General features: G+C 39.5%; 1 protein-coding gene, 2 long non-coding RNA genes, 2 other non-coding genes and 1 pseudogene across 5 annotated transcripts; 2 read left to right on the plus strand and 4 right to left on the minus strand.

Moving 5' to 3' along the window:
* Positions 1–13,982: 13,982 nt before the first annotated feature.
* LOC133259044 (small ribosomal subunit protein eS6-like) lies at positions 13,983–14,798 on the minus strand. Its single transcript, XM_061435984.1, has one exon. It carries the CDS (start codon positions 14,776–14,778, stop codon positions 14,029–14,031), a length of 750 nt encoding a protein of 249 aa, XP_061291968.1. The 5' UTR covers positions 14,779–14,798; the 3' UTR covers positions 13,983–14,028.
* A 12,724-nt stretch (positions 14,799–27,522) lies between these two features.
* LOC133259038 (uncharacterized) lies at positions 27,523–185,314 on the minus strand. The gene is made up of 3 exons (XR_009740242.1): positions 184,661–185,314; positions 131,719–131,816; positions 27,523–27,753 (listed from the first exon to the last, which is right to left on the minus strand). It is a non-coding gene; the product is annotated as an uncharacterized LOC133259038 (long non-coding RNA).
* Positions 129,640–130,183, minus strand: LOC133258834 (large ribosomal subunit protein eL31-like; annotated as a pseudogene).
* On the plus strand, positions 165,046–165,118 carry TRNAS-GGA (transfer RNA serine (anticodon GGA)). Its single transcript has one exon. It is a non-coding gene; the product is annotated as a tRNA-Ser (tRNA).
* On the plus strand, positions 183,036–185,735 carry LOC133259037 (uncharacterized). Its single transcript, XR_009740241.1, has 2 exons — positions 183,036–184,595; positions 185,310–185,735. It is a non-coding gene; the product is annotated as an uncharacterized LOC133259037 (long non-coding RNA).
* Positions 185,736–199,268: 13,533 nt separating this feature from the next.
* TRNAN-GUU (transfer RNA asparagine (anticodon GUU)) lies at positions 199,269–199,342 on the minus strand. The gene has a single exon. It is a non-coding gene; the product is annotated as a tRNA-Asn (tRNA).
* Positions 199,343–269,915: the final 70,573 nt, after the last annotated feature.

Consider the following 269,915-nt stretch of genomic DNA (forward strand, 5'->3'; position numbering starts at 1 on the left):
AATAATATTTACAGGCATAATACTACAAAATAGACAACCAGGTAGAAAGTAATAAGCATAACAGACATTCAAAATCTTAGGGGTAAGTGAAGCTTATCGACCTTAGCCCATTTACAATTGGTGCTCCTTTCCAATTGATGTCTATTTTCAAAGACATTTAAGCTAAAAACCTTCTCTCTTTCCCACCAGTGTCTCACTTCCTATTCTTTTTATCCCCTCACCACTCTTGCTTTCTTTTGTGTGAAGCTTATTTTCTTCTTAGCTTTCTCACATTTCTCCTCCCTGACTCCCTACTCTTGCTGAGGAAGTAGAAGGAAACAAATAAATTTCTTGTATAACTCAGGATGCTTCAGCAGTTTTGAAAGTTTGATCTCCTTTTTCTCCTTTTGGATCCCACCAGTTGAATTAAGCTCAATAGGATAATAATAAAACTTTCATAGTAAAAAGGGTTGTGTTTGACAGAGGTTAGAAGAACAGTATCCAGGAGGTAAATCTTACTTAAATCCTTTTATTACTGTAGAGTTTAAAAAATATTTTTAAATAGTTATGAATACTTAAAAATAATACAATATAATGCTTGAATTAATCCTATTTTAAATTCATTGTGAGGCTTAACTTTCAAAGATACAAGAACAGGGGTATCTTAATCTTCAAGGGCTGCTGTAACAATATACCACAAACTGGGTGTCAGCATGGTCAAGTTCTGGTAAGAATCCTCTTCCAGGTTTCAGAGGACTTCTTTCTCATACCTTCACATGGTGGCAGTGTGGGGGAGGGGGACAGAGATCTAGTGTTTCCTCTTACGCAGAAAGTGAAGAACTAAAGAGCCTCTTGATGAAAGTGAAAAAAGAAAGTGAAAAAGTTGGCTTAAACCTCGACATTCAAAAAATGAAGATCATGGCATGCAGTCCCATCACTTCATGGCAAATAGATGGGGAAACAATGGAAACAGTGAGAGATTTATTTTCTTGGGCTCCAAAATCACTGCAGATGGTGACTGCAGCCATGAAATTAAAAGTCGCTTGCTCCTTGAAAGAAAAGCTATGAACAACCTAGACAGCCTATTAAAAAGCAGAAACATTACTTTGCCAACAAAGGTCTGTCTAGTCAAAGCTATGGTTTTTCCAGTAGTCACGTGTGAGAGTTGGACTATAAAGAAATCTGAGTGCTGAAGAATTGATGCTTTTGAACTGTGGTGCTGGAGAAGACTCTTGAGAGTCCCTTGGACTACAAGGAGATCCAACCAGTCCATCCTAAAGGAAATCAGTCCTGAATATTCATTGGAAGAACTGATGCTGAAGCTGAAACTCCAATACTTTGGCCACCTGATGCAAAGAACCGACTCAACGGAAAGACCCTGATTCTGGGAAAGACTGAAGGCAGGAGGAGAAGGGGATGACAGAGGATGAAATGGTTGGATGGCATCACTGACTCGATGGAAATGAGTTTGAGCAAGCTTCGGGAATTGGTGATGGTCAGGGAGGCCTGGCGTGCTGCAGTTCACGGGGTCACAAAGAGTTGGACACGACTGAGCGACTGAACTGAACCCCACAACTTGGGCTCCACCATCATGACCTCAGCTAAACCTAATTACCCCCAAAAAATTGCACCCCAAATACCATCACATAGGGAATTAGGACATCAACACAGGAATTGGGGTAGGACACAAACATTCAGTCCATAGCAAGGGACATCACCTTTTCTGTTTCTCCCCAGTACTGAGCACAATACATAACACATGCTAGCATTCAATTCAGAGAAGGCGATGGCACCCCACTCCAGTACTCTTGCCTGGGAAATCCCATGGACAGAGGAGCCTGATAGGCAGCAGTCCATGGGGTCGCTATGAGTCGGACACGACTAAGCGACTTCACTTTCACTTTTCACTTTCATGCATTGGAGAAGGAAATGGCAACCCACTCCAGTGTTCTTGCCTGGAGAATCCCAGGGATGGGAGCCTGGTGGTCTGCCGTCTATGGGGTCGCACAGAGTCGGACATGACTGAAGTGACTTAGCCGCAGCAGCAGCATTCAATTAGTTGAATTGAATCCTGTGAATGCTTCCCCACCTTCATTTCTCCCCCTACGGTTTTTTAGTTTGATTTTTGATAGATCAGTTTTCTTAACATGAAAGGCAACTTTACTAAGTCTCTAAGTTATCTTACTGTTTATTCAATGACTAAAGCAAAAAAATAAAATGAGAGCAATAATCTTAACACTGCTGCTGCTGCGGCTAAGTCGCTTCAGTCGTGTCCGACTCTGTGCGACCCCATAGACGGCAGCCCACCAGGCTCCCCGTCCCTGGGAGTCTCCAGGCAGGAACACTGGAGTGGGTTGCCATTTCCTTCTCCAATGCATGAAAGTGAAAAGTGAAAGTGAAGTCGCTCAGTCGTGTCCGACTCTTAGCGAAGCCATGGATTGCAGCCTTCCAGGCTCCCCGTCCATGGGATTTTCAAGGCAAGAGTACTGGAGTGGGGTGCCATTGCCTTCTCCGATCTTAGCACTACTTTTACACAATATCCCAACATTCATCTTTTCTCCTAATTTGACCATTAAATTAAGTGCAATATAACATTTGAAACTTGTGCCATATTGCCATTGATATTTTAGCAATCTGATATTTCCCTCCTGAGCTCTATTCTTACGTTGTCGAAGAACCCCAAGGACTTCCTCCATCTAAAGGGAATGGTTCTCTTTCCAAGGCCAAACTGAAGTAGAACTGGAGTCTGTTCAGTACAACACTGTTACTGTTTCTCACTGCCATGATGTTTTGCTCTGGAAGCTTCTTCCTACTCAGTTCCAGTAACACTGGTCCACTCTGAAACGATGCCCTTACTTGTTCTGGTCTAGGTCTCTGCAAAGACCACAGTGATATTTACATTTAGACTTCTAGTTTGGCATATTCACATGTTCTGTCTTGTCCTCTAGAGCAGCAATTCCCAAACTTTTTGGCACCAGGGACCAGTTTTGTGGAAGACAATTTTTCCACTGACAGGGGCTGGGAGCAGGGGTGGGGGTGGGGGTGGGGGCGGTGGCAGTGGTTTCAGTTTCAGCCACCTACCTCCTGTTGTGTGGCCTTGTTCCTGCGGCTTGGGAACCCCTGCCCTAAAAGACAATGCAACTGAATGAATCATTTGCTGATGCCAGAACTAAGCGAGGGCCCAGTGGACAGCTGCTTTCTTATCTGGTGACATTTAATGATCCTGGGCATTGACTGATGAAGCTTAGTCTGGGTGGAGGCAGTGTACACAGGAAGAGAGAAGCCAGTGAAATGTTTAACAGTCATGTGAGTTGTGTAATGGATTGGAGATGTAGAGAGGAGCCTCAAACTTCCAGCCAGCTTTCCCACAGAACATTTGCTGAGTCCTGGGGTAGTGCAGAAGCCCAAAGGACTGAAGGGTAGGAGGCGTGAAATTTCCCCACATTCTACCAGTGCAAGCAAAATGAACTCTGCCTAAAAAGGGGAGCCTGCTTCATACATACAAGTAGTCTTCCCCCTCAAGACATCTGCAATATTTCTGAAGCTGTATGAGTAGGAGGATAAAGATCTAAGTTTAAAACCTCTGAAAAGCAGAACTAAAACTGCTGGGTTGAGGAGATAGAAACCTTGCAGTCTCTCTTATCAAAATCCCAGAGGAATCACACCTAAGAAACAGAGAAACCAGAAGTTGGGTGAATCTTACCAAAACTCTAACCCAATCCCAACCCAGTTCAATCCCTGATCCTCACCCCATTTGTCTATTTTCATCTGTAGGGGAAAATATCATCATCTTTATTGCCTATTTTTTAATATACAAGTCTGGTATATGACCAAAAAATTATGAGATGTGAGACAAATAGGGAAATTTGACCAATATGAAGAGAAAAAAGTAGATAATAGAAGACCTACAGTAAGCCAGCTACTGGAGTCCAGATAAGGACTTTAAAATTTCTGTTATAAAATAGATAGGTTGAAGAAGGAATTCATAGGGCCCGGACTCCATCTTAGGCCTGTTCATGCTGATCATGCTCGGCCACCTTTCCAATGGACTCTGAACTCTGTGTTTAGTGCCTATGAAAACAACAGGAGGATAAGACCCCCTCCAGACAGGGGAACCTTGAAGATCGTATCTAGGTTACTCATCGCCTAAGAGAAAACATACACTAATCACCCCTTCCTCCAGACAGGCCATAAATTTTTCTGTGTCTATCGGAGTGTAACCTCGGGTTTATTGATTATTGGCTAATTGTTTGACTGTTTGAGCACATGAGCACATAGCACGTGAATGATGGGGTTATTAGGATTGTATTTTCCTTGGTTTATGTAAGTCTCAAGGATTTGGAGTGGTGGGTTCAGACATGTACACATGGGGTATAAAAGATTTTCACAGATGCTGGTCGGGGTCCTTGGCTAAGAGGAGACTCTGCCTTGGGCCCGCCGGTGTAATAAACTGCACTCCACTATCTGCATTGTCCTTCTGAGTGAGTTTGTTTCCTGGAATGCGTAGCTACAACAAGGTTATAAAATAAAAGAAAAAGTGTACAGAATGGATTAGAAGATGCAGAATTTTAACAGATAAACTGAATTCATAAAAAGGAATCCATGGAAAATCTCAAAGTATAATATCTGAAATAAAAAAAACTTGGTGGGTTTAACAGCAGACTGGACACAGCAGAACAGAGGATTAATGACTTTGAGGACAGGTCAAGAGAAAAATATCCAAACTGAAGCACAGAGAGAAAAAAGGACAGAAAGAGAACAGAACTTAAAAGGCATGTGGGAATAAATCAAAACACATATAACTAGGCCCTAGAAAAAAAGGAGAGAGAGAATGAAACAGAAGAAATAATTATAGAAACAATGGACAAGAATTTTGCAAAACCAATGAAAGACATGAAACCAACATGAAAAAAATTAACTTAAAATAGATCATAGACCCAAAGATAAAAGCTAAAATTATAAAACTCTTTTTTTGAAAAATAAGGGTAAATCTTAATGACTTTGGGTTAGCCAGTGGTCCCTTAGATATGACAGCAAAAGCACGTGATGGAGGAAAACATAATTTGAACTACATAGAAATTTAAAACTTTTGTGTCACAAACAATACCATCAAGAAAATGAAAAGATATCCAAGATAATGGTAGAAATATTTGCAAATCATATACCTGATAAGGGACTTATATCTAGAAAATGCAAAGAATTCATTCTACTCAATATTTTTTAAAATGGGCAATGGATTTCTCCAAAGAAGATATAAAAAAAGCGAGCAAGTACACAAAAGATGCACAACATCATTAGCCATCAGAAAAATGTAAATCAAAACTACGAAGAAATACAACTTTATAGCCATGATGATGGCAATAATTAAAAAGAGAGACAAAAAAGAAGTTAATGAAGACATACACATTGGAACCCTCATATATTGCTGGTGGAAATGCAAAATGATGCAGCCCCTTAGGAAAACAGTTTGGCAGTTTCTGAAAAACTAAATATACAGTTATTATATGACCCAGCAATTCCACTCCTAGGTATATACACAAAAAGATAAAAGCATAAAACTTGTATACAAATGATCATAGCAGCATTATTCATAACAAAAAGTTGCAAACAAACTTAATGTCCATTCAACTGATGAATGAATAAACAAATGTAGTACATCCATACAATGGAATATTATTTGGCAACTAAACAAAGAAAATACTGATACATGCTGTAACATGGACAAGCCTTGAAAATATTATGCCAAGTGAAAGACACCAAACATAGAAGACCATGTAAGATTCCATTTATATGAAATATTCAGAATAGGCAAACGTTCAAGCTTCCCTTCTAGCTCAGTCGGTAAAGAATCTGCCTGCAATACAGGAGACCTGGCTTCGATTCCTGGGTCAGGGAAGATGTCCTGGAGAAGGAGATGGCAACCCACTCCAATATTCTTGCCTGGGAAATCCCATGGACAGAGGAGCCTGGTGGGTTACACTCCATGGATTGGCAAAGAGTCAGACATGACTTAGCGACTAAACCACCACCACGAAGGCAGAATGTAGGTTATTGGTTACTGAGGACTAGAAGTGGAGAAGCTTGGGGATTGTCTACTAATGAATATGTAATTTTTTAGGGGGTATGTAAATATCCTAAAATTAGATTGTGGTGGTGGTTGCATATCCTTGAGAATATACTAAAAAACTTTGACTTGTACACTTTAAATGGATGAATTGTGTGGTTTGTCAATTATATCTCAATAAGGCTGTTTAAAAAAGAAAAAGAAAGATACAATAAACTTAGCAAACCCCAACTAGGATAAATGCAAAGCAAATAAACAAACAAAAAAAATCATGCCTAAGTATATCATAGTGAAACTATAGAAAAGTTTGTGGGATGTACTGAAGGCAATAACTTCAAAGACCATTTTTAGCCTTAAATGTCTTAAAGAAGGAAGGCAGAAAATTAGTGAGCCAAATGTTCAACATAAGTGAAGTGAAAGTGAAAGTCGCTCAGTCGTGTCCGACTCTTTGCGACCCCATAAACTATACAATCCATGGAATTCTCCAGGCCAGAATACTGGAGTGGGGAGCCGTTTCCTTCTCCAGTTCAACATAAGGGGTTACATAAATAACCACAGAGTAAACAAAGAATTAAAGTTTGAATAAGGACACCTAATCATTTTCAACATGACACTTTTGCAAGTCAGCTGGACTTATATCAACCCTTATATGAAGAATTCTTAAAAATTTTTATCAGTTTGTAGGTTCTGGTATTTTCAAGGTTCACGGTGTGACCATGATAGTGTGTGGCCAAGAAGCTTTGGAAGAATATATTGAATACCACTGGTAATGAATGGCAACCCACTCCAGTATTCTTGCCTGCAGAATCCCATGGACAGAGGAGCCTGGCAGGCATAGTCCATGGGATGGCAGAGTCAGACATGACTGAGTGACTAACACACACGTGGGAATGGGGAAGCAGGGAGCACCTAGAGTGTTGGATGGTTATCCACACAGAGGGTGATAGAAGAAGTTTTGATCTTATTATACATGAACCTGAACATCAAAATGACCACGCCTTACCAGGTGGCAACAGGAAACATCATTGGTAATTTCATAGACCAGTGGGGCTCAAAGAGGTGGTCTATCCCTCACTTTTGGGTAAGATCCAATCTAACTACATCAAACAAACTTGAATATAATACTTATAACAGCAAAAATCTAAATCTCACTTAAAATCACCATTTCTAAATCCTGTGATTTTGAAATGCCTGGCTCTCACTAAATCTTGAAATTTTCTCTTTTGCCCACCTATTGGCTATTTCTCAAATACATGGACTTAAATTTTTAAGATATCATTGTTCTCTAATGGAACATTATCTTCACTCAGTAATTTAGTTACACAAACAGCATTCACAGTCTTACACTGAGTTGACAAACGTTAGAAAAATAGTATTTTGGGGGAAAACCTCCTTGAAAATAATCCCTTTTTATTGCAGTACTGAATTCTAATCTTTTGAAGGTCCTTATAAATAAATACAGATGTTTCTTCATGTTATAAATAATCAATGTATTTCTATTATATTGACACTATGGATTTTACTTTTCTGGATAATGTACTGTTTACTCAAATAATCTCATTGTGCAAATGAATACAGATTTCAGAGCCAAAATTGATTCAATTTGGATTCTGACTCTACTACAAACCGGGGGACCCCTGTGTTTCAGTTTCCTCCTCTGAAAAATTAGGATAATAGTACTACCAAAACCAGGGTTCCATGGTGGCTCAGTGACACAAGTTCAATCCTTGATCCAGGAAGATCCCACATGCCTTGGAGCACCTAAGCCTGTGTATCACAACCACTGAATCTGCACTTTAGAGCCTGGGAGCCGCAACTGCTGAGCCCCTAGGGCCCATGTTCTGCAACAAAAGAAGTCACTGCGATGAGAAGCCAGTGCACTGCAGCTAGAGAAAAGCCCCCACAGCAATGAAGACCCAGCATAGTCAAAAATAAATAAATCAACTAAAAAAGAAATAATACTACCAAAACCATAAAATACTACCAAAATTGTTGTAAGAGTTAGGGGAGATAATTAGAGCCTGGTATATAGTAATTGCTGGGTTTCCCTGGTGACTCAGTGGTAAAGAATCCGCCTGGAACGTGGGAGCTGCAGGAGATGTGGGTTCGATCCCTGGATCGGGAGCATCCCTTGGAGAAGGGCATGGCAACACATTCTGGTATCCTTGCCTGGAGAATCCCATGGACAGAGAAGCCTGGTGGGCTATAGTCCATAGCGTCCCAAAGAACTGGACACAACCAAACATGTATGCATATAGAAATTGCTATTAAAAAATTACCATTGTGATTATGAAAAGTTTCTGGGCTTCCCTTGTGGCCCAGCTGGTAAAGAATCTGCCTGCAATGTGGGAGACCTGGGTTTGATCCCTGGGTTGGGAAGATTCCCTGGAGAAGGGAAAGGCTACCCACTCAGTATTCTGGCCTGGAGAATTCCATGGACTGTATAGTCCATGGGGTCACAAAGAGTGGGACATGACTGAATGATTTTCACTTTCACTTCCACCTACCTTGTATTAAGGGCTCCATAAATAAAGCTTATCTATTCTTAAATGTTTAAATTTTGTCTTTGCTGCTGCTGCTAAGTCACTTCAGTCGTGTCCGACTCTGTGCAGCCCCATAGACGGCAGTCCACCAGGCTTCCCCGTCCCTGGGATTCTCCAGGCAAGAACACTGGAGTGGGTTGCCATTTCCTTCTCCAATGAAAGTGAAAAGTGAAAGTGAAGTCGCTCAGTTGTGTCCGATACCCTTAGTGACACCATGGACTGCAGCCCACCAGGCTCCTCGGTCCATGGGATTTTCCAGGCAAGAGTACTGGAGTGGGGTGCCATTGCCTTCTCCAAAATTTTGTCTTTAGTCATTTGTTATTAAACTTAGGCTGCGAAGGCCCACTTCACCGGAAGTGTATGCAATCACTTATCTGCCCCAGATGGTGAGAAACAAGACCACCTTTACAAAACAATGACTAGTCCTCAAAGCCAGTTTCCTTTTCTGTTTCAACTCCATATAACATATTATTTGTGATTTTCCTGCTAAATTCAGCTTAAGGACATACAATAGATACCTAATTAGAAGCATGTTACCCAAATGCACAAAAGGAAGAGAAAACATTCACATTCACTGATGAAGTCATTAAAGACTCACTGGTGATTGTCTTTCCCTGAAACGGCTCTGTCTTTTCAGATAATGATGTTTTCTCCTTTACATAGACTTGAACGTGCCTCAGTAGACTCTTATGTAAAAATTTCTTTCTTCTAACATCTGACACAATTCCAAGATTATCGTTCATTTTTCAAAGGTGTCCATCAACTCACATGAATCACTTTTTAAATTTGAAAATGAGTTTCTCTCCTTTTTCCTCTAACCAACCAAGGAGGATATTCTCTCTTACTGACACCTCAATTCAGCCCCAGCACAGCAATTGTTGTATTTTCCTCATATACAAAAGCACCAATTAGTCTGCAAAAGAAAATTTTAACAGGCCTCTTCATCATCTATTCTTCTAGGCTGAACAGCCTGGCTTTGGCATTCTGCCGCTGAGCACTAATATTGTTTGTGATGCCAAACTGAAACACAAGGGAGACAGTACAAAGTTGCTGATCACCTCGGCCAACATGCCACACAGTGAAGGCATTAGAGTATACTTAGAAATGCCAAGTCTTAGAAATGCTTACTATTAAATTTATTAAAAGGAGGTGGTGTTTTAAAAAAATACTGAATTAGCAATCAACAAGCAAGCAAGAAGAGACAGATTAAAGGAAGCTTAGTTCCAAATGGTACTGCTGCTATTGCTAAGTCATTTCAGTCATGTCCCACTCTGTGCGACCCCAGAAAGGAGCAATTAAAAAACACTTTTTTTAACTATACCTTTGGCCTAGCTTCATCTTTCTCCACTTCAATATATAATCTTCTCTTATTTTTTGTAAACCACAGAAGGATTTTTAGTGCCAAGGCTCCATAGTGAGTCTTTTAACTAAAAAAATAAAATTAAATTAAATTAAATACTAAGAATTTCACCACCAGGGGGCAAAGAACATGCTTACAGGCAAAGATTATTTTTGACATTTGAAAGGAGTTACCTTGCATGAACACAGTTTTTGTTGTTAAAATTTCAACAACTGCAAATTTAGAGATATACATACTAACCTAAACATTCAAGGTTAAGGAAGAATTATGTTTATGAAAGAAAAAATTATACATTACCATTAACCAAGTGCCCTTTCATTTACTATCATTTTTAGACACTTAAAAAATTTTCCACCTCCCTTTTCTTTCATGTGTTTGCATAAGTGTTCATGCTAAGCTGCTTCAGTCATGTCTGTCTCTTTGCAGCGCCATAGACTAGCACCACCTGGGAAACCCTTGCACAAGAGGAAGAAAAGAATAATGTGAACTTTTGAAATACTAATTTAGCCTTTGTCTGTGTTCCCCTGATGACTTAGCACACACACACATTTCCCTGGTGGCTCAGAAGTAAAGAATCCGCATGCAATACAGGAGCTGCAGGAGACAAGTGTTCAATCCCTGGGTAGGGAAGATCCCCTGAAGGAGGGCATGGCAACCCATTCCAGCGTTCTTGCCTGGAGAATCCCCTGGAGGAAGGAGCCTGATGGGCTACACTCCATGGGATCACAAAGAGTTGGACACAACTGAAGTGACTTAGCAGCAGCAGCAGCATGCTGGCCTTTCAATGGCTTTGGCTTACAATATTTTTTGACAAATGGTTTCCTAAGCATGTATTTTGGCTCTACTTTTTTGTTAACTCAATGTGACTAACTGATAAACTCAGGTCTTAACCTTCTTCTAAAATCAGGTTCATTGACTTGATTAATACTTTGCCATTTATTAATTTTATAATGTTAAAATTATATAAATAACTGATAAGCACATCAATTCATCAATTATCTCATTTGAGACCTTGATATCCCTGAATTTGCTGGGAGAGTACCAGACTCACAAATAACCTATAGACAATAACCAGAAATATTGGTATAGTAAACTATTCAGTCAGTCAGTCAGTTCAGTTGCTCAAAAATTTTGGTCTAACACATGCAAGTCCTATATTCTGAAATTTCAGCGTATTTGATTATTTCTCACTTGTACGTTGATAAAAGTCCCGGTAACAGAAGCGAAACTGAGAGTTTTTAAACCGAGGTATCTGTGGTGTAGGCAAACCACCACATTTTATTCCAGTTGGCTTATTTTCTATCTCCTCTTCCTGCTTCTAAGTACCTGCTGAGACCACATTTCCCTGAATCGATTGGTGATAACAATGCCACTGTTTCAAATCAGGCCTGAGGTAGAAGGGACCCCACAGTGATCTGGTAAGATCTGCTACTGTTCTTTCCTTCCACTGCTCCCCGGAGCCTGGTCACCATCTCCACTGCCAGCCTCCAGGCACCAGGGCTATCTCCAGGGGATGCAGAATTAGACCAGATACCACCATATGTTCACCTACAGAATATTTTTGTCCAGATAAAATAAAATATAGAAATAAATACTGACCACAAACTTAAGGAGAAAAAGAAATTGCAAAAGGTCAGCACTCAGGGTTTATTTAGAGGCACACACTAAAGGAACATCCTATGACCACCCTTTTCATATTAGTGATAAAGGGAAATATAGAGATAAAGCAATATATTTTCTGTTGTCAATTTGCTTTTATTTGTTTTAATGTAAATTGACGGACTCCTTCTTTCTCGTGTGTCTTCAAGCTGTGGCCCAGCCACTGACCGCTCTTGAAGGCTCGACTTTTCACTCTGATATGCGACAGCCTGTGTTAGGAAACTTGGTGCATCTTGTCAAGTCCTTGGGTGTAAACTAACCTGCAGCTTCAACCAGCCTCCCACAGGTGCGCCCTGAAGGCACCTTGACTTGGGCCAAATTTTCTCATCTCCTTTTGTAATAGCAAACTATTTTCAGTAGCACGCTGCCTGCAATTTTCTAAAAACCGTTCAACCACACAGAATCTTTATGTAAGGTAAAGACAATATTTGAACAGTGAGAAAGAAGCTCATACTACAGATAAAGTAGGGAAATGGGCGTTTGGAAATATTCCCATCATTATACGAATATGATATTTTTTCTTCTGCCCAAAATGCTACGTGTCACTAATAAAAGTACTCCTATCTAGACACTTGAGAACTGGTTTTAAATCTTCCAAATGTAGATTTTCACTGGATTTAAAAATCCACTTGTTAAAAATATAAAAACCCTTTCATTTTCAGTTCACTTCCAAGAACAATTATTTGACATCAGAGAGGATTGAGAATTACTAAGCTAAATTTTTAGCAAAAACCTCTGCACAACTGCTTAATGGAAATGCAAAAAGAGCCTATGACTTATAGCAGACCCAACCATACACAAGAATTCTTGCATCTGGATCTATCTCTCTTGGCTCAGTTGGTAAATGAATCTACCTGTAATGCAGGAGACTGGGTTAGATCCCTGGGTCAGGAAGATACCCTAAAGAAGGGAATGGCAGCCCACTCCAGTATTCTTGCCTGGAGAATAGAGGAGTGGGCAGAGGAGCCTAGTGGGCTACAGTCCATGGGGTCACAAAGAGTCAGACATGACTGAGCGACTAACACTTTACATTTTACTTACACTTTGTGAAGAATCTTTCTCACTTATGACATCCTTCAGACTAAGCATTCATACAAATTGAAATTAAAATCTACCCTTTAATTTATCACATAATGTTCAGCCACATTTCTAAACTTACACATAATTTTTAACAGTATCTCTCTCAATAAAGATAGACAGTGATAATATTCTTCATTTTTTTGGAGAAAATCTTGATTTAATCAGTGCTTTGGTTTTAAGGCTAATTTTTAAAAGTATTTTATCCATTGCTTAATTTTATTTCAAAGTATTTAACTTTTCCTCATTGTTAAAACACTTCCTTTATTTGAATGATGATATTGTATGTTTATTTATTTTTTGATTGGAAAATCCCATGACTTCCCATCACACTAAGAATAAATTCCAACTGCAGCCTCACCTTATACCATCCTCTCTCTCATCACACTGATCTTCCTTCAGAGCATACCAGGCTCATCCTGTTTTAGGACCTTCACCCTCCCTTTGCTCCAGAACTCTTCTAGATCTTTGTATGGCTGCTACTGCCTCAGGTAGGCTTATCTTGATCCTAACCTAAAAGGGCGCCCTGCTGCTCTCTTTTACATCACCCTCCCCCCCCCCCATTCAACCCTCTGCCTAGCGTTTACCAATCTCAGTTATCTTCGTTTATTTTTTTAAAGATCTTTTTTTTGTGGACCATTTTTTAAAGTCTTTATTGAATTTATTACAGTATTGCTTACGTTTGATGTTTTGGCTTTTTGGCCCCAGGGCATGTGAGATCTTACTTCCCCAATCAGGGATCAAACCTGCACCCCATGCATTGGAAGGTGAAGTCTTAACCACTGGACCTCCAGGGAAGTCCCTTAGTTATTTATCTTCCTTGTTCATTCATTATTTGTTTCTTTTGTGTGACTTCAGTCACTAGAATGCAAGCTTTATGAGAGCCTGATTTTGTCTGTCTAGCTCATTTCTCCAAATAGTGCCTAGCCCATATTAAGTTTTCAATAAATATGGTTGAATTGAAAAAGAAAACTCCTTTCCTTCTTCAAGGGTAATAACCTACTGTATTATGGATCAGATTCCTAAAACAAAACAATCAATTAAACTGGAGAAATGCCTAAGTTCAAACCATAGGAGAATAGCCAGCTCTTGAGGCAAGCTACGACATGCATCACAAGCTTTATGTTTCACCTTGTAGAACCTAGCAGTTCATGCGGGAGGATGGGATGAACTGACCTACACTGGTTGCAACTATTTGGTTGGGTCATAAGTCTAAAGCAAGACTGACTCACCAGGGACACTGTAGGCATGCTTAGTCATTTTGATCAGTATATAATAAACGAGTAATGACTTTTATTTATTTATTTGATGTTTGATCTTATTTATTTGTTACTCTTAGAACAATCTCATTTTTGACTGGACTCAGACTTAGAAGTAGAAGCTCTCAGAGAGGACAGCCTCCGTCTCTTGGCAATTTGTTCCTGCCGTTTTTCTTTGGCCTCCTTCATTCTCTTGGCCAAAAGTTTAGCATATTCTGCAGCCTCGTCTTTATTTTTCTTAGTACGCTGTTTCTTCAGAGCAATACGCCGGCGTTCGTGCTGCAGAACTCGTGGAGTCACAAGACGCTGAATCTTGGGTGCTTTAGTCCTAGGTTTCTTACCATCTTTGTTTAGGGGCTTCCGCACAACATATTGGCGGACATCATCTTCTTTAGAGAGATTGAAAAGTTTGCGGATTCTGCTAGCTCTTTGGGGACCCAGGTGACGAGGCACTGTAGTATCAGTGAGTCCAGGAATATCCTTCTCCCCTTTTTTCACGATGACCAAATTGAGAACACTCAGATTGGCATCTACAATGCAACCCCGTACAGATTTGCGCTTTCTCTCTCCAGTCCTCCTTGATCTGTAACAGAAATGCCCCTTACTCAGTAGCAGGCGAACTCGGCCATGGGTCAAGACACCCTGCTTCATGGGGAAACCCTGCTTATGGTTCCCGCCACTGATTCGGACCACATAACCCTTCCATTCTTCACCCAGAGCGTCAGCAGCAACTTCTGTGGCCATACGCTTCTCATAGAAGGTACGAAGTTTTCGTTCATAGTCCACTTCAATGAGCTTCCGGCAGCCAGTGGCCGGGAAAGAGATGTTCAGCTTCATTCTGAAGCAGCCGATAGCCTCCGAGGCGCCACGAAAAAGAGGAGTAATGACTTTTAAAAACAAATTAGACTCTAACGTGGCACCAAAATGAAGACTAGGTCCAAAAGTTCTTCAGTGTTACAAAAATTCTCACTGACATCTTGAATAAATACAGCTGACAGGTACAATTTATATTTATGTTCACCTAAGTAGTGATACGGAGAAGGCAATGGCACCCCACTCCAGTACTCTTGCCTGGAAAATCCCATGGACGGGGAGCCTGGTGGGCTGCCGTCTATGGGGTCGCACAGAGTCGGACACGACTGAGCGCCTTCACTTTCACTTTTCACTTTCATGCATTGGAGAAGGAAATGGCAATCCACTCCAGTGTTCTTGCCTAGAGAATCCCAGGGACAGGGGAGCCTGGTGGGCTGCCATCTATGGGGTCGCACAGAGTCAGACACGACTGAGGCGACTTAGCAGCAGCAGCAAGTAGTGACAGGACAGTTCAGTTCAGTCACTCAGTCATGTCTGACTCTTTGCAACTCCATGGACTGCAGCACTCCAGGCTTCCCTGTCCACTACCAACTCCTGGAGCTTGCTCAAACTCATGTCCATCGAGTCAGTGATGCCATTCAACCATCTCATCCTCTGTTGTCCCCTTCTCCTCTTGCCTCAGTTTTTCCCAGCATCATGTTCTTTTCCAATGAGTCGGCTCTTCACATCAGGTGGACAAAGTATTGGAGCTTCAGCTTCAGCATCAGTCCTTTTGATGCATATTCAGAACTGATTTCCTTTAGGATGGACTGGTTGGATCTCTTTGCAGTCCAAGGGACTCTCAAGAGTCTTCTCCAACACCACAGTTCAAAAGCATCAGTTCTTCGGTGCTCAGCTTTCTTTATGGTCAAACTCTCGTATCCATACATGACTACTGGAAAAACTATAGCTTTGAATAGACAGACCTTTGTTGGCAAAACAATGTCTCTGCTTTTTAATATGCTGTCTAGGTTGGTCATAGCTTTTCTTCCAAGGAGCAAGTGTCTTTTAATTTCATGGTTGCAGTCACCATCTGCAGTGATTTTGGAGCCCAAGAAAACAGTCTGTTACTGTTTCCATTGTTTCCGCATCTATTTCCCATGAAGTGATGGGACTGGATGCCATGGTCTTCGTTTTTTGAATGTTGAGTTTTAAGCCAACTTTTTCTCTCTTCTCTTTCACTTTCATCAAGAGGCTCTTTAGTTCCTCTTCACTTTCTGCCATAAGGGTGGTGTCATCTGCATATCTGACATTATTGATGTTTCTCCAGGCAATCTTGATTCTAGCTTGTGCTTCTTCCAGCCCAGGATTTCACATTGATGTACTCTGCATATAAGTTAAATAAGCAGATGAAAATATACAACCTTGATGCACTCCTTTCCCAATTTGGAACCAGTCCATTGTTCATGCCACTGATAATTCTAATTTTCCTCCAGATTTGTCCTGTAAGTTCTAAGTCTTACATGCAGAGCAATAGTATTTCCAAGAAGGCTTAGATATGCAAATATGATCATTTTATACACTCACTATAAAAGATTTTGAAGCCCAACCTATTCTTTATTTAGTATAGAGTTGCATTTTATGGAAACATCACTGTTTTCATTTATATTCAAAAGCAATGGGTGTTGATATTTCAGTTAACGTTACTGTTTATTAGGTTTTTCATCACGTATCTTGTCCACATAATATCACAGCTGTGGTTAAAGTTTGTTTTATAATGATGTCTCAAGCTGTATTTTTTTAACATAAAACACTTTTTTTTAAACAAAACATTTTCTTTTAAGCACATGGGAATATTCTCATTTAACATAGAATAATGCTTATTCACAATTTTTTAAAAAAAAATTAAAGCCTTCATGGTAGGGTCATCATATTTAGTAAACAAAAATGTAAGACACCTAATTAAATTTTAATGTCAGATAAACAACTAATATTACATGGGACATACTTATACTAACAAAAATTATTTCTTTTTTATCTCACACTCAAATTTAACTGGGTATGTTATCTGGTAACCCTAGTCTACCTTTGTTTTTCCCACTTTTGATAGAGATATTGGTTGATATATACGTAGTCTTCCAGGATATAGTGATGTCTTCATTACTTTTTTGTTTGCTATTTTTAAAAGTTGTCAGCTTTTTTAAAATCAAAGTGTGGAGGGGAGAACTCCATGAAATAAAATGGAAACCAAGCAATAAAGGATTTCATTATGTCAAATAATTAAAAGGCAAATATTGACTAAGCATTTACCATGTATAAGGCATTGTATTACAACATGACGCAAGCACAAGAAAAGGGAAAAAGAGAAAAGACAAATTCTCAGCCTCTAGAGAATTTATAAATTTTGTGGGGAAGATAACACAGATACACATAAAAAGATAATAAACAGTACAAGGTAATAGATGGTAAGAGCCAAAGGAGTAATAAAGACCAAGAGGATTCAGGAGATTGATCCTATTTGTGGCTTTAGAGAAAGAGAGAAGGCAAAAGGGGAGTGTTTTACTAAGTTCTTTATGTTCATCATCCTTTTTAAGCCTCCTGCTATGGTCTGAATGTCTGTGTGGCTCTCCACAAATTCACATGCTGGAATAATAATGCTCAATGTGATAGTGTAGGGGTCCCCAACCCCTGGGCCACAGACTGGTACCTAGGTCCATAGCCTGTTAGGAACTGAGCCACACAGCAGAAGGTGAGTGGTAGGCAAGCAAGCAAAGCTTCATCTGTGTTTACAGCCACTCCCCACCATTCACATTACAGCCTGAGCTCAGACTCCCGTCACATTCTGCATTATGGTAATATAATTATTTCATTATACATGACAATGTTGTAACAATAAAGTGCACAATAAATATAATTTGCTTGCATTATCCTGAAACCATTCCTCCCACCCTGGTCCATGGAAAAACGGTCTTTGACAAACCAGTCCCTAGTGCCAAAAAGGTTGGGGACCAATGATACAGTGTTAGAAGGGGGGACCTTTGGGAGGGTGGAGTTCTTATGAATGGGTTAGTGCTCTTATAAAAGAGGTCTTTAGTCCCTTCTACCACGTGAAGACAGAGAAAGACACAGCTATGAACCAGAAGGAGTGTTCTCACCAAAATGTGACCATGCTGGCACCTTAATCTTGGACTTCCCAGCCTCCAGAACTATGAGCAATACATTCTTGTTGTTTATAAGCTGCTCAGTCTGCAATATTTAGTTACACCAGCCCAAATGGGTTAAGATACCTCCAAAACAACCCTCTGAGATTATTACTATTCTCAACATCAGTTTCCAAGGAGGGTCTACATTACATGCCTATGGTCACACAGTTAGTGAGCAGCATATCTGCTTCCACCTTAAGTTTTCCTGAACCCAAAGCTTCACTGCTGCCTCTGAGATGATAGGAGAGAAGGCTAGAGCCTCTACTGCTATATGGAGCTCCTAGAGGTTTGAGTGGGAAAGAGAGATGAGAGGATTATTTTAGAAAATAATTTCTTCACACATTGCCCTAGACATTGTGGATACAAATACTCATTCAATCACACTGGATTTTAATGATACTAAAGAAAGTGTCACATATTAGAAACATTGTGAAATCAAAACAAACTGAAATGAATTGGTGACTGTTTGCATGTAGAGGATTTAAGAGAGCAAGAGAGAAGAGGAAGACTCAAAAATAAGTGAAAACCTGAGAATCCACAAAAAACAAAACAATGAAAATCTGTTAGAACAAATAGACGAAGTCAGGAGAGTCATGGGATTTTAAATCATCACACAAAATCAGTTGTGTTTCTATACACTGAACAATCTGAAAGGGAAATTTAAAACACAATTGCACTTTTAATAGCATCAAAAAGGATAAAATATTTACTATTAAACTTAACCACGCAGGTGAAAGAAAGACTTGTACACTGAAAACAACAAAACATTGCTGAAAGAAATTAAAGAATACACTAATAAATGAAAAGACATCCTGTCTTCATGAATTGAAAGGCAATATTGTTAAGATATCAATACTACCTAAACTATAGGATTGATCAGCAGATTCAGTGCAATCCCTATCAAAATCCCAATAACTTCCCTGATAGCTCAGTTGGTAAAGAATCCACCTGCAATGCAAGAGACCCCAGTTTGATTCCTGGGTCAAGAAGATCCACTGGGGAAGGGATAGGCTACCCACTCCAGTACTCTTGGGCTTCCCTGGTGGCTCAGCACTGGGACGACCCAGAGGGATGGTGTGGGGAGGGAGGAGGGAGGAGGGTTCAGGATGGGGAACACATGTATGCCTGTGGCGGATTCACTTTGATATTTGGCAAAACTAATACAATTATGTAAAGTTTAAAAATAAAATAAAATTTAAAAAAAAAAAAAAAAAGAATTCGTCTGGAATGTGGGAGACATGGGTTTGATCCCTGGGTTAGGAAGATCCTCTGAAGAAGGGAACAGCTACCCACTCCAGTATACATTAGAACCTTGCTGTTTATAGACAGAAAAAAATCTGTTCTAAAATTTATATGGAATTTCAAGGGACTCTGAGTAGCCAAAACAATCTTGAAAAAGAACAAAGCTGGAGGTGTCGTATTTCCTGATTTCAAACTTACTACAAAGTTACAGTAATTTCAACAGTGTGGTACTGGCATAAAGACAGACATACAGGTTAACAGAATAGAAGAGACCACAAATGATCCTTTACATATATGGTCAAATGATTTTTGACAGGAATGTCAATAGAAAACGACAGTCTTTTCAACAAACAGGACTACAAAAATTGGATATCCAGGTGCAAAAGAAAGAAGTTGGAAAATTCAGGAGACAAGATGGCAGGGTAGAAGAACCCTAAGCTCACTTCCTCTCATGACTACAGCCAAATCACAACAGTTGAACAACCACCAATTTAAAAAAAGGAAGTTGGACCCTTATCTTACAACACATAAAATATTATTCAAAATGGATTAAAGACCTAAAAGTATTACCTGAAACCATAAAACTTCTAGAAGAAAACTTGGGGGAAAATCTTCATGATATTGGATTTGACAGTGATTTTTTAGCTATGACACCAAAAATACAGCCAAAAAAGGGAAAATAGTTAAATTAGACTTCATCAAATTTTTAAACCTTTTGTGTATCAGAGATGCTATTAACAGGATGAAAAGACAATCCACATTTTGGGAGAAAATATTTGCAAATCATACATCTGATAAAGGATTAATAACCTGAATATATAAAGAACTCATACAGCTTAACAACAACTAAAAAAAACCCAAATGACCTTCAAAAATGAGCAAAAGATTTGAATAGACATTTCTCCAAAAAGATACAAAAATGGCCAATGAGTATATGAAAAGATGCTCAATATTGCTAGTAATTAGGGAAATGCAAATGAAAAGCTCAGTGAGATACCCCTTCACACCAATTACAATGGCTATTACCAAAAACACAAACCAAAGTAACTGTGAGAATGTGAAGACGTTGGAATCCTTGTGCACTGCTGATAGGACAGTGAAATGGTGCAGCTGCTGTGGAAAACAGTATGGTGCATTTTCAAAAAATTCAAGATAGAAAAACCACATGATCCAGAATTTCCACGTCTGGGTACATACCCAAAAGAACTGCAACTGGGGATCCAACAGGTATGTGTGCAGCATGTTCACTGCAGGACTATTCACAGTAGCCAAAAGCCAGAACAAAGCAAATATTCATTGATAGATGAAGGGATAACCAAAATGTACTATATACATATAATTAAATGGAATATCATTCAGCCTGAAAAGGGACAGAAATTCTGATAAATACTACAATATGGGTAAATCTTATTCATTATGCTTATCCACTGGATTATATGGACTACAGTGAACCATTATGAGGTGAAGTGAAGTCAGTCACAAAAGTACATATAATGTATGATTCTGCTTATGAGGTATCTAGAGTAGTCAAATAAAGAGAGAGAGAGACATTAGAATGATGGTTTCCAGGGGCTAAGGGGAAAGAAGGACAAGTTCAATTACTGGGTATAGTTGAGGAAGATTAAAAAGGTCTGAAGATAGATGGTGGTGATAATAGTGCAACAATATGAATGCACTTAATGCCACTACATGGGGCATTTTAAGAGCAATGTATACACCACTATGTGTAAAATAGAGAACTAATGCGAACCTACTGTATCAGGAGCTCAGTCAAGTTTCCTGTGCTACGTACTCAAGCACTCAGTGCTCTGTGGTGACCCCAAAGAGAAAGAAATCCAAAAAAGAGGGTATATGTATATGTATAGCTGATTCACTTTCCTGTACAGCAGAAAGTAACAGACCATTGTAAAGCAACTATACACCAATAAAAATTTAAACAAATAAATGAAATGGTTGAAATGGTCAATTTCATGTTGTGTCTATTTTACCACAATAAAGAAAGAAAGAAAGTGAAGTCACTCAGTCATGTCTGACTGTTTGCGACCCCACGGACAGTAGCCTGCACCAGGCTCCTCTGTCCATGGGATTTTCTAGGCAAGAGTACTGTACCACAATAAAACACTTTTTAAAAGAAGATAATGATATTTGGCAAAACTAATACAATTATGTAAAGTTTAAAAATAAAATTAGGAAAAAAAATAAAAGAAGATAATGTAATCTGTAAACCCATCAACTGTGCACAAATATATGAGAGCCTACAGAAACCTCTCTGATTATGGAGCATCCCCTAGCATTCCCTGTGCAGCATATGTGTATGTCTGGTATAGCATACACGTATAGCACTTAATTGTCTGATATAGCAACCAAGTGGGGGCACCTATATAAAAATAGGTATTACTTAATAGTAAAGCTTAATTTCTTCCTTACTTTGTTTGGAGAAAAGAAAATGATGAAAGTAGAAGCTCTGACATTATCTTTTCAGACTTCCGAGGGGCAGAGGGAAGCTGCAGTGGTTCGCTGGATCCAGTGCTGGGTAAGTAAGATGAAGACATAGACATGATGGTGGAGTTGGCAATGGTGGAGGCCATGCGGGGTCATGGTGGGGTCTTGGTGGGATGCTGTGGACGGGAACTGCATGGAGTGTGTTGAGGAGAGGTTGTGGAAATGCTGTGATTATAACCACTACCTTCAAAGTATTTTGCTTTGAAGGGGAGCAGAGAAACAGGAGGGGAATTGAAAAGTATTCTGGGGTCATTTGAGGTGTTTTGATTTTATTTTTCATAGGACAGATTACAGCATGTTTGGATGCTGGCAGGAAAAGTCTAGAAGAGTTGGGGGAATGGTGAGAGCCTGGCCCTTAAGAACAAGAAAGAGGGTGGCATCTGGGGCCCAAGAGGATGAGTTAGCAGGGAGCTTGGTGGGGTGAGGTGTGTGCAGAGAAGACAGTCGCTTTGGTGAAGGAAGGCTTAGAGAATGCTTGTGTGAGGAAGTGAGGTGGGGGAGGGGCATACACAGGGAATTTGACGGGAAAGAGGGTAGAAAACAGCCATTTTGGAGCTGGGAAAGCAGATACACCAGGGATGTAAAATAAGATCCTGGTTAGTGAAGGGTATCCTTTTGTGATTTGTGATTTATGATTTGCAGTGAGACTCTTCATTTAGCAGGGATGTATGTTTTTCTCCAGCACTCCTCCGCTGCTCAGGGATGGGCACAGATCAGGCTGAGGGTTGGTTTTAATTAGGCTGGGGCTTTGCTAGAGAACAGAGGGAGGGAGAGACCAGGAAGTTCATGCGGATTTCAAGGTGTGCGTGGTGATGGCTAGGAAGAGAATATTAGGGTGCGGATCAGGTTTGGTCTTGGCTGATGATGAGGCTGTCATCATGATAGTGGGCATCTGAAGTAGGCTGAGGAAGTGATCATTGGCGGTGAGAGGTCAAGGAACTAAGGCCATGACACAAACATGTGGCAGTGGGGTGTGTCAGGGCTGTGCAGGGCTTGTGTATGTGCGTGCTAAGTTACTTCAGTCGTGTCCAACTCTGTGTGACCCTATGGACTGTAGCCCTCCAGGCTCCTCTGCCCAATGGGATTCTCCAGGCAAGAATACTGGAGTAGGCTGCCATGCCCTGCTCCAGGGGATCTTCCTGACTTAGGGATCGAACCCACATCTCTTATGTCTCCTGTATTGGCAGACAGGTTCTTTACCACTAGTGCCACCTGGCAAACCTGCACAGGGCTTAGGAAAGTCTAATCTGATCCTCTTTGGTTCCATCTTGGTCAGTAGGTATGCGTTTTCCCTCTGTGGCTCTGTCCCCATACAAGATGAACAAGTTCCCCACCTTCTGCTCCAGGATACAATATAAGCCTGGGAACAGCAGGATGCCCCGGTGGGTGGGAGCTTCCTTCCCATGTAAGGATGGCTCAGTACCAAGTCCTGTCCACTTCACTTCCTTTTTCTTTCAACTAAGGGTCTTTCTTTCCCCATTTCAAGAACTCTGCTCCTCCTAGACTTTCCTCTTCCTTGTGAACCATCCGCATACCTTCTCTTTCCTTTTCCTGGAGCCCCAGCATACTCAACAACATGTCTGGATCTTTCTGTCTCACATGTGCAGTAGATGCTCCTTGGAGTCTGCTTCTTCTTCTCTGTGTGCTGTGAGAAAGAAAAACAGCCTTCAAGTTTCTAGAGAGGGCAAGAGAGGGGAGAAATTTATGGAAAGCACACAGGAAATAAGAGGTTCACCCTGTCTCGGATGCATTATCCATGAACCTACAGAATAAGTTGTCAAAAAGTAAAAACAGGAGTAGAGATGAAAGAACAGAGAATGAGGCAGGTATTAAAGTCATCAGTGACTAAGGCGCAATGATCTGGACAGCAAGATGTTTGATGATATGACTATTGGAGGAAGGTGGGAGAGATAAAGCCTGCAGATGGCATCTGAGGGGCAAGGAGGACTCTCCCATCCTTCTGGTCTCAGGAACATGAGGTTTGAGAGCGACAACCAGCTCCACTCTAGAAGTGAAGTAGTGACCCCAGGGGCAGAGAACTTTCCATTCCAGAGGAAAGGTCTATAAGGGCCAGGATCCCCCATCCATCATGTTCCTCTTCATATCTCCATCACCTTGTACAAAGCAATGTGTATGCGGAGTGTGTACAACAAAGGCATATTGAATAAATGGGTGGGCAGTTAATGGCACCCCACTGCAGTATTCTTGCCTGGAAAATCTCATGGACAGAGGAGCCTGGAAGGCTGCAGTCCATGGGGTCGCTGAGGGTCAGACACGACTGAGCGACTTCACTTTCACTTTTCACTTTCATGCATTGGAGAAGGAAATGGCAACCCACTCCAGTGTTCTTGCCTGGAGAATCCCAGGGACAGGAGAGCCTGGTGGGCTGCCATCTGTGGGGTTGCACAGAGTCGGACACGACTGAAGTGACTTAGCAGCAGTTAATTGAACCCAATGTTTATACTGAAATCATGTGCCACAACCCAAGCACTCTTCTAGAATCTGTGGCAGCCTCAGCTTCTTGCGTCAGGATATGTGGCTGCCATGGGGAGCACAGAATGCTCAAGGGGATCAGTTGCCTGCCCACCGAACGAGAACAGGATGCTGGAATCAGACTGAAATAAAAACGACCTGAGTTGTGGCCATTATCAGGATGTCTAATAGATCTGTTTCTCCATCAGATTATGCTGGGGGTAGAATTTAGGGAAAGACGAGCAGGGAGTAAGTCTCTTAATATCAGCTGCATCAAAAAAAAAGAAGGCTTGTGAGTGGGAATTTCCAGGGAACTGCCCGACAGGTCACATAATGACAGCTGTTTGGCAATGGAGCATTGGGGAAGCTCCAACATTTTATCCCTTTCAGTGGCTGCTATTGCTTTTCACCATGATTGCAGGTTTGTTCAAGGCTACCCTGGAGCTGGGGAGAGGAGGATGAGAAGAGAGTAGGTTAAAGTGCCACAAAACTCAAAGTCTTTTACCACGATTGAGTGTTTTTCTTGAATAAGCACTCCTCAAATTGTTACAAGCATTTGGTTAATTCCTAGAGTTCTGAAAAAGTTGATTTTGACCAATTTTGCTAGTGATCTTTTTCCTTTTATAGAGGAATGAATTTTCAGAGGTCCTTACTCTGCATTCTTGGAAGGCATATTTCTATTTTTATTATTTTTCCATTTTTATCTTGAGATCATTGTGAAGTCACATGCAGTCATAGAGAATAATGCAATGATCCTGTATACTTTTCATCCAGTTTCTCCCCAAGATAACATCTTGCATAACTAGCATACAGTATCCGATGGAGGAAAATGATACTGCTATAATTCAGTGATCTTATTCAGATTTTACTATTTCTATGTACTCGTGTGTGTATTTAATTCTATAACATTTTATCAGTAGATCTGTGTAACTACCACTACAGTCAAGATAACTACCAGTTCTACCACAAGGACCCCTCATGCTATCCTCTTATAGCCAGTCATAGCATCCCCTGCCCCTACAATCACCACTCCTAACACCTGGTAACCACTGATCTATTCTTCAGGTCTATCGTTTTTGTCATTTAAAAAGTATCACAGGCTATATCATACAGTGAAATATTATTCAGCAATAAAAAGAAGTAAGAGTATTGACATCACAACGTGGATGTATCTTGAAAACATGCCAACCACAAAGGATCACATTCTGGATGATTCCATTTAGGAAATGTTCAGAATGGACATATCTATGGAGACAGAGAGTAGATTAAGTGATTGTCTAGGGCTGGGTGGGATGGGAGGGAAAGGATGGTGATGGCTGAAAGGTGCAGTGCTTTTTGGGGGGAATTAATGAAAATGTTCTAAGTGTCAATATGGCAGTGGCTGTGCATCTCTGTATCTACTAGAAACCAGTGAATTGTATGCTTTACATGAGTGAATTGTATGGCATGTGAATTATATATCAATAAAAGCTGTCAAGAAAGAGAATGCTATATAAATGGAGCTTCCTTGTTGGCTCAGTGGTAAAGAATCTGCCTGCCAGTGTAGGAGATGTGGGTTTTGATCCCTGGGTCGGGAAGATTCCCCTGGAGAAGGAAATGGCAACCCATTCCAGTACTCTTGCCTGGGAAATCCCATGGACAGAGGAGCCTGGCGGGCTACAGTTCATGCGGTTGCAAAAGAGCTGGACATGCCTTAGCAACTAAACAGCTATAAATGGAATCATACCGTATGCAACCCCCTCCCTCCCCCCACACCAAGACTGGTCCAATTATTTTTAAACAAAAGTTTTGGTCCAAAAGAAAACGTTATGAAAAAGTAGTAGATACACATAATGTCTACATTATGGTTTATATGTAAGATATAGTTGAGCGTGACAAGAGGCAATGGGGCATGACCACAGAGGTCGTGTTTTTGCTCTCTGAGGAGTCTGTAACATTACCATTCACATTCGAATGCAATTCAGGTAAGTCTCTTTTCAAGTCTAGTCTAAGGATGGGATTTATCACCTCTTTCTGAGTCAAAAATGGCATGGATGAAAAGCTGTTTCAGCTCAATTCAGATAAAATAGATTTTTATTGAAAGAGAAAGCAAGAAAAATCATAGCAATACACAAACACACTGGGCTTCACAACATCAGCTGCTTCTAGATTCACAGATAAAAACTGTGACTAAGAGAGCCTTTCTGTTCTTGGCACAGATTGAACACTCTCCTTCCGTATGTAGCTCTTATCTTGTTTTCTGTATGATTTCCCTGTACACTAGATCATTACAAAGCTTTTTGCTGGGAGAACCATATTTGTAGACCTCACATAATTCGTTTCTGGTGGAAATAAAGTAACTGTTCATCTATAGACTACTGTCCCTTGATCGATGTTATCAGGATTATTCACTCTTGGCATTCAGTAGAAGGAAACTTGACTGGGTCCATATCTCAGTGTGTGATATAGTTCCAAAGCTAGAAATTTGGGAACTTAAAATTTTCGAAAAGAGACCCTAAATTCTTTAATAATTTCAAAATAGCAGGCTTTATCAATGTCCTGAAATGTATAAGTTGTGCTGTGCTGTGCTAAACCACTTCAGTTGTGTCCGACTCTTTGTGACCCTTTGGACTGTAGCCTGCCAGGCTTCTCAGTCCACAGGGATTCTTCAGGCAAGAATACCAGAGAGGGTTGCCAAGCCCTCCTCCAGAGGATCATCCTGACCCAGGGATCGAACTTTTCTCTCTTACATCTCCTGCACTGGCAGGTGGGTTCTTTACCACTAGTGCCATCTGGGAAGCCCAAAGTGTACAGGTTATTTGAGTGGTATTTAGCCCGTATTTGAGGAAGAGAGGAGAGAAAGAGACAGCAAGAGAAAGAGAGAGAGAGACAGCAAGGAGAGAGCGAACCATCAAGGCTATTACCATTATTTTGACTCTGGGTTCACTTCCACCGTGTATTGCATTTTCAATTTAAAACGACATGAGTAATTAATCTTTTACTGAACAAACTTCCACAGAGGGGTACCTTCCTGACACTAGAGAAATTAACTCAATAGAAATGTTTCACAAGAAAGGCGTTTCATAAAAGTTAGGACAGAAATCAGTCTCTAAACCAGAGGTTGGCAAACGTCTTCTGTATGTGGCCAGACTGTAAATATTTTAGGCTTTGTGGGTCAAATGGTCTCTACTGCAACTATTCAGCTCTGTCACTGGAGCCTGAAAATAGCCATAGGTATTAGGTAAACAAGTGGACATGACTCTGTTCCAATAAAACTTTATCTATCGATAATGAAATTCGAATTTCATATAATTTTCAACAGTCATGAAATATTTTTCTTTTGATTAAAAAAAAAGTCTTAGCTTATGAGCTATAAAAAAACAGGCAGAAGGCCAGATTTGGCCTGTGGAGATTAATGTGTTAGCCCTACTCTAAAAGGATGAAAGAGTAGAAACACTGAAGTCTGTGTAACAGAGTGGTTTGGAACCCACGTTTGGAGTCAGGGTTTAAATAGGGACTGTGCCACTCACTAGTTGTGTGACCTTGGACAAGTTATGCAGTCCACTTACAACCATGTCCTCGTCTGTGAAACGGAGATGGTAATAGACATTCCACAGGATATCTGTGAAAATAAGATGAAGGAATACATGTAAGTGTAGCACGTGCAAGGTCATCGTGAATTTAGTTACCACTAGAATGAACGTCTTGAAAAGTGCCTTCCCTTTTTCCCATAAAGCCTTCCCTTTCCCCCAGTCTCTGCCTCCACACTGGAATTTGTGAGCAGGATTTTTATCAAGACAGCACCTATCAGGCTAAATCTTAGAGTCAGTCCTCAGTCCTTATTCTCTCACCCCACACATTCAGTTCAGCAGGAAATCATGCCCTCTCTACCCTCAAAATATATCCAGAATCTGACCACTTCTCCCTGATCTATGCCACCATCAACTTTCACCTGGTCTTTCTGCTCCCACCTGACCTGTCTGTTTTCCACAGGGATGCTTTGAAAATACAACTCAGATCACTTCATTTCTCCTGCTCGTATATTTGGCTGTGTCAGGTCTTAGCTGTGGCATGCAGGATCTTTCACTGCAAGATACTCGGGCTTAGTTGCCCCATGGCATGTAGGATCTTGGTTTCCCAAACAGGGATCAAAGCTATGTCCCCTGCATTCAAAGACTGGATTCTCAACCGCTGGACTACCAGAGAAGTCCCTCAAAAATTTCTAATCACTCCACTCAAGAGAAAACCCTAAGCTCTTACCACAGAAACCCTTGGATCTCTTATATTCTTCTCCTCGCTTCCTCAGCTTCAACCACAAAGCCTCACTATTCTTCAAACATGTCAACCTTGCTCCCACTTAATATTTATTGGTATTTCTTTCTGGAATGTTCTTTTCCCAGATAACCAAGTGTTTTTGATTTTACTACTTCTTTCGGGTCTGTGCTCAAATATAATCTTGCTAGGAAAGCATTTCTTGCCACTCCTTAACTCTCTTATCCTACTTGGGGGTCACACTACCACCTTCTGCCATGTTTCATGTTTATTTGTTGACTGAATGCCTCTCGCCACTACAATGTAAGGTCACAAAAGCAGACTTTGTGTGTCCTGTTCACAGTGGTATCAGCAATGTTTAGAACAGCATTTGGCACAGGGTAGTTTCAAATTTGTTCAACAAATTATTTTATTATCTATGAATCTTTGAGTTTAAATAAATAAAAGTGTATTTACTAAACTTTTGCTGCTCTAAAAGTTTCTGAAAATGAGAACTTTTTTGAGTATTTTTCTTTTTAAAAAGCTGGAATCAAGATTGGTGGGAGAAATATCAATAACCTCAGATATGCAGACAACACCACCCTTAGGACAGAAAATGAAGAAGAACTAAAGGGCCTCTTGATGAAAATGAAAGAGGAGAGTGAGAAAGTTGGCTTAAAGCTCAACATTCAGAAAACGAAGATCATGGCATCTGGTCCCATCACTTCATGGCAAATAGATGGGGAAACAGTGGAAACAGTGGCTGACTTTATTTTTCTGGGCTCCAAAATCACTGTGGATGGTGACTGCAGCCATGAAATTAAAAGACGCTTACTCCTTGGAAGAAAAGTTATGACCAACCTAGACAGCATATTAAAAAGCAGAGACATTACTTTGCCAACAAAGGTCCGTCTAGTCAAGGCTGTGGTTTTTCCAGTAGTCATGTATGGATGTGAGAGCTGGACTATAAAGAAAGCTGAGTGCCGAAGAATTGATGCTTTTGAACTGTGGTGTTGGAGAAGACTCTTGAGAGTCCCTTGGACTGCGAGGAGATCCAACCAGTCCATCCTAAGGGAGATCAGTCCTGGGTGTTCTTTGGAAGGACTGAGGTTGAAGCTGAAACTCCAATATTTTGGCCACCTGATGCGGAGAGCTGACTCATTTGAAAAGACCCTGATGCTGGGAAAGATTGAGGGCAGGAGGAGAAGGGGATGGTGGAGGATGAGATGGTTGGATGGCATCACTGACACAATGGACATGGGTTTGGGTGGACTCTGGGAGTTGGTGATGGACAGGGAGGCCTGGAGTACTGAAGTTCATGGGGTTACAGAGTCGGACATGACTGAGCAACTGAACTGAACTGAACTGAACTTTTTAAAAAGAACTTATTTATTTGGTTGTGATGGGTCTTAGTTGTGGCATGCAGGATCTTTAGTTTCGGCATGTGAACTCTCAGCTGCAGCATGCGGGGATCTAGTCCTCTGCTGCTGCTGCTGCTGCTAAGTCGCTTCAGTCATGTCCGACTCTGTGCAACCCCACAGACGGCAGCCCACCAGGCTCCCCCATCCCTGGGATTCTCCAGGCAAGAACACTGGAGTGGGTTGTCATTTCCTTCTCCATTGCATGAAAGTGAAAAGTGAAAGTGAAGTCACTCAGTCGTGCCCGACTCTTAGCGACCCCATGGACTGCAGCCTACCAGGTTCCTCCGTCCCTGGGATTTTCCAGGCAAGAGTACTGGAGTGGGGTGCCATCGAGTTCTCTGACCAGGGATCAAATCTGGGCCCCCTGCACTGGGAATGTGGAGTCTTACTCACTGGACCACCAGGGAAGTCCCTTGAGTACTTTTCTTGTATTAATTTAGAATAAATGTTTGTGTGTATTAGTTGTGCTCAGTCATGTCCAGCTCTTTGTGACCTCATGGACTGTAGCCCTCCAGGCTCCTATGTGCCTGCAAGTTTCCAGGCAAGAATACTGGAGTAGGTTACCATGCCCTTCCCCAGGGGATCTTCCCCACCCAGGGTTAGAACCTGCATCTCCTGTGTCTCCTGCATCGAGGGCAGATTCTTTACCACTGAGCCACTGGGGAAACCCATATTTAAGGACACTTTCTATAAATTGTAAGGGCTTCCCATCAGGGAAGAAGCTCAGTTGGTAAAGAATCCGCCTGCAATGCAGGAGACCCCGGTTTGATTCCTGGGTCTGGAAGATCCCCTGAAGAAGGGATAGGCTACCCACTCCAGTATTCTTGGCCTTCCCTTGTGGCTCAGCTGGTAAAGAATCTGCCTGCAATGTGGGAGACCTGGACAATGTTTGATCCCTACTCTATAAATTGTACAAAATATTTTCACTCACTTCTCATTAAAAACTAATCCCATTACTGCAAAACCAATGGCAAGAAGGGGTGAAGTATCACATCTTTCTTCTGGGTGGTCATTTGCTGACTTGAAATTCAGCAGTTCTACTTCTGTAGGGGGAAAGGGGGCAAATAAATATTGGAGGAGGGGATTAGTCTTTGTCACAGTTTTCTGTACTTTTTCGTTGTAAAGAGCTCTCCCTCTCTTCTTCCCCAATTGTCTCCTACCCTCATCTATTGCTTTTCTTTCTCAGTGTGGATTCAAGAAAGTGATCAATTCCTGCACTAGAGTTTAGCCCAAGGTCATCTCTCATGGACTCTGAAATACCCCACCTGTCACTGAAAGTCTCATGCCTTCTTACTGTCAGAGATTCTGCATGAATCGCCCCAGGACTTGTAGTCACATACATCGAATCTATGCTTCTCTTCGGGGCATTACGAGGTGGGGAGTAACGTAATCCTAGTACTGAATACTCAGGAGATACAGTAAGAGAAACAGGCCACTAAGAGGATCCTGTATATTCAGAAACAGTCTTCTGGGTTGTGGTTGTTGTTTTTAAAAATATTTGGTATGTTAAACAATTATGTTGGGACTTCCCTGGTGGTCCAGTGATTAAGACTTCGCCTTCCAGTACATGGAGTGTGGGTTCGGTCCCTGGTCAGGGAGCTAAGATCCCATGTGCCTTGTGGTCAGAAAACCAAAACATTAAACAGAAGCAATATTGTAACCAACTCAATAAAGACTTTAAGAATGGTCCACATTAAAAAAAAAAAAAAAACAAACTTAAAAACCAATGATGTTGTTCACAAAAGGCTGTTTCCAAACAAATGAGGATTTTATTCTAGTATTTTCCTTTTTTTTCCCCCTTCTAGATTATTTTGAAAGGTACCCTGCCCTGAACTTGGTTGTTGCTGTGACTCAGGAGACAGTAATTTGCAGTACACATCTAAAATATGATTTGAAGAAAGTCTGAATATATTTTGACTTAAGCATGCAGTGAATGAATGCTGCAGAGAGTGACTCAGGAACCCCTCACACCACCTCCCACTCCCCAGCTCTCAGCTAAATCCTCCCTGGGAACTGCCCTCAGCCAAAAAGAACCACCCGACCTTCCTGACGGCTCACAGCTGAGGACTGGACAACATGGAGCCACGCTGACCCACTTCACTGCCTCACGAAGGGCCTTCCCAGCGCCAGAGCTGTCTGTGAGACCCCACCACCTGTCAGCTTCTCCCTCAGTCAATCTTGTTTCCTCCCCATTCCCCACAGGTAAGATTCACTTCAGCCCCGTAAGATTCACTAACAATTACTACACACAAGTCTTCATCTCAGAGTCTGTTTCCCAGGGAAACTGACCTCAGTCAGCTTCTAAAGACCCTGATTTGAAGAATAGTCCTATTAATATTCTAGTCTGTTTTTGTATGTCAGTCAGAGCACCATTCTATTTACCTGATTACAGGAAGAGATAATTCTGGGTGGATTTTTTTGTTTGTTTCACGTCACAATAGAAAAAGTATTTTTGGAAAATGTGAAAATAAATAAAACTCAGAACTCTTTATTTTTAAAATTTGTGGCCAAGGTAATCTTATGTTAGAAAATAAAAATAAATGTTCTTTATATTCTCTCTCTATTATTAGTTTTTAAAAATAAAGCAATAAACATTAAAAAATGATTTGTGAAAAAAAGAGAATTAATAATAAAGTAGAAGAACTGGTAGCAGTTATCTAAACTTTACCACTATTCAGGTTCAAGAATGGAAAATATTTTCAATTTATATATATATATATATATATAAAAATTGAAAGTATTTTCTATATATATATATTTCCATATTATATATATACATATATACACACACACACACATACAACTAGAGATATAATTTATATGATATATATAAATTCTAAGATTATACTGTGCTCTACAAATTAACTACAAGTTGAGAAAGTAACTAATGAAATATTGAGTACTTAAGGGCCTACCAGTTTACACAGATATAATTAATTTTACAACCATATCATGAGGTAAGCATTATTGTCCCAATTTTATAAAGAAGAACTTTATAAAGTTTCAGAAAAATTAAGTCATTCTTACAGATTACCCAAACAGTATGTGGTAAGGTCAGAGTTCAGCTCAGATCTGCCTGCTTTCAGGATTGAAGTCATGATGTAAATTCATACTGTGTGTAGTTTCTGATTTCTAAATGGACGAATGGGTTTGATCAGGGACTTCCCTGGTGGTCCAGTGCATAAGACTCTGTGCTCCCAATGCAGGGGGCCCTTGTTCGGCCCCTGGTCAGGGAACTAGACCCCACATGCCTCAACTAAAATTCCCTTATGCCTTAACTAAGACCTGATGAACTGGGCTGGACCAGACCACAGAGTTTGGTTCTAGAATGACAATAGATAACAATAGTTCACAGAAGCTTTTATTAAGTTTTACCCCCAATAACAAATAAGAAATAGAAGATATTCTTTTACATGTATATATAATTTTGCTTATTTTTTGGCTGTGCAGGGTCTTCCTTGCTGCATAGGCTTCTCTTACTGTGGAGCCCAGGCTCTAGGGCACTCGGGCTTATGTAGTTGTGGCATGTCAGTCAGTTAGTTCAATTGCTCAGTCATGTCAGACTCTTTGCAACCCCATGGACTGCAGCACGCCAGGCTTCCCTGTCCATCACCAACTCCTGGAGCTTACTCAAACTCATGTCCATTGAGTCCATGATGCCATCCAACTATCTCATCCTCCGTCATCCCCTTCTCCTCCCACCTTCAATCTTTCCCAGCACCAGGGTCTTTTCCAGTGAGTCAGCTCTTCATGTCAGGTGGCCAAGGTATTGGAGTTCAGGTTCAGCATCAGTCCTTCCAATGAATATTCAGGACTGATTTCCATTAGGATGGACTGGTTGGATCTCCTTGCAGTCCAAGAAACTCTCAAGAGTCTTCTCCAACACCACAGTTCAAAAACATCAATTCTTTGGTGCTCAGCTTGCTTTATGGTCCAATTCTCACATCCATACATGCATGACTACTGGTAAAACCATAGCCTTGACTAGACAGACCTTTGTTGGCAAAGTAATGTCTCTGCTTTTTAATATGCTGTCTAGGTTGGTCATAGTTTTTCTTCCAAGGAACAAGAGTCTTTTAATTTCATGGCTGCAGTCACCATTTGCAGTGATTTTAGAGCCCCAAAAGTAAAGTCTCTTGCTGCTTCCATTGTTTCCCCATCTACTTGCATAAAGTGATAGGACTGGATGCCATGATCTTAGTTTTCTGAATGTTGAGTTTTAAGCCAACTTTTTCAGTCTCCTCTTTCACTTTCATCAAGAGGCTCTTTAGGAGAGAAAAAGATGGCAGAGAAGTAGGTGGACATGTAGTACATCTCTCTCCACGGATACATCAGGAATATACCTTCAGACAAAGAAGTGCATGCAGACTACCAGCTGAGAGTGGACAGGAGTATCTGACCAGTGGAAAAGAATATATAGAACCACACAAAACTCAGTAGGATGAAGGAACTAGGGGGGAAATCAGGAGTGTTAGTAGGACGGGACCTGCCCTCCACGGGTGGGGGAACTGAAGCAGGGGTCCGATCCCCACAGCAGGGCAATTGTCTGAGTCAGAGGAGAAACATTTAAGGCTGAGAGTGAAACAGCTGATCTGTGGCAGCCTAAATGGAATGAGAATCAGACAGTCCTTGCCGCAGTCATACAAACACCAGGCAGGAACACAAGTCTCCTGGAAGGGGCAATGGCTGGGAGCTGGAGTTTAGGGATTGTGGAGCAATCCCAGGGCAAGGGCTGCTGTTAACTGCGAATAGACAGATCAAGGGGATGTGAGGGAGGAGACTGTGGTGGGAAATGCCTGTGGAGGAAAGCCAGGCAGCCATGGAAGCAAGGCGATACTGCTGAGTTACGCGTAAGGGGTGAAGCCATCACCATAGCCTCTGTCTCTCCACACACCAGCATCGGCAGCTGAACAACAGAGAGGCTGGCCCACCAAACACCTGACGCATTGAACTACAGAGTAGAACCCCACACAGGGTGCTCCTTTCAGTGACTGATGAGTGGAACTACAGAGTAGGACCCCCCTCCCTGTACCCAGATTGCCCCTTTAAGTGACTGACCTGGCGAACAACAGAGAAGGACCCCAGGCAAGGGATCCCTCTAAGTGCTTGAATGGGCAGAGCTACAGAGAAAGACTCGCCAAAGAGCCTTCCAATCACCAGCTACAAGAGGCTCGAAAAAAGACTGATGGGGCCGTAACTCCTGCTGCGGAGGCAGTCTGTGTCCTTGCACACTTGGCGCTGCCAGGGTCCCTGCAAGCCAAGTAGCTACACCACCTTCATGCTCAACTCTCACTGGGGCAGAGCTGCTACAGGCAAAAAAAAAAAAAAAAATCTTGCATCTGTGCGTGCAGGGTCCTTTCGGACCTGTCCAACTCTTCATGACCCTGTAGACTGTGGCCTGCCAGGCTTCCCTGTCAGAGAGGGGATTCTCCAGGCAAGAATACTGGAGCATATTGGCCCATACTGGTTGCCATACCCTTCTAGAGCACTATATTTCCTGCTGCCCTAGACACCAACCCCCCTGAACCCCTGTGACCCAAGCAGTTGCACCACTTCCACACCTGGCTCTCATAGGGGCAAACCCAAGCCCTCTAGGGCAGCCTCAGGAGCTAAACCCCAGTGGACGACCCACATGTAGAGGTGGAAATAAAACCACAATTGAAACCCAGGGGCAGTGTGGCTAAGGAAGACAATGCAAAACCTTCCCACCAGCTGTACAAGTCATACGATTAAATCCAGAAGATTTAAATCCACAAGATCAACTAAGCAGACTCTGTGTCTATGGAATATATAAAAGGCCACTGAGAGCTCGCACAAAAGAAAACGCACTATCTCTGATAGCTGTGGACATTGGAGGCAAGAACACACAGGAGTAGGACCAGATTAGAATGTGAGCAGGCTCCAGAGTAGGTCCAGAGACCAGCAGTGTTGGAGGGCATCCTAGGGAGGGAAGGTGGACTGTGATTCCCAGCGAGGGAAAGGACTCTGACAGCAGTGACTCAAGAAAAACATTTATTATTCTATATTTTTGACTTGTTCTATAGATTCTTTTGGATTTTTTCCCCCTTTCTTGCCCCCTCTGTTGTAGTTGTCAATTTTATTGGCACTAAGAAATCCAATTAAGCTTTTGAGCTTTTTTTTTTTCTTTTTCCTCAGACACATTTTTTTTGTTGTTATCATAAACCTCTGCCTCTACATTGGGCTTTTGCAGTTCTGTGAAGTTTTCCTCTTTTTTTTTCTTTTCTCATTTTTTAATTTTAATTTTTTAAACATATTATTATTTTTTCTACATTTATTCCTTCATTTGCATTTCCTACTGTTCTTTTCCCCTTGCAGTTACTCTTTAATGTATATAAATCTTCATCTACCTCTATTTAACTTTGTATATCTATTCTTTCTTTCCTTTCTTCTCAACATATTTGTTAGTTTTGTTTTCATCGGCACCGTGCTTTAGTATTGTTTTCCAGTTTGTGCTTAAGTGAGTTTTTGTTCTTAACTGGTAAATATAATTTTTTATTTCCTTTGTTCACCAGATCAATCTACAGTACTTTGTTGGACTGTGTTCACTTTGCTCATGGGTATATATGTATATGTGTATAGTCCATTATTTTAATTATCATTTGCCTGATTTTGTAACTGCCATTTGTCTGGGGTTCATCTTTGGTTTCTTATTATTGGGTATTTATTTTACTCTCCCTTCCCTGGTGGCTCAGAGGTTAAAGCATCTGCCTGCAATGCGGGAGACCTGGGTTCGATCCCTGGGTTGGGAAGATACCCTGGAGAAGGAAATGGCAACCCACTCCAGTATTCTTGCATGGAAAATCCCATGGACAGAGGAGCCTGGTGGGCTATACTCCATGGGGTAGCAAAGAGTTGGACACGACTGAGTGACTTCATAATGCCATAGCAAACCACTTGTGTAATCTTCATTCCTGACCAGAGATCAAACCCTGAGCCTTTGGAGTGGGAGCATTGACTCCAAGACCCTACACTACCAGAGAACTAACCCTACGGAGTATCAGATAGTGAGAATCACACAAAGGAAACCACTTGAATACAAGACCGGCATCACCCAATCACCAGTAGCACCCTGTACAGGATGCCTCATCTAAACAACAAACAAAATAAAAATACAAATACAATCATTAGCAGACAGGGGTACCACCTCACTCAGCCTTGCCCATCAGAGGAAAAACAAACAAACCAAAACTCAGCACAAATCTCTCCCTATACAAAGTTTACACAAACCACTGGACCAACCTTAGGAGGGCAGAAACCAAAAGGAAGAAAGAATTCAACCTTCTTCAAGAAACTAATTCAACTTTCCTTGAAGCCTGGGAAAAGGAGACCTCAAACACAATAACTTAAAAAAAAAGAAAAGAAAAGGCAGAGAAATACTGCACAAATGAAAGAACAAACTAGAAATAGAAGTCCAAATAAATGAAGAGGAAATAGGCAAATTACCTGAAAAAGAATTCAGAATAATGATAATAAAGATGATCAAAAACCTTGAAAACAAAATGGAGAAAATGCAAGAACCAATTAACAAAGACCTTGAAGAATTAAAGAATAAGCATATAGAGACAAATAACACAATTACTGAAAGTAAAAATACTCTAGAAGGAATCAACAGCAGAATATCTGAAGCAGAAGAATGAATCAGTGAGCTGGAAGATAAAATGGGGGAAATAACTTCTAAAGAGCAAAATAAAGTAAACAAAATGAAAAGACCTGAGGACAGTCTCAGAGTCCTCTGGGACCATATCAAATGCACCAACATGCAAATTATATGGGTCCCAGAAGAAGAAGAGAAAAAGAAAGGGTATGAGAAAATTTTGAAGAGATTATAGTTGAAAATTTCCCCAACATGGAAAAGAAATAGCCAATCAAGTCCAAGAGGCACAAAGAGTCCCATATAGGATAAACCCAAACAAAAACAGGCCAAGACACACACTAATCAAACTAACAAAGACAAAACACAAAGAAAGAATATTAAAAGCAGCAAGGGAGAAGCAACAAGTAACATACAAGGGAAACCCCATATGCTTAACAGCTGATCTTTCAGCAGAAACTCTCCAGGCCAGAAGGGAATGGCAGGATATATTTAAAGTACTGAAAGGGAAAAATATGCAACCAAGATTACTGTACCCAGCAAGGATCTCATTCAGAATTGATGGAGAAACATAAAGCTTTTCAGACAAGCAAAAGTTAAGAGAATTCAGTACGACCAAACCAGCTTTACAACAAATGTTCAGTTCAGTTCCGTTGCTCAGTCATGTCTGACTCTTTGCGACCCCATGAACCACAGCACGCCAGGCCTCCCTGTCCATCACCAACTCCCGGAGTTCACTCAGACTCACGTCCATCAAGTCGGTGATGCCATCCAGCCGTCTCATCCTCTGTCGTCCCCTTCTCCTCCTGCCCCCAATCCCTCCCAGCATCAGGGTCTTTTCCAATGAGTCAACTCTTCGCATGAGGTAGCCAAAGTATTGGAGTTTCAGCTTTGGCATCAGTCCTTCCAATGAACACCCAGGACTGATCTCCTTTAGGATGGACTGGTTGGACCTCCTTGCAGTCCAAGGGACTCTCAAGAGTCTTCTCCAACACCACAGTTCAAAAGCATCAATTCTTCGGCACTCAGCTTTCTTCACAGTCCAAATCTCACATCCATACATGACTACTGGAAAAACCATAGCCTTGACTAGATGGACCTTTGTTGGCAAAGTAATATCTCTGCTTTTTAATATGCTGTCTAGGTTGGTCATAACTTTCCTTCCAAAGAGTAGGCATCTTTTAATTTCATGGCTGCAGTCACCATCTGCAGTGCTTTGGGAGCCCCAAAAATAAAGTCTGACACTGTTTCCACTGTTTCCCCATCTATTTGCAATGAAGTGATGGGACCAGATGCCATGATCTTCGTTTTCTGAATGTTGAGGTTTAAGCCAACTTTTTCACTCTCCTCTTTCACTTTCATCAAGAGACTTTTTACTTCCTCTTCACTTTCTGCCATAAGGGTGGTGTCATCTGCATATCTGAGGTTATTGATATTTCTCCCAGCAATCTTGATTCCAGCTTGTGCTTCTTCCAGCCCAGCGTTTCTCCTGATGTATCTGCATAAAAGTTAAATAAGCTGGGTGACAATATACAGCCTTGACGTACTCCTTTTCCTATTTGGAACCAGTCCATTGTTCCATGTCCAGTTCTAACTGTTGTTTCCTGACCTGCATATAGGTTTCTCAAGAGGCAGGTCAGGTAGTCTGGTATTCCCATCTCTTTCAAAACTTTTCACAGATTATTGTGATCCACACAGTCAAAGGCTTTGGCATAGTCAATAAAGCAGAAGTAGATGTTTTTATGGAACTCTCTTGCTTTTTTAATGATCTAGCAGATGTTGGCAATTTGATCTCTGGTTCCTCTGCCTTTTCTAAAACCAGCTTGAACATCTGGAAGTTCATGGTTCACGTATTGCTGAAGCCTGGCTTGGAGAATTTTGAACATTACTAGCATGTGAAATGAGTGCAATTGTGCAGTAGTTTAAGTATTCTTTGGCATTGCCTTTCTTTGGGATTGGAATGAAAACTGACCTTTTCCAGACCTGTGTCCATGGCTCAGTTTTCCAAATTTGCTGGCATATTGAGTGCAGCACTTTCACAGCATCATCTCTCAGGATTTGAAATAGCTCTACTGGAATTCCATCACCTCCACTAGCTTTGTTCATAGTGATGCTTTCTAAGGCCCACTTGACTTCACATTCCAGGATGTCTGGCTCTAGGTCAGTGATCACACCATCATGATTATCTGGGTCATGAAGATCTTTTTTGTATAGTTCTCCTGTGTATTCTTGCCACCTCTTCTTAATATCTTCTGCTTCTGTTAGGTCCACACCATTTCTGTCCTTTATTGAGCCCATCTTTGCATGAAATGTTCCCTTGTTATCTCTAATTTTCTTGAAGAGATCTCTAGTCTTTCCCATTCTATTGTTTTCCTCTATTTCTTTGCATTGATCACTGAGGAAGGCTTTCTTATCTCTCCTTGCTATTCTTTGGAACTCTGCATTCAGATGCTTATATCTTTCCTTTTCTCCTTTGCTTTTCGCTTCTTTTCTTTTCACAGCTATTTGTAAGGCCTCCTCAGACAGCCATTTTGCTTTTTTGCATTTCTTTTCCATGGGGACGGTTTTGATCCTTGTCTCGTGTACAATGTCACAAACCTCCGTCCATAGTTCATCAGGCATTCTGTCTATCAGATCTAGTCCCTTAAATCTATTTCTCACTTCCACTATATAATCATAGGGGATTTGATTTAGGTCACACCTGAATGGTCCAATGGTTTTCCCTACTTCAATTTAAGTCTGAATTTGGCAATAAGGAGTTCATGATCTGAGCCACGGTCAGCTGCCGGTCTTGTTTTTGCTGACTGTATAGAGCTTCTCCATCTTTGGCTGCAAAGAAAATAATCAATCTGATTTCGGTGTTGACCACCTGGTGATGTCCATGTGTAGAGTCTTCTCTTGTGTTGTTGGAAGAGTGTTTGCTATGACCAGTGCGTTCTCTTGGCAAAACTCTATTAGCCTTTGCCCTGCTTCATTCCATATTCCAAGGCCAAATTTGCCTGTTACTCCAGGTGTTTCTTGATGTCCTACTTTTGCATTCCAGTCCCCTATAATGAAAAGGACATCTTTTTGGGGGGTGTTACTTCTAAAAGGTCTTGTAGGTCTTCATAGAACCATTCAACTTCAGCTTCTTCAGTTTTACTGGTTGGGGCATAGGCTTGGATTACCATGATATTGAACGGTTTGCCTTGGAAACAAACAGAGATCATTCTGTCATTTTTGAGATTGCATCTAAGTACTGCATTTCAGACTCTTTTGTTGACCATGATGGCTACTCCATTTCTTCTAAGGGATTCCTGACCACAGTAGTAGATGTAATGGTCATCTGAGTTAAATTCACCCATTCCAGTCCATTTTAGTCTGCTGATTCCTAGAATGTCAACATTCACTCTTGCCATCTCCTGTTTGACCACTTCCAATTTGCCTTGATTCAAGGACCTAACATTCCAGGTTCCTATGCAATATTGCTCTTTACAGCATCGGACCTTGCTTCTATCACCAGTCACATCCACAACTGGGTATTGTTTTTGCTTTGGCTTCATCCCTTCATTCTTTCTGGAGTTATTTCTCCACTTATCTCCAGTAGCATATTGGGCACCTACAATGGACTTATATAGTAAAAAAATACAAGAGAAGAAAAAAGATCTACAAAATGAACCCCAAAAAATTAGAAAATGGCAATAGGAATATAGATATCAATAGTTACTTTAAATGTAAATGGATTAAATGCTCCAACCAAAAGACACAGACTGGCTGAATGGATACAAAACAAGACCCATATATATGCTATCTACAAGAAGCCCACTTCAGACCTCAAGACACATATAGACTGAAAGTGAGAAGATGGAAAAATATATTCCATGCAAATGGGAAGAAAAAGAAAGCTGGAGTAGCAATCCTCATATCAGACAAAATAGACCTTAAATTAAAGAATATTACAAGAGATAAGGAAGGACACTACATAATGATCAAGGGATCAATCCAAGAGGAAGACATAACAATTGTAAATATCTATGCACCCAACATAGGAGCACCTCAATGCATAAGACAAACACTAACAGACATAAAAGGAGAAATTGAAAGTAACACAATAATAGTAGGAGACTTAAACACCCTACTCACACCAATGGACACATCATCAAAACAGAAAATGAATAAGGAAACACAAGTCTTATATGATACATTAGATGAAAGGTATCTCATTGATATCTTCAGGACATTCCATCCAAAAGGAGAAGAATACACCTTCTCAAGTGCACATGGAACATTCTTCAGCATAGACCACATCTTGGGGTCACAAGTCAAGCCTCAGTAAATTTAAGAAAATTGAAACCGTATTAACCATCTTCTCCGACCACAGCGCAACGAGACTAGATATCAATTACAAGAAAAAAACTGTAAGAAAGACAAACACATGGAGATTAAACACCATGTTTCTAAATAACCAACAGGTTACTGGAGAAACCAAACTCAAGAAAGCAAAAAATTTCTAGAAACAAATGACAATGAAAACACGACAACTCACAACCTATGAAATACAGCAAAAACTGTTCTAAGAGGGAAGTTTATAGCAATACAATCCTACCTCAAGAAACAAGTAAAACATCAAGTAGACAACCTAACTTTACACCTAAAGCAACTGGAAAAAGAAGAAGAAGAACAACAACAAAACCCCCAAATTAGTAGAAGGCAAGAAATCATAAAAATCCAAGCTTTCTGCAAAAAAGAAAAAAAGCTTTCTGAAAAAGAAAATAAAGAAACAGTAGTAATAATTAATAAAAACCAAAAGCTGGTTCTTTGAGAAGATAAAATTGACAAACCCTTAGCCAGACTCATCAAGAAAAAAAGAGAGAAGAATCAAATCAACAAAATTAGAAATGAAAAGGAGAGGTTACAAAAGACAATGCAGAAATACAAAGGATTATGAAAGACTATTATGAACAACTATATGGCAATAAAATAGATAACCTGGAAAAAATGGACAGATTCTTAGAAAAGTTCAATCTTCCAAGACTGAACCAGGAAGAAATAGAAATTACAAGCACTGAAATTGAAGCTGTGATCAAAAATCTCCCAAAAGACAAAAGATGGCTTCACAGGAGAATTCTATCAAACATTTAGAGAAGAGCTAATGCCTATCCTTCTAAAATTCTTTCAAAAAATTGTAGAGGAAGGAACACTTCCAAATTTATTCTACGAGGCCACCATCACCCTGATACCAAAACCAGACAAAGAAAACACACACAAGCCACTGATGAACATAGATGCAATGATCCTCAACAAAATTTTAGCAAACAGAATTCAGCAACAAATCAAAAAGCTCATACACCATGATTAAACTGGATTTATTCCAGGGATGCAAGGATTCTTCAATATACACATATCATCAATGTGATACACCATATTAACAAATTGAAAGATAAAAACCATATGATAATCTCAATAGATGCAGAAAAGGCCTTTGACAAAATTCAGCACCTATTTAACATTAAAACTCTTCCAAAAATGGGCATAGAAGGAACATACCTCAACATAGTAAAGCCCATATATGATAAGCCTACAGCAAACATTATTCTCAATGGTGAAAAACTGAACGCATTCCCCTTAAAATCAGGAACAAGAAAGGGTGTGCACTTTTGCCACTGTTATTCAACATAGTTCGGGAAGTCCTAGCTACAGAAATATGAGAAGAAAAATAAATAAAAGGAATCCAGATTGGAAAAGAAGTAAAACTCTCACTGTTTGCAGATGACATGATACTGTACATAAAACCCCCTAAAGATAGTATCAGAAAATTACTAGAGCTAATCAGTGAAATTTGCAAAGTTGCAGGATACTTAATCAATACACAGAAATCACTTGCATTTCTATATACTAACAGTTGAAAATCTGAAAGAAAATTAAGGAATCAGTCCCATTCACCACTGCAACAAAAAGAATAAAATATCTAGGAATAAACTTACCAAAGGAGATGAAAGAACTGTACACAGAAAATTATGACACTAATGAAAGAAATCAAAGATGACATAAACAGATGGAGAGATATTCCATGTTACTGGGTAGGAAGAATCAATATTGTGAAAATGACTATACTACCAAATGCAATCTACAGATTCAATGTGATCCCTATCAAATTACCAATGGCATTTTTCACAGAACTAGCACAAGAAATTTCATAATTCATGTGGAAACATAAAAGACCCCGAATAGTCAAAGCAGTCTTGAGAAAGAAGAATGGAGCTGGATGAATCAAGCTTCCTGACTTCAGATTATACCACAAAGCTACAGTCATCAAGACAGTATGGTACTGGCACAAAAGCAGAAATATAGACCAATGGAACAAGATAGAAAGAAATAAACCCATGCACCTATGGGTACCTTATTTTTGACAAAGAAGGCAAGAATATACAATGGGGCAAGGCAGCCTGTTCAATAAGTGGTGCTGGGAAAACTGGACAGCTACATGCAAAAGAATGAAATTAGAACACTTCCTAACACCATACACAAAGATAAACTCAAAATGGATTAAAGACCTAAAAGTAAGACCAGAAACTATAAAACTCTTAGAGGAAAACATAGGGAGAACACTCGATGCCATAAATCAAAGCAAGATCCTCTATGACCCACCTCCTAGAGTAATGGGAAAAAAAAGCAAAAGTAAACAAGTGGGACCTGATTAAACTTAAAAGCTTTTGCACAGCAAAGGAAACTATAAGCAAGGTGAAAAGACCATCCTCAGAATGGGAGAAAATAACAAATGAAACAACTGAGAAAGGATTAATTTTCAAAATGTACAAGCGGTCATACAACTCAATACCAGAAAAACAAACAACCCAAAGAAAAAGTGGAAAAAAAGACCTAAATAGACATTTCTCCAAAGAAGACATACAGATGGCTAACAAACACATGAAAAGATGCTCAACATCGCTCATTATTAGAGAAATGCAAATCAAAACTACAATGAGATATCACCTCACACTGGTCAGAATGGCCCTCACCAAAAAGTCTACAAACAATAAATGCTGGAGAGGGTGTGGAGAAAAGGGAATGCTCTTGCACTGTTGGTAAATGATGTAAATTGATACAGCCACTATGGAAGACAGTATGGAGATTCCTTAAAAAACTAGGAATAAAACCACCATATGACCTGGCAATCACACTCCTAGGCATATACCCAAAACTGAAACAGACACATGTATCCCATTGTTTATTGCAGCACTATTTACAATAGCTAGAACATGGAAGCAACCTCGATGTCCATCAAGAGGTGAATGGATAAAGAAGTTGTGGTATATATACACAATGGAATGTTACTCAGTCATAAAAAGGAATGCATTTGAGTCAATTCTAATGAGGTGGATGAACCTAGAACCTATTACAGAGTGAAGTGAGTCAGAAAGAGGAAGATAAATACCATACTCTAACACATATATACAGAATCTAGAAAAATGGTACTGAAGAATTTATTTACAGGGCAGCAATGGAGAAACAGACATAGAGAATAGACTTATGGACATGGGGAGAGGGGAGGAGAGGGTGAGATGCATGGAAAGAGTAACATGGAAACTTACATTACCATATGAAAAATAGATAGCCAACAGGAATTTGCTGTATGGTTCAGGAAACTCAAACAGAGGCTCAGTATCAACTTAGAGGGGTGGGATGCGGAGGGAGAGGGGAGGTAGTTTCAAAAGGGAGGGGATATATGTATACCTATGGGTGATTCATGTTGAGGTTTGACAGAAAACAGCAAAATTCTATAAAGCAATTATCCTTCAATAAAAAATAAATACTTTTTTTTAAAAAGGCTCTTTAGTTCTTCTTTGCTTTCTGCCATAAGGGTGGTATCATCTGCATATCTGAGGTTATTGATATTTCTCTTTGCAATCTTGACTCCAGCTTGTGCTTCATCCAGCTCAGCATTTCTCATGATGTACTGTGTATAAATTAAATAAGCAAGGTGACTATACAGCCTTGACGTATTCTTTTCTGATTTGGATCCAATCTGTTGTAGAGTTGGCAATTTCAGCTCCATGATCTCGAACACAGGCTCAGAAGCTGTTGTGGCTCACGGCTTAGTTGTTCCATGGCATGTGGGATCTTCCCAACTCAGGGACTGAACATGTATCTCCTGCACTGGCAGGTGGATTCTTTACCACTGAGCCATCAAGGAAGCCCCATAATTGTCTTTAATATATACATAATTCTACCTCCTACCTTTAGAAATAGTAACGTAAAATGTTAGAAAATTTTGGATTACTTATCTGGAAGAAAAGATCATATAGATAATATTCTAGTTTTTTTTTTTTTTTTTAAAACAGTTTTATTGAGGTATAATTTATATATCAAAAAACTGCACATACTTAATGTGTACAATTTGAAGAGTCTGGACGTGTGCAAACTCATGTGATACCAGCACCACAATCAAGGTAATAAACGTCCCAATTCCCTTGTGCTCTTTTGTTTTTGTTTTGTTTGGGAGTGATGGCTTCTCCTGTTATAGAGCATAGGCTCTAGGGTGCTTAAGCTTCAGTAGCTGTGGCTCTTGGGCTCTAGAGGACAGGCTGAATAGTTGAGGCACAAAGGCTTAGTTGAATCGTGGCATGTGGGATCTTTCAGCCCCAGGGATTGAACCTGTGTCTCCTGAATTGGCAGCTAGATTCTTTACTACTGAGCCCCCAGGGAAGCCCTTCATGCATACTTATATTTTTAAAAATCTTTTGCAGTTAGAAACAATACTGCAGCAAAGTACCCTACTTCTATGCTATTGTAAACCTGTGCAAGTATAACTTTTGAATAAATTCCTATTGTAAAATTATTCAGTCAAAAACTTTTGGTAAATAGTTGGCAAACTGCCATCTGGGAAAAGTTCTGAACTCTTTTTTTGGACTGTATTTTTTTTCTAGAATTTGTGATAGTAAATGTTATGTGTCAGTTTGACTGGATTGGGGGATATCAGGTGAGGGGACTTCACAGCCTCTATAACTGTGTAAGCCAATTTCTCATAATAAATTTCCTTTTATATCCAATTGGTCTGTTTCTTTGGAAAACTCTGACTTATACAGAGTTTATTAAAATCAAATTACACACATATATATTCTAGTATTCGTTTCCAGTGAAAAAATGGCAGGACTACAGAATCTCTCTCTCCCTCACGTTAAAATCTTAACAAATGATAAGACAGAGTAATGCCATACATACACACAGTTATAAAACTAGAGGGAGGCAAAAATTTCCTCCATGTTATTTGAAAGCATTATTCTGAGACAGAAGTTGTAGGAATCCTTAGGCAGATTTTGCAGATGCAAGAGTGAGAAAGAAAAACTAAACAGCAAGAAGAAGGTAATAACCTGTAATGAAAAAGAATCTGAAAAAGAATATATATATATACAAGAATAAATATATGTATAACTGAATCACTTTGATGTACACCTCAATCAACAGTAAATCAACTATACTTCCATAAACATTTTTTGATTGAAAAAATTAAAAACTAGTGGAAATACAGATGGTAGGTGGAAAGTCCCATATGAAATCATCCTCTTCTGATGTATACACAAATAGTGTCTTAGCTTGAACTGGAAGAAACCCTGCATTGCTCATTCCTTTTGGTCAGAAGAAAGCTTGGGATGTGGCTGGTGGATAAAGAGAGGACAACAGTATGCTCCATCAGAGCTAACAGTTTCTGACAGTCTAAAGACTTGGTACAAATTAGAGGCATGATTAGGATGTAGGCTTCCTCCCTCCTTCAATGCCCCTTCCCCCATGAGAGTAGATAGAAATACACCTGATTAGGTGAAATAATGGAGAAGGAAATGGCAACCCACTCCAGTGTTCTTGCCTGGAGAATCCCATGGACGGAGAAGCCTGGTAGGCTGCAGTCCATGGAGTCGCACAGAGTCAGACACGACTGAAGCGACTTAGCAGCAGCAGCAGGTGAAATAAAATCTGGTTCAGTTCTTAAAACACAACCATAGATGCGAATACAAAGACAAAAGTCTAGCAAACCCACCAACTGATACCGTGCTCAGCTCTGGGAACTTCTAATCCAGGCAAGAAAAAGGCATTACACAGAATACAAAAACACTGAAGCCCAGCTATTAGGCTGGTTAATGTAAATGAGCAAGACGATCGATCTCTTTGTTAAATAGGAATCTAATGGAGTTATGGGCATTTACTCTTTTTATCATATAGATGAGGGAAGGAAAAAAATGCTAGTAACCTTCTACTGGTTTGACAGGACAATCTTACAAGTATTCATACTGTATAGAAATATGGAAATGTCCAACATGACATCTAGAGAGCATCAGATTATTAAGTAAGACAATTTATCAGAATTATAGAGCACTTTGGAGATTGAGAACACAGCAATGATTTCCAGAGTCTTTGTTTGTATTATCCTTCCAAGGATAAATGTATAATATTAATAATAAAGAAGAGAACAAGTTAATATATTTATAAATATTCATGCAAGTCCCAATACCACATCAGATCAGATTCTCTGAATATGTTTTATGACACAAGGATGGTCACTTTTTTGTAGCTGCAAGGGAGAAAGCACCTCTCCTAAATGTTTCCTGGGCTCATTTTGGTAATTATGAAGACTTGCATTTTTAAGAGCCAACTCTGAAATTTTATTCATTACTTAGAGCAACAACTAGGCCTGTGGGATTCAATTTTACTTGAAGAGAAGGAGAAAGAGATGAACATTTTTTTTACTAAAAAACAGTGAAATAAGCTAAAGTTAAAGCTTACTATAGAAAGAAGACATAAGGAAAGAAGAGAATCCACCACACTATAAATGGAAAACTAGAAGGCCCAGATTAAAAGCCAAATTGCTTTTAAACTAAATAGCCTTTAAGACAAAGTGCATTATTAAGGATAAACAGAGGTAACTTATAATTATGAAAGGTTCATTTCAACTGGTAGATTCATCAGCATTAAGTTTCTGTGTAGCTAACCATTTAGCCTTAAAAACTGATAGGATTATTAAGAGAAGTAGACAAATCCACATTCATAATATGGTATTTTAATATAATCACTCAGTAATTGATAGAGAAATAGAAAAACAATTCTTTAAAATATATAGGATTTAAACATTATAATTACTAAAGTTTGACCTAATAAGCGTATATTGAATACTGCATATAATGAGCACATTGAAAATATTTATAAAAAATTGACCATATACTCAATATTAAAGCAACCTGAGTCAGTTCAGTTCAGTCACTCAGTCATGTCTGACTCTTTGTGACCCTATGGACTGAAGCACACCAGGCTTCCCTGTCTATCACCAACTCCTGAAGTTTACTCAAACTCGTGTCCATCAAGTCAGTGATGCCATCCAACCATCTCATCCTCTGTAGTCCCCTTCTCCCCCTGCCTTCAATCTTTCCCAGAATCTGGGTCTTTTCCAATGAGTCAGTTCTTTGCATCAGGAGGCCAAAGAATTGGAGTTTCAGCTTCAGCATCAGTCCTTCCAATGAATATTCAGGACTGATTTCCTTTAGGATGGACTGGTTGAATCTCCCTGCAGTCCAAGGGACTCTCAAGAGTCTTCTTTAACACCACAGTTCAAAGCATCAATTCTTCTGCACTCAGCTTTCTTTACAGTCCAACTCACATCCCTACAAGACTACTGGAAAAACCATAGCTTTGAGCAGATGGACCTTTGTTGGCAAAGCAATGTCTCTGCTTTTTAATATGCTGTTTAGGTTGGTCACAGCTTTTGTTCCAAGGAGCAAGCATCTTTTAATTTCATGGCTGCAGTCACCATCTGCAGTGATTTTGGAGCCCCCCAAAAGGAAGTCTCTGACTGTTTCCATTGTTTCCCCATCTATTTGCCATGAAATGATGGGACCATATGCCATGATCTTAGTTTTCTGAATCTGAGTTTTAAGCCAAGTTTTTCACTCTCCTCTTTCGCTTTTATCAAGAGGCTCTTTAGTTCTTCTTTGCTTTCTGCCATAAGGGTGATGTCATCTGTGTATTTGGGGTTATTGATATTTCTCCTGGCAATCTTGATCCCAGCTTGTGCTTCATCCAGCCTGGCATTTTGCATGATGCACTCTGCATATAAATTAAATAAACAGGGTGAAAATATAGAACCTTGACATACTCCTTTCACTTTTTGGAACCAATCTGTTGTTCCATGTCCAGTTCTAACTGTTGCTTCTTGAACTGCATACAGATTTCTCAGGAGGCAGGTCAGGTGGTCTGGTATTCCCATCTCCTTAAGAATTTTCTACAGTTTGTTGCAATCCACACTGTCAAAGGCTTTGGTGTAGTCAATAGAGCAGAAGTAGATGTTTTTCCGGAACTCTCTTGCTTTTTTGATGATCCAGCAGATGTTGGCAATTTGATCTCTGGTTCCTCTGCCTTTTCTAGCTCCAGCTTGAACATCTGGAAGTTCACAGTTCATGTACTATTGAATCCTGGCTTGGAGAATTTTGAGCATTACTTTACTAGCATGTGAGATGAGTGCAATTGTGCGGTAGTTTGAACACTCTTTGGCATTGTCTTTCTTTGGGATTGGAATGAAAACTGACCTTTTCCAGTCCTGTGGCCACTGCTGAGTTTTCCAAATTTGCTGGCATATTGAGTGCAGCACTTTAACAGCATCAGCTTTTAGGACTTGAAATAGCTCAACTGAAATTCCACCACCTCCACTAGCTTTGTTTGTAGTGATGCTTTCTAAGGCCCACTTGACTTTGCATCCAGGATGTCTGGCTCTAGGTGAGTGATCATATCATCACAGTTATCTGGGTCATGAAGATCTTTTTTGTATAGTTCTTCTGTGTATTTTTGCCACCTCTTCTTAATATCTTCTGCTTCTGTTAGGTCCATACCATTTCTGTCCTTTATTGTGCCCATCTTTGCAGAAAATGTTTCCTTGCTATCTCTAATTTTCTTGAAGAGATCTCTAGTCTTTCCTATTCTATTGTTGTCCTCTATTTCTTTGCATTGATCACTGAGGAAGGCTTTCTTATCTCTCCTTGCTATTAATTGGAACTCTGCATTCAAATGGGTATATCTTTCCATTTCTCCTTTTCCTTTCACTTCTTTTCTTTTCTCAGCTACTTGTAAGCCCTTCTCAGATAACCATTTTGCCTTTTTGCATTTCTTTTTCTTGGGGATGGTCTTGATAACTGCCTCCTGTATAATGTCACGAACCTCCATCCACAGTTCTTCAGGCACTCTGTCTATCAGATCTAATCCCCTGAATCTATTTCTCACTTCCACTTACAAATAATTGTAAGGGATTTGATTTATGTCATACCTGAATGGTCCAGTGGTTTTCCCTACTTTCTTCAATTCAAGTCTGAATTTGGCAATAAGGAGTTCATCATCTGAGCCACAGTCAGCTCCTGGTCTTGTTTTTACTGATTGTATAGAGCTTCTCCATCTTTGGCTGCAAAGAATACAATCAATCTGATTCCGGTATTGACCATCTGATGATGTTCTGGTGTAGAGTCTTCTCTTGTGTTGTTGGAAGAGGGTGTTTATATGACCTAAACAAATGCTTTAGATTGAAATAATAACACAAGTACTTTTTTCCCTAACATAATACAATGAGTTAGAAATCAACAACACCAAAAGATACATCAAGAAAATTTTTGTGTGTTTGGAAATTAATCAAATACATATCCAAGTTACTCATGGATCAATGAAGAAATCATAGTTGATTTTAAAAAATAGTTTGATTTCTTTTTTGATTTCTTCTGTGATTTGTTGGTTATTCAGCAGCGTGTTGTTCAGCCTCCATATGTTGGAATTTTTAATAGTTTTTCTCCTGTAATTGAGATATAATCTTACTGCATTGTGGTCAGAAAAGATGCTTGGAATGATTTCTATTTTTTTGAATTTACCAAGGCTAGCTTTATGGCCCAGGATGTGATCTATCCTGGAGAAGGTTCCATGTGCGCTTGAGAAAAAGGTGAAATTCATTGTTTTGGGATGAAATGTCCTATAGATATCAATTAGGTCTAACTGGTCTATTGTATCGTTTAAAGTTTGTGTTTCCTTGTTAATTTTCTGTTTAGTTGATCTATCCATAGGTGTGAGTGGGGTATTAAAGTCTCCCACTATTATTGTGTTATTGTTAATTTCTCCTTTCATACTTGTTAGCATTTGTCTTACATACTGCGGTGCTCCCGTGTTGGGTGCATATATATTTATAATTGTTATATCTTCTTCTTGGATTGATCCTTTGATCATTATGTAGTGACCTTCTTTGTCTCTTTTCACAGCCTTTGTTTTAAAGTCTATTTTATCTGATATGAGTATTGCTACTCCTGCTTTCTTTTGGTCCCTATTTGCATGGAAAATCTTTTTCCAGCCCTTCACTTTCAGTCTGTATGTGTCCCCTGTTTTGAGGTGGGTCTCCTGTAGACAACATATGTAGGGGTCTTGTTTTTGTATCCATTCAGCCAGTCTTTGTCTTTTGGTTGGGGCATTCAACCCATTTACGTTTAAGGTAATTACTGATAAGTATGATCTCGTTGCCATTTACTTTATTTGCATAGAAACGAATGAAAATGAAAACACAACAACCCAAAACCTGTGGGACACAGTAAAAGCAGTCCTAAGGGGAAAGTTCATAGCAATACAGGCACACCTCAAGAAACAAGAAAAAAGTCAAATAAATAACCTAACTCTACACCTAAAGCAACTAGAAAAGGAAGAAATGAAGAACCCCAGGGTTAGTAGAAGGAAAGAAATCTTAAAAATTAGGGCAGAAATAAATGAAAAAGAAACAAAAGAGATCATAGCAAAAATCAACAAAGCCAAAAGCTGGTTCTTTGAAAGGATAAATAAAATTGACAAACCATTAGCCAGACTCATCAAGAAACAAAGGGAGAAAAATCAAATCAATAAAATTAGAAATGACAGTGGAGAGATCACAACAGACAACATAGAAATACAAAGGATCATAAGAGACTATTATCAACAATTATATGCCAATAAAATGGACAACGAGGAAGAAATGGACAAATTCTTAGAAAAGTACAACTTTCCAAAACTCGACCAGGAAGAAATAGAAAACCTTAACAGACCCATCACAAGCACGGAAATTGAAACTGTAGTCAAAAATCTTCCAGCAAACAAAAGCCCAGGTCCAGACGGCTTCACAGCTGAATTCTACCAAAAATTTAGAGAAGAGCTAACACCTATCCTGCTTAAACTCTTCCAGAAAATTGCAGAGGAAGGTAAACTTCCAAACTCATTCTATGAGGCCACCATCACCCTAATACCAAAACCTGACAAAGATGCCACAAAAAAAGAAAACTACAGGCCAATATCACTGATGAACATAGATGCAAAAATCTTAAACAAAATTCTAGCAATCAGAATCCAACAACACATTAAAAAGATCATACACCATGACCAAGTGGGCTTTATCCCAGGGATGCAAGAATTCTTCAATATCCGCAAATCAATCAATGTAATACACCACATTAACAAATTGAAAAACAAAAACCATATGATTATCTCAATAGATTTAGAGAAAGCCTTTGACAAAATTCAACACCCATTTATGATAAAAACTCTCCAGAAAGCAGGAATAGAAGGAACATACCTCAACATAATAAAAGCTATATATGACAAACCCACAGCAAACATTATCCTCAATGGTGAAAAATTGAAAGCATTTCCTCTAAAGTCAGGAACAAGACAAGGGTGCCCACTTTCACCATTACTATTCAACATAGTTTTGGAAGTTTTGGCCACAGCAATCAGAGCAGAAAAAGAAATAAAAGGAATCCAAATTGGAAAAGAAGAAGTAAAACTCTCACTATTTGCAGATGACATGATCCTCTACATAGAAAACCCTAAAGACTCCACCAGAAAATTACTAGAACTAATCAATGACTATAGTAAAGTTGCAGGATATAAAATCAACACACAGAAATCCCTTGCATTCCTATACACTAATAATGAGAAAACAGAAAGAGAAATTAAGGAAACAATTCCATTCACCATTGCAACGAAAAGAATAAAATACTTAGGAATATATCTACCTAAAGAAACTAAAGACCTATATATAGAAAACTATAAATCACTGGTGAAAGAAATCAAAGAGGACACTAATAGATGGAGAAATATACCATGTTCATGGATTGGAAGAATCAATATAGTGAAAATGAGTATACTACCCAAAGCAATTTATAGATTCAATGCAATCCCTATCAAGCTACCAACAGTATTCTTCACAGAGCTAGAACAAATAATTTCACAATTTGTATGGAAATACAAAAAACCTCGAATAGCCAAAGCGATCTTGAGAAAGAAGAATGGAACTGGAGGAATCAACCTACCTGACTTCAGGCTCTACTACAAAGCCACAGTTATCAAGACAGTATGGTACTGGCACAAAGACAGAAATATAGATCAATGGAACAAAATAGAAAGCCCAGAGATAAATCCACGCACATATGGACACCTTATCTTTGACAAAGGAGGCAAGAATATACAGTGGATTAAAGACAAATCTCTTTAACAAGTGGTGCTGGGAAATCTGGTCAACCACTTGTAAAAGAATGAAACTAGAACACTTTCTAACACCATATACAAAAATAAACTCAAAATGGATTAAAGATCTCAACGTAAGACCAGAAACTATAAAACTCCTAGAGGAGAACATAGGCAAAACACTCTCTGACATACATCACAGCAGGATCCTCTATGACCCACCTCCCAGAATATTGGAAATAAAAGCAAAAATAAACAAATGGGACCTAATTAAACTTAAAAGCTTCTGCACATCAAAGGAAACTATTAGCAAGGTGAAAAGACAGCCTTCAGAATGGGAGAAAATAATAGCAAATGAAGCAACCGACAAACAACTAATCTCAAAAATATACAAGCAACTCCTACAGCTCAACTCCAGAAAAATAAATGACCCAATCAAAAAATGGGCCAAAGATCTAAATAGACATTTCTCCAAAGAAGACATACAGATGGCTAACAAACACATGAAAAGATGCTCAACATCACTCATTATCAGAGAAATGCAAATCAAAACCACTATGAGGTACCATTTCACACCAGTCAGAATGGCTGCGATCCAAAAGTCTACAAATAATAAATGCTGGAGAGGGTGTGGAGAAAAGGGAACCCTCTTACACTGTTGGTGGGAATGCAAACTAGTACAGCCACTATGGAGAACAGTGTGGAGATTCCTTAAAAAACTGGAAATAGAACTTCCTTATGATCCAGCAATCCCACTGCTGGGCATACACACTGAGGAAACCAGAAGAGAAAGAGACACGTGTACCCCAATGTTCATTGCAGCACTGTTTATAATAGCCAGGACATGGAAGCAACCTAGATGTCCATCAGCAGATGAATGGCTAAGAAAGCTGTGGTACATATACACAATGGAGTATTACTCAGCCATTAAAAAGAATACATTTGAATCAGTTCTAATGAGGTAGATGAAACTGGAGCCTATTATACAGAGTGAAGTAAGCCAGAAGGAAAAACATAAATACAGTATACTAACGCATATATATGGAATTTAGAAAGATGGTAACGATAACCCTGTATACGAGACAGCAAAAGAGACACTGATGTATAGAACAGTCTTATGGACTCTGTGGGAGAGGGAGAGGGTGGGAAGATTTGGGAGAATGGCATTGAAACATGTGAAATGTCATGTATGAAACGAGATGCCAGTCCAGGTTCAGTGCACGATGCTGGATGCTTGGGGCTGGTGCGCTGGGACGGCCCAGGGGGATGGTATGGGGAGGGGGGTGGGAGGAGGGTTCAAAAAAAGAAAAAGAAAAAAAAAATAGTTTGAACTGAGAAATAATTAAAATAGTACATATCAAAACTTAAGAGATTTAGCTAAAGCAATACTTAGAAAAATTATGGTCTAAGATGTCATATTAGCAAAAAGCTAAAAATTAGTAAGCTTGAATAAAATTCAAGAAAATGGAAAAAGAAAAGCAAAATAAACCCAAAGAAAGTGGAAGAAAGGACATTACAGAAATTAGAACAGGAGCCAACAAAATAAACAAAAACATGCAACACAGAGGATCAAAACAAAGCCAAAGATTGATTAAGGAAAAAAAAATACCTAATAAATTTAACAAACATCTGATGAGGCCAATAAAAAAAAAATGACAGCACTAATAACCAATATCAGAAAATGAGGACATTAGTATAAAAGCTAGGAATACCAAATACAGAATAAAAAGTCATTATGAAAAATGTTATGCCAATGAATTTGAAAATGTTGATTAAATGAACAAATTTTATTAAAGTACAATTTACATAAACTGTCTCAAGAAGAAATAGACAAATTGAACGGTTTTAAAACCCAAATGATCCTTCAATGCAGTTGAAGAAACTGAATCAAGGAAAATAAGGGGACTCAATGACTCCCCATCGAATTCTAACAGTGAAGAAATAAATAATTCTGATATTCTGAACATTTTATTCTGATAATATAAACAAACTCCTTCAGAGAATAGGAAAAGACAGAACACTACTAATCTCACTTTACAAGGCTAGTATAAACTTGGTAGTGAGAAAGGAAAATTATAGTCCAATTTCACTGAAGAATATAGATATAGAAGTAAAATATTAGCAAAATGAAATCCAGTGATACATAGAGAGGATAAAACACTATGACTGCCAGCCTCCAGGATCCCCCATGATCCCCACCTCCAGGTAGTTCCCACTATATCAAGGTTGGCGGATGTTACCAACAGAGTACAGTAAGTGTGATACAGTGTCTCTCCTGAGATATGGTTATTAAAGGTGTCATGGCTTCTAACTATTGATCTCCCTCACAGATCATTCACTTTGTGTCAAGCCAGCAGCTGTGTCATGAGCATCTCTCATGGGAAGGAGCTAAGCCTGCCTAGGGCTTTGTGAGTGAGCTTGAAAGTGGATCCTTCAGTCCAGTCAAGCCCCCAAATGTCTGTAACCTCAGCTAACACCTTGACTGATACCTTAGAAGAGATTCTGAGCTAGAATCACCTAGCTCAGCCATTCTTGGATTCCCAACCCATAGAAACAGTATGAGATAATAAATAAGCTGCTATATCTTGGGATGACTTGTTATAGAGCAAAAGATAAGTAACACATACAATGACCAACATGGGATAATTTTAGAAATGCAAAACCACTTTGACATTAGAAAAATCAATTAATGCATTCTACCATACTAAAGGAAAATTTTAAATTTTATCTCAGTAGATATAGAAAAAGCAAATCAATTATTTTTTTAAAATCAATGCCATTTCTATACACTAGCAACAAAGGGAACCTTGGAATGAAAATAAAAGTCCTTATGAATAAATATTAAAAACAGATGTATAAGAACTTTATAGCCTAAATAAATTTAAGAATAGAAAAATGTAGTCATATAAATATGTCAATCCTCTCCAAATCAATAAAGTGCAATGAAATTATAATAAAAATGAATGATGATGGAACACTTGGTTTTCTGTTTGTAAAGTGTAATATTGAATCTGTATCTCCTACACATACATAACAATTACTATACATACACAACAATTACTATACATGCACAACAATTACTATACACACACAAAAATTACTTGGGTTGAAGGGGGATTATGTTTCTCATAATTCTCCAGAGAAACAGAATCAACAGAAGATATAGATGGGTAGATAGGTAAAAAGACAAACAGATTAGATAGTGGATAGCTGGATGGATGGACTGATGGTTAGATAGATAGATGGATGGATGGTTAGATGACTAGATAGTTGTATGGATGGATGGATGGTTAGATAGCTGAATGGATGGATGGATGGATGGATGGATAGATGGACAAACAGATAGATGAGTAGATAGATAAATAAATAGATTATAAGGAAGAGGCTCAAACAATTACAGACACTGGTAAGCTCTAAATCTTCAGGGTGGGCCAATGGTATGGGAGACCCAGGGAAAGCTGATGTCCCAGTTCAAAGGCCATAATGCAGGTAGAGCGTATGTTGCAGATGAAATATAAAGGCAGTAAGCTGGAGAATTCTGTCTTACTCAGGAGAGGGCCAGCTTTTTTGTTCTACCCAAGCCTTCAACTGATTGGTTGAGGCTCACCCATATTAGAGAAGGCAATCTGCTTTACTCAGGTTCACCAATTTAAATATCAATCTCATCAAAAATATCCTCACAGAAACATCAAAAACAATGTTTGACCAACTATCTGGGTACCTATGACCCTGCCAAGTTAACACATAAAATTAACCATCACAGGAGTTAAAGATATAAAGGGTAGCAAGAAAGCTTCAACATGTAGAGGAATATATTTATAACCTTGAGATAGAGATTTTGAAAATAAGATGCAAAAAATACAAACTGTGAAGAAAAAGACTGACAAATTTGACCATATTAAAAGGTAAAAAAAACTTCTATCTAGCAAACAAGTCTACATTAAAAAAAAAAAAAAAAGAATGAAAAGACAAGTCACAGACAAGCCACAAGCCACTCACTTTCACTGTCTGCTTCTAGAAAGCCCAACCTGTGATATACTGTTCATAGAGCTTTAAAGCATGCAAACAATATACTGTATTACAGATAGTAAACATTTATAGTCTGTAATTCAGGATAGTGGTGGTGTATAGGGATAGAAAATACATTTCAGAAGAAGTTTGGGAACTTCAAAAGTTATCTGTGATATTTTACTTCTTAAGCCAGTGGCAGGCATCAGTTTGTACTTTGTCATTCTTTGCACCTTTGATATTTAAACATAAATAAAGAACACCCAGGACCCATCTCCTTTAGAATGGACTGGTTGGATCTCCTTGCAGTCCAAGGGACTCTCAAGAGTCTTCTCCAACACCACAGTTCAAAAGCATCAATTCTTCGGTGCTCAGCTTTCTTCACAGTCCAACTCTCACATCTATACATGACCATTGGAAAAACCATAGCCTTGACTAGATAGACCTTTGTTGGCAAAGTAATGTCTCTACTTGTTAATATGCTATCTAGATTGGTCATAACTTTCCTTCCAAGGAGTAAGCGTCTTTTAATTTAATGGCTGCAATCACCATCTACAGTGATTTTGGAGCCCCCAAAAATAAAGTCTGACACTGTTTCCACTGTTGCCCCATCTATTTGCCATAAAGTGATGGGACCAGATGCCATGATCTTAGTTTTCTGAATGTTGAGCTTTAAGCCAATTTTTTCACTCTCCTCTTTCACTTTCATCAAGAGGCTTTTTAGTTCCTCTTCACCTTCTGCCGAGTTGACTCATTGGAAAAGACTCTGATGCTGGGAGGGATTGGGGGCAGGAGGGGAAGGGGACGACAGAGGATGAGATGGCTGGATGGCATCACTGACTCAATGGACGTGAGTTTGAGTGAACTCCAGGAGTTGGTGATGGACAGGGAGGCCTGGCGTGCTGCAACTCATGGGGTCACAAAGAGCTGGACATGACTGAGTGACTGAACTGACTGACTGACTGACTGAAAAGACGAGGAGAAATTAAAGTGTCAAGTTTATGAGATCATCCAAAGAAAAAGTTAAAATCATCATTCTGTATTTTAACATACAAGTGTTAGATTTATAAATAAAACATCAATTTCTATAAGTTGAATCTACAGCTTTGAATAAACTGAATATTAATTAAACCACAAGCAACTGAACATTTCATTCTGGCCCACAGCCTCTTTTACACATTAAAAACTCACTGAAAAGAATTTCCCTTCTTTACAAATGAAATATGCCTCCATTTTCTCTGAAGCATGAGAGCCTGAAGGTCTACTTATTGCAAAGCTATTAAGATTAGCTGAATTAAGAATTAATTTCCCAAAGTGAAAGATTTATTATGTTATAGATTAATCAAGCTTTTAAAATTAGACTTACATATACGTTTTATCACTCAACAAATATTAAATGCCCATGCTGTGCCAGGCACTATTTTCGGATGATATGGATCCCCCTGAACAAAAAACAGGAAGTGCTCTTAAATCACTGCTGTTGCTGCTCCTAAGTCTGGTCAGTCGTGTCTGACTCACTAGCATGATTTTTTTAAAGAGTACTTTGCTACATCACCAAAGTACCTAACTGCTAACATTTGACCCGGGTAAATTTTTTCTGTTTGAAAAGTCAAGCTATTAGAGGAAATTCCCCACAAAGACTGCTCAGGGAAAAAAAAGATTGCACAGAAAATTAAGGAGTTAATTCCATTTCTATTCAATGTGGTAATGGAATTTTTTCTTCCAGACTGTTCACACATGTCTACCTCACTAAAAGCACCAAGGATTATAAATATAGAATCAAATGTTTCTGACCATAAAAGTTAACTACCCAAATTTTTAAACACATTTAAACCTGCATGAAGTCCAGGCAAGGAAAAATTCCCAAACAGTAATATTTATTGAAGTAGAAACATAAATTATGAGAAACCACCTGAAAATAGAGCACAATACTCCTAGTTTTCTTAAATGGTTGCTATCTTGCCTACTATGTAACCATCAGCAACACTTTCCATTTTAATTTTTTGGTAGTAGTTTCCTTATTTTTAAAAAAAGCTGTAAAACTCAATCAAAGCCAGAATTGAAAATCCCTTTAATATTTCAAAATCATGAACCAATAAATTTTTTAACTTTGGAGGGTAAAAAGAATGTCATTGGAGTTTGAGATTGACATACATAGTCTGATCATTTCATATTCAGGGATGGCATGAAAAACTAACCATTTTAGTTAAAACAACCCTTTGAATGCTTTACGATTTCCCAGTAAACAAACAAAAGCCTAATTAAGTTTCGCTATTTTTCTCCTCATTGTCAAAATAGTTGGATTCATGCATAATAGTAACTTTGTATCTACACTTTTCAATTCATATAAATGTACCTATGTTTACTGATATTTGGGGCTATTTTCATGCTATTCATACAACAGACTTACTGAGTGCTAATACATGTGAGGTATGCTTCTAGGCCTGGAGTGAGCAAAAAGACTTGATTTCTCTCCTCATTTAACTGCCAGACAAGTAGAAGAGGGGCTTCTCTGGTGTCTCAGACAATAAAGAATCTGTCTACAATGGAGGAGACCTGGGTTTGATCCCTGAGTCGGGAAGATCCCCTGGAGAAGGGAATGGTTACCCACTTCAGTATTCTTATGTGGAGAATCCCATGGACAGAGGAGCCTGATGAACTACAGTCCATGGGGTCATAAAGAGTCAGACACCACTGAGCAACTAACACTTTCACTTTTTTTTTTAAGTAGAAGAGAGAGACATTAACCAATTAATCTCTAAATCAATAAAGCAGTGTGACTGTGATAAGAGCTAGGAAGGAGAGTTACATGGGGCTGATCACAGTCCTTAAGAAGGAAGGTTAAGAGGAGGTTAAGAGAAGGAGGTTAAGAGAGATCTAGTCAGGGACTTCGTTGGTGGTCCAGTAGCTAAGACTCCACACTCCCAGTGCAGTGGGCCCGGATTTAATCCCTGGTCAGAGATCTAGATCCCACATGTCACAACTAAAAGACCCCATATGCTGCAATGAAAATCAAAGGTCCATGTCCCCAACTAAGACCCAGTGCAGCCAAATTGAAAAAAAAAAAAAAGAAGAGCCAGAGGGATTTAGTCGGGGAAGGAGGTCAGGGCAGGGTTCTTAGAGGAAGTGACCCTTGAGTTGAGACCTGAAAGGTGCTTGCATTTAATGAAGTAAAGAGGGGAGGGGAGAGGATTCTGGAAAGACAGTTCTGGACACATGTGCAGGTCTGTGGTGGGAGGCTAGTAGGAAGTTTTGAAAGACACAGCATGAGCAGTAGCTTGTGCACGACGAGAGCCCAGAAGCAGGCAAGGGCCAGGCCATAAGGGTCTGGTAGGGCACAATAAAGAGTATGTCTTTCTTTTCACCTGTGTGCATCTGCAAGCACACCTTCTGTCTGTAATGTGGAGAACAGATGGGAGAGGGACCAGGGTGGAAGGGAGGAGGAGACCTATTAGGAGACTAGGCCGATAGTCTGAGTGAGGGATGATGGGGTGGAATAAGTGGTAGACATAAAGATACTTTGGATTTGGAATTTTTTGGACATATAGTAAGAAATCTTGATTGGATTTGTGGCCCAAAGTGTTACTAATGAAATATAATGAACTATAAAATGAAAGCAAACTGTGAAGTCATACTAAGTCTAATTAGTACACATGATCAAATTGCCAACATCTGCTGGATCACTGAAAAAGCAAGAGAGTTCCAGAAAAACATCTACTTCTGCTCTATTGACTACATCAAACCCTTTGACTGTGTGGATCACAACAAACTGTGGAAAATTCTGAAAGAGATGGGAATACCAGACCACCTGAACTGTCTCCTGAGAAATCTTTATGCAGGTCAAGAAGCAATAGTTAGAACTGGACATGAAACAACAGACTGGTTCCAAATCAGGAAAGGAGTACGTCAAGGCTGTATATTGTCACCCTGTTTATTCAACTTATATGCAGAGTACATCATGCGAAATGCCAGGATGGATGAAGCACAAGCTGGAATCAAGATTGCCAGGAGAGATATCAATACCTCAAATACGCAGTGACACCACCCTTATGGCAGAAAGTCAAGAAGAACTAAAGAGCCTCTTGATGAAAGTGAAAAATTTGGCTTAAAACTCAACATTCAGAAAACTAAGATCATGGCATCCGGTCCCACTATTTCATGGCGAATAGATGGGGAAACAATGGAAACAATGAGAGACTTTATTTTGGGGGTCTCTAAAATCACTGCAGATGGTGACTGCAGCCATGAAATTAAAAGATGCTTGCTCCTTGGAAGAAAAGCTGTGACCAACCTAAACAGCATATTAAAAAGCAGAGACATTACTTTGCCAACAAAGGTCCATCTGGTCAAAGCTATGGTTTTTCCAGTAGTGATGTATAGATGTGAGAGTTGGACTATGAAGAAAGCTGAGCACCAAAGAATTGATGCTTTGAACTGTGGTGTTGGAGAAGACTCTTGAGAGTCCCTTGGACAGCAAGGAGATTCAACCAGTCCATCCTAAAGGAGATCAGCCCTGGATGTTCACTGGAAGGACTGATGTTGAAGCTGAAACTCCAATACTTTGGCCACCCGAGGCGAAGAACTGATTCATTGGAAAAGACCCTGATGCTGGGAAAGCTTGAAGGCAGGAGGAGAAGGCGACGACAGAGGATGAGATGGTTGGATGTCATCACTGATGTAATGGACATAAGTTTGAATAGGCTCCAGGAGTTGGTGATGGACAAGGAAGCCTGGCATGCTGGAGTCCGTGGGATCAAAAAGAGTCGGACATGACTGAGCAACTGAACTGAACTGAACTGCTTGCTGTATTACTGTAATATCTATAACTACATGAGATGTATTTCAGTAAAAATGACTTTGGCCTCACAGTATAGTTTGAGTTCACAGCTCTTTTATTAAAGAAAATTTACCTTTACCACAATGGGTGGCTTATGTCCCTTTTCTCTAAATGTTTTTTTTAAAACTAAAACATATATCATGACATTTGTTTCTTATCCATGATAGATTTTGAAAACATTAGGAACCTTAGGAGTATACTTTTCCTAGTTAGCTTTGTGTGAATTTTTACATTTTAAAATATAAACTCCTGGTTTAAGTATAAACTTCTACTAAATCCAAAATCACTAGTGAAACAACTCCCATCAAATGAAGACAAAGGTATTCACTTTGACTTAACTTGATACCAGAATATATAAAACCATAGACTTTAAACTCAAAAAATCCCAAATGCACTTGCAATTGTGCTTGTATCTTTCAAAATGTGACATGATGTAATCTATTCTTTCTTTCCTGTTTGAGACAGAGTCAGTTTGAATGGAACTCACACATGCACTAGAGAGAGCAAGCTAATTTATCAAGAGTGCCAGCAACAGCAATCCCAGGCTTTACAGATTCTGGGTTTCTGCTCAGTTGTGTCCATCTCTTTGCGACCCTATGAACTGCAGCCCACCAGGCTCCTTTGCCCATGGAGTTTTGCAGGCAAGAACACTGGAGTGGGTTGCCATTTCCTTCTCCAGGGGCTCTTCCCATCCCATGGATCAAACCTGTGTCTCCTGCATCTTCTGCATTGACAGATGGATTCTTAACCACTGCATCACCTGGGAAGACCTTTAGAAATTGTATGTGTGTGTTACTCAGTCATGTCCGATTCTGTGACCCCATGGACTATAGTCCACCAGGCTCCTCTACCAATAGGATTTCCCAGGCAAGAATACTAGAGTGAGTTGCCATTCCCTTCTCCAAGGGACCTTCCTGACCCAGGAATCAAACCCAGGTCTCCTGCATTGCAAGCTGATTCTTTACTGTCTGAGCCATCAAGGAAATCCTTTAAAGATACTAGTCTCCATTAATTTCCACTAAGATTGAGTGGCAGACAAGCTTTTCTCCTCCTAGCATCCCTCTTTTCATTCCCCACCCTCCATCCTGGGAGGGATCTTTTTTAAGTGGAAAAAGAAACAGAGCAAAATAACCCTTTGGTATTTATGTTATTAAAGTGATCAATATCAGCAAGAGAAGGAAAAGGAGTTGGTCTGGTGGAGGATTTCTCTTCTCGGAAGGATCTACAATTCCCTCCCAAAACTCATGCTGCCTAGTTGGCTTTATTGAGAGGAAAATCAAAGTGGTTAATTAACTGGGATTGGGGTGGAGGAGAGAGCCCGAGCGAGGGATAAAAACACTGAGGGAACAAAGATAGAAGAGATTACCAAACACCTCTCTGATGTGGCCTCTAAGTACAGAGAGGGGTCTTGATACAAAAAGCAAACTTGTCTGTTTTGTGATTTAATATGGCCTTTGTGTATTTGTGAACTGATTATGTAAAAACATGATTTTTCTCTGATGAGGAATAGTACCTTCACACCTTTCCAGATGTTATAGGCTTAAGCAAGAGTTTGCACTATTTTTTAAGTTAATTTTTATTGGCGTATAGCTGATTTACAATGTTGTGTTAGTTTCTACCGTACAGCAAAATGAATCAGGCTTACATATACACATATCCCCTCCCTTTTGGCCTTCCTTCCCATTCAGGTCACCACAGTGAGTTGGGAAGAGTTTCCTATGCTATACACTGTGTTCTCATTCATTATCTATTTTACACATAGTATCAATACTATATACGTGTCAATCCCAATCTCCCAATTTGCTACTCCCTCCCTTTTCCCTGCTTGGTGTCCTTACATTTGTCCTCTACATTTGTGTCTCTATTTATGCTTTGCAAATAAGATCATCTATACCACTTTGCTAGATTCCATATATATACATTCATATACAATATCTGTTTTTCCCTTTCTGACTTACCTCACTCTGTATGACTCTCTCTAGGTTCATCCGTGTCTCTACAAATGATCCAATTTCATTCTTTTTTATGACTGAGTAAAATTCCATTGTATACACATACTACATCTTCTTTATCCATTCACCTGTTGATGAACATTTAGGCTGCTTTCGTGTCCTGGCTGTCGTAAATAGTGCTGCTCTGAACATCGGGGTGCATGTATCTTTTTGAATTAGAGTTTTCACCTTTTCCAGATATATATGCTCAGGAGTGGGATTCTGGGTCATATGGTAGCTCTATCTTTTGTTTTTTAAGGAACCCACACAGTTTTCCATAGTGGCTGTACTAATTTATATTTCCGCAAACAGTGCAGGAGCAACCCTGGTATTTTATAAATAAGGCACCCGCAATGTTAAATAACTTGTCCAGATTCCTACAGTTAGTTTGTGTTCAGCAGCAAGGACCAGAACCCACTTACCTAATCCCTTCCCATCAATGTTCTTTCAGTCTGAACCCATTGTAGTGGCTCCACCATCACAATGAGCAGGAGAACTTAGAAGGCATTACTAAGTATTTTCCTTGAGAAACAGTAAATTGCTCTCTCCAATGATGATTTGTCTAGTCAAGTCTAAAATGTGATTATGTCTGATTCTAATTTTGGTGCCTAGAGAATTTTGCCATTACGTCCTGTAAGAAACTATCATACTGTAATACGGAGACCTGAAGCAATTCTTCTATTCAGGACCCTGTTGACTCAAATGCAAGTCCTCCAAAGACAAGAACTCTGCCTTATTCACCTTTAATCCCTAGAATCAAAGTCATCAATAACAGAAAATGTTCCCATCACAGATAGGAAATGACAAGGGCCTAAGAGGAGCAGCAAGTATGTGTAGGGCTAAAGTTGGGGGCAAATCATAGAAAAAAGACATTGAGGAACTGCTTCTGAAATATAAAAACACAAGTTATCTATGTTCAAATATAGATAATATTTGAAATTAATGAGCCATTGTTGATCACAGAACGTACACCTCCTAGGTGGTATACTCAGGATTTTTACTTTAGTTTGGCTGTGCCGGGTTTTAGTTGTGGAACATGGTATCTTTGCTTGTGGCATGTGGGATCTAGTTCCCTGACCAAGGAACGAACCTGAGCCCCTTTCATTGAAGTGTGGAGTCCTAGCCACCGGACCCCCAGGGGAGTTCCTACACTAAGTAGTTTTAAATTAATGAGTGAGAGAATGTTAGATACAAGATAATCGGAAAGTCCTCTTGGAATTGTGTGATAAAGTCAGATATGTGTGATAAAGTCAGTCTGGGAGTACACTCTTTTTTTGGTATGTGATCTGGGTTATTATTTTTTTTTTTTTAATATTTATTTGGCTGTGTTGGGTCTTAGCTGTGGCATGCAGGCTCCAGACTATGTGGGCTTCAGTAGTTGCAATGCATAGACTTAGCTGTTCTGAGGCACGTGAGATCTTAGTTCCCCTGACAAGGGATCAAACCCAATTTACCTGCATTGCAAGGAAGATCCTTAACTACTGGACCACCAGGGAAGTCCCCAAGATGTGGAGTTTTAAAGCACATAATTTGGGCTTGAAGATTATGGACAGAAAATGGGCCTGGAGATTATCATATGAAGTGAAGTTAGAGAAAGACAGATATCATATGATATTGCTTACATATGGAATCTAAAAATGATACAAATGAACTTATTTAGAAGACAGAAATAGAGTCACAGATGTAGAAAAGAAACTTATGGTTATGAGACAGAAATAGGGGGATAATTTGGGAGATTAGGATTGATACATACACACAACTATAGATAAAATAGAAAACTAATAAGGACCTGCCGTATACATAGGGAACTCTACTCAATACTCTGTAATGACTTATATGGGAAAATAATCTAAAAAAGAGCAGGTATATGTGTAACGGATTCACTTTACTGTATAGCAGAAACTAATTCAATATTGTAAATCAAATATACTCCAATAAAAAATTTTTTAAAAAGGAGATATGAATTAAGAAACCAAAGTCCTGACAAGTCAGAAGATAAGTCTGTGAGCACAGGTTAGCCTTCTTAGTGCACGACTGCGTGGGGCAGTGGGCTTGGCTTGAGATCCGCTGTCTCACCCATTAGTGCTTCTAGTGGATGGAGCCCACTGCTGACACCTCCTAGGAAGCAATTTTGAGCTGCCTTTCCTTTGGTTTTCTCTGTGATGCCCCCATTATGCCTTACAGAATTCTATCACCAATTTTTTTTCCAAGTGAAAAATATCATATTGATTTTTTATAAACAAAACGTTCGTTATAAACCTGCAAACAATCCAGAAAAGCATTAAGAAGAAATCACAAATCCCTTGAAATCCCATTCGAAAGTCATTATCAATAGTATTTCTTTAGGTACCTCTCTTCCACAATAGACTGGAGTTCTCTGAAGGCAATGACTATTCTTCTTAAATTTGTATCCACTTAGTAGCATAATAGGTGCTCAATCAGAGTTTAGTGATGGAATAAATGATCAACTTTTGCTACACTCTGGATATACAGTTGCTGTCTTCTTTGGGACAGGGAATTTGCAGTCAAGGGGAGAGAAAACAATGAAATAGGTGAAATTCTGGCAATAGTAACAGTTCTACGGGCTCAGCTAAGACAGGGGTTCCCAACCTCCAGGATCTAATGTCTGATCATCTAAGGTGGAACTTATGTAATAATAATAGAAATAAAGTGCACAGTAAGTGTAGTGTGCTTAAATCATTCTGAAACCATCCACCCTCCTCATTCATGGAGAAATTGTTTTCTGTGAAACAGGTCCCTGATGCCAAAAAGGTTGGATACTAAGAGATAGTGATCATTTCTGCCTGGCAGGATAAAAAGACATTGAATCTGGTCCTCTATGATTGACTGCATCTTGCTAAATTAAAAACAATCTCTGAAGATATTTCAGAGAGTGTCTGAAAAGAGACACAGAGCTGTCATGAGCACAGCATGTTCTCATAATCTGGTGTTGTGGAGAATATAGGGCTCTTAGGAAAGAGAATTGGAAAATAAGGAAATCATCACTTGTAAAGCCCTTATTATGTGTCAGGTACTGGGTACTTCCTATCATTATCTTTCCCGAAAGAATGGTGGTGAGGTAGTAATGAGACACAGAGAAGGTAGTTATTAGATATATGAATAGACGAGGAGGTGCTAGAGGGGCCCAGCCCATCGCAAAGGGTCTTGAAGGTCACCCAGGCAAGGTTATGTAGAGACTTGAGGTAGAGGAATGACTTAACCAGAGCAGTGTAGCTTTTTTTTAGTTTATAACTACCTTAACAAGACATACTGTTTCTTACCACCATTAGTGATCAAATTTACCATTTTCCTCCCATAAACTGAGTCACTAGAATCTCACATCTAGAAATGTGACTTAATGTTATTTCATGTATTATTTTTTTTTACAGATGGAAGACATTTTTGATGATATTATGCCTAGTCACCTTGTTTCAGACCTGTTTCTAGGACACCCTACAAATATTAAGATTTAACTTTTGCTTTTTAAGCATCTGCTCACTTGTTCATACATGCATGCATGCTCAGTCGCTCAGTCGAGTCCTACTCTTGCGACCCCATGAACTGTAGCCCTCCAGGCTCCTCTGTCCATGGGATTTCCCAGGCAAGAATACTGGAATGGGTTGCCATTTCCTACTCTAAGGGATCTTTGTGTTTAGCTCTTCTTTTTTGAGCTCTCCTCGTTTTATCAGGGACCTATTATTTCTGTCTCAATTGAAAGAGTCCAGACACTTTTTCTTTTCAATTATTTTCCTTCATCGTATCGTGAATCTTGCTCAGCGTCTTAAACAGCCACATTTCCTATCAGAATGCAGCTTCGATTGTACTTTTCTGTTGTTTCTTTGCGTCTGCATCCAGACATCACATTGTATTGTCTGTTTCTTTTCATAACAGGTTTTGCTTAATTCTAACTGTGTCTGTGGACTCAAGTATTGTTACCTCTCACAATAAGAAGCTTCTCTGCTTCACTGTTCTCTTTCCTTCCTTCCTTTCTTCCTTCCTCCTGCTTTCTCTTTTTCTATGTTGTTACTCCAGGCTGAGGAAGATCTGCTTATCTGTAGAAGGCATCTGTCTTTAGCACTCATTTCTTCTGTTTACTTACTGACTTATTATCTAACTCTTAGGAGCAAACTGATTCTAAGGGATTCACATTGCTCCTTGCTTCCTTGTAGGTGGCCACTAAGAGGACTGTGAGATCACATTTTTCATACAATTATCAAATGAATAGACAAAGAGATGTAAAACATCTGGACCTTTGGGTAAGCATTTGGTAGCATATGCATTAGAGAAATGGAGATGAATTCCCTTGGTTACTGATACCACGAAATGGATCTTAGATAAGACTGTAAACAAGGAATACTTTAAAATGAAGCAGCAAGTGAGTGAACGATCTTGGTTTAGATTAGCAGACTTGGTAGGGTTTAAGGTCAAACTCAGCTTTGTTTAACATCTTCGTAAATAATCTAGAAGATTGATTTAAAAGAACCCTTAATCACATGTTTAAGGGACTCCAAGCTGGGAGGTGTTAAACATGATATGAGGAAAAACACCAGAAGAGGTAGATGGATCGAATGATAAATGTACCCCCCCCCCAATTAAACAGGAAAAATATAAAATGGTAGTTTTGTATGGGAAACAATTTCAAGTCAAGTTATTAAAAGAAAAAAAAAAAACACAGTAAAGGAAGAACAATGTTGAAAGAGGCCACAGAAAGCAATCTGAATACAGTACAGAAGCTAAAATGGTCATTATTATATAGAGTTCTTATAAAATGACTCTGCTTTCGCATGGGTCAGTGGTAAAGAATCTGCCTGCCAATGCAGGAGACGCAGGTTTGATCCCTGGGTGGGGAACACCCCTTGGAGGAGGTAATGGCAACCCACTCCACTATTTTTGCCTGGAGAATCCCATGGTCAGAGAAGCCTGGAGAGCTACAGTTTACGGGGTCGAAAAAGACTTGGACACAACTTAGCACTCACACACGCACACACAACTCTTTACTATAATTTGCTCACCTAAATGCCAACATGAAACAGAACTATCAAGGCTTATATGCCAGTCATAAAATCAAATGACCCAAATTGTGCGTTTTATACTCAAGTTTTATTAAAATATTAACATTTAGAAAGACTGATTTCGGGGTATGGTGCACAGCGGAAAAGAACTTTAACACATGCTGAGATTCATGTAACCACCACCACACTCAGGTGACAGGAGACTTCCATCATTCCTCAACACTGTTTTTCGTACCCAGCTTCCTCCCCGAAACCTCGCAACTACTTACTCTCTCTGTTACTACAGCTTTGCCGATTGAGGATGTTAAGTAAAATAAAATAATTTCTTATATAACTTTCCATGTAAATAAAATCAATTTTTATGTAACTTTGAGGTGATTTTTTTTTAATTGAGGTCAAAAATATATCTTAATCACTTTCAAGTGTACACTCCAAGTGTTAACCATATGTATCCATTTGCACAATACTCTTGTAGAACTTTTTCAGCTTGCAAAACTGAAAGTCTATATCCACTGAACAATTCCCCTTTCCTCCTCCCCAAAGGCCCCGGAAATCAACATTCTACTTTCTGTTTCTAAGACTTTGACTAGTTTTTAAAATTTATTTTCAACTGGAGGATAATTGAATTACAATGTTGTGCTGGGCTTTGCTGTACAACAACGTGAATAAGCCATGGGGCTACATATATCCCCTCCCTCTTGAGCCTGCCTTCCAGCCTCCCCCATGCCATCCCTCTAGCCTGTCACCAAGCACCAAGCTGAGCTCCCTGTGCTACACAGGAACTTTCCACTAGCTGTCTATTTCACACATGATAGTGTATATATGTTAGTGCGACTCTCTCAATTCGTTCCACCCTCTCCTTCCCCTGCTGAATCCACAAGTCCATTCTCTACATTTGTGTCTCTATTCCTGCCCTGGAATTACTTTCATCAGTACCATTTTTCTAGATTCTATATATATGTGTTAATATATGATGTTTGATGTTCTCTGACTTACTTTACTCTGTATAATATCTCTAGGTTTCTTCATCTCACTAAAACTGACTCAAATTCATTCCTTTTTATGGCTGAGAGATATTCCATTGTATATATGTACCACAACTTCTTTATCCACTCACCTATGGAGAGTTTGACTACTTAAGATTCCTCATGTAAGTAGGAAGATGTAGAATTTGTCCTTCTGTGATTGGCTTATTTCACTTAGCATAATGTCCTCAAGATTCATCCCTTTTGTAGCATGTGACAGGATTTCCTTCCTTTTTAAAGGTTGTATAATATTCCATTATATGGATACTCCACATTTCCTTTATCCATTCATCTCCTGATAGACATTTAAATTGCTTCCACCTTTTGGCTATTGTGAATAACGCTATAATGAACATGGTTGTGTGACTATGTCTTCAAGATCCTGTTTTCAATTCTTTTGCATATATTTATATGCCCAGAGGTGAGACTGCTGTATGATCTGGTATCTGTAAAATGGTAGTTAGAGGCTTCACACTCATGTTTGATTTTTTTTTTGACAAAAACATTCCATCGTTAGATATATAATGTCTGGTCTTCTTCCGTCGTGTGAGATTATCAGTCACAGACTATGAAAAGGTTATATTTAATTCTATCATTCCTTCTTTGTTTATTAATTCAAGTTTCCCTATAAAGAAATACTTCCCTTCAATAACTGTTTGGCTACCTTAAGTGTTATGGACTGAATTGTTTCCCCCAAAATTCATATGCTGAAGCCCTAACCCCCAGCACCTCAGAATATGACTGTATGGAAATAGGGACCTTAGTTTGCAGGGCAGGCATAGAGGTGCAGGCATAGAGGTGCAGGCATAGAGAATGGATTTGTGGACACCATGGTGGGACAAACTGAGAGAGCAGCACGGATATATACACACTGCCACATGCAAAATAGATAGCTGGTAGGAAGCTGCTGTACAGCACAGGGCGCTCAGCTCTGAGCCCGGTGATGACCTAAAGGGGTGGGTGGAAGGGAGGCTCAAGAGAGGGGTATATGTCTACACATGGCTCAGCAGGTAAAGAATCCACCTGCAAGGCAGAAGACACAGCAGACACAGCTTTGATCCCTGGGTCGGGAAGATCCCCTCGAGGAGGAAATGGCAACTCACTCCTGAAAAATCCCATGGACAGAGGAGACAGATGGACTACAGTCCAAAGGGTCACAAAGAGTTGGACACGACTGACTGAACACAGTTGATTCACACTCTGTTGTACAGCAGAAACTAACACAACATTGTAAAGCAATTATACTCCAATTAAAAAAAAAAACTTTAAAAAAAGTTAAAAGGACACCATTAAGGTGGGTTCTAATCCAATCTGACTGGTGGACGCACAGAGACACATTAGGCATGTGCACACAGAAGAAAGGCCACGTGAGGACACAGCAAGGAGATGTCCATCTGCAAGACCAGGAGAGAAGCCTCAAGACAGGACAAGTTAATCTCACACGTTTGGCCTCCAGAACTGAGAGAAGTTTCTGGTATTTAAGCCACCCGTACTTTATTGTGACAGTCACAGCAAACTGATACGTGGAGGTAAGCTTGTAGGAAAGGCAGGATAAATGCTTGATATTTATTACCAGTTTGCCTTTATCTTGAGTTATCTTTGATTTCTTTTTCTTTTTTTTGCCATTACTCTGGGCTTTAACTTGATATCTCGACAGGAAGAAATAAAAAAAATTACAAGGAGTAGGAAAAGCGTTGAATTGTGTGATACTGCTGAAAAATGTAAAAAAATGATAGTCTCTCAGTTGTGTCCAACTCTCTGTGACCCCATGGGCTGTAGCCTGCCAGGCTTCTCTCTGTATGGAATTCTCTGAGTAAGAAAACTGGAGTGGGTAGACAATCCCTTCTCCAGAGGATCTTCCTGACCCAGGGATTGAACCCGAGTTTCCTGTATTGCAGAAAGATTCTTTACCATCTGAGCCACCAGAGAAGTCCTAGTTAACTCTAAATGGATGATGATCATGTGTTTAAGGACTGCAGGGTAGCTATTAAGGGAGGGTGTAGCACACAAACATTTCTATCCCAATGCCCCTTTCTTCTGTAACACTTCATGTAAAACATGTAAAGCATCTAAAATCCTTCAGTTAAGTCTTCCTCCTTGGGTGCCAAGTGCTTTGATTATTTGGTGGGTGTGCTGCCTTCAAGTGATAGTATCCTCTTAAAAGGTTAGTGGTCTTTTTGGCTGATTCATACCATTAGGTAAATATAAAATCCCTCAGAGGGAAGATATGAGTTTTATCAACCAATGTTAGAAGAGAGGCATCTACTCAAAGCAGCTGGTACCTCCTCAACCCAAGCCCAATGGGAATCTGTTGTCTTTGTCCCTCGCCCATCACAGAAACAGCCTCTTCTAGCTTTTGAGCCCTAACTATGTACACAGTGATGTTCTGATCCTGTAACTTCTGCCCCAGAATTCAGATGTATTTGGTACTCTACCAGGCTTCGGTGAGAGTGGAGAGTTGTCTGAGTGGCTTTGGAATCAAAAGGGAAGGGAATCTGAACTCAAAATCCCCTTTAATTTGTCTTGATTAGATTTTAAGTCTGTAACTTTTAATTTTTTTTTCTTTTTGGCTGTGCCTCGCAGCATGTGGGATCTTAGCTCCTCAACCAGGGATGGAACATGGACCCTCTACCCTGGAAACACAGAGTCCTAACCACTGAACTGTCAGGGAAGTCCTAAGTCTATAAGTTATAGATCACTGCCTCAAAACACAAGAACAAAATGTTGGCACATTAAATATGCATACTATGTTGTAATATAAAGATACATCACATGATTGTTGGTATAGCTGTTACGTATACGTAATTAATAAGACGTGGGTTTGATCCCTGGGTCTGGAAGATCACCTGGAGAAGGAAATATCAGCCCACTGCAGGATTCTTGCCTGGGAAATCCCATACACAGAGGAGCCTGGCGGGCTACAGTCCATGGGGTCGCAGAGTTGGACACAACTTAGCAACTAAACAATAAAAATAATTAGTTGGAATCATAATCAGAGAAAATTATGTGTTTAAATACACTGAATCCGAAATACGTTTTTTTTATTTCAGTGAAGAACTTTGCCATGATATACCACATATATCTTAAATGTCCCATTAGGGACTAGAAAGTATGATTACAATTCAAGTTAGAGATTGTAGTTTAAAGTTACCACATGAGAGAACTCATGTATTGATTGCCAAATGATTTTTACCTAAATTTAGCTAATTCCATCAATAAGCTGACACGGAGGGTGGAAATTTACTAGAACAGATGTTTGAACTCCCATAGACATTTGGATGCATCAGAAAACTGCAGAGATGGTGAGTTATCCATCTTAAACGCTGCTGGTTCAAAACGTTTGAATCACCCTGGTTCAATTAAATGTCTCTAAATGAATTATAAGTTAACAAAATGCTTGTCAGGCCAAACTCTGATCCAGGCTCGCCTCGGTGTGATGCAAACAGTGGCCGCAGGCCAAGGACGCGCCGTGCTCTCACGCTGAAATATGAACTGGGCTCTGGGGAGACCAGAGAAGCCTAAACAAACATCTGGGCCCTTCTAGCTGCTTACTATTTTCAGTTTTTACAACAGTCGTCTCTGGATTTCTGTATAAAAACAAAACCTACTGTACACTTCTCCTTAGAAGAGACAAGAAAATCCTCAGATTCCAGCACCAATTTGGTTTCCTTCAGTACTGACACTTCTCCTTTTTTAAAGCAAATTATCTTTTTCCTCAACTGTCTTTTCCCTTCCATTACCTCTTTATCTGTTTCGTTTTTTCTTACCACGTTTTGATTTTTTATCAAATTATTAAGAGGCATTTAATTAATACCTAGTAATGACAAATCTAGGAAATAGGATAATCTGTGTGACAAGAACAGTTGATACGCTTGGATAACTAAGAATTAGAATTATAAATGGGTTCACTATCTAGAACTACAGCCCGCCCCTCTAACACAGATAGTTGGCCTGTGGCCTGTAAATGGACTTGGTTTGGCTAACTCAATGTTCTTTTTAAAGACTGAATATGAGTGATATTTAAGCAGAAGGCATTTCTAGTTGATCCCAGGCCAAACAATCTTAAACTCTCCCTCTCACATGTACCCCACCTGAATGGTCTCTGAGTCAGCTAAGCTTGTCCCTGGTCAGAGTTTTCATGCAGAAAAGACCACAAAATCACATTTCTCAAATGTTCATCAGGGAGTCCTGAGGTGTGGCTCTGCTGCTGCTTCTGCTAAGTCGCTTCAGTCGTGTCCGACTCTGTGCGACCCCATAGACAGCAGCCCACCAGGCTCCCCCGTCCCTGGGATTCTCCAGGCAAGAACACCGGAGTGGGTTGCCATCTCCTTCTCCATTGCGTGAAAGTGAAAAGTGAAAGTGAAGTCGCTCAGTCGCATTGGACTCGTAGTAACCCCATGGACTGCAGCCTACCAAGGTCCTCCATCCATGGGATTTTCTAGGCAAGAGTACTGGAATGGCTTGCCATTGCCTTCTCCGGAGGTGTGGCTCAGGGCTGTGCATTTTAAAGGAGCATTTCAGGTGATCGTGTGGATTTGATCTTGAGCCACACTAAAGAAACATCACTGAGAAGATTTTCCAAATTGTTTTTGTGTGCTTGTGTGACAAAATAACCAAATGAAATCAAAATAGTTCCTATACTAATAGTCCTACATAAAACTGACAGAGTAGTTAAATAAGGATAACAACAATAATCTATTTTTTAAATGTGGAAAATTAGGCAACATTTCTCCAAATGTTTTTTCCCTTTTTTCCTTTTCAGGAAGTTTTTTTTTCCTCTGATTTTTAAAAGTTATACCTAAAGCCATACAATATAGAAAAGTAGAAAAAGAAAAACATTATCCTAACTTCACCCATCTAGAGAGAGATACTTTTAAAGTATAACATAATATGCAAGGTAATAAAAGTATAACATAAATATAACAATATAAAATATTTATATAATAAAATTTAAAAATCTACTTTACAAAATCAAAGAAATTTCTGTACCATAAAAAGTCACAGTTGAACAAACAAGCAAAATTCAAGTTTCATCAGTTCAGTTCAGTTCAGTCACTCAGTCGTGTCCAACTCTTTGCGACCCCATGAATTGCAGCACGCCAGGCCTCCCTGTCCATCACCAACTCCCAGAGTTCACTCAAACTCACGTCCATCGAGTCGGTGATGCCATCCAGCCATCTCATCCTCTGTCGTCCCCTTCTCCTCCTGCCCCCAATCCCTCCCAGCATCAGAGTCTTTTCTAATGAGTCAACTCTTCACATGAGGTGGCCAAAGTACTGGAGTTTCAGCTTTAGCATCATTCGCTCCAAAGAACACCCAGGGCTGATCTCCTTTAGAATGGACTGGTTGGATCTCCTTGCAGTCCAAGGGACTCTCAAGAGTCTTCTCCAACACCACAGTTCAAAAGCATCAATTCTTCGGTGCTCAGCTTTCTTCACAGTCCAACTCTCACATCCATACATGACCACAGGCAAAACCATAGCCTTGACTAGACGAACCTTTGTTGGCTGAATATGCTATCTAGGTTGGTCATAACTTTTCTTCCAAGGAGTAAGCGTCTTTTAATTTCATGGCTGCAGTCACCATCTGCAGTGATTTTGGAGCCCAAAAAGATAAAGTCTGACACTGTTTCCACTGTTTCCCCATCTATTTCCCATGAAGTGATGGGACCAGGTGCCATGATCTTCATTTTCTGAATGTTGAGCTTTAAGCCAACTTTTTCACTCTCCTCTTTGACTTTCATCAAAAGCCATTTTAGTTCCTCTTCCCTTTCTGCCATAAGGGTGGTGTCATCTGCATATCTGAGGTTATTGATATTTCTCAAGTTTCATAGAACTGCATAAAATCGAAAGTAAAATTCTCCTTTCCCAAGTCAATCCTGAGAGTGGCTCTTTTTCTTCATTTCCTTTTAGTAACTTAAAAAAAAGTAGCATTATATCTTTAGATAAATACTTAATATGTTAATTGTTTTTCTCCATTCAATTTAGGTATAACTTGTATTCAGTGATTTGCATATAAACCTGAAGTCCACTCAAAGAAATTGTTACATATGTCCACAACCACTGCTGTTACCTGAATCAAGCTACAGAGCATTTCAGCTCCTATGAGGCTCCCTCTTACCCCTTCTCAGTTAGTATTCCCTCTGAGATAATCACTTTTCTCCTTCATCAGCACAGATGAGCTCTGCAAGTGTTTGAATGTTCAGTAAATGGAATCCTATAGTATATACTCTTTCCATTCACACGTCTTTCATTCAGCATAGAGTATGTGAGATTCAGTCATGGTTTACTTTTCACTGCTGTGTAGTATTCTACTATATGACTACACCACAATTTATCTGTTATATTGTTGATGGACTTTTGGGTGGTTTCCAGTTTTTATTATGAATAATTCTACTATGACCATTCTTGAGTGTCTTCTCGTGGACATAAGAACTCAAATCTCTTGGGTATATAACAGGACTTCAATCTATCAATCTTTTTTCCTCCTTATAAAAAATCATTATCCACCCTCAGGTCATAAAAATATTCTCTTGTTGTGTCAACTTTCACACTTGGGTTTAAGATTCATCTTGAAGTAGAGGCCAAAATTCTTTTTTTTCCCCTTTTAAGTGTATATTTACTTCTTTTTTAATTTATTTTTTTAATGAAGGATAATTGCTTTACAGAATTTTCTGTTGTTTTCTGTCAAACCTCAACATGAATCAGCCATATGTATACATATATCCCCTCTCTTTTGAACCTCCCTCCCATCTCCCTCCCATCCCAGCTCTCTAGGTTGATACAGATCCCCTGTTTGAGTTTGCTGACCCATATAGCAAATTCCTGTTGGCTGTCTATTTTACACATGGTAATGTAAGTCTCCATGTTACTCTTTCCATACATCTCACTCTCTCCTCCCCTCTCCCCATGTCCATAAGTCTAGTCTCTATGTGTGTTTCTCCATTGCTGCCCTGTAAATAAATTCTTCAGTACGATTTATATAGATTCTGTATATATGCATTAGAATATGATATTAATCTTTCTGACTCACTTCACTCTGTATAATAGGTTCTAGGTTCACCCATCTCATTAGAACTGACTCAAATGCATTCATTTCTATGGCTGAGTAATATTCCATTGTGATTATATACCACAACCTGTTTATCCATTCATCTGTAAATGGACATCTAGGTTGCGTCCATGTTCTAGCTATTGTAAATAGTGCTGCAATGAACAATGGGATACATGTGTCTCTTTCAATTTTGGTTTCCTCGGGGTATATGCCTAGGAGTATGATTGCTGGGTCATATGGTGGTTTTATTGCTAGTTTTTTAAGGAATCTCCATACTGTGTCTCTTTCAATTTTGGTTTCCTTGGGGTATATGCCTAGGAGTATGATTGCTGGGTCATATGGTAGTTTTATTGCTAGTTTTTTAAGGAATCTCCATATTGGTTGTATCAATATACATTCCCACCAACAGTGCAAGAGCATTCCCTTTTCTCCACACCCTCTCCAGCATTTATTGTTTGTAGATTTTTTTATGAGGGCCATTCTGACCGGTGTGAGCTGATATCTCATTGATTTGCATTTCACTAATAATGAGTGATGTTGAGCATCTTTTCATATATTTGTTAGCCGTCTGTATGTCTTCATTAGAGAAATGTTTACTCAGGTCTTTTTCCCACTTTTTGTTTGGGTTTTTTGCTTTTCTGGTATTGAGTTGTATGAGCTGCTTATATATTTTGGAAATTAATCCTTTCTCAGTTGTTTCATTTGCTATTATTTTCTCCCATTCTGAGGGCTGTCTTTCCACCTTGCTTATAGTTTCCTTTGCTGTGCAAAAGCTTTTAAGTTTAATCAGGTCCCAGTTGTTTACTTTTGCTTTTATTTCCATTACTCTAGGAGGTGGGTCATAGAGGATCTTGCTTTGATTTATGTCATTGAGCATTCTGCCTATGTTTTCCTCTAAGAGTTTTATAGTTTCTGGTCTTACATTTAGGTCTTTAATCCATTTTGAGTTATCTTTGTGTATGGTAATGAAGTCGCTCAGTCGTATCCGACTCTTTGCGACTCCATGGACAGTAGCCTTCCAGGCTCTGCAATCCATGGGATTTTCCAGGCAAGAATACTGGAGTGGGCTGCCATTTCCTTCTCCAGGGGATATTCCCAACCCAGGGATTGAACCTGGGTCTCCTGCATTGCAGACAGATGCTTTTACCATCTGAGCCACCAGGGAAGACTGTGTATGGTAGGAAGTGGACAGATGCTTTTACTGTGTGAGCCACCAGAGAAGACTGTGTATGGGAGGAAGTGTTCTAATTTCACTCTTTTACATGTAGTTGTCCAGTTTTCCCAGCACCACTTATCAAAGAGGCTGTCTTTGCCCCATTGTATATTCTTGCCTTTGTCAAAAATAAGGTACCCATAGGTGCATGGGTTTCTTTCTGGGCTTTCTATCTTGTTTCATTGGTCTATATTTCTGCTTTTGTGCCAGTATCATACTGTCTTCATGACTATAGCTTCGTAGTATAATCTGAAGTCAGGAAGCTTGATTCCTCCAGTGCCTTCTTCTTCCTCAAGACTGCTTTAGCTATTCAGGGTCATTTGTGTTCCATATGAATTGTGAGATTTCTTGGTCTAGTTCGGTGAAAAATGCCATTGGTAATTTGATAGGGATCACATTGAATCTGTAAACTGAGTTTGGTAGTATAGTCATTTTCACAATATTAATTCTTCCTACCCAGTAACATGGAATATCTCTCCATCTGTTTATGTCATCTTTGATTTCTTTCATTAGTGTCTTATAATTTTCTGTGTACAGTTCTTTCATCTCCTTCGGTAAGTTTATTCCGAGATATTTTATTCTTTTTGTTGCAGTGGTGAATGGGACTGATTTCTTAATTTTCTTTCAGATTTTCCACCGTTAGTACATAGAAATGAAAGTGATTTCTGTGTATTGATTTTGTATCCTGCAACTTTGTAAAATTCACTGACTAGCTCTAGTAACGTTCTGATACTATCTTTAGGGTTTTTTATGTACAGTATCATGTCATCTGCAAATAGCGAGAGCTTTACTTCTTCTTTTCTGATCTGGATTCCTTTTATTTTTCTTCTCTGATTGACGTAGCTAGAACTTCCAGAACTATGTTGAATAACAGTGGTAAAAGTGGACACCCTTGTCTTCTTCCTGATCTTGGGGGAATGTGTTCAGTTTTTAACCATTGAGAATAATGTTTGCTGTAGGCTTATCATATATGGCCTTTACTATGTTGAGGTAGGTTCCTTCTATGCCCTTTTTTGGAAGAGTTATAATCATAAAAGGGTGCTGAAATTTGTCAAAGGCTTTTTCTGCATCTATTGAGATTATCATATGGTTTTTATCTTTCATTTTGTTAATGTGGTGTGTCATATTGATTGATTTGTATATACTGAAGAATCCTTGCATTCCTGGAATAAACCCAACTTGATCAGGGTGTATGAGCTTTTTGAGGTCTTGCTGAATTCTGTTTGCTAAAATTTTGTTGAGGATCTTTGCATTTATGTTCATCGGTGATGTTGGCCTGTAGTTTTCTTTTTTTGTGTTGTCTTTGTTTGGTTTTGGTATCAGGGTGATGGTGGCCTTGTAGAATGAGTTTGGAGTGTTTCTTCCTCTGCAATTTTTTGAAAGAATTTTAGAAGGATAGGCATTAGTTCTTCTCTAAATGTTTGATAGAATTCTTCTGTGAAGCCATCTGGTCCTGGGCTTTTGTTTTTTGGGAGATTTTTGATCACAGCTTCAATTTCAGTGCTTGTAATCGGCTGTTCATAATTTCTATTTCTTCCTGGTTCAGTCTTGGAAGATGGAACTTTTCTAAGAATCTGTCCATTTCTTCCAGGTTATCAATTTTATTGACATATAATTGTTCATAATAGTCTTTTATAAACCTTTGTATTTCTGCATTGCCTTTTGTAACCTCTCCTTTTTCATTTCTAATTTTGTTAATTTGATTCTTCTCTCTTTTTTTCTTGATGAGTCTGGCTAAAGGCTTGTCAATTTTGTTTATCTTCTCACAGAACCAGCGTTTAGTTTTATTAATTTTTACTATTGTTTCTTTCATTTCTTTTTCAGTTATTTCTGCTTGGATCTTTATGATTTCTTTCCTTCTGCTACTTTTAGAGTTTTTCTGTTCTTCTTTTTCCAGTTGCTTTAGGTGTAAAGTTAGGTTGTCTATTCGATGTTTTTCTTATTTCCTGAGGTAGGATTGTATTGCTATTAACTTCAGTAACCTGTTGGTTATTTAGAAACATATGGTTTAATCTTCATGTGTTTGTGTTTCTTACAGGGTTTTTTTTTTGGTAATAATTTTATTTTCTTACAGTTTTTTTCTTGAAATTGATATCTTGTCTCATGGTGTTGTGGTCAGAGAAGATGCTTGATATGATTTCAATTTTCTTAAATTTACTGAGGCTTGATTTGTGACCAAAGATGTGGTCTATCCTGAGGAAGAGAGAAGAAGCACTTGAGAAGAAGTTGCATTCCTCTCCTTTTGGATGTAATGTCCTCATGAAATCAATGAGATCCATCTCATCTAATGTATCATTTAAGACTTGTGTTTCCTTATTAATTATCTGTTTTGATGATCTGTCCATTGCTGTGAGTGGGGTGTTAAAGTCTCCTACTATTATTGTGTTAGTGTCAACTTTTCCTTTTATGTCTGTTAGTGTTTGTCTTATGTATTGAGGTGCTCCTGTGTTGGGTGCACACAATATAGGAGAGATAGAAATTAGATAGAAAATTAGAGATACCAAGGGAACATTTTATGCAAAGATGGGCTCAATAAAGGACAGAAATGGTATGGACCTAACAGAAGCAGAAGATATTAAGAAGAGATGGCAAGAATACACAGAAGAACTGTACAAAAAAGATCTTCATGACCCAGATAATCACGATGGTGTGATCACTCACCTAGAGCCAGACATCCTAGAATGTGAAGTCAAGTGGGCCTGAAGAAACATCACTACGAACAAAGCTAGTGGAGGTGGTAGAATTCCAGTTGAGCTATTTCAAATCCTACCTGATGACGCTGTGAAAGTGCTGCACTCATTAAGTCAGAAAATTTGGAAAACTCAGCAGTGACCATAGGACTGGAAAAGGTCAGTTTTCATTACAATCCCAAAGAAAGGCAATGCCAAAGAGTGTTCAAACTACCACACAATTGCACTCATCTCACACGCTAGTAAAGTAATGCTCAAAATTCTCCAAGCTTCAACAATACATGAACCATGAATTTCTACATGTTCAAGCTGGTTTTAGAAAAGGCAGAGGAACCAGAGACCAAATTGTCAACATCCGCTGGATCATCGAAAAAGCAAGAGAGTGCCAGAAAAACATCTATTTCTGCTTTATTGACTATGCCAAAGCCTTTGACTGTGTGGATCATAATAAACTGTGAAAAATTCTGAAAGAGATGGGAATACCAGACCACCGTACCTGCCTCCTGAGAAATCTGTATGCAGGTCAGGAAGTAACAGTTAGAACTGTACATGGAACAGCAGATTGGTTCCAAATAGGAAAAGGAGTATGTCAAGGCTGTATATTGTCACCCTACTTATTTAACTTATATGCAGAGTACATCATGATAAACGCTGGGCTGGAAGAAGCACAAGCTGGAATCAAGAATGCTAGGAGAAATATCAATAACCTCAGATATGCAGATGACACCACCCTTGTGGCAGAAAGTGAAGAAGAACTAAAAGCCTCTTGATGAAAGTGAAAGAGGAGAGTGAAAAGTTGGCTTAAAACTCAACATTCAGAAAAGTAAAATCATGGCATCCAGTCCCATCACTTCATGGCAAATAGATTGGGAAACAGTGGAAACAGTGGCAGACTTTATTTTGGGGGGTTCCAAAATCACTGCAGATGGTGACTGCAGCCATGAAATTAAAAGACGCTTATTCTTTGGAAGGAAAGTTATGACCAACCTAGACAGCATATTAAAAAGCAGAGACATTACTTTGCCAACAAAGGTCTGTCTAGTCAAGGCTATGGTTCTTCCAGTGGTCATGTATGGATGTGAGAGTTGGACTGTGAAGAAAGCTGAGTGCCGAAGAATTGATGCTTTTGAACTGTGGTGTTGGAGAAGACTCCTGAGAGTCCCTTGGACTGCAAGGAGATCCAACCAGTCGATCCTAAAGGAGATAAGTCCTGAATATTCATTGGAAGGGCTGATGCTGAAGCTGAAACTCCAATACTTTGGCCACCTAATGCAAAGAACTGACTCATTGGAAGAGACCCTGATTCTGCGAAAGACTGAAGGTGGGAGAAGGGGATGACAGAGGATGAGACGGTTGGATGGCATCACCAACTCAATGAACATGAGTTTGAGTAAAGTCCGGGAGTTGGTTATGAACAGAGAGGCCTGGCCTGTTGCAGTCTATGGGGTCGCAAAGAGTTGGACACGACTGAACAACTGAACTGAACTGAACTATGTTGGGTGCATAGATATTTACAATAGTTATGTCTTCCTCTTGCATTGATCTCTTGATCATTATGTAGTGTCCTTCCTTATCTCTTGTAATATTCTTTAAGTTCTATTTTGTCTGATATGAGGATGCTACTCCTACTTTCTTTTGCTTCCCATTTGCATGGAATATATTTTTCCACCCTCTCACTTTTAGTCTATATGTGTCTTTAGGTCTAAAGTGGGTTGGGTTTCTTATAGACAGCATATATATATCAGTCTTGTTTTTATATCCATTCAGCCAGTCTGGGTCCTTTGGTTGGAGCATTTAATCCATTTACATTTAAAGTAATTATTCATATCAGTCAGTTCAATTCAGTTCAGTTCAGTCACTCAGTCACGTCAGACTCTTTGTGATTCTGTGGACTACAGCATGCCAGGCCTCCCTGTCCAGTTCTGTGGAGTTTTCCTTTTTTTTCCCCTTCTTTTCTCTCTTTTTTGTTTCTTTTCTCTTTTTTAAATTTTAATGTTTAGTTTTTTAAACCTATTATTTTTTTTTCTACATTGATTCCTTTGCTTTTCCTAGGGTTCTTTTCCCCTTGCAGTTAATCTTTAATATATATAAATCTTCATCTACCTCTATTTAACATTGCATATCTATTCTTTCTTTCTTTTTTTTCCTCTCAACATATTTGTTAGTTTTGTTTTCATTGCTTTATTCCCTACTTGGCACCTTGCTTTAGTTTTGTTTTCCAGTTTGTGCTTAAGTGAGTTTTATTCTTAACTGGTCAATATAATTTTTGATTTCCTTTGTTTGTTGGGTCAATCTACTTTATTTTTGTTGGACTGTTTTCACTTTGCTCATGGGTCTATACGTATATGTGTATATTCCATTATTTTAATTATTATTTGCCTGATTTTGTAACTGCCATTTGTCTGGGGTTCATCTTTGGTTTTTCATTTTTAGATATTTGTTTTAATCTCACTTAATGCCATAACAAACTACTTGTGGAATCTTCATTCCTGAGCAGTCATCAAGCCCTGACCCTTTGGAGTGGGAGCACTGACTTCAAGACCCTAGACTACCAGAGAACTAACCCTATGGAGTATCAGATAGTGAGAACTCACACAAAGGAAACCACTTGAATTCAAGACCAGCATCACCTAATCACCAGGAACACCCTGTGTAGGATGCCTCATCTAAACAACAAACAAAAGAATACAAACCCAATCATCAGCTGACAGGATTACCATCTCACTCAGCCTTGCCCATCAGAGGAAAAACAAACAAAAACTCAGCACAAATCTCTGCCTGTATGAAGCTTACACAAACCACTGGACCAACCTTAAGAGGGCAGAAACCAAAAGGAAGAAAGAATTCAACCTTGAAGCCTGGGAATAGGAAACCTCAAACACAGTAAGTTAAAAAAAAAAAAAAAGGCAGAGAAATACTGCACAAATGAAGGAACAAAGTAGAAACATAGAAGTCCAAATAAATGAAGAGGAAATAGGCAAACTACCTGAAAAAGAATTCAGAATGATGATAGTAATGATGATCAAAAACCTTGAAAACAAAGTGGAGAAAAAGCCAGAATCAACTAACAAAGACCTAGAAGAATTAAAGAAAAAACATACAAACAACACAATTACTGAAATTAAAAATACTCTACAAGGAATCAATAGCAGAATACCTGAAGCAGAAGAACAAATTAGTGAGCTGGAAGATAAAATGATAGAAATAACTTCTGAAGAGCAGAACAAAGTATAAAGAAGGAAAACAACTGAGGATAGTTTCAGAGACATCTGGGACAATATCAAATGCACCAACATTTGAATTATAGGGGTCCCAGAAGAAGAAGAGAAAAAGAAAGGGTATGAGAAAATTTTTGAAGAGATTATAGTTGAAAATTTCCCCAACATGGAAAAGAAATAGCCAATCAAGTCCAAGAGGCACAAGGAGTCCCATATAGGATAAAAGCAAGCAGAAACATGGCAAGACACATGCTAATCAAACTAACAAAGACCAAATACAAAGAAAGAATATTAAAAGCAGCAAGGGAGAAGCAATAAGTAACATACAAGGGAAACCCCATATGCTTAACAGCTGATCTTTCAGCAGAAACTCTGCAGGCCAGAGGGGAATGGCAGGATATATTTAAAGTACTGAAAGGGAAAAATATGCAACCAAGATTACTGTACCCAGCAAGGACCTCATTCAGAATTGATGGTGAAATAAAAAGCTTTTCAGACAAGCAAAAGTTAAGAGAACTCAGTACCACCAAACCAGCTCTCCAACAAATACTAAAGGATATTCTCTAGACAGGAAACACAAAAAGGGTGTATAAATTCAAACCCAAAATAATAAAGTAAATGGCAATGGGATCATACTTATCAATAATTACCTTAAATGTAAATGGGTTGAATGCCCCAACCAAAAGACAAAGACTGGCTGAATGGATACAAAAACAAGACCCCTACATATGTTGTCTACAAGAGACCCACCTCAAAACAGGGGACACATACGACTGAAAGTGAAGGGCTGGAAAAAGATTTTCCATGAAAATAGAGACCAAAAGAAAGCAGGAGTAGCAATACTCATATCAGATAAAATAGACTTTAAAACAAAGGCTATGAAAAGAGACAAAGAAGGTCACTACATAATGATCAAAGGATCAATCCAAGAAGAAGATATAACAATTATAAATATATATGCACCCAACATAGGAGCACTGCAATATGTAAGACAAATGCTAACAAGTATGAAAGGAGAAATTAACAATAACACAATAATAGTGGGAAACTTTAATACCCCACTCACACCTATGGATAGATCAGCTAAACAGAAAATTAACAAGGAAACACAAACTTTAACTGATACAATAGACCAGTTAGACCTAATTGATATCTATAGGACATTTCATCCCAAAACAATGAATTTCACCTTTTTCTCAAGCGCACATGGAACCTTCTCCAGGATAGATCACATCCTGGGCCATAAATCTAGCTTTGGTAAATTCAAAAAAATTGAAATCATTCCAAGCATCTTTTCTGACCATAATGCAGTAAGATTATATCTCAATTACAGGAGAAAAACTATTAAAAATTCCAACATATGGAGGCTGAACAACACGCTGCTGAATAACCAACAAATCACAGAAGAAATCAAAAAAGAAATCAAAATTTGCATAGAAATGAATGAAAATGAAAACACAACAACCCAAAACCTGTGGGACACTGTAAAAGCAGTCCTAAGGGGAAAGTTCATAGCAATACAGGCATACCTCAAGAAACAAGAAAAAAGTCAAATCAATAACCTAACTCTACACCTAAAGCAACTAGAAAAGGAAGAAATGAAGAACCCCAGGGTTAGTAGAAGGAAAGAAATCTTAAAAATTAGGGCAGAAGTAAATGCAAAAGAAACAAAAGAGACCATAGCAAAAATCAACAAAGCCAAAAGCTGGTTCTTTGAAAGGATAAATAAAACTGACAAACCATTAGCCAGATTCATCAAGAAGCAAAGGGAGAAAAATCAAATCAATAAAATTAGAAATGAAAATGGAGAGATCACAACAGACAACACAGAAATACAAAGGATCGTAAGAGACTACTATCAGCAATTATATGCCAATAAAATGGACAACGTGGAAGAAATGGACAAATTCTTAGAAAAATACAACTTTCCAAAACTGAACCAGGAAGAAATAGAAAATCTTAACAGACCCATCACAAGCACGGAAAATGAAACTGTAATCAGAAATCTTCCAGCAAACAAAAGCCCAGGTCCAGACAGCTTCACAGCTGAATTCTACCAAAAATTTAGAGAAGAGCTAACACCTATCCTACTCAAACTCTTCCAGAAAATTGCAGAGGAAGGTAAACTTCCAAACTCATTCTATGAGGCCACCATCACCCTAATACCAAAACCTGACAAAGATCCCACAAAAAAAGAAAACTACAGGCCAATATCACTGGTGAACATAGATGCAAAAATCCTTAACAAAATTCTAGCAATCAGAATCCAACAACACATTAAAAAGATCATACACCATGACCAAGTGGGCTTTATCCCAGGGATGCAAGGATTCTTCAATATCGGCAAATCAATCAATGTAATACACCACATTAACAAATTGAAAAATAAAAATTATGATTTTTTAAAAAATAAAAAATATGATTATCTCAATAGATGCAGAGAAAGCCTTTGACAAAATTCAACATCCATTTATGATAAGAACTCTCCAGAAGGCAGGAATAGAAGGAACATACCTCAACATAATAAAAGCTATATATGATAAACCCACAGCAAACATTATCCTCAATGGTGAAAAATTGAAAGCATTTCCTCTAAAGTCAGGAACAAGACAAGGGTGCCCACTTTCACCATTACTATTCAACATAGTTTTGGAAGTTTCGGCCACAGCAATCAGAGCAGAAAAAGAAATAAAAGGAATCCAAATTGGAAAAGAAGAAGTAAAACTCTCACTGTTTGCAGATGACATGATCCTCTACATAGAAAACCCTAAAGACTCCACCAGAAAATTACTATAACTAATCAATGACTATAGTAAAGTTTCAGGATATAAAATCAACACACAGAAATCCCTTGCATTCCTATACACTAATAATGAGAAAACAGAAAGAGAAATTAAGGAAACAATTCCATTCACCATTGCACAAAAAGAATAAAATACTTAGGAATATATCTACCTAAAGAAACTAAAGACTATATATAGAAAACTATAAAATACTGGTGAAAGAAATCAAAGAGGACACTAATAGATGGAGAAATATACCATGTTCATGGATTGGAAGAATCAATATAGTGAAAATGAGTATACTACCCAAAGCAATTTATAGATTCAATGCAATCCCTATCAAGCTACCAACAGTACTCTTCACAGAGCTAGAACAAATAATTTCACAATTTGTATGGAAATACAAAAAACCTCAAATAGCCAAAGCAATCTTGAGAAAGAAGAATGGAACTGGAGGAATCAACCTGCCTGACTTCAGGCTTTACTACAAAGCCACAGTTACCAAGACAGTATGGTACTGGCACAAAAACAGAAATATAGATCAATGAACAAAATAGAAAGCCCAGAGATAAATCCATGCACCTATGAACACCTTATCTTTGACAAAGGAGGCAAGAATATACAGTGGATTAAAGACAATCTCTTTAACAAGTGGTGCTGGGAAAACTGGTCAACCACTTGTAAAAGAATGAAACTAGAGCACTTTCTAACACCATACACATAAATAAACTCAAAATGGATTAAAGATCTAAACGTAAGACCAGAAACTATAAAACTCCTAGAGGAGAACATAGGCAAAACACTCTCCTGCATACATCACAGCAGGATCCTCTATGACCCACCTCCCAGAATATTTGAAATAAAAGCAAAAATAAACAAATGGGACCTAATTAAACTTAAAAGCTTCTGCACAACAAAGGAAATTATAAGCAAGGTGAAAAGACAGCCTTCAGAATGGGAGAAAATAATAGCAAATGAAGCAAATGACAAACAACCAATCTCAAAAATATACAAGCAACTCCTACAGCTCAATTCTGGAAAAATAAATGACCCAATCAAAAAATGGGCCAAAGAACTAAATAGACATTTCTCCAAAGAAGACATACAGATGGCTAACAAACACATGAAAAGATGCTCAACATCACTCATTATCAGAGAAAAGCAAATCAAAACCACTATGAGGTACCATTTCACGCCAGTCAGAATGGCTGTGATCCAAAACTCTACAAGCAATAAATGCTGGAGAGGGTGTGGAGAAAAGGGAACCCTCTTACACTGTTTTCCTTTAAAAACTGGAAATAGAACTGCCTTATGATCCAGCAATCCCACTGCTGGGCATACACACTGAGGAAACCAGAATTGAAAGAGACACATGTACCCCAATGTTCATTGCAGCGCTGTTTATAACAGCCAGGACATGGAAGCAACCTAGATGTCCATCAGCAGATGAATGGATAAGAAAGCTGTGGTACATATACACAACGGAGTATTACTCAGCCATTAAAAAGAATACATTTGAATCAGTTCTAATGAGGTGGATGAAACTGGAGCCTATTATACAAAGTGAAATAAGCCAGAAAGAAAAACACCAATATAGTATACTAATACATATGTATGGAATTTAGAAAGATGGTAACAATAACCCTGTATACAAGACAGCAAAAGAGGCAGTGATGTATAGAACAGTCTTTTGGACTCTGTGGGAGAGGGAGAGGGTGGGATGATTTGGGAGAATGGCATTGAAACATGTATAATATCATATATGAAATGAGTCACCAGTCCAGGTTCAATGCACGATATTGGATGCTTGGGGCTGGTGCACTGGGACAACCCAGAGGGATGGTATGGGGAGGGAGGAGGGTTCAGGATGGGGAACACATGTATACCTGTGGAGGATTCATTTTGATATATGGCAAAACCAATACAATATTGTAAAGTTAAAAAAATAAAATTAAATTAAAAAAATAATAATAATTAAAATTGGGTTAAAGATTTACTGAGCATGGCCCCGACCATCAGAACAAGACCCAGTTTCCCCCTCAGTCAGTAAGCAAAGGAGTAAAGGAAAGATACACCTATTTGAATGCAGAGTTCCAAAGAATAGCAAGGAGAGATAATGTCATCCTCAGTGATCAGTGCAAAGAAATAGAGGAAAACAATAGAATGGGAAAGACTAGAGATCTCTTCAGGAAGATTAGAGATACCAAGGGAACATTTCATGCAAAGATAGGCACAATAAAGGACAGAAATGATATGGACCTAACAGAAGCAGAAAATATTAAGAAGAGGTGGCAAGAATACAAAGAACTATACAAAAAGATCTTAGTGAACCAGATAACCATGATGGTGTGATCACTCACCTAGAGCTAGACATCCTAGAGTGCAAAGTCAAGTGGGCCTTAGGAAGCTTCATTATGAGCAAAGCTAGTGGAGGTGATGGAATTCCAGTTGAGCTATTTCAAATCCTACATGATGATGCTGTGAAAGTGCTGCACTCAATATGCCAGCAAATTTGGAAAACTCAGCAGTGGTCACAGGACTGGAAAAGGTCAGTTTCATTCCAATCTCAAAGAAAGGCAATGCCAAAGAGTGTTCAAAATACCGCACAACTGGACTCATCTCACACACTAGCAAAGTAATGCTCAAGATTCTCCAAGCTAGGCTTCAATAGTACATGAACCAAGAACTTCCAGATGTTCAAGCTGGATTTAGAAAAGGCAGAGGGACCAGAGATCAAATTGCCAACATCCGCTGGATCATGGAAAAAGCAAGAGAGTTCCAGAAAAACATCTACTTCTGCTTTATTGACTATGCTAAAGCCTTTGACTGTGTGGATCTCAACAACTCTGAAAAATTCTTAAAGAGATGGGAATACCAGACCACCTGACCTGCTTCCTGAGAAATCTGTATGCAGGTTAAGAAGCAACAGTGTAAACTGGGCATGGAACAGTGTACTGGTTCAGAATTGGGAAAGGAGTACGTCAAGGCTGTATATTGTCACCCCGCTTATTTAACTTATATACAGAGTACATCATGAGAAACACTGGTCTGCATGAAGCACAAGCTGGAATCAAGATTGCTGGGAAAAATATCAATAACTTCAGATATGCAGATGACACCATCCTTATGGCAGAAAGTGAAGAGAAACTAAAGAGCCTCTTGATGAAGGTAAAAGAGGAGAGTGAAAAAGTTGGCTTAAAACTCAGCATTCAAAAAACAAAGATCATGGCATCTGGTCCCATCACTTCATGGGAAGTAGACAGGGAAACAATGCAAACAGTGAGAGACTTTATATTTTTGGGCTCCAAAATTACTGCAGATGGTGACTGCAGCCATGAAATTAAAAGACGCTTACTCCTTGGAAGAAAAGCTATGACCAACCTAGACAGCATATTAAAAAGCAGAGATGGTACTTTGCTGAGAAAAGTCCATATAGTTAAAGCTATGGTTTTTCCAGTAGTCATGTATGGATATGAGAGTTCGACCATAAAGAAAGCTGAGCGCCGAAGAATTGATGCTTTTGAACTGTGGTGTTGGAGAAGACTCCTGAGAGTCCCTTGGACTGCAAGGAGATCCAACCAGTTGATCCGAAAGGAAATCAGTCCTGAATATTCATCGGAAGGGCTGACAATATTTGGCAACCTGATGTGAAGAACTGACTCATTGGAAAAGACCCTGATACTGGGAAAGACTGAAGACAGGAGGAGAAGGGGATGACAGAGGATGAAATAGTTGGATGGCATCATCAACTCAATGGACAAGAGTTTGAGCAAGCTCCCAGAGTTGGTGATGGACAGGGAAGCCTGGCGTGCTGCAGACCAAGGGGCTACAAAGAGTCAGACACGACTGAGTGACTGAACTGAACTGATTTGCCATGAAGTGGTATGACTGGATGCCATGATCTTAGTTTCTAAATGTTGAGTTTTAAGCCAGCTTTTTCACTCTCCTCTTTCACCCTCATCAAGAGGCTCTTTAGTTCCTCTCCACTTTCTGCCATTTGAGTGGTATCATCTCAACCCAGCATTATCATTTGTTGAAAAATTTGTCCTTTCCCTTAACTGAGTTATAGTTAATAAATCACCTCTGTCTGGATCTCAAATGCATTCTTTGTTTATATTGGGTTATTTGTTCATCCTTTCCACACTCTTAATCACTATAAATTTATAAGTATCAACAATTGGTGACTAAAGTCTTTCTTCTTCATTTCCTTTCAAGAGTCCCTTGACTATTATAGGTTCTCTGCATTTCGATATAAATTTTAAAATCACCTTGTCAATTTTTACAAATAACCTGCTAGAATTTTGCTTGGAATTGAATTATATTTATAGATATTTTGGGTAGAATGGATATCTTAATAATCTGTGGATACAATATTAACATTCCATTAAAAACATTATCTTTAATTTCCCTCAGCAGTGTTTTTGTACTTTCAACATATAGATTTTGTCAGTTATGTTCCTTGGTTTTTAAAGGGTTTTATGCTACTTTATATTTCATTTTATATGGTATTTCTAAAATTTTTATGTTCTGGCTTTTTTTCTAGTATATAGAAGTAAAATAGATTTTTCTGTAATTGACCATGTATCCTTCAACCTTGTTCAATTCTCTTATTTATTCTAATGATTTGTGGGTTTTGGGGGGCTTTTTCTGTACATGTCACCTACAGATGATAGCTTCATGCCAACAACTGTGAAGGGAACAGCCACATGTAAGAGAATGAACTTAGAACATTTTCTCATACCATATACAAAAAATAACTAAAAATGGATTAAAGGCCTAAAAGTAAGCCTGGAAGCCATAAAACTTCCAGAAGAAAACATAGTCGTTATACCCTTTGCCATAAGTCTTAGAATATTTGTTTGGATCTTTCTCCTCAGGCAAAGGAAACAAAAGCAAAAATAAACATATGGAACCTAATTAAATGTAAAGCTTTTGAACAGCAATAGAAACTATCAATGAAATGAAAAGAAAATCTACTGAATGGGAGAAGATAGTTGCAAATAATATCACAAACAAGGGTTTAATATCCGAAATATATGTAACAGCTCATACAACTCAACATCGAAAAAACAAACAACCCAATTAAAAAATGGGCAGAACACCTGACATACATTTTTCCAAAGATAGTATACAGATAGCCAACAAGCACATGAAAAGATGCTAAAAATCACTAAGCATCAGTTCAGTTCAGTAGCTCAGTTGTGTCCAACTCTTTGTGACCCCATGAATCGAAGCACGCCAGGCCTCCCTGTCCATCACCATCTCCCAGAGTTCACTCAAACTCACGTCCATCGAGTTGGTGATGCCATCCAGCCATCTCATCCTCTGTCGTCCCCTTCTCCTCCTGCCCCCAATCCCTCCCAGCATCAGAGTCTTTTCCAATGAGTCAACTCTTCTCATGAGGTGGCCAAAGTACTGGAGTTTCAGCTTTAGCATCATTCCTTCCAAAGAACACCCAGGGCTGATCTCCTTCAGAATGGACTGGTTGGATCTACTTGAAGTCCAAGGGACTCTCAAGAGTCTTCTCCAACACCACAGTTCAAAAGCATGAATTCTTCGGCGCTCAGCTTTCTTCACAGTTCAACTCTCACATCCATACATGACCACTGGAAAAACCATAACCTTGACTAGACGGACCTTTGTTGGCAAAGTAATGTCTGCTTTTCAATATGCTATCTAGGTTAGTTATAACTTTCCTTCCAAGGACTAAGCGTCTTTTAATTTCATGGCTGCAGTCACCATCTGCGGTGATTTTAGAGCCCCAAAAGATAAAGTCTGACACTGTTTCCACTGTTTCCCCATCTATTTCCCATGAAGTGATGGGACCAGATGCCATGATCTTAGTTTTCTGAATGTTGAGCTTTAAGCCAAATTTTTCATTCTCCACTTTCACTTTTATCAAGAGGCTTTTTAGTTCCTCTTCACTTTCTGCCATAAGGGTGGTGTCATCTGCATATCTGAGGTTATTGATATTCTCCTAGCAATCTTGATTCCAGCTTGTGCTTCTTCCAGCCCAGCGTTTCTCATGATGTACTCTGCATATAAGTTAAATAAGCAGGGTGACAATATACAGCCTTGACATACTCCTTTTCCTATTTGGAACCAGTCTGTTGTTCCATGTCCAGTTCTAACTGTTGCTTCTTGATCTGCATACAGGTTTCTCAAGAGGCAGGTCAGGTGATCTGGGATTCCCATCTCTTTAAGAATTTTCCACAGTTTATTGTGATCCACACAGTCAAAGGCTTTGGCATAATCAATAAAGCAGAAACAGATGTTTTTCTGGCACTCTCTTGCTTTTTCGATGGTCTAGGGCCATTGCTGAGTTTTCCAAATTTGCTGGCATATTGAGTGCAGCACTTTCACAGCATCATCTCTCAGGATTTGAAATAGCTCAACTGGAATTCTATCATCTCCACTAGCTTTGTTCATAGTGATGCTTTCTAAGGCCCACTTGACTTCACATTCCAGGATATCTGGCTCTAGGTGGGTGATCACACCATTGTGATTATCTGGGTCATGAAGATCTTTTTTGTACAATTCTTCTGTGTATTCTTGCCACCTCTTCTTAATATCTTCTGTTTCTGTTAGGTCCATACCATTTCTGTCCTTTATTGAGCCCATCTTTGCATGAAATATTCCCTTGGTATCTCTAATTTTCTTGAAGAGATCTCTAGTCTTTCCCATTCTGTTGTTTTCCTCTATTTCTTTGCACTGATCACTGAGGAAGGCTTTCTTATCTCTCCTTGCTATTCTTTGGAACTCTGTATTCAGATGCTTATATCTTTCCTTTTCTCCTTTGCTTTTTGCTTCTCTTCCTTTCACAGCTATTGGTAAGGCCTCCACAGACAGCCATTTTGCTTTTTTGCAGTTCTTTTCCATGGGGATGGTCTTGATCCCTGTCTCCTGTGCAATGTCACGAACCTCCATCCATAATTCATAGCTCCTGAACTTGAACGTGGAGTAGCTCCTCTCGGCCCTCCTGCTCCACACAGCTGCCGCTCCTTGGACGTGGGGTTGCTCCTCTTGGCCGCCACCCCTGACCTTGGATGTGGGGTAGCTCCTCTTGGTTGCCACCCCTTACCTTGGGCTAATCATCAGGGAAATACAAAACAAAATCACAATGAGATACAGACACCACCTCATGCCTGTCAGAATGACTACCATCAAAAAGACCACAAATAATAAATGTTGGTGAGTATGTGAAGAGAAGGAAACCCTAATTCAGTGTTGGTGGAAATGCAAGTTGGTACAGCCACTATGGAAAACTGTATGGAGGTTCCACAAAAAATTGAAAATAGAATTACCATACAGTCTAGCAATTCCACTCCTGGGTATATATCCAAAGAAAATGAAAACACTAATTAAAAACACACACACACAACAATGTTCATAGCAGCATTATTTACAATAGACAAGATAGGGAAGTAACCTAAGTGTCCATCAATAGATATATGGATAAAGAAGATGTGATATATGCCTGGTAGGCTATAGTCCATGGGATCACGAAGAGTTGGACATGACTGAGCAACTAACACTTTGTCACTTGATATATGCGTACACACACAGCCAGAAAAAAGAATGAAAATTTTGCCATTTATAACAACATGGATGAACCTAGAGGGTATTAAGCTTAGCGAATTGAGTCAGAGAAAGGCAAATACTATATGTTTTCACTTATATTTGGAATCTAAAAAATAAATTAATAAATTTAATAAAACACAACAAACTCATAGATGCAGAGAAGAAACTAGTGGTTACCAGTGGGGAGAGGGTTGGGGGAGGGGCAACATAGGAGCAGAGCATTAAGAGGTAGAAACTACTACGTGTCCAATAAATGAGGTACAAGGATATCTATGTACAGCACAGAGAATGTAACCAAAATTTTATAATAACTTTAAATAGAGTCTAACCTATAAAAATACTGAATCACTAGGTTGTACACCTGCAACTAATACAACATAGTAAATCAACTATACTTCAATTAAAAAAAAAAAAAGAACTGTAAAGGGTCAGAGATTTTACTCCACTTGCAAGGTAACAAGTTAGCTTGCCATTGCTTGCATGCCATTGGAGACATGAGACTCTTGGGTCAAAATGAAAGACTTTTAAAAACTTACCACAAAAGCAGTGTCCAGAGTAGTATGTTTGTGGCCCAAGTTTGCACAGAGCAATGCAGAGGGGCCTCGACAAACATTTGCACCCAAAAAAGGTCATGTCACAGGAGAGGATCACTGAGTTTGGGGAACCTTCTGTTTTATAGCAACCAGTAAGCAAGACTTCTTTTATCCCTGCAACAGACATGATCTCATCCCTCAAGGTTGCCTGCTGAAAATACAACCCTAAAGAGTGGGCTGGGGACCTCCTAGGTAGCTCAGTGGTAAAGAATCTGCCTGCCAATGCAGGAGACGCGGGTTTGATCCCTGGTCTGGGAAGATCCCACATGCCGTGGGCAACTAAGCCCACATACCACAACTACTGGGTCTGCACCTAGAGCCTGTGCTTTGCAACAAGAGAAGCCACCTCAGTGAGAAGCCTGGGCATCACAGTGAAGAGCAGCTCCCCACTCACTGCAACCAGAGAAAGTTTGAGAGCAGCAACGAAGACCCAGTGCAATCAAAAATTAAAAAAATAAAAAGAGTGGTCAGGGCCTTGCATTCTTTGCATGCTCAGCAAGCCATGGAGGAACAGAGAGCCTCGTGAAGGAGGGTCTTCACACACTACCCACCCCTCAGGTTCATATCATCTCGGCTTCTAGCCTGACCCGGGCCCCAGGGACATGCGCAGGCTGTGTTTCCTGGCAGGTTTTCCTTGGGTTTGTATGTTTGCATTGGTAAGGAGGCAGGCTGCCTCATCTCAACCCCAGACGCCAAAATAAAGACAGCTGTGAATTGGCCACGGGGAGGGACGTGACTGGACGTCTATTTAGGACAAAGCCTCTTGGCCCTTTTGTGCCTCCTATTATCCCTCGTGTGGGTCCAGAGGTATTTCAAACTGCTTTGCCTTTTTTGAGGCCCCTCCCATTCCAGGAGCCCCAACAGGCAAATAACTGTCTTTGGAGGCCCCTGTTTTAGCCAAAGCAGGATGCTCTGGAAGGAGAAAGAGCAGGGCGAGGGGCAACATCTCCCTGCTGCTGCTCTGAAATAAGCACAGTTCATCAGTTAGCCACCCCGGCTTAGCTGCAGCTCCCTCCCAGTCTTTTATTTGTGGGGGGAGGTGGGTCATCGGCTGGTGTTGTCTTGGGAAGGTTTGCTTTGGGCTGTGTTTTTCTCTGCTCTCTTTTCTTTAAGCTTCCTATCCTGCTGTCTCCTCACTCAGGATTTCCTCAAACTTCCTCTCCTAAGGTGACTTCCCTTGTTGCTTTCTCCGTTATGTTTTCATTCCTTAAAAAAAATTGATTCCTGCTATTTCAGTGGGACCTTGGGAGACTGGGGAAGTAAACGGGAACTCTCATTTCTCTGTCTTGAAATGGAAGCCTATACTTTTTCAAGGACTTAGCATCATGAAAAGAGCCCCAAGAGGTCCCTTTTCTTCCCCCACACATTCCCTCTCTCACTGTCTCTACGTCTACAGACAAACTGCAGGTCGACAAATGCCATTAAAGCAAAAGGAAAACAGAATGGCAGTTATTTTCATCATGCTTGCTCTCTTTCACTGATTCAAAAATCGTTTGATAAGTGTCTCCTCAGCGTAGACACCAGGAATACAAGAAACTCTAAGTCCCTTACTTCCTAGAAGTTTCAGGATGAGAAACAGAAAAACAGGCAAACCAACAATAGGTCAGTTGGTTAAAGGTAAAATTCACGGCGGAGGCCTGGGGTGGACAGAGGACTCTGACAAAGGAGGGTTGGTGGGAAGAGAATCCACTGAGAAGGTGGAAAGTGGCGAAGGCTTTTCCTTGGGGTCATAGACCAGCTCAGTCTCATCCCAGATAGACAAAGGGGAGGATACTTCACAGAACACAACACAGACACAGGCAGAGCCGTGAGATGGCCTGGCAAGTTCGAGGAAGTTCTGTATTTCCAGTGCTCAAATGTGTCAGGGGAATAGCGAGAGTGAGAAAGCCTTGAAGGGCCATGTGAGTTCCTCCAAAGGGTTAGAACTTGGCCAGTGCTTCCTAAAGTGTGGTATGAAGATTATTTTAGTTCACATGTGGGCTTACAGAAAAACAGTTTTGAGTTCACGATGTACATTGGGAACATGCGCCAACACATCAAATCCATGCTTTTGCAAATAACACTTAGGGCAAGGCTAGTAGGCGGAGGAGCCTGGGGGGCTACAGTCCACAAAGGGGTCGCGAAGGGTTAGTCACAACTTAGGGACTGAACAAGAAACAACAGCAGGTAATGCTGTTGCGATCCACCTTTGGCAGATCAATGTACATGTAGGTGCTCACACTTAAAGAAACCGGAACAGAGGACACACTAGGGACAGTAAGGAGTTTGAAATAACAAAGGAGAAATAAGAGTAAAACGCACAATGTCTTCTTTCTAGTCCTGAATTCATTGTCCCCTTTACCCTGTATCTGTCAGGATTTGAGGGATTTGGGAATAATCAAGGGAAATGTGACTGCAAGAAGCAGGAGCACACCTATGCACACCTTTACTGGATCGTGCTTGGGACAGGGATGCGTGTGGGGAAGCCCCTCACAGAAGGAGTCTGTGCAAATGCTCCAGCATGGGGGGCCACCACCCAGAAGGAAAGGAGGGCCAGGGAACTCCCAGTGCAGAGGGAGGCCAGGTGGCTGATGTGTCTCAGTGACATGGCTCAGCAGCATGGTGGTAGTCTCACAGACCCAACTGTAGCAGCCTGGGGCCTTATAACCACAGGCTCTGTTTTACCAATGACTACAGATGTGGGGTAAGGTCTCACAGGATATGCAAAAGAGGTGGACCCTAAATGGCTCAGAATCTTTTTATTTGGGCTACTTTATTTTTTTCTTTTATTTTTTAACTTTACAATATTGTATTGGTTTTGCCATATATCAACATGAATCTGCCACAGGTATACACGTGTTCCCCATCCTGAACCCTCCTCCCTCCTCCCTCCCCGTACCATCCCTCTGGGTCGTCCCAGTGCACCAGCCCTAAGCATCCAGTATCGTGCATAGAACCTGGACTGGTGACTCGTTTCATATATGATATTATACATGTTTCAATGCCATTCTCCCAAATCATCCCACCCTCTCCCTCTCCCACAGAGTTATTTGGGCTACTTTAAAAAAAATAATATATATATATATATTTGGCTGACTGGGTCTTGGTTATGGAACCTGGGATCTTTAGCTGTGGCATGCAGGATCTAGCTCCCTGACCAGGGACTGAACCCTGGCCCCTTGCTTTGGGAGCACCAAGTCTTAACCACTGGACCACCAGAGAAGTCTCTGGGCTACTTTTTAAAATAACCAGATGTGTAAAAATTTGAATCTGGCACTGAATTCAGGAACTTCAAAGCCTCCAGAGAAGAAACAACAACACAGAGAGGGCACCCTGGGCTCAGTTAAGTAACAGCATTTGTTCCGCGGAGTTCCTAAATCTTGCAGTTTGCTAATACAACTTACAGCAACGTATTCAAGTGACGAACTCACATTACAACAAAACCGTTCAGCTCTCCTTTTAAGTGGTATTTCTTTTCATTTAGTATCATTTAAAATAAACCCAAACAATTTAATTTTATTTGACTTCAAAACAGTTTGTGTTGAGTTCAAAGTAAGGAGCCAATTTGGCAGTTCAGAGCATGGACTGGAGCCAAAAAGACTTGAATCCAGTGTCTAGCTTTACAACCTCCTGCGTCATCGGACGTCACATGAGGCTCATGGTGCCCACTTCATTACAACTTAGGATTTGACAAGGTCATGTGTGCAGAACACGAAGGGAGACTGTTCTGGCTTGGATGTCAACCAAGGGAACTATATGGTGGAAATCAGGATACCAACGAGAGGAAGACACAGGGCATCCCCCACCCAGTGCAGAATTTACAGGTGGGGGACACAGAGGTTATTTACCAATGACTCTTAAACTCCCTCACTCACTCAGAGAACAAGGGCTAAAGTGTGGAAAGGAATTTTGCCAGGAGACTGTCGAAGACATTTCTTTGGAGAGGGCAGCTGCAGAGCTTTGAGTTCCCAATCCACTTATTTGCTTGGAGGGGCCAAGGTGTTCCTTTCTAAGGACAAGGTTAGTGGGGGTTAGGAGCGGGTTCAGTGGGATCGCAGGGAAAACCCTGATCTGTTTCCTGCAGTTGTGAGACAGAGAACCGGGCCAGACCTTTGCCTAAAGTGGGCTGAGGTCAGACTCAGCTGTGAAACCCAGAGAGAGGCAGACCCGGCTGTCGCTTTGGCGGCCAAGCCAGGAAAAGGCTGCAAGGGAGCTTGCACTGGGATGCACTCCTACAGGTTGTTGGACTGGGCATCTTGGAGGGTTCCAGGTGGACTGGATAGTAGCCAAGCCCTCAGGTGAAGCCCACAAATCTCATCTGGAACTCCCACTTCCTGCTCACCCTCCAACAGTGTTGTTGAAGATGGAGGATCTGCACACCTCCAATGACCAGTTTATCAGAAAAGGGCTCAGCCCCTCACCATGTGTTTGCCCTGGGTTTCCCCCTCCTCCTTTCCACATACCCCCATGCGGCATGGAGTTGAACAGGTTGCCTGAAGCTCCTTCAGGACAGCAATGCCTAATGAATGCATCTGGGAGTGAGCCAAGGAAATGTTTCAAGTTCTGTCTTATATTACAGATATGGGAGTGGCAGCTAGAGGAGATGCAGAGCCTGAAAAATAACGCTGTCCATTACTGCCCCTCCTTGGGCATCAGATCAGCTGCAGTTACCCTCTGGTCCTCTGAGGCACAGTCACCTATTCATTAGCACATTGACAGCCATAATATTTATTTTAAAATACAGAACTTGGCCATGAAAAAATTAGGGAAATGGCACTATTTCCTGTCCAACCAGATCTTTTGCTCGTGGCTATTTATTTCCTTATTGGGAAAGTGAAGGGACTCATCTGTCTTGCAATAACAAAAAGGGAGATGCACTCAATTATACCCTTAGCGGGGAAGAACAAGGCAGAGGGCAGGAGCTGCAGCTGGAGTCTGCAAACAAGAGGTCTGCAAAGTCCAGGGAGCCTCCTTACCCCTTAGAGAGGGAGGGGGAACAGGCACACAGGCTGATGGCGAGAGCCTAGCTGCACGTGAAATGCAAACTTCTTCGTTGTTTTTCCACCCTGGCTAATTAAGATAATTTCTGTTTGAAGTTACAGCTCCTGGCTCCACTTTAAGAGGCCTGCTCTTATTTCTTGAATCTGTTCCCAAAATGCGTAGGTTTTCTGCATGGTCTGTCTGGCTGGGTGACTCTGGACAATGTTTTCAGGAACTGTCAGGCATGTGTAGCCGTGAAAGAGGCAATGTGTATGTGCAGAAATAGCACAAAACTGGCAGCATCTCACAGATCTAAGACAGTATGATTTTACTGAAGACCCTAAATGTGAAGCCTACACTGGGGTGCCTAGGGACTTTCTGGGTAGATGTGGCTTAGGTGTCACATGCCGGGTAGCTGAGGTTGATGAGATCTCTTCTCCGAGCCCTTGTGACCTTTCTGGTTTATACTGATTTTAAGCGGGGGCAGGAGCGGGGGGTTTGAAACAAAATCATTAGGATTGGTCTGGTCACAGCCCTGATCAAAGCCTAACAGTGCACAGGCATGAGGAAGAGGTGCTGTTATAGTGGAAGGGGATGACCCTTACTTCTTGTCCCAAAAGTTCTTTCATCTTTCAGACCAAGATGTTCTCTCCTCAATGTAGGGAGCAGAATTCAGCATTTTCAACCAGGTACCAGACAGCTGCAGCTGAGCAGAGCCAAAGATGCCTCCCCAAAGGGAGCAGCCAATATGGAAACCAGTATAGACTTTCCTCAAAAAATCAAAAATAGAACTACCATATGATCCAGCAATCTCACTTTTGGGTATATAGCCAAAGGAGATGAAATCCCTATCTCAAGGAGATATCTGCACCCCCATGTTTGAAAGTTTTAGCTGCCAAGTTGTGTCTGATTCTGCAGCCCCATGGACTATAGCTTGCTGGCTTCTCTGTCCATGGGGTTTCCCAGGCAAGAATACTGGAGTGGTTTGTCAGTTTTATTGAAGCATTATTCACTATAGCCAAGAAATGGAAGCAACCTAAGTGTCTCTCAGTGGATGAATGGATAAAGATGTGGTATAGGTATACAATGGAACATTATTTTGTCAGGAAAAAAAGGAAATCTTGCCATTTGTGACAACATGGATGGACCTTGAGGGCATTATAGTAAGTGAAATAAGTCAGAGAAAGACCATGCAACAGTGCATGGTATCACTCTTTAAAGAGTCAAATTCTCAGAAAAGTAGTTGGGGGCTGGTAGGGGGTGGGAAAAATATGGAGAGGTTAATAAAAGGGTACTTTCAGATATAAACAAACTTTCAGCTATAAGATGAATAAGGTCTGAGGAACTAATGTAAAACCTGGTGACTAGAGTTGATGACATTGTATTGTATAATGGAAAATTAAAACTAAACAACTAGGGACTTCCCTGGTGGTTCAGTGGCTAAGTCTCTGAGCTCCCAAAGTAGGGGCCTGGGTTCAATCCCTGGTCAGGGAACTAGATCTCATATCCCACAACTAAAGACCCTACATGCCACAGCTAAAGATTCTGCATGACACAATGAAAAGATCTTGGGTGCCACAGCTAAGAGCCATCACATCCAAGATAAACAAACCAAAAAAAACTCTAAACAACCAAAAACAAACAAAAACAAAGACGCTTCCCAAGACGAGTGCTGGCAAGATCACTCCCAGGATCTCTACCTGAAACAGCAGTAGTCAATCTTGCCATTTACCCAGCTGATCTCTAAGTAACCCATGACCATTCTTCCAGGTAACCACAAGGACTCCCTGTACCCAGGTTCCTCACTATAACACAGCAATGATAAGAAAACTGACCTCCAGTGGGAGAAGGGGGACTTCTGTGAGAAGCAGCTGAGATGACATGTGGAGACCATTTAGAATTGCATTGGACACAGCTGGCTATTTATAGGACTTATCATCCTTGCTCTGTTGTCCAGCATGTGTAAGGACAGTGGTTGGGAAGTTTATGCTATCTATACCTGGCTCAAAGCCTCATTATTGATATCTGAGAGGTATATGGTAACCAATTATGCCTTGGTTCTCTAGTTCAAACCTTTCATTTAGATAACCAGACAACTATACACTTGGACAAAATTATTTCAACTGCCTATATTTAATTATTGTTACTCTATTCTAAAACAAGGATTTGAATTCACACATGTATAATGAAATATAAGTTTTAAAAACTCATATCCAGAAAAAACATATAGAAGGGGAGATAAATTATACTTGCATGTAATGTATATAATAAAAATTTATGCATAGTGTATATACTATAAATTACATAGTTTACTTAAATTATAAATAAAAGTGAGTGTGAAAATAAATACTAGGCAGAAATTCTGGACCTATAGAAAAGGCTGGGTTGCAAATTTGCTTCTAAGTTTACTGGAAGGCAAAGAAAAAAGAGAAATATGAAATAACTATACATTTAAATTGTCTGAAGAAGAAAGAATAACCAGTTTTTCAGAAAAACAAGCAAGAACATAAAAAGGTTGTCCTGAGGCTTCCCTGGTGGTCCAGGGTTAAGACAGCACTTCCATTTCAGGGGGTACGGGTTCAGTCTCTGGTTGGGAAAGTTCCATGAGCTGCGTGATGCAGTAAAAAAAAAACAAAAACAAAACAAAACAAAAAAAACAACCTTTCCTGATATTTGGGTATTTAACAGACTGTTCTGCCTGGTTTTCCACAGGAGAATACTGAGAATCGCTGTGGCTGACGTCTTCACCGCACCTGGACAGTGAACGCGGCAGCTGATTCACTAGTATAATGGCCTTCAGTGCTTTCCAGGTGAGTAAGGCCAGGCATAGTAAAGACAATTGTGGAAGCTTCAGACAAAGTATTCCGGTGTGAGACCTCTCCTTTTGATCTGACTTCACGTACAGGAAAACATAGACTATGAAGAGAAGAGTGAAGTTCTTGCTCGTCTTTCAAATTCTTCCATTTTATATAGTTCCTTTCAACTGTCTCAATGTGGGGGAAAAAAAGCCCCCAAAAGACAACAGCAGACAATTTAAGATTATATTTTGGAAGAAAGGGCTAACCTGAATTATAGTTTGATATTTTTTTAAAGATTTTTTTATAGGGCCCATTTTAAAAGTCTTTACTGACTTTGTAATAATATTACTTCTGTTTTATGTTTTGGTTTTTCAGCCCTAAGGCATGTGGGACCTTACCTGCCTGACCAGGGATCAAACCCACATTCCCTGCAGCACCAGGGAACTCCCTATAATTTGATATTTTGAATACTGTCTTATATTGGGATTTGGTAATAGGCAATTTATGATAAAATTGCTGCAGCTTTTAAAAACTGCCTTAAAAGACTTTCATAATTTTTAGATTCCCATGATATATTGTTTAAAACTCTGAGGAAGAAATTGATAAATTGGTATGGTTTCAGGCATTAGATAAAGAGAGTTTGGTGCCAGAAACTCAGAGGTAAATTTTAGATTTAACATCAGTATCTCTCCTTCACCTAGTTTCTCTAGAATAACTATCTTTGTTTCACTTTAATTCAATTATATCCTGTTACCATGGTTTGAACAGTTCAGTACTGTTGGTACCAGTTTTTATAAGCTACTTCAGAATATTTTTTTGAAAGATGAGGCATGAGTTAACAGGTAAACGCAAAACAATATTTTGTGATGCCAAGGGGGAGCATTTAAAATTTATTCACTAAATGTATCCATCAATATTGTTTTTGGCTGGAAGTACTACAGAACTTGACACAACTGTGGTTTAAAGCCTTTATTCTGTACATCAAGAAGTCTAGAGAAATGCAGTCCAGGGCCGATGTGGATGCTTAATGATATAACCAAGGATTCAAAGTCTTTCCATCCTTCAGCTTCACCATCTATATGTGTGGTGTTCACCTTCATGTTCAAAGGTAGCTACTATATCCCTTACCCTCAGCATATCATGTATGCATACCAGACAGAAGAGGAAAGGGACATAAGGCCACAAGTAACATGCCAGCTGAGTCTGTTCCTTTAAAATCTTTCTCAGAAGCCCCTGCCCCCACCACCAGCAATCCTCTCCTTAGATGTCACTGCCTAGAACTGTAACATTATCACCTTCAGTGGTAAAGAGCTCCAGGAAGGTGAATATTTTAGTTGAAAATAACTAAATTTCCCCTTAAGCAAATTCATGGTCCTGTTAGTAATGACGGAGAAGGCAATGGCACCCCACTCCAGTCCTCTTGCCTGGAAAATCCCATGGATGGAGGAGCCTGGTGGGCTGCAGTCCATGGGGTCACTAAGAGTCGGACACGACTGAGCGACTTCACTTTCACTTTTCAGTTTCATGCATTGGAGAAGGAAATGGCAACCCACTCCAGTGTTCTTGCCTGGAGAATCCCAGGGACGGGGGAGCCTGGTGGGCTGCCGTCTCTGGGGTCGCACAGAGTCGGACACGACTGAAGAGACTTAGCAGCAGCAGCAGTTAGTAATGAAGAAGGTGAGAGCAGGATTTCCCTTGTGGCACAGTGAATAAGAATCCACCCGCCAATGCAGGGGAAACAATGCAGGCCTGGGAAGATTCCACATGCCTCGGGGCAACTAAGCCCATTCGCCACAACTGCTGAGCCTGAGTGCCTAGAATCCATGCTCTGCAACAAAAAAAGCCACCGCACGAGAAACCTGCACACTGAAACAAAGAGCAGCCCCAGCTTGACGCAACTAGGGAAAGCCCAAGGGCAGCAGCAAAGACCCAACACAGCCATAAATACATAAAGAAGGTAAGAATAGATATAAGGAGGTATTTAAAAGTGTCAGCCTCAGTAAGTACTAGGGATGTAACATCTGACGTGATAGATATAACTGACGTTGCTGTATGTTACATATGAAAACTGTTAGAGTAAACCTTAAGACTTTTCATAACAAGGAAAAAAATTCTATTTCTTTAATTTTGTATCTGTATGATACAAAATTAATTGTGATAATCATTTTATGTTGTATGTAAGTCAATCATGTACACATTAAACTTACACAGTGCTATATATAAATTATATCCGGAAACAACAAAAAAAAGAAATCACAAAAAATGAGCATCAACCACAGTAAAAGTTTGTTATACAAGATCAACAGGAAAAAAAAAAAAAAAACTGCCTCTTGTGTATGATTTCAATTGTATAAACCAATAGAGACAACATGAGAAAAAAAATAACCAAAATATTAGTCATTGTCTGTGGTAGAATTATCAGTGATATTTATTTTCTAATGTGTAATTTTCTACATTTTATTTTATTAAAAATAAGTGTCTGCCAGTTTATAATAAGAAAAATAAATTTGTATTTACAAAATAAAAGGTACTTTCTGGATCATTCACAGGATCATCCTGAACTTGATACAATAATATCATGAACCATTTTTTATGGATATTTATAGGTTGCATTTAGACTTTCTCATCTAGTTTTTTTAAATACGTTTCCTGCCTTTAAGAGCCTAAACTTGACATATTATAGATTAATTATGTGACAATCAGAAAAGTGACAGGATAGCAGGGTTTGTTTCAGTTGGAAGAACACTCAACTAAAACACAAAGATAAAATTATGTTGGTGCACCTTAGTATCTGTTACCTTGGGTAGGATAATTAACTGCTTTGAGACCCAATGGCCTCATCTACAAAACGAAGGTTCGAACTATGTGATTTCTAAATGTCCTGTTTGATCTCAGCATTCTGCTTACTCTAGCCACACATCAACTCTGGTTATTTATCCTCACACTGAAACTGTCATCTTCGAGTGATGCTACTCTACTCGTTTCTCCTTCTACTTTTTTGAATATTTTTCTTTTTCAAGTGGTTTACTTGCCTCCTTCAGACCCAGCAGTGTGAACAGTGTTCAAGAATCCACCTTGTTCTCATCTAGCTCTTCTCTGTGGTCCCTTAAGCAGTTTCATCTGCTTTGATGGCTTCTCTAGGGACCAGTCCCAAATCTATGCCTCTGGCTCTGACATCTCCAAGCTTCAGATTCACGCTTCCACCTTCCTGAGAACCTTATGTCATCTGCATAAATGTTATCACCTGAAACTTGACCTGTCTAAAGCCAAACTAATCCCTTTTCCTGGGTTTTTCTGTTTTCTGTTATTTCTCTGATTGGCATCATTCTTTCCTTGGTTTCCTAGGTGTGTAGCCTTGAAGGATGAATTTGATTCCCTCCTTCACTAACCTCTCTTATAAAATCAAAAGGAAATTTTTCAGGTTCTGGTTCAAGATGGTGGCAGCAGAAGATCCTGAACTCATAGACACATCAAATCGACAGCTACATATGAAACGACTTTCTCAAAAAAAAAACAAACACAAAAAACTGGTAGAATGACTCCTACACATCAGGCAAATGAGAAAAAGCAAACAAAAACACATCAAAGTGGGTAGGAGAGATTGAGATATATTCTTGCCATAAACCGTCCCCCTGGAATGGCGATCCGCAACTGAAAGGGAACTCAAATCCTAGAGCTTCTCCTTGAGGAACAAAGGGTTTGCACTCTATCAGGCACTCCAACTTTTAAGACTTGCACCTGAGAGATGAGTCCCTAAATCATCTAGCTTTGAAAATCATCAGGGTTTACCACCATAAGACCCACAGGCTACGGTGAACTCAGAAAAGCTCTTTAAAGGGGTCCTGCACTCTGACTCACCTGCCCTAGGGACCAGTGCCCAAACTTCACGTGAAGGGATTATTTGCTTATCTTAAAGCACTGACCTGAGATGCAGGCACCAAACTTAACACATGCTGAGGGAGGAACCTGCTGGAGAACTCTCTGGGGACAAAGGTCAACAGTCACCATCTTTGTACTCTCCCTTTGCCTTGTACCAACTCGTTGGTATCTCCTGATGCTTTGATTTTTTTGCAGCTGCTGTCAGGAAACATCACTAATTTGCTTGGCTATGATGGCCAAGCAAATTAGAAGGGCTTATGCTTGAAGTCCTTATAGCTTATGCTATAGTCATATTGGACTATAAAGAAAGCTGAGCGCCAAAAAATTGATGCTTTTGAACTGTGGTGTTGGGAGAAGACTCTTGAGAGTCCCTTGGACTGCAAGAAGACCAAACCAGCCAATCCCAGGAAATCAGTCCTGAATATTCATTGGAAGGACTGAGGCTGAAGCTGAAACTCCAATACTTTGGCCACCTGACGGGAAGAGCCAACTCATTAGAAAAGACCCTGATGCTGGGAAAGATTGAAGGCAGGGGGAGAAGGGGATGACAGAGGATGAGATGGTTGGATTACATCACCAACTTGATGGACATAAGTTTGAGCGAGCTCCAGGAGTTGGTGATGGCCAGGGAAGCCTGGCGTGCTGCAGGTCGCAGAGTCAGACACAATTGAGCAACTGAACTGACTGATGCTTGAAGTCCCATGGGACTGTATGTATATTTACATACTTTAAAAGTTCCTGTCTGATGGTCTGAATACTGATCAGCCTGAATCTAGGTGCAGATCAAGATCCTGTCCTTTGGGACACTGACAGATCTTGGCACACCCTTAACAATTAAGTGAAATCGCTCAGTCATGTCTGACTCTTTGTGACCCTATGGACTGTAGCCTACCAGGCTCCTCTGTCCATGGGATTTTCCAAGCAAGAATACTGGAGTGGATTGCCATTTCCTTCTCCAGGAGATCTTCCTGACCCAAGGATTGAACCCGGGTCTCCCGCATTGTAGGCATACACTTTACCATCCAAGCCACCAGGTGAACTATTATAAGTGGCTCCTTAACTATTGGGAGCCACTAAGAATAAGATGTGATGGAGGTGATGGAATTCCAGTTGAGCTATTTCAAATCCTGAAAGATGATGCTCTGAAAGTGCTGCACTCAATATGCCAGCAAATTTGGAAAACTCAGCAGTGGCCACAGGACTGGAAAAGGTCAGTTTTCATTCCAATCCCAAAGAAAGGCAATGCCAAAGAATGCTCAAACTACTGCACAATTGCACTCATCTCACACGCTAGTAAAGTAATGCTCAAAATTCTCCAAGCCAGGCTTCAACAATATGTGAACCATGAACTTCCTGATGTTCAAACTGGTTTTAGAAAAGGCAGAGGAACCAGAAATCAAATTGCCAATATCTGCTGGATCATCAAAAAAGCAAGAGAGTTCCAGAAAAACATCTATTTCTGCTTTATTGACTATGCCAAAGCCTTTGACAGTGTGGATCACAATAAACTGTGAAAAATTCTGAAAGAGATGGAAATACCAGACCACCCTACCTGCCTCTTGAGAAACCTATATGCAGCTCAGGAAGCAACAGTTAGAACTGGACATGGAACAACACACTGGTTCCAAATAGGAAAAGGAGTACGTCAAGGCTATATATTGTCACCCTGCTTATTTAACTTATATCCAGAGTACATCATGAGAAACACTGGGCTGGAAGAAGCACAAGCTGGAATCAAGATTGCTAGGAGAAATATCAATAACCTCAGATATGCAGATGACACCACCCTTATGGCAGAAAGTGAAGAGGAACTCAAAAGTCTCTTGATGAAAGTGAAAGAGGAGAATGGAAAAGTTGGCTTAAAGCTCAACATTCAGAAAATGAAGATCATGGCATCTGGTCCCATCACTTCATGGGAAATCGATGGGGAAACAGTGGAAACAGTGTCAGACTTTATTTTTGGGCTCCAGAATCACTGCAGATGTGACTGCAGTCATGAAATTAAAAGACGCTTACTCCTTGGAAGGAAAGTTATGATCAACCTAGACAACATATTAAAAAGCAGAGACATGACTTTGCCAACAAAGGTCCATCTAGTCAAGGCATGGTTTTTCCAGTGGTCATGTATGGATGTGAGAGTTGAACTGTGAAGAAAGCTGAGCGCTGAAGAATTGATGCTTTTGAACTGTGGTGTTGGAGAAGGCTCTTGAGAATCCCTTAGACTGCACGGAGATCCAACCAGTCCATTCTAAAGGAGATCAGCCCTGGGTGTTCTTTGGAACGAATGATGCTAAAGCTGAAACTCCAGTACTTTGGCCACCTCATGCAAAGAGTTGACTCATTGGAAAAGACTCTGATGCTGGGAGGGATTGGGGGCAGGAGGAAAAGGGAACGACAGAGGATGAGATGGCTGGATGACATCACCGACTCGATGGACATGAGTTTGAGTGAACTCCGGGAGATGGTGATGGACAGGGAGGCCTAGCGTGCTGCGATTCATGGGGTCGCAAAGAGTCGGACATGACTGAGCGATTTAACTAAACTGAACTGAAGAATAAAAGAGGCTGCTTGGACAATCACAAAGGCTTGAGATACAATCTTAATATTTGAGAGCTAGAACAGTATTGAATGATAAGCTTCATTCCTACACAGGGCCACTCCTTAAAGGCTGGGAAAGGTAGTTCTTTTATCTAATGCAGAGAAAGCCAATGCAGAGAGTCAAGGAAAATGAGATGGAGGAATAAGCTCCAGATGAAAGGACAAGATAAAAACTCAGAAAAACTTCTTTGTGAAATGGAGATAAGCAATTCACCTAGTAAAGAGTTTGAAGAAAGGGCTATAAAACTGCTCACTAAACTTGCAAGAACAATGGATAACCACAGTAAAAACTTAAACAAAGAAATAAAAAAGTACAAGAAAGCACCAAATAGAAATCAAGAGCTGAAGAACATAATAACTGCACTGAAAAATATACTAGAGAAATTCAACACCATATTAGATGAAGCAGAAGAAAGAAAGGGCATTGGAACTCACCTAATTAGAGTAGCAAAAAGAAAAAAAAGTGAACATAGCTTAAGGGACATAGGGAACAACATCAAGCAGACCAACATTCATGTTATACGATCCCCAGAAGGAGAAAAGAAAGAGAAAGGAGCAGAAAAATAATGGTTGAAAATTTCTCTAACAGGGCAAAAAAATGCAGAAAGCTTCAAATAAGATGAACCCAAAGAGACCCACACCAAAATACATGATTATAAGATATCAAAAATTAAAGACAAACGGAGAATATTAAAAGCAGCAAGAGAAAAATAACTTTTTACAAAAACTATCATCAGCTTTTTCAGCAAAAACTTCATAAACCAGAAGGATGTGGTTTCTACACATTCAAAGTGTAGAAAAAAAGAAAAACTTGCAATCATGTATACTTTACTCAGGAATGTTGTCATTCAGTATTGAAAAAGAGATTTTCAGACAAGCAAAAGCTAAAGGAATTCATCACAAAACCAGTCTTACAAGAAATGTTAAAGGAACTTCTTTAAGCTGAAAAGAACGGGTAGTAATTAGTAACAGGAAAACATATGAAAAGTATCAACTTCAGTAGTAAAGTAAATAAATAGAAAAATTTAGAAAAATCTAATGTTGCGAAGGTGGTGGATTAATCACTTATAAAGTAGGATGACAGTTAAAATACAGAAGTAGTAAAATAATTATGACAACAATAGTTAAGGGATACACAAGATAAAAATATGTAAAATGTGACATCAAAAGCATTAAAATGAGGGGAGGGGGTAAAAACATAGAGTTTCAGAATGCATTCAAACTTAAGTTGTTAATAATTTAATAGACTGTTACAAATAAAAGTTGTTTTATGTAAGCCTTGTGGTAACCACAAAGCAAAAGCTTATAGCTAATATGCAAAAGAGAGCAAGAAAGGAATCTGAACATACCACTAGAGAAAGTCATCAAACCACAAAAGAACAGGGCAAGAGAAGAAAGGAACAAAGAGAAACTACAAAACAACCAGAGAACAATGAACAAAACGGCAGTAAATATGTATCTATCAATAATTTACTTTAAATGCAATAATTACTTTAAATCTCCAATCAAAAGATATAGAGTGGCTGAATGAGTTGAAAAAATAAGACTGATCTATTTACTGCCTAGGATTTCCCAGGTGGTACAGTGGTAAAGAATCCACCTGCCAGTGCAGGAGACACAAGAGACACGCATGGGTTTACTCCCTGGGTCTCCCAGGAAGATCCTTTGGAGGAGGAAATGATAACCCACTCCAGTATTCTTGCCTGGGAAATCCCATGGACAGAGGAGCCTGGAATGAATTGCCATTTCCTTCTCCAGGGGATCTTCCTGACCTAGCGATCAAACTTGCTTCTCCTGCATTGCATGCAGATCCTTTACCACTGAGCCATCAGGGAAACCCAAGTCATAAGAGACTATTGTGAACAATTATACCCCTACAAATTACACAACCTAGAAGAAATGGATAAATGTCTAGAAACACACAATCTACCAAGTCTAAATCATGAATAAATAGAAAATATTGATGGATCAATTACTAGTAAGGAAATTGAATCAGTAATCAAAAACCTCCCAACAAACTGAAGTCCAGAACCAGATGGCTTCATCAGTGAATTCTATTAAGCATTCAAAGAATTAAGACCAATCTTTTTCAGTCTTCCAAAAATAGAAGAGGAGGGAACACTTCCAAATTCATTTTACAAGGCAAACATCACTCTGATACCAAAACCAGATGAGGGTGTCACAGAAAAATAATTACAAGCCAATACCCATGATGAACAGAGATGAAAAAAATCCTTAGCAAAATAATAGCAAACCGAATTCAACAATACATTAAAAGGATCATACATTATGATCAAGTGGGATTTGTCCCAGGGATATAACTAACGATGGCTCAGCATTCAGAAATCATCAAGGTGACACACCTTATTAACAAAACAAATAATAAAAATCATACAGTTATCTCAATAGATGTAGAAAGAATATTTGACAAAATTCAGCATCCATTTATGATTATAAAGAAAAAACTTCCAACAGAGTACAGAGGGAACATACCTCAACCAAACAAAGCCATACACAACAAGCTCACAGCTAACATACTCAATGGTGAAAATAGAAAGCATTTCCTCTAAGATTAGGAATAAGACAAGGATGCCCACTCTTGCCACTTTTATTCAACATAGTATTGGAAGTTCTAGCCAGAGCAATCAGACAAGAAAAAAAAATAAAAGGCATCCAAATCAAACAGGAAGAAGTAAAACTGTCACTATTTGCAGATGACATGATATTACATATAAAAGCCCTGAAGACCCCATCAAAAAACTGTTGGAACCAATAAATGAATTCAGTTAATTTGCAGGATATAAAATTAATATACAAAAATCAGACCTGCAGAATGGCTATCATTTAAAAGGCAGAAATAAGTGTTGGTGAGGATATGGAGAAAAGGGAACCTTGTGACAAAAGTTAAGTTATTGTGATGATGATTTTGCAATATGTACAATTATCAGATCATTATGTTGTATACCCGAAAGTAATTTAATATGTCAGTAACACCTAAAAAATTGTATATAGTCAAATTTGTTAGTCTTTTATGATTTGAAACAGTATTTTTATAACACTCAAAGATTATAAAAATAGTTTTCTTTCAGCAATTTTTCATTTTACTTTTTAAGTTTACATTCTGTTTCTAATCTGACATGGAATTCCTGACCTAAATTGTGGGGCAGCACATCTTATTGCCTGCCTAACACCTCCACTTTGGTTTCTGGTAGTTATCCCACAGCTCCAACGGCCACATCAGGACACAAATCTTTGTGTCCTCCTCTATAGATCTGCTCTTTCTCAAATCTTTCTGACCTTAAAAGATGGCATTTCCATCTCCCTAGTTGTTCTATCCAAAAACTCCTCCATCATCATGTAGTCCTCTCCCTCACCTCCAACTCATCAGTGAGGTATGTCAGCTCTACCTCCAAACCACATCTCAAATCCAGTGCATTGTCCCTACTGCACTGATACTTCCTAAGCCAGCACCATCTTTTTCCTGGACTGCTGTGACAGGCAGGTTACTGAGATCATTGCTTCCACTCCTTCTGCCTACATGTACGTTATTCATTCTCTACGTAGCAACCAAGGAGATTTGATTTTTAAATTGTACCCCAGATTATATAAACCCCCCCTATTTAAAACTTTACCATCATGATAACAGAAGATCTACATAGACTTCAAGGCTCCACCACTGCCTGGTGGATCCCAGTTCTTCCTTCCCCCAGGCTCCAATGTTCTCTAAATATCTGCTTTCAGGGTTTTTGCTATTCCTACCTCCCAGGCTTATCTTCTCTCAGATCCACACAAAGCTGGTCACATCTTTTCACTTAGATTTCTGAAAATGTCACCTTCTTGGCAAGGCACTTCCTGACCCTAGATAAAGCAGCCCCGATCATTTTTCTCCCTCTATCCTGTTTTATTCCATCTTAACACTACCTGATGTTTTCTTTATTTGTGTATTATCAGAGTGCAAACCAAATGAAAGGACTCCACTAAGCAGTGGGTCCCAGTGAAAGAGTTTTACTGTTTGTTTGTTTTTTTTAATTTTGTTTGTGCTGGGTCTTTTTTGTGGCATGTGAGCTTTTCTCTAGCTGTGGCATATGCTGGCTTCTTTTGTGGCTAGCGGGCTTAGTTGCCCTGCAGCATGTGGGATCTTAGTTCCCTGACCAAGATCAAACCTGCATTCCCTGCATTGGAAGGCAGATTCTTAACCACTGGGCCACCAGGAAAGCCCTGGAGAGCATTAAATACAGCTGCCATGATGGGATTGGCTGTTTGGAAGACTCACTCAGGCTGTAAAATGGGGAGGCAGACCCTAGTAAGGTGACAACAAAGGCAGGGAAACCCTGGGGGAGGCGAGGAGGCTGTTGGCAAGCATGCAGCTCTCAAGGTCAAGCTCTGTGCCTTATAGCTAAGTCAGGTCAGGTACCGCCCACCCAGGTCTAATTTAACCTATTAGAAAAGCGCTCAGAAGGATTCAAGTACTTGGTCCCTTGGAAATGTGACAGATGGGAAAGGTAAGAGTGAGCAAGCAAGACCTGTAGGAGAGGAAGCCCTGTATTTCCTCTGTGGTGTTTTTTTTAAAGCCTCAAACTTAGAAGGAAAAATCTGATAAATATATTCTCGTCTGAATTTCCTGCCAGTCCTTAGCCAACTCTCAGCTAGGGAAGCCAAGTTCACCTAACCTCTGTGAGGAAGGCCAATGGGCTGACAGCTGGATATCAATATTTACATTCTGTTATCACATCTGTTGAGGAACCCCAGGCCTAGTAGCTAAACTGAATTATTCTAGTTTTATCTCCTGACTGCTGGGTTCTGAAAAGCACACTTCCTCTTTTTTGAAAGCACGGGTTTTCTTAAGGTCATTATACACACACACACACACACACACACACACACATAATGTTTATTTGTGCATGTATGTGTATATATATATACAAATATTTTTTTCTTCCCTAAAATATCATAAAGACGTCTCGCCCCAAGAGTTAACCCTTCTCTAGCTCAACTGGCACTCAGGATATCTGAAGTGCAAACAGACTGACATGACTTGTTATAAGCCAATATTAAAACAATCTGCCATCTGCGAGACACATCTCCGACGTTTCAGTAAACAACAAGGAAAACAGACTTTAAGTGGCCGCTGACGTGAGTCAGCTGTGAGCAGCACAAGGAGAAAAACACGTGAAAGATCTGGGAGGCCTTTCTGGGACTTAGATTTTGTTAAAAAATCAACTGCCAAGTGAAACTTTAGAAGAGTGGGCTGACCACCCAGTGAGGAGACAGTGCTCTATAGATACATTCCACAAATCATGGGAAGGTTGCCAGATATGCACTTTCATTAAAAAATCTCTATGACAGATACCCTTGGCCAGATATCATCCACGGTATCAAATGCCAGACAGCTTAAACAGTTCCTTTCTCCAGAGTCACACTTTTTCTTTATTTTCCCTTTCTTCTATGTAAATCTTTACGAGACGTGCATAGATGCAGTTTAGAACACTCCAGATACATTTAGCGTGTCCTCATTTTCTGCACGGTACATGGGTTGGCTGACGTTGGGGCAATGCTTAGCTGGCTGCTCTGCTGAAGGGTTTCTCTCTCTTGCAAATCATGCAAACATCCATGTGTCTGTTCTACAGAATGTGGGGATGGAAGAAAACATCAATGGTCTCTTAGTTTGGCCTTTTAATTAGCTTCTCCTTTGCAGTAAGAACAGAGCGGAACTTGCTTAGAGGTTGATTTGCAGGGTGTGGGAGGGTGCGCCCTCCCTCGAGGCGACAACAGTCAACAAGAGGGCATGGCTGTTGGTGGACCTGGATCCACAGTCAGCCACGAAACGAAGTGGCCAAAAACAAAAGCTCAAGTGTTACTTACTAGTTTGGAGGCACACAACTTCTCGAACATCAGTGCAGAATGAAGGAAAAGACTCATCCTTTCTGTCTGTAGATTGGGGTTTTTTTCTTTACCAGCAACCACAAGGTTTGAACACAGTTTGATGGGAACTTTTGCTGTATTTTGAGTTCGGCAGCAAGTAACTGATTAACTGCATCTTAAGCCTGATGTGCTGCGGGACATTTGGGGAAGGTTATCATTGTGTTTTGTCTTTTTTTACAGTCCAGCATCAGAATTCCTCTGGACAAGGAATTCCCTACCTTGTGAGCATCATGAGAGAAACATGGCTGGAAAGTCGAGATCTCCATGTTCTCAGTCTCCTTGGAAGCAGATCAAAACAGAGCCACTCCAGACATGAATCAAGTGCAAGACAGCCCATCTGGCCCAGGGGTCAGCAACCTGGGCCAGCAGTGTTAGGGGGTGGGGCACTGAGGGCACAGAGGGGGCCCTGCAGGGACACCCACCGCCCTGCAGGCTGGTTCCCAGCAGTATCCAGAGCGGTCCCTGCTTCTTCCAGCATCATCCCTGGTTCCAACTCATTCCCCAAAGCTGGTTCCCCAGCATCCCCAGCAGTCATAAACAGGGCTTAGCAGTATCATTTAACACTTTGAAAAAAATCCTCCAGGGTCAGTTTGTGCTGTGAGTCAAGAGCCAGGGAAGGGAAAGAGGACGCTGCACCGAGCAGTAGTCAGAATCCCAGCTGTTCCCAGACAGCATGTTTTGGCATAAACACCAGGTGGACCTCAATGTCCTGCCTTAGCCCAGGTCTCCTCTTCACCACCAGCACTGTATCCCTGTCTTCAAAGGCAGATTCCCTCCTCAATTCTTTTTGATGGCAAATCAACTCAGAAACACCACTTAAAAGAAACAACATAAAACACCAACATTTGTAGTTCATCCTGATTTTCCCCAAGAGGATGTGAGCTGATTTGCAGGATGACTTAAAAGATGTAATCTTGATGATCAAATTGTGATTTCATCTTTACTTACTCCTTCCCCAATACAGTCTTTGCACTATCTTATAAATAACATACGTGTGTGTATTATATACATAGTCTCTGATAGCTTTTTTGCAAATCTGCAAGCTGCTACCTCTTTTCTCAATAGCTAATTTTAACTAGAATACAGATTTTTTTTGAAGCAGCGCTCTAAGCACTAAATATTCATTTTTAAATATACTATTCACAATACAAAGCTGAGAACAAGGTTGCTGCAGAGCTTATCCACCTAGTAAGTGGAGCTGCCGGGGACTGAGAAGGATTTAATGATGGCTTTCTACCTGCCCATGGACTCATAAATGGATTCTGCAATGGGTGCATCTCCCAGCTCCTTTTAAGTGTGAAGAAGGCCTTTTGTAACCAGGCAGTCTCAGATGCTACTGGTATGAATTACACCCTTGTCTGTAGAGGTGAACAAGCAATCTGCTTTGTTTGGTTTTCAAGCTTGAGCTTCTGTAAATATGACCTTTATGTTCAGTGGTGTTTTACTCTACTTTGCAAAATAATAACTGTTTGAGTGGGAAATGGATTAGGGTAATAATATATCCTGCAGCAAATCTCCTAAAAAGATTTCTGGGAGCAATAAGGGGTGTTTCCTAGGAGCCTAAAGCCTCATCTGGGTAGCGATCTCGTGATTTTTGTCATTTCTCTCTTTTTTCCCCCTTCTGTCCCAGTCCAGCCCTAATCCACTGGGCTTCCACCCCACTTGCCGCCTTGAAGGCATGCAGGATTTTAGTTGCCTGACCAGGGATTGAACCCATGCCCCCTGCAGTGAAAGTGCAATGGACCTCCAGGGAAGTCCCAGAAATGAAGCCTTTTTACTTGAGGAATTGTTGATTCAAACGTGTATGAGTGGGACTTGCCTGGCAGACCCATAGTTAAGACTGATAAACATTGCAATCTCCTTTCCCCAGCATCAGAATCACATCTTCCCTCGATGACTTCATGTATACCCAAATAAGAACCCATGACATTTCCGCATAAACACTGCTTTTCCCTTCCTTACATCACCTCATCCTCCTCTTCACTCAGATTGACCATTTCTCTCCCTATTAACTTACATTAATGACCACTGCATTCAAAAATGTCAGTCAAAACTCAGTTTCTTCATGAAGCTAGTTAGTACTACTTAGGTTCTCTCATTTACCATCACTCTTCAACATGTATGTCCACTTAAATACAAACCAAAAATATGGGGAAGTGAAGGATGGCTTCTTAGAGAAGACAGAATTTGAATTGACCTAGAATGAGCAACGGAGAAGGCAATGGCACCCCACTCCAGCACTCTCGCCCGGAAAATCCCATGGACAGAGGAGCCTGGTAGGCTGCAATCCATGGGGTCGCTAAGAGTCAGACACGACTGAGCGACTTCACTTTCACTTTTCAGTTTCATGCATTGGAGAAGGAAATGGCAACCCACTCCAGTGTTCTTGCCTGGAGAATCCCAGGGATGGGGGAGCCTGGTGGGCTGCCGTCTATGGGGTCACACAGAGTCGGACACGACTGAAGTGACTTAGCAGCAGCAGCAGAATGAGCAAAATTTTAAATACATAGATGCTGAGAAAGGGCATTCTATTCATCACCACCATCACCGTGACCATCATCATCACCATAATCATCAGAGCTAATACTTATGGCACACTTGCTATGAGCCAAGCACTATTCTAAGGCGTTTACATGCAATATTCCACTGAATTCTTATGGCCACACTAGGAGATATTAGCTCCATTTTATTGATGCATACACTGAGGCACTGATAGATTAAAATATTTGTCCAAGATTTCTCAACTACTAAGCAATAGAACAAAGTCTGAAACACAGAGGCTGTGCTTAAAACCACTGTGCTATACAGCATAGTGTTGTAGCCACGCGTTCTGGGAAACAAACTCACTCAGAAGGACAATGCAGATAGTAGAGTGCAGTTTATTACACCGGCAGGCCCAAGGCAGTCTCCTCTAAGCCAAGGACCCCGACCAGCATTTGTGAAAATCTTTTATACCCCATGAGTACGTGTCTGAACCCACCACTCCAAATCCTTGAGACTTACATACACCAAGGAAAATACAATCCTAATAACCCCATCATTCATGTGCTATGTGCTCATGTGCTCAAACAGTCAAACAATTAGCCAATAATCAAGAAACCTGAGGTTACACTCTGATAGATACAGAAAAATTTATGGCCTGTCTGGAGGAAGGGGTGATTAGTATATGTTTTCTCTTAGGCGATGAGTAACCTAGATATGATCTTCAAGGTTCCCCTGTCTGGAGAGGGTCTTATCCTTCTGTTGTTGTTTTCATAGGCACTAAACACAGAGTTCAGAGTCCACTGGAAAGGTGGCTGAGCATGATCAGCATGAACAGGCCTAAGATGGAGTCCAGGCCCTATGAATTCCTTCTTCAATAGCAGTTTGTTTATTAAGCAAACAACAGCAGACAAGGGGAAATGCAGGGTCTGAATAAAAGCCAAAGATTAATATGACTGTACTAATATGAGTGTTTAGTCTCTAGAGAGTTAGAATCAGGCTAAATTACAGAAGGTCTTGAATTCTTTCACTAAATTTGCTTTTACAGGAGTTATTCTGTGGATAGAGAGCTGTCAATAGTTTTTAAGTAGACGAATGGTCTGAAATCTGGCTTTAGGTAAGCAGGTACCTACCTGCCTATAGGTTTGGAGTCAGTGAGGAGTGCCTGTAGATAACTGAAATTCAGCAGAAATCGCCAATTCCCTTTTTTCCTTTATAATGCATTTTCTCAGTGATGAACTTAGCATTCATTCTAATTTAAATCAAATGCAGATTCTGAAACACTGTAACATGACATCTCCAACAAACAGGAAGAAAAAGAATTCAATTTGTCCTGGGTATATAATAATAATGACTCTCACTAACTTTATGAAATTATCATCATCCAAATTCCTTTCTTCCAGGGCATACATACAGTCTCCCCTAATTACTAGATGTGTTTATCAGCTCCATCTTTATTAAACAAAGACAAAAATACTGAATATATTTATCCTGCATAAGTCTTTCCCCTCCACTCCAAGCAAGCTGCAATTAGCAGCCAAAGCAATATTGAAAGGGGCTTAGAAAGAACAATCATAGATGTGTGAATTATGTGTATAACTGAGTTTAATTAAATCCCTTTGCTGAGAGAAATGGAAGTGCTAACAGTTACACACACTTTTCAGCTGCTCCGTATTAAGCTCCCAGTGGAACCCTTGGAAGGAAACTGCACAAGGTGGAAATTCTGCTCTGGGCAACCCAGCTGAAGTTTAACTCTGAAACAGCTCCAACCACTTACTGCACACAGTTCCCAATGCTTGTTTGTGGTACTGTTCTGTCACTAAATCTTGACTGTTAGTGGTTAATTAGGCTAACTCATCACATTACTGAGTTGCTTAATAAGATACAGTTTGGTTAATATTTTGGCAGGAAATCAGAAAGGAGACCCTGTACATACATCTATCTATTTTTCCTCTGAACGTCTTTTATCTCAATTTCTCATCTTTTCCTTTTTACCACAAACCTCCAACAATCCCTAAAGTGAATTTTATTTCAGAATGCTAAATTCTCCATTCGCTTGATTCCGGAAGTCTGTGTTACTTACCTAGTTGGGTGGGGGTGGGTACATTTTTCAGCAAATGCAGGGCAGTGTTCATACCAAGAGCTTACGCTGCTAAGAATCTGGCATTTGCCTCGGCATGACTGACCTTTAGATATAACTCTAAAACCAGGCGATACCTTCCTTGTCTTCCAGGCCAAAGTCACTTTGTTCATGCGCCATGGGGTAGAAGTGGCAAGTCCCAATCAAGCACCTGTCAGTGCTTTCTGAGGAGGATTTTCACTTTGCTCATAGGTAACCCTGTCTGCCAGCTCAAGCCATGGTGAGCATCCATCTGAGCTATCAGCTTCTTAAATCTCTCAACTTTCATAACAGAAATGCAGATGTGACATCCACAAGTATTACTGCTATTAGGAATAGGTTTTATTTTGTTTTTGTTTATTTTTTCCTTTTTTGATGTGGACCATGTTTAAAGTCTTAACTGAATTTGTTACAATATTGCTTCTGCTTTATGTTTTGGTTTTGGCCTCAAGGCAGGTGGGATCTTAGCTCCCTGACCAGGGATCAAACCTGCACCCTTTGCATTGGAAGGCAAAGTCTTAACCACTGGACCGCCAGTGGAGTCCCGATGAATATGTCTTAAATCAATAGCCACTGCTTTAAAGCTTTTGACAGAGAGAAAAGCCTTGAATCACCTTCCAGACACCACTTTTGTGAATGCTTCTTCCCTAGCCTTCATGCTTCCTTTCTTGGGAAAGAATCCCAGTAATTAAATATTTTGACTTCTCTCCACCCCCATGAGCTAATCTGACTGGGGACTTTGGAAGTCAGAAGTGGGTATGCACAGGCCTAATTTCTCCACTTTCACTTGGGGAAAGAGAAAATCTTTTCCTTTGTGAAGGTCTTCACTGTCCAGTGTTGCTGGACATCCTGTAGATACAAGGGTCTGTTTCTAGGGTGCACTAGTGGGGAGTGTCCTTGGCCACACTTGGAAGCCACATTTTCCAAAATCAGCCTTATGAGTAATGAAGGTGATATATGTGACCTCCATCTGCTGACTGATACATTTTTTCAGTCATTTCAGAGTGTAGTTGGGAAAAAGTGGTGTCTTTATTGGGCCCCAGCTAACATAACGAGTTCTAAAGCCCCACTGAGAAAAGTTATATTTAATGAAGACAGATTCTCAGGCCATCCATTCATTCCTTAAGATTGTAAAGGTTCCAGCCTGGTGTTATCTTATATTAATACTCATTTAGAGCATATTAAAGTAGACACTCTCAGAATTGCCTTCATGGAGTCAAACATTAATGTTGATCTTCACTGGAAGACCATTATTGACCTTCATAAAATAGGGCAATATAAAACAAAATATGGGGGGAAAAATGCATCTGTGAACAATGGATGAAACATTTTCTGTTTCTGTTATATGCCTACTGCTCAGTGTCTACTTGTTTATTCCATGTGGTAGATTTACCTTAGAATTTTGAAGCAGGAGATGTTGTCTTGACTGAAAAATTGGTATGCTCACTTGGCAAGGAAAGATAACTATGTAACTTACAATATTTCTCTCTTTTGATTTCACTACCAGGAAATTCTTGGCCCAGTGTAACATTCAGGCACAGTAACTACAACAGCCAATACAAATTGCATTCTTGTTTCATTCTTTTCATAGCTTTGATATCTAATTTCCATTTAAATAACATGCACACAATCAGTTTTGTAGGTCATCCCAAACTCTTTAAAATATGAATAAGGCACACTGAAAAATCAAAAAACACACAGAAAAAGGAATGCAAAGAACTTCCAGTTTGCAGTCCAGTGTGCACGGAGCTTGAAAATCATTACTCCTGTCTTCACAAGAAAAAGCTGAACAAACTGAAAAGCAACAACTCCTCTAATGAGAGATATAAGGTCATAGGACAAACTGCTGCTCCTCAAAATTGGAGAGCCAGACAGATGTAGAGAATACAACTTACAGGAGCAGAAGCTCCCAGAAGAGCTAGTATCAGGAGAGGAAAACCTTCTCAGTAATTGATGAATTACTGGAGACTCAGTGTGGAGAAGTTTAAGAGTTAAAAATTCGAGGGTTGGGGTGGCGGACACTTCCCTGGTGGTCCAGTAGTTGAGAACCTATCTTCTAATGCAGGGGACATGGGTTTGATCCCTGGTCAGAGCACTAAGGTTCCACATGCCAAGGGGCATCTAAGCCCACTTGCCACAACCAGAGAGAAGCTCGTGAGTCACACTGATGATCCTGAGTGCTGCAACTAAAAGCCGACACAGCCAAAAATAATACAAATAAATAAATATCTTTAAAAATTCCAAGAGATTCAGTATTAGGGGCACACAACTCTTTTGTGAGTCTACCTCCAGAAGTCTTACCAGATTCTCTCAGGTAAATCTCCTCCTATTTCTGGCAAAAAGCAGCCATTTTGAAATAAGCCCAGATAATTCTGTTCTTCTTCTAACAAGCCCTGCCCTCAACAGGAAGTATTTCACCAGAGCTTAACTACTGGGGGTTTTAGGGTCTAACTAATATGGGTGAAGAGAAATAACAAATGACATTGAATTCTAGCCTTCCTATCTCCACAAAAGAAAGCACACAAAACAACTGAGAAGCACATGTAAAGATCACAGGCCAGGGTCACAGGCTCATTAAAAGACTGAAGCCTACAAAGCATATGATTTTAACATTCCCTTAAATATGCTTTAATATTAGAGAAAGAAAGGAACTCCTCATTATTCTTTTTCAATTTTTTTGATAATTCTTTTTTTGTAATTTTTTCATGGTAATTTTCAGTCATTTTTTTTTCTTTCATACAAATTTGAATTTATTAGTTACAAAAACATTATATATCACTCAATGCATGATTGGAATATTATTACATTCATAAATAATTTAGGAAAAAGTGATATCTTTATGAATTTGAGTTACCTCCAGACTATAACTCTCTTTACATTAACTTAGATATTATTTTATTTCATAAAGTTTTATATCTTTCAAAAAAAAAGTACAGTTTTCTTCACATAGATCCCATTACTTTCTGTTGTATTTATTCCTAAGTACATTTTTCTAATTTTATTTTAGTTAGATATTGTTAATTATCAAATTGTTTATAAATCTCAATCATTTTATGTAGAAATTTTTATATTTAGGGGTTATAACATGTAACATTTAATTTTCAAATAAAGATAATATTTCTTCTCAAAAAAATTTTAAAAAGACTGAGACCTGATCATAGGACTATAGCATGCTTCCTCTTCTGCAATACCTTACTCCCATCATCAATAGGTCTCCTGTACAATAACAGGGGGATGCAATGGAAAGAACTGTGTGGCTTAGATCTTATTCAAGAAGAAGTCTCTAGGGAAACTGAAGGACTGCAGCAGAGATAAAAACAAGAACACCAGGGGGCAATTTTTTCCTTTGACACCTAACAAATAGTAAACACAGCCTAACCCATGGCCTGATTGAACATAAAATCTCACACCAAAGGCCTATTTACCTCAGTTCCTTTTATCCAGTACATCCTGTTTGGCTTTCAAAAAAAAAAAAAAAGAGAGAGAGAGAGAGAGGCAAAGCATGCATCAGAATGAAACTCAGATATAGCAGAGATGTTGGAATGACAAGGCTGGGAATTTAAAACTATGATTAATATGCTAAGAACTATAATAGACAAAAAGTGGACATGATGCAGGAACATATGGTTTAATGTAAGCAGAGAGGCGGAGACTCAAAGATCAAGTCAAAAGGAAATGCTTACAAATAAAAAACACCATGACAGAAATGAAGTATGCTTATGATGGACTTGTCAACAGACTAGACATAACTGAGGAAAGAATCAGTGATCTTGAAGAAATGTTAGTAGACACTTCCCAAACTGAAATACAATATGTAAAACAAATTAAAAAAGAAAACAGGGCAGAATATCTAAGAACTGTGGAACAATTACAAAAGGTGTAACCTATACATAATGAGAATAATAAGAAGAAAGAGAGAACAGAACAGAAGAAATATTTGAAGCAATAATGACTAAGAGTTTCCAAAACTGATGATAGACACCAAACCACAGATCTGGGCAGCTCTGATAACACCAAGAAAGACACATACCAAAGTCTACACCATGGCATGTATTCAAACTGCAGAAAAGTCAAAGGCAAGACAAAATTTTGAAAGATGCCAAAGTGGGGGTGGGTGTGGGTGAGAGGGGAACTAGTTAGCAATTTTAGTAAGGTTGCAGGATATAAAGTTAATATACAACGTCAATTGTTTTCTATATACTAGAAAGGAACAACTGAAACTTGACATTAAAAACATAATACTATTTACATTCATGACCCAAAAATGAAATACTGAAGTATAAATCTAACAAAATATGCTTTAAGCCCATATAAGGAACACTAACAAAACTCTCATGTAAGAAATTAAATAAGTTCTAGATAAATGGAGATAAAATCAATTTTCATGAATAGGAAGACTTAATATTGTCAAAATATCAGTTCTTCCTAATCAGATATACAGTTTCAGTGCAATCCTAATAAAATTTCTAGCAAATTATTTTGCAGATATCAACAAACTGGTTCTAAAGTTTGTAGAGAGACGATTATATGGACAAAACTAAGCAAACATTGAATGTGTACAACCAAATATAATGCTTACTTTGTTGGGAGGAAAATATACTAGAACTTAAATATGAGTTAACAACAGATTATGATATGAGAGGTTGTAATCACATTTGAAGCATATTAAAGGTGCTTAAGGAGATCCAACCAGTCCATTCTAAAGGAGATCAGCCCTGGGATTTCTTTGGAAGAAATGATGCTAAAGCTGAAACTCCAGTACTTCGGCCACCTCATGTGAAGAGTTGACTCTTTGGAAAAGACTCTGATGCTGGGAGGGATTGTGGGCAGGAGGAGAAGGGGACGACAGAGGATGAGATGGCTGGATGGCAACACTGACTTGATGGACGTGAGTTTCAGTGAATTCTAGGAGTTGGTGATGGACAGGGAGGCCTGGCATGCTGCAATTCATGGGGTTGCAAAGAGTCAGACACGACTGAGTGACTGAACTGAACTGAAAGGTGCTTGTATTGTTTGGGAATGAGGTAAAGACGTTGATTAACATCAGATTTTGCTGAGTTAAATGCAAGTAAAATACCTGAGGTAACCACTAAAAGTATACACAGAGTATATAATTTTCAAACAAGCAGAGAGAAAAATAGAATGAGACAGAAGGAACATGAGCAAAATTAATCAATACAAAAGAAGACAGTAAAGGAGGAAAAAAGAATAAAACCGTTAAAAACAAACAAAAAACAGAAATAAGACAAATTAGTAGTACTACAAAATGAGCCCTAAAATGAACAAACACAGGAAATATAAATAGTCTGCTACTGCTGCTGCTAAGACGTTTCAGTCGTGTCCGACTCTGTGCGACCCCATAGAGGGCAGCCCACTAGGCTCCTCTGTCCCTGGGATTCTCCAGGCAAGAACACTGGAGTGGGTTGCCATTTCCTTCTCCAATGCATGAAAGTGAAAAGCGAAAGTGAACTCGCTCAGTCGTGTCCGACTCTTAGCAACCCCATGGACTGCAGCCTACCAGGCTCCTCCGTCCATAGGATCTTCCAGGCAAGAGCACTGGAGTGGGGTGCCATTGCCTTCTCCAATAAATAGTCTAGACTCTGTAATTGAAAGACCAAGATCATAAAACTAAATTTTTAAAAAATTAGGTATATGACATTTACAGAATATATATCTAAACATAAGGCTACAGAAAGATCAAAAGTCAAAGAATGACAGTGGGTTCCCAGATCAATCTCTGCTCCCAGTATTATTCTCCAACTGAAGAGTTAGAGATACTTGGACCAATGGCCCATTCTAAGGCTGAGTTAGGGGACATGCAAGATGAACCTGGAGCATCTTACAGAGCCAGAAAATAACAAAGTGCTACACACATACAAACTACAGAGACCAAATTGATAGGGGTGTGTCAAAAAGACACAGGAGCCAACTGAAAGATCTCCCAAGGGTCAAGGCTGGAATAATTTGAGCAATAAAATAAATAAATTAGTATTGGATTATAACCCAAAATATCAAATAAACACACGTAAGTCTCACTGATATAGATAACTACATAAGGAAATAAACAGGAAGAAAAAGATCTCCCATGCAGAGTAATTCCAAATAATTTATGTAGACACTCCTTGTTCAAGAATGTGAAGCATAACACATTAACTATGAGCAGCGTGGGCTGCACATGAGTGATCGGTTCTCAAAATGTAGTCTAACGCTATTCTAGTAAAAACAGGTGATGCCAGAAGAATTGCTAGCCGAAAAAAGAAGTATTCAGGAACAGACGCACATATATACATGAATATTATAAAGAAAGCATTTCAAGTTAGTGAGAAAAATGATCAACAAATAGGGTTGGAACAACTAGCTACTCAGAGAAAAATTAAACTGCCTGAATTAGAGTTAAAAGCAAGAGAAAATGAAATCACAGAAGAATTTGGGAAAGACCTAAATATTCTTAACAATGATCTGAGAGGTAGCAGAAGAGGAAAGCTATTGAAAAATAAAAGCAAAAAAGGAAACCATGAAAAAAGACAGTGACAAAACTGACTGCAGACAAATTCAATGTTATATAGATATGCAGAAAACACACTGGAGGATTTTTTTCCTCTCTGTATTGGATTAAGGTGATATTTTTTTTTCTTCTTTATATTTTCTAACTTTTTCAGTTTTTTAATGAAAAAAACACTTTAAAAATACTACTTGTATAATTAGAAAATTGCCATTAAAATTAAAAATTAGAACAGTTTGACTAGGGAAATTGCTTTAATGAAAAGCTACCCTACCTCACCACAAGGTTGGCCAAGAGTCTACCTGTCGCAGTCTCTCACAATTCTTTTCACAATTATAACATTACTTGTGTATGTATTTATTTACTATTTACCTCCCCTCTCCTATCCAAATCCAAGTCTTTCTGAATGCAGGTTCAGAGAGACAATTAGTCCCTAAGATCTCCATTGTAAGAAATGAAGTAACTTCTCTTGTAAGCATCTAGAATGGTACTAGTTAAGCACCAGCCTGGGAAGAGCGGAGAATGTGTTGTGTAGTTCAGAGGGGAAATGGTGCTTGAAAAAAGGCACAGAATAGACCCTGAGCTCTGTTTAAGTCTGAAAACTGAATGTGAAGTCGCTCAGTCGTATCCAACTCTTTGTGACCCCATGGACTGTAGCCTACCAGGCTCCTCCCTCCATGGGATTCTCCAGGCAAGAGTACTGGAGTGGGGTGCCATTTCCTTCTCCAGGGGATCTTCCTGACCCAGGGATCGAACCCGCGTCTCCCACATTCCAGGCAGACGCTTTAACCAGTGAGCCACCAGGGAAGCTGGTTTCAAGTCTGAGGGCAGAAATAAATCTGTGCTTGGTGATACAGGAGGTGCTGAGTCAACTGATAATCTGATCAGTGCTCTATCAGAAATATTCTGCTCAAAGAGAGTCTTTCCATTGGAAACAAACTGAGACTCACACTGGAACAAAGCAGAGGAAATTTTCATGCATTCTTTTATTTAGGGGCAAAAAATACTATGAAGAAGTTAGAAAATACTTGGCATTTTGACCTCATAGGCAGTCAATTTAGCTAACTGGAATCCAAGGGGAAAAGATGGATTTCTATCACTGATAAAAAGGAAACAGCATCATGTATCAATGCAAGTTTTGTATCAGCCAAATAGATACTAAATATATCATGTGGTTAATCCCTAGTCTGGGTGTGGTGAACAACAACACATGTAGAACATATTGAACAGTTTACATTTTTTCTAAGTACTGCATAATTAAGTTAGTGCAAACAAACAAACAAAAAACCCCACCGATACAATTGGGAATTAGGTAAAGCACCTCAGATAAGTTGTTGACATGCTTTATTTTGGTAACATCATTTCTCTTATAAAGCTGCAAATATAGTTCAATAAATTGTTTACATAAATCTTACCTAATATCCTGATCTTTGTGCTGCACACACTTGGCATTATGAACAGAGACCTTTTCCTCCCTTTGTTATAATAACAGCTTCCTCATTCATCACACTTGATGCCCAGTTATTCACTCTTTCTATCCTGTTTAAGTCTGTTGTTACAGAATGTCATTCTACAAGTGTCCCAGTATCATATTTGACATTCTTTTCCATTAAAGCCAAAAAGGAAATAATTATCTGAAGACAAACCCCTGTGATATCCAACAGATGTACTTTCAGTTCTATTGATATTCTGGGTATCCGGGCACACATTGTCCTGTAAGGTTTCTTAAAGTCGCACTAATTAGCCTCTGTCTTAAACTTTGCATTTCTATATTGTACAGAATTTCAGGAGGAATGTGTGTGTGTATGCGTGTGTGTTCTCATCTGTAGTGCAATATACTAGCAGAATAAAACAACCGAGTATAAATCTATATATACTCTTCTAGAGAACATCAGACTTCACATCAGCCTGCATCAGTTGAAGACCAAGAGAGTTCTTCTTGCTGCTGCTGCTGCTGCTAAGTCGCTTCAGTCATGTTCGACTCTGTGCGACCCCATAGAAGGCAGCCCACCAGGCTCCCCCGTCCCTGGGATTCTCATAAAGCCTTTTTGCTGAAATTAACCATTTTAAAAACCATTTTGCAACAAGGTGGTCATTTAGGGGAAAAAAAAATTCTCTTTCACGCTTAAGCAATTTACATAGTGTTGCCCTTAATTATATCTTCTTTTGGTTTGGTTTTTGAAACCTGAACCAACTGGAATATGCTCAGTCATGGGACAGCTGAGAGATGAAATAACCTACAGAGGGCTGGGTTAAGAAGACAAATTACCCAAAACCAAGCTCAATGCTGGAGATGAACCTGTACACTCTTTTTTTTTAATATTTACTTTTTTGGCTATTGGGTCTTAGTTGTGGCACTAGGGCTCTCTAGTTGTGATGCACAGGCTCCAGAGCTCACAGGCTCACCAGGGATTGAATCCATATCCCCTGCATTGCAAGGCAGATTCTTAACCTCCGGACTACCAGGGAAGTCCCTCAAACTAGTACACTCTTTTTTCTTGGCAGTTCAATAACTTTATTGGACAATCAGCAATTAGGTCTCAACCACACTGTCTGTCTGTAGATTTTTGAAAGTGGCGACAGGCATGTGAGTAACCAACATGTAGAGCTTGTTTGGTTAGCCTTCATCTTTATTACATTTTCTGGACAACTGCACACAGATCTGGTACAGGACGTCCCTTGTATCTTTGACCCAGACGTCTTTGTTGAGCCTGGTGTAGATGCGTACATCTGGGCTTCCCATCTCCTTCCTGGCAAATTTCTGTATTTCTCTGAGTGCCCAAGGGACAGGCTTCTTGAAACCTACTTCATGGATGCACTGTGAATGCTGATAGCGTATTCTCTGGTCACCACCTTGTTGATGGCGGGCTGGCCCTTCTTCTCACTGCCCTTTTTAGCAGGAGCCATCATCCTATAGCACCAGGGTACTGGTTTGGATTGGAAAGCCCAAACCAGTAAACTCCTAAGTCATTATTCTTATTCCAAGATGTAAGTGCCAGTATCTACTTTATTTCATTGAGCACCACTTCTCAGCTATCTTGCAGACAAACGATTGGGAGTCCACATGAGCAGGTTAGGGGGAGGTGTCAGAATTAGACACACCTAAGGCAATGGCAACCTACTCCGGTACTCTTGCCTGGAAAATCCCGTGGACAGAGGGGCCTGGTGGGCTGCAGTCCATGGGGTCGCTAGGAGTCGGACACGACTGAGCGACTTCACTTTATTTTTTCACTTTCATGCATTGGAGAGGGAAATGGCAACCCACTCCAGTGTTCTTGCCTGGAGAATCCCAGGGACAGGGGAGCCTGGTGGCCTGCCGTCTATGGGGTTGCACAGAGTTGGACACGACTGAAGTGACTTAGCAGCAGATAGTCCATTGACTAGCTAGGTAATCTAAAAGAAAAAAACAAACCTCTTAACCTTCAGCAGTCTCAGATTCCTCCGTAAAATGTGGGGACCAGTACTTACTTTTCTATGCCCTAAGTGAAGGACATAGTTCATGGAATCACAGGAGTCAGATACAACTTAGCAAATGAACAACACAATGGGGAGAAGCAGGGGAGAAGGTTGATGAGCAAGTATTAGATGTAGGTTATAGTCCTAGATTTTGTTTCAGGTGGTGGGATCATAGGTGTTTATGACTTTATTGAAAATCAATAATTAAATAAATAAATAAATATGGATCATGAACAAGCTAAACATCATTTTAATACAATTCTGTGCACCGAGACCTTGATAATATTTATGAGTATTAATAGTAACAATTGTACTATGTATTTTTTAGGGTTTTTGTTGGCTTTAAGTAACATGTGGAGTGTTGAGCACATTTTAACTTCTCTATAAAAATAGCTGCAAGTATTATGACGGGGGTGAGTGACAATGGGTGAGGGGGGGAACAGTACGCTGAAGAAATGATGATGTCTCATGAAGAATGGTCCTTTTCTATTTACTAACCTAAAACTCAGAACATTAAAATTATATCTAAATGACTAGACTCCCTCTCACAAACTAGATCATTAACACATCATTTTAAAGTCTAATCCTATGGGACATATAATCTACAGTTATGGTACTAATGGGGCTTCCCCAGGGGCTCAGCGATAAAGAATCTGCCTGCAAGGCAGGAGATGCAGCAGGAGCCTCAGGTTCAATCCCCGGATGGGAAAGCTCCCCTAGAGAAGAAAAAGGCAACCCACTCCAGTATTCTCGCCTGGGAAATCCCATGGACTGTGGCCTGCCAGGCTCCTCTGTTGCAAAGAATCAACATGGCTGACCAACTGAACAACAACAAAGGTACTACTGAAATAGTTGCCTGCTTATTTGTTTTTTATTAAAGCACGGTCCTACCTTCAAGAAGCTCACATCATTTAGGGTAAGAGGGAAACAGTACTTCAACATGAAACAATTACAAAATCAGAATGTACCAGAATGCGCTACTAGACTGTGATACGAATGACAATTCCTTAAAGGAATCCAGACAAAAGAGAAGGCTTCCTAGAATAAGAAGCTAAGCTTCAAGAAAGGTAGGCTCTAAAGATGCATGAAAACTGGGTGAAGCACAATCTTACCTTTAAGTGAAGACTTTTCTTTCTATTCTCTCCGAACCTAGGAGTCATATTTGGCCCTTACAGCCATTAGTTTTCCATTACCAACAAAAGCAGTGTGCCTAAGGAGAAAATAAGAACAAGGTAGTGGTTTGACCCCAGATTATATTAAACAATTTCATTTTCTTGCTTCTTAATTACTAATCTAATTTTAAAATAGATTCTAAAATACTGCTTACAAGTAAAGTTGTCAGAGACAGGCACTGAGGCAGAAAAGAAGTGCCAGGTATTAGATCAAGTGCAATGCTTGGTTGTATCTGAGATTGAAATCACATAAATGAGCAATTCTGGTAGACTGAATGAATAGACACACTGATACACAGGAAAAAAAGGAACATTAAAGAAGAGAGTTAAAAAGTTGGCTTAAAACTCAAATTCAGAAAACTAAGATCATGGCATCTGGTCCTATTACTTCATGGCAAATAGATAGGGAAACAGTGGAAACAGTGACAGACTTTACTTTGGGGGGCTCCAAAATCACTGCAGATGGTGACTGCAGCCATGAAATTAAAGGATGCTTACTCCTTGGAAGAAAAGTTATGACCAACCTAGACAGCATATTAAAAAGCAGAGACATTACTTTGCCAACAAAGGTCCATCTAGTCAAGGCTATGGTTTTTCCAGTAGTCATGTATGGATGTAAGAGTTGGACTATAAGGAAAACTGAGCACCAAAGAATTGATGCTTTTGACTTGTGGTGTTGGAGAAGACTCTTGAGAGACTCTTGGACTGCAAGGAGATCCAACCAGTCCATCCTAAAGGAAATCAGTCCTGAATATTCATTGGAAGGACTGATGTTGAAGCTGAAACTCCATTACTTTGGCCACCTGATGAAAAGAACTGAGTCATTGGAAAAGACCCTGATGCTGGGAGAGATTGAAGGCAGGAATAGAAGTGGACAACAGAGGATGAGATGGTTGGATGGCATCACCAACTCAATGGACATGAGTCTGAGTAAACTCTGGGAGTTGGTGATGGACAGGGAGTCCTGGTGTGCTGCAGTCCATGGGGTCACAAAGAGTCAGACACGACTGAGAAACAGAACTGAACTAAACTAAAAGTAAGATACAAAAGTAAAAACAGCAAATAATTTTGTCTTTATAGGTTATTAAAATATGGCATAAAACACATAATTTTGATGAGAGGGTATCCATGTTAATTAGTCAAACTGCCAGTAGTAAAAATTAATTGCATGTAACTTAATTACATATATATAATTTACATGAATAACAAAAAATACTGAGATTCTAAGATCTCCTTAAATAATTTTACTTAGTTTAATGAGTAACCATCCTAGGAAATACATATTATACTAAAACATAGCTAGTGTATACATACAGAAAAGAATAGAAGCTATTCTAAAATCTAAAATTAAAATATGGGAAGAAGTTAGCAAGGATTTGATTGAAACATATAAAGTTGTAAAGGATAGAGTGAAAACTGATCTAGATCACCAACTTTCTACTCCTAACACAACCAAGAGCAAACAGTTTTGATGAAATTTTAAAATAGCAACTTCAGCAGAGGAAGAAGTACAGAAAAACTACACAGGATATGAGAACTGTCTCAAATCTCCCAGCATGAACAATCATCTAAACAAATTTATTTAAGTAAAAATAGTGTGCTAGTTTGAAGAGGTGACATTTAACAAACATTAACAAATACAGATTCATCAAATATTTATTAAGCTCTTGCTGTGAACAAAATAGTTTCTTCTTTTATTGAGCTTATATTCTACTGAGAGAGACAAAAAACAATCAAGTAAAGAATCAAAACAATCATGTAATTTCAGATTGTGATAAATGCTGTGAAGAAAACAAACAAGGAAATAAGATAGAGAGTGACTGGGGATGTGGTGAGGTGGGGTGCAAATTTAGACACTGTGGTCAGAGAAAATTTCTCTGAGGTTATATCTGAGCATAGATCTGAGTGATAAGGAGAAACCAGCCATGAAAACATCTAGGGGTGCAATTTTCCAGGCTACTTAATATGTATAAATGTCCCATACTAAGATAGATAGAAAGATGGCGGGGGGGTGGATGGGTGGATGGAGAGACTGGATGGACAGATAGATAACTTAGCTATACAGAACACTCCACACATATAAAGCACACAGGACACTACCCCAAAGCAGCAGAATACACATTTCCTCAAGTGGACATGGAACACTCCAGGACAGATCATATATTAGGCCATAATAAGTCTTAGTAAATTCAAAAAGACTGAAAGCATACAAAATATCTTTTCTGATAATAATGAAATGAAACTAGAAATCAATAACAACAAAAAAAAGAAAATTCAAAAAGATGTGGAAATTAAACAATACACTCTTGAGCAACCAATGAGTCAAAGAAGAAATCACAAGAGAAATTAGAAAATACTTTGAACTAGAATATTGGAAATAAAAGCAAAAATAAACAAATGGGACCTAATTAACCTTAAAAGCTTCTGCACATCAAAGGAAACTATTAGCAAGGTGAAAAGACAGCCTTCAGAATGGGAGAAAATAATAGCAAATGAAGCAACTGACAAACAACTAATCTCAAAAATATACAAGCGACTCCTACAGCTCAACTCCAGAAAAATAAATGACCCAATCAAAAAATGGGCCAAAGAACTAAATAGACATTTCTCCAAAGAAGACATACAGATGGCTAACAAACACATGAAAAGATGCTCAACATCACTCATTATCAGAGAAATGCAAATCAAGACCACTATGAGGTACCATTTCACACCAGTCAGAATGGCTGCGATCCAAAAGTCTACAAGTAATAAATGCTGGAGAGGGTGTGGAGAAAAGGGAACCCTCTTACACTGTTGGTGGGAATGCAAACTAGTACAGCCACTATGGAGAACAGTGTGGAGATTCCTTAAAAAACTGGAAATAGAACTGCCTTATGATCCAGCAATCCCACTGCTGGGCATACACACTGAGGAAACCAGAAGGGAAAGAGACACGTGTACCCCAATGTTCATCGCAGCACTGTTTATAATAGCCAGGACATGGAAGCAACCTAGATGTCCATCAGCAGATGAATGGATAAGAGAGCTGTGGTACATATACACAATGGAGTATTACTCAGCCATTAAAAAGAATACATTTGAATCAGTTCTAATGAGGTAGATGAAACTGGAGCCTATTATACAGAGTGAAGTAAGCCAGAAGGAAAAACACCAAAACAGTATACTAACGCATATATATGGAATTTAGAAAGATGGTAACAATAACCCGGTGTATGAGACAGCAAAAGAGACACTGATGTATAGAACAGTCTTATGGACTCTGTGGGAGAGAGAGAGGGTGGGAAGATTTGGGAGAATGGCATTGAAACATGTAAAATATCATGTAAGAAACGAGATGCCAGTCCAGGTTCGATGCACGATACTGGATGCTTGGGGCTAGTGCACTGGGACGACCCAGAGGGATGGTATGGCGAGGGAGGAGGGAGGAGGGTTCAGGATGGGGAACACATGTATACCTGTGGCGGATTCATTTTGATATTTGGCAAAACTAATACAATTATGTAAAGTTTAAAAATAAAAGAAAAGAAAAGAAAATACTTTGAACTAAATGAAAACAAAACTTCATATACAAAAGCTTATGGGATTCAGTGAAAGCAATGCTGAGAGAAATTTATAGCTGTAAAGCATACATTAAAAAAAAGAAGAAAGATTTCAAATCTGTAACCTAACTTTATACCTTAAGGAACTAGAAAAGGAAGGGTAAGCTAAACTCAAAACTAGCAGATAAAAAGAAATGATAAAGATTAGGGCAGAGATAAATAAAATACAGCATAGAAAAACAATAGCAAAAATCAATGAAACCAAAGCTGATTCTTTGAAAAGATCAACAAACTTGACAACTTTAGCTAGACTAAGGAAAGAAGAGAGAAGACTCAAATTACTGAAAATATAAGTGAAAGAGGGAACATGACTACCAATTACATAGCAATAAAAAGAATTATAAGAAAATACTATGAACAGTTATACACTAACTCATTGGGTAACCTAGATGAAATGGAAAAATTCCTAGAAACACACATCTACCAAAACTGAATCATAAATAAACAGAAAATCTGAATAGATCTGTAACTAATAAGGAGATTGAACTGCTAGTCAAAAAAACACTCAACAGAAAAATGCCTTGGACCAAATGATTTCACTGGTAAATTCTACCAAACATTTAAAAAATTAACACCTATCCTTTTCAAATGCTTCCAAGAAAAAAAAAAAAAAACTGGAGAGAAGACTTTCTAACTCACCCATTAGACCAGCATTACCCTGATAAACAGAGTAAGACAAAGACATTTTAAGGACAATGCACACCAATATCCTGACGAGATATTGCAAAAACCCACAAGAGAATTCTAGCAAAGTGAATTCAGCTGCATTTTAGAAGGATTAAACACCATGAGCAGGTGGGATTTATCCCTGGAATGCAAGGATGTTTGAACATATGAAAAATCAACCAATGTAATTAATATACCACATTAATAGAATGAAAGGAAAAAACCTCACATGATCATCTCAACGGATGCAGAAAAAACATTTGGTAAAATCCAACACTCTTTATGAAAAATACTCAATAAACTAGGAATAGAAGGAAACTTCCTTGACATGATAGAGTCCATTTTAATGCCTGCATTTACAGATATCCATTTCTCTCTTAGCACTGCTTTCAATTCATCCCATAAATTTTGGTATGTGGAGCTTTGTTTTCTTTTGGCTCAAAGTATTTTCTAACTTTCCTTGTGATATCTTCTTTCATCCATTGGTTTCTCAAGAGAGTCTTGTTTAATTTCCACATATTTGTGAATTTTCCTGTTTTCCTTTTGTTATTGATTTCTAGTTTCATTTCATTATCAGAAAAGATACTTTGTATGATTTCAATCTTTTAAAATTTATGAAGACTTCTTTTATGGCCTAAGTGAAGTCGCTCAGTCGTGTCTGACTCTTTGCTACCCCATGGACTGTAGCGGACTAGGTTCCTTCATCCACAGGACTTTCCAGGCAAGAATACTGGAGTGGGTTGCCATTTCCTTCTGCAGGAGATCTTCCTGACCTAGGGATTGAACCTGGGTCTCCCGCATTGTAGGCAGACGCTTTACTGTCTGAGCCATAACATATGGTTTATCCTGGTGAATGTTCCATATCCACTTGAGAAAAATATGTATTCTGCTGTTGTTAACTATTCTTTTTTAAAATGTATTTTACTTAAGTATGATTGATTTGCAATGCTGTGTTCATTTCTGTTGTGATTCAGGTATACATATATTTTTTCTTTTTTTTTTTCTTTTTTCTTTTACATATTCTTTTCCATAGGTTTATCATAGGATATTGAATATAGTTTCCTATACTGTACAGTAGAGCTTTTTTTTTTAATTTTATTTTTAAACTTTACATAATTGTATTAGTTTTGCCAAATATCAAAATGAATCCGCCACGGGTATACATGTGTTCCCCATCCTGAACCCTCCTCCCTCCTCCCTCGCCATACCATCCCTCTGGGTCGTCCCAGTGCACTAGCCCCAAGCATCCAGTATCGTGCATCGAACCTGGACTGGCATCTCGTTTCTTACATGATATTTTACATGTTTCAATGCCATTCTCCCAAATCTTCCCACCCTCTCTCTCTCCCACAGAGTCCATAAGACTGTTCTATACATCAGTGTCTCTTTTGCTGTCTCATACACCGGGTTATTGTTACCATCTTTCTAAATTCCATATATATGCGTTAGTATACTGTTTTGGTGTTTTTCCTTCTGGCTTACTTCACTCTGTATAATAGGCTCCAGTTTCATCTACCTCATTAGAACTGATTCAAATGTATTCTTTTTTTTTTTTTTTTTTACATGATTTTTATTTATTTATTTATTTTTTTATTCTTCCAATTTTATTTTATTTTTAAACTTTACATAATTGTATTAGTTTTGCCAAATATCAAATGAATCCGCCACAGGTATACATGTGTTCCCCATCCTGAACCCTCCTCCTCCTCCTCGCCACCATCCTCTGGGTCGTCCCAGTGCACTAGCCCCAAGCATCCAGTATCGTGCATCGAACCTGGACTGGCATCTCGTTTCTTACATGATATTTTACATGTTTCAATGCCATTCTCCCAAATCTTCCCACCCTCTCTCTCTCCCACAGAGTCCATAAGACTGTTCTATACATCAGTGTCTCTTTTGCTGTCTCATACACCGGGTTATTGTTACCATCTTTCTAAATTCCATATATATGCGTTAGTATACTGTTTTGGTGTTTTTCCTTCTGGCTTACTTCACTCTGTATAATAGGCTCCAGTTTCATCTACCTCATTAGAACTGATTCAAATGTATTCTTTTTAATGGCTGAGTAATACTCCATTGTGTATATGTACCACAGCTCTCTTATCCATTCATCTGCTGATGGACATCTAGGTTGCTTCCATGTCCTGGCTATTATAAACAGTGCTGCGATGAACATTGGGGTACACGTGTCTCTTTCCCTTCTGGTTTCCTCAGTGTGTATGCCCAGCAGTGGGATTGCTGGATCATAAGGCAGTTCTATTTCCAGTTTTTTAAGGAATCTCCACACTGTTCTCCATAGTGGCTGTACTAGTTTGCATTCCCACCAACAGTGTAAGAGGGTTCCCTTTTCTCCACACCCTCTCCAGCATTTATTACTTGTAGACTTTTGGATCGCAGCCATTCTGACTGGTGTGAAATGGTACCTCATAGTGGTCTTGATTTGCATTTCTCTGATAATGAGTGATGTTGAGCATCTTTTCATGTGTTTGTTAGCCATCTGTATGTCTTCTTTGGAGAAATGTCTATTTAGTTCTTTGGCCCATTTTTTGATTGGGTCATTTATTTTTCTGGAGTTGAGCTGTAGGAGTCGCTTGTATATTTTTGAGATTAGTTGTTTGTCAGTTGCTTCATTTGCTATTATTTTCTCCCATTCTGAAGGCTGTCTTTTCACCTTGCTAATAGTTTCCTTTGATGTGCAGAAGCTTTTAAGGTTAATTAGGTCCCATTTGTTTATTTTTGCTTTTATTTCCAATATTCTGGGAGGTGGGTCATAGAGGATCCTGCTGTGATGTATGTCAGAGAGTGTTTTGCTTATGTTCTCCTCTAGGAGTTTTATAGTTTCTGGTCTTACGTTTAGATCTTTAATCCATTTTGAGTTTATTTTTGTGTATGGTGTTAGAAATTGTTCTAGTTTCATTCTTTTACAAGTGGTTGACCAGATTTCCCAGCACCACTTGTTAAAGAGATTGTCTTTAATCCATTGTATATTCTTGCCTCCTTTGTCAAAGATAAGGTGTCTATATGTGCGTGGATTTATCTCTGGGCTTTCTATTTTGTTCCATTGATCTATATTTCTGTCTTTGTGCCAGTACCATACTGTCTTGATGACTGTGGCTTTGTAATATAGCCTGAAGTCAGGCAGGTTGATTCCTCCAGTTCCGTTCTTCTTTCTCAAGATTGCTTTGGCTATTCGAGGGTTTTTGTATTTCCATACAAATTGTGAAATTATTTGTTCTAGCTCTGTGAAGAATACTGTTGGTAGCTTGATAGGGATTGCATTGAATCTATAAATTGCTTTGGGTAGTATACTCATTTTCACTATATTGATTCTTCCAATCCATGAACATGGTATATTTCTCCATCTATTAGTGTCCTCTTTGATTTCTTTCACCAGTGTTTTATTGTTTTCTATATATAGGTCTTTAGTTTCTTTAGGTAGATATATTCCTAAGTATTTTATTCTTTCCGTTGCAATGGTGAATGGAATTGTTTCCTTAATTTCTCTTTCTGTTTTCTCATTATTAGTGTATAGGAATGCAAGGGATTTCTGTGTGTTGATTTTATATCCTGCGACTTTACTATAGTCATTGATTAGTTATAGTAATTTTCTGGTGGAGTCTTTAGGGTTTTCTATGTAGAGGATCATGTCATCTGCAAATAGTGAGAGTTTTACTTCTTCTTTTCCAATTTGGATTCCTTTTAATTCTTTTTCTGCTCTGATTGCTGTGGCCAAAACTTCCAAAACTATGTTGAATAGTAATGGTGAAAGTGGGCACCCTTGTCTTGTTCCTGACTTTAGAGGAAATGCTTAGGATATTGAATATAGTTTCCTATACTGTACAGTAGAGCTTTATTATTTATCTATTCTATATATAATTATTCACATTTGCAAGTCCAAATCATCTAGTCTTAATTTATTCTCTATTTTCATAATTACATTGGATGTTGAAGTTTGTCAAATATTTTTTTCTGCATATACTAAATCACTATAAATATTTTCCCCTTCAGGTTACTGATAACACATAATGTATTTATAGTTTTCCTAATACTGACCTACCCTTGCAGCTCAGGGAGGAATTGATTTGGTAATGGCATATATTCTTAAGTACTGCTGGACTACAATTGCCATTGTTTTATCAAAATTTTTACTTAAATATTGATAAGTGAGTTGGTTCTGTCTTGTCAGGTTTTGATGCTAGTGTCAGACTTTCTTTGCAAGTGTAACTTGAAGGATTTCTTTTTTTGAAATCAGTAAATTCTATTCAATTTACTTCTTTCTTTTAAAAAAAATTGAAAAAATTAACAGTGAAACCATGTTTTCATGGTTTTATGGCCTGGAGATTTTAAAGAGGAAGTTCTTGTATAAATTTTTCAATTGCTATATGTCTGTTTAGGTTTGTTGATATTGGCTGTTGTTCAGTATTTTTCACTTATATTTTCAAATGATTTTTTTTCAGAATTTTTAATTTCCTCTATATCAATAGTTACTTCCTCTTTTTCATTTTTAACTTTTTATAGATGTATTTGTCCTTTTTTTCCTTTTTCTTTTATTTTTACTACTATACTAGCAAGTGGTTTATCTGGTTTTTATTTGCCTTTTTGTTATGTCTTCTTCAAAGAATCTGCTCTTTTTTGGCAATTGAACTATATATTCCATTCTTCTAAATGCATGGTTTGATTTTGTGAGTTTTTTTGTTTCATCTATCTAGGACATTGTGTAATGGGTGAACTTAATAAGAAATATATTTAATATGTATTATTTCAAGTTTTCTACTATGTGGACCATTTATTAAAGTCTTTATTGAATTTGTTACAATACTGTTTCTGCTTTATGGTTTGGTTTTTTGACTGCAAGGCATGTGAGATCTTAGTATTCTGATGAGGGATCAAACCCACACCACCTGCATTGGAAGACGGAGTCTTAACCACTGGACCACAAGTTTACTATTTTTATTTTCCAAGTTTTCTATTATGTACTACCAACTGCTAAATGTAATATTTTTTTCTGTATTTGGTTTTATAGATGTGTGTGTGTTTATTTGGATAATTTTGAAGGTTTATTATCTACTTTTGGGGTTTTCTTAATCTTTTGCAATCATTATAACTTTTTTAGTATCATTAACTCTATTTCTTGATTTAGTGACTTCACACTGTATCTGTTAAGTCTCAGTTATAGAAGAATATCAAAGAAATGATCACAAGTAAATCTCTTCCCATGTCCCTTCCTTCCCCTCCATTCCTGATTTCAATTGTTGTATTACCATTTCTTTTACCTTGTTATGATTTATAACACTAACATTCTGTGACCATATTTTCCATAATTGCTTTCTTAATTCTATAGAGTTTTATCACCAGTCTTTTTATTGTGCTTCTCTCTTTACTTTTTGGTTATTTGGCTTTGATTTTTCTTGTCTTTTCAAAAACGTCATGTAGGTCTTGGCTTATTTATGACAGATTGTCTACTTGCCTGTTTCTTGCCTTCATATTTGAAAGTCACCTAGATTGAGAAAATCATTCTTGAATCTCACCTTCCTTTTCTCAGCACTTTTCAGACAATGAATAATTCTTGGAGAAGTCTGAAGCTATCCTGATTTTTTCTCCTGGCAAATAATTAGTACCTGTCTGGACATGTAAAAAATTTATCTTCATCAGTGAAATGAAAAATCATTAGAATATATCTGTTTAGCTCTTCCTATAACATTTTCTTCTAGAGCAAGATATTCTAACTAGAGTAATTCCTTCCTCTAATCAGGAAAATTCTCTTCTATTGGCATTTTCTGTACAATTTAAGTACAATTTCTGTTACATTTGTGTTAGTTTCTCCAATTCTAAGGCCTCAATTACCTTTACTCTAATTAGCCTTTTGTCTTTTCAAATATCTTTTTTTCTACTTAAGTTGCTTTCATTTTTTTTTTAAATCTGCAGACCCTGTGATTGTCAAGCCTTTCCCCTATATTAGTAATTGGTTTTATGTTGTGTCTGTTTTGTTATCTGCTGTTTCTAATTTTTTTAATGGCTTTTAGGGGCATTGTTTTGGCTCCCAATTTGTTCCTAAACTATGTGTCATAGTTTGCATTCCCCAGAAGCAGACCCAGGAATATGAGTGCAAACAATTTATTTGAGAGGTAATTTCAGGAAACACTAATAAAGGGGTGGGGAAGTAAGACATGAAAGGGAAAGAATCCAATAATGTTAGCAAGCAAGTAACTACTGTAAGCAGCTGGAGTTAAAACCTACTAGAAGGTGTCCTTTGAGACACTGCAGAACAAGGCTCAGCATTATCCCAACCAGGAGGAAAAGAAGCTGGGGTCGTTATCCAACAATTTCTTGTCTGTCACTGGTTCTAGGCTGTTCTTGGGAGCAATAAGATTCTGATACTTCTCACTTGCGCTTCCCTGGTGGGCTCAGTGGTGAAGAACCCACCTGCCACTGCAGGAGATGCAGGTTTCAATCCCTGGGTTGGGAAGATCCCCTGGAGAAGAAAAAAGCAACCTACTGCAGTATTCTTGCCTAGGAAATCCCATAGACAGAATGAACCTGGTGGGCTATAGTCCATGGGGTTGCAAAGAATTGGACATGACTTAGTGACTAAACAACAACTTTTCACTTGCCCTGAATGTGGACTGGGCAGACTGCTTTGACAGAAAAATGACCTGTGGCAGAGTGTCACAGGTAGTCTCCGGAATCACAGGTTTATAAAGAAGAGCTGTACTGAGGGCAAGACTGCAGGGACATGGGTAGGATACTGACAGTAAACTCTCTTTTCATCTTTGTGCTTCACCTTATTTTTTATTTTTCCGATTTTTTAAAAAATTTCATAGACTCATTAAGTACTTCTATAGCCTGACTGTCCAACATAAGGGACCACTGTCTACAAGTGACCATTGAAAAGCTGAAATATGACTAATCTCTTTTTTTTTACAACTAATCTTAATTGAGATATGCTGTAAGTGTAAAATGCATGCCAGATTCAGTCTTACTAGGGATAAAATATAAATAGCTCCTTAGTAATCTTAATATTGATTATATGTTGAAATAATAATATTTTGGATATACTGGGCTAAATAAAAGATATTAAAACTAATTTCATATGTTGTCAAAAATATTTTCAAATTGGCTACTATTTTTTTTTAATTACATGTAGAGATGGCTGGATGGCATCACTGACTCGATGGACATGAGTCTGAGTGAACTCCAGGAGTCGGTGATGGACAGGGAGGCCTGGCGTGCTGAGATTCATGGGGTCGCAAAGAGTCGGACATGACTGAGTGACTGAACTGAACTGATTCTTCAAGAACAGATTTTTCATCTCTACTTTGCATGCTAAGTTTCTATTTTCTTTTTACTTAGGAGGGTGGCAGATTTAGTAAGTTTACTCAGATACCATACTATCTTTTCATTTGTTTATTTACCTAACTTATACTTAAATCTGTCCAAAAATTCTATTTCTGCTTCTATAATACAGGCACATTCTTTTAACATTCAGTGGGGTTGTTAATTTAATATTTTACTTATTTACACTTATAAAAAAGGAAATTTTACTACCAGTCAAGTAATTGGTCCCTGCCAATTCACAGGGACCAGATTTACCCTCTCTGGACGCTCTTCCTGACACCAACTGAGTCCTACAAAATTCAATTCAGAGACTAACTACTTGCAGTTAGCAGCAAGCTCCACACATCTAAGGGCTTAGTCCTACAGACTGCCCCAACTCCAGATTCAATCACAAATGCTTCTGACCAACAAGCTTATGGAAGAAAGCAAAGAGGAACTAAAGAGCCTCTTGATGACAGTGAAAGAGGAGAATGAAAAAGCTGGTTTAAAACTCAACATTCAGAAAACTAAGATCATGGCTCCAGTCCCATCACTTCATGGCAAACAGATGGGGAAACACTGGAAACAGTGACAGACTTTATTTTCTTGGGCTCCAAAATCACTGCAGATGGTGACTGCAGCCATGAAATTAAAAGACACTTGCTCCTGGGAAGAAAAGCTATGACAAACCTAGACAATGTATTACAAAGCAGAGACATTACTTTGCCAACAAAGGTCCATCTGGTCAAAGCTATGTTTTTTTCCAGTAGTATTGTATGGATGTGAGAGTTGGACCATAAAGAAGGATGAACGCCAAAGAATTGATGCTTTTGAGGGAGTATGATCTTAGTTTTCTGAATGTTGAGTTTTAAACCAGCTTTTTCATTCTCCTCTTTCACTGTCATCAAGAGGCTCTTTAGTTCCCCTTTGTTTTCTTCCATAAGCTTGTTGGTCAGAAGTATTTGTGATTGAATCTGGAGTCGGGGCAGTCTGTAGGACTAAGCCCTTTTTTGAACTGTGGTGCTGGAGAAGACTCTTTGAGAGTCCCTTGGACAGCAAGGAGATCAAACCTGTCAATCCTAAAGGAAATCAACCCTGACTATTCATTGGAGGGACCATGCTGAAGCTGAAGCTGAAGCTCCAGTACTTTGGAAACCCGATGCGAAGAGCTGACTCATTAGAAAAGACCCTGATGCTGGGAAAGACTAAAGGCAGGAGGAGAAGGGGGCAACAGAGGATAAGATGGTTGGATGGCATCACCAACTCAATGGACATGAGTTTGAGCAAGCTCTGGAGATAGTGAAGGACAGGGAAGCCTGGCATGCTGCAGTCCACTGGGTAGCAAAGAGTTGGACATGACTGATTGACTGAACAACAACAAACAAGATATAAACCATGGGCTCCGATGACCCCTCCTCAGGCTCCATAATTTGCTAGAATGGCTCACAAAACTCAGGGAAACACTTTACTTACATTTACTGGTTTATTATAAAGGCTACAACTCAGTAAGCATACTAATACATGATTAATTTTATATTAAATATCACTCCCCTTATGTCTGTGTAAGGATAAACTAGTATCTACATATATTTTATGAATTCATGACATATCTAACATTTTTATATATATTTCTAGGCTTCAAGGTTCATTTGTGAGGTGTTTTTTTTCAAATGGTTGTAAACGGCCAACATTTTTTGCAATATACTTATTGAAAAAAATCCTCATATACGTGGACTTATGCAGCTCAGTTATAATTTGATCTTTAATAAAGACCAATTAGTTGGTCTTTCTGGTGATCAGCCCCCTTCCGAAGCTATCTACAGGCCCCACCCATTGTCACTTCAGGAGCATAAACTCAGATGTGATGAAAGGAGCCTGTTATAAATAACAAAAGACACTCCTGTCTCTCAGGAAATGCCAAAGATTTTAGATGCTCTGTGCCAAGAACCAGGGGAAAAGACCAAATATTGTTCTTATTATACCACACCTTTGGACTGAAAAAAAAAAAAAAACTCAGAACCAGACAAAATATATGAAATAATAGTCTTCAAGATATTGGGCTTCAACAGCAACAAAAAAGAATAATGAGGCCAGAGAGGCAGGAAAACACATGAAGTGAGTCTTACAATTATTCCATTACTGCCTGTTGAGAGTTTCCAGGCTCCCATTCAGGAAACAAGAACTCAGATGGAGCTGAATAATAGCTCTAAAATGAGGAGGCAAAGCTAGGAATGTGGGGAGTCCAAGGCAGCTAGATTCTCAGGGCAGACTAATGGAGAGGAAATAGTTTCAGAGAGAAGACCCTGGAAATCTACAGAGTGATCCCTTGAGTATACAGCTTGAGTACTGATCAGTACATGCGCGGAGAAAACGATCAAATGCCAAGACAAGAACCATTCTTAAAGTATTAGAGGGGAAAACTCCCAGAACTCACACAGAACCAGGAATAGTTCTGGTTCCCACAATCCAGAGAGGGAATCCTCATAACTTGTGGGCCAAAATTAGCTGTAGACTAAACACTGCTCTGGTCCTGCCTAGCAAACCTTAAAAGTATAGCCCAAAAGGATTAAGCTGTTTTCAAGCAACTTACCCTTGTCCCAGAAAAAAAATCAAGAATATTTATAGAGATACAAAAATATCCCACATACAACAAGATGAAATTCACAATGTTTGGCATCCAGCAAAAAATTACTGGGAATACAAGGAAGTAGGAGAATATGACTCATAATGAAGAGAAAAATCAATCAACTGAAAAGACCCATATATGACACAAAGGATAGAATCACTGAGCAAGCAACTGTTAGAGTTCCTATACTGTATATATTCAGAAGTTAGAAGATGATTGAATATGTTAAGTGGAGACATGGAAGATATTTTAAAGACTCAAACCACACTTCAAGAGATTGAAAACTACAATGTCTGAGATGAAAATTTCACTGGAATGGTATTAATGGCATATTAGACATTGCAGGTGGGTGAACTTGACTTTTTAGCGATTGAAATTATCCAAAAAGAAACAAAGAAAGACTAAAAAAATAATGAACAGAACATCAGTGAGATACGGTAAAATTTCAGGTGGCCAAATACATGTGTAATTGGAGTCTACAGCAGGGGAAAAATAGTTAAGGGAAAAATGGCCCTAAATTTCCCAAATCTGATCAAATAAACCACAAAACAAAGAAATCCAATGAACTCCAAACACAAGAAAAATATTGAGAGTTACCAAGGTTTATCATAAACAAATTTCCCAAGACTGTTTACAAAGACCAATTACTAAAAGCAGCCAGAGAAGAAGGCATGTTATGCAGAGGAAAGCAAATAATAAGGATGATAACAATCTCTCATAGGAAACAATGTGTCAGAAGCAGTTGAGTAAAACATTTAATGACCACCCCTTCAAATTACCAAACTTGAATTTTATAGACAACAAATACATCTTTCAAAATTGAAGGCAAAAGAAGGAGTTTTTAAGAAGGAAAGATTTAATAACTAGCAGATCTGTACTATAAGAAATAATAAAAAGAAGTTTCCAGGCAGAAGGAAAGATGATATTAGATGGGAAACTACACAAAGGAGAAAACAGCACCAGAAAGGGAAACTGTGTGCGTAAATAAAACAGACTCTTTTTTATATTATTTAAATATCCTTAAAAGAAAATGAATTGTTGAAAGCAAAAATAATAACAATGTATTGTGGAGCTGATATAACACCTGCAAAGTAAAATGTATAATAACAAAAGCACAAAAGTCTGAGGGGAGAAATGGAAACAGAAAGCTGTAAAGTTCTTTATACTAAACATGAAGTAACATAATATCATTTAACAGTAGACTCTTTTAAGTTAAAAATGGATACTATGAACTGTAAAGTAACATCTAAAATAATACAATATAAATAACACTCGAACAAAGCAGATAAATAGAATTTTATCCAAACATTTAAGGAAGAAATAATACCGGTTAAACACAAATATTATACACAAATACCCAGATAATTTTAAATAAAGTAGAATAAGAGAAAAGGGAAAGCAAAGAACAGATAGGACAAAAAAGAAACCAAATAGCAAGATGGACCAAATCATATCAATAAATGTAATGACCTAACCACCTGAAAGCTGAGTGCAGAAGAATTGATGCTTTTGAACTGTGGTGTTGGATAAGACTCTTGAGAGTCCCTTGGACTGCAAGGAGATCCAACCAGTTCATTCTGAAGGAGGTCAGTCCTGGGTGTTCTTTGGAAGGAATGATGCTAAAGCTGAAACTCCAATACTTTGGCCACCGATGCAAAGAACTGAGTCATTGGAAAAGACCCGGATGCTGGGAAAGATTGAAGTCAGGAGGAGAAGGGGATGACAGAGGATGAGATGGTAGGATAGCATCACTGACTCAATGGGCATAAATTTGAGTAAACTCCGGGAGTTGGTGATGGACAGGGAGGCCTGGTGTGCTGCAGTAGTCCATGGGGTGGCAAAGAGTTGGACACAACTGAGCGACTGAACTGAACTGAACCACCCACAGTAAAAGACAAATATTGGTTGGTGTGGTTTAAAAAAACCCACCTATGTACTACCTACAAGAAATCCACTTTAAAGTCAAAGACGCAAGTACATTAAAAGTGAAGGGATGGAAAAAGACATAACATGCCAACATTAATTAAAAGTGGCTATATTAAGATTTGGCTTCCCTGATGGCTCAGACCCTTTTGATTCAATTCCTTGCAACATGTCCGTATGTGGAAAGTTATAACAGAAGAGCTATGATGTAAACAGTGTCTTACTGGCTCAGACAGTAAAGAATCTGCCTGCAATGCAGGAGACTCGGGTTGAATTATATATCAACAAAGCTGGTAAAAATTATAATACAGAACTGTATTTGAAAATCACCTTCAAACAAACCATAGACCTAAATGTAAAACTAAAAACTTCTAAAAGAAAATTTTTGTGACCTTAGGTTAGGGAGTGATTTCTTAGAAATAATATCAAAAGCATAATTCATAGAAGAAAAAGTTAATAAATTGGGCCTCATAAAAACTAAGAGCTTTTGGAAATTCCCTGGTGGTCCAGTGGTTAAGACTTCATGCTTCTACTGCAGACAGCATGGGTTCGACTCCTGGTCAGGGAACTAAGATCCTACATGCCTCACAGCCAACAAATAAATGAACAAACAAATACATCTTTTAAAAAAATCAAGATCTTTTGCCCTTCAAAAAATTCTGCTAAGACAATTCAGAGTGGGGAAAAATATCTGCAAATTACATATCAATTGAACAACTTGCCTCCAGGATATATAAAGAATTTTCAGAATGCAATAATAAGAAAAGATGCCCTAATAAAAACAATACAAACAGTATAAACAGATGGTTCACCAAAGAAGATATGTGGATGACAAACAGCTACACAATCAGATACTCAACATTACTAGTCAATATGGATATGCAAAATAAAACCCCCAGGAAAGAACACTATGTACCTCCAAATTTCTAAAATTAAAAGGAATTAATATATTAAGTGCCGGCAAGGATATGCAGGAAATGAAACACATATACTACTGGTGGGAAAGTGAAATGTTTTAATCACTTTTGAAAGCAGTTTGAAAGTTGCCTAAAAAGTTAGACATATGTCTACCGTATGACTCCACAGTTCTTCTCCTAGGTATTTCCCCAAATCAATGGAAGAATGTGTTCATACAAAGATTTGAACATGAATGCTAATAGCAGCTTTATTTGTCATAATCCTAAATTGGAAACAACCCAAATGTCTGTCAACAGATCAGAGGATAAATAGTCTATCCATACAATGAAGTACTACTTAGCATATAAAGAAATGAACTACTAATATATCCAACAACATGGAAGAATCTTGATATCTGATGCTAAGAGAAAGAAGCCAAAGAAAAGTACATTCTGTATAATTCTATTTATATAAAATGCTAGAAAATGTAAAAGTAATCCTCAATGACAAAAAGCAAATCAAATTTCTTGGAAACTGAGGGAACAGGGGAGAGGATAAATCAGAGACATACAGAAACTTTTGGAGGTGATTATCTTCATTGTGGTGACAGTTTCCTGGGTATCTAATTATATACTTTAAATATCTACAGCATATTACATGTCACTAATACCTCAATAAAGCTGTTTAAAACTGATTAAAGTGAATTGGAGGTCTTCCCTGGTGGCTCAGTGGTAAAGAATCCACCTTCCAATGCAGGAGACTCAGGTTCGATCTCTGATCCAGGAAGATCCCACATGCTGTGCAGCAACTAAGCTAGTGCACCACAACTACTGAGCCTGCTTCTAGAGCTCCAACTAGTGAGCCTGTGCCACAGCTACGGAAGCCCATGCACCCTGCAGCCTGTGCTCTGCAATAATAGAAGCTACCGCAGTGAGAAGCCCACGCACCACAACCAGAGGAAAGCCCACACAGCACTGAAAACCCAGTCCAGCCATAAATACATTAAGAAAAAAAAATTGTAAATGATAAATGCCTTCACTAGAAATAATGCATGGTTTAAGAAATAAAGGGTTGAAGCAGTATGGAGTGAAAACAAAAAAATCATTTGGAATTTCAAAGGTTCTGTTTAAGGCTAAACATAAACCTAGATCTTTTTAAAAAATTAATTACTGGTTTGATGAAATGCTACCATAAGACAGAAAGCCAAGATTCGCCAGCTTCTCAGATGGTCATTTTCCCCCCTCAGGAAAATACACTGCATAAATCAGCAAATTTATAAGCATTCATAGACATCATAGAGGACTTTAAAAATGCTATAAACTGACATGTGGAGAAAATATATCACTAAGTCTAAAGATTAAGATATTACTTTAAAAATGTGTTTAAAAAGAGCATTTATGTGTGTCAGTAGAGGAAATTAAAAAGAAGAATTAGATGCTATGGAGGCTATGAGATGAGGTGCTTATTAAAAGCATTTAATAGTTTCACTTTGGCAGAAACATGAGAATCAGATTGTGCCCAATTATTAATATGATAACTACATGAAGACAGGGAGATTTATACTCTTTGGCTACAACCCCCTATAAGAAAAATAAAGAATTCCAAAAAAGACGTTTTCTCCAACTAAGAACTGAGGATCTTCCTGGTGACTGAATGGAGTTATTTTTATTTGGCTTTTAATTGAAATATATTTGACATATAACACTGTATAAATTTAAGATGTACAACATATTAATTGATACATTGAGTATTGAATGTATAGATACATTTATATATTGAATGGAGTTTTAAAATAAAGAGAGCAAAGCACTCTCTGAAGCACTTGGAATCAAATAGCCCATTTGGCAGTAACATGCAAATTGGTTTGGGTTGTGGGCTTGAGATGATATAGCTTCTCTACTGTGTTCATGATTAATTGGTTGATTTATTAATTATGTGTTGAGCATCTACTGTGCACTGACACTTGGCCAAGTGCTCTTCAAAATTCTGATCTATAATTAGCAAATTCTTTTTAATGGTCTTCCCTTTTCAATTTCTTGCCATAACCAAAGTCTTAGACATCCCTTAGAGATATCTGTCCTCTCAAATGGAAGATCCACCTATCCATCTTCCCTCTTCCCTATAGTCAGTTCCAGACCATTATTTTCTCTTCCTTTTGCAAAACACCTGCTCCTTGGAGACTCAACCATCTGTTTATACCTCCCTCTCCCCCTCCCCACAGCAATCATCTGCTGCCCCTCATTCATGAAGGACAAAGCACTTGGCTTCAGGCTTCCCCCATCCCAATTCAAGCAACCATCCTGACTCATTCTGACACAAGCTTGAGTGACCCATGAACTAGTCATTCAGTTCCTTGAATACCTCCTCATTGGTGACTTACCTTCCTCCACCTCAAAAACCTATTTTCAAGTCACGCCTCGATCAATCAGGAACTGTATCATATCACCAACTTAATTCATTTATGCCCCCTTTCAAACACAACTTCCTATCAATCTAGTTTAACCACATGGAGTAGAACAGTTTTTAATCTTTGTTCTTTTATTTCCTTCCTTCCTTCTTTCCTCTTTTTTTCTTTTCTTTCCTTTTCTCTCTCTTTTTATCTTTTTAACCTACATTACTCCACTTGTAGTCATCCCCTCTCTCTGGTGTTGTTTTTAATTAATTTATTTATCTTTGGCTGTGCTGGGTCTTCATTGCTGTGTGGGCTTTTCTCTAGTTGTGGTGAGCGGGGATCACTCTCTAGCTGCAGTCCTTGGGCTTTTCACTATGGTAGCTTCTTTTGTTTCGGAGCACAAGCTCTAGAGCTTCAGGAGTTGCAGCGAGTAGGCTCAGTAATTTTGGCTTCTGGGCTCTAGAGAACAGGTTCAATAGTTGTGGTGCATGGGCTTAGTTGATCCGCAGCATGTGGGATCTTTCCAAATCAGGGATCAAACCCAAGTCTCCTGCATTGGCAGGCAGGTTTTTTTTACCACTGAGCCACCAGGGAAGCCCCTCTCCTGTGTTTACTTCCTCCTCTATTCTCTTTTAAATGTTGTATTTGGACATCTTACTAAACTCTTACATTATTTATAATTTTTTCTGTAGATTCTTTGGGGTCTCTATATATGTCATATGCAAATAACGACTTTTTTTTTTTTTCAGATTCCTTATTATCTCATTCTTCTGCCCTTAATTTATTCCTCTCATTTTATTGTCTTATGTGGGCCATACAGGAAAACAATGAATGGGTATGATGCACTAGTAGGGTTTCTCGGAAAATCTAATTCAAGTATTATAGCCAATCTCCAAGGCAAACTCACTAGTCTCAGCCATCGTAATCTTTCACTTCATTACTAATCTAGTCTGCAAATGGATTTTCCAGCTCTACTCTGCTCCTCTCCTTTCCTTCTGCATAATACCCAGGGTACTCTTGAAAACACAGTCTAGGTTAGGACACTGCCTTGCCCTAAACCTTTCAGTAGTTTATCACTGCATCTAGAATAAAAGTCAAGATCTTTAACAGAGCCTACCTCTTCAAGCCCTTCTTTTGTCACTAGATTTTACTCACAGTACTTTCTTTTATTTCCTAAGACAACAAAACTTTCAGCAAGTCCTTCTCCGTGGCTATTCCTTCTGCCAGGAATGGTATTGGCCTCACATTTCACCTAGATAACTATTCATCCTTCAGGTCTCAGAACTCTCCCAGAGAAGCCCTCCCACTCTTTGCAACCCATGGACTGCAGCATGCCAGGTTTCCCTGTCCTCCACTGTCTCCCAGAGTTTGCTCAAGTTCATGTCCATTGAGATGGTGATGTTATTTAACCATCTCATCCTCATTGAAAAAAATTCAATACTTATATTCCTTTTCACACATTTGTTGTTTTTCCCTTAATTTCTTAATACAAGTACTTTTAAAACAATGTTAAATATGAGTGACTAAGGGAATGAGCCATGCTTTTGCCCAAAGGAAAACAAGTGGCAGTAACTTAGCTTCAGTCAGCAGCAGCCAAGTTTATCTGAAGAGAAACGTGGAGACCCACAAGTTTAAATACAGATCAAATGATGAAAGCTGTTTCCTTCTTAGAAATTCTCCCTTTCTCCCAGTCTTAGAGGATCAGAAATCCCTTCTCATATTCAAGGACCTCTACACCTGTGCCCTGAATGCCATCCTCTCCTTCTTCCCTTATGACCTTCACCTTGTACCACCTTGTACTTCCAGTCTTGTTTTCTTTCTATTGGAAACATCCCCTTGAGTTATAAATATGCTTATTTCTCCTTTCCCTGACTTCATATTATCCTCTAAGCTTGCTGTTGTTCAGTCGCTCAGTCCTCTCCAACTCTGCAACTCCATGGACTGCAGCATGTCAGGCTTTCTATCTCCCAGAGTTTGTTCAAATTCATGTCCATTGAGTTGATGATGCTATCTAACCATCTCATCCTCTGCCACCCCATTCTCCTTTTGCATTCAATCTTTCCCAGCATCAGGGTCTTTTTGAATGAGTTGACTCTTTGTATCAGGTGGCCAAAGTATTGGAGCTTCAGCATCACTCCTTCCAATGAATATTCAGGGTTGATTTTCTTTAGGATTGACTGGCTTGATCTCCTTGCAGTCCAGGGGACTCTCGAGAGTCTTCTCCAACACCACAATTCAAAAGCATCAATTCTTTGATGCTCACCCTTCTTTATGGTTCAACTCTCACATCGATACATGACTACTGGAAAAACCATAGCTTGTCGGCAAAGAGATGTCTCTGCTTTTTATATGGGATCTTAGTTTCCTGACCAGGGACTAAGTACCACACCACCTGTATTGCAAGGTGGATTCTTAACCACTGGACCACCAGGGAGGTCCCAAACATATCTTTTTATTTTGATGTTTTAACATTAGGGGCCTCCCTGGTCCTAGAGAGACTTTCCCTCCCTCCCAAGACATAATGAAGGACTCATCAGCAAGCATGCTTTTCATACGCAAACCAACCAATTCCAATCCCATACTCTCAGCCACATCCTTTATTGAGCTCCCAAAGGGTTCTTAGGCGCCAGGCAATTATTCCCTTACCCTCATCACCCCCAGGCCAGGAAACAAACAACTAGAGGCAGTCCCTCTACCACAGAGCTTGCCAAAATTATTCAAACTAGCCAATCCTAAGCTGCTTACCCTACTTTCTTGGTTCCTTCTGCAGAAACTACACTCAGAGCCCTTGCCCATGTTTTCTCTTTAACATCCCTCTGCCTCTTGACCAACTCTGGTACTTCCCCATGTGGCCCTGCATGGCACACTGTGCCAAATCTCCTGATCCTAGGGATCTATGAGTAAAAACTTGTTTCTTCTGACAATCTTGTCCATGTCTGTGTGTCTTATCTGATTAAAACAAATCTTGAGTACCTTTCAAGACTCAGTTCAGTTCAGTTCAGTCACTTAGTCGTGTCCAACTCTTTGCAACCCCATGGACTGCAACACACCAGGCTTCCCTGTCCATCACCAACTCCTGGAGCTTGCTCAAACTTATGTCCATCAAGTTGGTGATGTCATCCAACCATCTCATCCTCTGTCATCCCCTTATCCTCCTGCCTTCAATCTTTCCCAGCATGAGGGTCTTTTAAGACTCAGTCACATACTCTTTCAATAGACGTTTGTTCAATTATTTAATCAATTAATTATTCACTGTCAGCCAGAAGACAAAAATTGCTACCCTGAGTTAGCCTGTTAGTTCTTCTACCATTTTATTTTTTATTTTAAAATATTTATTTATTTGGCTGCATCAGGTCTTAGTTGTATTACGTGGGATCCCAGTTCCCTGATAAGGGATTGAATCCACATCCGCTGCAATGCAAGACAGACTCTGAACCACCAGGGAAGTCTCCCCCTCTACCATTTTAAAATCCAACACTTAAATTTTAGAATAGTGAAGAACATTCATAAATTAAGGCAATGTTAACATTAAGATAGTCTAGCTAAACTTCTGTCAAGGGCTTGATTGACAGGAGAATTCCCTCCTAGCCCTAATTGCCCATCATCCCTGTATGAGAAACATGAGTGCATAAGGATATTGCTACAAAATGGCACCCCACTCCAGTATCCTTGCCTGGAGAATCCCATGGACGGAGGAGCCTGGTGGGCTATGGAGTCGGACACCACTGAGCGACTTCACTTTCACTTTCACAGGTCATTCAAAAACACTCTGCCTCCTTTAACTGAATGTGGAGGGAGATCTGTCCTTTATTTCCAGTTAAGCTTCGGCACCGAATCAGTTATGAGTCACTTTATTGCAAGTATCAGAAAAATCCACTTCAAATTAACTTAATACAATTATAACTCATGGGAATACAATGGGTAAGTCTGGAGGTAGACTGATGCCCTTTCAAGGTTAAAAACAAATAAAACATAAAATTCTCTTGGGAAAATACATAGATGCCACAAAACAACATTAAATGGGAGAAAAAAGAACGTACAAACACAGGCTTCAGGACAAGAGTTACATGAGATCAGGGAAGGTCAGGAGATGAAATGAACCATATGGTTAAGATTCAGGTGTTTTGTCAAGGTCTCACACAGTGAGTTTGAGGGTGCTTGTTACATAACTGAAAACATGGTAAATATGTAAACAAGCACACTTAGTTGCAAGCAGAGCTAGAACTAGAACAAAATTTTTTTGATCCTAGTCCAGAGTTCTAGATCACCCCTGCAAAAAAATAAAAGCTGTGGTCACTGGGGTGCAGGCTCTGTAACAGGGAGAAGGTTCAGGGAGAGGTAAGCTTCTGTGTTCAGGCAGGCACAAAGTCAAGGCCTTACTGTACGCTAAGAGGGGATTCACTGAAGAGTTTTAGATAAAATAAATATGTATATTTCTCTCTTTTTTATTATAATTGAGAAAAATTTAAAGAATAGCCATGCCTAAACACAATAGACTGATGGAGTAAAATCAATAAATCAAGAACTACAATTAAAGAGAGGCTCCTTTCATTGTTAACTGAGAATTTGCAAATACTGAATAATTAACTTTGGCATCAATAGTTAACACAATTTAGTTATAGATCAGATCAGATCAGATCTGTCACTCAGTAGTGTCCGACTCTTTGCGACCCCATGAATCGCAGCATGCCAGGCCTCCCTGTCCATCACCAACTCCCGGAGTTCACCCAGACTCACGTCCATTGAGTCAGTGATGCCATCCAGCCATCTCATCGTCTGTTGTCCCCTTCTCCTCTTGCCCCCAATCCCTCCCAGCATCAGAGTCTTTTCTAATGAGTCAACTCTTCACATGAAGTGGCCAAAGTACTGGAGTTTCAGCTTTAGCATCATTCCTTTCAAAGAAATCCCAGGACTGAGGAGCTATCAAATTAAGAAGCTAAATCTTAGATCACATTTTTATGAGACGATCCATAACAAGTAAGCTCGTCTCTTCTTTTACCGAATTAATCTCAAATGAGCAGGATCTTGAAATAATAAATCATGTGACACGGAAGGCTTACAGGCACTAGAAAAAAAAAAGCATTTCAATATTTTCACCCTAACTCTTCAAAGATGATTTTGGGGATTGAGTGAAAGTAAAGGTAAAAACTAAGTGTGAACCTTATAGGAATTTACTTTTTACTCCATCAGACCATGTTTACAATTTTCTCCTAAAGGTTGGTCAGTGTCTGACCAAAGCTGTAATTCCTCACGCAAATAAAGTGAAGCTCAATAACTTTGTGGATTTGGTCAATACCCAACCAGTTCATTCTGAAGGAGATCAGCCCTGGGTGTTCTTTGGAAGGAATGATGCTAAAGCTGAAACTCCAGTACTTTGGCCACCTCATGCGAAGAGTTGACTCATTGGAAAAGACTCTGATGCTGGGAGGGATTGGGGGCAGGAGGAGAAGGGGACGACAGAGGATGAGATGGCTGGATGGCATCACTGACTTAATGGACTCTTCATGAGTCTGAGTGAACTCTGGGAGTTGGTGATGAACAGGGAGGCCTGGTGTGCTGCGATTCATGGGGTCGCAAAGAGTCGGACATGACTGAGCAACTGAACTGAACTGAACTGAACTGAAGAGACAAACTCACACAAGGAAAAAGAAGCCTCAGAAACAGGTGTTCCACACTATCTGCCTTCCCTCACTCTCTCTCCATCCCATAGGTTTATACTTGAGAAAAATTGGTCTCAAATTTCCACTTACTCTTTTTCTCTTTATGGAAGACTTAAAAATAGGTTTGCTGATAGTATGTTAAGTTGACACAGTGCACAACTTAAATATTTACCAGTAAACGGTATCATCAAACATTGCAAAAGTCAGAAGAGATGGTTGTTTCTTTTTTGATCATGGTCAGCTTAACCACAGAGAGACAAAAACCAGTGTGGTGGTTGTACCTGGCCTGTATCACCAAGGTGTCTTGAACATTCTAGAAAGTGCTGGAAAATCACCCTGTAGTTGCTCCATTCTGGCCATGTACACTTGGATGTGTCTACTAATGTCACTGTGGTTCTCTCCTGGTCAAGGACCTTGAAGTCCAGGCTAGAAGTCTGAACACAAATCAGTACAGAAGAAAAGTTTTTGAACAAAAGTAATGTGATTCATGATTTGGAGGGCAGTTCATCTGACAGGAGAATGTAGTATGGATGGCCGTGGGGAGACACAAGTGAGACAGTTATTCTAACATTCTTTACAAACAGTAATGGGGTCCTGAGCTTGGTGAGGTCAAGATGAGTAGGTTAGGAAGTAGGAAATAGGGAATGATGAATTTGGTATTAAAGATGTTGAATTTAAGTTATTAAGAGCCCATCCAATTTCAGCATATAGTGGGAAATGCAGAACTGGTACTCTGGAAGGTAACATTAGGACTTAACTAAGATGACTAGCCATCACTAAGGCTGTGAAAATTACCAGGAAGATCTGCAGGGTAAGAACCTAATCTCAGTGACTTAGCAAATTATAATAATTGCACAGATACTGGCAGAATCCCCTCCCTCTCTATGCTTAGAGGCTTTATCATTCTGAATTCTGTATACACAACATATACACACACACATGTACACACATACTCCAGAGTTCTCAGAGCTTTAGGGAAAGAAGGAGATATATCTTGGTTATACAATGTTTATGTTAGGGAGTAAAGACTTTCCCCTAACCTCTTATGTTCTGTTGCTGGGCCTGAAAATTAAACTGACAGAGCTAGGTTAACAGGAAAAAAGCATACACATTCTATTTGATATTAATGTGTCTAGGGTATACAGCGGTCTTCATATAAAAGAAACGAAGACCCAAAGAAGTGGATAGGTCTGAGAGCTTACATAGCATTTTAACAAAGAGTGAGAAATACTGGAGATGCAATAAGACAGGAAAAGGGGGTTGGGACTATAGATGATAAACTGTGGGAAAGTAACAAGGAAGTAAATGATGGAAAATAATGACAGGTAAGGGTAATTGTAATAAAGTTTTCTGTTATTGTGGTTTTAGGTTTACATTTTATTTTTTAAAAAGAAATTTTTGAAGTACAGTTGCTTTTACAGTATTGTGTTAGTTTTTGCTGTACAGCAAAGTGAATCAGCTACATGTATACATATGGCCCCTCCGTTTTGGATTTCCTTCCCATTTAGGTCACCACAGAGCACGGAGTAGAGTTCTGTGCTATACAGCAGTTTTTTAAATTTGGGGTTTTGATTTTTATCTTTAATTTTATATTGGAGTAAAGCTGATTAACAATGTTGAAAGATGGTTTCAGGTGCACAGTGGAGCAACTCAGTCATACATATACATGCATTCTTTAAGGTTTTTAATAGATTCATCTCAACATCTATTTCCTGTCTTGGGTGATAAGAGTGTTCTCCTCTTTCTGCTATAGAGAAGGCACCTTTCTCACAGGAACTTTGTGACCTGCTTTTAGACAGAAAGGAGGAGGGCAGAGAGCCCTTCCTGCTACTGCTGTTTCTCAATTGTCTTCAACTCGAAATAATCTATATGCCAAAGCAGCCCACTGTGAGGCAGCAGTTCTGACCCTCTTTATTTGCCATTCTTGGCTTAGAAAACTTGGTAAAATACAACACAAATAAGATCTGAGCACACATGTGTCAAGTACACCACAACAGAAGACAGATAGACACTGAAACTAAAAGTATTTCATTACTATGTTTATAGCATTTATATCATAGTTAATTCCTTCAGCACTGCAGCATCCTGCCAAACTTGCACTTACTAAGCACTTTGGGAGTTTAGAAAATGAAACAGAAACCCAACTCTCAGTGATCATTTTTCAAAGTAAGAGAGATTAGATACAGATATAAGTAGTGAATATTAATAAGCATGAGACAGGGTAGAAGGTCATGTAATAAGACAGAGACACAAAATGCCCTTCCAGATTGGAGCACAGGAATGGAGAAAGGTGACAAAGCTCAGGTGCTCAGGACACCACCATGAAGGACAAGACAACCAAACTGGTCCGTGAAGCACAGCAGGATTTTGGAATGTGAAGATGCAGGAGATCGCCATCATCAACAAGAGGCACAAAGGCACAGAGCTGGGAAAAGCTAACTTGTGCAGAGATAAAAACAAGTGTTTGGTTTGAACTGAGGGCAGGATCTACTGAAGGGAGTAGAGGATTTTAAGACTGGAAATATTAGTTGATGTCAGGTCTCAACAGCCTCAAAGGTCATGCCCTAAGAAGCTTGGGCTTGATTCTAAAGCCAGGAGAGATCTTCTGAAGGTTAGGGGGAGGGTGAGAGGAGACAGAAGGTAATCATGGTGACACTGAGTAAGATGGGAGGAGGAGGACAACCTAGATGTGAGTAGAAATGAGGTTCTGTCAAATTAAAATGCAGGGATTAAATGTCATAAATGTCATTACACCTACACTTCATAACATCACCAAGCTCTGTCTAAAATGGTGATGTTCTCAAACCAAGATAGAGGCAATTTTTTCTGTCTTAATATGAATTTCAGCCTAAACATATTTTGTAAAACTTAAATTACTTGCAGAAATAAAGTAACTACTTGGAATAATTCTGCTAAAACATGGACACGACAGAAGAATCATTAAGGGCAGTGTCAGATGCTTTCAGTGAGTAAGATAATAATTTCTGAACCTTCAGACACTGTTGATCCACAGGTAAGCTGATATTCAGATTTAAGTGCTACCATTCTGTTCATAAGAATGGTAGCTAAGAGAGAAAAACAATTGAAGCTGATCTTTATTCAATACCACCATCAATGGTAAAGAAAGTATTTGAGCCCAAAGACTGAGGTAGTATTAGGCAACACAGCTTAAGACTTTTAAGTGTATCCAGGTGTTGGCTGTTGAAACTTTTGAACTGATTAGATCTGATTTTTGTTGTTGTTGTTCAGATGCCAAGTCGTGCCCAACTCTTTGCGACCCCAGGGACTGAGGCACACCAGGCTTCCCTGTCCCTCACCATCTCCTGGAACCTGCCTAAGTTTATGTCCACTGAATCAGTGAGGCCATCCAACCATCTCGTCCTCTGTCACCCTCTGATTAGACTGATGTATCCAAGTAATTCTTGATGTATTTATGGGTAAAGGAGAGAAATGAGACTTTGTCCTTCACACTAGAAGTTTCTTCATTTGTTAAATCATTTACCTTTGTTCTTTGCCTCTACATAAACATATATAGAGAGTCACACAAAAATACACAAGTAAATATAGGTTTACAGACAGCAGTAAGTTTTCTGAAAGGGTAAGAACCATGAACCCTAAGAATGAGAGGTTGGATGGACACAGGGGATCAGAGAAAGATTCTAGAAGAAAGAGGTATTTAAACTGAAGTAGAAATTAGCCAGGAGAAGAAGAGCTGCATTTCACAGGAAGGTAGAGTCTCAAGTCTGGTTAACTACAATAATTTACAATGAAATTACATGACCCCAGTATATATTCTATTGGACCTAGAGGTATAACATAAAAATATTATAGATCATCTAACAATATGTGAAAATGTCACTCGTTAATTTTAAATACCAATTTGCAATACTATGGTTATAAACTATTTGGCTTGGGGCAATATATTTTTCCATGTCTTATGAAATTATTAATTCTCATTAAATGCTAATGATCCTTACTATGAAGATTAGAGCTAATTAAGTACTCCTTTCACCAACAGTAATTTATTAGTTACTTATGAAGAATCCAGTAAGTGTTTCAGTGTTAGTTGGCCAAAGTAAATTTTATGGACCAGATATCCATACCACAAACCTCACATAAACAAAAACTGAGAAAAATAAATATTGCCAGCATTAGGTAATAAAATTGGAGAAGAGATGGACAACAGGGCTTAACATTATGAGATATGAAATAATTATCCAACTTGACATTAGCCAGGTGACCAAATGATCAAAATGTTTCCTGGTGTAACAGGACAGTGTGGAGAGCAGGGTTACCTCATCACCATTTCAGGAAAACAACTGAAGTCTTTTTTTTTTTTTTTTCTCCTCACTGTGGGACCTACAGGATCTTAGTTCCCCAATCAGGGATGGAACTCGTGACCAAGTGGAAGCACCAGGTCCTGACCACTGGACTGCCAGGGAATTCCCGCAACTAATTTCTTGACTTAAGTATTATAGGTAAAACTGCTCTTGCAGATTCATTTCTTTCCATTTGGAACAAATTGAAATCATGTAGGAGTATATCATTTATAGCCACTAACTCAAGAGTTTAGCAATAAATTTACATTGTTAAACTTGGAATAAGTTGAGCTGTGAATATTTTAAATATGTTGTAGATTTAAAATTCTGAGGATTACACATATCATAAATATTTTTTAGTGAGTACAACTTAATTTTCATGGTAAATAAAAATATGACATTTATCCAAGATAGGTACTATATTTTCATTTGCAAACTTTTGTATATTTCAATATATCTTTCATGGTATAACTGCAATTAATAAATGCTTCCTTTAGGAGAGTCTGTTATGGAACATATCTAATTTTTTTTAATGTATAAAATTAAATAATCACTCATTATAAAATTATAATCTTAGGCTTTAAAAATAGTTATTTTCCCATATCATTTAAAAATAAATCTATTCATAAAAATTAAGTATAATAGAATGGATAAACAACAAGGTCCTATTGTATAGCACAGGGAACTATAGTTAATATCATGTAATAAGCCACAATGGAAAAGAAAAATTAAATGTATATGTAATTTTTCTGATACATGCATGTGCGTGCTCAGTCACATCTGATTCTTTGCGACCCCATGGACTACAGCCCATCAGGCTCCTCTGTCCATGGAATTTTCCAGCAAGAATACTGGAGTAGGTTGCCATTTTCTTTTCCAAAGGGATCTTCCTGACCCAGAGATTGAACCCATGTCTCTTGGGTCTCCTGCACTGGCAGGCGGCTTGCTTATCAACTGAGCCACCCGGGAAGCCTCCATTTTTCTGATATATATGTATATATCAAGTAACTCAATCATATTCAAATACACCAAGTTTGAAGTTATAAGTATGCTATAAATATATAACATATGTCATTTCCTAACACGGGGTGGAAGTCCTTTGGAATCTCTCCCCAGTATGTACTGGATGCCATCCTCACTGAGCACAGTCTGATTTCCTGTAGGAAGATTTTACCTAATCTTTCTCCTGCTCCACACGCTGCATTTTTAGAGGTCTCCAAATGCTGTGAATAGTCAATTAAATAAAACAAAATTTAATTAAACCTATGCGTGAAAAATTGAAAGCAGTATCTTAGAGCAGACTCTGCTCTAGTGCCAAAGGCAGTTCTATGGGGAAGCATATCAGGCACAGTGTTTTGAGTTGCTGGAAATTAATATGACAACCAATCAACCGTGTAACATAAATAAGAACTCCCCATCACCCTGGGGGGATGGGTCGAGGCAGATTGAAAGGGTAGCCAGTTAGTCACATTTATTTTAGAAGAGTCTGATGAATGAAATGCAGGAATAGAGTTGGAATTTCCTATTTTCTATAATGAAAGTTTCAAGGGTTCCTCAGGAAGAACAAGGAGCTACAGTTTTATGAACACATTTCACAAAACTATAATTGCAATTATAATTTCTTCCTGGTAAAGATCTGGAGAGAGAGCTAGGGAAAAGTTCTCACTAGGTATACAGGCAATGATACTCTTTTTCCTATATATACTCCTGCAACTAATTGAGGGAGTACACCTGCTTAAAGGGAAGGCAATTTAGAATTGAAGGAAAGTCAAACTGCACAGTTTATTCATTAATAATCAGGGATACTACTATTTATCTTTCACACTGTTGAGATTCAATGATACCATGGATGCAAAGTCCTTAGCACAGTGCTTAGCATACAGCAGGAGCTCAGTAAGTGTGCATATATATATCATCCTGATCAAGAGCATCATCAAATGAACCACATCATCTTTGCCATCACACTCTTTTATTTGAGATATTTTATTCACAGAATTGAACAATGTTAATATAAGAAAGGGCTTCCCAGGTGGCTCAGTGGAGCCTGCCGGGCTATAGTCCAGGGGCTACGAAGAGTCAGACATGACTGAGTGACTGAATTTGCAGGATTAAGAAATCTTTCAGAATCCAAACCCAAAATTTGTCTCCCAAATAAACTGTATTTTAATCTCCCTGAACTATAGAAAGCATGAGGCCAAACCAGCTTTAACACAGTTCCTCCTCTTCCATGGCACAGTTTCAGAAATTTTTCCAAATAAGTATTAATAATTTTTTTTTAATTCAGGAAAATCAACTCCTACCTTAGTTCCTAAATAACTGGGTTTTTCCTATTAATCACCAGATAATTTTAGAGCCGAAAATGAATGATCTAGACCAGATTAGCAGTCATCTCCTGACCAAATGCCAGACTATCCTCAGCACCAGAGATGCATCCAGTTCAAATCCAACTACACAAAAGAGCGTCCCACTTATCATATTAAATAGCATTCTACCAAGGACTGTCCAGGCTTTCCCTCTTAACAAACGTGCTGTCGCTTCAGTTGTTCCCAACTCTTTGCAACCCTATGGACCGTAGCCTGCCAAGCTTCTCTGTCCATGGGATTCTGCAGGCAAGAATACTGGAGTAGATTGCCATGCCCTCCTCCACAGGATCTTCCCCACCCAAGGGTTGAACCCATGTCCCTATGTCTCCTGCATTGCAAGCAAGTTCTTTACCACTAGTGCCACCTGGGAAGCCCAAATACTTTTACACAAAACACTGAATCCTCTGAGCTTCTAATGAACCAAAGAGAGACTAAAAACACTAACTTAGGTATCTGAGTTGAAATATTTCCTATAAAAGAGTTAAAAAGTGTTTTTATATGTAAACACGACTAAGTCACTAAGTATATTTGAAGTATATAAATTATACACATGGGGTGGAAATATTTACTTTACTATTCATTTGTTTTACTGAGAATTCTGCGTACTAAGTCAATGTATTGACTCAGATTCCAAAGAGATACTGTAGGACAAAATTGTCTTTTTCACCAATGACCTAGTTTATTCTGCAAAAGAATTTAAAATAAATATTGTGATGCTTACCCAAGACAATCATTCCCACACTCATCTTCTAGCATCTAAAATACCTGCCCTCCTTTTCCTAAAGTAAATTTACATTTGGAGAAAGGATTTTGACAACAGATTTTTTTCCAGCCTGGAATTTGATAAGTTTATTGATTTAAGATAAAAATTCAAACTCCAATTTCACTAACTGGCTATAAAATTCAGTGCCATTCTGAGACAATAATAAATGCCAACTTTATTTGTACCTTCTCTGGTGTTTTTGTTCTTTATATGTAAATGAAAAGAATTCCCTTGATTTACATTGTCTCAGCAGTCAGCTTCCCTTTGTAGAGGAGTCTATCACATACTGGACGCCTTCCAACCTGGGGGGTAGTGAAGGATAGGGGAGCCTGGCGTGCTGCAGTTCATGGCATCGCAAAGAGTCAAACACGACTTACTTAGCTATTGAACAACAACTATCACACATAGTCAAATTACTTCCTTGAGTAAATTCTGACTTTGCAATTTATCCCATCCACAGCAGAAGCTTCAGTGTAGTATCCTTCTTGTTCTTGTTTGTTTCTCTGTGCTCTCTTTTAAACTTGCTTACCTTGCTTAAATAGAAACATCAGTGAATCTAAGCTTAAAGGAAAAGAATAGCCAGTTATAAACCATAATGATGATTATTCTACAACCCTTCAATTTTCAGAATCAAAAAAAAATAATAAACTTCAGATTTTCTAAATTTCTTTCACATGTCAATTTTTTTTTTTTTTGAACAAACACAAAACCTGGCAAGTTACTGTTTTGGTTCTTACAGGCTTCCCTGGTGGCTCAGAGGTTAAAGCGTCTGCCTGGAATGCGGGAGACCCAGGTTCGATCCCTGGGTCAGGAAGATCCCCTGGAGAAGGAAATGGCAACCCACTCCAGTACTCTTGCCTGGAGAATCCCATGGAGGGAGGAGCCTGGTAGTCGCAAAGCCATGGGGTCGCAAACAGTTGGACACGACTGAGCAACTTCACTCACTATGACGAAGAAAACAGAACCAAGCAGAGTAAAAAACAAACAAAATCAAAGAAACCAATAAAATTAAGAAATGGAAGAAAAAAAAAGTCTAACCTTTCCAAAGAAGATTCAGTCTGAAGTATTTTTCTCAGTTTCATCCTCAGTTATGTCAAAGTTTAGAATAATACAGATTTTTTTGAAGCAACCGTTTGATTTCTGGTTTTCATACCAAGATGTGTTTTATGGAAAAAAAGATAATAAAACAAAAAATAATTCTTAATTAAAAAATTTTTACAGTTACATTTGAAACTTTACAAGGAGTAAAGCTGAAACTTCCCACTCTGGAATCTCACCCCAGAGGGGTACCACTCTCACCTTTCTGGCTTTCTTCTGTGTCTCCTGCATTGGCTGTTGGATTCTTTACCGGTAGCAGCACCTGGGAAGCCCCTAGTTTACTCTGCTATTCCTTGATTTTTGTTTGCTGTTCTTCATACTGCCTTTTGATTTCTTCCTACAGAAAATGAACTGCTCACCTATCCACCTCCACCAAACAAACGATATGATTACGGGTGGCCTTGGCCTGCCACAGCTTGAAGCCGGGCTTCAGGGCTGCGGCAGTGAGAGCACCAAATCCTAGCCACTAGATCAGCAGTCAGTGACAAGGTCCAGGCTTTGCAGAAAAGAATTCCCACAAAGACGGAAGGTAGTGAATTGAAATATTTATCAGGAGGAAAAGTATAGTATGTGTGGACAGACATAGGCACAGACCCAGAGAGTCCCTGAATTGCACCCTCGTGGCAGTGTGAATTACTTTTATGAGGCATTTCTTCCAGTTTTCCTTTGGCCAATCATTTTGATTTCTTGGTTCAGAGTCCGTACTTAGTAGACCTCAGGGTCCTCTAATGTGTGTGCACACATCTCTTAGCTAAGATGGATCCTACTGAAGAGACCTGTGAGTAGACCTTAGCATCTCTTCCCTTTGACTTCCAAGGAGACTTTCTGTGCACGTATAGTCAGGGAAGTCTCCTGATTTTGAGAATGAGAAATATGTGGTCTGGCCAGGGCCCAGCCTTCTCTCGTAATTGTCCAGCCGATCCATAGGGAATAACCTCCTATCTATTTACTCTGGGGAGGGGGTGCCCATCTCCCTCCTGCCTCAAAACCATCTTCCCTCCTCTCAGTGTAGTTACAGCATAATCAATTAACCTTCTATGACTCATTATTAGCATCTTAAATCTAAATATCAAAGCCACACAAGGTTCTATCATACAGATTTTCCCAGATAATTTCCTTTGCTTTGTTTGCCTCTGAATCATCCATACACTCTCCTGCAAACAGCCAGTCTTTGGAGAGAGGTGGCTGACCTGCTCCGGAAGTCCAAGTAGAGCCTCTCAAGGAAGTCTGTGAATGTTGGTGCCACTTTGGGACCCCTGTCTGAGAGACTCCTACTTCCTGCCAATTCCTGGGGCTTTCTGGGGTTCTGCAGACAGAAGCTGGCTCTCTACCAGCAGTCTAGGGTTTCCACCTTACTCATACTGCTGAATCAGGTATCACTCCCCAACTTGTTCAGTCTTTGTTGACATCTTTTGTCTGTTGTCATTTCCTCCCATTCTCTTAGTTCTTGTGTGTTTGGTCTTTTTTAATCCTTCAATATCCTTTGAGTATGGTTTACAGAGGGAACACAAATAAATGCATTTACCCAAACCACCATGATTAACAAGAAGGATTTATGCTCATTATTTGTAAAGCATGATTTTCTATTTTTTTTTAAACATAACTACACCCATTTCTCTTTTGTCCACTTCAAGTTGTCTGCAGGTAAGTTTGATTAACTACTTGGATGGATTTTTTTTTAAGTGGAGCAACATTCAGTCCCAAGTAAACTGTAAAGTAGATGAAATTCATGGTCAATGTTTTTGCCATTCTTTCGCCATTTTCCCCACTTGATGGCACCCTTCTTCAAGATCCATTATCTTCATGTTACTCTCCCTCTCTCTGTCTCTCTTACTCAAAAAGAAATTAGATCTTAGGGGCAGGAGAGAAACACATGAACTTATTCATACTAGGGTGTAAATGATTGATATTAAAAAGTGCTTCTTAGAATTTTAATACAATGAAAAATTCTACACTGATGTAAAGGTAAACTGGAATTTCAAAAGATGTAGTTTGGAAACTCTGGGAACAGGAATGTGTTGGGAGAAGAGTGGAGTTGAGCTAAAAATGAGAGAAGGGGAAGAGAAAAGGAAGTAAGAGGGATTGATGAAGAAGAAAAGATTGGTGATAATGTCCAATTTCAACAAATAATTTAACATCTTTTTTCCTAGGTATGCAGATTTGGAAGAAACCAGAATATCTATATTAAGAAAACAAAGTTCTCTATACTGGAAAGACTATGGATGGGAAGATTTGGGAGAATGGCATTGAAACATGTATAATATCATGTATGAAACGAGTTGCCAGTCCAGGTTCGATGCACGATACTGGATGCTTGGGGCTGGTGCACTGGGACGACCCAGAGGGATGGTATGGGGAGGGAGGAGGGTTCAGGATGGGGAACACATGTATACCTGTGGTGAATTCATTTCGATATTTGGCAAAACTAATACAATATTGTAAAGTTTAAAAATAAAATAAAATTTAAAAAAAAAAGAAGCTAGGAAACAAAACAAAACAAAAAAACAACAGACATGGCATTACGAAGATAACAATGTCACAAAAATCCTATTATGTTTTATAACAAAATTATAACAGTGTCCCCAATTCTACTTATACACCAACCTAGTTAATGTGAATAAAGGACTTGACTTTTCTGGTTAATGACATCAGGAGCTAGAACAGCGTTCAGGTTTCACATCAGAGAAATAAATTTCTATGCACAACTGCAGTGCAAATGTAAAGGAAAAGAAGCCAGTGTTTACCAGAAAGATAGTACTGTTTTTGACATGATAGCAGGAAACTCTACAAAATACTAGAATTAAACCTTTTAAGATTCATTATCTCTAAGGTAAGGAAGGGGTCAGTATAAGCACAGAAACTGAAGTAGGACCCTCTTGCTTTAAAAAAAGTTTTTAAATAAAGAAAAGAAACAACAAAAACTATTTTGTGAATCAACTTAACTATGCATCTTAAAGGATGTTTGGATTTTTTTAAGGCTTTTTTTTTTTTTTATGTGAACCAACTTTTTAAAGTATTGATTTGTTACAATATTGTTTCTGTTTTGTGTGTGTGTGTGTGTGTATGTTTAGCTGCAAGGCATGTGGGATCTTGGCTCCTCCACCAGGGATTGAACTCACCTCCATTCCCCCTCCAACTCCCCACATTGGAAGGCAAAGTCTTAACTACTGGACTGCCAGGGAAGTCCCATGTTTGGATTTACTTGGAGAGAAATTTTAATCTTCTCATCTGTAAAATGAAGCGATGGTCCTACATCCGTGGTTACCAATGCAAGTGTGTGAAGCTTGCATTAAATTCCCACCATTCCACAGGATAGTGAGAAAAGGAGCTTCATGAAGCCAGCTCTGCCCAATTTAAATGACTGTCCTTTATTCTGTGTTCCATCTTACGTGAAATAGTGATGACAACAGATGGTTATTTATCTCTTCATCCTCCTTCTCCCCTTCCTGTTCCTACTTCATCTTTGGATTTTTCTTATTAACAAAATTTAAAAGTTGATAAATATCAATTGGTCACCAACAACAAAAAAAAAAAATGGAGAAAAAAATGGAAAACACCTATGTTCAATTATATATATCTAAAGTCTCTTCCAATTTTGATGCAAGGGCTTCCCTGGTGACTCAGATGGTAAAGAATCTGTGTGCAAGGCGGGTGACCTGGGTTTGATCCCTGGGTCAAGAAGATCTCCTGGAGAAGGGAATGGCTACCCACTCCAGTATTCTTGCCTGGAGAATTTCATGGACAGAGGAGGCTGGCGGGCCACAGTCCATGGGGTCGCTAGGAGTCAGACACGACTGAGCGACTTCACTTTCACTTTTCACTTTCATGCATTGGAGAAGGAAATGGCAACCCACTCCAGTGTTCTTGCCTGGAGAATCCCAGGGACAGGGAGCCTAGTGGGCTGCCGTCTATGGGGTCGCACAGAGTCAGATACGACTGAAGCGACTTAGCAGCACTGAGGTGCTTTTATTCATTCTGTAAATCATCAACTGTCCATATCAAAGAATAAGAATAATAATTACGTGAAATCACTTCAATGTGTAAGTTTTTCAAACAACATTGCTCACCTTGATTTTGTTCATATTTTAAGATTATGTATCATTCTCCCTCTCTCTGTCTTGCACGGATATTACAGCAGGTTCTCTCTGGCTGAGTACATCAAGTTAATATCCATTAGGAACTGGCAAATCCAGTACCAGTACCTAACTAGAACACACGTTTTATAATTTTTTATCATAAAGATGAGTTCTGAGAGATTTAAGCTCCTGCCCTAGCTCTGTATTTCACTTTGGGACTCACTGTCCTGGTCTATAAGTGGGAAGAACATCTCATTAGGTTCTCAGGACACTCTTGTGAGATAGATAACAGTCAGGAAAGTCCTCTGGAAAATACAAAGCACTATAAAAATATTATAAGATATGTTCAAATTTAATAAACATTTACTAATGTGGAACTTTCAGACCTACTCTTATTTACTTACAGCATATAAGTCATATACCACAAATTACTAAAAATTTCCATTCATTCATACACCCACTAGTTTTCTATTTTCTCCCAGTAGCCTTTATACAAAAAGTCTTTGCCTTCTCAGAACTTCCAGTGAGAGGTCCTTCTTTAGGTGGTCCAGTGGTTAAGATCCTGCACTTCCTATGTAGAGGGTATGAGTTGCATCCCTGCTTGGGGAACTAAGATCCCACATGCTGTATGGTGTGGCCAAAATTTTTTTTTTAAGTCTTTGCCTTCTAAAAATGACTCCATGAAGCAATCTCATTATGGTGGATAATTAAGAGCTCTGTTACCTTATGGAAGCCACCTAAATTTCTTCTTGAACTTTTCTATGGAATTAATTTTCCTATACTTGTTCAGTTTACAGGAAGAAGTCAAGGTCCATAAAACCAAATGAACAGCAGACAGTGGTTAATTTGCTGTTGTTAATTGGTTTGAAGGAATCTTAGCAGCTACAAATCTATTAGTAGGTAGATATAGGGACTTCCCCCAATGGTTTTCCCAATATTTCAAATATAAAAACTCTGAATGTCAAAATACCACCAGAACTGAAAAATGAAAAATGACCAAAAAACTAGAAAATTAGTAACACTTTTAATTCATCTGTACATTCCTAATCATAACAGCATCTGTATACATTTGAGAATTAGCAGAGAGATGATAGTTGGTAAGTATGGAGATTAAGGGGCCTCAGTAATTTCTGACCCACAAGTAGGTAACCACTGGCCTACAGCTGATCCTGCCTACGTTCTTCTGTCTTCCAGTAGGTGGCTCAGTGGTAAAGAATCCACCTGCAATGCAGGAGACGCAAGACATGGGTTTAATCCCTGGGTCAGGAAGATACCCTGATCCCGAGAAGTATTCTTGCCAGAGGAACCTGGCGAGCTATGTCCATGGGGTCGCAAAGAGTTGGACAAGACTGAAGTGAATGAGCACAGTAGAGAATAATGAACTTTTCACTTAAAAAAAAAAATGAGAGGAAATAAGAAAAAGTCAGACATGGCTGTGGCAAGTTTCTGGCTTATTGGTTCTCTTGTTAAATCCAGGAATTGATAAATTTTTTAATCCAAATTATCTTCAGTTAGAAAATACATTTTTGCAAGTTATTGAATCTTTTAAACATTCTAATTGTAAAGCATTTACTATCTGTGACAGTGATTCTCAACAATATCAGATTTTTAATTAATTAATTAAATTTGCTGTGCCAGGTCTGAGTTGCAGCATGTGAGATTTAGTTCCCTGATCAGGGATTGAATCCAGGCCCCCTGCATTGGCAGTATGGAGTCTTAGTCACTGGACCCATCAGGGAAATTCCCCAATAGTATCAGATTTAACAACCCTTTTTATAAAGAATATTCCTAATGTCCCCCTTCATAGCCTACTTTGTTTATTTATGACACCAGAACGAACAAGCCCAAACAGCAATTTATTACTTTCATGATTCTGTGGGTTCACATGACAGTTCTTCTGTCTGGTGTGATGTTAAGTGAGGCTCAGGACAGCTAAGATGTCAAAATCGTCTCACCCACACAACTGGAGTTGGTGCTGGCTGGAAGCTCAGCTGCAGATCAGCGCAGACCATACCTCTCTTCCAGGTGAGTCCCTCTGCGTGACTGCTCAGGCCTCTTCACAGCATGGCAGCCGGGTTCCAACAATCAGGGTACTTGAGACCTCCCTGGGGTCCAATGGTTAGTACTGCACATGTCCACTGCAGGGGGTGCAGGTTGGATCCCCAATTGGGGAAGTATGATGCTGCATGCCACACGGCACAGTCGAAAAAGAAAAAAAAAATCTGGCTACCTTACTAGATCTTTAGTGTAGTCATACCTGAGCATTTATATATTGAATACACATTTTATGAATTATTTTCTTCTATTCGTCTGTTAAATTACAGTTGGGGTGCTGCTTTCATTTTTTAAAACATTGGGCCTCAGATTCTATTATGTAAGAATTTCATTTCACGATATGTGATAGATGATGCTTTCAGAGACGGCTACAACAATCTCTCCCATCTCACAGGTTCTTTGACAATATAACCTCGCCACTCCAACACCAACAGATGAGGCTCTTTTGCCTTTCCTTGAATTCGGGCAGAATCCAGTGATCTGTTTTGACCAATAGAATCCAGCAAAAAGATGCTGTGTAACTTTGGGGGTCTTAAGTTGTGCCATGGCTTAAGAGATTTGCAGTTTCTATCTTTGCTCCAGGGAACAAAAGATTTCATTGCCTTTGCAGTAACTGTACGACTGACTCCATTAATACCTTATTCAACTAACTGTGTACACCAGAGCCAGGACTAGGGTGAAGGGAGAGGGGTACTCACCTTGGGCACAAAATTTAAAAGTCTCCTTAAATTTAAACTCAGTAATCAAGATCAACAATATTTTGACACAATCTTTTAAAACATCCAATTAGTGCCAAAAAAAAAAAAAAAAACCTTATGATGAAGAAAGTAACAAAGTTTTAAAGATAAGATATACAGAGTAAGTTTTCCAGTAATTCTGACACAATATCTTTATGTCATTTAATGACATTATGTCCATAACGACTTTTCCTAAATTATGAGTCTTTATGTGTAGCTTCTGATAGAACTTTTCAGTACTACTTTACAGTGAAGGGCCACTGATTTATACCAGTGTTAATGTACTATTAACATATTTGTAGTAGGATATGGCTCAGGGTGTCTTTTCTTTTTTTTTTTTCTATTGAAACAGAGTTGACATACAACACTGTGTTAGTTTCAGGTGTACTACATACTGATCTGACATTTGCACACATTAGGAAACAATCATCATGAGAAGTCCAGTAACCATCTATCCTCAGACTAAGTTATTATAGTATCATTGACCATATTCCTTAATTCAGTGCATGTTTTTTAAACTCCAGCAGCAGGGCTCCCCTGCTGGCTCAGTGGTGAAGAATCTGCCTGCCAATCTAGGAGACATGGGTTTGATCCCTGGTCCGGGAAGAACCCATGTGTTGCAGGACGATTAAGCCCATGTACCACAACTACTGAAGGCTCCATGCCCTAGAGCCTGTGAGCCACAAGAGAAGCCACTGCAATGAGAAGCTTGTGCAAGGCAACTAGAGAGTAACCCCCATTCACAGCAACGAGAGAAAAGCCCATGCACCAACGAAGACCCAGCACAACCAAAAATAAATAAAATAATAATTTTTTAATAAAAGGGTAGGGGTTCCCAGTGGACCCATCTAATTAAAAGAAGAAGAAGAAAAAAAAAAAAAACTCTAGCAGGACTCAAGAGTATTTTTCATTGTGCAGAACAGAGTTAAGTTTGGGGTAACACCAAACAAACTGCCCCCTCTCTAAGGGCCAGTGGCACCCCACATATCAAATCATTCTATCAACCCTAAATGCGCCTCATTTCCAAACTCTCTGGCAGTGCAGGGGCTGCCCTGAGTGAGAACCACTGGAGATGCTCATCAGAGTATGAGTGAATCATGATTATGATTATGAGTGAATCATACTCTGATGATCAGGCTGTATGTAAGCTGATACATACAGGCTGTATGTAAGCGTCTTTTGAAAACTGTCTTGGATACACATTTAAGGTTGATGTGAACTTTAATTAAGTCACACATAAAGGCTCTCTAGGGTTTTTAAAAATTAAAGAGCTTTTAGATATGATAGTGCACGTCCTGCTTTAAAGACTAGACGATAAAAGGTTAAAGCTGAAGCAACCACACACTAATCACAATATTCCATTTAAAGCCCTCCATTGGAAGAGCTATAACAACTGTACTGTTATTCATCTCTTTCTTTCGTCTGGCCACAATTAAGGTAATTAAGGGTTATGAAGTTTTATTTAGTTGTGTCTTTCACAATTTCGTTCCAAATTCAGGCTTTTTGATTTGAGTGGAATGTTGTGCATCTCAAGCAATTGTTTCCTCTGCGCTAATTCACAGTGATATAGGCATACCTTGTTTTATTGTGCTTCACCTTACTGTCTTTCATAGATTTTATTGCACTGTTTACAGAGTGAGGCTTCTGGCAACCCTGCATTGGGCAAGTCCATGGGGTCATTTTTCCAAGAGCATTTGCTCACTTTCTATCTCTGCATCACATTATGGTAACTCTCACAATAACTCGAACTTTTTCATTACTATTGTATGTTAGGTTATCCATGACCAGTGATCTGTGATGTTACCATTATACATTTTTTTAGCATTTTTCAGCATAAAGTATTTTAAAATTAAGCTGTGTACATTTAGGCATAATGCTACTGCACACTTAATAGTGTGCTACCACACACTTGAAAGTGTAAACATAACACTTATATGCAATGGAAAACCAAAAATTCATGTGGAATACTTTACTGCAGTAATCTAGAACCAAATCCATGATATCACTGACATATGCCTGTAATCAACTTTTTATTCCCATTTGTACAGAAAAAAAAATTTACAAGAAGAAATGTCCAAAACTCCCGTACATTAAAACAAACTCCTAAAACTTACAGATTTTGCTATGATTACCAACTCTGAAAGCACATATAAATTCTAAGATGCTTTTATTTTGTTCTGTTTAGGAAATGGCAAAAATCTAATTAAGTCAGATTAACTGAAAACAATTTCAGGTGCACCCCTAAGATTTTCTCCCTCCACCTTAATGGTGGGCTACTTAATGCCACTTAAAGGTACATGCTTTTGAACACATCACTTCTTAACTCCGTGTCCCAAACATTTAATTATGCATTTAATGTAACTAAGGGCTTCCCTGATAGCTCAGTTGGTAAAGAATCTGCTTGAAATGCGGGAGACCTGGGTTCGATCCCTGGGTTGGGAAGATCCTCTGGAGAAGGGAAAGGCTACCCACTCCAGTACTCTGGCCTGGTTGCAAAGAGTCGACCAAGCGACTTTCACTTTCATTTTAATTTAACTAACAGCTATAATCATAATATTCTAGGCACTTCTAATTGCATATAGGTGTCTTAGATTATTAAAACAAAAAGACTTTACTAAAAACATCCCAGAATTCTTGGTTATTTGGATAATTAAGAATCAGGGGTGGTGTTCCCAGGGCCATCAACTATAATGTTCTGCAGACTTGACGGTTCCTTTGAGCTCTGTAGGATTTTGTTTTCCAAAAACTTGTTTCAGTTCCAACAAAGGCAGTTAACTAAGAAATAACTTGAACCGTCTATTTTTTCTGTTGTCCTACAACACCTTACATTAGAATTCAAAGACATTAAAGAATAAGGCAGATTGCCTACTGAGATTCCTAAAACATGTAGTTTTCAGATGGCCTATAAAAATCTGATCCCTTATTTTATAAAATGCTGTAATAGTAGAAAATATATGCCAAATAAACTGTCCTTTTTTTTTTCCTTTGTTTTTTAACTAGAAGTCTCCAGTGAGGCTTTTTAACCTAATTATTGATTTATGATCTCAAGACTCTTTCATTAGGAAGTTTTCTTCCCATTTTGGTAATCTATTTTTGGCACAAGAATCTAGGCCAAATACAAAGTTTCTTGAATAATTTCTGGAATGAAAACTGTTGAATGTTCTCTATAAATATACTCTGAGTTTAGAGCATTAAAATGGTATTAAAAACTCAGTCTTAATACAAAGTACGCTGTTATACACTCCAATAAAATATGTCTTTAAGGCAAATTTAATGGGACTGTTGGCTACATCCTACAGTATTGCAAAATTTTGTTTCATTTGAAGCATGAAATTTGGTGAGTATCAAATTCATCTTTCTGAGTCCTCTATGAATATAACTTTGGTGTTTATCATCCATCACTAACATTTATTAATTACAATCCTTTCTCTCAAGAAGTTTAAGATATGGGAAAAGGTATAAAAGATAATGTAAAGCCATTGCTATTTGCATACAGTGTGAACATTTATATAGAAATTCCAAAATGGAAAACCAGACGAGTATTTAAAAATATTTTCTAAGTTTGGTAAATGGCTTATTACTACAGGCATTGCTAAGTTGCTTCAGTCTTGTCCAACTCTTTGAGACCCTATGGACCATAGTCCACCAGACTCCTCCGTCCATGGGATTCTCCAGGCAAGAATACAAGAGTGGGTTGCCATGCTCTCCTCCAGGGGATCTTCCCAACCCAGGGATCGAACCTGAGTCTCCTGTGTCTCCTGCATTGGAAGACAGGTTCTTTACCACTAGCACCGCCTGGGAAGCCCACTAAAGGCATTAATAACATATTAAAATACATAATAATGTGTCCTCATTATTCTCCCTAAAGAATGGCTCCAAAACTGCACAAGCTGCAGCCCCCGCCCCCAACAAAACCTAGATCCACCCCAGCAAGGAAATAAACAAGACATAATTTCCATGTGAGCTCGATACTTGGCTAAGATATTTCAAAACGCTGTAACCAGAGAGATAGGCAAGATTCCTGGATGACAAAACTCAATCCTATTAAAATATCAAGTCTCTCAAAATCAAATTAGGCATTTAATGTAAGAGCAGTGCATATTCCAATAGTATTTAGAAAGCATAACATGACTTTGGGAAAATCCAGGAAACATCTGGAAAAAAATAAGAATCATCAAGAAATTTTTGAAAAAAATAATTCATTAAATGAGATGAAGAAGGGAAAAATGATTGTTTTTCCAGATATGAAACATAAACTTGCAACAATTTAAACCATGTGGCACTACTGTAAAAATGTATATACTGAACAAAATGAATATTAGTATGTTTAAAAAATAATAAATGATAAAGAATATTGGAGTGAGTTTTCATTCCCTTCTCCAGAGGATCTTCCCGACCCAAGGGTTGCCTTGCAGGCAGATTCTTTACCAACTGAGCCACCACGGAAGCTCCACCCCAAAAAAAATTCATCAGGAGAGGGAAGACGTGTTAGGAAAATGGAGATCGCATACCATTTTCTCAGATAAACTAAATAGATGAAGTCATGAAATTTTTTATAGATCAAATTATAGAAAAATTATAATAAACCTTGATATTTATCAAACTTTACAGAACATTTTTTAAAGCTTAGAAATGAAATAAGTTACAAAATAAGGTATTGACAGAACCAACAATATAAAAATTAAAACTATCTGCACATACACACAAAACATTACAAATGAAAGACAAGCAATCTATGGAGATAAAATAGTTTCTGCAAGTATGCAAGATGAATATTGGCTGTACATAAAAATCTCATACAAATCTAAAAGAAAAATACCAACATCCCAAAAGATAAATATGCAAAAATCATGCACAAACAGTCTGGGAGTTCCTCAAAAGTTCAAATACAGTGTGATCATATGACCCAGCAATTGCATGCCTAGGTATATGCCCAAGGGGAGTGAGAATACATGTCCACACAAAAACCTGTACATTATAGCACACAGAACTCTGCTCAAGGTTGTGTGGAAGCCTGGATATGAGGGGAGTTTGGGGAAAATGAATACATATATATGTATGGCTGAGTCCCCTTGCTGTTCACCTGAAACCTTCACAACATTGTTAATCAGCTATATTCCAATGTAAAACAAAAAGTTAAAAAAAAACTTATAATGTTCAAGGAGGCACTACTCATGATAATCAAAATCTAGAAATAACCCCAATAACCATCAACTGATAAGTGGAAATAAAATGTATAAAATCTTTATATGGCAATATATTATTGGGCAATAAAAAAAGAATGAAGTACTGATATCTGCTACAACATGGCTGAAGTTTGAAAACTTAAGCTAAGAGAAAGAAGTCAGCCACAGAAGCCCTGAAATACCATATCATATGAAATGTTTGTATGATTCTCTTGAATCCAGAGCAAGTAGACATAGGGAGACAGAGAGTACAGATGAGTGGTTGCCCAGGTCTGGGGTGGGTTTCAAGGAAGATGAGAAATGACTGCCAGTGGGTACCAGATTCCTTGTTTGAGTCATGAAAATGCTCCCAAATTATCCATGGCAATGACTGCACAGCTCTGTGAACATATTAAAAATTACTGAACTGTACACTATAACTGGGTGAATTGTATGTATATGAATTATATCAATTTAGTTGTTGCTCAGTTGCTAAGTCACGTCCGACTCTTTGTGACACCATGGACTGTAGCACACCAGGCTTCTCTGTCCTCCACTATCTCCCAGAGTTTGCTCAAATTCATATCCATTAAGTCAGTGATGCTACCTAACCACCTCATCCTCTGCCACCTTCTTCTTTTGCCTTCAATATTTCCCAGCATCAAGGTCTTTCCAATATATAGTACATTTATTCAATATACTATATATAGTATATTTAATCACCATGCTATGCTATGCTAAGTCACTTCAGTCGTGTCCGAGTCTGTGTGACCCCATAGATGGCAGCCCACCAGGCTCTCCCGTCCCTGGGATTCTCCAGGCAAGAACACTGGAGTGGGTTGCCATTTCCTTCTCCAATGCATGCAAGTGAAAAGAGAAAGTGAAGTCGCTCAGTCGTGTCCGACTCTTAGCGACCCCATGGACTGCAGCCCACCAGGCTCCTCCATCCATGGGGTTTTCCAGGCAAGAGGACTGGAGTGGGGTGCCATTGCCTTCTCCAATACTACATATTATAGCAATATACAATATTACAAATAGATTTATTATTATAACACGCACAGTCATATCACAGAAGAGAGAGCAAGTGCACAAACATGAGGAAATTATCAACATCCCCAGTAGCCAAAGACATAAAAACCAGAGCAATAAGGAAACACTCTTCTTACCAATCAAAATATTAGGGGGCTAGTTTTTAAATGATAATTCTCACTGCTGCCAGAAAGATGGCAAAACAAATATTCTCACATATTGTCAGTGAGGCTGCAAAGTGGCCCAGCCCTTGCTAAAGGCAGTTTACCAACACATATCAAGAACTTCAAATATAGTAACACTCTGCCTCAGCAGTGTTGTTCATAAAAATATTACTTGTGAAATTCATTCTAAATATGAGGGAGGAGTCATTATATACAAAGATTCACATTTCGTTATCATGTATAACAGTGAAGAAAGGAAACATTATAAGTGTTCAGTGGTATTGAAATAGTTACATGTGCTGTGGAATACATGCTAAATGTCACTAAAAATGTATTACATACTTGTCTGGGTAAATCACTTTTACATGATATTTACATGTAAAATTACAAGACACAAAGGAAAAGTGACAGCACAAAAATGGATGCACAATATGATTACAACTAAGCCTAACACTTTTCCCTTTTGTTTGTATTCTCAAGTTATCTTTAATAAGCCACATTTTAAAATGTTAAGAAATACCTAAGAGAAAAGATAAAACAGTAGCAATAACTACAATGCAAGTCACTACATGATACGGGGCTTATGGATGCTATAATGAGCACCAGATAGTCAGAGAGGAGTTTCAAACTCAAAGTTTCAATGTTTCATCTGCAAGTGACTTTAAGTTTCAAGGCTTCTCTTCCCCAAAAAAAGTCATTCCATGAACTCTTACTTATGTTAATAGACCCCTCGGCTCTGGCATCTACAAACAAAAAGCAATAAATTCATGATAATGTACACCTCAATCCATTTTGTGAGACATGATGTATTTTCCCTTTAGTCCCAACTCTGCTTCTACAACTGTATTTACAATAAACACTCAAATTATTTTCAATCTAGATTTGTCTGTTTCTAAAGAAAAGATAGTACAACATATAACCTGCTTTAAATTGCTACAAATAGAATCAAATATGACAACAACTTTAAGGAAAAACTACTCACAATAAAAATGGAATCCATTTGATTCTTCAAAAAAATATCCTAGTGGCAATATCCTGGCTGGGGCCTCCTGAGCTGATGGCTCAGTGGTAAAGAATCTGACTGCCAATGCAGGAGATGCGGGTTCAATCCCTGGGTCGGGAGGATCCTGTGGAGGAAGAAATGGCAACCCACTCCAGTATTCTTGCCTGGGAAATCCCATGGACAGAGGAGCCTGGCAGGCGACAGTCCATGGGGTCGCAAAGAGTCGGACATATCTGAGCAGGTAAGTTCATGTTATTTAATTTCAGAAATTTATTTGAAACAAATTCTGGAGCTGGATCACCCACTCTCACTGGCCAGCTGACACTGAAGACCCATCCCTGGTGTAGAATGGGGCGCAGACAGTCTCTGTCATGAGAGGGTGATATAGTTATTAAAATGTGCATGGCATGAACAGGGGTAGCATACTGGTGAAAGGAATGTACCAGTCATCGCAATATCTCAGGACTTTGAGAAATGAAAAAGCAGTAGTTAGAAGACTTGCTGAGAACTACAAATGCACCAGAGAAAGTCAATGAAAGACTGGGGTTAAGGCCAATTAGAAATGAATGTGAAATCAGACAGCCTCTTTGGCACCATTTAAGGAGACTCTCATCTCCTATGAGTGGAGAGCAGGAAAGGCTGAGGGTCAAGTCCAAGACTCAATTACTGCAGGAGGAGCCAAGCTTCAGAAGAGGCTGAATGCTCAGGCTTGGCCCATCTGCTGCTTAAGAACAGAGCCTATTGGAAAGGAGTTGACCCTACAGCGTGTGATGGGGACATGCTACTTCCCCCATTCTCCCCAGCCTCTGGGCCTGCAGAAGTAGCCCACCCTACCCCATGAAAGGCCACGCCTCCCTCCTTGTTTCAAGATAATGCAAAGTCTTCTGTCTTGCAAGAATAAACACATTTCCCTCAGACCTACCCCCACCTCCCTTCTGGCCATCAGACAAATAAGTAGGGTTAAGTCTACTTAACCTGTGTAACCCTGCCTGCTAAGAGAAGAGATTATGCCCCCCAAAGGAGCCACAGGACCAAGCTAACATGTACCAGCAAAAACCAAGAGTGTGTGTGTATCTAAGTATTTATTTATTTGGCTGTGCCGGGTCTTAGTTGGAGCATGCAAGATCTTTAGTTGCATGCAGCATGTGAACTCTTATTTGCGGCATGTGGGATCTACAGTTCCCCTACCTGGGATCAAACCTGGGCCCCACCCTCCCCCACTGGCCTCCCTGCATTGACAGCTCAGAGTCAGTCACTGGACCACCAGCAAAGTCCCAAGAGTGTGTTTGAATCAAAGGGTATTGGATCAAAGTGAGTGGAAGACAAAGCTGGATAAAGGAAAGCTGATCAATATGGACAACCCTATGACACAGGATTTAACCCTAAATAAGTATCCTGGAAGATGATGCCAACACACGCTGGGACTCTGAGAAGCTTGTAGGAAACGTGGCTACATTTGATGAAGAGGGAATCCCAGAACTGCCACAGTGGACAGGAAAAAAGAAGTTCAAAACGTTCAGAGGAATGTTCTAGAGTGGATTACTGTGTCAGCTTAGCAAACTCACTCACCAACACTGTTCTGTGGGAGAGCCCAGGGGATGCCCTTGAATAAATAAACACCAGGGTGAGAGGCACCAACGTCACTGTCAAGGTCAGTGTGGCTGTCATCTGTGGGCTGGGCTGACACTGGGGGTGCTCCTACAGAACTGGGCTCCCTGATAGCAACTGGGATAGTACAGTGTTGAACAGAGGGCAGGGTGTGGGCAATTCTTGTAATCACTGGCAAGGTTAGATTGAAGGAGTGGGGAAGAGTGGAGTCTGACCTGCTGACATATGGAGATGCATCACAGAACATGGCATCCTTAGGAACAAGATGGATAAGCAGCCAATAGGCACAGTCCCCAAATAACACAATCAAGAGACTTCAAGGACTGAGAACAATCACCCCAATAAAAGATAACCACAATCTGCCTAGATTCTGGATCTGAGCCATCCCTCAAGCTGGGAACCCACTGATTAAAGCTTGGCTGCATCCTGGGAGGAAGAATCCTACCACATATGGTATTTATGATGAAGATTCTCCCAGTCTTTACCCCAAATGGACACATAACTGTTCACTCCAGTACATAGGGGGAAAGGAATTCCCAGACATTCCAAGAGCAAAGGGTCTGAATTAACACTGATGCCCAAGTGGGCACTTTCACGATTCAGGTAACGAATGGAGTCCTGGTCTCAAAGACCACGCAGCAGTGCTGAAGGCATAGATGCATAATTGATATGGATATACTTGGTAGTTGGCAGAAAGCCCCACAGTGTTTCTTTGGTCTGTGGGGCATGAGCTACCTATCCTAGTGGGACTAGTCAGATGCAAAGCTTTGAAAGTGCATCCTTATGCCCCCAACCAGCTAGAAAATAAAAACCATATCATGTCACAAGGAGAAGTGCAGAGACTCCCACCACTTCAAGCTCTAAAGGATGCAGAGGAAGTCCTCATCATATCTGCGTTGGATTCACTGGCTTTATCTTTCCAAAAATCAGATGGATCCTGGAGGATGATAGTGGACTGCCACAAATTTTATCAAGTGGTGGCCTTGATTGTACCTGCAATTAACAAGGTCCAGGGTATATGCACAGTGGCCATCCCACCAGGAAGGAAGGTCAGAAGCAGTCTGCATTCATGTGGGACAGACACAAGTTATATTTCCAGTCTAGTTCCATGGTCATGTTAATTCTTTCACCCCATTTATTGTATGGTCTGAGCAGCCTGGACTACCTAGACATTCTGCAGGATCGTGAGGTGGTCCACCCTAATGATGACATCATGACAGACAAAGCAGATAAGCAAGAAGGCAAAGTACATCAGAGGCCTTGGTACGATACATGCTGTCCAGAAATGGATCCCATATGCAGAGGCCACCATATTGGTGAAGTTACAAGGAATCCTATGGTTGGGAGACCCCTTCGGAAAGTAACTGGCAGACTACTGCATCTCACACTTCCCATCACTAAGAAAATGGCCAATGCCTGCTAGGGCTCGTCAGGTTCCACATTGACTGTCACTACTTCAACCCATTTATCAGGTGACATGAAGGGCTGAGTGGAGCCCAGAACAGGAAGGGGTACTGCTGTAAGTCTGGACTGTAATGCAAGCAGCCTTGCCAGTAGGGCCATACAACTCAACATATCCCATGGTCTCAGATGTGTCTCTGGTGGAAAAAGGTGCCTTGTGGAGTTAATGGCCATCCCACAAATGAGAATCATAATATAGACCCTTAGAGTTCTGGAACAAGGCCATACCATCTGTAGCCAATAGTTACACACCATCCAAAACCCATCCTTGAACACACTCCAGGGTTGAGGTACAGTGCACCTGACCACAATGTCATTGAGTAATCATGAGACCAGAACCACCATCTTGAGCTGGGCTCTGTCAGACCCACAATGTTATAAAGTCGAGCAGCTCCACAGTCATCCACAATGAGATGGACATGATCCTTCAGGATCAGGGTCAAAGGAGATGTGGGAGCAGTGGGCCTAAAACCCTACCTCACCCACCAGTATTGCCCCAGGCCCTCTCCTTCAGCCAACATCTATGGCCAAACTGGCGGGGGCAGGGAGGGTCTCTTATGAAGAGGTGACAATGGAAGAAAAGAGCTGAATAAAGTCACAAAGGATCAGGTCAGTGCATGGGTGCAAGCCAAAGATTGACACCAATTATCCTGCTGGACAGCAGTGACCCAATTATCCTACTGAGCAGCAGTGAGGACAAAGCCGATCAAGGGGCAGAGTTTCAGGCGGTCCCTCCAGATAGAGAGAAAGGAAGCCCAGGGGAAGAATACAGACAGTGCTTGGCTAGTTAGGTGAAAGATTGGAAGATGGGTGTAGTGGCATGTCCTCAAAAAAGACCCCCAACAATCCCACGGTTCCTTATACATGTCTCTGTTCTCATAAACAACTGGAGTTTGGGGATCTAGGCACAGCCTACAACTCCTCTCATCAGTAAGATGCAGGGAAAGTGACTCATTGAGACTTCCATGCTCATCAAGCAACAAGAAAGCCTAGCATCTTTCACTCTCTCCCTTTTGGAGCCCTGGACTGCCATTTAAAGAAAACCATGCTGGGGAATTCCTTGATTGTCCAGTAGCCTCTGAGCTTTCACTGCCAAGGACCTGGTTTCATTCCCTGGTCTGGGAACTAAGACTTCTGCAAGCTGTGAGGCGCAGCCAAAAAAAAAAAAAAAGAAGAAGAAAACTAGGCTGCCCTGATGGAGAGAGGCCCAGAGAAGCCCTGAAGGGTAAGATGTCTTTTGGAGAGAGAGGCCAGGTGAAGAAGCCAAGCGCCAGGCATCTGGTCCCAGTCCCAATCTGAGTACAACCCCATGAGACCTGACGTCAATCAAGGCATTGCTCAGCTAAGTCCATGAAGTCAAGAGAGATAATAAAAGGGCTGTTTTAAACCACTAAGTTTTATAGTGGTTTATTACACAACAACAGATAACTAAAACAGGACTTGGTACCTGAAAATGGTGTCTGCCTTGACAAAAATCTAAAACATGTGGCATTTGTGTTGGGACCAGGATGGAGTTCCTTCAAGAGATCAAAGTAAAGACTTGAAAGACAGCAATGAAATTGCTCTTGGAGACTGAAGGAAAGGTGACCTGAGTATTATGATGTCATAACAGCACGTTGTGCAAACACACGTATGACACACCCAGTGGTGAAACTCTCACCTGCACTTTGGGAAAGAGAAAAGGGACCTAAGGAACACATGAGTCTGGCTGAGGATATTTACAGGCAGACTGTTGAAAGACCATTTTTGCTTTATTTTGTTTTTGCTTTTAGCTGCCTATGAAGAGTAAAGTAAAAAAGAAAAAAAAATTTTTTTAAAGGAAGTATACAGTTTTTGAGCAGCCTTAAAGGAAATATAAAGCAACCAAGATTACTGGATTTGAAAGCAATTCACAAAGTAAGAAATGGACTCAGAGGGAAAGGGAAAAAAAATAAAATCAGGACACACAAAGAAAAACATACCTCAGTGTCAAGTTCAGATTAAGGGTGGGACCGTGAGACACTTTGTTGAAACCTCAGGAAGATTTTAAGTGATGTGTCATAAAGTCCTTTCAGCCGAACAAAGAGCCTTCTAAGAATCCTCTGGGTGTGCCTCATATGGCCTCTCTCCCAGACAACAGGGCTTCTAAGAATCCCAAGGACGTAGTCCCAGAGGAACTTCACAGGCCCGTTTCAGAAAAATACATAGCTGTGGCTTTCCTCCAGTGGAGTTGTCCGTGATCTGATATAAACAAAGTGCATGATGTTTTAAATGAACTGTATCCACTTGGACTGAAAGGAATAGTCATTTTACGATGAAAAGAGGTCTCAAGACCCTCAAACTTCTGCAGGCAGTAAGCAGGCTAAGAAAGCTGCTTACCTTTAGAGAGGGGCTATTTATTATGGGAAACGAAGGATGACTCAGGGCAGAGCCAAGACTCTTGGGAACTAATCCTAGAGATCAGGACTGGCCTACAGTGAAGGACCGGGAATGTGTGCCCTGCACGATTTCAGAAGCTCATAAATCATGACTATGGTGTGCCTACTGTTTCCCCATCCCACCCCCGTGGCTATTCCAGTCTTCCTATTCTTGTCTTATCATCTCTAAGCAAGTAACTTCTCTAATTTATAGATCTTTAGAGCAAGAAGAACCATACTAAGGAGCCACATCCAAAGAAACACAACTGAGAAGATCCATCAATGTCCATGCCTGATTTAGATGATAAAATCCTGGGTTCAAGTTGATACCATTATGGGATGAGACTGGTGGTCCTGGGAAAAGGGACGAGCTGTGTTTTGTGTAAGGGAGAAATGTGAATTGTGGGCAGAGGGTGGACTGTGGCAGCTATTCTCCAGGGACAACCCTGAATAATTCTGCCCCTGCCTGCATGCACCTACTGCTACTCCCACCTGAGACAAAGCTTATGTCCCATCGATCTAGGCTGGAGCCCATGACTGCATTGATTAACAGCATGCAAGGAGGCGATATTCTGGGACTTTGGAAGGCAGGCACCAAGAAGGTCAAGCAGCTTCCAGTTCTTTGCAATTTGACACTGAAGACATCATGTAGGAAGTTCTGGCTATTTTGCTGAATGGAGTGGCCACATGGAGGAGCAATGAGGCACCTGGATATCCAGCCCAGCCTCATCTGACTGCAACTGAGTGAAAAATCCCACACAGCACAAGTAGAAGAGACCCCCCAAATGAGCCCAGCCAAACCACAAAGTCATGAGCTATAATTAAATTATAATAACTAAGTTTAGGGGTAGTTTGCTATGCAGCAACAGATAACAAAACAATTGGGGTTAGGAGGCCTGGGGAAGGGGCTTCCCTGGTGGTCCAGTGGTTAAGAATCCACCTTGCATTGTAGGGGACACCAGTGTGATCCCTGGTCTGGGAAGATCCCACAACTAAGCCCATGTGCCACAACTACTGAAGCCTGTACACCCAAGAACCTGTGCTACACAACGAGAAGTGCAATGAGAAGCACGCACAGTGAAACCAAAGAGGCCCCCACTCTCCGAAACTAGAGAAAGCCTATTAGAAAATAAAGCCATGTCACTGGCAATACAAATAGAAAATACAGTGTACTAGAAGGACTTTTTTTTAAAGGAGGCCTGGGGAAGAGCGATGTGGATGAGCCAATGGCATTGGACATAAAATGTAACGTTCTTTATATTGTGCGTTAATTCCCACAAGGAAGCCAGTTCCCATCAGCAGCATCTGTGATCCACCGCCCCACAGTGAGTCAGTGAGCTCATGAATGGAACAGCCATGGTGCTAGGGATGAGCACAACAGCATGGACTGCCATTCACCAAGTCTGAGCCAGTTGCTGCCACTGCTGAAAAGTTCATTCTGCCAATAACAGAGACTAACACCATGCAGTCCTCAACATGGTAACCAGTTAAGGACACCAACTGCTCATGTGATGGCAAATTGATTACACTGGAGCCCTTCCACCCTGACAGGGGCAGGCTTCTGACTGATACATGCTATAGGTACAGGCAGTTCTCTTTGACACCCACACAACCTAAGAGGTGGTGCTCGATCAGTGATTGGGGCCCTCACTGTATCACATCAAGCCACCTTTCTTCAGAGAAGGTGCAGCAATGGGCATATGACCATGAGATCAACTTTTCTTTACTTACATTATTCAGAAGCTGCTGGGCAGAGAGGGCAGTGGGATGGCCACTTGAAGACAACTGAACCAAAGCCAAAGCTGGCTTAGAGGTGATACCCTGGATAGCTGCTCCTTGGGACACGGTATACACCTGAAGTCAATCACCATTACATGATATTGTGTCATAAATAAAATATATGGGAACATAAAATATATGGGAACTAAGGTTTGGATGTAGGAGTAGAACATGTTACCATCACTTCCAATAACGTACTTAAGAAATGTGTGCTTCCTGTATCCACAATTCTTGCTTCCACCAAGAGACACAGCAAGACTGTTCATAAACTTAAAGCACGGCTCCCTCCAAATCACTTCAAGCTCTTTGTGCTGAGAGACCAGCAGGCAAGGAAAGTAATTACCATTCTGTAAAGAGTTCCTGATGAAGAAGGCAGGCGACCCACTCCAATATTCTTGCCTGGAGAATCCCATGGACAGAGGAGCCTGCTGAGTTTTAGTCCACAGAGTAGCACAGAATTGGACATGACTGAAACGACTGAGCACACACAGAGTACCTGACAGTGATCACTGGGGGAGAAAAAGGATTGCTCCTTCCCTGCTAGGACTGAGAAGAATACAGTGACAGCCCGGTGACTCAGGGTGGCATCTCTTGGGATGCCTTTCTCCAATTCTGATGATAGTGTTGGCTGTTGACAACTCACAGCTTCATCACTCTTCAGGAATTGCCCTTGGCCAAAGAAAGATGTTTTGCCCAAGGCTCCGACCCCTCCCCATGATTTGTATATATCTAATGACTGGAAAGCATCTGCCTACAATGTGGGAGACCCGGGTTCAATCCCTGGGTTGGGAAGATCTCCTGGAGAAGGAAATGGCACCCCACTCCAGTACTCTTGCCTGGAAAATCCCATGGATGGAGGAGCCTGGTAGCCTATAGTCCATGGGGTCACAAAGAGTTGGACACAACTGAGCGATTTAACTTAATTAATGACTGTTTAGTATGGAGGTACAGAGGCTTAGCACCTTTGTCTTGATTTGGGATCTTTTTGAAAGGTCTTCTCAGCTCCAGAGTTTCCTATGGGATTGGTTAGGGTCTCTGTTGTAACTCTAACCCATTTCCACTCCTCCCTCTGTCCAATCTCATTTTTCCTTAGAGTACTTCACCTCTTGTACCCAAATCCCAGCATCTTAGTATCTGTTTCCCTGGGAACCTGATTTGTGAACCAACTGTCTCAATACCATATATTGAAAATGCAGTCCTCTCCCCACTGTTCTGGAGGGCTACCTTATTTTTTTTTAACAGGCTTTATTTTTTAGAACTTTGTATTTGTTTAAAAAAATTTAAGAGGATAATGCAGAGCACTCACATACCCCACACTCGGTTTCCTCTGTTATTAATCTTACATTAATATAGTACATTTGTTACAATTCTCAAATCTACACTGGCATATCATTATTACTGAAGTCCACAGGTTATTCCAATTTCCTTAGTTTTTGCCTAATGTCTTTATTCCATCCAGGACACCACATCACATTAACTTGTCTCCTTAGACTCCTCTTGGCTGTGACAATTTCTCAGACTTTTCTTGCTTTTGATGACCTTGATCGTTGCAAGGAGTACTAGTCAAACATTCTGTAGGATGACCTTGCACTGACGATGGCCTGATCTTTTTATCAGACTAGAGGTTTGCATCAGAACAGACTGGATTATGAGTTTGGGAGAGGAAGAACCACAGACGTGAAAGGTCATCATACGAAGGGTTCAAACTATCAACGTGACTTATCACCCTTGAGGTCCTGATCCTCTGCCGGAGGCAGTGTTTGTCAGATTTCTCCACCGGAACACTACTCTTTCTTCACCCCCAACCTCCAGCCACTTTCCATACTGCTCTCTTTGGAAGAAAATCACTCTACACAACACATACTTAAGGGGTGGGGAGTTCTGCTCCCCTCCTCCACCTCTCCTTGAGAGACTACCTTCTTCAAAAAATTAAGTGTCCTTAAGGATGGTTCTTAAATAAGTAGACCACTAGAAACAACTTCATCAATAACCTATTTTCTTACATGCTTTATAGTAGGTCTTATGGAGAAGGCAATGGCACCCCACTCCAGTACTCTTGCCTGGAAAATCCCATGGACGGCAGAGCCTGATAGGCTGAAGTCCATGGGGCCGAGAAGAGTCGGACACGACTGAGCAACTTCACTTTCATGCATTGGAGAAGGAAATGGCAACCCACTCCAGTGTTCTTGCCTGGAGAATCCCAGGGATGGGGGAGCCTGGTGGACTGCCGTCTATGGGGTCGCACAGAGTCAGACACGACTGAAGTGACTTAGCAGCAGCAGCAGTAGGTCTTATATAACAAGGGGAAACAAATCTCCTAAATATCATTTCTAAAACTGTGGCAAATATATAGATTAATTTTACCATCTTAATCCTTTTAAGTGCACAGTTCATAGTATAGGTACATTTAGAATGTTGTACAACCAATCTCCCTAACTTTTTATCTTACAAAATTGGAACTCTATACCCATTAAACCACAGGTCCACACTCCCCTGCTTCCCCTACCCTCTGGCAGCCACCCCATCTTAAATACTTTATTTCTGAATTTGACTACTCTAGGTACCTCCTATGAGTGGCATATACAGTATTTGTATCTTTGTGACAAGCTTGTTTCACATAGTATAATGTCCTTGCACTTCAACCATGTTGTAGTGTGTGTCAGAATGGCTTTCCTTTTCAAGACAAAATAATATTCTACTGTATGCATGTATCACATTTTGCTTATCCATTCACCTGTTGACAATTTGGGCTGCTTCCACATTTTAGCTATTGTCAAATAATTCTACTATGAACATGGGTATACAAATATCTCTTCGACATCCTACTTTCAATCCTTTTGGGTATGTATGCACAAGTCGAATTGCTGGATTTTATAGTAATTCTATTTTTTATTTTTTTAAAAACTGCCATACTATTTTCCATAGTGGCTGCACCATCTTATGTTCCCACCAGCAATGCACCAGCCTTCCTATTTCTCTACATCCTCACCAACACTTGTTATTTTCTGCTTGTTGTTTTTGTCCTTCAGGATAGCCATCCTAATGCATACAAGGTAGTATTTATTGTGGTTTTGATTTGCATTTCCCTAATGGTTAGTGATGTTGAGCTTATTTGCACATAATGGCTATTTGTATACCTTTTTTAGAGAAATTTCTTCTCAAATACTTGTCCACTTTTAAATTGGACTTTTTCCCCATTGTTGAAGTATAGTTCTGTATATATTCTGGACATTAAATCTTTAACAGATACATTATCTGCAAATATTTTGTTCCATTCTATGGGATGCCTTTTCACTCTACTGAGTGTCCTTTGTTTGTAAAGACAGTTTTAACTCCGATGTAGTTTATCAATTTATCTATTTTTGTTCTTGATGTCTGTCCTTTTGATCTCACATCCAATAAACAGAACCAAATCTAATGTCATAAAGCATGTTTTCTTCTAAGAGTTGTATAATTTTAGACCTTGCAGTTAGGTATTTGATCCATTTCAGGTTGATTTTTGTACAGGGTATAAAGTAAGGGCCCAACTTCATTCTTTTGCATGTGGATATTCAGGTTTCCTCACACTATTTGTTGAAAAGATTTATCTTTTCACATTAAGTGGTCTGGGCACTCTTGTTGAAAATTATTGATCATACACGCCAAGGTTTACATCTGAGCTCCTTATTCACCCTCAATGTTAATTTTAACAGAGAAAAAACAATTCAAAACTTTATATACAGTATGAGTTCAGGCATTATTTTTAAGTTATAAAGATGTTAGTTAACAAATAAAAATAATACATGTTTATTATAGATAATAAACTTACTTTTGGAAAGTAAAGTATAAAAAGAAAAACCACTGATAATCTTATTTTGGTGTATTCTTACTTCGGTGTAATCTTATTTTGGTATAAATCTATGCTAAAATACTGATAGTATTATACCATTAGAGAAAATAGATCAATTCAGTCTCATTACAAAAGTGGTACCATGCTCTTTGGATAGTTTTGAATCTAGCTTTGAATACCTAATGCAATATTTTAACATTGTCCAAAGGCATTTTTCCTGAAAATTTTGTAAATACTTATATAGTATTCCAATGTTTGATATACCATAATTTATTTCACTATTTCCATCAGTGTTGCATATTTCACCTTGCTTGTAATTTTTCACTATTATAAATAATGTTGCAGTAAACCTCACTGTACTTAAATTTATACATATATTTATTATTATAACCTTAGGTATATACTACTTTAATAAGAATGAAGAATTTTTCTAAAAGAGGTAAAACTTCTGTGGATTCTTGCATGCTGACTCTTTCTAGAATGGTTTTCCTCAGTCATATTAAAAACTAAACTTCCACAACTTTAAGCATAGTTTTTGTACAACACAGATCAGATTTTCCTTTATAATTACATATAGTTTCGAAATAACAGGACCACTATTTGTGTTCCTCCAACAGAGTACTCAAGATCAAAATTCTTAAGATTTTATTTTTTTTTTCATGTGATTCGCTTTTATTTTTATTTTTTTAACAGAAACAGATTTTATTTTCTTTTCTTTTTTTTTTTTTATAATTGATTCACAGTGTTCTTTAGTTTCAGGTATACACCAAAATGATTCAGTTACACATATTATTTTCAGATTTTTTCCCTTATAGGTTATTACAGAATACTGAGTAGAGTTCCCTGTGCTATACAGTAGGACTTTGTTGCTTTTCTGATTTATATATAGGAGTGTATCTATTAATCTAATATCCCTAATTTATCCCTCTCCCTCTTTCCTCTTTGGGAACCATAAGTTTGTTTTCTGTGTCTTTGGGTCTGTCCGTTTTGTAAATAAGTTCATTTATATCATTTTTTAAGATTTCACATATGTGATATCATATGTATTTGTCTTTCTCTGACTTTGTTCACTTAGTATGATCATCTTTAGGTCTATCCATGTTGCTGCAAATGGCATTATTTCACTCCTTTTAATGTTGAGTAATATTTCATTGTATACATGTACCACATCTTCTTTATTCATGCTTTCATTTCTTGGCTATTGTAAATAGTATTGCAATGAATATTGGTTTCTTTTTTTTTTTTTTTAAGAATAAATTCTTAATATCATTAAATATCCAGTGATGTTTAAATTTCCAGTTGCCTTACACACCTCTTTTTTTTTTTTTCCTTGCTAATTTTCTGTTTAGTTGATCTATCCATAGGTGTGAGTGGGGTATTAAAGTCTCCCACTATTATTGTGTTATTGTTAATTTCTCCTTTCATACTTGTTAGCATTTGTCTTACATACTGCGGTGCTCCCATGTTGGGTGCATATATATTTATAATTGTTATATCTTCTTCTTGGATTGATCCTTTGATCATTATGTAGTAACCTTGTCTCTTTTCACAGCCTTTGTTTTAGAGTCTAATTTATCTGATACGAGTATTGTGACTCCTGCTTTCTTTTAGTCCCTATTTGCATGGAACATCTTTTTCCAGCCCTTCACTTTCAGTCTGTATGTGTCCCCTGTTTTGAGGTGGGTCTCTTGTAGACAACATATGTAGGGGTCTTGTTTTTGTATCCATTCAGCCAGTCTTTGTCTTTTGGTTGGGGCATTCAACCCATTTATGTTTAAGGTAATTACTGATAAGTATGATCCCGTTGCCATTTACTTTATTGTTTTGGGTTCGAGTTTATACACCATTTTTGTGTTTCCTGTCTAGAGAATATCCTTTAGTATTTGTTGGAGAGCTGGTTTGGTGGTGCAGAATTCTCTCAGCTTTTGCTTGTCTGAAAAGCTTTTGGTTTCTCCTTCATACTTGAATGAGATCCTTGCTGGGTACAATAATCTGGGCTGTAGGTTATTTTCTTTCATCATTTTAAGTATGTCTTGCCATTCCCTCCTGGCTTGAAGAGTTTCTATTGAAAGATCAGCTGTTATCCTTATGGGAATTCCCTTGTGTGTTATTTGTTGTTTTTCCCTTGCTGCTTTTAATATTTGTTCTTAAAAATATTTTAAGATTTTAGAATATATTATTGGGAGACCAAGAGTCATCATCTCTTATTTCAACTTTTAATCTTAAATCTCATCTTGGTTTTAAAGTTTAAAATGTATTGTCAAAAAGTTAAAAAAAAATATTAATTGAAATGCCCTCATGTCTAGAAGGTTGTTTTTGTTTCTTTCTTTCTTTTTTTAATGGGTGGGGTCAATAGAAGAGCACTTTATTTGCTTATAGACAAAATTCAACAGTTCAAATAAATAGTAAATTTTTCATACTTTCTTAATAACACAAATCTAGTCTTAGCAAGTTTGTCATAGACGACTAAGTCAAAAGTGAATAAGCATGAAAACAGATTTCTAATTCCTATTGTTTTTCCTAACCTTTATGTGTAAATACTTACCTGACAGGGTTTGGTAGTAAATTTATTTTCGAGTCTGATCTATGACAATTTAAAATTCACACTTCAACTTAATAATCCATATATTTGCAGTTTAAAAGTTACATTTTGGCATCACTGACTCAATGGACACGAGTTTGAGTAAACTTCAGGAGTTGGTGATGGACAGAAAGGCCTGGCATGCTGCAGTCCATGTGGTCGCAAAGAATCGGACACGACTGATTGACTGAACTGAACTGAACTGAACTTTGGTGACTGAAAGAGGAGGTTTATGGGATATTAACATTGTCTCATGTATTGACCAAGATGATTACAAAAGAGTGTTTATAAAGCAGAGGTTTATGGGATATTAACATTGTTTCACATGTTGACCAAGATGATTACAAAAGTGTGTGTATTTTGTAAAAATTTCTTCAGTTGTACTCCTAAAGACTTGTGCACAGTTCTTTATGTATTTAAGCTTAATAGAGTTCCTTTTAAAATTATATTTTAAGAGATTTCTTAAAGATATGAATCTCTACATTTTTTAATTTAAATACTGAACAATTAAAATTTGAATGGCTTTTCTTAAAAATTTAAGCTATGAAAACAATTTAAAACTGAGGTATGTAGTACAATTTTAGAGATACCCTTTATTCTCACATCTTTCTTGTAAGTTCAACAGATGTTTTGGAAAAAGTGGAGTATGATTCACTCTGCTGTTCAGCAGAAACTAACATAGCATTGTAAATCAACCATGATCCAATAAAAATTTTAAAAAACCAAATACATGTAAAACAACACAGACACCATTGTTCTCAATATGCAAAAGCACAAACCACGTAGACACCACCAAAGAGGTTCAACATGAAGCACTTTAAATGAAATGCTGCAGCTGATAAAATTAACATTCTTAATTATCTAAAAGGTTTTAACTTCTTAAACTATTTTCTAGTTGAATGCATTACGGTTTCTTCTACCACCAATGTATCTCTGCTCTTCTGGATTCTAACAATCAGTTGAACATTTCAGGCAACAAGGTCCACCAAACTTCAGAGAAACAAAGTTAAAATTAATGTAGGCATTACTCATTAGGATGTGCTATGAATGCAGAAATAAGGCAATTGTGTTTCTTTTGCAGGTTAAAGTTTTTTGCCGCCCCCCCCCCCAAACCTTGTATCTTAGTTTTCTGAATGTTGAGCTTTAAGCCAACTTTTTCACTCTCCTCTTTCACTTTCATCAAGAGGCTCTTTAGTTCTTCATTTTCTACCATAAGGGTGGTGTCATCTGCATATCTGAGGTTATTGATGTTTCTCCCCACAATCTTGATTCCAGCTTGTGCTTCTTCTAGCCCAGCGTTTCTCATGATGTACTCTGCATATAAGTTAAATAAGCAGGGTGACAATATACAGCCTTGATGTACTCCTTTTCCTATTTGGAACGAGTCTGTTGTTCCATGTCCAGTTCTAACTGTTGCTTCCTGACTTGCAAACAGGTTTCTCAAGAGGCAGGTCAGGTGGTCTGGTATTCCCATCTCTTTCAGAATTTTCCACAGTTGATTGTGATCCACACAGTCAAAGGCTTTAGCATAGTCAATAAAGCAGAAATAGATGTTTTTCTGGAACTCTCTTGCTTTTTTGATGATCCATCAGATGTTGGCAATTTGACCTCTGTTTCCTCTGCCTTTTCTAAATCCAGCCTGAATATCTGGAAGTTCATGGTTTACGTATTGCTGAAGCCTGGCTTGGAGAATTTTAAGCTTTACTTTACTAGCATGTGAGATGAGTGCAATTGTGCAGCATATAGATGGGGAAACCGTGGCAGACTTTATTTTTCTGGGCTCCAAAATCACTGTAGATGGTGATTGCAGCCATGAAATTAAAAGATGCTTACTCCTTGGAAGGAAAGTTATGACCAACCTAGCTAGCATATTAAAAAGCAGAGACATTACTTTGCCAACAAAGGTCCATCTAGTCAAGGCTATGGTTTTTCCAGTGGTCATGTATGGATGTTGGAGAAGGCAATGGCACTCCACTCCAGTACTCTTGCCTGGAAAATCCCACAGGCGGGGGAACCTGGAAGGCTGCAGGCCATGGGGTCACTGAGGGTCGGACACGACTGAGCGACTTCACTTTCACTTTTCACTTTCATGCATTGGAGAAGGAAATGACAACCCACTCCAGTGTTCTTGCTTGGAGAATCCCAGGGACGGGGGAGCCTGGTGGGCTGCTGTCTATGGGGTCACACAGAGTCGGACACGACTGAAGTGACTTAGCAGTAGCATGTATGGATGTGAGAGTTGGACTATAAAGAAAGCTGAGTGCCAAAGAATTGATGCTTTTGAACTATGGTGTTGGAGAAGACTCTTGAGAGTCCCCTGGACTGCAAGAAGATCCAACCAGTCCATCCTAAAGAAGATCAGTCCTGGGTGTTCATTGGAAGGACTGATGTTGAAACTGAAACTCCAATACTTTGGCCACCTGATGCAAAGAGCTGACTCATTTGAAAAGACCCTGATGCTGGGAAAGATTGAGGGCAGGAGGGATGACAGAGGATGAGATAGTTGGATGGCATCATCGACTCAATGGACATGGGTTTGGGTAGACTCCAGGAGTTGGTGATGGATAGGGAGGCCTGGTGTGCTGTGGTTCATGGGGTCACAAAGAGTCACACACGACTGAGAGACTGAACTGAACTGAACTGAAACCTTGTATCACATGGTATCAGATACAGGTGTTACAAATGAAGACAGAAACATATTAGCCATGTGGGACATGCCCAACTTCCATTATGTAAAGTAATGCTACAATACAAAAAAACTCTTTAAATTGTTAATTATTTTAAATCACACAACTATGACTTTCTCTAATAAGTGTGTATAAACCATAGTATTTGATTAACCTTTTATTGCATTATGTCAATGAGTTTACCTCTGATTTGACATACTAAGTTTATCACTGTTCATCAGGAACATACTTACATGCTTAGATGCTCAACAAAGCCTTTTAAATCCTTTTCAAACTTTATCTAATGCTCTAAATGATCTTGGCATAACCTGGACTTAGCAGTAGCAGTAGCAGGGCTTTGTTGATATTACAGACCCATGAAACTAGGAATAAAATAACATTCCCCAGAAACACAGAGCAGGCAATGGCAACCCACTCCAGTACTCTTGCCTGGAAAATCCCGTGGATGGAGGAGCCTGGTAGGCTGCAGTCCATGGGGTCGCTAAGAGTCGGGCACAACTGAGCGACTTCACTTTCACTTTTCACTTTCATGCATTGGAGAAGGAAATGGCAACCCACTCCAGTATTCTTGCCTGGAGAATCCCAGGGATGGGGGAGCCTGGTGGGCTGCTGTCTATGGGGTTTGCAGTGTTGGACATGACTGAAGTGACTTAGCAGCAATGAGTTTCCCTCTGATTTGACATAGTAAGTTTAAGTATATCACTGTTCATCAGGAACATACTTACGTGCTTAGATGCTCAACAAAGCCTTTCAAATGCTTTTCAAACTTTAACTAATGCTCTAAATGATCTTGGCATAGCCTGGGCTTCGTTGATATTACAGACCCATGAAACTAGGAATAAAATAACACTCCCCAGAAACACAGAGAAGGCAACCCACTCCAGTACTCTTGCCTGGAAAATCCCATGGGTGGAGGAGCCTGGAAGACTGCAGTCCATGGCACGACTGAGCGACTTCACTTTCACTTTTCACTTTCATGCATTGGAGAAGGAAATGGCAACCCACTCCAACGTTCTTGCCTGGAGAATCCCAGGGACAGGGGAGCCTGATGGGCTGCTGTCTATGGGGTCGCACAGAGTCGGACACAACTGAAGCGACTTAGCAGCAGCAGCAGCAGCTGCCCCAGAAACATCATTTATACTGTTACCAATACACACGGTACAAAGCCAACATATCCATAAATATTTAAGCAAGTTTTCTAAAATGTTTCTCATCTATCCTATCTGTATGCAACAGCCCAGCACAAAGAAAATCACTAAGCACTTGCCCACATAATAAAATCAACTACTTACATTAGAGAGCAGTTTTGCACTCCTCAGCCCACCTCCCTTCTCATGTAATCCTCTCTCTTTATTTTCTGGCCTCTAAATCCCATTAGCTGCCTGAATAGGGTGAAGTAGAATATACTTAGAAATTTAGGATCAAATTTAAAACCGCCACCTAGGCCCCAGTCAAGTGAAAATCCTGGTAACTCTCTCACAAAAGTGTCCTGAAATAGGGGTCTGACTGGGCACCCCAATGGCCCAACACCAGCCAGGGGTCTGAGAATTCCTAGACACCATGTTAACCCCCTCAGCTTGGCTTGAACCTATTCTTTTTCTTCTTCCATATTTTCTCTGGGTTATTCCAACCCACCTCTATTTCTAACCTTGTCTTCTGGACACAAATGCTATAAAATTGTTTTCTAAAGACACATTTCACAGGATGATTTCATTCCACATAGTTTTCATTTCAGTACAATGAAGCAGCACAATGAATACAAGATTTAACAATGCCCTTTAGTATTTCATGAATGTTCAGTGGGTTTTTTTTTTTTCTTTCCTTTGTGAAACTTGGAACAAAATATTAATGAAACTTCAGAAAAACCAATTAAAGTATTACCTTTGGTTTTAAATTAACTAATCAATCAAGTAGTTCTATTTTAGAGGAGAAAACTTCTGAGTAGGTAGTACAGGGTTGAGGAGTGTGGGCTCTGAAGCCTGATAACTGGGGTTTTAATCTGCACTGTGCTAGGAACCAAATGTGACTTTAGGCAAATCACTCAGCACCACATGGAGACTTAGTTGGCTCATCTGTACAATGGGAACCACCGGACATACCTGCGAGCGTTGTTGCAAAGGTCTCACACTTTCACCCAGGAAAGCACTTGGAACAGTGCCTGGCAAGGAGTAACCATGCAGAAAACATTAGCCTTTATTAATATGTTAACCTGGAGGAAATATGAAGAAGAGCATAACTGTATATTCTCAGGGATAAGACATACCACTTTTCTCCAGAATCATCTTTCAAATTAATCTACACCCAAGACAATAATTATCATGATGAACCTGTGATTAAGTCTCAAGGCAGCATATATTTAGAGAACAAAGTACAAGGTAACTATCTTGCGAGAGCTTTGTGAAACGGTAATATGCATATAGAATGTCGAAGTAAAATATAGTAGCAGTTTCATTTTTAATCTTTCTCATTTTTTTTTAATGTGTAACAACAACACAGTTGTAAAATAAAGCTTTCTCCCTTTCCGAATATATGGGACATTTTGCAGGTATATTCTATTGTTTATTAAATTCTAAAACTTTAGTAGAAAAAGTAAAATATACACATACTCTTACAATAGTGTCACACAGAGTCTTTATTTATGACACATTTCTGAGTTTACCAACGCCAGGCTAAGTTAAATTCTGGGATTATTTGGTGACAGGGAGCAAACAAAATGCTGCACAATTCAACACTGCGGGGGGGGCGGGGGCGGGGGGACAAACACCTGGAGTGTCTTAAGTCGATGTACAGCTTGAACCTGACATTAAATACGTACGTTCAGTCAACCTCCGACACGGTAAGGGTCCTGAAGGGGAACGCCGGCCCCTCGGCCGCGCGGGAGCCGGGGCGGCGGGTTCGAGGCCGGGACGCGGCTGCCGCCCCGCCTCAGCGCGCGCTCGCGGCGCCGGAGCCCAGCGGGCGGGGCACGAGCCGAGCGGCCCGGGCGACCGGGTGAGGGCCGGAGTCTAGGAACTGAGAGCGTGTAAGTGAAAGGACGCGGGGGCTTTAAGGCGCTGGACGCACACGCCCGGCCCGGGGCTGGCAGGAAGCGCCCACCTGGCCGCACGGGCAGCGAGGCGGCTGGAGGAGGGGCCCCTGCGCGCCCGGAAGCTGAAGAATTCCCCCCTCCGCCTGCCCGCGGACCGAGACCCGCGGTTGTTCTTCACCGGCTCCGAAAATCCAGCTCAGCGTAGCCCAGAGGCCTCAACCCCATGATTTGTGCAAAACTGCCGGCGACAATCTTGTAAAATAGAAGAGCGTCCCTGGGTGGGCTCGAACCACCAACCTTTCGGTTAACAGCCGAACGCGCTAACCGATTGCGCCACAGAGACTCCGATGCGGTTACCACCTCCAGCCATAACCTTTATGAAGAATAATAAAGGCAGTGCATGAATGTTTCTTTCTTTTCTGCTTACTGATTCCTCTCATTAAAATCCAATTTTTCCAGTTAGCATTTCTAACCCTTTAATTCTATTTTCTACCTTTAAGCATACTGTAAAATTATAAAATACAGCAAGATCGAGCCGAATTTCATATTGCAAGAGAGTTAAAATACTGCTGTTACTCCCCACCCCCCTCCCGTTTGGAACGTTTTGTTTCAGGGAGTTAACTATTTATTATGTTCGTTTTATAGGGAAATAAAAATTTTAATCTTATGAGCTGAGAAACTTTCCTTTTGTTTCAAACTCTATCCGGTGCTTTGTTCACTAATCTTCATAATTTTCTTGTGTAGCATTCCCAAGGTCATCTGAATTGTATCTGCCTTCTTCATTTTTATATTCAGGTATTATTAAAATAATCCGTATATACAATTCCCATTTGTTGTGTACTAATCTCTAAGTGCAATTACTCATCACTTCCATTTTGTTATTGGGGAAAAGCTACAGCATTATTCTTTAATCTCTGTACACTGTAGTTAATTGCTAAATTCGCTCCCAAGTCTCCCTGAAATTAGCCTGTACACCTACATTTGAACTATGCCACTGAAAACATACATTTCACAGGATATTTACAACCCAATTTGAGGAAAGAGAAGTTAAAGAAGAAAAAAAAGTATGATTTATGATTAATGCCTGAAAATCCCTAACACAGAAACACCTGTGGCAAACACTACATCCCTGTAAATACACTATATGAAAATCTTACCCTTTGTGTGACTATATCCTGATGCCTTTTGAGATAATCTTCAAAACCCTAGACACTTCCCCCTCTTTCCGCCTCAGAGAATTGCTACTTTCCACTTGACAAATCTATATTTAAATTTTTAACAGTCACTAAATTGCTGTCTAGAATCCCTTGAGGAAGAATTCATATCTTGATTTATAGAAGTTGTATGTGGTGTGCCTTAGTCCAGTCAACATTTTGAGTTCCTGTGGCTTGATAAGACAACTTAAATTGGCTTTGGAACCTATTAGTGAAGTTCCTTGAAAGCACTGAGATATCAAACAGCTGTGGATTCATACCAAGCTGTACCACGCTGCCCTCAAAAAAAAAAAAAAAAAAAAGATCTTTAAGAAATGCATTTGAAAATTTTGAATTAAAGAAAAATCCAGGAAGTACTTATAAAGAACATATAATGAATCTGCTTTCATTATATGATGCTACATCCATACTTAAACGTTTTATGTACCTGTTAATGTGAGCAAAAACTATGAGACACTGGTTTTTCTTCTCTGAATACCAAAATGAATATTCTCTCCTTTGCTGTTGTGCTTGTTACTGTTCAGTTAGAACAGACTGCGACTAGTACCTCACCACCCTTTCATTCAATATTTACTCTGCTGCTTGAAATATTAGGGACAGTTCTATTCATGAGATTACCTAAAGCTCCAATCTCTTTTCCTCAGTTCAGTCATCATGCTAACATTCTAACTTTGAAAAAGAGAGATGATGAAAAGGTTGATGAGAAAAAGAAATAATTGGCTCATCATACACTAATTAATTAGCTCACTGTATCCTAAAATTTTTTTTCTATGTGAAGATAGTTCTTTAAAATTTAGTCTTCAAGCCTAGTTCTGTGGTTAATATTTTTAAGAAAATAAATTGCTATATCCACAGTTCATTAGCTTTGCCATTTTGTCTATTTGTAAATTCTTCAAAAGAACATATATTAAATGGAATATGAACATTTCACTCCCATGATGCATATCAAATGTAACTTCTATGCAAAATGCCCATTTACAAAAATAAGTGCATGTGTTGTCATCTAAATCTTAGTGATTATCTCATTTTAGGCCTTAATATCTATGCCCAGTTTTTAAAGCCAAATTAAGTCCACTGGATTAACTTCAGAAACACACATCATTTTTCCTTAAATTTCAGGATAACCCACAACAAATGATTCTTACAGCTTCATTAATACTTAGGGTCTTTATAATTGCTAAAAGTACAAAGGACTGGGCATTTTGCCCCCTTTTTGTATATTATATATAATGAACTGCAACTTTAACTCTTCCAAGAATGTGCCCTATCAAAGAAGCTGACCTCTGCAGATTAATGGGCCTCTATATTTTATTTCCATCTCAGAGAGGAAAAAAGAGAGAAAAAGAACATCTTGCAAATGGAATCCACCTATCTTGACATACAAGGCAAGATGGCTCACACTGATTTATAGACCTTCCTGGTATCATGATTCCAGTGCTCTCAGAAGCCATGCCTCCAATTTCAAACCAATAGAAGACGCAACCCACAGGATTTTCATGAACACAATTGTGCATGACCTTAATTCTTTTCAATTCCTGTATTTCAAAAGGACAGTGACTGAGTTGTTAAAAATGAAAAATCTTACGGCAAAAACCACCACAATATTGTAGAGCAATTAGCCCCCAATTAAAATAAATAAATTTTAAAAAATTAGAAAAAAGAAAAATCCAGTTAGTTAAAATTTAAAAAGAAATCCAGGGAGTTAGAGATTGGGACACAAGGAAATCAGTTAAAAGAGAATGTTGAACCAGCAGTCTCTAAAAGCAAGTAAAGAACTGAGACCCACTTTCAAAACTAACTGAAGTCACATTTTAAAACTGCTATGCAGTAAAAGGGAGTCAGACCAAAGCCCTGGGAATAGCCTCCTCCTTGTGGCTACTATCCTGTAAATGGATTTTGAAACCTTGAATTAAAGTCAACTGAATCACTGTGAAGATTGTAGCTGTTAAAGAGCTGGTATGTAATGAACTGTTCACTCAATGAAACATTGACCATAACATCATTAGAGTTTTCAAAGGCATATAAACATTATACAGGTCATTTTTATTAAAAAAAAAAAAAAGCACAAGCAAGCTCAAATAAATCCATATTTGAAAGATTTGACAATATTTACAAAATGATTCATCCTAGAATATTGTAAATAACAAGTGCTCTTATATATTTAAAGTATGATCCCACCAAAAGGATGTTTTTCAAATATGAGATATCACAAACAAACCGCAAGCTCAATGTTTATGAGATATGGTAAAGGTAGTTTTCCCCCCCTGTGGCCCTTAAAGGACACTACCACTCTTCTAGAAGCTCAGTTGAAATCCTAGTATCATCCAAGTTCCTTATCTTTTATTTACCTTGGATCATTCAGAAACTCATAGATTCTACCTTTGCAACAGCTCTAAACTTTGACTTTGTCTCCACTTTTCCACCCCCATTTTCACTGCTTAATATTCACAAGGTATACTCCATGTTCCTATTTCCCTACATAGAACTTAAGCTCCAATAAATGGATACTACTGTTATACCCATTTTATGGATGAAGAAACTAAGGCTTATAATGGTTTTAAATTTAAGTCCTAAATCTATTTAAACTTTAAATAACTTGCCCAAGGTACCACCTGTTGTTCCTTGTTGTTGTACCTTTTTTTTTCTTCTCATGCCTGTTTTTAGAATACCCTTCCCTTGTCATCTTGCCTTTTAAAGCCTATTTCTCCTTCAAGCTCATACAGTGGTCTCATCCTATGAAACCTTTCTTGATCCCTCCAACTAGATCTAATCTTTCCTTCTTGTAACCATCTAGCACTTTTTCCTTGGCCAAACCTCATATTATATTGGCAGCCATCTCTGTACCTATTTAAACCCCTTCTAACTTGTGTACATGCCTAGAGCTCAGAAATGTTATGTCTTTATACCTCCTATAGGACTTGACTTAGTTATGTTAAATGTATTGAACAACTGAAAATGAAAATGAAAGTTATAGTCATATTGTTGTAAAATATTAGTAGAGTTCACAGATTCCTACTATGAAGCTGACTAAAAGACTTAGTACCAGAATTATCAAGGGAAACAACAGTAATCCCAAGTTGACCAAAGATGAGACTAATAAAAGGTCAAATCGACTGTTTCTAAAAAAACTTTAAAATTTTTTAAAAGTTTAAAACACTGCTATTCCTAAAGGTGATTTTGGTACTGCTAAGGCTGAAGTGCTTTTCTAAATTTATTTATTTAACATATAAGACTTTGTTTCAGGCACTGTTCCAAGTCCTTTACCAATGTTTCCCTGTTTAAATTTTACAGTGACCTAGTTAAGTAACTTCCACTATTACCATCCCTGTTTTACAGGTAGAGAAACTAGAGTTAAGAAACTAACCCAAAATCACAGTCAGTGACAGAGCCAGTGTTCAAATCCAGGCATGTTACTCCAGACACTTAAAAAAAAAATTATGCTTATTTATTTCAGTATTTATGTATTTTTGGCTGCCAAGTGTGGACTTAGTTGCCCTCAGGGCATGAGGGGTCTTAGTTCCTCAGTCAAGGACTGAACCATTGGTTCCCTGCATTGGAAGGCAGATTCTTAACCACTGGGCCACCAGGGAAGTCTCCAGACTACTTTCTTAACCGCTAGGCTATCCTGCCTCTTTTTTTGTTTTGTTTTTGAGAACTGTACATTAGACATGTTTTTAAACAATTTGGAGACTTTAAAAATCTCCCACTAGTTTAAAGTTGTTGTTTTTTTTAACATGATTTCAGACACAAAAGTTGCAAGAATAGTACAAAGAATTTAACCAAATGTCACAAATGTTGTTATCTTACTACACTGTAACTTTTTCTCTTTCTCTCAATATTTAACTTTTTCTGATTTAACAGTAAATTGCAGATGTGATAGCCATTAAATACTTTGGGGTATTTCCTAAAGTGAAGGAATTTCATTACATAACCACAGAATCATGATCAAAATTAGAATCTTAACATTGATACGGCATTATGAGGATTAGGACTTAATCTGTAGATCTTATTCCGATTTCACCAGTTGTTTCACTAAGGTCCCTTATTGCAAAACATAATCCAAGGTCATGATTTGCATGTCATTGAACTGTCTTTCAGTCTTTTAAAATCTGTAACAGTTCCTGAATGTATTTGTTTGTCTCTTACACACCATGACTTGGACATTTCAGCAGCATACAGGCCAGTTACGTTGTAAAATGTCCTTAAATGTCAGGTTGTCTGGTGTTTTCCTCATAAACAGATTCAGGTTGGGTGCTTTTGCTCCCTCTAACACATTTAATAAACTGGATGCTATAACATCCATCTGAAACAATGGTAAAATGGAAAAAAAAAAAAAAATGAGGCTAGAACAAGCCCAGGGAGATAGGTGACAATGACCTTGAGTTTGGCAGAACAGACTTCAGTATTCCTCAACATCATACAATGTGAATAATCTCATTTATTTAAACACATATTCTTGAAATAATAATTTAATTTTTTATTTTAAAATCCCCTAATTATCCCTTCTTTGTTTCAATTTTATATTCACTAAATCACTCTGACCGGACACTTCATCTCCTGAGACATAGCCACCTGAAAGGGGAATAACCATTGCCTACGGTTTTGGGGGTGGGATGGATCATTCACATGATCTGTTGTGATCAGTGAATCATCATTGAGTTTTGTGGTTCAAAAATAAAATCCTTTATCACTTGGTTATGATAACAGTCTTCCTCACCTGTTAAGCTCTTGGTGAACAGATGCATATTAATTTCTGAAACTGTGAAGTAAGACTCACATGGAGCTGCTGGGGTTTATCAGGGTTTGGACAAGGGTACCTCTTGTCCTGGATTGGCTGCCACAGAAGTTTGTACTAGTCTTCAGAGAAACAGAAGCAATAGGAGATACATACAAATAGAAAAAGAGATTTTTTCTGAAATGTTTTCTCCTGAGGTTATGAAAGCTAAGAACTACGCCCTGCCATCTAGAAGCAGGAGGTCCAACCCAAGCCCAAAGACCTGGGAACCAGAGGAACCAGTGGCGTAAGCCCCATCCTGCCCAAGAAAAGGAGCACCAGAGTCTGAGGGCAGAATAAGATGGACGTCCCAGCTCAAACAGAAAGGTCCTTTCTCTGCCTTTTGTTTTACTCAGGCCCCCAGTGGATTGGCTGATACCCACCCACTCTGGCCAGGGGGATCTTCTTTGCTCAGTCTATTGATTTAAATGCTAAACTCTTCTAGAAACACTCTCACAGACACTCCCAAAAATAACATTTGACCAGCAATTTGGGCATCCTTTGGCCAAGGCAAGTTGACACATAAAATTAACCATCACAAAGTTCTTAAGCATAATCAATAAAATATAGGGAGCAGAGATTTTTCAAGGATTTAGCACTGTCTAAAAAAAAAAAAATCCTCTCAGAGATAATAGGGGATCCACGAACAATTCAACAAGGGATCTCTACAGAAAACTTGTGCCATGGCCCTCCTTTGTCAAGACCAGGAAACAGGTTGTGATCTATTTTACTCAGGGGGACAAAATCCAAAATTTTTTATGAGCTACAGAACCAAATACAACTGTCTATGTCAATCCAAGAGGATTATTTCTTTCCTCAGCATGAAAGTTTCACCTTGCTACCACAGAACTTTTTCCTTGGAAATATTTTTAAACTTTTTTTTCCCCTTTAAGATTTTCAATAACAGAAATACAAAACCAAGAGGTTCTATTGCCTAAAGAAGAGATTTTTCATTTCTAAGAATTCTTACATTTAAAGACCTTTTAATCTGTTTGTCTAATTTTACAAGGTATAACCAAAAAAAATACTTTTTAAACTTAATAACTTGAAGGCTTTTACTGGAAGTTGAACACTAGGTTCTCAATTAATATTCAGCATTCTAACAATAAGAAATTGAATGCCTCAATTCATAATTGACTTTTTAACTGCTTCACAGAATACACGAGAGATTGCCAAAGCCCATTATCATCAACATAAAAGTAGAATTATATAAAAGGCTCATGTAGGTGAGCATTTAAATTTAGATTTATGCATATATAGTACTTCCCAAGTGGCTCAGAGCTTCCCTGCTGGCTCAGCAGTAAAAGAATCTGCCTGTCATGCAGCAGACACAGGTTCCATCCCTGGGTTGGGAAGATCCTCTGGAGAAGGAAATAACAACCCACTCCAGTATTCTTGCCTGGAGAATCCCATGGACAGAGAAGCCTGGAGGGTTCCAGTCCCTGGGGTTGCAAAGAGTCGGACACGACTGAGCGACTAACACAACACAACAACAACCAGTATTCTTGCCTGGAGAATCCCATGGACAGAGGAGCCTGGTGGGTTATAGTCCATGGACTCGCAAAAGAGCCGGACGTGACTCAGCATCTAAACAACATACACACTACTATGTATAAAATGGATAACTGATGAGAACCTACCATGTAGCACAGGAAACTCTACACAATGCTCTGTGGTGAACTAAATGGGAGGGAAATCTAGAAAAGAAGGGATATATGTATACGTATAGCTGATTCGCTTTACTGTATGGCAGAAATGAATACAACATTGTAAAGCAACTATGTGCGTGCTCAGTCACCCAGTTGTGTCCAACTCTTTGCAACTCCATGGACTGTAGCCTTCCATGTTCCTCTGTTCATGAGATTTCCCAGAAAAGAAATTCCTCCTCCAGGGAGTCTTTCCATCCCAGGGACTGAAAGATCCTGCATTGGCAGGTGGATTCTTTAGCACTGAGCCACCTGGGCAGCCAGCAGCTATACACCAGTAAATATTTAAATAAGTAAATAAATTTAGATTTATGCATGTAATTTAGTTATTTTTAGATGGAAGACTTTGATCCAAAGGCTTCTATTTCAAAAAGGTATGAAAGAAAATTCAGACTGATGTCTCTTGAATTATCAAGTAATTTGGGAAAAAGAATGTCTTCAATACAGTTCACTTTATGGTTTTGGAATTGCAATTATGATACTAGTATAAGGACAGACATAGAGATCAATGGAATAAAATTGAAAGCCCAGATATCTGTAACTAACTGAGTCTCAACAGGTAGGCCAAGACAATTTAGTAGGGAAAGAATAGTCTTCAACAAATTGTTCTGGGACAACTATACATCCACATACAAAAGAATGAAGTTGAATCCCTAACACACATCACATACAAAAATGAACTCAAAATGAATCAAAGACCTAAATGTAAGAACTAAAATCATAAAATTACTAGAAAAGATCATAGGCCTTAAATTCCATGCTTTGAATTAGGCAACAATTAAAAAAAAAATACAAGCACAAGAAAGAAAAGAAAAAATAGATAAATTGTATGTCATCAAGATTAAAAACTTTTTGTGCTTTCAAGTTCCCTATCAAGAAAGTGAGGGGGGAAAAAAAACACCATAGAAAAAGAGAAAATATTTGCAAATCATATCTCAGATAAGGATCTAATATATAGAATATATATATTAAAAAAATCTTACACTGCAATAAACTAACCCAATTTAAAAATTGGCAAAGGATCTGCAGACGTATTTCAGAAGAAGTCATACAAACGGGAGTCAGACACAGGAAAAACGGCCCAATATCATTAGTTGTTAGGGAAATGCAACTCAAACCACAATGAGATATCACTTCACATCTGCTGGCATGCAAAAATAAAAAAGATGGACAATAACAAGTGGTGACCAGGATGTGAAGAAATTGGAACCCTTTGACATTGCTGGTGAGAATGCAGAGCATCACAGCTACTTTGGAAAACAGTTACACAGGTCCTCAAAATGTTAAACATAGAGTCATATGACCCAACAATTTCACTCCTAGGCAGTTAAAATTGTAAGGTAAGTCGCTTCAGTCGTGTCTGACTCTGTGCGACCCCACAGACAGCAGCCCACCAGGCTCCTCGTCCCTGGGATTCTCCAGGCAAGAACACTGGAGTGGGTTGCCGTTTCCTTCTCCAATGCATGAAAGTGAAAAGTGAAAGTGAAGTCACTCAGCGACTGACTCTTAGCGACCCCATGGACTGCAGCCTACCAGGCTCCTCTGTCCATGGGATGTTCCAGGCAAGAGTACTGGAGTGGGGTGCCATTGCCTTCTCCGAGTTAAAATCGTAGGGCCACACAAAAACTCAATCATGTTCACAGCAGCATTATTCATAATATCTCAAGATGGAACCAAGTTCATCAGTTGATGATTGGACAAACAAAATGTGCTATGTCCAATTAATCGAATATGATTTAAGGGATCAAATATTTATTTAAGGAATAAAGTATTGACATAAGCTGTGAGATGAATGAACTTTGAAAACTTCATGGTAGGTTGGACCTCTTTTTTTATGCAAAGGCAAAAAAATCAGACTCAAAGACCACATATTGTGGTGGTGGTGTTCAACCACTAAGTCCTGTCTGACTCTTTGTGACCCCATGGACTATACATAGCACACCAGGTTCCTCTGACCTCCACTATCTCCAGGAGTTTGCTCAAATTCACATCCACTGAGTCGGTGATACTATCTAATAGCTCATCCTCTGCTGTCCCCCTTCTCCTGTCCTCAATCTTTTCCAGCATCAGGGTCTTTTCTAATGAGTTGGCTTTTCACATCAAATGGCCAAAGTACTGGAGCTTTAGCTTCAGCAACAGTCCTTCCAATGAATATTTAGGGTTGATTTCCTTTAGGATTGACTGGTTTGATTTCCTTGCTGTCCAAGGGACTCCCAGGCACCACAATTTGAAGGCATCAGTTCTTCAGTGCTCAGCCTACTTTATGGTCCAACTCTCACATTCATACATGACTACTGGAAAAACCATAGTGTTGACTATACAGACCTTTGTTGGAAAAGTGATTATCTCTGCTTTTTAGTAAGCTGTCTGATTCCTAAGATGTCAACGTTCACTCTTGCAATCTCCTGCTTGACCACATACAATCTACCTTGATTCATGGACCAAACATTCCAGGTTCTTATTCAATATTGTTCTTTATAGCATCAGACTTTACTTTCAATACCAGACACATCCAGACATCCAGACGTCGTTTCAACTTTGGCCCAGTCGCTTCATTCTTGCTGGAGCTATTAGTAATTGCCCTCCACTCTTCCCCAGTAACATACTGGACACTGTCCAACCTGGGGGGGTGGGGGTGGTGCGCTCATCTTACGGCATCATATCTTTTTCCATTTAGATTCTGTTCATGGAGTTCTCCAGGCAAGAATACTGGAGTGGATTCCATTTCCTTCTCCAGCAGACCACGTTCTATCAGAACTCTTCCCTATGATCCATCTGTCTTACGTGGCCCGGCACAGCATGGCCCATAGCTTCACTGAGTTACGCAAACACCTTCACCACAATAAGGAAGGCTGTGATCCATGAAGGGGCCACATATTGTATGATTCCATTTATATGAAATGTCCAGAATAAGCAAATCTACAGATACAGAGCAGAAGTCAGGGACTAGAGGGTGATTGTTAATGAGAATGGGGTTTCTTTGGGAAGTGATGAAAATGTTCTGGAATTAGACAGTGGTCATGGTTGCACACTCTGTAAATACCCTTAACTGTACACTTTAAAAGGATGAATTTTATGATGCATGAATTATATTTTAATTAAAATAAGAAGCATAATTGTGTCTTTGAATTCTTTTCTAACAGGGAAATAAAGGCAGAGAATTAGCTAAATTGCCCAAAGTTGGCAGTGGAACCTGCACTCTAATTTGCAAATCTGTGTATTCTAGTCCACTACTCACAGTGACTATCCGTATCTAACCCAACTCGCATGTTGAAACTGTCACCTGGTTTCTGGCTAATTATTGACATTTGGTGATAAATCTGGCAGGAAAAATTTCCTTATCTACTTATTCTATAATATGTGATGGCTTGATATGTAAATCTATGTCTGTAGACCGTCCATTGATTTAGGATCAACTTTTAAAGCAGTTCACATTGACTGAAAACCTTGCATGTGCCCAGGCTCAGGCACACATTGTTTTGGAGATGCAGAACTCAAGATCAGAAACTCAGGGAATTAGAGATATAGATTGAGAAATCAAGAGTCTAGTGGTGCTGGTTAAAGTCCTAAGCTGGGATGAAACTGCTGGGGAAGAGCAGGTTCAGCGGGTAAAGAATTGGCTGCAATGCAGGAGACATGGGAGACATTGGTTCCATCTTTGGGTCAGGAAGATCCCCTGGAGGAGGAAATTTCAACCCACTCCAGTATCCTTGCTTGAAAAATCCCTTGAACAGAAGAGCCTGGCAGGCTACCATCCAAAGGACCAGCAACAGTGGAACACAACTGAGTGATTAAACACGCACACAGCAAGCAGAGAAGAGAGAAACTCAAATGGAACCCGGGAGCACAGATGTTTCAAAGCAGCAAGTGGTGAGTGAATGACAGAGGCAGGAGAAATCTACACCCTGGATAGGAAACCTTATATCTTATATTCAGTTCAGTTCAGTTCAGTTGCTCAGTTGTGTCCGACTCTTTGCGACCCCATGAATCGCAGCATGCCAGGCCTCCCTGTCCATCACCAACTCCCGGAGTTCACTCAGACTCACGTCCATTGAGTCAGTGATGCCATCCAGCCATCTCATCCTCTGACGTCCCCTTCTCCTCCTGCCCCCAATCCCTCCCAGCATCAGAGTCCTCTCCAATGTGTCAACTCTTCGCATGAGGTGGCCAAAGTACTGGAGCTTCAGCTTTAGCATCATTCCTTCCCAAGAAATCCCAGGGCCGATCTCCTTCAGAATGGACTGGTTGGATCTCCTTGCAGTCCAAGGGACTCTCAAGAGTCTTCTCCAACATCACAGTTCAAAAGCATCAATTCTTCGGCGCTCAGCCTTCTTCACAATCCAACTCTCACATCCATACATGACCATAGGAAAAACCATAGCCTTGACTAGACCGACCTTTGTTGGCAAAGTAATGTCTCTGCTTTTGAATATGCTATCTAGGTTGGTCATAACTTTCCTTCCAAGGAGTAAGCGTCTTTTAATTTTATGGCTGCAGTTACCATCTGCAGTGATTTTGGAGCCCAGAAAAATAAAGTCTGACACTGTTTCCACTGTTTCCCCATCTATTTCCCATGAAGTGGTGGGACCGGATGCCATGATCTTTGTTTTCTGAATGTTGAGCTTTAAGTCAACTTTTTCACTCTCCATTTTCACTTTCATCAAGAGGCTTTTTAGTTCCTCTTCACTTTCTGCCATAGGGGTGGTGTCATCTGCATATCTGAGGTTATTGATATTTCTCCTGGCAATCTTGATTCCAGCCTGTGCTTCTTCCAGCCCCGCGTTTCTCATGATGTACTCTGCATATAAGTTAAATTAGCAGGGTGACAATATACAGCCTTGATGTACTCCTTTTCCTATTTGGAACCAGTCTGTTGTTCCATGTCCAGTTCTAACTGTTGCTTCCTGACCTGCATACAAATTTCTCAAGAGGCAGATCAGGTGGTCTGGTATTCCCATCTCTTTCAGAATTTTCCACAGTTTATTGTGATCCACACAGTCAAAGGCTTTGGCATAGTCAATAAAGCAGAAGTAGATGTTTTTCTGGAACTCTCTTGCTTTTTCTATGATCCAGCGGATGTTGGCAATTTGATCTCTGGTTCCTCTGCCTTTTCTAAAACCAGCTTGAACATCAGAAGTTCACAGTTCATATATTGCTGAAGCCTGGCTTGGAGAATTTTGAGCATTACTTTACTAGAGTGTGAGATGACTGCAATATTGTTATTATTTGTTTACATGACTGTCTTCCTTGCTATTCTCTGAGCTCCTCGAGTTTGTGTCCCTCTACTGCAGGACACAACTTAGTGACTGGACACACACACACACTGCAGAGAAGTATTTAGATAAGTCACCAAGACCCCTCAAATGGTCAGATTTCATGGACTTTCACCACTCCTTCTTACTTTATCAGCGTATTATCTTTGATACTGTAAACAGACCATTACCTTATTTTTTCTTAAAATGTAGGCACAAAAATGGCACTCCTCTCCTGAGGCTCCAGCAAGGGCAGCTCCTTGGACATAAGGCTGAGTTGCTGCTGCAGAGAGCCCTCCTTGGAGATGGGCCACTCACCTCTCCTGAGCCCCTCCGCCTTCTACTCCACCGTCTCCACTGCAGCATAAGCCCACACAGGGTTCTTTGTGATGCTGCTGCTGCTAGGAAGCTCTACTCAGGGGGTCCCACCCCAGAAGATATGAGACCCAGATGTCTATTGCACAGTACAATGGTTAAGAGTAGAGTCCCGGCTTCATCCAGATGCACTGCCTTGTACAAGCTTCATGACCTCTCTCCTCGTCCTGTCTGCTTTGCAGGATCCTCTTCCCCTGTTGACTCTGAACACAGGGATGCTTCCTCCCTAGTCTACTGTCATGCTGCCAACCCCAATCTCTGGATAAATAACTTGTGAATGTACATTTCTTTATATATATATAATGGTATATATATGGTATCATTATATATATATAATGGTTTTCTTTTTAAAAAAATTATTTAGTTATTTGGCTGCATCAGGTCTTAGTTGTGGCACACGGGATCCTTGTTGCCTCATGCAGGATCTTTTTCCACTGCAGTGTTTGGACTTTTAGTTGTGCTCAGGCTTTGTTTCCCCCTGGCATGTGGAACCTTAGCGCCCCAACCAGGGATTGAACCCATGTCCCTTGCATTGCAGGGCAGATTCTTAACCACTGTACCACCAGGAAAATCCCTGAATTTATAATTCTTTTCCAGACCTGCTCCTGAGGTCCAATACCATGCATCCATCTCATCCTTTCAAATTCAGCATGCCAAGAAAAGGAACTCTTTCTCCCAAGATTTGCCTTTCCTACATTCCTATTATCATGTACCCTTTAACCCAACCCTGCAATCTAGGAATTATCCTATCTCTTCTCTCCCAAAGCCAATTGATAAGGAAATCCTATCCATTCATAAGATAGTTTAGATCCAATAGCATTCTCATTAGTATGCTGCATATTACATCCTCATCACTTCTTCCCTAAATGGCTGCCATTAACTCATAATTTCCCTACCTCCCATCGTATCTTAATTCCAACCAAGCCTCCAGTTCACTGGAAGAATGGTCTTTCTAAAATACAAAATTAAGTATTTAATTTACTAGATGAAAAAGCTTGAATAACCTATAGCATGGTTCCCACACTGTGCACCAAGTCACCCTTGGGCACCACACCGTGACCTCAGATTTGCTGTAGACTATGTATTTATTTATTTATTTATTTTGAGGAAAATGCAGCAACATCTATCAGACACTGCACAAATTACTATTATGGCATTTGGAACTAGCAACTTAATGAATGGAACTGTTAGGTATTTATCTTGGTCTTGAGCATTGTAAAAAAAATTGCAGAGACACTAAGGGTGCAGTGAACTGGTCTGGTACCTACCTCTCCAACCCCATCTGTCTCATCACGCCTTGACTTCTTCCCTGTCCTACCCTGCAATCCAGCAGACAGGCTTGCATCTCCCCAGATATGTCCTTTCTGCCATCCTGAGTGGTTAGGCTCTGACATCTAAGATAGCAGAAATATGGTCCATCCAGGGTTTAGTGGTGAGAAATAAATAAACCAGGAAGTCACTCCATAACCTCTACACTGGGTGGATTCTGTATGTGTCAGATGATCTGAAGTTTAAAAAAAGGCTGACTGACTCTTCTCTGGAATTTCACATACATTTGTCAGGCCAAGGGGAGTGGGGAGACCAGCTCTCTGGCCCTCATCTGCTCCCACTTTTATACAAAGGTCTGTGTTTTTCTGGGCTTCCCAGGTGGCTCATTGGTAAAGAATCTCCCTGCCAATGCAGGAGATACAGGAAAAATGGGTTAGATCCCTGGGTTGGGAAGATCCCTGGAGTAGGAAATGGCAACCGACTCCAGTATTCTTGCCTGGGAAATCCCATGGACAGAGGAGCCTGGTGGGCTATAGTCCACGGGAGTCCCAAGAGTCAGACATAACTTAGCAACTAGATAACAACTGTATTCTTCTAGGACAGGAGGCAGAGACCACAGCAAAGCAACAGTAAGATTGTCTTTGTTAATGACTGCACCATCCCTTCCTTCCCTGAAAAGTGGCCTAGCACCTGAGTTATAGAAATGACTGCTCTTTTCTCTGTGCCCAACTTTATCTTATTCCATCACAGCATCTCTAATATTTTTGCATGTATCTGTTCACCTGTCTTCTCCACTTGACTATAAGCTTGTGGAGGACCAAGACTACCCCTGATTTAATTCTGTACTCTCACCTATCAGAATGCCTGATACATAGTAAGTGATGAGTGGATAGTTGATGAATGAATAAATTTCAAGGAGAATGTGGGTAAGTCCCAGAAGACGCTCAGGCAAGTTAGAAAATAAACAGTGTTCACTAGATTAAAAAGTTCAAAAGTCAATGACGATAGCAGTCAAAGGTGTTTCAAGAGTGTGATAGGGACAAACTAGTTTGCAGATGCTGGGTGCAAACTGGGAGATGTGGCAGAGTTTACTGTTTAAGTAAAAGCCACTCCCTCATTTCCTCCTGGCTAAGCAGAATTTCAGTTTTGTTTAGGCATTGAGAAGATTCTCTTTGATGTGGAAAAATGGGCCCAGTTCCTAAACTATATAAAAATTCTGACTGATGAGATGTAAGAGGAAATCCTTTGGTGGGGTGCTTTTGGAAAATATTTTACCTCCTTGACATGAGTCAGGCTGATGAGGAACAGTTTCTGCCTATTTTTTCACTTCTGTACCAAGGTGAAGATGTGATACTTAAAGTGTGGCAGCCATTCTGCAATCATGAGTTAAAGGTCAAGTGAATTGCAGAGCTGTGACATCACTGAAACCCTGAGAAAATACCAGCAAGTCTTTACCTACAGACTTGTTACATAAACAAAAGAATAAAAACCCCAACCTTCTGTTTTAGCTATGTTTTCTAGTACATTCTAATTTATATAGAAAGAAAGAAAAGATAGAGAAGACAGTATAGACACCCTCTTCTAAATAAACATATTACAAATAATAATAGATCAGCAGCTAAAGACAGCTTGTTCAGTAGCCTTTGGAAATGAGGCTAGAAATGCAAACGTAATAATGTTACAGGGGCATTTAATGCCAGAGAGGAGACAGGCTGTAATTTTGTTGGCAATAGAGAGTCATAGAAGGTTTTTGATTAAAGCTCTAGAACTTCCAGAAGTTACTTTAGCAAAATTGGCAGGATCTGTATGTGCCCAAAGAATCATACATTTCAAGTTACTTTTATTTGACATGATTGTATTTGGCACTGCCCACTGCCAATGCAGGAGAGGAAAGAGACATGAGTTTGATCCCTGGGTCGGGAAGATCTCTGGAATAGGAAATGGCAACCCACTCCAGTTTTCTTGCCTGTGAAATCCCACGGACAGAGGAGCCTGGTGGACTATAGTCCATGGGGTCACAAAGAGTCAGACATGACTGAGCACACACACACACACACACACACACACACCACTGCATATGGCAGAGTTCATACAATGTGTGAACACCCCTCACTCAGTTCACACATGAGTAACCAAAACAGTAACTGTGTTACTTTATCACGCTCGTTGGCCTAATACAAACATGAAGTCTCAGAGCAAATGAAGTATTATATTATTTCAGTGTCACCATGATATGAATAGTCTCTGTGAAAGTTACTAGTCCCTGTAAAAGTTACAAGCAAATAAAACTTCTGTTAATGAAAAGTAGCAATGGTAGAAATATACACTGTATGCCTGCCCATCCAGTCATGTCTGACTCTTTGCGACCCTTTGGACTGTAGCCCACCAGGCTCCTCTGTCCATGAGATTTTTCAGGCAAAAATGGAATGGAGTGGGTTGCCATTTCCTCCTCCAGGGGATCTTCCCAACCCAGGGATCAAATCAGTCTCCTGTGTCTCCTGCATTACAAACATTCTTCACCAGCTGAGCCATCAGGGAAGCTCCACACCTTATATGAATTTCTGCCATATAAAATGAGAACATGAGGCCACATATGTACTTCCAAAATACCAATTCCTAACACTCAATCTGCATCAAAAAGAAATTAGACATGCCAAAATACTGCCTTACATTCTAGGCCTGAGACTGATTTTTCAAGAGTGTTTTATAATGACGTGGAAAGTTCTCAATTTGCTTGCTTTTAAAAGCATTTTTAATGATTTAGTCATATTAGAATAAACACTCTTATGCTTATTCATAGCTTCAAACAAGTCTCTCTCTCCTACTAAATCTACTCAGAAAACAAGCTTTCAAAAGACAGACACCAAACTAGAGAAATCTCTGATGTGAACATCATATAATAATTGAACATGGTATAGGAAAAACACTGAGGAATGGTGTTTACTTTGTCATCCTATATGTGAACACCATCTTACAATAGTTATTACTAATTAAGATAAAGAAATGTGTCATTTGTTTGTTGGACTAGGAATTAATGCTAGAGATTTTAAATAAATTGTAACAGTCATATCATAAAGTAGAAAGAACAAAAATGTTAACATCTTGCTGTAGTTGCCCTTGATCTTTTTATGAAGAATCGACACCCCCTTTGGATTTCTTCCTATTCCCCTCCTTCCTTTTCTCCAAAAGGAAATCAATTTTTTTTTTAAGTCAATGAGTCCTTCCTGTTAGTAGCACTATATTTCACATGTGTATATCCTTACCCAGTTCTTTCACATATGAAATTATTCATATGTAAATTATTAAATTCTTCATGTAGGTTATTTATGCATTCTGAATATTAATCTTTTGTCAAGTCCATGTCTTGGAAATATTGTCTCCACTTGTCTTTTAACCTTTTATGATGTCTTTTGTCATACGTATACAATTTATTTTAATATAATTCAGTGTATCCTTCCCCCTATGAATTGTGCATCTCAGTGTTTTAAGAAATTGTTCTCTACTCCAAGGTCATAAAGATATTCTCCTATATTTCCTTCTAATATTTTTAAAGTTTTGTTTTTCTTATTTAGGTTTTTAGTCTATCTGAATTTAATTTGTGTGTAGAGTAAGGTAGGGACCTAATTTTATTCTTTTCCATAGGAATGTCTGTTTTTAAATGAGAAAAATAAAGAACTAATCACTCCTTATAATGTGTATTTACTTCAACATCAGATACCATGTCTGATTTATACCCTTCTCCCCAATACACTGACTCAATGGTCTTTGAACATTACTAATAGTATGTATCTATATATTCTAAATAAATGAGACTTTTCTCTAGGCACCCCCCACCCCCTTGCTTAGAGCATATACAAAGTTGTCCATCTAAAATAAACTTAATTGTGCCTTAATATATCCCCTTTGAGCAGGAAACAACATCTTAATAGGATTAACTTGGTATAAATACTGAATCATTCCAATTAAAATGAAGGGTATTAAAAAATAAAGGGCAGTAATAACTTTTGAAGTTTACCCATTTTTAGAAAGCTTGTCTAGGGGGAAAAAAATCTACCTACCCTTTCACTGAGACTCATTTTGCTTATCTATCAAGGGAAAAGCATAAAAAAGAAGTAGGAGTCTGGATTAAACTATTTTTAAAAGACATAAAGTCAGCTGTTTATGTAAAACTCAATTTGATAAACATACCAGGAGGATAACAATTTACAGATTTAGGATCTTAATAAGGCCTAGTTGCACTGGTTTAGCTCTTGCCAAGACTACTTCCTTTCTTTTTTCTTTTATGAAGAAATAGTCTGAAAGTAAGATATGAACATAACCTAACTTTAATCAAAGCAATTCATGAAAACCAAGGAAGGTAAATTTTTAAAGAACCATTCTAAGATTCTTTCAAAGAATACTACCCTGAGACAGTTTTAAAGAGATTCTTCTTATGAAATTTTGAAATCTTTTCAAATAATTCCAGGAGCACTAGAATCTTGTAAGGAATGAGCATGTGTATATTTTTCTCTGTAGGATATGGTTCTGACAGACCACAGAGGAGATCAAACTAGTCAGAAGATATGAAAATAAAGTGAAAGGTAGTTGGTAATAATTATACTGGGAAGCACAATCTTTTTGTTTTCAAATATTGTATAGAGACTAACCTTTTTTTTTTTTTTTTTACCATGACTAAAAGACACATTCAGGTCAGAAAATGATGTCACTGCTTTCAGAGTTTTGTGTTGCCTGAAGCCCTTCACTTGAAATAGCTTCTATCAGCTGATTCTTTAATAGAACCAAGGCACGTTCTGCCCAAACACTACCACCACCCCCAGCAAAAACAAACCCGAGACTCTACTACTACGATTGAGCACAATCCGGAAATATCACCTTCTGCTTTATCTTTAACGTAGCGACATATTTCTCATTGTTTCACTGAACACCGCTTAGAGACCCTGAACTTCAAAATCATAAAAGCGTCTAGAGAAACTGTCCGAGAACCACATTTTGGGGCGTTACGTATTTAAAAGCATCTCTCTTTTTTAAAACAGAGTTCATCCTCATTCTTCAAAAGGATCAAAGTCAACAATGCGTGTAAAAGGAAAAGTAATTTTCAAAAAAGTTCGGCCTGGAGAACACAAGTATCTCAGTGCTTAGGGTTCCCTCGGCTCAAAAGAAAACAAGGGGAAAAAAATTATTAGCATTGCCGTCTTCTCTACACACTTCTCTTAAAATGGTCCTTGGAAGTCCCTTGGGAAAATGAGATCCATCTATCCAAGTATGCCATGCCCGCGAAGATGGCAAAAATGATATTCTAAAGCTTAAAAAATTCAAAAAGGTATTAACTTCTGCGCAAGCCCTGAGTCTCCTCCAGGTCTGTGACGCCCGGCTGGTGGGACGGCGCCGCGCGAGTCCAGGAGCAGAGCCGCGGGGGACGAGGGCGCCGGGCGAGCGCACGACTAATTAAAGGAGCCATCTGAGTTCTAAAAAAAAAAAAAAAAACCAACCCTGTCTCCACCAAACCAATTCGATACCTAGCCTCACCACCCCCACCACTCCCGCTCCCCGACACGCAGAAAACACCAAGTGAGACGGGCGGGGGAGCGCGAGCCCAGAAAAGGAACTGAGAAGAGAAGCGCCTGTGACACAAAATGGAGAAGGAGGAACCGAGAGGGGAAAGAAAAGAAGGAAAAGCGGGGGAAGGAGATGGTTAAGAAGAAAAGCAAAGGGGTGATGGGGTAGCGATTACGGGGAGAAAAGCCGAGGGGCGGCGGGGCGTTAAGGACAAGAAACAGAGTTGCCGAAGTAAGAGACGGAGGAGAAAAGAAAGACGTCCTAGAGGCCGAGGCTCCATTTTCAGCAGCGCCATTTCGCTTTTCCTTTCGCCGCGTTTTGTTTGGTTTTGTTTGCAGCGGGTGGACGGGCGCCAACGCGTTTCTGCAGCTTCAGCAGCTTTGCTCCGGCAGACGGGGAGGCACGCAGGGCCCGCGCTGCCCCCTCCCCGCTCCGGACGTCCAGCGCACCTCCCGCTCCTGCTGGTGGCTGGGCGGCCTCCCTCCTCGGTCCCCGGCCCGAGGGGGCCCGACCCAAACCCCCGGGGCCCGCAGATCTCTCCAGTTCCCCCCGCGGGGTTGGCGGCGGGCGCGTGCCGCAGAGGGATGGTGTAATCGAGAAGCGTCGAGGAAAGAAACTGAAAAAGACCGACTGCACCCGAGGCGGGGAGGGAGGGGCGCACAGTGACCGGGGAGCCAGGAGGGGCGCCCGAACCTAGACCTTTCCCAGAGTAGCTGGGGGTCCCGCCCGCATTCGGCCTCGGGTCGAGCGACCCACGGAGCACCTCCACCTGCACCCTGCGACGGGGAAGGCGCGGCCTCGTTCGCGCGCTCCCGCCGGGGCCACGTCCCCGGCCCACCCGGAGCCCCGCTGCCCGAGGCGGCGCCTGGCCCAGGCCTCCAGGCCTGTCCCCGCAGCCGGAAGAACAGCTAAGACCGGGCTCGGCCCGGAACCTCAGGCGGGCCCGGGAGAAACGATGGCCCAGAGCCAGCCTCTGGGCGCCCGTCCGGGAGGCGGCTGGGACGCCGGTCTGCGCGGTGGCAGTCCCAGGGATTTTCGGCGCGGGGATGTCCCTAAGCTCCTGCGGGGTTAAATTCTGGGGCAATGGGAGGCTCTTTAGGAAACAGAAAGTGAGGTTTTCTCACCCCCGACCTTCAACTGCTAGTTTCCGTCGACTGATAGTGTCTATTGTAAGAGTGTCCAACGCGCCCCGGGTAGATTCCCTTCGTACCCCTCTCCTTGTTTCTTCACTTGCACTTGACAGTGTCCTTCGCTCAAAGTGACGTCCTTGCCGGCGCTAGAGGAGCCCCCGGCTCGCCGGCGTCCGCAACCTCAGCGCTAGCTCCACGGACGATCCTCTGGGGACAAAGTCGGCGGCGGGGGGAGACGCCGGGCAGCGAGGCCGCGCGTCGGGAGCTGCGGCCGGCCTCGCCCAACTCCCAGCATTGACCCGTACGGGGCGGCCGAGGAGACACCGCGGCCACACGCGCCGTCGGGTTCCGCGCTGCGCAGCGCTGTGGGCTTCCCGGGCCCTCCTTCCTTCCCGGCGCAGGAGTGTGGTGGCTTGAGTCTGGAAGCGAAGGCTTTCACAGGCTTTCACAGGTGGAGCGGAGCCCGTGAAAGTGTGGACTCGGGATCACTGCAATGGTAACCGAACCCCACAGTGTCCCAGGGCGTCTTGGTCAGCGTTTCCCTGGTTTTGCACCTGGAAAAGAAACGTCTTCACTCCTGTGCGCCCCGGTTCACTGCGTCCTCTTTCCGTGGTCAACTCTAACCAGATAGCACTATCCGTGCCACTAGTCCCTGGAATGCTCGTATAACTCAGACCTTGCAGTATATCAGACGCGCCAAACTCCGCGCCTTCGACGATCCTCGGACGCCAGCCGCCGGGCCCTTGAATACGCTCGCTCCGTCTGCCACGCACGCGCAGGCTCACCTGCCGCTTTGCCTGGGACCTTGGAACTCCGCGAATTTCTCACTACTTCTACGTTAGCCGGCCTTTAAATTTTGAAGTAACATTTAGGCTATTTCCAACTGTTGATCCTTCATATAAATATTTTTTTCAGATTATAGATTTCCACAAGGAAAACATCTCTTTCCCAAACGAGGGGTGGGGTTGGGTGGGGTGGGGTTGGGAAACCCATCCAGTTTCTTGTATTCTAGTAGAAAAGTTGCATTAAAATGCAGGCTTAGAATTACTTCAGGATTAAATCCTTTTCCAAAAGAGAAAGCTCGATGGCTAACTTCCAACTTTAGTCTTGGCATCTTTAGGTAAGGTGATCTTCTCCTTCTGTTTTTTGTGACTTTCAAAGACAAGCAGATCAATGCTAAATTTCAAACTCAGAGAGCCATCTGTGATGGTTTTAGAAGATTCTACAAAATTAAGAAGTAAAAAGTATAGAAAAGCTATAAGGCCTAGTTCACAAATAACACTGCAGCTTCAATTTCTGAAACAGAAAGGACTATAGGAGATTTTAAACATTTTAAAAATTAAAGTATTCCAATCTGGAACACATATTTATCATCTGACAGTATATGAAATTTACACTGAGCATTGTCCATAAGTCTCATGTTTATATTGTTTCTTGGATTTACTCAAGTTTTTGTGCTTCCCTCTTTTGTGGGAAAGTTTATAATTTTAACTCACCATGTTTAATTTAATCATGATTTTTCTTTTTAAGTGCAAACTCTAAAGCCATTTAGAAAGGATATTTTATGGCAGCCAAATACAAGAGCAAATAAAACTTAAATAACTCTCTCATTTCTCAAGGATCACTTCCTTCAGAAATAAAAGTTGAAAGTTGTAGCTTAATAGGTACTCTGTCCACTCTTAAATCTAGCCACTGAATGCAACTGATTAGGTATTAAGGCCTACTTTCTGTTTGTTTGTTTGTTCTTTAACATTCCAAAGCATTTATTAAACTCAAGAGAAACCTGGGTTTCTTTTCATAAGTTCAGGTACTGATTAATTTTCATTGCGTTAAGGTACTCATGTGAATTTCATGTGTTAAATGGTACAAAGTAGTGTACCATTCAAAAAGAAAAGCATCTCTATTGGATAGATCTACCCTGTAAAAAAAGCATACAGTCACTGTCTTAGACTTAAAAGAAGAGGCAAATTTGAAGTAGAACTCTTATGTTTGATTCAAAATCCATTTAGAAAGATAGTTAATGTAAATTACCTTCAGAGCAAATTTTTGGCAAGATAGTTCTTAGGAATGAAAAAAACTGAATCCAAAATGTCCAATATATGATAGTCAACTTATACAAAATTTTTGCAAAACTATTTTATTATTCTTAACATTACCTATTGGTCTTTTTCTCTTTCAAAATCTCAATATTGGTAATTTATTGAATACTTTTAAGGCACTTCTTTATGTTTAGAATCACCTGCTTTGTTATAGCATAAGTCATAATTCCTTCAACCCACTGAAATATGTTATAGTAAGTATTTTAAATGTTGCTTATTTGTTTCATGAATACCTTAAATTTCAAATATGTACAATTTTTACATTTTGAAGTACACTTTTAGTACTAGATATTGCACATGGAATACATTCAAGTATTTGATTCTAATAAGAAACAAATGTAAATGCCTAAAATAAGGTATGTACAATCACAGGAAATAGCAAAGAAAATAACTTCATTTTTCTATAATTCTAGTCATTTTAAGAACATTCAGTTAAAAACATGAAGTAAGTTATTTGCTAAGACCTTATTTTTTTACTAAAATATTTAAAAGTTTGCTAAGATCTTATTTTTGTACTAAAATATTAAAAAGTAATACAATTTATATTCTTTAGCAATCACTTCCCAATCCATTGCTTTGTTAATTACTCTTCTGATTATGTCTACTGGATACCAAGCATGATCAAACACTTAGATAATGAAATATCTTAAAATTTCCCCTGTTAATGTTTAATGTTGTTTCTTAATTGTTTTATGAGAAATGTAGTTAAAATCTTTTAACAACTTTTTAACATAAAATTAAGATGCACACTTGCACTCATTTATCAAATATGTAGAATTTATTGAAGTTCAAGGTCATCTGAACAATGAATATGTTGAACATAGATATTGAAATACAGCAAGTTCAAAAGTTATAATTCTTTACATTAAGTGGAAATTTAGGAATAGTGTTCCTTTTATTTTACTATGTCTTGCTTTAAGAGGGCTGTATATGATACCAAAATATTCTAAGAAAAGTGTATGTAGTGCTGATGGTGGTTGCAGGGATGGTGATGGGAGTTACTGAGGTAATCTTACTGCTTTTTTAAAATCTACATTTGTTTGAAAACATTTTTGTTTGTTTTCAGCTAAATATTTGGCAATGTGTTCAATGCCTCAATTTCTCAAATAATTGTAAAGATCTAAAAATAACAGAGTAAAAGAATGTTGATCAGCTAAAATGTTACAGTTTTTATGTCACAAATAAAAATTGCATGTAAGCCATTGATCTCAAGTAGTATAATGAAAATTCTACAAGTAATACAGAAAAGTTGCATAATTGTTTTACTGAATTAAAAATTATTACTACAATAAATGGAATGTTTTGTAAAACTAAGTAATCTTTTCAGTGGTTTTAACACATTTTCATATATTTTCATTTTCATATATTGTTTTAAATTCTTCACTTTATTATATAGTACAAGTATTCTGAACAGAATTGTTTTTAAACATATAGAATACTCAGCTGATTTCATACTTCGAGAATAATCAGAAACTACTAGAATTCTTGATTACTAATGGTCTAAACGCAATGATAACAGAATTTCATAAATCAATTATATGCTCCATTTGAAGATTATAAAGCATAATTAACTTACTTGACACTACCACAAACAATGTTTTGTTTCTTCACAGAACAGGCTATGAGCTGTTTTCAATTATTGCAGTTAAATGCTGTCCTCTAAAATTAACGAATGAACATTTGCATACTGTACATTGTACTGTAGGCAATTTAGAGTGGGGCTACCAAATTGTTTTTCTAATGATATTTTGCCTACTTACATAATTTATTTTCTGCTGAGGAATTAGAAATTACCTAATTATTTTAAACTAACTAACTTAGTGGGCGAGGCGGGGGGGTGGAAACTCCTAAAGTATCCTTATGAACACTGTGAAATAAAATCAGTCATTTGAAATGGCATCTAGAGATTGTCATTTTAATTCTTTATTTAGAATATTTAGCATAAGATTTATGTTGTAACTTTCACCATGCTCTTCCTTACAAAGATGCAGGGAAAATAGAAACCAATACATAGATGATTAAGATAAACAGTTTCTGGTTCTATAAAACAAAAGAGTTTTATGAGAAGAGGGGATTGGTGCAGAATTCTTACCTGCCTTTGTCACAGGTGGAGTAGGCAAATTGCCACTTGGTACAATTTCAAGAGCAATTGCAAGGAGTGTATCCTTCTAAAATACTTCTGTTACCCATTTATTGACCCTTTCAGAGTTTTAGCTTAGATGTTACAATGTAGGTAAAATCCAGCTAATACTAACAAAACTCATATTCTCAGATGTTAACAATAATTTATACTTTTGAATGAGTGTCAGAGCTAATGCTGGTACATGGAAGAAAGTCTCATGACACTGAGTAATTAATATGAATGGAGAGAGAACTTGAGGAGGTGGAAGGGGCAGAAAGAGGGCTAAGGATGGAAAATTGTTGAGGAACAGAGATAAACGTTTTGTCCACAATTTTGCTTGGTCAAAAGTAACTGACAAGTCTAAGTCCCATTTAAAATAGCATTTAATGATCTATAATCTGCTTTGGTTTATACCATTCTTTATATCTGGGCAATTAAGTTATCAGTGTAAGATACATGGGGGAAAATGAATTAATTAGAGACTTCAGGTGCAAACTTAACTTGAATGTAAAATGCTCATATCATTAAAGTCACATGTATAAAATAGAAAATGAAATATTGGTTGGGTTATGTATTTGACAACCAGATAATTTATCTGTCCACATAAATCAAATTAACTAGATGATTGCTAAATTTCAGCTTTACTGTGAGCTGTATTCTTATATATCAAGACAAAAGACAGTCTCTTAAATAATTTTTGTAGAGCTTAGGGTTTTTTAAATTGGCTATGTTAATGACGAGTTCCATTCTGTGAAGAAATTAGAACGTGTCAATTCAAAATCAATTGTTAGGAAAGCCAAACAATCATGTAATGATTCAGTTATTTAAAATATAAACTGTACTTGGACATTTTTTTCTCACAGTCTGGTTACAGTCAGTCAAGATTCTATCCTAAAAGCAGTATTTAGCAGTTTTCAGGCAATTTCCGTGGCACCCCACTCCAGTACTCTTGCCTGGAAAATCCCATGGATGGAGGAGCCTGGTGGGCTGCAGTCCATGAGGTCGCGAAGAGTTGGACATGACTGAGCGACTTCACTTTCACTTTTCAGTTTCATGCATTGGAGAAGGAAATGGCAACCCACTCCAGTGTTCTTGCCTGGAGAATCCCAGGGACGGGGGAGCCTGGTGGGCTGCCATCTCTGGGGTCGCACAGAGTCGGACACGACTGAAGTGACTTAGCAGCAGCAGCAGCAGCAGCAGGCAATTTCCAAACAAATGAAGATGAATGAATCATCAATAATTAAGTTTGGCACCCTAATTTAAAGTAAAAAATGAATTGTTGGTCAAAATGCTAATGATATAAAAGTGAAATTCATTGTATCCCTTGTTTTTAAATATTGAACAAATATCAACTAATCACTGAATTATCCAACACCAAAAAATATTAAGATATAATTTCTAGTTGATTTGTCATCCCTATAATTGATTATCCTGCTTTGCCATTCAATACCTTATCCATGATCAAAGATAGTTTCAACAAACTAACTCTTCTTAAGTTTGAACAACTGGAGACCATTTCTCAATGTTGCAGCCTTTCTTATATTAATTCAAGAGACTTGGAGACATGCTGCTGATTTTGGAAGCTGATCTGTGTTGATGTGTGAAAGAATTGTTTAGCTTGTACCCTGGCCTCTGATGAAGGAAGACGCCCTTTCAGACACATGCAGGCATTGCAGACTCCAGCCTTTTCCTAGCTGGTTATCTGATTCCTGAGTCCGATTTGAATTGCCTTTGTCTCCTCCCCGTAACTGACTTGATTTTGTTTTCCAATTTTGTGATTGCTAGCTGAATTTTTTCATTCCCATATTCCTAACTTGGACTTGACCAGTAAACTGTGTTTTGAACTTTCTTAGTGTTTGTTTTTGAAATGGTCTCGATTGGCTTCTCTGATCCCGGAGAATGGGATCACAAACACAGTAGCTCGGCAAGCAGTCAGCGCTGTTTTTCCTGGTATCCTGACCACCCCACCACCTGCCCTTTGCTGAGAAGATGGACCTGTCGTCTGCGGACTCGAGAGTTTCCTTCTCAGCTGCTCTGGTGTCAGGTGGTCCAGGAATGAGTCCCTGTGTGCTTCCAGAGTCGTTCTAGGGTTTCTTTCCATTTATTCTATTAACTAATTTGATGAGTAATATTTTTTTCATTGGCTGCCAAAGATGACCTTCCACCACATTAGTTTGAAAACCTGATCAATTAGTCCAACTTCGGTTAAAAGGATGGGCTTCCCCAGTGGCTCAGTGGTAAAGAATCTGCCTGCAATGCAGGAAACACAGTTTTGATCCCTGGGTTGGGAAGATCCTCTGGAGGAGGGCATGGCAACCCACTGCAGTATTCTTGCCTGGAGAATCCAATGGACAGAGGAGCCTGGCGGGCTATAGACACGGACTGAACCGACTGAGCACACACGCAGTTAAAAGGAATAGAAGAGAGACTTTCCTGGTGATCCACTGGTTAAGACTTTGCCTTTCAATGCAGGAGGTTCAAGTTTGATCTGTGGTCTGGGCGCTAACATCCCACATGCCTCACGGCCAAAAAAAAACCAAAACATAAAGCAGAAGCAATGTTTTAACAAATTCAACAAAGACTTAAAAAATAATAATAATAAAAAGGAATAGAGGAACTAACTCTAGTACCCACGATGGCTCAGTGCTGGGCCAGCCCCAGCAACCAGTTATACTTGTCTTCTTAGAACTGTACCTCCAGATAAGGAAGATGGAGAAAATGAAGGCCTTGAGCAAGGCCTCACGTTCCTGGACTCGTCTTGGCTTTCGTGCTGAAAAATCTGTGGACAACCCCATCGCTCTGTCTTTCCTGGTATTGGATCCCTTCATCCTGGGCCACTGCCTTTGTTCAGCCCTGTGACAATTTTGGCTAAATCCCAGTGCATCTGCAAGCATCGACATCAGCAATGTAACCATAGGGAGCTAGGCAGATGGTGTTCTTGTAGAGAATGAAAGAAACGGTGCTTTAATTTATCATAATGTTTTCTGCAACATAGCTCTTTTGGTTTTTACTGACATCCAACTACCTCTCTCTAGGATTCTGACATAAGCAAATGGATGATAGTGCCTAACTCTACTATGGAGTCTTTTACTTCCTTGAAGAATGGCTGGGTCATCTTATTCCCAGATGTACTTGGCTAGAATTAATTCAAGTATAGGGATTGTGGAATTATCTGTGGCTTTTTTTAAAAAAGCTAATTTCTTTTTAAAAATCTTTCTTTTAATTTATTAATTATTTTTGGCTGTGCTCCGTCTTTGTTGCGGTGCACAGGCTTCTCATTGCAGTGGCTTCTCTTGTGGAGCATGGGCTCTAGAGTGCACGGGCTTCAGTAGTTATGGCACATGGGCTTAGCTGCCCCACAGCATATGGAATCTTCCCAGACTAGGGATCGAACTTGTGTCTCCTACATTCCCAGGTGGATTCTAAATGACTGGACCACCAGGAAAATCCAAAAAATCTACTTTTAAAAACATATTTTTCCTCATAATAAGTTAATGAGGAGAATATTAGTAAACTTATCTTACATAAATGCAAGCATTTGTTCTTAGCTAATGTAACAACTCACATTTAGTTAGACATTATACAAGGGTAGGAAGTGCTTTACACACTTATAGGCTCTGAGAAGAGGGTACAATTATTATGACATTTTACTGAGGAAACAAGGCTTCAGTTCAGTTCAGTTGCTCAGTCATGTCCGACTCTTTGTGACCCCATGAACCACAGCACGCCAGGCCTCCCTGTTCATCACCAACTCCCAGAGTCCACCCAAACCCATGTCCATCGAGTTGGTGATGCCATCCAACCATCTCATCCTCTGTCGTACCCTTCTCCTCCTGCCCTCAATCTTTCCCAGCATCAGGGTCTTTTCAAATCAGTCAGCTCTTCCCATCAGGTGGCCAAAGTAATGGAGTTGCAGCTTCAAAATCAGTCCTACCAATGAACACCCAGGACTAATCTCCTTCAGAATGGACTGGTTGGATCTCCTTGCAGTCCAAGGGACTCTCAAGAGTCTTCTCCAACACCACAGTTCAAAAGCATCAATTCTTCGGCGCTCAGCTTTCTTCACAGTCCAACTCTCACATCCATACATGACCACTGGAAAAACCATAGCCTTGACTAGATGGACCTTTGTTGGCAAAGTAATGTCTCTGCTTTTGAATATGCTATCTAGGTTGGTCATAACTTTCCTTCCAAAGAGTAAACGTCTTTTAATTTAATGGCTGCAATCACCATCTGCAGTAATTTTGGAGCCCAGAAAAATTAAGTCAGCCACTGTTTCCACTGTTTCCCCATCTATTTCCCATGAAGTGATGGGACCGGATGCCATGATCTTAGTTTTCTGAATGTTGAGCTTTAAGAGAAACAAGGCTTAGAATAGTTAATATGGTGACAGAGATGCTCACCAATGTTATTAATAGCCTTCCATGCTGTCAAATGCAGTGGACCCTTTTCCGTCATCTTTTTCAGCCTCAGCATCAGGCAACCCTCTTAGGCAAACATGATTGCCAGCTCTTTCCCCACCTTATTAGTCCCCTTGGCTGGTTCTTCCTTCTTTACCTTAACTCTCAGTGATGAGGTTCCTTAAGACACAGTCCTGTCCATCTGCTTTACTGTCTCTACTCTTTTCCCTAGGGCTCTCTGGTGGGTCAATGGTAAAGAATCTGCCTGCAAGGCAGGAGACATGAGTTAGATCCCTGGGTCGAGAAGATTCCCTGGAAAAGGGAATGGCTACCCACTCCAGTATTCTTGGCTGGAGAATTCTATGGACAGAGGAGCCTGGTGGGCTAAGATCCATGGGGTCACAAAGAGTCGAACACGACTGAGAGACTAATGCTGTTTTCCTAAATGGTCTCACATATCCTTATAACTCTATTGTCATCTCTATGTCTACAATGACAGCATTTACACCTCTCTAGAGATCTCTTCTCTGAACACTAATTTATCTACCAGACAGCCTACCTGATATCACCATTTGAATGCTTCACGGGCATCTAAAATCACATAATATATCTGAAGCTAAATCCTTGACCTTTTACCTATAAATCTGCTCCTCCCCATTCTCAGTGAACGGCATCACCCTTTACCTAATTGCTCAAGTCAGGAACCTGGAACTCATTCTTTTTTTAAAAAAAATTCCTATATCTACATCATCATCAAGTTCTATCAGTTTCACTCCAAAATGTCTCCTATCTTTCTCTTCTCTATCTTGACGCTCAGCATATCAGCTCAAGCCACCATGTACTTTTCTCTGTGCTACTGTAATAACTAAGGGGCCTCCCTTCTGCATTGCTCCTGAAATATGTTCTCTATTCAGATACTGAGAATGTGTGTGTGTGTGTATGTGTATGTTCAAATTTTTACAGAAAAATGCATAAATCATAAATATTCAGCTCAATGAATTTTCACACCCTGAACAGAGCTGCATTACCAATATTCAGCTCAAAAAGTAGAATGTTATTAGTATCCCCCAAACCCTCCATATAATTCCTCCCAGTCATTACCTCCCAGAAGTAACCACTCTCCTGACTTCTATTGCCATAGATGAGTTTTGCCCATTTCTGAACATTATATAACCAGTATCAACATGTTTGAAACATAAAACATATTATAACAGTACAGCCTAAACTCCTCAAAGGCTTCCTTTATGCTTGGACTAAAATTCAAACCTATTACTGTGGCCTGCAAGTCCCAACACAGTCTGTCCTCTACATATTTCCCCAAGATCAAATCCTGCCATTTCCCACTTGTTCAATATGCTCCAGTTCACTGGCTCTTGTTTTAATTCCTTATGTATCTCAGACTCTTGCCTTGACTTGGGGCCTTTGTGTACGCTGCTTCCTCTGCTAGTTTGCTGGTTCTAGCACCGTTGGGGTTTTTTCTTTTTTCTCGCCCTTAAGTTCTCATTTCTCCATAGAGAAACTTCCCGCGGTCACTATAGGATGAGATTCATGAAGGCTGACGTGTGTCAGGAATGGTTCAGTATCTCTTACTTAACAAATGAAAGAGGTATAAGAAAACTTTATCTTTGCTTTAGCGACCATGTATGAGTACAGTTTATGGGGGTATTTGAACTGGTTAAATTTGGTTTAAAAGGGAGTGAGAGGAATTAAAAAAAAAAAAAAGTGTCAAACAAGAGATGGTGGAATTTGAAAGACCTGTGTTACTATCTTCCAGGAAGCTAGATAAAGCAGCTCCCTTATCACCTGCTTTAGATTAATTGTTGGGGAGAGGAAGGACTATAGCCTTTTCCTTTAAAATGCAAATATGAAGTCCGTTATTCTGTGACTAACTGGGTACCTGGCAGGTAGAGAAGTGTGTGGGAGAGAAGCAAGGACTCCTGCATATTTGCCATTTCCCCAGGACCCAGGTGGCAGATTCCTGGCAGAAACGGTGTCCTGTATCAGCAGAAACATTGATTGTTCTATATCAAGTCTGTATATCTCAATTTGGATTTCTTGCAATTCCACTTTACCATATTCCCTCAAGCTTCCTCCGACTGTCTGCAAATTTGTTGTTGTTTACTTGCTAAGTCAACTCTTGGCTCCTCTCTCAATGCAAATACTTTCACACTATAAAATGCTGCCTTTGGGCTGGTGAAACCAACATCTGGGGAGAAAGGAAAGAGGAGAGAAGAAGGCGGATGGGGAGTGGGCCCAAGGAGGGGAAAATGATACAAAATTGTCCTACTGGGGTCGGGGTGGAGGGCCACAATCCCACGCTATTTTGAGGGCTGTCAGGCAGGCCCCTGTCTGCCCGCTTCCCTCACACATCACACCCTGCCCAGGCCTGTGGAGTAAGGTGCACAGATGTTTTTTCTGGACATCCTGTTTCACAGAATGCTCCAGTTTGAATGAAATGCCTCCTGTAAGGTTTGGGTTCACCTCGGATAAAATATTGCTCAGGGGCATTTATATGAAAGCATTCTATGTTCCTACAATCCTTGCAGTTAGGGAGCATGAGCCTGGAGAGACTACAAAGGTGTAATTATTTGTTTACAACAATAATTCTGGCATTATAATTAATTATTATTAATAATTATTATTTACACTGTAAAAGACATTAAACTTTTGTTACTGTTTGGGGTTTAGTTGAGCTGTTTCAAAAGTCAGAGCCTGACTCAAGTTATTTCAGCTCACTGAGAGATAGGGAGGGGGCCTGTGGGTGGAGGCTGTGCAGAAGACACCCTGCTCTGGGGTCACCTACAGGGCTTTGCTCACTTCCTGAGTGTCTCTGTATCGGTCCTGAGGCTTGTCTTGCCAGGGCTGCAACCTGGTTTCCTTCTGCAGCTTCCCCAGGGTGGGCAGAGGAGGGAGGAGGACTAGGGAATCTTCCACCACCAGGGGCGGGGCGGGGGGGGGCGGGGGGCTGGCTCTTTTGTCTCTCAGACCAGTAGCGTAACTCTTCATTTCCCTCTCAGGCCCTCCAGGCTGCTCTCAGGGCATCGCCGTACCTCATAACTTTAAGTTTTACCTTCCCAGGCAGATTGCTTCGTTCACTTAAAGTTTTTCATTTCAAATTCCTGACAAGGAGAGAATTTAAGTGGTCCGCTCACCCTTTCAAGCCTAGTCATGCCGTGTCACGCCTGTGAATTTACTGTCCTTTCAGCTGGGGCCAGGACGGGAGTTGAAGGGGGTCATGTGATCCGTGTACCTCAAATCTGCCCTCTTAGGAGGTGTGGGGGGTGATCCATCTTCCTTAGAAGTAACTGGTTTCAGCAGGCAATGTGTTTGACATTCCTAGGATATTCTCATCAGCAAAAGAAAAGCCTTTGCGATGCAAGTAATCAGCAGAAAACATACAAAGTCATCTTTCTTTTTTTCCACCTGATGTTAAAATATAGATATGTAATGATAGTAGACATTTTAAAAAAATACATTCTTTAAAAAAAGAAAAGCTCTGGTTTGGAATGTTTATTTGATCCAGCTGTGGAGCATTATCCTGCTGATTCAAGAAATTAATAATATTCTTTAGAGGTATTAGTATTATGATAGTCTACTCCTGCAAGCAATAAAAACCAGAATACAATGGTTGATGTCAGGATTTAGTTTTGTGTACCTGGACCTCAATGGGGTAAAAAGCTTTGATGATGAGATGGCTTTGGAGAGAATGTGTATGTTCCAGCTACAAGATCCATAATAGATGTTAGGAATTTCCAACCCTTTTCTGCATTATTTAACATGAGTTTAACCCAATTTTCCCTTAGGCTCAATGGAAAACAGGTGTCAGGAGAACAACAGGAAGATGTTTTTATCCAAAAAAAAAAGAGATGTTTTTATCTTCCTTAGCTATTTCTGCAGTGATGGGAGAAAGAATTTTCCCATGTTCTGAATGAAAATAAGATTTTACATTTCCATCTGTCATATCTAGACAAAAGGTAGACATCGTCCTAGATTTCTTCCATCCCTTACCATCCCTTTCCAGCCAACCCATCATCAAGTCCTCGTGGTTCTGCTTTCAAAATATATTCTGAGTCTGAATGCTTCTCTCTGCTTTCACACCTATCACTCCTGTGTCTGCCTGGAATACTGTAATAGGTTCTGTCTTAGGAATGCATTCAGTAGCAAACAACAGAAAACTCATCTATGATAACTTTGACAAAGAGAGCTTTATACTTTCTCTCATAAAAGTAGTCCAAGGGTAGGCAATCCAGGTCTGGTGCAACAATGCCATTGAAGACCCAGCTCTATCTTCCTTTTCTATCATCCTTAATATTTTAGCTTTCATTCTCATGCTCGTTATCCCATGTTCTCCAGATGGCTGCTACATTGCCAGCCATTGCATCTGTGTTTCAGATAAGAAGAAAGGTATGGGTGGAGAATGATTTCCTTCACAGGTTTTGTCTTTTGTTCAGAAAAGGAAGCCCCTTGGACCTAGAGATTATCTATTAAGTGAAGTCAGAAAGAGAAAGACAAATATCATATAATATCACTCGTATGTGAAATATAATTTTAAAAAGTTATACAAGTGAACTTATTTATAGAAACAGACATCAAAAACAAACTTATGGGTACCAGAGGGGAAATGTAGGGTGGAGGAATAAATGAGGAGTTTGGGATTAAAATACACATACTACTATATATAAAATAGATAACCAACAAGAACCTGCTAAATAGCACAGGGAACTCTTCTCAATATTCTGTTATAACCTCTATGAGAAAAGAGTCTGAAAAAGAATGGATATATGTAAATCTATGCAATGTAAACTGAATATATTAATGTAAAACTGGGTCACTGTGCCTTACACCTGAAACAGAATGTTGTAAATCACAGCACTGTAATAATAAAATGTTTTTTAAAAAGAAAAAGGGAAGCCCTTGTCAGAAAAATAGCCATCACCATTTCATCAGTGAGAACAGGATTCCATGCCTATTCTTAGACTAATCAGTATCCAGAGGATTAAAATTGCTGAGGTAGATATTGTGAACTTATTTACACAGTATGACTTCTAACCTCCTTCCACTGTGTCTTCCCGTACAGCTGAGACTGGGAGGCTAAAAACTGCAGTTCCCAGATTCTGTGGCAGCTAGGAAAATGGAGTGAAGTGAGGAGAGGCAGATACAAGCTGGCCATTTTGCTGGTGGCCATTAGCAGAGGTAGGGTGGAGCTGGAGTCATTAAATAGGAACTTTCTTGATTGCCCCTTCTTTATAAAATGTCTTAAATCATTATTAACTCCACTTGAGTTTGTCCCTTTTTGGTTTTTGTCTCTAGCTATTTCAGTACAAAATATTACCAAGTTAGGTAACCCACAATAAACTACTTTATAGTCTATTTGGTTTCCTCACAGTTGATGAGCTGTACTTAGAGGATGATAAATTTCTTTGGTCTCACAACCACAAATTGCTAGGCTTCTCCAAAGGCAGGCTGCTGCTGCTGATGGTGATTTTGCTGGTGATGTGATCTTTCTAAATCATCTATGCTGTGCATGCTTAGTCACTCAGTCACGTCCAACTCTTTGCGACTCCATGGATTGTAGTCCACCAGGCTCCTCTGTCCATGGGATTCTCCAGGCAAGAATACTGGAGTAGGTTGCCATTCCCTTCTCCAGGGGATCTTCCCATCAGGGATCAAACCCAAGTCTCCTGTATTTGCCAGCAGATACTGTACCACTGAGATTCTGGGAATGGCGACCAGTGGTGTTGGTTTTTCCCTCTTGACTATTAAAATTAAAAAACTTTAAGGCAGAGCTTCCCTGGTGGTCCAGTGGTTAAGATAGGCTTGCAATGCAAGGGACACTGGTTCAGTCCCTGGTGGGGGAAGATCCCACATACTGCAGAGCAATTAAGTCTGTGTGTACACCACAACTACTGAGCCAGCACTCTAGAGCCGGCAAGCCGAAACTACTGAGCCTATGAGCTTCAAGTACTGAAGCCCACGTGCCTGGAGCCTATGCTCCACAAGAGAAGCCACTGCAATGAGAAGATGTCACTAAAGAGGAGGCCCCACTGGCCGCAACTAGAGAAAGCCCATGCATAGCAATGAAGACCCACCACAGCCAATAAATAAATAAATCTTTAACAACAACAAAAAAAGCTTTAAGGCAAATGTGTATCCCTCTCCCTAAAAGTGCCATCCTCACTGTATCTATTTTGTATGCTAACCTGACTCCTGATCCTATGTTTTCTACTCTTTTTTTCTCCTTTTTCTTGACTCCTTTACTTTTGTTTTTTCATTCTGTTGCCTCTTTTCTCCTCACAGCAGAATCTTTTTGAAAATAGATAGGGTTATAAGAGTATTTCTGCTAAAGAAGAAGAACTCTAAGATATTTGATTTCCCAAATTAGAAAAACTATCAGCAGGGACTTTCCTGGGGATCCAGTGGTTAGGACTCGATGCTTTCACTGCCACGGCCCCAGGTTCAGTCTCTGATCAGCGAACTAAGATCCTGCACAGGGTGCAGCCGACAAACAAATCAACAACAACAACTACCAATGTACTAGATATCAAAAGTAAAAAGTGAGGTTAAGCATTTCACAGCTATAAAATGACTTTAATAGAATACTTTAGTCCCAAGTATGAGTTTCTGCTTTGTTCCTTGGTAAAAATATGCTATATGATGTCCCTGGGGGGAAAAAAATACTAACTTTCCTCCAAATGCCATAAACTTGTGAATAGGATGAATGTAAAACATTGATGCTCAGTATCAGCCTTAAACATCTTACTATAATGATAAGGACTTCACACATCATAGAACTGAACTGGAAGAGTTTGTCCTCAACACTTTAGAGGAGATAAGTGCATATAAAAATGCTTTAAACACTGGTAGACAGTGTAGCAAGATGAGAATCCTAGCTGCATCTGCTGGTGCAGCTGGTGGTCTGAAGTGTGGACAGTGGGGAAATTTTGCCCCACAGCTCTGCTCTGACTGCGGAGCCCTGACCGAGACCGGAAGCTTCCCAGGGCGCCATTTCCAAGGCTGGGAGATAATATTCCTTCAAAGAATCTGGGTGATTCAGCTGCTGCCAAGTCAGTTAAAAACATAAGTGGCCATCCAATGAACACATTCTAAAGTGTACAGATGTGTGTTCCATGAAATGCAGTCAGAAGCAAAGATTCAACCTCATGGCTTTATAATCAGAGTACATTTTTGACCCCTTCACTAATATTAACCTGCTTCATCGTCAACTTTGTTTATAGAACGCAAAGAACACAATTCTCCTCACTGGTTTCTTTTCCATTCCTTACCTTTCATCCCACCCCTAAATCCAGTCTACCCTCAAAAGCATTCTCAGCAGTGAGACTATTCAAAGGAATGAGCTAGGGACTTCCTTGGTTGTCCAATGGTTAAGATTTTGCTTTCCAATGCTGGGGGTGAGGGTTCAATCCCTGGTTAAGGAGCTAAGATCCTACATGCCTCATGACCAAAAAATCAAAACGTAAAACAGAAGCAATATTGTAACAGATTCATTAAAGACTTTAAAAAATGATCCACATCAAGAAAAAGAATTTTTAAAAAGAGCAAGCTGAATGTAATTTAAAAGGAGCTCTATAAAGTTTTGAGTAAAGGAGCATTATTGAATATTACCCATGGGAACACTTTCTTCTTAAAGTCATTCCTTGGCTCACCAAAGCATTCCCCATAAAGTCCAAAATGCTTGGAATGGCACCCAAGATGCTTCACGACGGGAACTGTGCTTCCTTCCCCAGCTTCACCTCTGGTCATTCCTCTCTTTGTAGCCTGGCAAAATCCAACCACAGTGAATACTGGTTGCCTCCCAGACATGCCTCATGCTCTGCTGTCTCCAGGCTCCTGCCCAGACTGGAACACCAACCACCCGCCCTGTCTGTTTCCCCTGCCCAGTGATTCTGGCTAACCTTTTGGGACCTATGTCAACCTTCACCCCAACCAAGGAGTCTTCTCCCACACCTATTTTTTTATGGCACCCAGAGCCTATCCCACTGAACCCCTTAAACTAACACAGAGTTGCTTGAAACTCTTTTGTCTCCAACTGCAAATTCCTTGAAGGCACAGACTGTACTTTGTTTATCACTGAATCCCTAGCACCTGGAATAATGCCTGGGACAGGAGGTGCTAACACATGCTTGTGGAATGAATGAAAGTTATTATTCTGAATGAAAGTTATTATTCTGAAGGAAACAATTCATTTGAATGGGTAGTTTTGCCTGTTTTAAAAAAAAACACTCATCTTATAGACATACTGCATGTTGTAGCAACATTGATGTTTTCTAAGAAGTACTCAAAAGTTTTGTCATCAATCTGATAATTCTAGTACTTGCATTTTTCATCCTATGTTAAACTTACAAAAACTTCATCACAGAGCAAATAAGACATTTATAAATCAAAAATATTTTAAGGGTGAAAAAAGGGATATCAATGTCATTTTAAGAATGGAAGTACTCTCTAAATAGAACTGGCAATTAAATTATAACATGAGACAAATATTAGCAATAGTCTTCTGAAGAAAATGAACTTAGTCATGTTCTTATTTTATAGAGTAAGTGACTCTTTTTCAAGCTGTGAAGAAAATATATTTGGAATAAAAGCTGCCACTGTCTTTTCTCTGACCTGATAATGATGACAATAATAATAGTAATTTTCCATGTTTAGTGTGCACTGGTCATTTAAATGAATCCCCTCATTCAGTTCTCACAACAGTATGATCATTGCCTCCATTCAAAGTGAAGAAGAGTGTTTTCGGTACGTTGAATACTTGTTCAGATTTATACACTTGATAACCAGTAGTCAAGATTGAAGCCCAGGCAGTCTGACACCAGACCTGAGGCTCTTTCCTGACTTCTAGAAAATGAAATCTCACATTAAGGAATAGGAGATGCTATCTCTGCGTTTAGCTAAACACCTACTCCATATATTATATAATGTTACTAGTTATGGAGTAGAACGTGGCATAAAACTGGTCCTTCTGGGCCTCTGCCCAATGGATTTTAGTTGTTAAAGTGTCAGAAGTTACGTTTGGTAATACCTTTGTATTGCTTTATTACAAATTACCATCAAACATTCATTATCTCATAGTTTCTGAGATGGTCAGGAGTCTGGGGCTGCTTAGCCCCCAGTTCTGGTTCTGGTTCAGAGTCTTTCAGGAGTCTGTAGCCATTTCAAGGCTCAAAAGGGACTAGTGGACCCACGATGCTGGGCTGAGGCCCCAGTTCCTCCCTAAGTTCCTCACCACACAGACCTCTCAATAGGACAGCTCACAGCACAGAAGCTGGCTTTCTTCAGAGGGAAAAATCTAAGAGAGAATCAGAAACAGGTGACTCGAGGAAAGCTGCAGTCTCTTATATGCTGGATTCTCTGCATTAGAAATGAGTCACAGAGTTGTGCCCAACTCAGGGGGCTACACAAGGACAGAACAACCAGAATGTGGGGTCACTTGGAGCCATCCTGGAAACTGTCTTCCACTGTTGTTGTTGTTGTTCAGTCGCTAAGTCGTGTCTAACTCTTTGCAACCCCATGGACTGTAACCCACCAGGATCCTCTGCTCATGGGATTTCCTAGGCAAGAATACTGGAGTGGGGATCCTTCAGTATTACTAGAGTAATTACTAGTATTTCCTAGGCAAGAATACTCCTCCAGGGGATCCTCCCAACCCAGGGATCAAACCCCCGTCTCCTGCATTGGCAGGCAGATTCTTCACCACTGAGCCACCAGGGAAGGCCCACTGTCTTCCATACCTGCTTTAATGTGTGACAAAGATGGGCGTTTTGATTTCATGCCTAAGTGCCAAGTTTTCAGGTGCGAGTGTTGGCTTTTTCTTTTATTCCTTTGAAAAGAAATTAGATCATTAGACTCAAATGACAAATCTCAGCTTACCCAAAAAGCACCTTTACTAGAAGACAAAATGGGAAAGATGACAAAAAATTTAAAATATCTTTAATTCACAATTGCATCCAGTTGCCAATAAATTTCTTTGCAAATATCACATTCTTTCCTACACAGCTCAAATGTAGGTCCAAGCTATACTGGGTCCTGAATAAAAGACCACACAAAGAAGCAAAGAACATTTAAAAATAATGTAGAGTATTGACTCCTGAAAGCAATGGCACATCTCCATTACCTCTGCTCTATGGCTGACTAATTTCTGAAATCACTGTGACAAGTATCATGCCAGACAGTCCTTGGGGACAAGCTGACAGACACATGTTTAAGATCAATTTGAGAAAAGATATGTTACTGCTTCAACAATATAATTAATCACCCTTAGAGTCTTTTAAATCATTTGTTTTAAAGATAGGAGAAATATGCACTTTAGACCTAGTGGTTAAAGTAAAATAATGATATTTCCAAAATTTAAATCCATTTGGAATGTTACTTATTTTCATGCTCAGGAACTTAGCCTCTACGTTGCTTTAAATTAATCCCTTACAATGCCATTATCAGAATAAGTAATCATCTGTTCTGTAAGATTGTTAATGGCCATGACCAAAAACCTTAAAATTCTGATCTAAAATGGCCTAAATCTTAATCATAAATGGGGCTGTATGGGCTTATGAAGGACTATAAGATATTTGTACTTGACTTTTATAAGATGAAAATTATACATGCTTCTGAATTTTTCCAATTAATCAAGCATGTAAGTCTGACCCATGAATGCAGAAATCAAAGAATAATTCTTTTTTTCTTCAAGTTGCTGAAAATTTGTGTCCTATGTTACTATACAATTTTAAGTGAAATTCTTAACTGCATTGTAGCTGTTATATACACTTTGCAACTTCAGGAATAGCAATTGGAATACAATAGCTGTATGGACTGCTTTTCAGACCTGATCTCTGATGTCCAGTCATCAAATTTGAACTAAGACTTTTCCAGGCTGATAGTAGAAATTTTCCATTTTATAATAATATTCTTTTATGATGATAATATGAATTTAGACTAGTCTACTGGATCATGGAAAAAATATTTTCTTTGTCATGGAATTAAATATTCATCTTAAAGTTAAAGTTTTATAATTAAATTTTGAAATTTAAAATTGTATGTTGAACACTTTGTTTTTAATAGCTAGTAATGAAGCCTAATTAATTCATATCTTGTGAATTCTGAGTTAGCTGCTACTATGATTATATTGGGAGAAGGCAATGGCACCCTATTCCAGTACTGTTGCCTGGAAAATCCCATGGATGGAGGAGCCTGGTAAGCTGCAGTCCATGGGGTCGATAAGAGTCAGACACAACTGAGCAACTTCACTTTCACTTTCCACTTTCATTCATTGGAGAAGGAAATGGCAACCCACTCCAGTCTTCTTGCCTGGAGAATCCCATGGACGGAGAAGCCTGGAAGGCTGCAGTCCATGGGGTCGCACAGAGTCGGACACGACTGAAGCGACTTAGCAGCAGTAGCAGTGATTATATTTCTACCTTCATATGCTTTATTAAGGCTTTTCTGGTGGCTCAGTGGTAAAGAATCAGACGCAGGTTCAACCCCTGGGTTGGGAAGATCCCTTGGAGAAGGAAATGGCAACCCACTTCAGTATTGTTGCCTGGAGAATCCCATGGACAGAGGTGCCTGACGGGCTATAGTCCATAGGGTCGACAGGAGTCAGATACAACTTAGCGACTAAACAACAATGACGTGGTTTATTAAAAGGGTTTATAAATGCATCTGAAGTGTAAATTAGGTCCCACAATAGAGTGTTTTCATACTTAAAATAATAAACTTTCTAGGGCTTTAGAAGTATTTTATTCAGGAGTACTTATTAGTCAGTATTATTGCATCATTATAGCACTCTCTAAGGGTTGCTATCATCAATATTATCAGCATAGTGCTGAAAAAAACTTTTCTTAGTGAAGATGCTTTTTTTTTTACACTGTAAGTTTGTCTTCTCACTAATTCACATTCTTTCTCATAATCAATTCTGCTTATTTGGGTTTATTTTTTGAAAATTTGAGGGTACGCTATTATTCAATGTAATATGCCAACAATAAAATCTGGAATTTGGAAAGTCTGCATTTCAGAAAAAAAGTGAATTACTAGGCTTTTCTAAACAGTATACAATAAAATTAAAAGTTTCTTAAATTGTAAAAGTTTCTTTAATTCCAAGTAATTTTGTATGTTAATTGAATTTTCAAGAGAGAATTATCATTGTAGGTTTTTATTTTCATTGCAGAGAGAGCATTCTCAACAAATCACTTTAAAATGGAGTGATAAAAGTAGATAGGAATTCAGTTCATTTCAAAGTGATACAAAAATAAAATTAGATGTATAGTTGGGAACATTATACACATCATATAAATACATTTTTAAATAAAAGAAATTAGTTTATATTCAATTCAAAGTTATAGAATATAATTCTATATTCAATCAATCATCAAGAAATAGGTACTTACTGAAAATCTGCTATATGCCCGGCCCTGAGCTAGTTGCTATGTGGTGATTATATAACTACCCATAATTAAATATATATATTCTTACATTCAAAGAGCTTATAATTTAGTTGAGGATATAAGATCTAAACCACAAACATAATTTTAAATGGATTAAATTAAAAGAAAAATTGTACATTATAAATATAGCAGAAGGTGAGAAAAGAAAGCAGTTAATAGGTGTTGGTGTATTCAAGTAAAATTTAAAAGGAGAAGAAGAACTTTAAGCAGGCAGTTAAGAGGTGAGTAAGATTTCATCAAGAGGCTTAAGAGTAACAAGTTGAGGAAGAGAATAAGCAAAATAACAGAGGTGGACATTCTTAGTGTTTAACAGGCATTAAAGAGTTTAACCTGGTAGGAATGAAGGCTCATTTGGGGAGTGGTGGGAATTACATCTGTATAGCTCAGCTGGTAAAGAATCCAACTGCAATTCAGGAGACCTGGGTTCAATCCCTAGGTTGGGAAAATCCCCTGGAGAAGGGAAAGGCTAGTTCAGTTCAGTTGCTCAGTTGGGTCCAGCTCTTTGTGATCCCATGAACCACAGCACACCAGGCTCCCCATCCATCACCAACTCCCGGAGTTTACCCAAACTCATGTCCATTGAGTCGGTGGTGCCATCCAACCATCTCATCCTCTGTCGTTCCCTTCTCCTCCTGCCCTCAATCTTTCCCAGCATCAGGGTCTTTTCAAATCAGTCAGCTCTTCCCATCAGGTGGCCAAAGTATTGGACTTTCAGCTTCAACATCAGTCCTTCCAATGAACACCCAGGACTGATCTCCTTTAGGATGGACTGACTGGATCTCCTTGCAGTCCAAGGGACTCTCAAGAGTCTTCTCCAACACCACACTTCAAAAGCATCAATTCTTCGGTGCTCAGCTTTCTTCACAGTCCAACTCTCACATCCATACATGACTACTAGAAAAACCATATCCTTGACTAGACAGACCTTTGTTGGCAAAGTAATGTCTCTGCTTTTTAATATGCTGTCTAGGTTGGTCATAACTTTCCTTCCAAGGAGCAAGTGTCTTTTAATTTCATGGCTGCAATCACCATCTGCAGTGATTTCGGAGCCCCAAAAAATTAAGTCTGACACTGTTTCCCCATCTATTTCCCATGAAGTGATGGGACTGGATGCCATGATCTTAGTTTTCTGAATGTTGAGCTTTAAGCCAACATTTTCACTCTCCTCTTTCACTTTCATCAAGAGGTTCTTTAGTTCTTCTTCACTTTCTGCCATAAGGGTGGTATCATCTGCATATCTGAGGTTATTGATGTTTTTCCTGGTAATCTTGATTCCAGCTTGTGCTTCTTCCAGTCCAGTGTTTCTCATGATGTATTCTACATATAAGTTAAATAAGCAGGGTGACAGTATACAGCCTTGACGAACTCCTTTTCCTATTTGGAACCAGTCTGTTGTTCCATGTCCAGTTCTAACTATTGCTTCCTGACCTGCATACAGGTTTCTCAAGAGGCAGGTCAGGTGGTCTGGTATTCCCATCTCTTTAAGGATTTTCCACAGTTTATCGTGATCCACACAGTCAAAGGCTTTGGCATAGTCAATAAAGCAGAAATAGATGTTTTTCTGGAACTCTCTTGCTTTTTCCATGATCCAGCGGATGTTGGCAATTTGATCTCTGGTTTCTCTGCCTTTTCTAAAACTGGCTTGAACGTCTGGAAGCTCATGGTTCACGTATTGCTGAAGCCTAGCTTGGAGAATTTTAAGCATTACTTTACTAGTGTGTGAGATGAGTGCAATTGTGCGGTAGTTTGAGCATTCTTTGGCATTGCCTTTCTTTGGGATTGGAATGAAAACTGACCTTTTTCAGTCCTGTGGCCACGGCTGAGTTTTCCAAATTTGCTGGCATATTGAGTGCAGCACTTTCAGAGCATCATCTTTCAGGATTTGAAATAGCTCAACTGGAATTCCATCACCTCCACTAGCTTTGTTTGTAGTGATGCTTTCTAAGGCCCACTTGACTTCACATTGCAGGATGTCTAGCTCTAGGTGAGTGATCACACCATTATGATTATCTGGGTGGTGAAGATCTTTTTGTATAGTTCTTCTACGTATTCTTGCCACCTCTTCTTAATATCTTCTGCTTCTGTTAGGTCCATATCATTTCTGTCCTTTATCAAGCCTATCTTTGCATGAAATGTTCCCTTGGTATCTCCAATTTTCTTGAAGAGATCTCTAGTCACTTCAAGAAAATTCTAGTCTAAGTTCAGGAGCAGTGGCCGAGAGGAGCTACCCCATGTCCAAAGTCAGGAGCAGCGGCCAAGAGGAGCTACCCCATGTCCAAGGTAAGGAGCAGCAGCTGCGCTTTGCTGGAGCAGATGTGAAGAGATACCCCGCGTCCAAGGTAAGAGAAACCCAAGTAGGATGATAGGCACTGAGAGAGGGCATCAGAGGGCAGACAGACTGAAACCACAATCACAGACAACTAGCCAATCTGATCACATGGACCACAGCCTTGTCTAACTCAATGAAATTAAGCCATGCCATGTGGGGCCACCCAAGACAGATGGGTCATGGTGGAGAGTTCTGACAGAATCTGGTCCACTGAATGTGGGAAAGGCTAACCACTCCAGTATTCTGGCCTGGAAAATTCCATGGACTGTATAGTCCATGAGGTTGCAAAGAGTCAGACACAACTGAGTGACTTTCACAAACTACATTGGTTATCCAAATGAAGGAATCTACTGAAAAACAAGTCAGAGGAATTCAGATTTGACACACAAAAAGTAGGGGCCCACTCCAGGCTCCTGAACAAAAGAATAGTGCTGAGTTTAATTTTAGGAAGCTTTTCACCAATGACCTAAATAAAAATGCAATTAATTAAATAAGTATGAGCCTCTTCTTTTGCAAATATGATGTTAAAAGATGACAGGAAGAAAGCAAGAACCTCTTAAGTTCCATTTGTTGAGGTTCAGTTATACTGTCTTTACCAGAAAGAATAAAAATTAGAAATAAAACATTAGGAGAGTGAGCCCAAAACAGGTAGGAAGGGAGTTGGAAGCAGCTTCCACAATTTAATACAAAAAGATATGACTGAGTGCCTTCTACTTGTGAAATACTTGATATGAAGCAACCAAACATAAATAAGATCCAATTTATGTGGCCACACAGTTTACAAGATAGCAGAAGTGTTAAGGAATGTACGTAGACACTTGAACAAATGTCATAACAGAGTTGCCGACAAATCCCATGAACATTCATAGAAGGGTGAAGTCACCTGTCAGGTACATGAATCAGAGGGGGTTTAATGAAAGAGGCCAGGCTTGTTGTAAATCTCAAAATGAGCATGCTGTCAAAAGGAATGGCAAGACAGCCTCAGAAAGGCAATATTTATTCTGGGTGGTCTTGTGTCTGCTAAAAATCAGGAGTTACTGTAGAAAAGCAAGGGAGAATGGATCTTGAAGCCAATAGCAGTGTCTGGCACACATGGTTTGTATAGAGACTGTAGCAGGAAGATGCCATCCGGCTAATATCCAGAATATATGTGTGTCCTGCTGCCCAAACTGGTTTGGAGTACATAGCCCCTTAGCAGGAGTGTTCTGGTTAATGAAATACAGAAGTTGCTTAAGTAGGAGAGTATGACGAATGAGTTATGAGGTTACCAAGATGGGGAGATAGGAGAAGAAAAATTTATCTTCTGAAGAAGTGCAGAGTTTAACATGTAAATACACCCAACCTTTCCATTCTTGGCTTTGCCCTTTTGGGTACCTATTCTCTTTTCATATTCAGCCCTGAATGCTAAAAATCCTCATCTCCTTGTTCCTTTGCTACTTTATATCTTCTTCCATAGAAATTAAAATTAAAACTTCAGGCTTGGCCATAGTTTTTCTCCAAACCTATTATTCAGTTGCAGTGTTGACATAATTAATCTCTTTTATGTGACAGGTAATGAATTCAACTAGTGAGACATGCCTGTAATTATACTTGGGGTTGTTACGAGGATTAAATGAGTAAATATATTTAAAGCACAGTGGGACTTCCCTGGAGGCCCAGAGGTTTGGACTCTGTGCTTCTAATGAACAGGGCACGGGGTCGATCTCTAGTCAGGTAACTAGTATCCTGCATGCTATGCAGTGTGGCCAAAAAAAAAAAAAAGGCATAGTAACTGTTAGATGAAGATGATGATACTGGGCCTATGAAACTCGTCATGAAATAAGAATATTCTGAATAAGCGAAAACTACCTAAGATTTTTAAATGTATAAAAGTTACATGAATTTAATCAAATAAGCAAATGATAGTTTTTTACTCCCCAACTGCAAAATTCATAAGTAACTACTACAACCTCCATGATAAAATCCAAACTTCCAGCACTCACTTTTATAATCTGTATCCTACATAGAACTTGATTTTCAAAGAACAAGGTAAGGAATTTTCCAGAAATGTGTGATGATAAATAATTCCTCCTACTTTTACAGCATCATACAATTTTCAAAGAGCTTTTACATAGCTAATTTGTAACCATGACCACATTAAAAAAGAAACCCCGACGGGCATTATTATCTTCATTTTGCAGATAAGGTTACATCAATTGCCAGCTATGAAAATTCAAACAGAAAAAGAGATTTGTTTGAAGTTTCATAGCTGGCAATTGATGTAACCAGGACCGCCAAAATGATCAAATTGATACTGAATTCAGGATTGCTTCCACCACAACCTTCTATTGTTAAATGCTGAATTTAATGAGTGAGTATTGTATCCCTTTTAATGTTTAGCACATGCTAGGCATACAGCAACCCACTCCAGTCCTCTTGCCTGGAAAATCCCACGGCAGAGGAGCCTGGTAGGCTGCAGTCCATGGGGTCACTAAGAGTCAGACACGACTGAATGACTTCACTTTCACTTTTCACTTTCATGCATTGGAGAAGGAAATGGCAACCCATTCCAGTGTTCTTGCCTGGAGAATCCCAGGGACGGGGGAGCCTGATGGGCTGCCGTCTATGGGGTCACACAGAGTCGGACACGACTGAAGCGACTTAACAGCAACAGCAGCAACAGGCATATGATAACTGCTTAACCCATATTTGTTTCCAGCTTAAGGTTTTATATATATATCTATATATCTTTTGCTCTGGCTTACCAGAATTGTCATAGAAAAAGAAAATTCATACCATTTAGCAGAAAGTAAACAAACCCCCAAATCTTGCTAACTTTTTATAAAAATTGTATCAGGACTTTTCAAAGGTACAAAAGCTACCTTATATTTCTATTGATATTCCTATTTATTATATGTTTTTCTAATCGGAAGACACCTGATATTTTTTCTAGGAATTCTGCAAGATTATTGTCTGAGTTTTATGACCTGAGTTGTCATTTTCTTTACTTTGTGTGCATGTGTGTGTGTGTGTGTGTGTGTGTCCCATGATGGCTGGTCCACCAGGGAAGACCCTGAGTCATTTTCTTTTGAACCAAAGAATAAATCATCAGATCTTATACAATCTGCGTTTCCTTCTATATGTATGATTCCAGCCTCTCTGCCATATTTGAAGGGTCCAGGAGATTTGACTTTAATTTTCCTTGCATTGGAATTTTAAATCTTATGCTTTAACATTCCATTGCTACTCCTAACATTTTTCTAGGTATCATATAGAAAATATGAACTAAAACATATAGGAAAGAGCATGATATTTATATTCAAGACCTTATGTTTGAAAATAATCACATTTCTAGCTGAGCTATAAGCAACAGCCTTTGAAGAATTTGGCAGATGCTATAGATTAGAATTTTATCTTTTCTATTTCAACCACACCAAACTCAGAAACACCCAGAATCTCTTGTTTTTCTAAGCCTGATATGAAGAGGCATCAGAAACAAAAACTTTCTGGAAGAAAAAAGTAAACAAAAGAATTTCAGCCTTCAGGGTCATTGGGAAATCTAAGGGAGCAAATTCAGTCTTTTGTGAGTCACTTGTGTACTGTGGTTGATCTTGTAAAAGGGCTGGAGGTGTTTCCTTCCACTTGCTGATGCTCCTGTGAAGCTCACGCCTTGTCGAGGGAGCTGCCCCAGTGAAATTAACCTGCAGGGTTTAAAACATTAAAAACCAGGAAACTCACTTTCCTCAGCCTCTTCTCTCTGACCTCCATCAAGAACATATGATGAAAAGCGTGGTCCAATAAGGTTGGGGGGCACACCCAATGTCCACATTTAGCGGACACCATACCCAGACATCGGGCAGAGAGCACACTTATATTGTGGTACAGGCTGCTCATGTAAACTGTTATTCTCTGGCACCTACACACTAGGGCGGGAGTCCAAACTTGCGAGTGGGCAGAGAGCCATGCCAACAGATGGGCACAAGGATGACAGCCAAGGGACTATGTATGTGCATCAAGTATAGGTGTTGAGAACAGGGATTCCAACTGAGAAGATCAGAATGACTCCCTGTCTCTAGTTTATGGTTAAGAGCTTGTCAATTCATGCCCTGTTTAATATAAATGGACTGGAATTCCAGAGAATTGACAGGTTTTGATGAAATCTTCCATTTATTTTTTTTCTCTGAAAAAATATAAATATAACTTGAACATTAGCAGGATATGGTTTGCTAGCATTTTGTGAGCAGAAAATGTTTCCCTTCTCCAGCAGTTTCCATGATTATTAAAGTTTCTCTTTAAGAAAAATAGAATTGGACCCTAGGCCTTACAGCTAGCTGTGAAAAGAAGAGAAGTGAAAAGCAAAGGAGAAAAGGAAAGATATAAACATCTGAATCCAGAGTTCCAAAGAATAGCAAGAAGAGATAAGAAAGCCTTCTTCAGCGATCAGTGCAAAGAAATAGAGGAAAACAACAGAATGGGAAAGACTAGAGATCTCTTCAAGAAAATTAGAGATACCAAGGGAACATTTCATGCAAAGATGGGCTCGATAAAGGACAGAAATGGTATGGACCTACAGAAGCAGAAGATATTAAGAAGAGGTGGCAAGAATACACAGAAGAATTGTACAAAAAGATCTTCATGACCCAGATAATCACAATGGTGTGATCACTGACCTAGAGCCAGACATCCTGGAATGGGAAGTCAAGTGGGCCGTAGAAAGCATCACTATGAACAAAGCTAGTGGAGGTGATGGAATTCCAGTTGAGCTATTTCAAATCCTGAAAGATGATGCTCTGAAAGTGCTGCGCTCAATATGCCAGCAAATTTGGAAAACTCAGCCGTGGCCACAGGACTGGAAAAGGTCAGTTTTCATTCCAATCCCAAAGAAAGGTAATGCCAAAGAATGCTCACACTACCGCACAATTGCACTCATCTCACACGCTAGTAAAGTAATGCTCAAAATTCTCCAAGCCAGGCTTCAACAGTATGTAAACAATGAACTTCCAGATGTTCAAGCTGGTTTTAGAAAGGCAGAGGAACCAGAGATCAAATTGCCAACATCCGCTGGATCATGGAAAAAGCAAGAGAGTTCCAGAAAAACATCTATTTCTGCTTTATTGACTATGTCAAAGCCTTTGACTGTGTGGATCACAATAAACTGTGGAAAATCTTTAAAGAGATGGGAATACCAGACCACCTGATCTGCCTCTTGAGAAACCTGTATGCATGTCAGGAAGCAACAGTTAGAACTGGACATGGAACAACAGACTGGTTCCAAATAGGAAAAGGAGTTTGCCAAGGCTGTATACTGTCACCCTGCTTACTTAACTTATATGCAGAGTACATCTGAGAAACGCTGACTGGATGAAGCACAAGCTGGAATCAAGATTGCCGGGAGAAACATTAATAACCTCAGATATGCAGATGATACCACCCTTATGGCAGAAAGTGAAGAAGAACTAAAGAGCCTCTTGATGAAAGTGAAAGAGGAGAGTGAAAAAGTTGGCTTAAAACTCAACATTCAGAAAACTAAGATCATGGCATCTGGTCCCATCACTTCATGGGAAATAGATGGGGAAATAGTGGTAACAGTGTCAGACATTATTTTTCTGGGCTCCAAAATCACTGCAGATGGTGACTGCAGCCATGAAATTAAAAGATGCTTGCTCCTTGGAAGGAAAGTTATGACCAACCTAGACAGCATATTAAAAAAAAGACATTACTTTGCCAACAAAGTCCGTCTACTCAAAGCTATGGTTTTTCCAGTAGTCATGTATGGATGTGAGAGTTGGACTATAAAGAAAGCTGAGCGCCGAAGAATTGATGCTTTTGAACTGTGGTGTTGGAGAAGACTCTTGAGAGTCCCTTGACTGCAAGGAGATCCAACCAGTCCATCCTAAAGGAGATCAGTCCTGGGTGTTCATTGGAAGGACTGATGTTGAAGGTGAAACTCCATACTTTAGCCACCTGATTCGAAGAGCTGACTCATTTGAAAAGACCCTGATGCTGGGAGGGATTGGGGGCAGAAGGAGAAGGGGACAACAGAGGATGGGATGGCTGGATGGCATCACCGACTCAATGTACATGAGTTTGAGTAAACTCCAGGAGTCGGTGATAGACAGGGAGGCCTGCTGTGCTGCAGTCCATGGGGTCACAAAGAGTCGGACACTACTGAGCTACTGAACTGAACTGAACTCTGTGTATTCTTGCCACGTCTTCTTAATATCTTCTGGTTCTATTAGGTCCATACTGTTTCTGTCCTTTATTGTGCCCATCTTTGCATGAAATGTTCCCTTGGTATCTCTAATTTTCTTGAAGAAAGATCATTCAGAGGGGTACTTTCTTGATGTTTTGAGTTTTTCTTTCTAAAAATAATCTCAGAATCTTAAATCCTAAAGTTATATAATTTGAATTATAAATGGGAGGAGAGGAGATTCAGAGAATCATGTGGCTCGTTACTTCTCTAGGCTTTTTCCTAAGTAATAAAATTAGGGAATTGGACTAGACCATCTTTGAGGTTCGCTCCAGCTACCAAACTCTCTATTTCTAATAGAAACAAATGAAATGACGCTGTTTTTTCAAAATAGGAATAAAAATTCCTAGTGGAAGTCTCCTTGTGGCCATGATAACCCCCAAAAGAGACAGGGCACGAAGATTCCCCCTGTATAACCCAAGTTTTCCTGGAGTCCTAAGATTTTTAGAGAAAAGGGAGTCTAGCAAAGGATTATCCAGATGTTGGAATTCTCTGGTTGGTGGTCCAGTGGTTAAGACTTCGTCTTCTAATGCAGGGGGTGCTAGTTCCATCCCTGGCTGGGGAGCTAAGATCCCACATGCCCTATGGCCAAGAAACCAAAACATAGAAGCAATATTGTAACAAATTCAATAAAGGCTTTAAAAAAATGTTGTTGTTTGAGACAGCATACTATATGGTTTTGGAATCTCTGAAAACATCTCTGATGCTGTGAGGCACAGTTTGTAAACCAGGATTTTAAATAATAACAGCTGTAAATTATAAAGTGTATATTGCTATTGCTAAGTCACTTCAGTCGTGTCCAACTCTGTGCAACCCCATAGACAGCAGCTCACTAGGCTCGCCCGTCCCTGGGATTCTCCAGGCAAGAACACTGGAATGGGTTGCTGTTTCCTTCTCCAATGCATGAAAGCGAAAAGTGAAAGTGAAGTCGCTCAGTCGTGTTCGACTTAGCGACCCCATGGACTGCAGCCTACCAGGCTCCTCCATCCATGGGATTTTCTAGGCAAGAGTACTGGAGTGGGTTGCCATTGCCTTCTCCTAAAGTCTATATACTGGCGTACAAACTGGTCAATTAGTAAGTATTCAACAAAACATAATTTTGTAAGAAATTTTTTCTTTATGCATTCTTTAAAAATTTTTCAATGATTCTTAAGAATTAAGTTTGAAATATTGGGATGCACTTGGCATTTCATAATAAATTACACTCCTATATCTATAAAAAATTTTTTAAATTTTGTATTGAGGAATAGTGTAACAGAAAGGGCCATGTATCATAAAGGCGTAGTTCATGAACTTTCATCAAATGAATATACCAGTGTAAAGAGCAACAGATCTAGAAACAGAACACCATCACACCCCAGGAGTGACTCTCTTCTAGTCAGTACCTCCTCAGCCCCAACCACTGTGAGGACTTCTATCAACATAAAGTAGCTTTGGTTGTATTTGAACTTTATGTGGAATCATATAGCATACACTCTTCTGTGTCTGGCTTCTTTCACTCAGTACTTTGAGCTATATACTGAAAAGAAGATTTGCTGGGTGATAGGGTGTGCAGATGGTTCAGCTGTAGCAGAAAGCAGGGTTTTCTCAAATAATTGCAACCAATGTACATATCTATCATTCTGTGAGAGTCCCTATTGCTTCACTCCCTTTAGTATTATGGGACTTAGCATTTATATACCCATTTGAATCCAGAGTTCGAAAGAATAGCAAGAAGAGATAAGAAAGCCTTCTTCAGCGATCAGTGCAAAGAAATAGAGGAAAACAACAGAATGGAAAAGACTAGAGATCTCTTCAAGAAAATTAGAGATACCAAGGGAACATTTCATGCAAAGATGGGCTCGATAAAGGACAGAAATGGTATGGACCTACAGAAGCAGAAGATATTAAGAAGAGGTGGCAAGAATACACAGAAGAATTGTACAAAAAAGATCTTCACAGATAATCACAATGGTGTGATCACTGACCTAGAGCCAGACATCCTGGAATGGGAAGTCAAGTGGGCCGTAGAAAGCATCACTATGAACAAAGCTAGTGGAGGTGATGGAATTCCAGTTGAGCTATTTCAAATCCTGAAAGATGATGCTCTGAAAGTGCTGCGCTCAATATGCCAGCAAATTTGGAAAACTCAGCCGTGGCCACAGGACTGGAAAAGGTCAGTTTTCATTCCAATCCCAAAGAAAGGTAATGCCAAAGAATGCACACACCGCACAATTGCACTCATCTCACACGCTAGTAAAGTAATGCTCAAAATTCTCCAAGCCAGGCTTCAACAGTATGTAAACAATGAACTTCCAGATGTTCAAGCTGGTTTTAGAAAGGCAGAGGAACCAGAGATCAAATTGCCAACATCCGCTGGATCATGGAAAAAGCAAGAGAGTTCCAGAAAAACATCTATTTCTGCTTTATTGACTATGTCAAAGCCTTTGACTGTGTGGATCACAATAAACTGTGGAAAATCTTTAAAGAGATGGGAATACCAGACCACCTGATCTGCCTCTTGAGAAACCTGTATGCATGTCAGGAAGCAACAGTTAGAACTGGACATGGAACAACAGACTGGTTCCAAATAGGAAAAGGAGTTTGCCAAGGCTGTATACTGTCACCCTGCTTATTTAACTTATATGCAGAGTACATCTGAGAAACGCTGGACTGGATGAAGCACAAGCTGGAATCAAGATTGCCGGGAGAAACATTAATAACCTCAGATATGCAGATGATACCACCCTTATGGCAGAAAGTGAAGAAGAACTAAAGAGCCTCTTGATGAAAGTGAAAGAGGAGAGTGAAAAAGTTGGCTTAAAACTCAACATTCAGAAAACTAAGATCATGGCATCTGGTCCCATCACTTCATGGGAAATAGATGGGGAAATAGTGGTAACAGTGGCTCCAAAATCACTGCAGATGGTGACTGCAGCCATGAAATTAAAAGATGCTTGCTCCTTGGAAGGAAAGTTATGACCAACCTAGACAGCATATTAAAAAAAAAAGACATTACTTTGCCAACAAAGTCCGTCTACTCAAAGCTATGGTTTTTCCAGTAGTCATGTATGGATGTGAGAGTTGGACTATAAAGAAAGCTGAGCGCCGAAGAATTGATGCTTTTGAACTGTGGTGTTGGAGAAGACTCTTGAGAGTCCCTTGGACTGCAAGGAGATCCAACCAGTCCATCCTAAAGGAGATCAGTCCTGGGTGTTCATTGGAAGGACTGATGTTGAAGGTGAAACTCCAATACTTTAGCCACCTGATTCGAAGAGCTGACTCATTTGAAAAGACCCTGATGCTGGGAGGGATTGGGGGCAGAAGGAGAAGGGGACAACAGAGGATGGGATGGCTGGATGGCATCACCGACTCAATGTACATGAGTTTGAGTAAACTCCAGGAGTCGGTGATAGACAGGGAGGCCTGCTGTGCTGCAGTCCATGGGGTCACAAAGAGTCGGACACTACTGAGCTACTGACCTGATTTGAATTGACTGAACATTTATGTCTTTTTTAGTTTTATTCCTCTAGTGGTTATACCAATTTGTATGTGTTTTTAATATTTCTTTTAAATTGAGGTGAATTTCACATAAGATAAAATTAACCTTTTAAAAGTGAACAATTCAGTAGCATTTAGTACATTCACAATATTCTGCAAGCACTGTCTCTATCTAGCTCTAACACATTTCATTTTCCCTACAGAAAATTTTACACCCATTAAATATTCACTCCCTATTCCCTGATTCCTCTCCACCTGTCCATGGTCACCACCAGTGTGCATCCTGTCTCTGGATTTACATATTCTGAATACTTCATAGAAATGGAGTCATACCATATATGCCCTTTTGCTTCTGGCTTCTTTCACTTAGCATATTTTCAAAGTTCACTCACATTGTATTGGGACTTCATTTTTCTACACTGGAATAATATTCCATTGTATAATATTCCATAGACCACAATTTGTTTATCCATGGATCCATTGATGGACATTTGGGTTGTTTCCCAAATTGTGAATAGTGGTGCAATGAATATGTATGTACATATATTTGGTTGAATAGTCTTATTTCTTTTTTAAAAAAATATTTATTTTTTTTAAATTTGTTTGGCTGAACCAGGTCTTAGTTGCGGCACCTGGGATTTTTGTTGCGGGATGTGGGCTTTTAGTTTCAGTATGTGAGATCTAGTTTCCTAACCAGGGATTGAACCTATGGTTAGGAATATATAATTCCTAGGAGTGGAATTTCTGTGTTACATGGTGATTCTTTTTAGCTTATTAGAGAACTGCCAAACTGTTTCCATTTTAGATTTCTACCAGCAATGTACTAGGGCTCCAATTTTTCTACATCCACAGCAGAAAAAAAATAATGTTTGTTATTTTCTGGATGGCCATAGCCGTCCTAGTGGGTATAAAGTGGCACCTCATTGTAGGTTTGATTTACATTTCCCCAAGGACAAATGATGTTGAGCAACTTTGTGTGCTCCTTGGCCATTTATATACCTTCTTTGCAGAGATTCAAGGCCCTTGCCCATATTTTAACTGGATTTTTTGTCTTTTTTTATTGAATTGTAAGAGTTCTTTATATATTCTGGATACTAGGCCCTTATAAAATATATGATTTGTGAATATTTTTTCCAATTCTATAGGTTATCATTTCACTTCCTTGATAGTGTCTTTGAATATCAGTCCATGGGGTCACAAAGAGTCAGGCACAACTGAGCAAATTCACTCACTCACTCACTCCCAAATGCTTTTAGTTTTGATGAAGTCCAATTTTTTTTCCTTTTGTTGCTTATATTTTCATGTCATATCTAAGAATTCATTGCAAATCTAAGGCCATAAATACTTACCACCATCTTCTAGGAGTTTTATGATCTTAGCTCTATATTTACATTATTGATCCATCTTAAATAAATTTTTATATATGGTGTGAAGTAAGGATTGAGCTTTATTTCTTTGCATGTAGATCAGTTATGCCAACAACATTTGCTAAAGAGAGTATCCTTTTCACACTGATTGGATATGGTTTAGTGGCCCAGACAATAAAGAGTCTGCCTGCAATGTAGAAGGCCTGGGTCCAATCCCTGGGTCAGGAAGATCCCCTGAAGAAGGGATTGACTACCCACTCCAGTATTCATGCTTGGAGAATTCCATGGACAGAGGAGCATGGTGGGCTACAGTCCATGGGGTCACAAAGAGTTGGACATGACTGAGCAAGTTCCACTGAGTGTTCCTAGCATCCTTCTTAAAAATTATATACATAGATGTACAGGTTTATTTCTTAATTCTATTACATCAGTCTACATGGCTATTCTTACATCAGTACCACAGTTTGGTTTACTGTAGCTTTATAGTAAGTTTTTAAATTGGGATATGTGAGTTCTTCAACTTTGTCCTTCTAAAAATTTTTTTTGGCTTTTAATAGTCCCTCATAATTCCATATGAGTTTGAGAATCAACTTTCCCATTTCTGTAAAAATTATCATTGGAATGTTGGTACAGATTCAATGTACAGACCACTTTGTGTACTGCTGCCATCTTAAGATGGCAGAAGGAAATGGCAACCCACTCCAGTGTTCTTGCCTGGAGAATCCCAGGGACAGGGGAGCCTGGTGGGCTGCCGTCTATGGGGTTGCACAGAGTCGGACACGACTGAAGCGACTTAGCAGCTTAGCAGCAGCAGCCATCTTAACAATATTGCTTCTGTTCAATTAACATAGGATGTCTTTCCATTTATTTACAACTTCTTTAAGCAATATTCTATAGTTTTCAGTATACAAGTCTTTCACCTCCTTTGTTTTGTTTATTCCAAATACTTCATTCTTTTGGACACTCTTGAGAATGAAATTGTTTTCTTAATTTCCTTGTCCATACATTTATTGCTGATGTACAGAAACACAACTGTTCCTGTGTGTGTGTGTGTATTGATCTCACTGCTGAGTTTTCCAAATTTGCTGGCATATTGAGAGCAACACTTTCCCAGCATCCTCCTTCAGAATTTGAAATAGCTCCACTGGAATTCCATCACTTCCACTAGCTTTGTTCGTAGTGATGCTTTCTAAGGCCCACTTGACTTCACGTTCAAAGATGTCTGGCTCTAGATGAGTGATCACACCATTGTGATTATCTGTGTCGTGAAGATGAGTAGTGGCTACAGGACTGGTAAAGGTCAGTTTTCATTCCAATCCCAAAGAAAGGCAATGCCAAAGAATGCTCAAACTACTGCACAATTGCACTCATCTCACACGCTAGTAAAGTAATGCTCAAAATTCTCCAAGCCAGGCTTCAACAGTATGTAAACCGTGAACTTCCAGATGTTCAAGCTGGTTTTAGGAAAGGCAGAGGAACCAGAGATCAAATTGTCAACATCTGCTGGATCATGGAAAAAGCAAGTGAGTTCCAGAAAAACATCTATTTCTGCTTTATTGACTATGCCAAAGCCTTTGACTGTGTGGATCACAATAAACTGTGGAAAATTCTGAAAGAAATGGGAATACCAGACCACCTGATCTGCCTCTTGAGAAACCTGTATGCAGGTCAGGAAGCAACAGTTAGAACTGGACATGGAACAACAGACTGGTTCCAAATAGGAAAAGGAGTATGTCAAGGCTGTATATTGTCACCCTGCTCATTTAACTTATATGCAGAGTACGTCATGAGAAATGCTGGGCTGGAAGAAGCACAAGCTGGAATCAAGATTGCTGGGAGAAATATCAATAACCTCAGATATGCAGATGACACCACCCTTATGGCAGAAAGTGAAGAGGAACTAAAAAGCCCGTTGATGAAAGTGAAAGTGGAGAGTGAAAAAGTTGGCTTAAAGCTCAACACTCAGAAAACTAAGATCATGGCATCTGGTCCCATCACTTCATGGGAAATAGATGGGGAAACAGTGTCAGACTTTATTTTTTTGGGCTCCAAAATCACTGCAGATGGTGATTGCAGCCATGAAATTAAAAGACGCTTACTCCTTGGAAGGAAAGTTATGACCAACCTAGATAGCATATTCAAAAGCAGAGACATTACTTTGCTGACAAGGTCCATCTAGTCAAGGCTATGGTTTTTCCAGTGGTCATGTATGGATGTGAAAGTTGGACTGTGAAGAAAGCTGAGTGCCGAAGAATTGATGCTTTTGAACTGTGGTGTTGGAGAAGACTCTTGAGAGTCCCTTGGACTGCAAGGAGATCCAACCAGTCCATCCTAAAGGAGATCAGTCCTGGGTGTTCATTGGAAGGACTAATGCTGAAGCTGAAACTCCAGTACTTTAGCCACCTCATGTGAAGAGTTGACCCATTGGAAAAGACCCTGATTCTGGGAGGGATTGGGGGCAGGAGGAGAAGGGGATGACAGAGGATGGGATGGCTGGATGGCATCACCGACTCAATGCACATGAGTTTCAATAAACTCTTGGAGTTGGTTATGGACAGGGAGGCCTGGTGTGCTTTGATTCATGGGGTCGCAAAGAGTCAGACACGACTGAGTGACTGAACCGAACTGAACTGATGTTTATCTCACACTTCTACAACTTTTCTGAAATTTATTAGCTCCAGTATTTTTTTTTCTTTTTGGTACAGTCTTTTGAAATGTTTTTATATATAAGATCATGTCATTGTGAACAGAGATAGTTTTACTTCTTCCTTTCCAATTTGGATGCCATTTATTTCTTTTTCTTGTGTAACTGCTCTGACTAGAACTTCCAAGCACATTGTTGAATAGTAGTGATTAAAACAGGCATCCTCATAGTGTTACTGATCTTACAGGGAAAGTTTTCAGTCTTTCACCATTGAATATGATGGTAGCAATGGGTTCTTCCCAAATGCCCTTTATCATTTGAGGAAGTTCCCTTCTCTTCCTAGCTTTTTTGGGAATAGGGTTTTAGATTTTGTCCAATGCCTTTTCTGTATCAACTGAGATGATCATGTAATGTTTCACCTTCATCTTATTAATGCGGTATGTTTTGTTGATTCATTTTCTTATGTTGAACCACCTTTGCATTTCTTGGATATTCCCCACATTGTCATAGTATATAATCCTTTAAATATGCTGCTAGATTTGATTTGCTAATATTTTGTTAATGATTTTTTAATCAATGTTTATAAGGAATATTGGTCTGTAGTTTTCTTTGCAGTATTTTTTTCTGGTTTTAGTATCAGAGTAATACTTTCTTATTATGAAATGTTTCCTCTTTTTTCAGAAGAATTTGAAAATAATTGGTATTCTTTAAATGTTTGGTAGCATCAATTGATTATAATTTGCACTTCCCTATTGTCTAAAGAAGTTGAACATCTTTTCATTAGCTTATTGGCCATTTTTACGTCATCTTTTGTGAAAGTCTGTTCAAGCTTTTTGTCCATTTTCCTATTGGTATCTTGTCCTTTTCTTGATTTGTATAAGTATTTACATATTCTGGTTGAGTCCTTTGTCAATATGTGTATTGTTTTGTCTTCTCCCACTCTATAGTTTGCTTTCTCATTCTCTTAAGGGTCTCTTTTGATGAATAAAATTCTTAATTTTAATATAGTCTTATTTGTCATTTCTTATTTTTTGGTTAGCCCTATTTGTATTGTGATTAAGCCATCTTTGCCTACTCCAATGCCATGAATATTTCTCCTGTGCTTTCTTCTAAAAGCTCTGTAATTTTCCCTTTAACAAGCAATCTACCTGGAACTTAATTTTTATGTAAGGTGTGAAGCAAGGGTTAAGATTTTTTTCCCCTTATATATCCAACCAATCCATCACCAATCCTTTCTCTACGGGCCTGCAGTGCTACTTTGGTCATAAATTAGATAACCGTATATGCATGGGTCTTTTTCTGGATTCTTTATCTGTTCTGTGTGGTGGTTTGTCTGTCTATGCAGGAATATCTAATACATTTTCCTAATTACTATAAGTTTTGTAATAGAAGTCCTAGGATCTGACAGTGAAAGTCCTCCAACCTTGCTCTTTAAGATCACCTTGGGTAGTCAGCACCCTTTACCTTTCCGTATTAATTTTAGAATCAGCTTCACAATTTCTACAAAGCAAAAAGGGAAAACTTACTGGGATTTTGATTGGGAGTGTGCTGTTTATAGGGCTTTGGAAGTTGAAAATAAAAAGGGGACAATCTAGAATTTGGTGACAAGATCAAAAGAAACATTATTTCTTCAATTAATATTTGTTTGGTGCCTGATTCTGGCCATGCCCTCTGTGAGCTGTGGTGGTATGTGGAGATACAGTGGTAACCAAGACACAATACCTCCACGTAACGAGCATTCAAATGGATCTCTGAATTCCACACTGACACTCTCCATAGCACTGACGCTGTTTGTGTGTTGCTTGTTAATTGTGTGTTGTTGACAATGGGTGAGATTAGACGGAGGATTTTCTGATCATTTGTAAATGTCTTCTGGATGAAACTGAGTGCTTTCTAAATCCTCATGAGATTCACTTAAGAAATAGAAACTTGGAGTTTAATACGTGCCACTGAGAACTTCATAGATTTTAATCCTCATGACAACATCACCCAACAATGAGATAAAATATTATTATCCCTATTTTTACAGATGAAGAAACTGAATCTTAAAGAGGCTGAGTACTTTAACCAAGACCATACAAGTGAACTACAGATCTAGTAGCAAAAGCCAGTGCTTTTAACCACTACAAATCAAAAACACAAATGATATAAAATTATTTATCCTTGTGATTCAATTTCTTGCAACATGTCTGCATGTGCAAAGTTATAACAGAAGAGCCATGACATAAACAGAGTCTTATTGGTCCAGACGGTAAAGAATCTGCCTGCAATGAGGGAGACCCGGGTTGAATCCCTGGGTCGGGAAGATCCCCCAGGGAAGGGAATTGCTACCTACTCCAGTATTTTTGCCTGGAGAATTCCATGGACAGAGAAGCCTGGCAGGCTACAGTCCATGGGGTCGCAGAGAGTAGGACACGACTGAGCGACTAACACAAAGGCAGACATACATGAATTTGTTGGTGTTTCTGCAGTGCTCTGGGGATAGGGGACAGAAAAACTAGAGGGACTGGGAACCTGGCCTGGCCAGGTTGGGGCTGAATGGAGTAAACAACCAAGCGGTTTTGAAGGGTGGAGCTTTGGTAACACATAGTGCGGTTAACTACGGCCGCCTGGCATGAAGCGCTATTGTATTTCATATGAGGCACTGAGAAATCCAGGGCTTTCCCCAGAATACAGCATGGGATGTTGAAGAGTTCAAAGCTATGATGAATTCAAAGACTGCAGGGTAGAATTGGTGCTTCCAATGGTACGGGAGAGCTTAAAGAAAGAAAATGGACTTTATCAAGGACTCAAACAGAGACTTTCTATGATTATTCTTAAAAAATCTCTTATATATTGTGTAGCAGGGCTGATAGACCTCAAAATAAATGCTGAGATTACTGAAAATTGAACAACCACTTAGATCTTGTGAGTTATCTAATTTCAGTACCAGGTGAAGTACCAACCTCACCAGATTGCTCATATTCAAGTTAAGGCTCTGAATAAGCAAGGGTAGGATTTGAGGACTGGAGTATGAATACATGGGAGGATTAGACTCAGTATATACTGAAACTCCAACCTCATGGAGTTTCCCTCGCTAATTACAGCAGATAAGATTCTGCTTGCCTTGCTTGAAAACTCTGTAAAGACTTGATCTGGTGAGAAATATTTTCCTCATACCTTACCTCCACTACCCATCATTGTCTCCTGTCTCTCTACTAGATATATAGTTACATATACATGTGGTTATATGTGTATGTGTGTGTATATATGTATACAACTATGTACACTTACATATATATTAATAACTACACACATTTATACCTATGTAAATATATCTAGTTATGTAAACATATTATATACATATATATATACACACACATATATATATATGTGTATATAGGCAGATTCTTTACCATTGTGCCACAGGGAAGGGTCTAAATATATACATAAGTAACTACATATGTAGTATATGAAATGCATATATTAGTATATAGAATACATATAGTATATAAAAATATGTATTATATATACCCTAGCATGCCTTGGAGGAGATATGTGATAATAACAAAATCCAGTAAAAGAGATAATGACTACATATCAGAAGAATTGTAAAATTATGCTAATTTATATTTGTAAACTTTGGAAACTGATTCTGAGGATGTTAGGCTAAGACTAAGGGACAGAATTTTAGGTCAGACTGAATTTATTGGGTGTGCTAATGCCAGCAGCTAGGATTGGGTCTAATGCTTTCCCCAGCTGGTTGACTGAAACCTGGCTGAATAAAGTTGAGATGCCACACATTTCTTGATATAATGTCAAAGAAACAATACAAAAAGCAGAGAGATAAAATGTTGGAGTGGATCCATTAGGGAGAGGCTGCTCCCCCAACTCCCAGCTGTGTACCCTTAGAGGGTCCAGAGACACTCCTTGGTGAAGGGGGTACCAACACTGAAGAACAAGCACATAGACATTGAACTGGCTATTCAGTGTAGCCTGGGGATGTGTTAGTTGAAATGGTTCAATCCCCAGTGAACTGGCAATGGGCGTTCCAAGGTCCCACAGCAGTGTCACCAGGGCAAGGTATGTGTGGCAGTAGAATGGGAGTGGTAAAGAGAGTGAAGCCTACAAGAATTTTTTTAGCAGCGATTTCAGTATTCAGTCCCTTGAACCAAAATTGATGGTCAGCCCCTTAAAGGACTATTCGATGAAATAACCAACAACTAATGAGTCTGGTGAATGACAGTTGCTCTGAGCCTTGGCATTGGGGGTTCAGAGCCATTCACCTGATTTCTGAACCTGAGTTGGTTCAGTGACCCCAAGACTCCACACTGAACGGGGAGTGGGGACCTGTGGAGGAAAATCCTATCACAACAACACACATAGGTACTGTGAATCTTCCTTCTGGATTTCCCCAATAGTACCTGAAGGTCATTGTTCAGGGGAAAAGTACATTGTAGAGGCAAATACCTAGATGTTTTGGGGGGATTATTGGAAACTGGTTGAGAACTAATTCATTCCTGAAGGAAACTGGTTTACAGGATAGAGATTATTCCCTTGCTGCCTTTAATCTTAGCAGAAATACAGCCTTCTCTGAGCACCCTATTTAAAAGTACAAACACTTCCCCATCTAGAACTCCGTATCTGCTTTCCTTGACTGATGTTTTACTCCATAGAATTTATTGCCTTCTAAGGTTCTATATTATTAAGTTAGTTAATTTATTGTTACCTACTTTTAGAACATAAGCTCCAGGAAGACAGGGCTTTTTGTCTGTTTTGTTCCTTGCTGTGTCCCAAGAAGCCAGAACAATGTCTTTCATAGGACAAACACCTACAATGTAGTTACTGAATATATAAAAATGAGAAATAAAGTTTTGATCTGTGTTCATCTCTGTAGGCCCAGTAGGACTCTGATTTCACTCATCTGTGCTAAGAGCATAAGGAATAGATGAAGTGAAAGACTGAAAGAATGACTCCTTGTCATAGTTAGAGCAAGAGCTATGAGGGTAGGAAGGGCCACAATCAGACCCCTTGGAGCATTTCCTGTGTATCCCCCTATACCAACAAGTCACCAAAAAGCAAGCCCCATACCTGAGGGTCACAGAGATAAAGATTATCATAACAAACCTATCAGATGCAAGGACAGGATTCTTTTCACATCACCACTTAAGTCACCTGTATGCTTTATTGACTATGCCAAAGCCTTTGACTGTGTGGATCACAATAAACTGTGGAAAATTCTGAAAGAGATGGGAATGCCAGACCACCTGATCTGCCTCTTGAGAAACCTGTATGCATGTCAGGAAGCAACAGTTAGAACTGGACATGGAACAACAGACTGGTTCCAAATAGGAAAAGGAGTACGTCAAGGCTGTATATTGTCACCCTGCTTATTGAACTTTTATGCAGAGTACATCATGAGAAATGCTGGACTGGAAAAAACACAAGCTGGAATCAAGATTGCCGGGAGAAATATCAATAACCTCAGATATGCAGATGACACCATCCTTATGGCAGAAAGTGAAGAGGAACTCAAAAGCCTCTTGATAAAAGTGAAAGAGGAGAATGGAAAAGTTGGCTTAAAGCTCAACATTCAGAAAACGAAGATCATGGCATCCGGTCCCATCACTTCATGGGAAATAGATTGGGAAACAGTGGAAACAGTGTCAGACTTTATTTTTCTGGGCTCCAAAATCACTGCAGATGGTGATTGCAGCCATGAAATTAAAAGACACTTACTCCTTGGAAGGAAAGTTATGACCAACCTAGATAGCATATTCAAAAGCTGAGACATTACTTTGCCAAAAAAGGTTCGTCTAGTCAAGGCTATGGTTTTTCCTGTGGTCATGTATGGATGTGAGAGTTGGACTGTGAAGAAGGCTGAGCACCAAAGAATTGATGCTTTTGAACTGTGGTGTTGGAGAAGACTCTTGAGAGTCCCTTGGACTGCAAGGAGATCCAACCAGTCCATTCTGAAGGAGATCAGCCCTGGGATTTCTTTGGAAGGAATGATGTTGAAGCTGAAACTCCAGTACTTTGACCACCTCATGCGAAGAGTTGACTCATTGGAAAAGACTCTGCTGCTGGTAGGGATTGGGGGCAAGAGGAGAAGGGGACAACAGAGGATGAGATGGCTGGATGGCATCACTGACTCAATGGACATGAGTCTGGGTGAACTCTGGGAGTTGGTGATGGACAGGGAGGCCTGGAGTGCTACAATTCATGGGGTCGCAAAGAGTCAGACACGACTGAGCGACTGATGTGATCTGATAGTCAGTGAAGCTGATACATGTTTGCAAAAGACAGCATATTATCAAAAATTTAATTCAAACAAAAACTTAAGAGAAGTATTACAGTCAGCTGATATACATGGAATTCACTTATGCATCACCCAAAAGTAACTGGCCTTTTGGGAAATTCTCTAGGCAAGAATACTGGAATGGGTTGCCGTTCCCTTCTCCAGAGGATCTTTCTGACCCAGTGATCGAACTCAGGTTTCCTGCATTGCAGGCAGATTCTTTACTGTATGAGCCACCAGGGAAGCCCAAGACACTGAGCTGGTACCCATGGAATTCACTTATGCATCACTCAGAAGTAGCTGGCCTTATGGAATGGTGGAATAATGACACATGTTCTTGATAGACTGCTGTGCTTTCTCATGCGATACAGCAAACCAGCAACCAATTTTCCCACAGCCAATCAGGTGAAATATAGAACTGAGCATATGCTTGTTACTCATTTTTGTCACCAAATATCTGGACTCTCTCTCCATATTTCTAGAACCGCTCACTTTATGAGACATGAAAATGAGAAACACTTTTCTTTTTTTTCACCTAAGTGAGAGCTTAGTGCTGCAGTCCATGAGGTCACATAGAGCTCGACACGATTGAGCGACTGACCTGAACTGAACTAAGTGAGAGCTGTCAGTCAGATGCATCTACCAGTTCAAAGTCCTGGAATCAGCAACACAAAAGACACAAGGAGTGTTTTGCTCTGGTGACAGATGCCAGCTGGTGGCTGTTTCCTCAACCAACAATGAGCACTGGTTCCAGCAGGATGCTCCTGTGCCCACCCAGTGACAGGATCTGTGCCCAGCTGCGCTGTGTGCCATCAGCTCTTCTGTGTACAGCGCTAGCTTCTGTGGAGCAGTGCAGTTTCTTGGCTGAGCGGCCACCAAGCAGTGGTGTGCTGGAGTCAGGTTTCCCTGCTTGTAAAAGGTAATCGCTAAAGTTTCAGGAATTTTGTAAGCCAGTCATGAAATGTAATGTTGAATATTAAATTATATAATATAAACTCACAATTATATAAATTATCTATAAAACAAAGTAATATACTCTCTTACATTTCTAGCACATTTCTTCCTGATTTCACGTTCAGTGACATCACACTGGAAGCTAGGACATCAACCATCATAGGAGTGTTTACACCATGGAAATCGGCAAACACCACAAATTGAGGCTTGATTTATTATTTTGTTGTCTAGAACTTGATTGTCTAAAATTTAACTGATGGAAAAATGTTAATACAAATTTCACCTAAAAGTGTGTCATGTTTATAACCATTACTTGTAAATAGCAGAGAAATTTAACAAAACATATTTTTCCCAGAGAGCTGTAACAGGACAGTATCTTTGCAGTAGCACGTAACAGAATTCTCTACAATGAGACTACAATGTCAAAGGCAGGGCAGGACTCTGCCTTTCATTCTGAAGCTAAGCCTCAGCTTGTAACAAGAACGTTCCAATGCTTTGAACAGTAGTTCAATTTCTGTTCAAAACTGTTCATCTTTTTATATGTCCTGATTTAGCGGCAACATCTCTTCCATATCTTATAGCATACACCCAGTGTCCCTAAATGCATGTGTTATATTTTGACATGGTACTAGTGTGCCTATTTTTGAGGAATTTAGCTACTCTATTAAAAGTCACAAGCATTTATTGAGTACCTGCTACTTACAAAATAACTGCTTAAAAATAAGGAGAAAGTTTTATGTTGTCCTTGAAGAGTTTCATCATTCAATACTAGAGGGGACATATACACAACAGCTGTAATTCAAATGAAATTTTAGGGGACCTTCCTGGTGGTCCAATGGTTAGGACTCTGTGCTGCCACTACAGGGGGCCTGGGTTCGATCTCTGGTCAGGGAACTAAGGTCCTACACGTGTGGGGGTGTGGCCAAACGTGACAAGTAAAAATAAAATAAAATGTTAAATAACAACAACAAAAATGTTAGGAAATATAAAACATGTTCAAATTGCTGGGAAACCTGATTTCAACATGGTAACAATTAACCAGGTATACCATCTATAACAATAAACTGAGCTTTATAATGAGTATCATCCAAATAAAAATCTTAATTGCTCTTCTAAATGTGAGAAGAAGGAGTCAGACAGACCTGCGCTTGAGAAGCTCCTCAGCAACTTGCTTTTGATGTGTACCTAACTGGTTAATCATTCAGTCGGGGAGGCAGGACCTCTTAGGACTGATATGGACTAAGGGGTTCATTACAGGGAGTAGATATTACACAAATGTGGGGGAAGATGTGATAGCAAAGGTCTGTGAAGGAGGGGGATATTTGGAGGATCAGATAAAATTGCTAACCTTGAAACATGAATGGAAGCTGATGAAGGGCTCTCTTGAAGCCCGACTCCTCGGCTGGTGGCCCCAAAGTCACCTGCCTGCAGAGTGGCAAGGCGGGCAGTCAGGAAGGAAAGCTGACTGCCAAGTGGTGGGAAGCAGGCACACCTGCCTATGGTAACACAGAGGATTGCCTTCACACCGTGTCTCTTGCTGCACCTAATCTTGCCCGGGCTCAAGAGCATCTGAAGGAGACTGATGGACATTGAGGGAGCTGCTGAGCTTCAAGATGAAAAGATGAGCCACCAAGGACATCGGCGACAGCCTGCTTTGAGGGTGATGGCTGCTGCTTCACTTCAAATCCTATACAGATTTCTCCAGAGCCAACGTTAGACAGGAACCACACAAGTGCAGAACTTCCAAGGTATCTCAGTGGTAAAGAATCCATATGCCAATGCAGGAGGTGCGGATTCAATCCCTAGGTCAGGAAGATTCTCTGGAGAAGGAAATGGCAACCCACTCCAGTATTGCCTGGAGAATTCCATGGACAGAGGAGCCCCGAGGGCTATAGTCCATGTGGTCCAGAAAGAGTCAGACATGACTTAGTGACTAAACAACAAATACAAGTACAGAAATTTTGGGGAAAATAATTCCAGTTTAGTTAAAACATTATCAAACCAATATATTATATTACCTCAAGAAAAACCCTGTTAGCTTTAGGTTCCTTATTTGTAAAAAGGAAATAATGGTACTTACCTGGAAGCATTGTTGTGAGGCTTTATATGGCAAACATATTAAAAAACAACAACTCCTCACTCCTTATTAATTCTCATTTGGGACTTCCACAGTGGTCTAGTGGCTAAGATTCATGATCCCAATGCAGGGGGCCCAGGTTCCATTCATGATCTTGGAACTAGATTCCACAGCCCAGGGATCAAACCCAGGTCTCCTGCATTGCAGGCAGATTCTTTACCATCTAAGCTACTAGGAAAGCCCAAGAATACTACAGTGGGTAGCCTATCCCTTCTCCAGAGGATCTTCCTGACCCAGAAATTGAACTGGGATCTCCTGCATTGCAGGCAGATTTTTACCAGCTGAGCTACCAGGGAAGCCCACCTACATGGCACAACTGACTGAAAATAGAATTTGCATGCCACAACTAAGACCTGGGCACAGCCAAATAAATAAATACATATAAATGTGTTTGTTTTTTTTTAATTCTCATTTAACTGAGCGTCTAGTATTGTATATGGCCACACTCTCTGATTCTCCATTCCTTCTGAGGAACTCTGACATCACTGATCCAAAAATCTTTTCTACTGTCCTACTTCTCACACTATTGTTGCTGTCAGTTCCCAGAGCAACTCACTTCACACTCAGTGTGCCCCTAGATGAAGCATTATCTTAACTCTAAAAGGGCTACCCTTTCCATCAAGTCATGTCTGTCTGCACTCTTGACCTTCTCATCCCTTCAGATAGAATCTTGGGTTCATTTTCGAGTGTTCCTCTTCATCTTTACCTACTTCCAGACATGACTACGTTCTGTCAATTCCTTCTTTAAAGTGACTTTCGAGTGCTCCTTTCTTCCTTGTTTTCACTGCCACTACCTCTCCCTGACTCTTATCTGCTAGGTAGTCTCCTTAACCCCAGTTTCCTTCTTGGATTCTGTCTGAATCCTACTCAGCTTCCCGATGTCTCATTGTTCTGTGCTGATTAAGAACTTACAGTTGCTTGCTCTTGTCTATTGTACTATGTACTATGAAACAGTGAAAGTGTTAGTCACTCAGTCATGCCCAATTCTTTGAGATCCCATGGACTATATGACTGCCAGGCTCCTCTGTCCATGGGATTCACCAGGCAAGAATACTAGAGTGGGTAGACATTTCCTTCTCCAGGGGATCTTCCAAACCCAGGGATTGAACCTGATCTCCTGCACTGCAGGCAGACTCTTTACCATCTGAGCCACCAAAGAAGTCCATTAAGTACTATAATTAATGTAAAATCTTTTGATCTTTGAAGAACAATATGAAGAAAATGGACAAGTGGAAATTTTCTCACACACACAAAATAGATAACCTGAATAGTATTATATCCCTTTGAAAAATAAATGTATAGCTAGAGACCTTAAAACAAAGGTAACAGGAGGCCCAGATGGCTTCCCTGGTGAATTCTACTAAATATTTATGGAAAAAATAATACTAATTCTACACAAACTTTTCCAGGAAATAAAAGAGGAAGGAAGTCAGCATTACCCTAATACCAAAAGGAGAATAACTATTAGAAAAAAGAAAACTAAAGACCAGTATGTCTCATGAACATACACAAAAAATCCTCAACAAATATTAGCAAATAATACTCAGCAATATATAAAAGGGATAATACATCAACACCAAATAGGTCTTGACGAATTTATACCACAAATGCAACTTAGTTTCAAAAATGTAAAAATCAATCAGTGTAAACTTAAACATACTCATAGCAACTCCCACACCTTGGTATTTATTTCAGAGAAATAAAGCATATGTCTATACAAAATTAGCCCACAAATCTCTAGAGAGGCTTTATTTATAATCATCAAAAACTAGAAACAATCTAAATGTCCACCAGTTGGTGACTGAATAAACAGACTGTGGTATATCCATACAACAGAATATTATTTGACAATAAGAAGGAAAGAACTATTGATACATATATCAACATAGGTGCATCCAAAAATATTATCAGTTCAGTTCAGTTCAGTCACTCAGTTGTGTCCGACTCTTTGCAACCCCATGAATTGCAGCACACCAGGCCTCCCTGTCTATCACCAACTCCCGGAGTTCACTCAAACTCATGTGCATCGAGTCAGTGATGCCATTCAGCCATCTCATCCTCCGTCGTCTCCTTCTCCTCCTGCATCCCTCCCAGCATCAGGATCTTTTCCAATGAGTCAACTCTTCACATGAGGTGGCCAAAGTATTGGAGTTTCAGCTTCAGCATCAGTCCTTCCAATGAACACCCAGGACTGGTCTTCTTTAGGATGGACTGGTTGGATCTCCTTGCAGTCCAAGGGACCCTCAAGAGTCTTCTCCAACACCACAGTTCAAAAGCATCAATTCTTTGGCACTCAGCTTTCTTCACAGTCCAACTCTCACATCCATACATGACTACTAGAAAAACCATAGCCTTGACTAGACAGACCTTTATTAGCAAAGTAATGTTTCTGCTTTTGAATATGCTGTCTAGGTTGGTCATAACTTTCCTTCCAAGGAGTAAGCGTCTTTTAATTTCATGGCTGCAATCACCATCTGCAGTGATTTTGGAGCCCAAAAAAATAAAGTCTGACACTGTTTCCCCCTGTTTCCCCATCTATTTGCCATGATGTGATGGGACCAGATGCCATGATCTTCGTTTTCTGAATGTTGAGCTTTAAGCCAACTTTTTCACTCTCCTCTTTCACTTTCATCAAGAGGCTTTTTAGTTCCTCTTCACTTTCTGCCATAAGGGTGGTGTCATCTGCATATCTGAGGTTATTGATGTTTCTCCCAGTAATCTTGATTTCAGCTTGTGCTTCTTCCAGCCCAGCGTTTCTCATGATGTATTCTACATATAAGTTAAATAAGCAGGATGACAGTATACAGCCTTGACGTACTCCTTTTCCTATTTGGAACCAGTCTGTTGTTCCATGTCCAGTTCTAACTGTTCCTTCCTGACCTGTATATAGGTTTCTCAAGAGGCAGGTCAGGTGGTCTGGTATTCCCATCTCTTGAAGAATCTTCCAGAGTTTATCGTGATCCACACAGTCAAAGGCTTTGGCATAGTCAATAAAGCAGAAATAGATGCTTTTCTGGAACTCTCTTGCTTTTTCGATGATCCAGTGGACATTGGCAATTTGATCTCTGGTTCCTCTGCCTTTCCTAAAACCAGCTTGAACATCTGGAAGTTCACGGTTCATGTATTGCTGAAGCCTGGCTTGGAGAA

This window comes from Bos javanicus, chromosome 13, assembly GCF_032452875.1.
Source record: "Bos javanicus breed banteng chromosome 13, ARS-OSU_banteng_1.0, whole genome shotgun sequence".
Classification (NCBI taxonomy): Eukaryota; Metazoa; Chordata; class Mammalia; order Artiodactyla; family Bovidae; genus Bos; species Bos javanicus.

Excerpts from the sequence above, each read along its gene's own strand:
- LOC133259044 (XM_061435984.1), bottom strand. The coding sequence starts at position 14,778 with ATGAAGCTGAACATCTCTTTCCCGGCCACTGGCTGCCGGAAGCTCATT.